Consider the following 288,358-nt stretch of genomic DNA (forward strand, 5'->3'; position numbering starts at 1 on the left):
AGACAAAAGCCCAGGAGGGACGACCATGTGCCAAGAACTGCCTCAGTTATTTAACCTCCCTAGCGGTATGATTATTTCAGATTTTTGGTGCTGAAAGCGGTACCAATATTTTGCACTGAAATCTGTCCGAACAAGAGTCTAGTAAACATCCCGGGTATGATAAAACTTGAAACACGAAATCATAAATTATATTTTAATAAATAATTATAAAAAATAATAATATAATAATAATAATACATTTAATTCAATAATATAATCAAACCAAAAACACTGAAATTTGAAATATAGCGCCAAGTTCGCACATCGCTGAGCAAAGTCGCAAAATCGTTTTCAGTGTCTGATGACGAATTTCCCCACGAATCATTATCACTCAATTCTGCAAGTGGTTCTGATTTACTATCGCTGTTCTCTAGCTGGTTTAAAACCGCTTTTGACCTAAAATGACGCTTTTTGGACGCCATGGACTTTTCTAAGTTTCCAGGCAGAAAGAACAGTCAAAATGCAGGCAGGGCACAGGAGAAAGCAGTAGGGACAAAATGTATGTGAAATGCTTTGAAACAGCAATGTTTTGCTATGTAATATTCGCTTACAAAAAAATGACAGTTTTTAAAATGTTTAAATTTGCCGCCGGTTCCGGCCCCCGTACGTCCCGATGTCACAGGGACCGGAACACGGAAGCTGGATGCCGGCATCGGCCGGAGGAGATGGCCGGGGACGCTGCAGGAGGGACATCGCGGGAGCGAAGGACAAGGTAAGCGCTGCAGGGAATCCCTGAGCAACGCTGCATTGTAAGCCCGAGTGTAGCTTGGGGATACCGCTTTTGGTACTGAAATTTCACCCCGAGCTACACTCGGGAATACCGCCAGGGAGGTTAATAAAATTCCCAGCATGCTTCAGGCTTCCCACAAGCCTGGCGATTGGCCAGGCATTAAACATCCTTAAAGTGACATTAAACCCTAAATTGTACATTTTATCTAAACACATAACATTATAACATCTAGTTATGTGAGCTTTTATTTTTTTCTGTGTTTGTTAACACTGGATGATCCTGCTTGTTCCCTATTCAGAGTAGCAACACAACTGTTGACAATGGGCTCTCTTCGGTGTTCTCTGATTCTGTGTTTTCTTCACAGAGCAAACCCACGTGACACTCCATCACATCACATGTGGGGTGGCTCAAGGATCTTAAATGTTAACAGAGCATTTCCTCTTTGCTCCGCTGTTTATCTTTGTAGTCTCTGGGAATATGTGGGTGGAGCTCTGGCGATCATGTTATTGTTTTTAAAATCAGAACTCGTTCTGAAGAAACGCAGCACAGTCCATTTAACATGATTTCCTATGGGACAGATTCATATCTCTGCGTTTTCACCCGATGCGTTTTCTGGAAAGGATCAGGGACTTTTTGAATACAAAACATTATGTTTTTGGTTCTATAGACTTCAATGGGAACGCTGCAGAAAAGCATGTGTTGCGTTTGTGATGCGTTTTGCATTCAAAATCTGCCTAGCAACAAGAAAAAAAAATTAAGAAAACCCCCCCGCAAAATGCATCAAAAACACATAAAAACGCAAGTGCAAAAACACAACCTGCATAGCTGTGAACCTAGACTAAATGTAAATAACATTATATGAAAGAAACCCATGAAAGCACTTCACAGGAGGCCACCCGCTTGGCATTTCTGAATTAATGCAAAGTGTTCTCTTATTGGACAAGGTGGAGAGGTGCATCAGTGAAGCCTCCCCTCTGATGATGTGCTTTTGGCACGAAAGGCCTAAGGAGGAGCTGTACAGAGCGTGACGTCATTCGCACCGCCGGAGCCACGAGGAGGCTCGGCGGACATCTTTACTAAGGGTCAGTCACTGCTACCTTATCCTTGTTTAACCTGTATGGGTCTGGTTTTGCATGCTACCCTATATATATTTTTATGCTAAGGCAAATAAATTTACTTTAATATACTACACTATCTCTGGCACCTGTGTTTTTTCTGGGGCTCCTCTTTTGGAGCTGCTACCCCCACAGAGAAGGTGCCATTACCACTTAGTGGAGAGAGTCCCACCACCATTGTGAAGTGCCTGGTACACCTTAAGGAGGACCTCAGGATCTGGTTTTGAGTCTTCGGGGACCCACCGTGAGAGGGATGCATGCCATCTGAATGTTGGAGGTTCTGACATCTGGAATGATTATTCCTACATGCGCATAATCCATGCGTTTCTGGTGAGTGTGCATTGCTATTATTTAAGGCCGCAAGAGCTTTGAAAGTCTGCACCCTATATAAGAAACCACGGATACTATCACATTGACTTTTGACTGTCTTCAGTCTTCAGTGTCTTCTAGCGCTGCACCATATTACCTTTGTTTACACTTTACATTTAAAGGCATTGTGGTTGCCTTCGGTGCTTTAGCTGCTGTGTTCATTAAGAGCGCTCACTATTATTCGTTTTTACCTTTTGCCAGTGAAGCGACACTGTCCATCTAGTCCAATCAGAGAATGCTTTGTCAGTTAAGACATTTCTTCAGATCCTAGCTTTGACCATGGTGCACCAGAGAGCTGCTCGTACAAAGCTTCTACAACCCAGTCAGCATACCTACCAACACCAGGGTCCAGTGCTTATTTAACCACTTGCCTACCGGGCACTTTTACCCCCTTGGTGCCCAGGCCAATTTTCAGCTTTCAGCGCTCCCACGCTTTGAATGACAATTGCGCAGTCATGCAACACTGTACCCATATGACATTTTTATCATTTTTTTTCACTCAAATGGAGCTTTCTTTTGGTGGTATTTAATCTCCACTGGGTGTTTTATTTTTTGCACTATAAACAAAGAAAGGGCAAAACATTTGAAAAAAAAAAGTTTTAAATGTTTTGTATTATAAAATGTTGTAAACAGGTAATTTTTCTTCTTCACTGATGTGCGTTGATGGGCTGCACTAATAGGCAGCACTGATGGGCACTGATTTGAAGCACTGATGGGTACTGATAAGGTGGCACGGATAGGCAGCACTGATGGGCACTGTTAGACTGCACTGATGAGGCAGCACTAGTGGGCATTAATGCTGCTGCACTGATCTGCAGCAATGATAGGCACTGATAGGCGGCACTGAAGGGCACTGATGGACACTGATAGGCGGCACTGCTGGGCGCGCTGACTGGCGGCACTGCTGGGTGGCACTACTGGGCACTGATGGGCGGCACTGTTGGGCACAACTGCTGGGTGGCACTGCTGGGCACTGATGGGAGGCACTGCTGGGCAGCACTGCTGGGCTTTGATCATTAGTGCCCTGATGATCAGTGCAGATGTCCTCTGTGACATTTGCCAGTTATCGGCAGAGGAAAGTGCAGCCGATAACCGGCAACTTTATTAATTGAACACAGCTGATCACATGGTAAAAGGCCGCTTACCTCATCATGTGATCAACTGTGTCTGTAGGACACAGTGCCGGGTGCACGCTGCTGGGGGCGCTCGGGAAGGCGCATTCTGGGAAGATGTCATATCACACCCTTCCAGAACTGGACAACTGCGTTGTAGCCATCATTCGGCTATAGTGCGGTTGGCAAGTGGTTAAGACACCGACTCCCTGGGTTGGCACATGGGTAGTGTAGGGACAGGTTCCCCGTCTGTCAGAGCGAGTGGTAAGAGTTAGAGAGAGGTTCTGGAGGAGTAGGGTGTACTCCTCCAGAGGGACAGTGTAGGGACTATGACTATCTTCTGCTCTAAGTAGCTTTCCATTTGGTTGTGGACTGGCCAGTCTGCATTACCGCTTCTAGTTGCAGAAGCTGTCGGCATGATCCGAAGTTAACAGACTCCTGCTACAGTTGTGTAAGTGGCTCTGGGCTGCTGTGCCTACCCGCCGGGCCTGGTTGCATATTGCTGGAACGTTCTGTAATACACTGTTCTTGCTCACCTTGCCCTCTGTGTGATCACTGCCTACCGACACACCCCACTGCATGCTGCTAACAAGCATACACTTCCAATTGATAACTCAGAATTGCAATACAATACAAACAATAGTTTTATTTGACAATCCAGTATAAACTTACTTGAAAAATCTCCTTTCATGTTGTGAGTTCTGCCCATCTGCTGGCCATCTCTTTCCACAACTTCCTGGATTCCCTGCTTCTCTGCTGTATATTTTCCATTTCCATGGACTACATATCCCATGGTACCTTGATGCCAGCAAGCTCTGTTTCCTGTACTGACTCCGCCTCCTGGAAATCCTCCTCTTAGCTCCTCTGTAGTTCAGGCTCTGGGAAATATGTGACACAGCCGCAGATTTAGAGGAACTAAATGTGTGGGGATCATCATAAAGTTTACAAACTTTAAGATCATTCAGAATATTAGGAATAGGCTAGAAATAATTGAAACACAATGTGCAATGATTTTACATTTTGACATTTAAAGGCAGAGACAGCCAGACAAATAGCATTTTCATAAGTAGATTAGCAATGGCAGCCTCCATTATTCACTTTCCCTTACCCTGAGATGTAAATCTGCAAGAGACTGAAATGCCTAAATAAAGTTTTTTTGACACTTTTTCATACAGCAAGCCTTTCATAGATACAGGCAGAAAAGCTGGAGGAAATGTCTGCAGAAGCCTGACATTGCAGAGATTTGCAGGCTCCTGAATTCAAAAATAGTAAATGCACATTTTGTTCCTGTAAAAAGATTGAGATGAGGAGAAATCTTCCCCAAGGGGACACAAACAGCCAAAAAACCCCAGAAGGGATCCTAATTCTTCCCTCTACTCAATTCAAGAATCAGTCAGTCATGGGCAGGGCTCTGGATAAGGAGGTACCAACAGTCCTCCTGTACGGGGCCCAGGCCAGCAGGGGGGCCCCAGGCAGCTGGGTGAATCAGATGTGGGCAGGGACAGTGATTGGCATGTTAGGGGGAGGCGTTGCTGGAATAGATCCCCTGTATGACTCTCTCTGTAGCAGCTGAAAGCTTCTCTTCTCTCTCCCGCTCACTTCCAGCTGCTGCAGAGAGAGAAATACAGGGGATCGGTCCCAGTAATTGCCTCCCCCCCCTGACACACCAATCACCCTCCCTGTCCACCATACATTTCCCCCTGCTTCCCAAGCCACCCCCACAGTGCTGCCAGCTTCTCTCCTCTCCTTCCCACCAGCAGCTGCAAGCACACAATAGGATCCTTCAGGATGGAGAGTGGGGGAAGGGTCCCATAAATATGTCACATTTACCAGTCCCTTCCTTTCTCGAATGAACACAATGAGTGATTGGTACAGATCGCTTACTGTGTTTATTCATAAACCGCAGCATAGTAAACTGTGTTTCCTTTGGGAAGGGCCCTGTCAGGTTGGCTGTATGGGGCCTCGTGGTTTCTAATAGCAGCCCTGGTCATGTGGGTGGTGGAGCTATGATGTTTTACTTATGATTATTACTGAAAATATTTTTGCTGTATTGGGGGGGGGGGGGGGTAGCAAAATGGTCTGCCCTGGATGCCAGATTTGTTAGAATGTTTTTTAATAGGAAATGTTTATTATTACTTAAAGAATATGTTTAGCAACATTTAAAAAACAAAAAAGCGAAAGGGATGAACTTACAGTGAATGAGAAGTGTCCCTTGTATGGGTTGCTCTTAAATCTCCCATCCTTTGCTGCTCCTTGCAGCGTTAATCTTTCAGTGCTGCTGGAGTTAATATGATCCGCAGGACCTGTCATAGGTAGCTCATCAACAATGCCAGCTATGCCCACTCTTTCTGCCCCCCTCTACCTTTCACAGAAGCTGTACCAGCAATGAAAAGTACTCTATGAATGGAGGATGGGCAGATGACTGAAAGGACCACCTCCTCCTTTCATAGAATATATTTCATTGATGGCAGCTATAAGATGGGCAGCACAGTGGCTAAATGGTTAGCACTCCCCCCTGGCAGCACTAGGGTCATTGGTTCAAATCCCAACCACAGCACCACCTGCCTGGAGTTTGCATGTTCTCCCTGTGCCTGCATGGGTTTCCTCCAGGTAGTCCGGTTTCCTTCCACACTTCGGAGACATGCTGGTAGGTAAATAGAATCCTGTCTAAATTGGCCCTAGTATGTGTATGAATGTAAGTTAGGAACAGGGACGGACTGACCATTTTGAAACTTGGGCACTGCCCGAGAGCCCAGGGTCAGTAGGGGGCCCAATGAGATGCCCCTGGTACCTTTTTCATAGGCTTTTTTGAGTTTGGGCAAGGAAACAGGGGCCCCATGATCCTCTATTGCCCGGGGGCCCCATGAGTTGTCAGTCCGCCCCTGGTTAGGAACCTTAGATTGTTCACCCTTCGAGGGTTAGGGACTGATGTGAATGTACAATATATATGTAAAGCGCTGTGTAAATTGACAGCACTATATAAGTACCTGAAATAAATAAAATGAATAAATAATACAGCTTCTATGACTGGAGGAGGTGGGCAGCATGGGCATGGGCAAAGCAAGTGTCTATGACAAATGAAGTGGCTCATATTAAACCCCAATAACACCAGAAGATCACCACTGCAGGGGTATGGAGGAGGCAGAGAATGGATGATTTCAACTAGGAGAGCAGCCACCAGCACAAAGGACACTTCCCATTTAATGTAAGTACCACTCCTTGTGTACGCACCCCCAACCTGGAGATGCAAAATCACGTATATAAACATGATTTTGCACATCCCTGCCACCCTGTAGCAGTATATCTGCTATAGGGCGGCGGGGATGGGATTAATCCGCTGTCAGCTTAAAACAGGTCAAAGGAATGCAGAACGAGCTGCACTCCTGTGATCCACAGTACAAGTACAGCCAAATGTGGGCAACACAGTGGCTAAATGGTTAGGACTTCTGCCTGGCAGTACTAGGGTCGTTGGTTTGATTACATGGCACTGCCTGCCTGGAGTTTGCATATTCTCCCTGTGTCTGCATGGGTTTCCTCCAGGTACTCCAGCTTCCTCCCACACTCCAAAGACATGCTGGTAGTAAATTGACAGCAGTGATACCGGATGACACCTACTGCACGGGGTGACACCGGACCCGCTCCACGCAAAGGTAAGTTGTAAAGCAAGCAAACAATCCCCGCAGGATGGATCGGATCTGTGGATTGGGGAGCATAATGGATTGGACTCCAAGCCATTATGCTGAATCCGCAGATCCGAACCATCCTGCGGGGATCATCAGCATGCAACCTATACGGGGTGACACCGGACCCGCTCCACAAAAAGTAAGTTGTAAAGAAAGCTGACGATCCCCAAGGATGGATCAGATCTGCGGATTGGAGAGCATAATGGATTGGGGTCCGATCCATTATGCTCAATCTGCAGATCCGATCCATTCTGCGGGAATCGTCGGAGGGGGTGTCACCAAGTGTTATAGTACCGGGTGACACCAACCCTAGGGACGCCCCTGATTGACGGTGCTATATAAGTACCTATAATAAGTAAATGAGCTTTGACTGTACTTCTCCTTTAGGCTTTAAAGCCCGACTGTGGTATCCAAGTAACCTTTATAGGTTCCTCTTCATTTCCAGATGCTCAGGTCTAACTGTTGCTTAAATATAACTATGTAACAATGGCGAGGCAAAGCACCTTGTAGTCTATGCCTCCAAGCAGTGGTGGAGTTTGCCATTCCTTAACATGGACATCAGCGTAACCTGAGAGTAGAATGCTTCCAGTGGCACTATCCAGCCAGGTTCATGTTGTCCAGGTTACAGGACCACTTCATCAGCTCAGCTAACAGATGGTCAGTGAGCAACAGGCAGCATATGTTCCTGTAAGCACTGACATCGGCACAGATGGAGGGTGGGCGATGGGCTGGCCCTGAAACATAACCTGACATTTCCTCCTCCTTTGGTGCTTCATTGTTGCAGCTTACACAAGGAAGATTAGCAGGGAAAAGTGAATGGGAGGTATTAGTGAGTCCCTGAAAAACTGATTACTAACACTTCACTGTGCAAGTTTAACTTTTTTTTCCCTTCCTTTTCTTTTCTTCCTTTCTTTTTCATTTGGTTTAACTTAACCAGACTGCAACACTGTTTACAACACAAAAGAAAGGCTGCCATTTGTATTTCACACTGTACAATGGCCTGGGACACCTTTACAGGGACACTAATTAGACATGGAGGCTTTCAATGGGTTTGTTTTTAACACAGTGGACAAATAAAAATTTAAGTTGATTGGTGGACCTATCAAGATACCGGAAGTACAAATCTGAAAGACACAAAACGCAAAGGTTCTTCTTTTCAATGTAAACCTCATGTTGTAAAGCGCTGCGCAAATTGTTGGTGCTATATAAATCCTGTATAATAATAATAATAATAATGTAAACTCTGTCAGTCTTCCTATGCAATATGTACATTTCTGGGTATAGTGTTCATACGCATTGGTATGTGACACTGCAGATAGAGGAAAAAAAAACATTTTATACTGCCTGGTGAAATATTTGCCAACCGGTCTTTTTCTGTTAAAACAGAATTGGTAATTAACTATGGTCACTGACATCTGATTCATGTTCCTTGATACCCTTACCGGGAAACAGTACATTTTTTATGGATCAAAATCATTTTATGTATCTTCGAGTTTTGTAACTGCATAGAATGCATCACCCCAAATGGGGGTCTTACGTTCTTTTTTTTTTTTTATATCAAAAGAGATGTTTATTGAGAAAAACAAACAGAATACAACATCGAAATAGTCAAATCACTTATTCGTACAATGCAGATAGTAGGCAGATCAACAGAGATCCAAGCTAACAGTACAATAAATCATTCTGTTTGAATAGTGCAAATAATAGAAATTACATAGATTTGTAGATGATATCATCACAAAACTGATATATCATGAATTCGAGTGGTAAAACCAAGTCATGAGGCACCGCAGAGAACCAACAATGGCTATGAATGGTTGCTTCTTAACCACTAGGGGACCTCCCACAGTACATACTGTATACTGCGGCAAACCGGCCCTTGCGTGCAGGATCAGTTTATAAACATTATCCTGTTTACGGGGTAGGCGCGCGACCGCCGTACCCGCAGCACCGAACACGGCCGCGGGTGTCAATCGCCCGGGTCCCAGCTGGTGATTACCCGCCGGAGCCTGACGATTGCCGGCAAACACTGACAGGGAGCACAGCTGCATTGTTTTCAGTGGAGCTCTCCTCCTTGTCAGTTTTCAGCACACTGTTCCGAATTGCTGAGTTCAGCATTCCGAAACAGAGTGTAACAGTGAAGTACACATACCCCGCCCCCTAGGAAAACACTCCCCTCAAACAATTAACCCTTTGATTGCCTTTTAACGTTAACCGTCCTCCCCAGTGCCATTAATACAGTGTCAGTGCTTTTTTTTTTGCACTGATCACTGTATTGGTGTCACTGGGATGTCAGTTCCCCCCCAGGGTCAGAATGTCCGCCACAGTCCCGCCATAAGTCGCTGATTGCCTCCATAAGTCTCTGATCGCCGCTATTATTAGTATAAAAAAAATCCAGTATCTATACCGCCATCTGTAAACGCTATAACTTTCAAGTAAACCAATTAATTTACACGTATTGGGATTTTTTTTGCAAAGACATTTTGGCCGAAATTTATGACGAAAAAAAAAGAGGGGGGTCTTACATTCTTAGCAGATAAATTCTATGCATTGCTGTGTAATGGTGTATATTCAAATAAAGAAATTATTATTATTATTATACAGTATTTATATAGTGCCAACAGTTTGCTCAGCGCTGTACATTATAATGGGAGACAGTACACGAGACAGCACAGTAACAATACAATACAATACACGAGGGGTTCGAGGGCCCTGCTCCTTGGAGCTTACAATCTAGGAGGGAGGGGAGAGTGGTACAGGAGGAAATAGCTGTGGGGGATGGAGTGGTGGGAAGAGTGGAGGAGATCTGCAATTAGGTGAGGGCGGGGTAGGCTTCTCTGAAGAGATGGGTTTTCAGGGTGCGCCTAAAGGAGAGCAGGGTAGGTGACAGTCTGATGGATTGGGGTAGTGAGTGCCAGAGGATGGGGGATAGCCCTGGAGAAGTCCTGGAGATGGGCATGGGAGGAGGAGACCAGGAAACTAGAGAGTAGGAGGTCTTGTGAGGAGAGTGCGTCTAAAGTCCTAATTCTGTCCTCCTTTTCTTTGGTTGAACTACATTAGTTGTGGTAGGACGTGGCACTTGGAAGCCCTTTTTACATCCCCGCAGCCGTCACTCTGTGTGGATACTTCTTACTCTATTAGAATTGTTAATTATTCGACATACAAAAACCAAGGAGCAAATCATTAACTGTTAGGCTAGGTTCACCCTATTGCAGTTCCCTGTGGCCACGTTTGCATGTGCACAGCACCCCATTATTTGAACGTCCTGCTGTACCTGTGGGAAAAGCAGGGTAAAGGTCCCTGACCCTTTTCTATAACCTCAGCTGCACAAAAACCACATGGAGTTTTGGCATCATGTGTTCCCACGCACGGGAAAACATACCACGTTTTCCAATGTGTCGGAATGCCATTAAAAATGAATGACACCCCTGCGTGTCGGCTAGACAGCAGTGCGTTTGTGCTGTGATTGCCAGCAGGTGTAGGAACATATGCAATTTATATGCTTTTCTGCACCCAGAATAATGTGAAACTAGATTTAGACCTTGTTCACATGGGCATATTTAAGTGTACATCCATGCAAAGGGCCGTGTTTGCGCACACGGGGTGTATATGTTTTTTAAGCATGCAGGCAGTCACATTCATGTCTATTGTAACACAGCAGCCACTCCCAATTTGACATGTGTTTGGGTGGGGGTGCGTTTCCCTAAATGCATACAGTGTGAGTTCAGGTACACTAACCTTCACCCACACGGATGTCTAATTGGCAGCAGCATTTGCGTCCCAATTGACATGAACAGGACTGCCTGTGCATCCTGTGCGGGCAAGCAGATGTACACTTAAAGTGTTACTAAACCCAGGACTCTGCATTCACTATATCTGATTTCCCACAGTACACACAACATAGAAATGCAATTATATTAGTGACTATAAACTGCTAAATACCTTTTCTCTTCAGTAGTTAGAGCAGTCTTGTGGCTTCTATCAGTGTCCAACCGAGCACATGTTAAAGCTTGTAGGAGGAGTTTTCATTTGCTTGTATACAGATCGAAATTCAGCAGGGACGAGCTGAATTTTGGTCTGTGTGACCCTACCTGTTTGATAGAAGTCAATCCTTAGATCGACGTCTGTCAAATGGCTATACTGGAAACGTTTGTCAATCAGTGGCTGCAGCAGCTGATCCTTGTCTTCTGACAGTGGTGAGTATTGATGTCAGAATACGATGTCCCTGCAAGGGAGATTCCTCTATCCACTTCCCTTGTGTGGATAGAGAAATCTATTTTTTCATTCAGCCCCTTGGATGAACAAAAAAAATAACCATCTATGACCAGCTTAAAGTGTTAGGACCCTGCATTCACTATATCTGGTCTCCCACAGTACATAAAACATGGAAATGCAATTATGTTAGTGAATATAAACTGCTAAATACCTTTTTTCTTCAGTAGTTAGAGCAGTCTTGTGGCTTCTATCAGTGTCCAGCAGAGCACATGTTAAAGCTTGTAGGAGGAGTTTTCATTTTGCTCTAGGAGGATGCAGAACCCCCAACCTCTGTCTGGACAATGCTGATTGGCCCTATGCTGATCACATGCACTCTCCCAAGAAAAAAAAACCCTCTCTAGCAATACACACCAAACTGAGCATGTGCAGAGTGACTCCACATGATCAGGGGATAAGAGGGGGACAGTGGAAGAAGGGGAGGATCAGAGAAGTCAGGATCAAATAGCCTTTTTATACAATGCAGAGGAATGACCCCTTAGGATCCACAGTGAGTATAACAAGCATGCTTTACTGCATATACAGACTGATTTTACTGTTGTGGGTTTAGTAACATTTTAAGTACACCCATGTGAACGAGGCTTTAAATAGGGATACCTCTAACATGTGATGTGTACTGGACTCTCTGAAACATAGAAATAGAGAATATTTATTATCTAGCATTGAACAAAATACTAATGCTAGCTGGTTTTGGCAATGGGGTTTCAGCATCGAAATCATATATTAAAAAAAGTGTCCCTCTCACCCTCTACATATATAAAAAAAAGTATCCCAATCACATGATTCATAACCTGACCCTTATAGTGACCCTTCTGATCAAACAATTCTTCATAGAAACAGATTACATGATCGAATCTATGAATTATTGACACCTAGTGTGCCATTAATAGATTTTGGGCCAAACTGATTGATTTCATCAAAATTATTCTGTTCGGTCTGGATGGAAAACCCAATAGTAGGAAAGTGCTGTAGGTAGATCAATATTGATCGTTCAGTGTATGGCACATTGGACATTCTTTTCAGTCTTCTAATTGTATTTTTCTCCTGGACAGTAAATCAATTTACCAGGACAACCATATATAAAATTGCTCTGTGTATGGCCATCATTAAGATACCTTTCCCACGTAGACCTCATTCACAGTGCTGTGGCATATATGGTGTGACTAGGCCATATGTTTATGCAGACCAGCAGCTGGGCATAGACAGATCGAAATTCACCAGACACGGGCTGAATTTTGGTCTATGTGTGACCATACCTGTTTGATAGAAGTCAATCCTTAGATCGACTTCTGTCAAATGGCTATACTGGAAACGTTTGTCAATCAGTGGCTGCAGCCTCTGATCCTTGCCTTCTGACAGTGATGAGTTTTGATGTCAGAATACAATGTCCCTGCAGGAGGGATTCCTCCATCCCTTGTGTGGATGGAGGAATCTGTTTTTTCATTCAGCCTCCTGGCTGAACAAAACAAATAACCATCTATGCCCAGCTTAAAGTGTTACTAAACCCAGGACCCTGCATTCACTATATCTGGCCTCCTACACTGCACACAACAAGGAAATGCAATTATTTTAGTAAATATAAACTGCTAAATACCTTTTCTCATCAGCAGTTAGAGCAGGCTTGTGGCTTATATCTGTGTCCAGCCCAGCACTAGCTAAAGCTTATAGGAGGAGTTTTATTTCTGCTCTAGGAGGATGCAGAATCCCTGACCTCTGCCTAGACAGTGCTGATTGTCCCTGTGCTTATCACATGCACTCTCCCAAGAACGAAAAAAAAAAAAAACTCTCTAGCAATACACACCAAACTGAGCATGTACATGCCTACAGTTCAGTCTGGAGATAAGAGGTGGTCGCTTGAAAAAGGGGAGGAACAGAGAAAAAAGGATCAAACAGCCTTTTTACACAATGCAGAGGTTTAACCCCTTAGGTTCCACAGTGAGGATAACAAGCATGCTTTACTGCAGATGTAACAGCTGTGTGGACACATATCCTAATATAACAGGCATGCAGGGGCTGGGGAACTTCCTTGAACATAGACACTCACCCCTGCACACCTGCCCAATTAGGACGAGTGGTTGTGTCCATACAGTTGCTGCTTCTTATAGAGTTACATAGGCTGCCTGCACGCAGCTCCTGGAGGCTTTAGCCACAGTAACAAATGACCATGCTGTATCCGTATGGACCACAGTGTCCGTATGAATGAGGCCTTGAAGGATATCTAAACAAGCACAAAATTGTAGTATATTGCTACTTGCCAGTCCTTAGAAGTGCTATCTGCTTTAGTTTCTGGCAAAATCTTTGGAAAGGACTGAAAATACCTGTTGATCATGCCAAAAATGCAGTGCTGTTGTTGCTTCCTGTGAATTGAACTGAAAGCACAAACAATGTTATCTTCTTTCTGTATATTACTAATCCCCTCACCCCCGTATACTGGAGATGAAGAGAGAAAGACATATTTTAAGTCCTCCCTGGGTGAAAACCAGGTCCGGACTGGCCACAGGGCACACTGGGCATTTTCCTGGTGGGCAGGGGCTTCTGAGCTGCATGTCCTTGTTGGGCTCAGAGCAGCTGCAGGCATCTTCCCAGTACCGCTATTTGCAGCCGACGATCAGATTTCTTGTAAGAGCAAGCAGAGTGGCTAACTAGCTGCTTAATCACCCCTCTCCTTCCGCCTTCTGTGGCTTTAATGGGAGCTCCCATCCCACCAGGCGTCCCGATCGACCAGTCAGCACTGCCACCAGCTGGTCACGGAGCCTAATCAGCTTTGTATGGCTCCATTAAATAGTAAAATGGAAGTGATCACTTCTGGTTTACTTAGAAACAATTGGCACAATTTTGCATTCACATCAATCTTGAATGCTTTTAGGGGGAGAGGAGGGATTTGGGGTCTTATTGACCCCAGATTCCTCCATAAAGAGTACCTGTCACTTCACTGCCTATCGCTGTCACAGGGGATGTTTCCTTGTGACAACAATAAAAGTGATGTTTTTTTTCTTTTTTAAATCAATGTGTCCCCCCCCCGTTCTTGTGCAAAGGTGAAGGCACGCATTAGTCCTGCATGCAAGCAAACAGCATATCACCGCAAAAGTCAGATCATGGGCAGTACTTCTAGCACCAGATCTCCTCCATAAATCTAAAGTGGTCACCTGTAATCCTGTAATGTGGATCGTAAAATTTATGTTGTCATCGTTGCACAATTTTAAAGCATGACATGTTTGATATTTACAGTCAGGTCCATAAATATTGGGACATCAACACAATTCTAACATTTTTGGCTCTATGCACCACCATAATGGATTTGAAATGAAACGAACAAAGATGTGCTTTAACTGCAGACTGTCATCTTTAATTTGAGGGTATTTACATCCAAATCCGGTGAACGGTGTAGGAATTACAACAGTTTGCATATGTGCCTCCCACTTGTTAAGGGACCAAAAGTAATGGGACAATTGGCTTCTCAGCTGTTCCATGGCCAGGTGTGTGTTATTCCCTCATTATCCCAATTACAAGGAGCAGATAAAAGGTCCAGAGTTAATTTCAAGTGTGATATTTGCATTTGGAATCTGTTGCTGTCAACTCTCAAGGTGAGATTGATCCAAAGAGCTGTCACTATCAGTGAAGCAAGCCATCATTAGACTGAAAAAACAAAACAAACCCATCAGAGAAATAGCAAAAACATTAGGCATGGCCAAAACAACTGTTTGGAACATTCTTAAAAAGAAGGAAAGCACTGGTGAGCTCAGCAACACCAAAAGACCCGGAAGACCACGGGAAAACAACTGTGGTGGATGACCGAAGAATTCTTTCCCTGGTGAAGAAAACACCCTTCACAACAGTTGGCAAGACCAAGAACACTCTCCAGGAGGTAGGTGTATGTGTGTCAAAGTCAACAATCAAGAGAAGACTTCACCAGAGTGAATACAGAGGGTTCACCACAAGATGGAAACCATTGGTGAGCCTCAAAAACAGGAAGGCCAGATTAGAGTTTGCCAAACAACATCTAAAAAAGCCTTCACAGTTCTGGAACAACATCCTATGGACAGATGAGACCGAGATCAACTTGTACCAGAGTGATGGGAAGAGAAGAGTATGGAGAAGGAAAGGAACTGCTCATGATCCTAAGCATACCACCTCATCAGTGAAGCATGGTGGTGGTAGTGTCATGGCGTGGGCATGTATGGCTGCCAATGGAACTGGTTCTCTTGTATTTATTGATGATGTGACTGCTGACAAAAGCAGCAGGATGAATTCTGAAGTGTTTTGGCCAATATTATCTGCTGATATTCAGCCAAATGCTTCAGAACTCATTGGACGCCGCTTCACAGTGCAGATGGACAAGGACCCAAAGCATACTGCAAAAGCAACCAAAGAGTTTTTTAAGGGAAAGAAGTGGAATGTTATGCAATGGCCAAGTCAATCGCCTGACCTGAATCCGATTGAGCATGCATTTCACTTGCTGAAGACAAAACTGAAGGGAAAATGCCCCAAGAACAAGCAGGAACTGAAGACAGTTGCAGTAAAGGCCTGGCAGAGCATCACCAGGGATGAAACCCAACGTCTGGTGATGTCTATGCGTTCCAGACTTCAGGCTGTAATTGACTGCAAAGGATTTGCAACCAAGTATTAAAAAGTGAAAGATTGATTTATAATTATTATTCTGTCCCATTACTTTTGGTCCCTTAACAAGTGGGAGACACATATGCAAACAGTTGTAATTCCTACACCGTTCACCTGATTTGGATGTAAATACCCTCAAATTAAAGCTGATAGTCTGCAGTTAAAGCACATCTTGTTCATTTCATTTCAAATCCATTGTGGTGGTGTATAGAGCCAAAAATTTTAGATTTGTGTTGATGTCCCAATATTTATGGACCTTACTGTATTTACTGTATAATATCATCTTTTATAATTTACAAAAAAATTGGGTAACGTATTCGGTTTTGTTTTTTGCACTAAAAATTTATTTTTCCCCAAAACATTGCATTTGAAAAACTGCTGCGCGAAACTCTCCATTTTATGCTCTAGGGCCTCTGCTTTAAAAAATATATATATAATGTTTGGGGGTTGTAAGTAATTTTCTAGCAAAAAAAAAAAACAGGCTAAATATAACTAAAAGACATTGAGAAACCATTAGTTGTAATTTGTAAAATGGGTTTTTAAAAAAAATGGGCTGCTCAGTCTAAAATGCCCGGGCCTATTTTTTTTCCCAGTCCAGGCCGGGTGGCAACCATGGCTTCCTCCATGGAGCAGGTAATTCTTTATGGCAGTAGAAATGCTTTATGTTACCGCTGCCATAAATGCTTCTTCCCTGCCTGGTAGCAAGGTTCTTCTGCAGATGTGCAAAGTGGGTGGTGGGATAAAGTAAGGCTTGCCATATACGGGTATTTTTTTCATTCAGACAACAGATGGAATGGATTGAGGAATCCCCCAACTGGGACATTATGTTCTGACTGTGGCACTTGGTGCCAGAATACACTGATCAGTGGCTGAGGGATCGCCATCCCTTTGAATTAAATACCTGACTTCTGTTGCTTGGGGGTGGCCTCACACTGATGAAAAATTGGGTGGTCCATGGTGGACAGGTCAAATTCCGATCAGTGTGTGGTCAGCTTATCTCCAGTGTGCAGAAGATAAAGGGGAAATAAACCTTTCTTTCCTTTATAGCCAAGGAAGTGGCCATCTTAGCCTCTGTTTGATCTGCATTTGCCATGGTGGTGCACATGTGATCAGTTATGATGGCAGCACTTTGATGGCATGATAGTTTGGTTGATAGCAAAGCAACCATGACATTTATCATTTTTCATGGCATGCCTTGAATGTAACTTAAATTGCTGGGTTTAGTTACGATTTAAAGTGTAATCCCGTCAAAATCTATCTAAGGTTAAATCTATTCCCACCCCAATTCTAAAACGATTCCATCTAACCTTTGAAATAAAAGATGCCTATACTTACATATGCTGAAGTGGCTCTGGTCTGGCCACATAGTTGGGTCCCAGCGCCAACTTCAGTGTAGAGGAGAGGCAATGACATCAGCTGCAGAGCCTATGAGGTGACATCACCTATGGGCTTACTATAGGGCATCCATTGTTGGCTATCCTTCATTTACACTGAAGCCGGTGTTGGGACCCAATCATGTGACCAGACCAAGTGGCTTCACCATAGGTAAATATAGACAGGGTAGAGAGAATAGGCATAGAATGGGGGAGGATGTTGATTTAGCCATAGTTAGAATTTGAATGGAATTACACTTTAAGTTATTCCTGGCTAGCCTGTCAAGACAACTGAAGATTTCAGACCTGGAAGAAGACTGGAAGAGATGTCAACAATATTGGTGGGGTGATGAGGGAAAGGGAACAGAGATCGGTGAGGGAACTGTGTAAGGTGAGTCTGACATAATGTGCAAATATGATCAGCATATTTGCACTTTATGGCAAGAGCCCTGGGTTCCTAAAAATTTTGTTCCACCCTAACTATGATGTGAGGGCTCACTGGCCAAGTTTCTTGGCCTGAGCTCTTGAAAACAGGACCTGAATAATACTTGTACACTAGAATACACTACTATTGAAATGGGTTTTTGACTCTTGGAGTGCTCCACATGGTATGACAGCAGGCATGGCGACATTTTGTGATGCTTTCCATTCCAATACCTCCTTCCTGTTCATAGAGTCAACTTAACAAGAAACTTTCTGGACATCTCCAATTTATCTAGTCCAGTGTGGCAGGCTTTGTCATATAATCCACACAGAGGTTACAAAGCAGCTGTCTGCCACTAAAATGGCATCTTCAGTGAAATGAATATCTCCTAAGGGATGTCAGATCATTAGACATAGGCTGCAGTTTGCCAGGTTAACAAATCTGGTCAGTTCTATAGCTACAGCTGCAGAAAAAAATGTGGACTGTGTTAAAGAATATGTTAAGAGAAATCGTTCTCAACGTAAAGTTGAAATAAAAATAGACTAGGAAATTTCCCACCGTGTTTCTTGCTTTTGTTAAAGTGTCTGTAAACCCTAACAATAAACTTCTAATATTAGCTCTCTTTCTGTCTGCTAAAAATGGTATAGAAAGTGTTTTCTTATACAACGTGCATGTGTATAAGTGCAAAAAAAAATGTCTTGATTTTGGCAAAAATCTTTTCAGCTGATAATTTTCTGTGCTCTCTACCTGTGCACAAGGAGGGTTTATGGAGATGAGGAGGTGGGAGAGGTCCTTTGCAACTTATCAGAAGTGAAGTAGCCAGGGTTAACATCACATGCTTTGGAATTCAGACTTGTCTTGTAAAAACGTAAGATAGGCGCATACTATATTCTTGGCACATTAGCATTTATTTTTCTGTACGTGCAGCATTAAATCACGGGAACATGTGCATGTATTGCCCAGATTTATGAAATAGGTCTTTGCCTTGACATATGCTTCTTCCCCAAAATTACTACTTGTATTACTTCAACATGCCAACCAAAGCAGTAATGTATCAAAAGGAATGTATAGTGTTTTTCATCTTGCTATTTATGTTTTATGTTCTGGTCCAAATTTTTTTAAATCAAATAAATATAGAAAGAATATTGCATATAAACAAAACGGAGCTCATACTATTCCCTCCAGCCCATGCCCCCTCCCCTGACTTCTCCATCAAGGTCAATAATACAACCATCAGTCCCTCCCCTCATGCCAGGGTGCTAGGTGTAATCCTAGACTCCCATCTGTCCTTTCAGCCCCAAATCCAATCACTGTCCAAATCTTGTAGACTTCACATCCGCAACATCTCCAAGATACGCCCGTTCTTAACCTCTGAAACTACTAAGCAACTTATTCACTCCCTTGTTATCACTAGCCTTGACTATTGTAACTCCCTCCTCATTGGCTTACCTAATCACAGGCTATCCCCTCTTCAGTCTATCATGAATGCTGCTGCCAGACTCATCCACTTTACTAACCATTCCATATCTGCCATCCCTCTCTGCCAATCCCTCCACTGGCTTCCTATTGCCCAACAAATAAAATTCAGAACATTAACAATAACACATAAAGCCATTTATAACTCTGCCTCAAATTACATCACCAATCTTGTCTCCAAATATCACCCAAACAGTCCTCTCCGCTCCTCCCACGACCTCCTGCTCTCTAGCTCCCTTGTCTTTTCCTCCCATGCTCATCTCCAGGACTTCTCCAGAGCCTCCTCAATCCTCAGGAACTCTCTAACCCAATCTATCCAACTATCGCCTACTCTGCCCACTATCTCTTCAGTGAAGCCTATCACGCCTTCAGCTAATAAAGGAATCTTCAATTCCTCCTATCAGTTCATTCCCCACAGTCATTATCTTTTGTACCACCAGCCCCTGCCTCTTAGATTGTAAGCTCCAAGGAGAAGGGCCCTCCTAACCCTCTTGTGTTGAATTGTATCACTGCTGTATTGTCTCCCTTTATATTGTAAAGCTTTGAGTAAATTGTTGGTGCTATATAAATCCTGTATAATAATAGTAATAATAGAAACATTTCAACGTAACTTATTGCAACTAGTAGGTTTGAATCGCATACTATGAGCTTTCACATAGCTGGTGTGCTGCTGTGCTGCTGTGCTGTCAATACAAACCTTAAAACGGACTTCAGTTTTTTTTGTAAATACAAGTCAGCTGCTATAATAGTGTAGTTGTTGACTTTTGAAATCAAGTACTTATCAATGCTTGTAGTCTAATGCTGTCTTCCGACATCCATTTCTTCTTACTGCTGCTGGTCCCTGGTGCTGCTATCTTTTATATGGATGCTGGCTGTGACTTCCTGAGGAATCACAGCTGGTTCCCCAATGTGCATGCAATAGAGATCATGCCATACTGTATTGTTGGTCCCGCAGCCTCCTGGGTAATGTATTGTGTCCCAGGAGGCTACGGATGGGGGGCATGGGCTTAGGTGAGAATTGAGGAAGTGGGAGCAGGAAGCTGTCAAAGGTTCTGGATCCCTATGAAAAAGAAAAATAGATCTAAAATGTTAGGGGTGGGAAGAAGGAATTTAACTTCTGACTGAAGGTCTGCTTTATTAACAGGTCAACACATATACACACAAACACACATACTGCTGAAAAATGAAATTATTCATATCCCTACTTCTTCCCATGTAGAGATGGTCTCATATGGTTCTCTGGTCTGCAGGAGCAGTCAACAAATCCAGTACTAGTGCTGGGCTCTCTTATAAGAGAGCCATCTATGCACTGCACACACTATAGCATGGGAGCACCCTCTATTAAAAGCTTGTAAAATAAGGATTTTATACAAATATTGTACTACAACTGATATAACCTATCAGTTTATGAACTTATAAACAATAAAAAATTGACCAAAACCAACATTGTTCCAAACTTCTTATATTTGGTAACAAGCATCAGATGAGCTTTGTAAAAAACATTTTTCAAGGCTAAATGTCAGTTGTGATGTCTCCACCATTGATTTTTTCAGATTTTTTCGTTGATGCCAGTGGGATCATGGGAAGATCCGGGTCCCAAATCTCATGAGAAGACACTATTGGACTGTTAAGAAGTGCAGTCTTGTTGGTCCTCAGCTTTTCCAGAATCCCATGAGAAGACCCACTGACGTTATGACTTTCCTCCAGCACTTTGTAAATAAAGGGCGCGGGGCTGTCACATAGGCAGACCTTATGTCCACTTATATGACAGCTCCCACCCTGTAACCTTGGCCCTGGCTCCTGGGATATAAGAGCGCATTACCACTGCTTCCTAGGAATGATGGGTACTCAAAATCCCAAGAGAATATGATACCATTGCAGGAGTGCATTGCTGTGGGATTTTGAGTGCCCAGCTTTCCTAGGAGACAGTGGTGAAGCACACACTTGTTTTAGACATAAGCTACTTACCATTTTCACCCCTAACCTGTGATTATCTAATCTAAGTAATCATGAAAGGCTGTTGTCACTGCTGTCTTTCTGGCTCCTGTGGAGGTTACAAGGCCATGGCGTTGATAGTTATTCTTAGACACAGAGGAATCAGTCATGTTTTTTCCTATTGAGGGAAAAACGCATTTATCTGGTACACGATAGACAAGGGTTCACAGAGAAATAATTGGTGTCGACAGTCCTTGTCCTGATGGACTATAAACAGTTAATCTATCTTCTCTTGGTGTTCACTGACAAAAACATGAAAGGCCCTTAAAAGATATCATTCTTTCTATGGACCACACCATAGGTACATATATCTTAATTGCTATATTAACATTAGGTCCACTTTAAAAGATATACATAGGTAAACAAAAGTATACATAACACACAAAATGAAAGAAAAATCAATAACATAAACTGTATATATACATATATATATATGAATTTATTGTCCAATTTACATTATAGTTGAGTTAGCATGTTATTTAAAATGTCTTCGATTCAGGTAAAATAATTATATTTTTCATGAAGATGACTTGTATTCGTTTTGTATATTCATTTTTATGTATTCATTTGTCTCCATTTTATAAACTTCTAATATACTGCATGTTTAAAAAAGGCTGTCAAACACAAAAAAATAAGCATGTTAAAGTTGGCACTTACACATTAGACCAGGGGTCTCCAAACTTTCCAAACAAAGGGCCAGTTTACTGTCCTTTAGACTTTAGGAGGATTGTGGCCACTTGGGGGAGAAAATGTCCCAGGCCAGGCATCAGTGATAGTAAACAATGCCTCAGGCATAGTGTTCAGTTACATAGTGCCTGTGGTCAGTAGGATGAGGAATAGTGCCCCATCTCTGGTGTCAGTGGATGGAATAACGCCTCATCAATGGTATCAGTGGATGGAATAGTGCCCCATCATTGGTGTCAGTGGTTGGGATAGTGCCTCATCTTTGGTGTCAGTGGATGGAATAGTGCCCCACCATTGCTTTCAGTAGATGAAATAGTGCCCCAACATTGGTATCAGGGGATGGAATAGTGCCCCATCATTGGTGTCAGTGGATGGAAAATTGCTTCATCTCTGGTGTCAATAGATGGAACTGTGTCCCATCACTGGTGTCAGAGGATGGAATAGTGCCACATCATTGGTGTTAGCAGTGGTGTATTTTGATTTTGTGTTGCCCTAGGCAACAAGAAAACCGGAACCCTCCTGGGGGAGAGAGCCTGACACCGACCAAAACCACCCCCCCATGGAGAGAGCCTGACATTGACCAATAACTCTCTTGCCCCTCACCCCCCACCCGAGAGAGCCTTCCATTACCATACAACCCCCCCCCTTCCCGGAGAGAGAAAGACACTCACCTTCACAGCTCCAGATATCCCTGGGAACAGAGTCAGGCTCTGCATACAGCATCAAGCAGCCTTCAGCCTCTTTCAGATCCCACCTGGTCCCCGTGCTGCATGTGTATCTTCTTCTGGGGGGCAGTGCTGCCCCCCTGAAAAATGCTGCCCTGGGCAAATGCCCTGTTTGCCTTGTGGTAAATACACCCCTGGGTATCAGTGTTAGGAATAGTGCCTCAAATCAGTGGGAGCAATAGTGCCCCAAGGGCCGGATAAGAGCTAGCAAAGGGCCACAACCGGCCCTCGGGCAGTTTGGAGATCACTGATTGATTTGCTTTTCTCTAACAATACTAATTGTGAAAGTACATGGCCATGACTGAGGCTCTTTATTATTCTTGTGATAATATCTTAGATACATAGTTCCACAGTTGGTAAGGTTGAATAAAGACATCAGTCCGTACAGCTAAAGCTATGTGGGTGTCTGTATGCATTTATTGTCTACTACTTCCCAGATCCCTGGATATTGTTTTTGCTAAGATGCCCTTCTAATAGCTCCACCACTGATTGTGGAAGGGAATTCCACATCCTTGCTGTTCTAATAGTAACAAGCTCCTTATGCAGTTTAAGGTTAAACCCTTTCTATGCCAACTTCATTGAGTGACCATGTGTCTTCTTGAGTGACCTGAGACTGAAGAACTTCCTCCCTATGCTAGCATCTCAATTTAAATATTTGTATAATGCAGTAATATCTCCTCTTAAGCATATCTTCTACAGGGAAATTAAGCTTAATCTGTGTAACCTTTCCTCCAGCCCTCTTATTAGTTTTTTTGCCCTTCTCTGGATTCTCTTCAGTTCCAGCCTTCCTGAGGACTAGTGACCAGAGCTGGACGGCATAGTCAAGATGAGGCTAAACCAGAGTTTTGTAAAGTATCTTGTATGCTCTAGCTATATGTCTGTTTTAATATGACCAATGTAGTCATTATATAATAATCCAACTTTAAGGTAACCAAACTGAGGAATAATGGCAAAATGTCATTGACAAGCAGTAATTAGCAAGCTTCTAAAGTTGCTGTATATAGTAGATACAGCAACATTGCAAAACTCAGAAATTTTATTTTATTTACTTTAATTTGAATTCTGTGTAACTCCCAACACAATAAACTCACTCCCCTCTGTACTGGATCAGCAAGTGTGTACCCCGATGCCCGTGCTATATACCTTGGCTTTCTCTGTGCTTCCTACATCACCAATCACATTCAAACTTCCAAATGGGCTTGAGTCTGATTGGTTGGTGAAACTGGACTGCAATTTGTATACATCAGGCTCTTTGTATATGAGAGACAAAATGGAGGATGTTCTATCATCATCAGCAGGTGTGTTTCTGGATCTCCAGATTACGGAGAAAAAAAGATTGATAGATTGAGACAATACATCAACCTATGGATGAAAAACTGAACTACTGAACATGTAGATTGTGCTTTCTCTATATGGCTCAAGGTTTCATCTCCAATTTTGGCTGAAATTTATCTCTAAATTTCGCAACTAGCCAATAGCCTTTTATCCATCTTTGGTCTCTAGTTTGTCTCATAATTTTGGTGTTCTCTAGGTTGTTTCATCATTTTGGCAAATCTAAGTTGCTTCATAATTTTGATGTTTTGTAAGTTGTCTCATAATTATGTTCTCTAAGTGGTCTCATATTTTTGTTGTTCTCTAGGTTGTCTCATGATGTTGGTGTTGTCTAGGTTGTCTCATAATTGTGTTCTCTAGGTGGCCTCATATTTTTGTTGTTCTCTAGGTTGTCTCATGATGTTGGTGTTGCCTAGGTTGTCTCATAACCTTGGTGCTCTCTAGGTTGCCTCACAACTTTGAAGTTCTCCAGGGTCTCTCATGATTTAAGTCTTCTCCAAGTTGCCTCAGAATTGTAGTGTTGCCTGGGTTCCTTTATGATTTTGGTGTTCACTAGGGTGTCTCATAATGTTAGTGTTCTCTAAGCTATCTCATAATTTAGCTCTCTTCTCCAGTTATGGAGTTCATACATTTCCAGTATCAGATAATTGCATTATAAGGCAGTTCTGTTCAGCACAGTCTTCAATGGCCTTTAGCCAGAGGCTGGGGTTTTCACAATAAACAGGCAATAAGAAATTAGATACAATTGAGTTCACTAAACAAATAAAATATGTTTGCCACAAATACCTGGCTTGTACACTTGTAAGTGATGATCAGTGATTGACTCAGTGGCAAATTCTATTACTTCAATTGGTTGTCTATTACTGATTTATTATTCTTTCTTTATTGTTAGCAAAAGAATGTTTGAACGGATGACGGAAATTCTCTATAGCTACAGCAGCACATAATTTTCCTGTGACTAGTACACAATGTTTTGCAGGTTAGTAACAAATATTTAACTGGAAGCATAATATTCTGCAACTATATATTAGATAACAGTAATACAGTTCCTTATAACAGTAGTGAATGCTTTCATAGCAAGATCTAGAATCCCTCTTTGTTTCCTTCTTATTTAAAATGGTTATAAAGGTATAATTATTTTTTCATAAAAGAATAATCATGTTATATTTACCTATAAACAATAAAAATCCGAGAAACCGCTACAAACAAAATTACATAGTCCTCATATATATAAAAAGTCCTTCTCAATATTCATATAGTTTGAACTGCCAACTAGATCTATGCATTTCTGGCTGCCTGGTGCAGACAAAATAAAGGAAAAATTTGGACACTGGAATCCATAGGCAGGCACTTTATTATCTCAGCAGCTCAAGGACTGCATTTTGGGATGTAGTGCATTCCAACACATTTTTCTTTTACTTTTGAATAAGGTATTTTTTTTATTGCTATATTTGACCCAACTACAAGCATTTCTTCTAAGTGACATGAAATCCATTTATTGCAATGTAAGAGTTATCTGAGAAATGCTTGTCTGTCATGTAATTCTTTAATTTTTACACACATTTAATAAATAAGGGGGCATTACTGCTATAGGTATTGGTGACACAGGAGTAGAGGCAGATTAAGGAAGTTTTGCCTTTTCCTCCTATCTGTTCAATTGAGATTGATAGGACTTGCAATACGTACCCCATCTGCATTTTCTGTACTTGTATTTCCCCATCAGATAACAACTTCCTATAGGTGCATCCTCCCTAATGAAGGGATGGACAGGTGCACAACTTTGACCATTTGCACTATTGCCCTGCTTTACTGAAGAAACGTGAATGTAGTAGCTGGGCCTTGGACATCCACCAGTCCCAAGGCTTCTGCCTAGGATGCTTTATGGATGATCTGGCTTAGCACATGAATTCCTTAATCAGAAAAAATCAACTGTACAGCAAATCTAACATCAATACATTATTTTAAATAACAACTCAAGGCAGCAAATACAATTAATACGTATAGGTATATATATTTATTATTATTATTAATATTAATTAATAAATAGTAAAATTAAAAGAGAGGTCTCCAAACTTGAAAAGTTGATTGGGACGTTAATGAGTTCATAAATAATGCATGACGTGCCTTTTTTCTTCCTTTTTTCCACTCGGTAATTTTTTCCCACCATCATCCACTCAATTATTGCTGCGTATTCACTCCTGGAAGAGGCTTTATTTATCTATAAATCTAAATAAAAATATTAATTTTATTATTTTTAGATTTTTAGTTGAAGGTAACAAATTTCTGTAGGTTTGATACTCTCATTAAAGAGATAAGTGCTATTGAGATTTTTAATCAATAAAAAATATTCTTTATGAATTGTATACATTTAATATGATTTGGATGATTCTAGGTTTTTTTTGCCAAATTAGGTAATGTATATATAGTTGATTATTTTATGCATCTTTTTGGATGCCCTTGTGTTTTTTATTAGATATTGTTTGGCATTATTAAGGGGTCATATATATCCAAGTAAGCCTGCAGTTTGACACCAGTGATGAAGGTATCAGATCTATCTTGGCATCGTTTTCAGCAAACGTTTTTTGGTGCTATGTTTATATTCACACTGAGTGGACTTTTGTGATATTTATTGTGGGGACTTTTTAATTTATTCATTCGTTCACTTTTCTCATGTTTACCCATTTTGGACTTTTTTTACGATCAGTTGTATTTGAATTATTTTGGGTTTATCTCATGAATTTGAGTTTTTTAATATAGGTATTTATTGTGGCATTGATTTTACGATTCTTTTTTTTGCAGTGCAACAAGGTTTATTTTATGCATTTTAAACAAATAAAATTATTCAAAATGAGTCATTACTGTTATCACTACCACTGTGTCAAATCCTCTGCAGCCAGATTCCAGAGAGTTCATTATACAGACAATGTAGAATGCAGCTACTTCTTGGAATTGGTTCTATAACATTTTTCTATTTTTGTTTGCTTACTGTATGAAAGTGTCCATTCCATAAAACAGACTTTTTTCTTGGTAGACACCAATCAAATTAAAATTTTCAAGGCAGGTTCAAATCTGACCATTACTCTGAAGCAAAAACAAAAAAGAAGCGCACCAACCTTGCCCATTACCTCAGTAGACCAAATTTTTATTGAATACAAAAATATACTCACAAACAATGAAGTATTTCAAGCATGTCAGTTCTCAAAGGAACTATGGAATGGTAAGTCCCATCATAGGGGTGGACACTCAGGGAACAACTGACGCGTTTCGAAGGATGTTCCTTCTTCATCAGAGCTCAGATGAGTTGGTGCGCTTCTTTTTTGTTTTTGCTTCACAGTATTGGTCGGGCTTCCCCAGCCTTGTTTGGAGCTGCACAACCCCATATGCACAGGTGGTCGAATTTTTTCAAGTTCTGGTTCCATCTATCCACCTTTTTTGGGTCTCAGGGCACAGAAGCGTTCGTTTATATTTCAAATCTGACAATGTCATGACCAGGATCTGATCCCATGACCTCTACTGCATTCCATGAATAATCTTGCCTTGTACCTTGTTTCTGATGAACCTTGCACTCCTTGCTCCTCCCATCAACTTCCTATTTAAGCCATGCCTTTCCACTTCCTGTTAAACAAGATTATTGTGCTCTCTCCAGCCAATATCTTGCTTCTTTGCGTACCTGCAGATATCCTTATCATCACTATCACTTGTTACCAAGCTCTGGCTTGTTTCTTGACTACGTTTCCACTTGATCCCAACCTGCAACCATTTGCTATACACCTTTGGCTTGTTTCTCAACTACGTTTCCGCTTGATCCCAACCCATAACCATTTGTTATTGAACTTTGGCTTTTCCTCTACTGCGCTTATGCTTGATTCCAACGTGCAACCACTTGTTACTGATGTTTTGCTTGTTCACTGACAATGCTTCTGCTTGATCCCTACCTACTATATTATTTACCCCAGCTTACTCACCTCCTGGAAGGGCATCCTGGCAACATTGAAGACTAGGATCTGGTATTAACATGCAGCAAAACCCATCTCCACCATCAGGAGCTCTGGTGAATACTGTTTAGTGCTTATACCCTCTGCACCTTGGGTGAACCTGTGTCATCCGTCAGGGTAACCTGCTTATGTATCTATACAGCTGGTCAATGGAGTCTCTCTACTGCTATAGCTACTGGTCCCATATTTGCCATGGTGGCAGGGTCAGTCAGCCCTGTGTAAGCTGTAGATCCAGCTAGAGCTTACACAGGGCTTCCTTTTCTTGCCTTTGGCAGCTTACTAGAGGAGCAGAAGAGTGATGGGAAGGAGTGCATGTGCTGTAGGGGAGGGGTATTAAAGTGTCTGTAAACCTCTGAAATAAAAAATTAACATATTCTTATATTGCAGGGGGTCTCCAAACTTTCTAAGCAAAGTGCCAGTTTACTGTTTTGGGGGGCCAGACTGTGGTCAGTGGGAGCAGAAAGTTCCCCAGCATCAGTGCCTCATCAGGAATAGTGTCACATTGTTGGTATCAAAGGGCAGAATAGTGCCCCACAGATAGTGTCAGTAGGGGGGATTGGTGCCCCAAGGGCCAGATAAAGGCAGTCAAAGAGCCACATCCAGCTCCTGGGCCGCAGTTTGGTGACCCCTGATATAACTGGATGACATTTAGTTTGTTGTGTTACCATGTAGTGGAAGTAGAAACTGCCCCGTCATCAATGCCTCATCATTGGTTTTATTGGTAGGAATAGTGCCCCATTTTGGTATCAGTGGGAAGAATAATGCCCCATTGATAGTGTCAGTAGGGGGAATGGTGAGCTAAGGGCCAGATAAAGGCACATAAAGGGCCACATCTGCCCCCTGGGTGGCAGTTTGGAGACGACCGTTATATTGTGTACTAGCTTCAATTCAAAGCACCTAGTGTGATTTCTGTCTGCACTGTCATTCCTCTACAATTTGCATGACTCACTTCTGACAGTCTATCCTGACACCACAAAATTCCAAGAAAAAGCTCCACCCCCCCTCCTCCTCCAGCACACAGCAGGTAATAGACAGCCTCAGCTGTGCATGTTTCCCTATGAGACTGCATAAGGTGGGTGTGTCTATTCCCTCCACTCGGGTCTCAGATTACACAAAGCTCTGTGCTCTATGCTGTGCAGTATGTGACATCAGATTCCTACCCCCTGCCTGCTGGAGCTGAGAATTAGTCTTTGATTTGTGTGTTTTAGAAGGCTGTAGAGGATAGAGGGCTGCAAACAAACAGGTACAACCTATGTAGGAGGATTTTTTTAATCTCTGTGTATCACATGAGGCTAGTCATTAAAGTGGGTATATCTAAGGGTTTACAACCAGTGAGTCTGTTACTTTGACTTGTACGTACAAAACACAAGCTTGCTTTTATTTTCACTTTGCCTAGAGTGTAGCTTCTCTGGAATACACACTCATAAAACGTGTCCACTTCACTACAACAGGAAATAATTAATTTATGTTTGTAATTATTACCAAACAGTATTTATTACTTATTTTTGGATTTAATTAACACAGTATATAATGACAGGTCAGTGTCATTCACCAATAGAGAGAGGCAAAATTCTGAAATGTTTGATTGTTAGTGGTTTGGTATGACTTTTTAAAAATTTGCAAAAAAATCTAAATTTGGGGAATGTCCACATCAGAAGTTCCATTGAAATCCATGGTAATCCAAACGAGGATCCAGTGAGGTGTGTATCACAGAGCAGCAGATATTGGAAAAGTGTCTAGAATTGTTTATGACGCTCCTGGCAGCATGCCTGATAAGTAGGTGGGGTAAAAGAACAGCTTGAGCCAGTTTATTATTAAATTTTACCAGGGATACTAAATCGGAAGGGTGGTACCTGGTGGCACTGGTAATCAAGCTAATGAAGCTCAGACAATAACACAAGATACAGGGCAGAAACTGCCTTTGGAACAGCCCTTGACCCCTTTCTGCCACAAGCCTTTGTAAAATCCAAACCATGAAAATAACACTGTTTGGATTTGGCTATTTGGATCTGTTATAAAGACCTTTTTTTGTCATTAAAATAAAAAAGATGTTATACTTGTATTGAACAGAACAGTCGCTTCTTCTGGAGTCCCCCACTGGTGCTCTCCACTCTTTCTTCTTCAAATTCCCCTTCAGTAAAGCCAGCTGTAATGAGGCACCCATTGCGCATGCTCCTAAGCTGAGTTGTGTGTGTCCACAGACACACACTGTGCTATTTGGCTATGACCCCCACTCCCACCTCACAGGATTTGACTGACAGCAGTGGGAGCTTATGGGAGCCAGAGAGAGAAGAAACTATGGTAAAGAGCACAGTACTGGAGAGAGGAGACAGGTACATGTTTGAGGGGTAGGCGAGGGGGGAACAGGTAGCGGAGCATTTTTTTTACCTTAATGCAGGGAATGCATTAAGGTAAAAAATGTTTAGACTTTAAAACCATTGTAACTTCATGTGAAATTCAGGATCAACTCTACTCCGGCATAATGGCGGCCGCGCCAAGCAGAATTGGCATTTAAAAATATAAATAGCACCACAATGGATGTCCCTGCTGTAAGCCCTTTCTCCCTATGACTATGTGCACGAAACGCGTCAGAGGGGCTACAGCAACTGGACATCTGACCACCGCTGGCGGCCATCCTGAACACATGGTCAGTACCTTTTTATTATTATATCATTGATTGTACCCACTATCTGGAATAAAGGTACCTTATACAGTATCACACTATGTGGTGTCTCATTGGGCTCTCCGTGTGAGTGCCATCATTCGCAGTGCCCATACAGCAAAATGATGACCCCAGGTGGTGATACATGCTAACGCGACCAGGGAATCCTGCACGCTGATGAGCCTGGACGGTGATTTATGGTGTGATCTGACCTGGAAACAGATGACCTACTTATTGCTGGATGACGCAGGATTTCATATTGCGTATTTCAAACGCACTTCTGGTGAGTGCGTATTTCATTCATTTTTGAATCACATCATCTATCACTCCTGGATCAGGACACCCGCACATCTGGAATTGTGATCCCTCAGGATCCACACGTTGTTATCACTTTGAACTATCTAGTCACTAATAATAATCACCATTAGGTGATATTCTCCTGCACTTGCTGATATTGTATCATACAGTATATGCCGTATATATTAATAATTTTAGCGCTGCACCTATTTACTGTGATATATATTGTACTGGAGGTTTTCTTATGGTTACCTTTTTGGTGTTTCAGCAGCTTAATCTTTACTTTTTAACGCTAAGGGTAGCGCTCGCTTAGCATCCTTTTATTCTACTCACTAAGCAGCAATCACAGCTCAGCACCAATGTACTATCATTGCAGGGAGCAGAGCGCCACTATTAAACATCACGCAGAAAACCAAGTAAGTAGAAATGAAAATCAGCACATAGCTCCTGCTTTATCTAATTTGTTCACATGTAAAAATGTCTAGCGGTAATACAGGGTAAGAGGCAGATAGCTTTTTTCTACATTCTTTAAGAAATGAAAAAATAAAAAACAAAATAAATTTGTTTAAATATTTTTCTTAGTTGCAAAAGGATATGATGTCTACATTTATATTAAATCTTTTCTAAATTGTAATGTTAACCGCTTCCTAACCGCCCTATAACAGAAGCACTGCTACAGGGCGGCAGGGCTGCGCAAAATCACGTATATATACCTGATTCTGTATTTGGGGTAGGGGGTGCTCGTGTGCCACTCTACCCACGCCACCATTGGGGGCTACAGCTGTTGATCACCGGGTCCCGACCGGAGATTCCCTGCCAGCACCTGGCTGAGGAACACTGACAGGGGAGAGGTCTGTATGTAAACAAGACAGATCTCTCCCCTGTCGGCACCAGCATGCTGCTTTGTATTGCTCTGCATAGCAGAGCAATACAAAGCAGGGTGCTTACACAGCAAAGCAGCACACAGCACATAATGTGAAACACACACAGCACACAGTTAACCCTTTGATCACCCCAGATGCTAACCCCTTCCTGCCCAGTGCCATTAGTACAGTGTCAGTGCTTTTTATTAGCAATAATATCACTGTATTGGTGTCAGTGGGGATGTTAGTGGCAGTTTGTCAGTTCCCACCCTGTGTCAGAATGCCCGCTGCAGTTCTGCAGTCCTGCTATAAGTCGTTGATCACCGCCATTATTATTTAGAAAAATAAAATTCCAGCATTTGTAGAAGCTATAACTTTCACGTAAACTAATTAATTTACACGTATTGGGATTTTTTTTAGCAAAGATATGTAGCAGAATACATTTTGGCTTAAATTTAAGACAAAATTTTATTTTTTTAATTTTTTTGCTGGATATGTTTATAGTTATATGTTATATGTTTATAGCACAAAAAAATATAAAATGCAGAGGCGATCAAATACCACCAAAAAAAGCTCCCTTTGTGGGAAAAAAAGGACATAAATTTTATTTGGGTGCAGCATTGCATGACCGCGCAAATGTCAGTTAAAGTGACGCAGCGCTGTATGGCAAAAAATGGCTTGTTCGGGGGGGGGGGATCCAATTAATTTACAAGTTTTTGGATTTTTTTTTAGCAAAACCATGTAGCAGAATACATTTTGGCCTAAATTTATGATGAAATTTGATTTTTTAAAATATTTTTACTGGGCATGTTTAATAGCAAAAGGTCAAAACTATTGTATTTTTCCTCACAATTGTCGATCCTCTTTTTTTTATTGCGCAAAAAATAAAAAAGGCACAGGGGATCCAATACCACCAAAAGAAAGCTCAATTTGTGGGAAAAAAAGGACATACATTTTATTTGGGTGCAGCATTGCATGACCGCTCCATTGTCAGTTAAAGTGACGTGGCGCAGTATGGCAAAAAATGGCCTGTTCGGGGGGGGGGGGGGGGGGGGGAATCCTCTGGAGGGCAAGTGCTTAATTGTAATATTTCTTTTAAACAGGCACTTACATTTGTAGTTCTTTAAAACAGGAGATATAGGGGCAGGGGAAATGTTGTAAAGCTGTAATAATAAAAAGCTGTGCCATCAGAGAATATGTGGCCACCTGCCTTCAACAGATAGAACTGCAAAGCACTGATACAGAATGGAGCCCCATAAACTATTTATCACCTATTGTATTTTTAATTTCCAGTTCAATGATAATCAAATCATACGAGCACAGAGATCACACACAGAACATTGCAAACCTTATAAATACATCATGTGGACGTTGGTGAAAAAAGAACAGATTTTAGCATGGTCCACTGACTTATCTATGCTATTTAATAATGGAGGCATTCTTACAATCCTGAAAGTGTGTGTGAAGCATATCAGCACAGCATGAAGGTTGTCGTATTTATTGTTTTGACTTTTACTTTTACTCTTAGATTGTAAGCTCCAAGGAGCAGGGCCATTCTAACCCTCTTGTATTGAACTGTATTGTTGCTGTATTGTCTCCCGTTATATTGTAAAGTGCTGAGCAAACTGTTGGCGCTATATAAATCCTGTATAATAATAATAATGATAATAATAATAATAGTCCTATGCAATGTTAAAGTTATCAATTTTAGTATAAAGTAGCTAAAAAGTATGTTGTAGAATTTAAATAAAAAGAATGACATGGGATAGAGTTTCCTATTTCGTTGGTGTTAATGCAGAAAAATACCCCCCAGGTTGGTGTCAGTGAGTGCAGCAAAAAGATCTCCAGGTTTGGTGTCAGTTCAGGCAAAACACCCCAAGATTGGTGTCAGTGCAAAAGAAAAAAAAAACAGGATTGTTGTCATTGCAGCAAAATACCCCTGTGATTGGTGTTAAGGGTTAGGAAAGTAAGTGTGTGGTTTTTAAGTATTGGGGTTCAGGAGAAAGGAAAAACAAGGCTGCTGTCAGTGGGGAGTGTGGGGAGTTCGAATAGGACCTGTTGTAGTGATGGGAGCTGAAAGGGATAGGAAATGTGTGTGTGAGTGCTGCATTTTGGGAGGCAGAGGGGATTATTGGAGGTTATCTGGGCCTTGGGGGTGCCATGATGGTCAAGGTGGGCTAGTAGGGTACACTTGTGGTCTGTCGGAGCAGAAGAGTACTGTAGTGAGCAGCTTGGGGCAGAAGTGTATTGTGGTTAGTGGAGATCAGTATGGAATGGAGGGGTACATTGGTGGTCAGTGGGTATTTACCTTATAGTTACATAGTTAGTCTGGCTGAAAAAAGACAACAGTCCATCCAGTTCAACCATTAAAAAAAAAACGTATAATCCTATATCCACAGTTGATCCAGAGGAAGGCAAAAAAAACAGCAAAGCATGATCCAATTTGCTCCTGCAGGGAAAAAAATTCCTTCCTGATCCCCCGAGAGGCAAAAGGATATTCCCTGGATCAACTTTACCTATAAATGTTAGTATCCAGTTATATTCTGTGTATCTAAGAAAGAATCCAGGCCTTTTTTAAAGCAATCCACTGAGCTGGCCAGAACCAACTCTTGAGGGAGTCTACACCTTTTAGTAGTCTGTGTCTCATGCCATTGCTTTCTCCTTTTGCCTCCTTCTCTCTGCTGGGATTATGCAGAATGTTGGCATGGGATCACTCCACCCACAATTTCTGCACAAGTCAGGAGTCGAATGCTGGATTCAGCTTGGATGCGCAGGACTCCGGAAGTGTGTTTAAATTCCAGGACAGTCTCGCAGAATTAAGGACAGTTGGGGGTATACTGTATGTTGCATATAATTTGAGTTTGTGTGAATGTAGGCTAGCATATTCAATGATTCAAACACTGCCCATTGTGTGTGCCCACAGTGCCTTCATAGATTCACTATAGTGAGTGACAGCTGTCAACCTAACACAGAAAGAGAGTTACTGACAGGATCACCAAGAAGGAAGTCCACAAAAAGATAAGTAATGTAAACCCTCACATTGTAAACAACCCATTCCATTTAAAATAGAAATAAAAGGCAAAATGTTCATGTATAGATATAAAAAATATTATAAATACCCTTTCCCCGTTTTATGAGTGATCACATACCCTCAAAGCTCCGTATGCAGCTGAGAACAGACAGCTAGGGGAGGAGAAACAGCAGGGCAATGAACTTCCAAGTGAATGGCTATGCAGGGGTGTGTGTATGTGGGGGGGAGGGGTGAGCAGAAGTCTGATAATTGGAGGAGAGTACACAGAGTTTCCAGGACAGCTAGAGAACTGATCATGCTGTGCTCTCATACCTAGTGTAGTCGGTTTTTAATAGGAAAGCAGAGGGACTGGCAGGAACACCAGGGATTTCACACAAAGGAAGCAATACAAAAATAACAGGATACTTTTTCATACAAGTACTGTTGTGCTCAAAACTTTGCATAGCCTGGTGGAAATCGTGACATTGTGGTATTACAACGAAAATATGACTGATCATGCCAGAAAACTGCCTTTTATTGAAGGATAGTGATCATATGAAGCCATTTTTATCACATAGTTGTTTGGCTCCTTTTTAAATCATAATGATAACAGAAATCACCCAAATGGCCATGATTAAAAGTTTATATACCCTGGAATTTTTGGCCTCGGTACAGACACACAAGGTGGCACACACGGGTTAAAATGGCAATCAAAGGTTAATTTCCCACATCTGTGACTTTTTACATTGCAATTAGGGTCAGTCAGTCAGTAAATAGTCAGTGAATTTGTTAGCTCTCATGTGTATGCATTGAGCAGTCTAGATACTGAGCCATGATAAGCAGAAAGAACTGTCAAAAGACTTGCGGAACAAGGTAATGGAACTTTATAAAGATGGACAAGGATATAAAAAGATATCCAAAGCCTTAAATATGCCAGTAAGTACGGTTCAATCACTTATTAAGAAATGGAAAGTTCGGAGAGCTATTGATACCAAGCTAGGTCAGTTAGACCAAGAAAGACTGCAGCCACAACTGCCAGAAGAATTGTTCATCATATAAAGAAAAACCCATAGGTAACCTCAGGAGAAACACAGGTTGCTCTGGAAAAAGACAGTGCTTTTTTTTTTTTTTTTTTTAAGTGAGCACAATACAACACTACTTGAACAAAAATGAGCTGTTTACACAAATAAAAGACAGTTTTTTTGGCATGATCAATCAATATACTGTAAATGCAAAAATTTCACAATTTCTGCCAGTGTATCGATCACATCTAAGACCTAGCTAGCTGCCAAAGATGGCGCCCACGCCGGAACTACGTCACCGTGTACCGGAACTACGTCACCGTTGGTACGCGGTGACATAGTTCCGTACGTGGTGACGTAGTTCCGGTACGTGGTGACGTAGCTCCGGTGTGGGCGCATGGGTTTCTGGTGGGCGTACACCAGAAACCCATGCAGAGGTACACCCATAGCATGAGGTTTACAAGCTGATGTTATATTGCGTACAAGTGAGTGGGCAATTGGCGTTTTTTATTTATTAAGAAGTAATAAACTTTATTACACTATGGAGGATCTTTCTTTTCTATTATCATGATCCTTAATGGGAGAGTGAACTACATTGCGGCTACCTGTACCTGGAGGGGACCTGAGATGAGTAAGTGCCACCATTGATGGGATCTCTTGCGGATACTATTCTGAGACGAGTTACTACCAGTTAAGGATCTTGGTGTGATCCTAAAAGCGAGCTGGCCCTTTGGGTCACATTAAGAAGGTGAGGGGGCAATTTAGCCATTGAGGATTTTCACCATTCCTGTGATCGCACATTCACCTCATCACCTGCATGAAATTGATCCTGTGGATCACGTTTTTACGTTTTACACCATTGTTTGGACTTTTTATGTGCATTTTATTGAGTTTTTTATTTATTTCACTTTATTTATGCTGATTGATACATTGTGGTTTGTGTGTATACGGATATCCATTGTGTAAAAGCCCTTATCACTTTATATCCCCACAGCCATCTTCTCCTGTGCCACCTTCCCCTCTCTCCTAGATTGTAAGCTCGAAAGAGCAGGGCCCTCGAACCCCTCGTGTATTGTATTGTTACTGTCTTGTCTCATGTTCTGTCCCCCTTGCTACTGTACAGCGCTGAGCAAACCCTTTGGCGCTATATAAATACTGTATATAGGTTCTCCCCGCTCCAGACCATCCTGATCTCAGCGGCCAGACTCATCCACCTCACCACCCGCTCCACCTCTGCCACCCCCCTCTGCCTCTCCCTCCACTGGCTCCCGATTGCCCAATGCATCAAATTTAAACTTCTAATCCTGACCTACAAAGCCTTTCATAACACTGCCCCTGACTCCCTCACCAACCTGATCCCCAAGTACCACCCTTCTCTCCTCACAGGACCTCCTTCTATCCTGCTCCCTGGTCTCCTCCTCCCATGCACGACTGCAGGACTTCTCCAGGTCCTCCCCTATCCTCTGGAACTCACTGCCCCAATCCATTAAACTGTCGCCTTCCTTCCCCACATTCAGGCGCTCCCTCAAAACCCATCTCTTCAGGGAAGCATACCCCACCCTTACCTAACGGCCATTCTTCCTCATTTCTCCCACCACTTCATCTCCCTCAGCCACTTCATTCCCCTCAGCCACTTCCTATTGTTCCACTACCCCCTCCCTCCTAGATTGTAAGCTTGAAAGAGTAGGGCCCTCTTACCCCTCGTACGCTGTCTGTTTTTGTTGTACTGTGCCATGTATTGTCCCCCCTATTGTACAGCGCTGAGCAAACCCTTTGGCGCTATATAAACTCGATGTAATAATAATAATAATAATAATATATTAATAATAATAATAATAATATTAGGCTGTGTATCCCCCTGGTTGGGGATTCACTATTGTTTACACCCCAATACTTGTTTTTACTTTGATCCCTTATTCAGGGATAAGGGGGTTTGAGGGTTTCTGCTTGTTTGTGTTTTCACCAATAGGGGTCCAGGCGGGAACTTTTTTGTTATTCCATGTTTCACCTTACATATATCACTATTAGATCCTGGTTGGATCAGATCACTTTGGTTTTGTTATTTCATGCTTTATGTGCATGGTTTTTGCATGTAATTTCATTGGTAATATGATGTGTTATTTAGATTAGCGCTACACTAATATTTTCCATTTTGCACATACACCTATTAGGTTTAGGTTTGGGTGTTAGCAGCTTATTTTTAGGGTTTCATTAACAGAAGCGCAGGAGGATATATTATCTTTATTTTTAAAATATATTTCAAATATATTTTTCTTCCATGTGGGTAATAGGGTTAAGATTAGAGCTATTTGCAGGCCACTTGAGTACCTCCCAACCATACTCATGTCTTTATGGATCTGGATTTGTGCGCAGGAGTACAGTCGTGATTTGACAAAAGGCCTTTCCTTTCCTGTTGCCATAAATCTGGAAGGATATAATTGCCTACAATGCCTTTGTAGGCTGCAGCATTACCAGTGCCTTTCACTGAAAGCACCAGGACTTAAACATTTCTATGGGCGCGATCATACTTTTGGCCAAGTTGTATATCAGTTTTGGGTGGACTGACATTTTGAAATGTGCTGTACATGAAAGGTCTCAATTTCTTTATGCTTAATAAAAGCCTTTCTTTCAGCCTAACTCAAGCAGTAACTTGTCCTTGTCCACTTTTCCATTAGATTATAATTGAGGAGGGTAGATAAAGAAAAGCCTCTCTAACAAAGAGTGCAGCTGCAAATGGTTGGATCCCAAAAGCCTTTGTATCAATTGGTTGTGGTCCAATCAATCGTTATGGCAGGAAACTAAGCTTAAAAAGACACACATCTTCTAAATCTCTGGTTGTGTCTGCACACAGCAGGAATAAATGAGATTGCATGCACACCGCATCTAGTCCCCCCTGCTGTGCACGGAGAGTTCTTGCTAGAAGCTCTGCTTACTGCTGAAAAAATCAATATGACTTTTTTGATGAAACGCTCAGTCATAACCGAATCTTGAATTCAGATCAAAAGAGCAAGAGAACTGGAGGAACATTCTGACTCTGCCATAATCAACTTAATTTGATTTACTCTTTTCCTTTATAGATCAGCTGCTTTGATCCCAACAGTATGGATGAAGACGTGTATGATTAGGAAGAATGGAAGGCTGCTCATCCACAGGCAGATATCTATTTCTGCAAAAAGGTGAGATTTGTTAATTCTAATGAACAATGTAACACACACAAAACAAATACAGGCAATCTATTTTCCCTTTTTTTTGATGCGTCTATGAGGATTAATTGCAGTTCACTTTTCTTCTTGGAAATAGCATTTAGGAAGAACTCTGCAGTAAAAGTGGGATTGTTATCATACCCTTTGATTATATTTTACCAAGTATAAAACAATTGGTAGACAGGTAATAGTAAGGTGATAGATAATGTACCAAAGACACCCCCCCAACTAAAAAATTGAGAGCCTTCTTATCCGCTTGCCCTCCTGAGGATTTACCCCCCCCCCCGACCAGGCTATTTTTTGCGTTATGGCGCTGTGTTACTTTAACTGACAATTGCGCGATCATGCAATGCTGCACCCAAATATCCTTTTTTTCCCACAAATTGAACTTTCTTTCGGTGGTATTGGATCTCTGTGCATTTTTTATTTTTTGCACTATAAAAAAAAGAAGACTGACAATTTTGACTTTTTGCCATTAAACATATCCAGTGAAAATATTTAAAAAATCAAATTTCATCATAAATTTAGGCCAAAATGTATTCTGCTACATGGTTTTGCTAAAACAAAATCCCAATACGTGTAAATTAATTGGTTTATAGAGTTATAGAGTTCACAAATGGAGGTATATAAACTGGGATTTGTTTTTTTTTTCTAGTAATGGTGGTGATCAGTGACTTATAAACGGGACTGCAGTGAACATTCTGACTCTGGGGGGAACTGACTTGGTGTCACTGACATCCCCAGTGACACCAATACAGTGATCAGTGCTAAAAAAAAACACTGACACTGTACTAATGGCACTGGGCAGGAAGGGGTTACCATGAGGGGCGATCAAAGGGTTAACTGTGTGCTGGGTGTGGTTTACTATGGGGCGGTGTCTGTGTGCTTCACTGTAAGCACACTGCTTTGGATGGCTGTGCTCTGTACAGCCATTCAAAGCAGTGTGCCTGAGCTGACAGGGAGGAGAACTGTTAGTAAACAAAACAGTTCTCCTCCCCGTGGGAGATCCTCAGTAATCATCAGGTGATCAAAGGGTTAACTGTGTGCTGGGTGTGTTTTACTATAGGGAGGTGTCTGTGTGCTTCACTGTAAGCACACTGCTTTGGATGGCTGTGCTGTGCACAGCCTTCCAAAGCAGTGTGCCCGTGCTAACAGGAAGGAGAACTGTTAGTAAACAAAACAGGCTGTTTTGCTGCCCTGTAGAGGTATTTCTGCTATAGGGCAGTCGGGAAGCGGTTAAAACAGAATGCATCTAAAAGTCTCAGTTCTATCACATCCCAAAAATAGTTGTTTTATTCCTTATTTTAGGATAGTGGGCAAATCATTCTACTGGTTTGTAGCTCACTGACATTTAAATACTTTGCAGCTATTTATTCCAAACTGCACGCATTGTAATACTATAACCTGTATGGTTATTCTTTCTCATTGTTTTCATGCACTGCTCTGATGACAATCAACAGGCCTGAAACTGACTCAGAGGGATAAAGAAACATAGAAGAGTGAGGGTAGAAAAATGCTGTGGCCCACTTGAGTCTGCCTCATTTTTGTTTTATAAATATGTAGTGCTACCCTCTTGAGGACCGCTGAGTTTTTGGGTCGCCCTATGCTCTGCACAGTCAGGCAATACTCATTTTCCATTCTTGCATTCACAGTCAGTCCACGAGCTTGGTTTTCATTCTTTTATTAGGGGTTAACAACTTAGATAGGGTCTAGGGGTATACAGGATGTCCAATAAAACTGAAATAGCTTGGAGGACAACCTCTTAGGCACAAAAAGGACAAAAATCAGTAGACAGTCTTTGCAAGGAGCACTTGGTCCCCCTAAATCAGTGGTTCTCAACCTGTGGGTCACGACCCCTTTGGGGGTCGAACTACCCTTTCACAGGGGTCCCCTAAGACCATCAGAAAACACATATTTCCGATGTGTAAAGAGCAGCTACTGTGTAGAAAGCAGCTGCTGTGTTGAAAGCAGCTACTCTGTTAAAAGCAGCTACTGTGTTGAAAGCAGCAGTATTGGAGGTAAAACGAATCTCATGAATTATAATTACTGGGTAAATAATTTTAAGGTTGGTGGTCACCACAACATGAGGAACTGTATTAAAGGGTCACGGCATTAGGAAGGTTGAGAACCACTGCCCTAAATGAACCTCCTCAGACCCCAGATGAAAATCTCATCTACCTAGCTGTCTTGAGAGTATTCCAGGGCAATGAATTCTGAGACACACAAGTAATGTAGTCTTAGGGAGAACTAGTTGGGTATTGCACCTGACTGCCTTCTCTCTTCTTTAACTCAGGGGGTGTAGAAGTACTATCCTGTTCGTGTAGCTTTAAAGGTTAAAGCTGCTTCAGGCCTTATGCTGGGCTGGCTCCTTCCCTGCTAGCAGGCTGTCTTTCCCTGGTAGACTGGGGACAGTGGAGGTCCTTCTTTGCAGCTTCCAGCCTGTAGACCCCTTCTCTGGGCCTCCCTCCCAGACTCCAAACCAGCAGCACTTCCTCACTCCACCTTCCACCCGACTTCCCTGCTGGCCAGGCTCTCTCATATTTAAGGGCTGACATAGCCACCATGCCAGGTCTCCTGCCTGGGGATTGGCCAAATTCCCCTAATTATGTAGATCAGCCCCTCCTTGCCCCTACCTACTGGCTTCTAGAAATTTCTTCAAGTTTCTAGAGCAGGGGGAAATATTAGAGAACTTACCTGCAGATCCCTCCAACCTTAACCTGAAGTAACCTTGCTGCCTCACACCCAGGCTGCTTACTTATACTCAGGCTTCTAGCAAGCCTCTAACTATACATTAGAGGGATATATATATGTAATTTTTTGTTTATTTTACCTATGTATATGAGTATATCAGGTGTGGCATTTTCTTTCCCAGAATGCCCATGGCATAGCACTATGGTGGTCATCCATTCGCACTCAAGAGTGTTCTGACATGGTCTAACTTTGTGTGAAAATTGGCAAAAGTGCGAGTGAAACTTTAGCTCTGTTACAAAAGACTTCTGATGAACATTCCATTAAACAGTTGGTATATAGGAGGGACGGGAAGATGTCCATGATAATACATAGAAGTGGGCAGCCAAAAACTCAAAGGGAGGTTGAAATTGTGAACAAAGTGCAAACCCTCCTACACTTAGATCCAAAACTGAGTGTGTGAATGATGACAAAAAAACTGAACATGAACAGGGAAACAGTGCGGCAGATTCTAACGGAGGATTTGGAAACGAGAAAGCTTTCTGCAAAGATAGCACCTCAAATTTTGACAAAAGATACCATCCAATCTTTTAAAGAATATACCGATGTATGATAAGGTTATTACTGGTCCATTATGGGAAAAAAGTGTCACACTTTGCATATTATATACTACTGTTGATTAACTCATAACCTCCGTTGGAAGTTCATTTCAAGCATCGAGCAAAAAAATACCTGTAATAAATAAAAAAAATAAATAAATAAATATCATGGGTCTGCCTTCCATCCTAAAATGAGAAATAAACCTTTTGTTTTGTGATAAAACTGAGACATGCAGATACCCTCTGTGTGTTTTAGGAAAATGTGATCCAACATATCACTCCTGTAATAAACTGAGCAGGAATATTCTGATATTTATTGAAAAAGTTTAGTGATTTAAAGAAGAATTTCACCCCTCCCTTAGCTTTCTCGATGCATTTTGCACTAAAAAAACATATTTACATGCCCAGTGATCCAGCGGTGTTCTGTAGAGATCCAACACTGCACACCTGGCCCTGTACCACCATCTTCTTCTCTGATGTTATCAGGGGGCCAGCCATCTCTACCATGTACTTATACACCATGGTACATTCAATGTGGCGTACACCATGGCCTCCTAAGATGCATGATGTGAGTATCCCAGGAGGCTTTAGGCAACAAATTCATTCTCACAAGATCAAGATGGGAACCCAAGAAGTTTGAGTAAGGTTCCCTAAAAAAGGTCTTAAAAATTATAATAGAAAATATCCAATTGTTATAGAGGAGGGGGTAGGAGTGGAACATCAGAAAGGGGGATGTGGAGGGTGAAGGTTTGCTTTAACATATCTGATCTAAGAAAATTATAACTAGAGTATAGTCAACGTAATTCTTGCTATTGATGCTGTTTGAAGTGTGGATGTGCAAATCAGGCTCCTACAGGAATGATTGCATGGATAAAAGCACAACTTCCGATGTCACTTGTGTAATTTGAAGTATGCTATTTTACATTTTCCTAATTATTTGCCCAAATAGTAAATTTAGCTATAAAAATGAGTTACCAATGGTTTACAGGCAATCATTTCCATTCATGCATATTTTTTATAGGACTAGATATACCCAGTAACAAATTGCAAATATCACTTATGATCTGCAAAATAAGGTATCCTATTATTATTATTAATATTATACAGGATTTATATAGCGCCAGCAGTTTACTCAGCGCTTTACAATATGACGGGAGACAATAGAGCAACGATACAGTTCAATACAAGAGGGTTAGGAGGACCCTGCTCCTTGGAGCTTACAATCTAAGAGGGGGGGGGGGTTAATTCATCCCTAAACTGAACTTAACTAGAGTGAACTGGAATCTAATGTGTTTCTAAACATTCTGTATTGCACAATTACAAGGATCAACACGCATATAAGACCTCCTGCACACTGGATGTTATTGTTATCTCTCTTAGACGTCTTTTCTCCTGGCAGTGGTGTTTTGGCAGAAAAACATAAGTAATGTGTTTAGGCAAATAAAAAAAAAACAAAATTATACTTGTTGCCCACAAGCACCTTTAGAATTCAATCGCTACTAACAAAGTGATTATAACAGACCAAAAGAACAAAGCCAGGGAGCCATTTTTAACCATACACAATATATGGAGAAAGATAAACTGAGCTTCATCGAAACATTGACGAAAGAAAATGCTGCTGTTTGGATATATCTCTTCTGCAATACCTGTGAATGCATCTATGCCAGTTTTGGATTTGTTTCAATACTTAGGCATTATACTTGAGACCCCATTAAAATGGGGGCAGCACAGTGGCTAAATGGTTAGCAATTCCGCCTGGCAGCACCAGGGTCACTGGCTCAAATCCCAACCTTGGCACCACCTGCCTGGAGTTTGCATGTTCTCCCTGTGCCTGCATGGGTATCCTCTGGGATCTCCAGTTTCCTCTCACATTCCAAAGACATGCTGGTAGGTTAATTGGCTCCTGTCTAAATTGTCCCTAGTATGTGTATGTATGAATGTAAGTTAGGGACCTTAGATTGTACACCCCTTGAGGGTTAGGGACTGATGTGAATGTACAACATATATGTAAAGCGCTGCATAAATTGACAGCTCTATATAAGAACATAAAATGAAGATAACTTCTGATACTCTTTGGTTGACTTGGCCAAACTCAATTAAACTCATTATCCTTGTAAACGAGAAAGAGTTGTCCAGTACGTGGCCTGCATTTTAGCTAAAACATTCCTGTAATTCAAAGAAAATATCTTTTTCTTTACTGATTAAACAATTGTCTTTTATAACATAAACAGTTTGTGTTTGTTTGGATAATCTGCGCTGTAATCCTAATTGGGTCTAATCCTGCACATAAAACTTCCTTTTGCAGTGATCCGGAGAGACCTCAGTGACAGTGATGTGCCGTGACACGGCTCTCATCCAGATCTTGAAAGATCAAGGCTCTTACAATGCAGTATCAGTAGTGCCATCAGAGCGGCTAATACCCTTAATGGGCCAAATCTCTCTTCTATCAACAGCTGCTGGTGCTATTTATTTTAGGAAGAGTGGTACTTTACTTCTAGTAGAAAAGCAATTACAGGCTTTCTTGAATGTTGTTTATATTTCATTTACTGTAAAGTCTCATAGTGCTGACTTGTGAGTTCTCCGCACATTGTTTGATTTGATTGTCTGAGGATCTCAAGGAAGTGAAAACTGCAAATCGTGTTTGTGTAGAGGAAAAGGCAGGAGAATGGCCTGACCCCAACTTTTCAATGCCAAACCTGGGCCTCTAAAGCTTGTTCACACCAGCCTGCATACTAAAACACATGTACATTGGGGAGGGAAGGTGCAATGGATTGTTATGAAGCACCAAAATTAAACTTCATGCAAACCTATGCGGCACATGAATTTTTACACAGTGTACACCACAGCCCATGTATGGTGTGACCAAAGCACATCAAAAATTGTTTTCTATGTGCCCTTGAGTTGAGCCTATGGTGATCTATCCAGATCAACACAGCTCCACAGACATGGTGTGAACAAGCCCATAAATTGGTGTGATTACTGTAAAGGCTCCCATAGATAGCTCAAGTTTCATGTTTCATCCATTCAGCCCATGAGAGAAAGATAAAAAAACAATCTCCACTGCCAGCTGTTGTATTCAGGCACCCACAACAGCCATGGCCGCTGGCACTGCTGAGCCTCCGATAGGATGCAGTCACAATTTGGCCAATGATAGTTCACCAAGCTTAAAAATCAACTTTTGTCAAGGCAGGTGGTGTTTGCAGAGCCCCCTAGAGCTTGAATATTGCTTGATTCAGCAGAAATCTGGAATTTGAATTTGATCTGTCTATGGGGGCCTTAGGGAAGAAGTATAGCCAAAGCTCTTTTGCCCATACTTCTCCTGGGGGTCACAGGCGTGCACTTAGTTCTGCTCTCCTGTAACTCTGTTGGCTATTGTCACAGAGCCAGTCTGGGCTCTACAGGGATCCTGACAACAGGGGCGTCCCTAGGGATGGTGTCACCCGGTGCTGGAACACTTTGTGACACCCCCTCTGACGATCCCCACAGGATGGATTGGATCTGAGGATTGAGCATAATAGATCAGAGTCGGATCCATTATCCTCCCTAATCCGCAGATCCGATCCATCCTGCGGGGATCGCCGGCTTGCAACCTATGCGGGGTTAACTAATCTCTCCATGAGCTCCATCATTTGATGGAAATGAAAATTATCAACCTACGGAGGACTGTATTTAAAGACACCCTGAAAATCAACGTGAAAAAATTATGCAGTAGGCTAGTCCATTTTGCTGAAATTTAATTTCAGCAACTCAAAATGGTACTCAGTAGTTTTTATGGCCCCCACGTGCTTGTATGCATCCCTGATAACAACGGGGCATGCTCCTAATGAGATGAAATATGGTGTCCTGGGATATTTCCTCCCAAATCTGGACCAGGGCATCACTGAGCTCCTGGAAAGTCTGAGGTGCAACCTGGCGGCATCGGATGGACCGAAACATGATATCCCAGAGGTGTTCTATTGGATTTAGGTCAGGCGAGCGTGGGGGCCATTCAATGGTATCAATTCCTTCATCCTCCAGGAACTGCCTTCATACTCTCACCACATGAGGCCGAGCACTGTCATGTACCAGGAGGAACCCAGGACCCACTGCACCAGTGTATGGTCTGACAATGGGTCCAAGGATTTCATCCCGATACCTAATGGCAGTCAGGGTGCCATTGTCTAGCCAGTAGAGGTCTGTGCCTCCCTCCATGGATATGGCTCCCCAGACCATCACTGACCCACCACCAAAACAGTCATGCTGAATGTTGTAACAGGCATTATTAAGTTCTCCACGGCTTCTCCAGACCCTTTCATGTCTGTCATATGTGCTCAGGGTGAACCTGCTCTCATCTGTGAAAAGCACAGGGCCCTAGTGGCAGACCTGCCAATTCTGGTGTTCAATGGCAGTGAGCACTTGGGCCCTCAGGCCACCCTCATGAAGTCTGTTTCTGATTGTTTGGTCAGATACATTCACACCAGTGGCCTACAGGAGGTCATTTTGTAGGGCTCTGGCAGTGCTTATCTTGTTCCTCCTAGCACAAGGGAGCAGATATCGCTCCTCCTGATGGTCTAAGGACATTCTACAGCCCTGTCCAGCTCTCCTTGAGTAACTCCTGGAATTTCCTCCATGCTCTTGAGACTGATGATTGATGTGCCATCCTGGAGGAGTTGCACTGTCTGTGCAACCTCTGTATTGTCCAGGTATCGCCACATGCTACCAGTAGTGATATTGACCCTAGCCAAATTCAAAATTAGTGAAGAAAAGAAGAGTAGGGAGAAAAAATGTCATTGACCTCCACCTGTAAAACCACTCCTGTTTTGGGGGTCGTCTCACCACTGCCTTTAATCACATACCCCCCACTACCAACGCTGCTACTGATCTCCCACACCACCACTGCTGCCACTGATCCCATCCCCCCACCACCACTGCCACTAATCCCATCCTATTCCTCCCACCACCACCAGTGCCACTGATCCTATCCTGCACTACCTCTGCCACTGATCACACCAAGAGATGTCCCTTACTTCAGAGTCCCCAGGGTTCTCCCTTACATCAGAGTCCCCGAGTCCCCCCCCCCTTTACAGTGTAAGGGAACTCTGCAAGTTCAGATGCTGTGGGGAACGCTGCAAGTTCAGATGCTATGGGGAACACTGCGGATTCAGATGTAAAGGGGAAGTTTGCGGATTCAAATGTAAAGGGGAAGTCTGCGGCTTTAGATGTAAAGGGGAAGTGCCATATGCCGCTAAAGTGTTCGGGTTTGGCTTGAAGAAAAGGTAGCAACCCTATCCAAAATGGCAGGAAGGGGGCCTACTGCAGGACCATAATAAAGGGCCCCGCGACAGGAGTAATGGGCCCCGACATTGGTGGGAAGGACCCGGGACCAGAGGTCAGGGGGGCCCTTCATGGTTTCATGCACAGGGGTCCTGGAGGATCTAGTTACACCTGTGGCAGTACCTATTGTCTTTGCAATGAATGACTCCCTCCTTTTTGTACCATCACCTGTACAGTGTTTTGCTGCTATGGGTACTAATGATGTGTTGGTATTTCTCTTCTTCTCACTAGGTGGGAGACCTGATGAAGCATAGATGAGGTAACAAGCACACACCTGAATCCTGCAATTTATAAAAACATACAGTATAAAGGTTCCAAGTCCCATATGGAATTTTTAAAACTTTTCTCTGAATTGTCTTTTATGCAGTAAAGTCCATATAGTTACAATTGTTATGTTTTTATACTGCTCAGTTTTGTTTGGTCTATCTTCCCAAGCCAGGCCCTGGTTATGTAAGCAGCCGTCAGAGAAAAGTGTGTGGCTTCTTAATGCTTCACTGGTTTTTTAGGTAGTTTGTGGTTGTACTGTGTCAATTAACTGGTCATTTCCTGTGTTCTGTTATGGTCTGATTGGCATTGGAAGCTCGACTTTTAGAATATCTATCCCGCAGGAGGTAATGGTAGTAGTGTGAGGAAAAGTGAAATTGTTTGTTATTTATTACAGCACATCCCCTAGGCTAAATGAGCATGTAACCCCTTGCAGTGGGAAGGGGGTGACTGAAAGGGTATTTTAGCTTCAGCTTTAAAAAAATAATGTCGTGACTATTGACAGCTGTATTCAATTACTTAGGGACTTATTTATAGGCTGAAGTGCTATTTTGTAAGTTTTGTTTTCATGGTAATTATTGCCATCAGTGTTTCCTATTTATAAAGCCTCTCTTTATGTAATTTTCCTGCTCTTGTAATATAAGTGGATGAAGAAATATCTACTAAAGCAGATAATGGTAACATTTTATGAAGATCTTCTATTTTTCTCAGTAGGAAAAATGTGGGTGATACTTTACTAAACCAAGTAATAAATAGTTTTTTACTGGCAGGTGACTGAAGACGGATATTTCCTTAAAGCGATATTTCCTTACTGCAAGAAAATACCTGGTGATCCTGCCTGAAATCCAGTGACCTAGTGCAAGCTGCCGGCCTCTCCTCTGAGTAGTTGTCCTGGAAGAATTTTACAATGATGTCAGATGAAGTAATTAAAGCTGTTTCATGGTACAAGTAAAAGGAAAAAAAAATAATGTTGAATTTTGCTCTAGAAGCGGAGGGGAAGGTTTGGAGTAAAGTTAGGTAATTCCTATATAAATCCTTTAAGGTGAAATTTCTTCCTCCTTTCACAGAGTTCAAATACCCCTTTTTATTTATTTTTTTAACTGGCGAAAACATAGGCCTAAAGCCAAAAAAGCAAAGAAAATGTTTTCCCTTTAATCTGCTTTTATTGCTGGATTTACCATTAGGCACAGTAGGCCTTTTCTTATAGATAGCAGATGAATCAGTTACAGGTCCCCCCCCCCCCATCATCAGTAGAAATACAGTCATTGTGAAGAAAAAAATGCTGCTAATATCACAGCATTTCTTCCTTCACAATTATTAGGTGGAAATTCTGATATATAAATGTTCACTTTTATGCTTGCGGCTTAATATTAGAGTATGTGCGAAATTTTTTGTATTATCACGGTTTAAAAATACAGTGATTTTAAGCAAGCTTATTTACACTTCGTCCCAATATTTCAAGCCAGGTAAGGAGTGTTAAATTATAAACTGTGATTGTTATAGGTGATGATGCTAATAGAGGAGTTTTGCCTTTAGACATTAAAGTCTGTGTACCTAAAGGCTCCAGCAGTTGAAGACTCACAGTGTAAAAAAAAAGCAATCATAGTATAGTAAACTATGGCAGCCAGCACCTTGCTTTCACTATGGCACCTCTACCTACACATAGGTTCTAGCACCTATATGTGCTGGTGGCCAGTGTTTCTCATAACTGTCTCCGTGAATAATGAAGATACCATGCTTTCCAGAACTCCAAGTGTGTAGCCATATTTTACCAGCACATTTTAAAGAAACACTCTAATCATTTCATGTGTTTTTTTCTTGAGAACTTGGTTATATAGCTAAGGCTAGGGCAACAAAACCAATTTTTAGTATTTCAACTGTGCTAAAATGGGCAATTAAACCTTTCCTATGTGCTACATTACACTGGGGCTAGGCAGGTGACATAATCTCTTTGCTACTGAGAGATTTAACTATTTGTTGGATGATACCTCAAATGTAGAGCACAGAAATCAAAGTATTAGATAATAAACAACAAACGGTTAAATCTCTTAGCAGCACCCTGTAGGTGGTATGTTTGAAATTAGTAGAAACGTAGTTGAGCCAGTGGAGCACTCGAGCACTGCCCGAGGGCCCGGGGTCAGTAGGGGGTCCCATTAAATGCCCCTGGTACCTTTTTTATAGGTTTTTTTGAGTGTGGGCAAGGACACAGGGGCCCCATGATCCCCTATTTCCTGGGGGCCCCATGAGTTGTCAGTCCGCCCCTGGATTGAGCGACTAATCTCCCACAATCACCCAATGCAGTAATAGCATTGCAGAAACTAGTAGCAATTAATGTCTTGTCCTCCACAGACTTGGAAGGGAACAGTAGATTAATCTCTCAACAATCATACATTTTAAGGTATACCTCTATGAGATTAATCTATCGACACTAATATTTCTATATTCACTGAACAATCTTGCACAGTAGCAATAAATAGTGATTGTTACTCTAGGATACGTTTCCCATCTCTGGGATTATAAATCACCTGTGTAGTCTGTGGCATCACCCCATACATTTTTTATTGATGACTTATGATGTTATGCAAAACTACTCACATTTCAGTAATTATATAGTGTCTTTGCACATGATTTAAGGCTACCCTGGCCCTTGCCAAGGAAACAGCTCACACCAGGGCTGGGGGATCCATGGTGCAAGGCTGGTGCACACTCCCGTAAGTGTTGGAAAAAGTGAAGAATAATGATCAAAGCAAAAAACAATTAAAAAGTCAGACAGCCATAACTATTGAAATGTAAGCAGGTTTAGAAATCTTAATCATAATATGCATGGGGTGGGGATAGAGACCCTTTAATGGTCCTTTGGAATTGGTTTGAGAAACACTGACATGGACCTAGAAAAAACAACCAGTATCATCTCCTACACTTGGAACCACATGTCTTTGCATGCACTCTAAACCAAAGAATTATAAGGTTAGCCAGGAAACTTGCAAGGCATGCTACGACTGATAGGTTCACATCAACTTGATATCCACCAGTTCCCCATCATAGTTACATAGTTGGTAAGGTCGAATAAAAACACCAATCCATCCAGGCACTAGTATAGACACTAAGAACATCATACTGAAATGACTGATCATCTACAGCTCTTAGATTGTAAGCTCCAAGGAGCAGGGCCCTCCTAACCCTCTTGTATTGAACTGTAGTGTTGCTGTATTGTCTCCAATTATATTGTAAAGCTCTGAGCAAACTGTTGGTGCTATATAAATCCTGTATAATAATAATAATAATAATCTACATTTATTGAGATTCTCAATATTACACTATTTGTGATCTGTTTCTTTTGCTCTATGCTGTGTAGAGTCCACAATATGTTTGATGAAATATAACTTCAAGCGTGCACAGCACATGGTCCCCTAGACTGTGAGAATTCCCATTGGGGAGCTATTTATTCTGATAATACTGAAACTAAATTTGAGTGGAACTCAACTGGATGACTGTTCTGTGATGGCATTGTTAATGTGAACAGCTATGGCAAGCATTAGTTATTATAGTTAAAATTGGATTGACAGAGGTAACTTGATACATCTAGTTACAAAGGATACGTATCACTCAAACCCAAACCCTTTGGCACTATTTTGGCCTCAACTGCCTATATAAAAGCAAAAGGAATGCACACGAGCTCTCGCTCACAAAGTAAGCAGCAATGTGCTGAATGGCCAACAGGTGAGGTGAGAACATCTTCTCTGCCCCCCCCTAGGAAACTGCTGCCTGACTAAATATTCTCACCTAACCTCTTGGTAGCAATGCTTTTATTGTCACCTTTAGATTTATCCATGTCAGCACACGGGTGATTTTCTGACCCAGAAAAATAAGCCTTGTTGTTGAAGCAAGATTTATTGTCGGAGGCATTAAGACAAGTATTACTTCAGATGGGCAGATATGGAAATTGCCTATATATTTTAGCAGTCTCTTTTAGGACAATCTATTTTCATCCCCACTTCTCCTTTTTCTCTACATATTTCATTGCTTTGAAGGTACGCAAGGCATATACTTCAAATATATTATAGACCTGGCATGTGGAAAACTTTACGTCTAAGCTAAAAGGCAGTTTGAGTTTCTGGTATCCCTACTCTAGAATCAGTTATTTCGATTACATGAAATCTGATAATTTGGTCGTTGCTGCTACTATTGATGTTTACAAAATATAAAAAAAAAAGGCCCAGCGTGCAAAGATTTAATCTAAACAAAAATGTATACCTTCCTGGGCTCTGTCAATTTTTCCTTTTAAACATGAACTCTGGTGCATTTACTCCCCAGTTCTTGCATGTAATCCATCAAATCTTCCATCTGTACCACAATCAAGTAGAAGATTAAATACAATTCTCCAAGCGTGATATCCCCCAAAAAATTAAAGCGGAGTTCCACTCACACTGTAAAAAAAATAAAAGTCAGCAGCTACAAAAACTGTAGCTGCTGACTTTTAAAAAACAGCCACTCAGCTGTCCCACGATCCCGCGGTGCCCCCGTCGCAGCCCGTTTCACCAACCGTCCTATATTTCAGGCACCGGCATCTTCAGTGTGGGCACCCGACTGTGACAGCTTGTAACTTCACAGTCGGGTGCCCACGGCGCATGCGCGAGTAACGGTGCACTTCCTGAATAGCCCTGTAGTCTTCTGGGACCTGTCACATGTCCCACAAGACTACATGGAGGGAGGGTAGAAGGACAACTTCCGCTTCCGATTGCCTAGGCGATCACAGCAAAAGTGGGATTGGGTACCTGTCAATTTCGGGTACCCAAAGGTGCCAATCCTTAATGGGTAGCGGGGGACCAATCTTTAAAGTGGAACTTCCCCTTTTGGGTGGAACTCCGCTTTAAGTGTACATCCCCATTTGCTGTAGGTGGTGCAGGCAGTTTTGTTCCATGAGCCATATATATTGGTTCTGCTCCAAGATACAAGACTTTTCAATAAAAGGGCTTTATTTATGCTTCAGTGTCTTCTAATTACTGATGAATCCCTTTTATTTTATTCAGAATGCCAATCTACACACAATCAGCAATATTTTACCTTCAGCCAAGTATTCTTTCTCATCTAGATGTAACGATCCTCCTTCATGGATCTAGTGCAGCAAATCTTTGCTACTACTCTTTACCAGTATATCTTGGTTTAAGCAGAACTATTTGCTTAGTTTTATAGAGGAATTGATCTGTGTCTAGACCAGTGCTTCTCAATTATTTTCTGTCATGCCCCCCCTAGGAAGAAGAAAACATTTTGCGCCCCCCGCGTGACTGTAAATAGTATCATTTGTCTATAAAATTGTTATAAGTACACCTCTGCATAACACTGTATCCTTATTAACGTATAAGAGAATAAAAAAAGAAAGAAATGTGGATCAATTTACAACAAAGAATAGCTTTATTAACTGTAGCAGAAAAGATTTAAAGTGCATTAGAAATTCAAAAAAAATTAAATCCTTAATTAAACTATAAATATTTTTTGATTGGACATGTCAAACCATATGATACTGAAAAAATACATAAAATCAATAAATAATAATGAATTCAAACCGATCACCAACATTTACTTAGGACCTAATCATTGGCGCCCCATCATTGGTGTCAGTGGGAGGAATAGTGCCTCATTATTGGTGTCAGTGGGAGGAATAGTGTCCCAACATTGGTGTCAGTGGGAGGAATAGCGTCACATCATTGGTGTCAGTGGGAGGAATAATGCCCCATCATTAGTATCAGTGACACCAATGATGCGGCACTATTCCTCCCACTGACACCAATGACACTTGCTGACCCCTGTTGCAGTATGGTGCTGCTGCAGCCAGCATATGTGGTTGCAGCAGCACCTCTGCACTGCACACTTACCGGCTTTTCCCTCACTCGATTTTCGTGGGTCCGCTCGGCTCCGCCTCCTCGCCCGTGATTGGCCGCCTGTGTACCTTTCCTGAGCTACAGTTCTGGCGGCCAATCACCGGCGAGGAGGCGGAGCCGAGCGGCAGGAGTGAGGGAGTGGCCGGAGTGACGGAAGGAGCAGCGCTTCCTGGATGGATCATCGTGGAAGCCAGGTAAGAGACAGCAGCCCTCTGCCCACCCCTGTAGTTAGTGTCCCTTCTGTTGGAAGGGGGGGGACGGCGGCGGCACCGTGCCGCCCCCCTAAAAAGTTCCACCCTAACGTATACCGGCGTATAAGACGACCCCCGACTTTTGAGAAGATTTTCAAGGGTCAAAAAGTCGTCTTATACGCCGGAAAATACGGTATGTTCCCCGAGGTCAAACGTGCCCCCCTTGACGGAGCCTCGTGCCCCCCCTGGGGGGTGCGCCCCACTATTTGAGAAGCACTGGTCTAGACAGATACTTTGCCAGTCAGCTTTCCAAGTGCTCTGTATGGAGGTATCAGATCTTTTCTCCCTCCACAAGATGGCTTTTCAAAAGGTAAAGTTTGCTCCTCTGTGAAAAACCTGGTGCTACAAGTGAGACTTCAATCTTCTAATATGTCTATGGTCAAGTTGGATTGTTGTAAGTGCCATATAGTGATTTTTTGTTTTCAGTTTAAATGTGATTTTCTGTGCAATCCCATCTGTGTGGTCTTTTTTTTGCAACTTAAGTACTATTATACTGTATTGTTTATGGGTTTGTGTTGCTCTTGCAAGTACAAATGATCCATTAACTTCCAATGAGCGCATTCTTTGTGAAGATTATAAGATACTTTGCAAGTGATGAAAATAACTTAGATAACATGCAAAGAGAACAAAGGAAAATTTGTTAACTTAAAGTGTTACCAAAGTCTTTTTTTTTGTTCTACAAACATGTTATAGTCGCCTGCTCTCCTCTTCTCAGGTCCCCCACTGGTGATCTTGGCTCCTCATCTTCTTTGTGTGTGTCCCCATAGCAAGCCGTTTGCTATCAAGGCACATGGTGTCTGCTCACTCCCGAGCTGTGTGTCCATGGAGCCGTGCTCCATAGACACCCACAGTGGGACTTAGCCCTGTCTTCCACTACCTCCTTGCACTTGATTGACAGCAGCAGGAGTCTATGGCTCTTGGTGCTGTCTAAGTCCCTGTGTGTAGAGGAAGAGAGGGGAAAAGTGATGCAGCCACGAGCAGTGCTGGATCTTTTCTCTTCTCTCCTCTCATTCACACAGGCAAGGGGAAGGACGGAGAAATCTGACATGTGTTTTTTACCTTAATGCAAGGAATGCATTAAGGTAAAAAAACTTTTTTAGCTTTAGTATCACTTTAAGAACTTATGCACTATATAAAGCTACCCAAAGCCAATTTTTGGCTAGATTGGAAACAAGCTCATGTCTACTGGGGGACACAGCAATGCTCACAGCTGGACTCTTCAGGTGATGCTGGTGCATTATAGTAATCAGATTGCCACATATGACCATACCCTTGATATTGACTTACACCTGTAATTAATGATATCTTAAGAATTAATATCAAAATTGTTTGAAATGTTTCAAGTCTTGCTAAAGACTGAAAGTTTTGTACATTTCTAGAAATATGTATTGATTACTTTTTGACCACTACCAGTAACAGTGGTTTCCAGTACAAATAGGGGAGCAGAATCTCCCCAGCAGAGACACAGACAACAAAAAAATCTAACAGGTACTCTAAAGCTGATCATAGATGGATTGAAATTTTTCTGGTTTAGCAGGGTCAGGGGGAAGTTTGATCCATCTATGGCCAGCACTGTTCATGAAAAGTCAATCTAACAATCGATTTCTCATGAATGGGTTGTTGAAAAAATTTGCTTCGATCAGTGTATGCACCCAATCGGCTGTAGCACTGATCAGTGTATTTGACAGTGGGGGAGTCCCACTGTCAGAATACTTAGAGACAGTAAGCAGGATTCACACATTCATGTATGGATGGCAGAATTCATTCAGTTTTTCATTCAGCCTATTGTTTGAATGAAAAAAAACGGAGCCGTGTATAGCCATTTTAACTCTCCCTACTCTATGCAGAAGTAACAAAAATGTCTGGCTTTAGATTTAATAGCTGTAGGATAAGGTTTTTCTTACAAACATTATGTATTGCTAGAAAAGACCATCGTTGTGCAAATGTGTCTGTGAATATGGTGCCTTGACAAATTTGTGGTAACATAAAATAAAACCAGGTCAGTTTTATCTGCTATTCTCCTCTTTCGTCACTCAAGACTCAAAACTATGTAGGAATGTAAATGCCAGAAAATCCTGGAATCACGTATCTTTACAATTAAACATTGGTGTCTGAAAGCAGGCTAACTGCCAGTGTTAATGACACATCACAAGTGCACCTATAGGGATTGCTACATTTTCAAAGGAGAGCTGTTTTGTAAACAGGGTGACATTCTATAACAGCAAAGACAGACATTCAGCTGATCATATCTTCAGTTCACCTAGCATCCCCCTTAATCAGTGCACATTTCGTTCATATAGATCAGTGTCAGTTTGAAAAATATCTATTATCTACCAAACTAATAAAAATATACCTCAGAAAGTGATGTTGCCCTTGTGGAGTCAAAAATAAATGAATACTCAATGTTTCTGAAGATCAGAGAAGCATAACCAGCTAAATCCTTTACTGGAAGAGGTAAGAAGTGTGCCTCCCATGTGTGGGTACATGGATATTTGTTAAGGACTGTGTATAACAGGGGTCCTCAAACTTTTTAAACAGGGGGCCAGTTCACTGTCCCTCAGACCGTTGGAGGGCCGGACTATAGTTTTTAAAAAAAAAAAAACTATGAACAAATGCGGACACAGTACAGGAGATGACCAGAGACTGCGGACATACAACGGCGGCGGGAATACTGGGCCGGCCGCTCCATAAGACGCACAGATATTTCCCCCCAAGTGTGTCTTATGGAGCGAAATAGTGCCCCATCATTGGTGTCAGTGGGAGGAATAGTGCCCGATCATTGGTGTCAGTGGGAGGAATAGTGCCCGATCATTGGTGTCAGTGGGAGGAATAGTGCCCCATCATTGGTGTCAGTGGGAAGAATCGTGCCCCATCATTGGTGTCAGTGGGAGGAATAGTGCCCCATCATTGGTGTCAGTGGGAAGAATCGTGCCCCATCATTGGTGTCAGTAATAGTACCCCATCATTGGTGTCAGTTCGAGGAATAGTACCCCATCATTAGTGTCAGTGGGGGGAGGAATAGTGCCCCATTATTGGTGTCAGTGGGGGGAGGGGATAGTGTCCCAACATTGGTGTCAGTGGGAAGAATAGTGCCCCATCTTTGGTGTCAGTGGGAGGAATAGTACGTCATTGGTGTCAGTGGGGGGGGGGAATAGTGCTCCATCACTGGTGTCAGTGGTAGAAATAGTAAGTCATTGGTGTCAGTGGGGGGGAATAGTGCCCCATCATTGGTGTCAGTGGGGGGGGGAATAGTGTCCCATCATTGGTGTCAGTGGGAGGAATAGTGCCCCATTGTGTCAGTGGAGGAGAATAGTGCCCTGTCATTAGTGTCAGTGGGGGGATAGTGTCCCAACATTGGTGTCAGTGGGAGGAATAGTGTTCCATCGTTGGTGTCAATGGGGGAAGGAATAGTGTTCCATCGTTGGTGTCAGTAGGGGGTGGAATAGTGCCCCATCGTTGGTGTCAGTGGGAGGAATAGTGCCCCATCGTTGGTGTCAGTGGGGGGTAGAATAGTGCCCCATCGTTGGTGTCAGTGGGGGGAGGAATAGTGCCCCATCATTGGAGTCAGTGGGGGGGAGGAATAGTGCCCCATCGTTGGTGTCAGTGGGGGGAGGAATAGTGCCCCATCGTTGGTGTCAGTGGGGGGGAGGAATAGTGCCCCATCATTGGAGTCAGTGGGGGGAGGAATAGTGCCCCATCATTGGTGTCAGTGGAGGAATAGTGCCCCATCATTGGTGTCAGTGGGAGGAATAATGCCCCATCATTAGTATCAGTGACACCAATGATGGGGCACTATTCCTCCCACTGACACCAATGACACGTAACTTGCTGACCCCTGCTTCAGCCTAGGTGCTACTGCAGCCAGCATACCTGGTTGCAGCAGCACCATCAGCACGGCACACTTACCTGTCAGCTGTCCTTCTTCACTCTCCCTTACTCAATGTTTGCGGGGCCGCTCGGCTCCGCCTCCTCGCAGGTGATTGGCCACCTGTGTGCCTTTCCTGAGCTACAGTTCTGGCGCCCAATCACCGGTGAGGCGGAGCCGAGTGGCAGGAGTGAGGGAGTGGCCGGAGTGAATGAAGGAGCAGCGCTTCCTGAACTGGATTGTCGTGGGACTGGGAGCCAGGTAAGGTACAGCAGCCCCCTGCCCGCCCCTGTACTTAGTGTCCCTTCCTGTCCCGCCCCTGCGGGCGGGCCGGACAAATGGCTTTGGCGGGCCGCATGTGGCCCGCGGGCCATAGTTTGAGGACCCCTGGTGTATAATTTCTGTGTTAAACTATATAAATCTGTTACTTTTGTCTACAACTCTGACTCTGTATCATTTATATTGGAAGAGATGAAAACTAATTTTTAAGTGTTACTAAACCCACAACAGTAAAATCAGTCTGTATATGCAGCAAAGCATGCTTGTTATACTCACTGTGAAACCTAAGGGGTTAATCCTCTGCATTATGTAAAAAGGTTGTTTGATCCAGTCTTCTCTGATCCTCCCCTTCTTCTACTGTCCTGAGTCCATCCGCTTATAGTACAGAGCCTTGGGGGCAATCTGCACATGCTCAGTGTGGAGCGTATTGCTATAGAGCGTTCTTTTTCTTGGGAGAGTACATGTGATCAGCACAGGGCCAATCTTCACTGTCCAGACAGAGGGTCATGGGTCCTGCAGTCTCATAGGACAATGAGAGGAGAATAAAAACTCCTTCTACAAGCTTTAACCAGTGCTCTGCTGGACACTGATAGAAGTCACAAGACTGCTCTAACTGCTGATGAGAAAAGGTATTTAGCAGTTTATATTTACTAAAATAATTGCATTTGCATGTTCTGTGTACTGCGGGAGACCAGATATAGTGAATGCAGGATCCGGGGTTTAGTAAAACTTTAAAATGTTAAAATAAGGAAAAGAAAAAGAATATCCAATTTCTTATTTTTTTAATTAGGATTTCTATTATGAAGCAAGTTGAGTGGATATCATAAATAGACACAAAATAAAAAAAAAATTAAAAAAATATTCTTTTCTATTAAAATACAGAAAAAATTACAGTGTATTGCTCACTTGTATGCCAGGTTTCTCTTTTTATTATTAGTTTTTTGGTATATCAGAAATGTATTAACAGCAACTAACTTGCTATCATGAAGGAATAAAGACATTTGTAATATTATGGCTACTAACCAGTAGTGCACATCAAGGGTGACATAGTTGGCACACCTTAGTTGTTATTCATAAATCCAACAAATTTCCAAAAATTATTTTTTTTACATTTTTCCCTGCCCAGCTGTTTCCTGAAGATTCTACTGAACACCTCAGTAGTGATGACAGTTTGAATTTCTTGCATAATAAAATTGTCCATAGAGATCTTTAACCAAATGGACAGCTATATTAAGCCCAATGAAATTTAAGTTTATAATTAGCTATATGTTCAACGTGCATCAAAACAAAAAGGTGTGCAAACTCTTAGGCTACGTTCACACTAGCCTTGTGTGCAGGCGGCAGAGAGGCGTTTGGGAAGCGTTTTTACCGCTTCCCAAACGCCTCTGCCAACTCTGCACATTACAGCACATGGTGCTGTTCTAACAGGAGCGTTTGCGTCGCGGCAAAACGGACGCCTCTGGTCGAGTCAGGAGGCTTTGAAGCCTCCTATTCTCGTCTATGGTGGCGCTCCGCAAACGCCCGGCCGGCGTTTGCGGTGCGGTTGCGACGCGGTTGCGGGGCGTTTGCGGAGCGGTAACACCACTCAAATGCATTATAGGCGTTTGTGGGGCGTTATTAACGCTCGGCAAACGCCTAGCAACCGCCGCTAAACCGCGCATGCGGCGTTTGCGGAGCGTTTGCCGAGCGTTAAAAACGCTCCGCAAACACCGGACCAACGCTTGCCAAACGCTATAGGGGCGTTTGGCAAGCGTTGGCAAAACAGCCTAGTGTGAACGAGCCCTTACAGTTAGTTTTCATTAGGAAGCAGCTACATTCTGAGTAGAAACACCTGTCCCCTGCCAGCATGCTACATAGAAGGAGCCTTACTCTGTGTGTGGAAGCAGTGGTCTTTCTACCCCGCCTCCTGTTTAACCACATGCCAACCGTTCTATAGCTGAATAACGGCTACATCACAGTTGTTCAGTTCTGGGAGGTCATCATATGACAATAAAATCAAAAACCACTCTCTCAATAAACAAACTAAATAAACCCAATTCCCCACAGCACCATCAACACCTTTACCCCAAAAGATGTATAAAGATTAATAAACAGAAGATGCTATACAATAAATCCTCAAAAAATTATGTGCAGTCCAAACCCTATAAGTCCAAAATTTAAATCAAGTTCTTCTCGTATTCAAAAATCTTTCAAAAAATTCCTCCGATAATATACCTCAACGAAAAGAAAATATCACTTTGTTCACTTTTTCACTGATTATTAATGTGATTGGGTATTCACCTGAATGAAGTCACTATTATTTATTTAGTTTAAAAAAAAAAGATAATGCACTATGTGAATATTTTCTTTTCTTTGAGGTATATTATCGGAGGAATTTTTTGAAAGATTTTTGAACACGAGAAGAACTTGATTTAAATTTTGGACTTATAGGGTTTGGACTGCACATATCGCATTTTTCGCTCCATAAGATGCACTTTTTCCCCCCCAAAAAAGGGGGGAAAATGTCAGTGCGTCTTATGGAGCGAATATAAAGCGGCCGGTCTGGTATTTTTGCGGCCACCATGTCAGAATACCGGGCCGGCCGCTCAGCTGTTCTCTCCTGCAGGGCCTTACCTGTTCCTCGCTCCAGCGCTGCAGTCTTCCCGCGCTGGCTTCTGTGACAGCCGGGTGCCCACTGCGCATGTGCTGCGCTTTGTGAATGATCCGGTGTCTTCTGGGACACATGAAAGGTCCCAGAAGGCGCCGGGCCATTCACAAAGCGCAGAGCTTCTCGCACATGCGCAGTGAGCACCCGGCTGTCACAGAAGCCGGCCCGGGAAGAAGAGGGAAGGACAACTCTGCGGAAGTGGGAGCGGGTACCTGTCAAATTCAGGTACCCGCTCCCCCTCCCTCCCCAAAGGTCAGCAGTCTCTGGTCATTCCCTGCACTGTCCGCAGTCTCTGGTCATTCCCTGCACTGTCCGCAGTCTCTGGTCATTCCCTGCACTGTCCGCAGTCTCTGGTCATCCCCTGCACTGTGTCCGCAGTCTCTGGTCATTCCCTGCACTGTCCGCAGTCTCTGGTCATCCCCTGCACTGTGTCCGCAGTCTCTGGTCATTCCCTGCACTGTCCGCAGTCTCTGGTCATCCCCTGCACTGTGTCCGCAGTCTCTGGTCATTCCCTGCACTGTCCGCAGTCTCTGGTCATTCCCTGCACTGTCCGCAGTCTCTGGTCATTCCCTGCACTGTCCGCAGTCTCTGGTCATCCCCTGCACTGTGTCTGCAGTCTCTGGTCATCCCCTGCACTGTGTCCGCAGTCTCTGGTCATCCCCTGCACTGTGTCCGCAGTCTCTGGTCATCTCCTGCACTGTGTCCGCAGTCTCTGGTCATCCCCTGCACTGTGTCCGCAGTCTCTGGTCATCCCCTGCACTGTGTCCGCAGTCTCTGGTCATCCCCTGCACTGTGTCAGCAGTCTCTGGTCATCCCCTGCACTGTGTCAGCAGTCTCTGGTCATCTCCTGTACTGTGTCTGCAGTCCATTGGTTCAGAATATTTTTTTTCTTGTTTTTCACCTCTAAAACCTAGGTGCGTCTTATGGTCAGGTGCGTCTTATGGAGCGAAAAATACGGTAATTTTTTGAGGATTTATTGTATAGCATCTTCTGTTTATTAATAGGTCATCAAATGACGTCCTCCCAGAACGCACTCTACCGTGTGCCGCTTTGGGCGCGCACCCAGCGATCTTCGTGATTGCTGTGTCCTACGGACATAACTGATCACATGATGTGGTAAAAGGCCAATCACAGCTTCCTTTCACCATGTGATCAGCTGTGTCTAGTGACACAGGAGACCACCGGGTAAATGCAGTAGCACTTTCCTCGTGCTGTCAGAGGATGGATCAGCACCGATCATCAGGGCACTGATGATTAGTGCCCTGATGATCAGTGGCCAGAAGTGCCACCCACCAGTGCCGCCGACCTGTGCCCAGCAGTGCAGCCCACCTGTGCCCATCAGTCAAGGAGAAAAATTATCTGTTTTCAAAATTTTAGAATAGAAACAAAGAAACTTTCTTTTTCAAATTTGTTGCTCTTTTGTTGATAGAGCAAAAAATTAAACACCCAGTGGCGAGTAAATACCACCAAAAGAAAGCTCTACTTGTGTGACAAAATGCTAAAAATTTCATATGGGTACAGTGTTGCATGACCACGCAATTGTCATTCAAAGTGCGACAGCGCTGAAAGCTGAAAATTGGCCTGGGCAGGAAGGGGGTATAAGTGCCCTGTAGGCAAGTGGTTAATCAAAACTAGACCCCCCCCCCCCAATTATCACAGCTCCTGCTCCCTATTGATTGTGGAGCTCTAGCTGTGACATAGCAAGTAGCATGTTGGACCTTTGCAGACAGACCAGTGTTTCAATACAGAGAGCAGGGGTGGCTGCTTTCTACAAAAAGGAACTACAAAACTTTACACACCTTTAGTTCGGATACACCTTGAATGTATTTAGCTGATTTAAACAGTTTTAGGTCTTGGATTTTCTGTTCAATTGGTATCCATATCTATTAGAATGTTCTGGGATGCTTTGCTTTTTATCAACAAAACTGGATGATTTCTGACTCTCTCACCTTTACATTTCTGTTTTTTTTAAAGATATTCCTTTGGTCTTCAAAAGTTGTCAGAGGTAGAACAACAAATACAAAAGTATGTTGTACATCACAAATACAGGAAGGCGTATTATTTGACAATACATTGAAATGCATACATGCATAATCTGTATAGAGAAGCAATAAAGGTTAAAACATGGATAAGCGATCTATCTCATGTGCTGTACCATTAACCACTTGCCCTCCAGAGGATTTACCTCCCTTCCTGACCAGGCCATTTTTTGAGTTACAGAGCTGCATTACTTTAACTGACAATTGCGCAGTCATGCAACGCTGCACCCAAATTAAATTTATGTCCTTTTTCCCCACAAATAGAGCTTTCTTTCTGTGGTATTTGATCACCTGTGTGTTTTTTTTAATTATTTTTTGCGCTATAAACAAAAAAAAAACCCAACAATTTTGATACAACAATATTTTTGACTTTTTGCTACTAAACATGTCCAATAAAAAATTTTTAAAAATCAAATTTAGTCATAAATATAGGGCAAAATGTATTCTTTTTTGCTAAAAAAAATCCCAATACGTGTAAATAAATTGGTTTACGTGAAAGTTATAGCATTTACAAATGGCGGTATATATACTGGAATTTATTTTTTTTTTACTAGTAATGGCAGAAAATCAGTGACTTATAGCGGGACTGCAGCGGGTATTCTGACTCTGGGGGGAACTGACTTGGTGTCACCGACATCCCCAGTGACACCAATAAGGTGATCAGTGCTAATAAAAAACACTGACGCTGTATTAATGGAACTGGGCAGGAATGGGTTAGCATCTGTGGCGATCAAAGGGTTAACGGTGTGCTGTTTGTGCTTTAATATGGGGCTGTATCTGTGCTTTGCACTGTAAGCACACTGATTTGTACAAAGCAGTGTACTGGAGCTGACAGGGGAGATAACTGTATTGTTTACGTACAGTTCTCTCCCCCCCCGTTGGTATTACTTGGTGGCGCGGGTAGGGCTCGCGCACGCCCCCTACCTGGAAATGCAAAATCACGTATATATACACGTGATTTTGTGCACCCCTGCAGCAGTATTTCTGCTATAGGGCGGCGGTAAAGCGGTTAAATTCCAAATGAACCCCAACACTCCCGAACTACAAGTTACACATAATAGAATGGTACTTTCTAAGAAGAATCTAGGGAGTCAAGTATGCCCTACAGGTTTACCCATCCCAAGCAGATCTGGTCAAATTTTTGTGGGCAAACTTTAGATTGGGGGGGGTTCCTTCTTCCAACACATGGCTATCAGCTTTTTTGCACAGAAAAGCAGCAATTTTCAATAGCAATGAAGTAATATTCATCTCCTCACATTGTCCCAGGATACGCCACAGTGGATTACAAATATGAGGTACATCACATTTTGTTAGCAGCTGTCATAGCGACTTGCTTGCCTAAATACTCTCATTGACCTGAAAACATATGCAGAATGGAAAAGATTGTGGATTTTTCTCTGAAATTCATGATTTACTATATATATTTATCCTGTGTTGAAGTCAGAGGGGAAGAATAAAATCCAGTTAACTCGCAGCATTTTCAGAAGGATTTTAGCAATGGTAGCCCCAATATTTCTCTTAACATGTCATTGGGCCCAGTATGACCAGAGGGATTAATTGCAGTATGTTTTGAACATATCCTGCATGCTGCAGGTTTGTGTGCATTGAACTGAAGTTTCCTTTTTAAGTAAATAGAGGATGCTATTTCTAACGTGACATTTGTATCGCTTCTAGACCTTTTGGTTAAGATCAAGTGTAGTATCTGTTCTTTTCAGTGTCTGGTAGGGAATCCCTGCTGTCATTCTGGCCTTTAGGCTGGGAAGGATGGCTGTATAGTATCCCTGCTGATATGGTGGAGGATCTCCTTCATGGGAAGGAATCCAAATCAAGCATTCATCACATACGTTGGGGGTCATCAGTACTTCCCTAATGTGGGGGATTCTGAGGGGTCTAGTGCCTCCTAGTTCAAATGGTGTTACCTTGTCTGGCCAGAGGTCAGGGAGAGCCTACATTGTTAAGTACCCAATGCGAGTGGTGGCCCAGGGGTGCTCTTGGTATCAGTATGGGTTTGGGATCTTCTGTGAGAATGAGCGCTTGGCCTCAACACCTCTTGATTTTTGCTGCACATCACTGAATATGCAAGGCCTTTTGGCTGAGACTGGGGCAATTTTTGTTACCAGGCCGCAAGGCCTAGCCATTGTGCACACATTGGCTTTTTTGTTATATATTGACTATTCACGTTGTGTCATTGCACTTTATATGTGTCTTTTTCCTTTTTGAACTCTAGGAGGAGAATGTGTGGCCATCAGGATTCTTTTTCCTTTACCATGTGGGGAAGGGGGTTTAGAGTCTCCCTTCTGGAGATCCCCCGACTAGATACTTACACTAGATACCTTGAAAAAGTATTTTTACCCCTTGAAATTTTCCACATTTTGTCATGTTACAACCAAAAATGTAAATATATTTTATTGGGATTTTATGTGACAGACCAACACAAAGTGGCACATAATTGTGAAGTGGAAGGAAATTGATAAATGGTTTTCAAAAATGAAAAAAAAAAAAAATCTGAAAAGTGTGGTGTGCGTTTGTATTCAGCCCCCCTGAGTCAATACTTTGTAGAACCACCTTTCCCTTCAATTACAGCTGAAAGTCTTTTTGGGTATGTCACTTCCAGCTTTGGACATCTAGAGAGCAAAATTTTTGCCAAATCTTCTTTGCAAAATAGGTCAAGCTCTATCAGATTGGATGGAGAGTGTCTATGGCAAGACTTGAAAATTGCTGTTCACAGATTCTCAATTGGATTTAGGTCTGGACTTTGAATGGGCCATACTGTTCCATTGTAGCTCTGGCTGTACGTTTAGGGTCATTGTCCTGCTGGAATGTGAACCTCTGCCACAGTTTCAAGTCTTTTGCAGACTCTAACAAGTTTTCTTCTAAGATTGCCCTGTAATTGGCTCCATCCATCTTCCCATCAACTCTGACCAGCTTCCCTGTCCCTGCTGAATAAAAGCATCCCCACAACATGATGTTGCCACCACGTTTCACGTTGGGAATGATATGTTCAGGGTGATGTGTAGTGTTAGTTTTCCACCACACAGCATTTTGCTTTTATGCCAAAAAGTAAAATTTTGGTTTCATCTGACCAGAGCACCTTCTTCCACATTTGCGGTGTCCCCACCATAGCTTCTTGCAAACTGCAAAGGGAACTTTCTTTCAACAATGGCTTTCTTCTTGCCACTCTTCCATAAAGCCAAGATTTGTGGAGTGCACGACTAATAGTTGTCCTGTGGACAGATTCTCCCACCTGAGCTGTGAATCTCCGCAGCTCCTCCAGAGTTACCATGGGCCTCTTGGCTGCTTCTCTGATTATTGTTCTCCTTGCCCGGCCTGTCAGTTTAGGTGGACAGCCATGTCTTGGTAGGTTTGCAGTTGTGCCATACTCTTTCTATTTTCGGATGATGGATTGAATAGTGCTCCGCGAGATGCTCAAAGCTTGGAATATTTTTTTTAAAACCTAACCCTGCGTTAAACCTTTCCATAACGTTATCCCTGAACTGTCTGGTGTGTTCCTTGGCCTTTATGATGCTATTTCTTCACTAATGTTCTCTAACAAACCTCTGAGGGCTTCACAAAATATTTATACAGAGATTAAATTAAACACAGGTGGACGCTATTTACTAATTTAGTGATTTCTGAAGGCAATTTGTTTCACTAGATTTTAGTTAGGGGTATCAGAGTAAAGAGGGCTGAATACAAATGCACGCCACACTTTTCAGATATTTATTTGTAAAAACTTTAAACCATTGATTATTTTCCTTCCACTTCTCAATTATGTGCCACTTTGTATTCGTGTATCACATAAAATCCCAATAAAATACATTTAAATTTTTGGTTGTACCATGACAAAATGTGGAAAATTTCAAGGGGTATGAATACTTTTTCAAGGCACTGTATTGTTGGTTTCAGCTGATCATGAAGAGCAGGGTCCCCTGGGCCTTTTGGCTGGGTGGACCTGAGCATACCTTGCCCAGTCAGGAATCTTGTGCCCTGGGGAGCAAGGTTATCCCTCTTCTAGGGAGGGGTTTTTCCTCTTTGGGATGGACCAGAGACACACCCTAGTGCACTTTTTGTGTGTGCGCTCACATGCACTTTTTTGGTTCATTTTGGTGTTTTGTTTTTGTTCACCACACTGCAGGCTGGAAAAAAAAAAAAAGACATTGTCTTTTACCAGTTGAGAAAAATGTAAAATGACACTTGCAGTATATTCCCTCTGATATGCATAGAATTTTTAATTGCATAGCCACATACTGAGCATCATTTTTTAAAAGAGGTTTTATTGCCATATGCACCAATATACATAGTATAACAGTTCTTAAAACATAGTACCAAATACGGGTGTCTAATATCAGCAAAGCTATGCCATGCAAAAGGCAATAAATGACACCAGAAGTACATATAGCATTTTCACATTTTTGTATTTGGATTCATCAGTTTTAAGTTATTAAGTAGAGAAAGAAAAAAAAAAATCAGAATCAGAAACAGAAAGACAAAAACAACAAATTTACAACCAGAGTAAACCACTGTTTTCCATTGACAGAACAGTATACCAGCGTCAGTGTTATATTGATCACCAGTGCAGCAGATAAGCAAAGTTATAGAGTGGAGAGATGACATGTACAGTACATCCTACACAATGCAGTTATGGGAATCTCTCAAGGGATGTCTTCCACCGTATCTGAGGACTCCGTCCATCTAGACCACATTCGCAGAAATTTTTTTGGACATCCTCCAGCTTCATATATCATTTCATATACAGGGACATTAAAATTTACCAGTTTTTTCCAGGCAGCTAGGCGAAGGACTTCTGTGATGTCCAATGTAACACTATCAGTTTACGCACATAAAAAAATAGCAATCTCAAAAAAGTTCTTGCGGCATTATCCATAACATCATCCCCAATTACCCCTAGATAGCAAGTTAGCGGGCTACATATATTTGGAAAATCAAAAGTGTCACCTATAAACTGGGTAACTTGCGACCACAATGGTCGAACTTTAGCACATTCCCACATCACATGCAGGAATGTTTCCTCAGCTACCAAGCATTTATGATAAGTTGCAGTGTCTCTCCTGCCCATCTTGAATAAACGTAATGTATAATACATTTATACAACAATGGTGTATTGAAGGCAATTGGTTCAATCATGATACAACAATGACGTATCTTCTTATATTTGGAAGAAATTACAGAAGCCACAGATGAATGAAGCACCCCTGACCACATCTCTTCCCTCAGTTCTGGTATAAGAGCACCCCATCTGTCCCTGGTCTTATGGCATTGTCTACCATCAATCAAAGTCAATGCTGAATAATAGCTAGATACCAATTTATTATGCTCCGGCTTCATAATGAGAGTTTCTAATTTAGTATTAGAAAGAGACACCATCTCTGCACCAAACTTTTTTTAACACAGCATGTTTGAGCTGAACCTAATGAAAACCTCAAGAAGTATGTATGCCCCAATCAAAGGATTTAAACCTCCCATCCTAATACAAATTACAGAGGTATTTAACGCCATAAGATGCCCATCTACGACCTTTATCTAATTTAGAAAACCCGCCCAATCGTGAATTATACAATAACGGAGCACTCAGAGTAAGAACCAGGGGCGCATCCGAAATTTGAGTGATGCACAGCCTCTGTATATTCTTAAAAACCTTCAGTATGGTCATACCCCCAGGTGTGGGGACCTCGCCTCTATAGAAAAAATTGAGCAATGCCTCGTAAGAGAAAGCCACTGCTGCTTCAACTGCTGTTGCCGCATTATTTAGCTGAGGGAACATTCGCCAATATAAATACATCAATTGGGATGAAAAGTAATACATGCGAAAATCTGGCAGAGCAAGCCCCTTCTTTCCACAGGAAGTTGCAAAATTTCAAGAGACACCTGGGTACCTTAGAACTCCATAAAAAGGAACTGAGCAATGAGTTAATATGGTTAAAAAGCTTTTTAGGAATGTATATGGGAGAATTGGAGAGAATATAAAGACATTTTGGTAAGTAGATCATTTTAAACAAGTTAATAACGCATCATTTTTAATTGCATACTGTACATTATAGTAGGTATACAGTGGAAGGATTCAAACCCAAAATCTGGACAGTGTTGCATAAAGTAGTATGTATGTATGTACTCCCTCAAGAGTTGGTTCTGGTCAGCTCAGTGGATTGCTTTAAAAAAGGCCTGGATTCTTTCTTAGATATACAGAATATAAATGGTTACTAACATATATAGGTAAAGTTGATCCAGGGAATATCCGATCGCCTCTCAGGGGGATCAGAAAGGATTTGTTTTCCCTGCAGGAGCAAATCGGATCATGCTTTGCTGGGTTTTTTTGCCTTCCTCTGGGTCAACTGTGGGTATAGGATTATAACTTTTTTTTTTTTTAATGGTTGAACTGGATGGACTTTTGTCTTTTTTCAACCAGACTAACCATGTAAGAAACTAGATGATTACAATGGTTAATTTGTTTACAAGTTACTACATACAAACATGATTGCAAACTGAGGCTAAAAATAATCTTTTTTGCTTTATTGAAAATTATATCAATTATAAAATATACTCTAAAATATGGCTAACATTTGCTACAAATCAACAAACAATTAGACTCATGACTTCCCCCAAAATACCTATATTTAAAAAACAAAAAGTAAGGAGGATCCAAATTACAAAATCTGTAGAGGCTGTTTACTTAGCAAAGTGAATGCTAGGAAATAAGGTGAAGCTGTGTGCACTTTGACTATTTACCCATGTGCTATACCCATGTGCTAGCAAAAGTCCTGTTTTTTAAATTGCACATAACTGGGTATTCAAAGTGAACCCCAAAAGCTAACACTGATAGATGAACAGCCTGTGCTCCTTTAGAAAATAATCCCTTTATTTTCTCTTTAAGATTCTGCTTTTTGCGTGCTTTTTTAAATTACACATCAGAATGTACAGTACCTTGGGCTGAAATACATTTATTTACATGATATACTTTTCATTATAAGGGGCTGAGCTGACTTTAAGTGTATGAGACAAGATCCTGAAAATGACAGTGTATTACATTTTGCTGAACTGCCAGATGTGAATCAACGTTGCCACCTATGGAAAGAACAAAATAAGAGATTATTGTTAAAAATACTACAGGACCAATTTATTAGGAGGAAAATTAGCACAAAAGTGGAGTATTTGCTCAAAAACACCAAACAGGAATTTTGTTAATCATTTCTAATAAATGAAAGGTAAAACCTGACTGATTGCAATTGGTAATGATAATAATCCCACTTTGATGATTACAAATACCATTCTTTACATTGGACTGTCACATACTGTACACTGTGACACAGTTTAGCCATGAGATGACATGATGTCAATCTTAAGCTAGGAACACATGAGAAGCATGAACAAAAAAAAAAAAAAAGAGAAAGATCGCCATACTAACACAAACGATGTTAGTGCAGTGCTCTCCTCCACTGTGCTACTGTATTTTGACAGGGTGTTTAATCATGTCCTGATTAAACACCAATTTTCCAACAGTACTGTGCAAGAGGAGTTAATCACTAGGTTGACTCTTCTTGAACGGGAATGGATATGGATGGATTGAAATTCAGCCGATCCCTTCTGGACCAGGCGAATTATAATCCATCTATGGTCATCTATGGCCATGACATTGCTCTCAAACCTCTCCCACCACAACTCTGGGGGAGCTACATCCATACCCCTCCCCCCAAGACCTACAACCCATAACAAACTCTCCCAATCACGCATTCACATTTTCCATCATTCTCTTTCTTCCTAACCTGTATTCTTTGCTCAAGAAACAATTTAATTTGGCCTACAAGAACAAAAACAACAAAAATACTTGAGCTTGATACTATTTTCCTTTTGATACTTACAGTATACCTAAACCCATGAACAACAATGTAATATATTGCAGCTAACCAGTCCTTAGATGTAGCGGTTGCATAGGTTTTATTTTCCAGACTTAGAAACACAGTGTCCTTATCACTTCCTGTGAGATGAACTAAAATCACAAACAATCCCATCTTTCTTGGGTATACTGCTGGTGCAGTATACTGCATGAACCCCCCCATGTAATGGAGAGGAAAGAAGGACAGACATGTTTGATATCCAGCCTGTGTGACATCCATGGCTTTCCCCACAGATACAGTGCAGGATTGCCAGGTGAAAATAAAATAGAATAAAAACTGTCATAAAAAGAAAACTAATGCAGACACCACATTACTTTTGTTTTGGGTTCACTTTAAATCTAGAAACCTGAAAACAACCATAAGACCCTAGTGTTTAAATGCAAAGGTGACCATACTGTATGTCTGTTGTAGGTACACTGATAAACAGAGCATATTATGTTCCTGCATTAATAATAAATTATATAGTTACATAATAATAATGTAGAGTATAAAACACTCATAATTAATTTGACTGTGGACAGTATTGAAATGTAGTATATCAGATTTGTTATAGTTAATTGGCTTGATACCTGTAAGAGTAGTAAAGTCCATCGACATACCAAGCTTCAAAGCTGTTCTATGGAAGTCTAACTTGAGTTTGAATAAATACTTCTGCAGATTACTAGACAAATGAATAGGAGCCGAATTTCACTCCTCACCAGCTAAACATTTGTGCTAGCCGCTGTGACATATGGCAAGGTCCAAAGTAAAGGTGATTTCTTTTTTGGGTGAAGTGCTGGGTAAAGTGTACATGAAATTGGATTCCCATATTTACACAACACAGTTGCTCTGTTGTGTCAAAGCTGAAAACATTCAGTGTTCACTAAAGAGCCTCACGTAAGTAGACAGGAATATAATAAGGTAAATGAACGGCTTAAACTGAATTCTAGTGAGCTTACATATATCCCCATCAGATAAGAAGTTTAATAGCTTGTCTAGTCTAAAGGGATGTAAAGTAGAGGAATACTTACCTTATTGCTTGATTTTGATATGTGGCCAGCCTTTGATGCCGTTCTTGCACAATGCAGGACTGCTGGTCATGCATTGTAAGCAATGATGTTGGATAGGCCAACACCAAATGAGTGGAAAAAAAAGAAAAATTTGGGTCTAACAGTGCCCCATAACCCCCTTGATTAAACAAGCTAAGAAAACTTGCTATTTGGGGTGTCACATTAAAAATAATATTTTACTGCTAACCCGAGTTCAGCTTTGAAGACCCTCCAGTCAAAAACTACAAGCGATCATATAAAAAGAACAACTAATAGTTCATGCTTTCAATAAACCTGTAAAAAACCTGGGAAATAAAAACAGAGCATACAGTATGATGACAGTGCATAACAAATCAATCCATAGATCCGTGGATGCAGGGTCACATCTACTGTGCAGCGCTCTAGCTCACTTCTGATTGGAGCATAGTGGTCCTCATCATCTGAAGTGGGCTGCCAGGGACAGGGAATTTGCGGTACCATGAATAACTAAAAATGGAAAGCATGGCTAATAGAAGTAAATAGCAGGTAGTGCATACTCAGTGTTAATTTAACAATTTTATCTACTAGTCCATCTAAAAGGTCTAATGCTAAGGCGACATTCAACACCTTAGAGTCTATATTTGGAACAAACTTCTGTGATGTACCAGTGTGTACAAAGCATTTCAAGCAACAACCTGAGCATGAGGAATTTATCCCTTGCCAATTCCTGAAATGACAAACACCTGGTAGATTAAGGCTCTTTAGATTGGTTTGTCTCTATTAGAGATTAATGATGTAGGTAATACCTCTAACACCTCCTTCCAGGTAAGAGAGGGCTCATTCAAAACTATGAGTGTGCGTCAATACACACAGTGAGTGTGTTTCATCATGTGTTAGTATCCTTCTTTAGCATGCATTTTCAGTGCATCCATTTAAAGTGGAAGAATGTTAAAAGCTTGTCCATTAAATAATAAACCATTGGAATTTTTCCTTTGTACAGATATGAAAAGAGAATCCTGCCAAAAATGTTTTTCTTACTTGCTACCAGTTTCTGTGCTGAGAACATCATCAGTTAGAGTACAAAGATGTTGATTCCTTCTATATACTGAATTGTGTTTGTTATTGCTGTATCAGCTGGGAAAGGAAGAGGAGAAGGTACTAGGTGTACCTAACCATTGGCAATCCTCAACCTGCACGTCGTGTGCCAGGTTTTTTTTTGTTTGGCAACAGAGTAAGGCAGGCCATAGATCATGCATTTTTTTTTGTTCAACCAATGGGCTGAACATAAAAAATGATTTGATTCCACACATCAAACACAATCGGTGTTGATGGGGGAATCTCTCCGGCAGATCTATTGTATCTTGACACTGGGGAGAGTTCCGCAGCATTAGAATACACTCATCGGTGCTGCCAGTTATAGTTGATGGCACTGATAAAGCAAAAAAAAACCCCTAAAAAACTTATATGTTTCTTGTACAGAAGTCAACCATAGTTTTTCCATAGATGGATCGAAATTCAGCAGGGACCAGCTGAATTTCGATCCATCTATGGCCAGCTCCTACCTCGAGCAAGTGACACTACCTATTATATTGCAGGCCCTTTTGTCAATGCTACCATGGCCTGAACAGTTTGCCTCATTTCTCCTCTTGTTTGTCCCCCTCCTTCCCTTACTACAGCCCAAAAAAACCTAATTCTGATATAGGTTGAAACATACGATAGTGTACACTAGCATAAAATATAACAGAGGAGGTACCAAATAATAGAATGGTAATACCAGAATGGCAATCCCATTAACAGAATAGACTAGTAATCCCATTCATATGGGAAACAAATGCAGTATTGTAATAAGAAAAAGAGCAATATCGGCATCACATTTGTTTAGAACAAAAAAAAACAGTTAGTGCAGGGGATTCTTCTCATTTGATTTTCAGCTCTGTGTCAAATTTGGAAAAGCTGTGAGCCAATCACAGAAGTATGAAATAAGATATGTATGTCTGTGGATTAGGGGTTTTTGTCCAATAGACCCCAGTGTGTTAGATGAGGAGGAGATATAGGAGATGAAAGGAAATCCTATCAAAGTAAGGGAATTCCAGGGTGTTACCAGGGGCACCGTAACTATTGTCTCCTTTGCATAGTTTCCCCTCTATTACTGTACTGGTGTCAACACAAAATTTGGGATTTACTATCACGAACAATGATAATGGTAAACAGGACAAATAGGGAGGGTGCACTTCCCTATTAGGGGTGTAGACAGCAATAAAAACTGACGGGTGTTCTAATCCCTCTCCACTTTAATATTTTTCCTGTCAGGAGCGTGTAGCGCTCCTGCTCCATCACGGCTGCTGTCTCATTCCAGCATCCTGGTTTTGACTCTTTCTCCCTGTCTGCTTGTCCACCTGCATGGTGATTGATGTTGCCAGTCTCATGGGTGGAGACTAAAGCTGATTTAAGCCAGCCAAGCCTGCAGTCTCATGCTTGTTATAGAGCCGATTACACGTGCTCAAGCTCCCTGTCTGTCCTGCTCTGCTGAATGGATTCTCTCGTTCATGACCTCAGATTGGATAACGACTATGTGCCGGTGTGGTGGCCAGGCACTATAGCATTGTGTATAAGACCTGGGGTAATCGAGTACCAGTAGGCCTGCTTGCCTTGGTAAAAAGGGCTGCTATAGGTAAGGAATAAAGAAGCCAGCCAGCCTGACCACCTGCATTAGGGGTAAGTACTCATAACTGCACCACCATTTTTCTGCTTGTGCTTTAATTAAATTTGAAGAAGACAAGGCTATAATGGGTATGATATCTTATAATAATGAAACTGCCTACAAAGAGGAGGTTGAACACATCATACTGGACTGTGCATTAATAGAACAGAGGTAGAGCAGGGAAACAATTTCAGGTTCTTGGAGGTTCATCTGATGACTTGACCTGGAACCTGAATATCTCATACCTGGTCAAGAAGACCCACTGGCATCTCTGTTTCCAGAGAATCTTAAGGTGCAAGACTCCCCAAAACCCTGTTGTTGAATTTTTAGTATGATAAGAAGTATTCTGACATATTGTTGAAAAGTCAGGTAATCTAGCTGTCCTATGGCACTCCACATTTTAATTTGAGAGATATCAATTCGAACCATCTTAACAAACGAGCCTCTATGATTGTAAGTGACTCTACACATTCCAGATATCCCCTGTATACTACCAGGGAAGTTGACAACATTTTGCACTAGTAGTAACAGGTTAAGAAAAAGGATTTTCTATGAGTTATAGATGGGTTGTTGAAACTATAATCTCATCTATTGCCTTGATTTTAGTGCTGTAGTGCAATATTTGCTAATGTTTCTGAAATGTATTGTTTGGCCATGAAAATTTATGATTATTTACTGTATTTTATCTATATCTACATACACACATACAGGATATGTACTTTATGCTGTTATGTGGAGTGGATTGCTGGTGAACCTATTATTGCTGTGTCTTCACTTTACAACAAATAATAAGGTATCATATCTTTCTTCACTTAAAGTGGTTGTAAACCCTTCCATATATCCAGTACAGTGACTGGCCTCAGGTGATACACAGAGATGAAACAAATCCTCCTACATAAATTGCACCTGCATATTTACAGCCGTCTTTCCCCTACATCCATTCAAAGTGCAGAATTTACACAGGATCTCTCAGCTTTGTAAAACAGGGGGAGGGGAGCTGAAGTTACATCAGTGATCAGAGCTCTGAGTGCTGATTGGAGGGAAGGGACACCCCCCCTCCACACAGCTCACAGGAATAGAGCTGAGGCTGTCAATCTGCTGGAGCTCCCTCCCCTGTCACCATTTTTCTCTTGGTGTCAGGAAAACTTGTCAGAGAAATGACACTTAGTGCTCTGGATTGAGACAAATACACACATTAGAGGCATATGCTTTGTTCATATTCCATGTCTAAATTTAATGTCTATTTAAACCTACTGTACATGTTCTGCCTAGACTACCCTATCTTCAGGGTGACAATGCTGGTAAGAAAGTTCACTCCAAATTGAACAGCATTGACAATCTCCTTTTGGAAGTGGAAAAACAACATCTACTGCCAGGATCAACAGGTAAAGAACTATGTTGCAAGGGGACAAAAATGGCTGTGTTAATGCCAGACTACAGCATACATGATTTTTAATTGAGTTCATAGTTAAACGTTATCCCTGAACCTAATCCTATTTCATAACACAAATCAGCCCCTGCAAGTTTGCACTTCCCATAATGGGCTTTACAGCTATCTGTTTTGAAAACTACCTCTCCTGCATCAATATTTCACAACGCTGACATTTGGATACCAAATACTACTTATCTAGCTAAAGAATGTGCATGCTACAAAACTGGAATAGTTCACAGTTTAACAATGGATGTAATATTTCCTTACTTGTGGCAAGCTATGCCAGTGTTTCTTTGATCTATGCTGTAGGCAAGTTATTTTGTATGTATTTTGAGTTTCTGACTATTGTCATTCATTAATTATAAGGGTAGTAAGGGAGAGAAACTCTTTCTTGTTGCCTAGCAATATTTTTTGAAGGGAAACGGAGAAGATCTGGAATGTAAGATATTACCTGATACCCAAGTTTCTATCTGCAGCTGCTACTACCCAGTAGTTACGATTTTGTACTGCTGTCACCTTCCTATAGATTTGTCAGTTGCCAAGATATATCACAACAATGAAAATGACAGGAACATCAAGCTCAAGTATTTTAATGACTTGCTGCACAGGAATACTAGCAGAGAGCAAAGAAAAAATACCGCTTATGACAGCACTTTTCAAAAGTCATAACTATTAAAAAAAACCCCCACATACTATATAGATATAAATAGATATATTTATATACGCACTGTTTCACGTACTGATTAGAAAACTGGTATCCTCTTCCTCTTTTGCCTCTATGCCACGGTCTTTGTCCTGATAAATTAAGAATGGAATAAACTATAGAAAATGAATTATGACAAGAAAGCACTAAATATCAACTGCTATTGATTTGCAGCCTTTGCATTGCAATTACATGAATAGACTGTCAATGCATGGCACCTGAACAAAAACTGGACCTGCAGCTTTTTTTTTAATGCTTTGGGGTGCACTGCATCCCTCAGAGTGCTGATAATGGTAAACCTCTCACCAATTTATTCAAATCAAAAAAACTCCCTGGCACCACATATAAAGGTGTATTTTATGCCATAAGCCATATGCCTATAAATACGTCATGTGCATAAACCTCTAATTAAAAAAAAAGAAAGATTAGAAAATAGGCGGCTGCACACTGTCTGCCTAGCAATCAATAAGTACCTCTCTGCAACCGCAATATGAACTTGCGCTTACTGCTGCCAGCAGTGGTACTTCTGCATAGGGTTCAAGCTGCAGACAAGTGGGCAGATCTGGCTCTCCATTATTCTTTATGGCAGTCACACTGAACCAGGGTTCCGAGGAACCCCAGGGTTCTTCAAGATGTTGCTAGGAGTTGTGACTGACCTTCTATCTGGAAGAAGCTGCGACATTCTGACTATCATTGTAAGAGGGGAATTTTTCTCACAGGCTAGCAATGTAAGTGACATATTTCCCACTGACACCCCCCCCCCCTTTTGATTTGTTTTAGCAGGGGTTCTCTGATACCTTAAAACATTTTTTAAGGATTCCTCTGGGGTTAGACGATTGATAAAAGCTTCTCTATTGAGTAGACCCACTTATTAACAGCTTATACTTAGCCAAGAATTATTCATAGCTGGTGACAGTAAATATGGGGTACAGGCTTCACTTGCTTTTGTGCCTTGGACCAGCTCTGCAAATATTTATGTCAGCCACTGCACTCATTCTCAGGAACAATAAACCATGTTGGAGTTCATGAACTGCTACCTGTGTCACGTCTGTCGTATTCAGAATTTCCTTGGTAAGCACCTTCTGTGTCTTCAAAGTGTGCACGTGGTCCTAAGCAAAACAAATTCAACAAATGAGTTGTCTTGGGAATATCTGGATTTACATTAATAATGTATTGTTTCCACAACATATAAAATCATTGGGCAGTGTTTATTTCTGTGAAGGTATCGTAATGATCTACCTTGGTGGCTTGTGTGTGGTCTAGAAAAATTACTCCACTCTCTTTTTTCATTGGAACCAGCATACTGATGAAATTGATTTTCTCTAGAGAAGGTGTTACCATATCCTCCTGGCAAAAAGATACAGTACAAGCTATTAATAACATTTATATATAGACAATATATACCCATACACATACAATGAATCTGAAAGATAAAGTGGCACTTACAGTGACTGAAAGGTGATGAAGTGATGATGTTTTATTTTAAAATTTTTTCCATTCTTGAAAAGTTGTAGAAAAAGAAGGTGAAGGGTGGGGATTTCAAATCCCCAGACAGCTGCACCAGCGGTATTGGTACTAACAACTCATCACCCAGGGAGGCAAGTACAGTAGGGATGGGGGGGGGGGGGTTGTAAAGGTGTACGAAGTTAGTTCACCTTTTAATTTTTTCTAAAAAAAGGTGAGCTAACCCTGTATAAATATATGTGCTTTGTGTGATAAGCATTGACAGAACTATATACAAAATTCAAGTGCTCATTCAGTGATATTTTCAATACTAAGGTTTGCCTAAGATCCTATTTCAGGAATTGCTATTTGTTTTTGCCATTTTTGCAAGGATCATTACTGCTACACTGTATTGAGTTACACTAGACATGCAAAAAAACACTCTCTAAAAAGGGAAAAGGTCTGCTGATATTGCTGTGTGCTTTAATGGCACATCCTGCTAACATGCACAGCATGCATGCAAGTAGTACAGACTGATCCCTATGTGCCAATGTATGAAAATTATCTTGAAAAAAAAACCTTAAGGGCCACAGCAACCAATCGGCTTCCAGCTGTCATATCTGCTGTCTTGCCTTTAAAGAGGAACTGAGCTAAGAAAGCTATGTCCCAAAAAATATAGGCAGAGTACAAATAATTAGTCACCAATATTGTTTATGGTCTCCCTGCAGCTGATCTTTATCCCATTACTGACATTACTGACTTATCATGCATGAAAAACAGTGAGCAGCACAAAACTATCACCAAATCTTACTCCATATCTCTGAGACTTGCAGACAGAGGCAGCAATGCCTTAGATCACAGATGTACAGCTATGAGGCTGTATGCACAGGCCTAGACGTAAGAACCCTCACAATACCCGGAAGTACACTGCTATTTTCAAGAAGAATTCAAGACAAAACGTACATTATTGAAGATACTGAGACGCAGTTAACATTTCTAAATATTCTCTATAACATAACAAATCTTCACTTTTTTAGTTCGGTTCCACTTCAATATGCAACAGGGATTCTGATTCTGGTTGCTACAGGCAGTTGGAAAATTTCTGCTACCACACATTAGATACATGAGTCTCAAGTTTTTTGCCCATATAGTTATGTACTCTAGCTCATGGTTTCTTAACCAGGGTGCCGTGGAAATAGGACAGAAAACTCGTACTGTGCTAACCCCAGAAGAGAGGAGAGAACAGGCCGGACCTCCTCCTCCCAGCTCTCTCCCCCTCTCTGCCACTATATTCCTGTCTGCAATACAAAATGCAGTCTGGGCCACCCGCCCACGTCCTGCCAACCATTGACATCATTGGGTGACTTGCCCAGATTTCTGTATTGCCGCCAAGAGTATAGATAGCGGCAGAGAGGAGGAGAGAGTCAAGAGGAGGAGGTCCAGGCTGTGCTCTCTCTCCTCTCTGTATACTAGAGTGAGAAATGCTGCTGACTCCTGGGGCCATCTAAAATATGCCGCCTGACTTCCAAATGAGTGGAGGCAGCTCATAATAGAGCAATTCATACACTCCAGATCAGATTTGCAAAGCAGCTAAAAGGGGGGGGGGGTTGGAGGGAGAACACAGCTTGCACCATTTCCCTGCTCTCTCTACTTTGCTGCTGTCACTTCTCCTGTAGTGATGGGAGGGTTCTGGTAGGATGAGAGCTTTTTTGTTAGGAAACGGCATCTGGAAAGGGGAAGAAGAACATATTTTGTGTTCGGAAGGGGATTTGTGCTAGGAAAAGGAATTTGGGGGGATTTGTGCTAGCAGAGGGAACTAGGGGATATTTTTGCTGGGGGGGGGGTGGATTTGTGATAGGAGAGGGGATGGGATTTTTGCTACATGAGAGAATGAAGGGGGGAGTGGATGTGTGCTAGTAGAGTAGTTATGGGCAGAGAGGATTTCCAGACACTGCCTCAAAAAACACATTTTAGGGCTTGTTCACACCAGGTGCAGTAATACATGTAAAATCACACATTTTTATGCATTGCACAAAAATGTGCTGTCTTTTGTAGTCTTACTGGCACCTCCACACATCCAGCAAATGTGCATGCATTTGCACCCGTTAAAACACATGGTACTGCAGTTTTGATTTTAAAAATTCATGCTGGCACCTTTTTTTGCATGATTCAGGCAATCAGGGCAACCCATTAAAAAACATGGTGCATGGGGGAATGCGCAAAAATGCGCACCTCTTGGTGTGAACGAGCCCTCAGACTGGTGTTCCTTGAAAGTGTGCACAATTCTAAAGTGTGCTCTGACTGGAAAAAGGTTGAAAAACACTGCTCTAGTTACATGCAGGTAATGGCAAATGTGAAACCTAAAATGTAGTCTTCAAAGCAACACATCAGACATGATGATTATAGAAATAGATTTACAAAAACTGGAGAGTCAAAATTTGGTGCAGTTGTGCATGATAGTCAATCAGCTTCTAACTTCAGCTTGTTCAATAAGGCTTTGACCAAAAAAACAAAAAAAAACAAAAAACTAAAAGCGGATTGGTTGCTATGCAGAGCTGCACCACATTTTGCACTCTCCAGTTTTACAAAATCAACCCCATAATGTTTCTTTCATTTCAACCCTGTGTTTGACTTAGAGATAATAACGGGAAACTTGCGAGTATTAATAATATACTTTAAATATCAAAAGTCAACCAGAATTCATTGAAATATAGAATTGTGTGCTTCATTTGATTAGTTTGTCTTTGACACTAGTGACTCTTCTTCTGAACCTGAAAACAATCTAGAGGTTGCTGGGACAAATTCCTGATTGACTGAAGTAGCTGGGTTATATGGGCAGATCAATAACATGGGGAAATGTATGTACCCTTTTAAAATTGATGCAGACTGGACTTTATGATAGTATGGTATTTTATTTATTGTGTCAAACACTCATACTCATGTATCACAATATGTTTACAAGCATACCTCTGTGTTTTTTTTGCTGTCTATGAGCATTCCACTGTTGGTTTCTTTCACATTGATATTCATATGGAGAACTGTATTCAGATTGCTGATGTCTGCTAAAGGAGCTACCTGAACTTCCAGAACTGGACGTTACTGTAGAGAAAAGCACAGGAAAAAAAGCAGTAGGTCATAATCTAAATTTTTTGATTGATCTGCATAAAGTGCCGGTTCACATCACAATTACTTGTTCCAGATGCATTTCTGTATGCACGTTTTTGATGCATTCCAGCACGTGTTTGATGCATTTACGATGCACTCTGGTGTGTTTTTTTTTACCCTCTTTTCGTTCTTCATCTCAATTCAGGACATATATGTTGCGGTGCATTTTTGATCTGTGTTGTCACATTCCAAATATGTTCCATACAGAAAAATTGCAACATTTTCTACTTTTGTTGATTGCACTGGAGCACACTGCACTGGTGTGAACGTGGAAAACACTGTGCATGTGTTTTTGATGCAGATTAAAAATGCACTGGACTGTATCTGGTGTGAACAGCCCTATCAGTTTTCCACACTGGTACTCCATTTTTGACAGACACACAACAATAAGTGATCATATCAGTAATCAATATTTGATAACACCCTACCAACAGTCTATCCTGCAGGTTTTACATGTTTTACACCCCTTTTGATTGACCTCTATCAATAGTCCATTATATTGTTACTTCATTTTTCATCATCCCACAGTAATAGTTCTTCACACTGGTGCTCCACTGTTTGATTGTCCATCACTGGTTCATCATACTACTATGTATAAATTTGTGGTAATATATTATGTTATCATTCTATAAATTCCTTCAACATACCAGTGGCCACAGACATTATCATTAGTATAACATGTAGGTGTGAACTAACTGATATACAGTACATATAGAAAGAGTTGATAATAGGTCATGTAGCATTAAATTGTGATAGGGTGTTAGGCTTTGTGCTAACCCTGGTGCTAAACTTCCTCATGTATGTCATTTTTGCTTTTGCCCATAGTTCTATTTTAATGGCAACATAGAATTTTTTTTCGTTAAGAATGTTTTATTTTGTAATTCTCTCCTGATATTTAAATGAAATCTGGATACAATGTAACTTGCCTTTATACATGTGCCCACGCAGCAGAATGATTAGGTCCTCTCCTTAAAGCATCTACAGTATATTTTTTATTATAATTGCAGTGAATGCTGTGAGGATTAAGGTACACAAAGCTAATGTCATCTGGAAGCAAAGAACAAGCAGGTATATGTATCACAGTGTGTGTTTAAACCAAATCTGTGTCGACAAGAAAAAGGTAAATTCATGGAAAGCTTGTCATAGAACACAAGAAGGGAAGTAATCTGGATGTGCTTATAAATCACCAAGGATTCTATGAATAAAACTGAAACCTTCACTCATCACCGACATGGCCATGCTATTGATGTAAGTGATATGTACCTCTAACTTAACTAATGGCTCAGCAACATTCTATGTGTGTCACCTCAACAAAAAGCATTAGAAAAACAAATAATACCTGGTGTTTCTATGCAGTAGTAAGGCCGAAAAGATTTCGACATCTTGGCTTTACTCTGCCCAAGTAAGCGCTTCCAGTCACCTCTTTCTGGCTGATAGACAAAAGCTGAGCTAGGCCATGTCCACAAAGGACCATGTCATGAGGGCACTTAAAAGAGGAATTTGGGAATTAAAAAAAAAATAACATACTAGCCTACATGCATCTGTAGCCTGCCACCTCTAAGACCGAGAACTCAGTGATCAAAGACCACTGATCACTTAGTTCTCTTTCTTCAGCAAGCAGAGAGCCTGTGACTGGCAGTCACTGGCTCTCTGCTCTGCCTCTCTAGCGCTCATTTGAGCATTGGGCTGTGGCGGTGTGGTGTGCAGCAGGCTCAGTATCTCAGAGGCATCTGGGTAGATCCAATATTAAAGTCGGGATGCCTACAAAACCTAAACCGTCTGAGTGCCGTCAGCCAACAGTGGACTTTAACCCGCTGTTGGCTGAATACAGGCCAGAGGAATGCAGAACAAAGTGCACTCCTGTGACCCACAGAAGTAATATGGCCAAAAGAGCTTTGACCCTACTTCTCCTTTAAGTCACTAGTGACTCTACACCAGCAATAGATTCTCGAAGATACGGCTTACGTTATTTTCTGAAATAGTTCTGTTGCTATATGAACTGGTGTTTTATTACTGTGATTCACTTTCTACAGCCTTTCAGCTGGCAGTAGAGTGACTACTGATACCTGAAATTAATTTTGTGAATTTGTTGCTGATAAAGTGTCACTGATGACAAAAATACCCTCCAGGTATGACCCTAACTAGAAGGGTGCAGAGGGGGCTGCTGTTCATGAGCCAATATGGTCTAGGGCCAACACCACTTGGCAGAGCCAGCAGCATGACACCAATTATTCTTTTAAAGTGATTGTAAAGGATCATTTAAGAAAAAATAACAAACAGATTTTTACTTATCTGCTCAGTGCAAGGGTTTTGCAGCTTTAATCCTCCTTTTTCTGGGTCCCCCGCAGGAGCTCCTGGCTTCCCCCCACTGAATGCCCCCATGGGCCACTTGCTATGGGGGGTACTTGTGTGTGCTTGCTCCTGAACTGGCTCTGTGTGTCCATAACACACACAGAGCACAGCTAAGCCCCGCTCCCAGTCCTCAATGGCTGTGATTGACAGCAGCAGGAGCGAATGGCTCCCACTGCTGTGTCTCAGCCAATGAGGAGGGAGAGAGCAAAGAGAGCCTCTGCTCTCATGCACATCACTGGATCGAAATAGGGGACAGTTAAGTATAAGTGCGGGTTGCACGGTTTTTCAGAGAATGCATTAAGGTAATAAACCTTCGGGCTTTAGAACCACTTTAACTGTCTATAACTGCATTCTTCCTACTGATCACCAATGTTAGAGGCACTTTTGTCATTGACCCCAATTGATTGGTTTTGGTAAGTGTTCTCCAAGATGTGAAACTTATTTTAGGGATTCCCCTGGGGTAAAAATGTTCAGCAAGGCTGCTTCAGTGTCTATGGCCAACTTTAAACCACATACATTACAATCTGATTGTACAATCGCCTTTGGATTTTCCAATAACTATGCAGAGCGAAGGCTTACCTTGTTGGATAATAATTGAATGAATTGTTTAGTTAACTTCTTCCACTACATATATAATATAAAATCTAAAACAGATAGTTAAGAAATTGTAGGATAAGACTGTAAGATTAAAGCCTTGTGCACACGATGAGAATATCAGACAAATGATCGTCTGTTTTTTTTTTTGCATGCTAGTCTCATATCGAAAATGAAGAGGTTACTAAAGTCACGAAAATTCTCATACAACAGAATACAACTTTGGAAGTGATGTAAGGTATTGTATTGTAATGTATTCTTTCATTTCTGGGCATGCGTGGTCTTGGTCTTCCAATTTTTTTCAGACAAATACTGTGCTGATTAAACAAAAATACTTTGTTCTGTTAACATGTTAAACACGAGAAAAATTTTTGTGTTCGTCCTTTCAGATAATTTCGCATGAACTGTCATGATCAGATTATCGTACGAACGCTTCGAAAGCGTTTTCTTTCATCAATTTTCTCATCGTGTGTACAAGGCTTTAGATCTGCTACAAAGCCTTCAAATGGGACCAAGATTTTAATACAAATTTTTATATTGGAGTAGAATCTTGTATATGCAGAATGTCCCTGTATGCACCTTGATGTTTTCAACCTGTTCTTGTTCTAAAAAAAAAAAAAAATAATCAACAACATTTACTTAAATAGAAAGCAGTTGTGTGATGTAAATAAGGTGCATCTGTTTTTCGGTTTGTCACCCAATACATGCCAGAATTAGAATGCTGCAATAAGGCACATATTGTTGTACCTTCAATAGCCAAAACAACAATACAGTAACTGTTGTTATGGGAGGCAACACAAGTATTTTAGAATGTGTACACAAACAAATTAATAACCTATCTTGCTACAGTTTGGCAGCCAATGCTTTATATACAAAAGGTGAAAGTCTGTTTATCAAGTGGTGTAATAACATCAACACTGCCAACAGCCAGGGGCAGCATACACAGGAATTTTACATTTGTCAGTGCTGTGTGTACAGTGCCTTGAAAAAGTATTCATACCGCTTGAAATTTTCCACATTTTGTCATGTTACAACAAAAACGTAAATGTATTTTAATGGGTCTTATGTGATAGACCAACACAAAGTGGCACATAATTGTGAAGTGGAAGGAAAATGATAAATGGTTATCAAAATCTTTTACAAATAAATATGTGAAAAGTGTGCCATGAATTTGTATTCAGCCCCCAATACTTTGTAGAACCACCTTTCGCTGCAATCACAGCTGCAAGTCTTTTTGGGGATGTCTCTACCAGCTTTGCAAATAAAAGAATAAAATGTTTGCCCATTCTTCGTTGCAAAATAGCTCAAGCTCTGTCAGATTGGATGGAGAGCGTCTGTGAACAGCAATTTTTAAGTCTTGCCACAGATTCTCAATTGGATTTAGGTCTGGACTTTGACTGGGCCATTCTAACACATGAATGTGATTCGATCTAAACCATTACATTGTAGCTCTGGCTGTATGTTTAGTTGTTGTCTGCTGGAAGGTGAACTTCTTCCCCAGTCTCAAGTGCAATTGTGCCATACTGTTTCTATTTTCGGATGATGGATTGAACAGTGCTCCAAGAGATGTTCAAACGTTTGGATATTTTTTTTTATAACCTAACCCTCCTTACACTTCTCCACAGCTTTATCCCTGACCTGTCTGGCGTGTTCCTTCGCCTTCATGATGCTGTCTGTTCATTAATGTTCTCTAACAAACCTCTGAGGGCTTCACAGAACAGCTGTATTTATAGTGAGATTAAATTACATACAGGTGGACTCTATTTATTAATTAGGTGACTTCTGAAGGCAATTGGTTCCACTAGATTTTAGTTAGGGGTATCAGCGTAAAGGGGGCTTAATACAAATGCTCGCCACACTTTTCACATACTTATTTGTAAAAAAATTTGAAAACCATTTATCATTTTCCTTCCACTTTTCAATTATGTGCCACTTTGTATTGGTCTATCACATAAAATCCCAATAAAATACATTTCTGTTTTTGTTTGTAACATGACAAAATGTGGAAAATTACAAGGGTTATAAATAGGCCACTTCTGATCCTATAGGTCAATGTGTTTGGAATTTCTTTATCTTTAAAGTCCATTTGCAACCTTTCCCCCATTTCTTTCCCTTCAATTTTTGACTCATTTTTGCACTCACCTGGCAAAGACCAGTTTTCGCTTTTGGGGTCTGGCTTCAAGATCCTGCCCTGCGCTGCACAAGCCTCAGTGATTAGAGTCCTCAGCTTCTTAAACTGTGAAATTAATGTCTCCTGCAGCAAAATCATTTCATAATTTAAAACTCAAATCTAATAAAATAGTATAAACACATTCGCTACACAATATACACAAATTAATGGCAAACGTCCTGTAAAACACGTCCTTCTATATATATATTTATTGTAAATACTGATGTCATTGCTTATATCTTTAGAGCAGCGAACCTGTAAAAATAAAATACATCTAGAAACCAGTGAGATAGTCATTCTTTGTGAGTTGTTTTGACTGTATTCTGTGACGGAATTCATAGCAAAAACATAGATATTAGGATCTCTACCAAGAGAAGACTGGATTTGTGAATCATACAAAACAACACGTCCTGCTATAAAGCAAATCTATCACAACTATAGACAGTTTAATTTATAGGTAAAGTTGATCCAGGGAATATCCGATTGCCTCTCGGGGGATCAGGAAGGAATTTTTTCCCCTGCAGGAGCAAATTGGATCATGCTTTGCTGGTTTTTTTTGCCTTCCTCTGGATCAACTGTGGGTGTAGGAGTATAACATTTTTTTTTTTTTGGTTGAACTGGATGGACTTTTGTCTTTTTTCGGCCAGACTAACCATGTAACTATCTGAGCACATGATTAAAAAATGCATTACCTTTAGTAATATCTGAAACAAAGTCTAAGAAATCTTAATTTGAAGTTAAAGTAGAACCACAGACAAAACTTTTTTCATGTTGGATAGAGCAAGGGAGGGTTATAACAAGCCAGTTTTTGTTTTGCCATCTTTGTCCCTTTGGAGAGATTTCCCTTCACTTCCTGTCTCACAGCCAAACAGGAAATGAGGAAATCCCTGCAAATGAAGGAAATTCCTTGGGGACCCCCAGGTCACCAGAACTAATGTCCCCATTGGAAGATTTCCCCTCTATTACTTTTCTGGGGGCAATCGAAAATTATGTTTTTCTTTTACTATCACTTTCAATGATAATGGTAAACAGGACAAATAGAGAAGGTGAATCACCCTTGGGGTTCAGACTGCAATAAAAGCCGACAAGCATTCTAATCCCTCTGCACTCTGAAAAAACGTTATACTTTAAATACAAATGTAGCACCCTCCTATTTAGTGCAGGTTGATAGGTAAATGAAGCTTAGCTCCTATGCAATCGGTGGACCTGGGGTTAATTGTTCTGGCCTGCTCAGTGTCCCACTGCTGGAAACAGAGTGGGCAGCCTGAATATTTATTGGATTTCCAGCCAACTCCTGGGGTGTGACCAAAAGGTGGCTGGAGAGCCCATAAAAAGTCTGAGGCCTGGGGCAGAGAGAGAGAGAGAGAGAGAGAGAGTTCCTGGGTCCAGTCCTGCTGGAGGAGACTCCTGGGGCAGGTTTACTGGAGGTGTCATCTGGAAGACATAGAGGTCCCAGCTGAAGTTTTTCCTGGGGGCCTATTCACAAAGCCTGGTCCTAGAGTCTGTTTGGGTCTGGAGAAGCTCACTGAAGAGTACTAGGAGGAAGTTGAGGGAAAGATGTCCAGCTGTCCTATGGTGGTGTGAGTCTGCATCTCCCCCACTTAGTGCCCAGTGGTTGTCGGAAGGAGGCAACTGATGATCCAGTGGCTCTGTGACCCCAGTGCTGTAGGTAAGTGAGTATGTGCAGCTTGGTCTACTGGGAAAGTCCTTGTCGCCTATTAGCATTAGAGATTCTGTGGGACGTTTTTGTGTAGCTCAGCAAGATAGAGGAGAAGTCCTCAAAGAGTTCAGCTAACCAGTTTTGGGTTCCTTTTAAACCATTGGAAGAGTGAAGAAGATGCTGTGCGCCTGGCTTGGTGTGCTCTAACTGGTGAAAAAAGAGTCAGTTCACCAGTGGCTCCTTAGGGGATGCGCTACACAAATATAAATATTTCTGTATAAGTCAGGGCTCATTCCTACTATGTGTGGTGACCTGCATTTTCCTGTGCTGGATACATGACAGTCACTGCTAGGGCGCATAGACAAAAAAATGCTTTCTATGTGTCCTGATACACTAACCTTACATTGCAATGCACACACAATAGAAAAGTGAACCATCAAATAAAAATATTTCCAAGTAGATCTGAAACAACAGAATATCTGTGGTTATAATAAATTCTAACAATAGCAGTCCTGTACTGTACTTGAGGATGGTTATGGCCTGCCTAGATCCAAGGAGTGTTAGACAGCGTAGGATAACGCTGTCTGTGGAGGGAGCAAGAGAAAAGGTAATTATTTGTACCCATTTATTTCCCCACTAGTTAAATGAGTATTTAACCATGGCAGGGGGTGACAGGTGTGGGGTGGGGGTGTGGGCTTACATGGTAAATTTAACAGCAGACCAGAGTAAGACTTAACTAAAATTTAGAGGTGTTGTCCCTCCCTCAGGCTGTGACTGGACAGTGAAACAAAAAGAAGCACAATGATGAGCTCATCCTGTTACTCAGTTCTCATCTATCAGCACTTGCTGCTTCTCCCTCACCCAGTCCGAGTTCTGCTGTAAAGTAGATTGCATGAGGCTGAAAGTTCAAGTTCAGTTTTTCGCACGGTTTTAAGCAAATACATTTGGTTGCAGTAGAGAAGTGCGGGCTTTACAGGGTTAAAACAGGAGAAGAGGATGCAACATATCACCTCCCACCCACCTGTCAAACGCCCTCGGTAAAGTCATCCACCGCAGATCACTCTCCAGAGGGCGACGCAAGTGTAAACGAGTCTTCCAGAGTAAAATGATAAGTGATATTCCAATTCTTCAAATGTAAATAAACACAGCTGCGCACAAATATTTCCTGGTTATACTATAAATAATAGTTTCTCATTTTCAATCAATGTTTCTGTTCCCAGGTCCAGATGAAATAAATAAATGCTTCCTTTGAAGGAAGGCTGAAGATAGTTTTGATAAACTTCAGCAGTGATTCTACATGTTCCAGACTTGAACTGCATGAATGGTCCTCCATTGCCGAGAGATGTGGGTGCCCCGTCTATTCTCTGACATGTCTATCAGTAACTGACAGACAGAAGCGCCATGAAGGGTCTTGCACAATGATATGCTATGCAGTACATAGGAGACGATGTATTGGGCCACTGTGGAAAGGTGGACAGGCTTTGTGATGATAAACCATTAATCACATTGCCATGCAGAGATGTATTTGCACAGGTGCTTTTGGAATGTGGAGCCAATCATGGCAAGAAAGACAAATACTCTTTTCTGCATGTTTAAAATATGTTTTGTATTGTTTGCCATTTCAGAAATGAGTGGCTGAACATAATGACGGATTGGAAAACAGGTAAACAGAATGTCTAAGCCAACAACAGGCAATGTCAAGGGAAAGCTCAACACACTTTGGTTGGATTTGAACCTTCTACTTATCACTTAACCTCCAGCATAGAAAATTTCTGCATACATACTAACATGTACAAGGCGAAAGGTGGCCACATGGCCGAGGACAGATATTGCTGAATTATTTGTGTGCAAGTGATTGAATTTGGTCATTGCAGGAACCAACTGAAATATTTGGAATATGTTTAATATTTTTTTGTACACCAATTTTCCAAAATGAATAGCACTGCATAATTCAGCCTACCCCTAGAGGGATTAAGTTTCAAACTATACTACAGGTGAAACTCGAAAAATTAGAATATCGTGCAAAAGTTCATTTATTTCAGTAATGCAATTTAAAAGGTGAAACTAATATATGAGATAGACTCATTACATGCAAAGCAAGATAGTTCAAGCCGTGATTTGTCATCATTGTGATGATTATGGCTTACAGCTCATGAAAACCCCAAATCCACAATCTCAGAAAATTAGAATATTACATGCAATCAATAAAACAAGGATTGTACATAGAACAATATCAGACCTCTGAAAAGTATAAGCATGCATATGTACTCAGTACTTGGTTTGGGCCCCTTTTGCAGCAATTACTGCCTCAATGCGGCGTGGCATGGAAGCTATCAGCCTGTGGCACTGCTGAGGTGTTATGGAAGACCAGGATGCTTCAATAGCGGCCTTCAGCTCTTCTGCATTGTTCGGTCTCATGCCTCTCATCTTTCTCTTGGCAATGCCCCATAGATTCTCTATGGGGTTCAGGTCAGGTGAGTTTGCTGGCCAATCAAGCACAGTAATCCCACGGTCATTGAACCAGATTTTGGTGCTTTTGGCAGTGTGGGCAGGTGCCAAGTCCTGCTGGAAAATGAAGTCAGCATCCCCATAAAGCTCATCTGTGGAAGGAAGCATGAAGTGCTCCAAAATCTCCTGGTAGACGGCTGCGTTAACTATGGACTTAATGAAGCACAGTGGGCCAACACCAGCAGATGACATGGCTCCCCAAATCAACACAGACTGTGGAAACCTCACACTGGACTTCAAGCATCTTGCAGTGTGTGTCTCTCCATTCTTCCTCCATACTCTGCATCCTTGGTTTCCAAATGAGATGCAAAAGTTGCTCTCATCAGAAAAGAGGACTTTGGACCACTGAGCAACAGACCAGGTCTATTTTTCTTTAGCCCAGGTAAGACGCCTCTGATGTTGTTTGTTGTTCAGGAGCGGCTTGACGAGGAATACGACATTTGAAGCCCATGTCCAGGATCCATCTGTGTGTGGTGGCTCTTGATGCACTGACTCCAGCCTCAGTTCAAAGCTTGTGAAAGTCCCCAACACTTTTGAATCGCCTTTTCCTAACAATCCTCTCCAAGCTGCGGTCATCCCTGCTGCTTGTGCACCTTTTGCTTCCACACTTTTCCCTTCCACATCACTTTCTATTAATGTGCTTTGATACAGCACTTTGGGAACATCCAACTTATTTGCAATTACCTTTTGAGGCTTTCCCTCCTTATGGAGGGTGTCAATGATGGTTTTCTGCACAACTGTTAGGTCAGCAGTCTTTCCCATGAATGTGATTCCTACTGAACCAGACAGAGACCATTTAAAGGCTCAGGAACCCTTTGCAGGTGTTATGGCTTAATTAGCTGATTAGAGTGGGACACTTTGAGCCTAGAATATTGCACCTTTTCACAATATTCTAATTTTCTGTAAGCCATTAACCATCACAATTATGACAAATCACAGCTTGAACTATCTTGCTTTGCATGTAATGAGTCTATCTCATATATTAGTTTCACCTTTTAAATTGCATTACTGAAATAAATGAACTTTTGCACGATATTCTAATTTTTCGAGTTTCACCTGTACATGCTTATATCAGAATATGTAAATTCCCCATTTCATATTCCTGATATGTGCCTGCTGTATCATGTATTTATACTTAAAGTATCCTGTTTCCTTTGTATTGCTTGTGTAAAATACCTGGTCTCCCTGCCAGGCCCTCTGCCTACCGATTAAAAACTGACCACACTAGGCATGAGAGCAAAGCGTGGTCAGTTTTCTGGCTGTGCTGGGGACTCAGTCTGCTCTCCTCCAATGATCAAACACCCCCCCCTTCCCGCATAACCATTTACTAGGAAGACTAGTATGCTGCTGTATCTCTTCTCCCAGTTCTCTGAGCCAATTATATAGCGGAGAACATAAAAAAGAGGGAAAAGGTATTTATATTTTTTTTTTATATGTATACACAAATGTTTTGCCTTTCATTTCTGTTTTACACTGAATGGCTTGTTTTACAAGGTGAGGGTTCACATATACGTTACATGAAACTTCTTGTGTTGATTTTTAAAAATGACAAGTCTGACCTTTGACATAGAAAACAAATGAGCTAACTGAACTTATTGTACTCCCTATATTAGACTAGACTTATTCTTTTCCAATCTCTCTTATTTAACCCTTTTACTGCAAGTGCTGTTTTTGCATTTTTTTGCACACAAAAAAATAAATAACTTTAGGCCCGAAGATTAGCTAAAACCTCCCATAATAAAAAGGTGGTAGTCCAAATTTTTATGTCCCACGATAAAATAAAGCAACGGTTTATCAAATGTAAATTTTCTGTAAAGATACAACAACGTTTTACTGCACGTAAATGCAATATATTGCCCATTCTGGTGAATTATAAAAGATGAGCTTGTGCAGAGTAAATAGATACCAAACATGCCAAGCCTTAAAATTGTGTGTGTCTGTGCAGCATGAACAAACTTCAGTACCACAAATTTTCCATAGGTGATCATTTGAAAGCTCTCAGCTGTGAAGAATGGCCCTAGACTTATCACTCTGACTTTGGTGTGCACGACAATGTGTAACATGTGTAGTGCAACCGCCATGTGCGTTCATATACTGCATATAAATGCTGTGTATTTTTTTTCTTTTTTGCTTGGGTGTGATTTTATTTTATTTTTTTTTTTTACTGTTTTTTTCACCTAACTATTGCTATCACATAGCAGACTACTAACCTCCTATGTAATTTACTACGAAAGGCTCTTTCCAATGAGACACCAGGGATCTATTAGATCCCTGGCTGCCTCCCCTACAGCTAATGGAGAGCAGATCACACTCCATTAGCTTCTTCCTTGGCCATAGTAAAATGACAGACCAAACCATAAGTAACACAATTCTTGCTGCTTCCAGGTTCTTACTAGCTAAGGGAAATCAGCAAACAAATCACTGGTTTTCCTCCCCTCTACCCAGCAACACTCTCCAGGACTGGGAAACATACACTCACCAGCCACTTTATTAGGTACACCTGTTCAATTGCTTGGTAACACAAATTGCTAATTAACCAATCACATGGCAGTACTGAAAGCATTTAGGCATCTAGACGTGGTGAAGATGACTTGCTTAACTAATAGCCGTTTGGCGGCAGCCGGCAAAATGCTGTAGAGATGGCGTCCTCCCGGGCCTGCACAGTTTTTGCGCTTGCAGAGCTGCACAGTGGCACGATCTGTCACCAGCCATGTACCTCGGACACGGCCGATGACAGATCTGAGTACCGGCCCCCGTTGCCGGTACTATGTGACCTGCTGTGACCAATCACAGCAGGTCACATGACAGTTGTATACAATGGATGGCTTCATTTATGCCATCCATTGTATACTAGTGTCTAGCTGTGAATGGTTACAGGGATCACATGCACATGTCATGTGATTAGCTGTGGCCAAATCACAGCTAAGCACAAAAAAAAAAACCCCTGAATGAATCGATGTCATTCAGGTAAATGCTTGCTTATAGCAAAGTAATTCTTTCTAGTACAATTGTAACATTGTAATACTTTGGACATAGTGAAATATGGAAAAAAAAAAATCTTAAAAAAAAGAAAAAAAATGTAATAAAAAATTAAAAATAATTAAAAAAAAATATATTTTTTTTTTCATACTGTCACCAGTCAGTGACCCTGATGCAGCTGTACTGCACTGGTGACAATATGTAAAAAAAATAGTGAAAATAATTTTTTTAATTTTTTCATTTTCCGAAAAATGACAAAAAAAAATACAACTTCAAAAAACTCGCCATGCTTCTTATGAAGTACGTTGGACTGTCTACTTTGCAAAAATGGGTCATTTGGGGGATATCTGTACTGTTCTGACATTCTTGGACCTCAAGAAATTAGATTGGCCGTCAGTACTTCAGGACTGATCAATATTCAGATCTATACCATAGTTTGTGAAATCTATAACTTTCCTACAAACTAAAAAATACATCCTAATTTGGGTTATTTTCACCAAAGACATGTAGTAGAACACATCTTGGCCTAAATTTATGAAGAACAATTATTTATTTGCAAACTTTTATAACAGAAACAAAGAAAAATGTGTTTGTTTTTCAAAATGTTCTGTCTTTTTTTGTTAATTTAGCAAAAAATAAAAACTCCGGCGGGGATTAAATTCCATCAAAAGAAAGCTCTAGTTGTGTGAAGAAAATGATAAAATTTTAGTTTGGGTACAATGTTGTATGACCGTGCATTTGTCATTCAAAGTGTGAGAGTGCTGAAACCTGAAAAATGGCCTGGGAGGGAAGGGGGTAAAAGTGCCGGGTATGGAAATGGTTAATTTCAAACGAAGCATAACAATGAGCAGGAAAGAGGATTTAAGTGACTTTGAATGTGGCACGGTTGTTGGTGCCATACGGGCTGGTCTGAGTATTTGAAAAACTGCTGATCTACTGGAATTTTCCCACAGAACCATCTCTAGGGTTTACAGAGAATGGTCCGTAAAGGAGAAAATATCCAGTGAGTTGCAGCTGTGTGGACGAAAATGCCTCGATGTCAGAGGAGAATTGGCAGATTGGTTCGAGAAGATAGAAAGGCAAAAGTAACTCATGTCAACATGTACCAAAAACTCTGAGGACTGGATATAAATAGTCTACACACCCCTGTTAAAATGTCAGGTTTCTGTGATGTAAACAAATGAGACAAAGATAAATCATTTCAGGACTTTTTCCACCTTTAATGTAACCTGTAAACTGTACAACTCAGTTGAACCACAAACTGAAATCTTTTAGGTGTAGGGAAGAAAAATAAAAAACTAAAATAATATAATTGGATAAGTGTGCACACCCTTAAACTAAAACTTTGTTGAAGCACCTTTTGATTTTACTCCTTTTTGGGTATGAGTCCATCAGCATGGCACATCTTGACTTGGCAATATTTGCCCACTCTTCCTTGCAAAAACACTCCAAATCTGTCAGATTGCGAGGGCATCTCCTGTGCACAGACCTCTTCAGAATATCCCACAGATTTTCAATCGGATTCAAGTCTGGGCTCTGGCTGGGCCATTCCAAAACTTTAATTTTCTTCTGGTGAAGCCATTCCGTTGTTGATTTGGATGTATGCTTTGGGTTATTGTCATGCTGAAAGATGACGTTCCTCTTCATGTTCAGATTTCTAGCAAAAGCCTGAAGGTTTTGTGCCAATATTGACTGGTATTTGGGACTGTTATTAATTCCCTCTACCTTGACTAAGGCCCCAGTTTCAGCTGAAGAAAAACAGCCCCAATGCATAATGCTACCACCACCATGCTTCACTGTGTGTATGGTGTTCTTCTGGTGATGTTCAGTGTTGTTTTTGCACCAAACATATCTTTTGGAATTATGGCCAAAAAGTTCAACCTTGGGTTCATCAGACCATAACACATTTTCCCACATGCTTTTGGAAGACCTCAGATGTGTTTTTGCAAAATTTATCCGGGTTTGGATGTTTTTCTTTGTAAGAAAGGGCTTCAGTCTTGCCACTCTACCCCATAGCCCAGACATATGCAGAATACGGGAGATTGTTGTCACATGTACCACACAGTCAGTACTTGCCAGATATTCTTGCAGCTCCTTTAATGTTGCTGTATGCCTCTTGGCAGCCTCCCAGACCAGTTTTCTTCTCGTCTTTTCATCAATTTTGGAGGGATGTCCAGTTCTTGGTAATGTCACTGTTGTGCCATATTTTATCGACTTGATGATGACTGTCTGCACTGTGTTCCATAGCATATCTTTTGTACCTTCTCCTGACTGATACCTTTTAACAATGGGACCCCTCTGATGCTTTGAAAGCTTTCTGTGGACCATGGCTTTTGCTGTAGGATGCGACTAAGAAAAGGTCAGGAAAGACCTACCAGAACAGCTGAACTTTATTTGGGGTTAATCAGAGGCACTTTAAATGATGGCAGGTGTGTACTGACTCCTATTTATCATCATTTTGAATGTGATTGCTTAATTCTGAACACAGCTACATCCCCAGTTATAAGGTGTGCTCACTTATGCAACCACATTATTCTAGTTGTTTATGTTTATTTACCCCCCTAAAAGATTTCAGTTTGTTTTTAAATTGAGTTGTACAGGTGGAAAACGTTCTGAAATTATTTATCTTGGTCTCATTTTTTTACATCACAGAAACCTGACATTTTAACAGGGGTGTGTAGACTTTCTATATCCACTGTATACTAGTGGTGCACTGAAATGGAAATTCTGGTACCGAAACCGAAAATTCAGGATGCACTTGGCCAAAAACCAAAACCGAAATGGACAGCTTTTAAAAATTAATATATATTAACTGGAAAAAAAATACACTTTAGTGATTAAAAAAACAAACAAACCACAATATATACCCCAATTTTTTTGTAAAATATGAAAGATGATGTTACGCCAAGTAAATAGATACCCAATATGTCATGCTTTAAAATTGCGCACGCTCGTGGAATGGCGTCAAACTACGGTATGTAAAAATCTCCATGGGTGACACTTTAAAAATTTCTACAGGTTACCAGTTTAAAGTTACAGATGGGGTTTAGTGCTAGAATTATCACTCTCACTCTGACGTTCGCGGTGATACCTCACATGTGTGGTTTAAACACCGTTTACATATATATGGGCGTGGCCAACATATGCATTCACCATTACGTGCGAGCACGGGGGGACGGGGGCAATTTAAACTTTTTATTTATTTATTTATTTTTTTCTACATTGTCCCTTTAAAAAAAAAAAAAAACATTGTAGAGGAGACCCCACAGCTCTCCTCTACAAAGTAAAACATTAGATCAAAAAAAGCATTCACCTAGCTAATGCTGTAAAGAAAAAAAAAAAAAGGCCTTGTTTACAAGGCGCAAGAACCGGAAGTGACATCACTCCGGTCCTCCAAGGGCATGGAGATGAGTGGAGGCCATCTTTCCTTCACTTATCTCTATGTCCAGCACCGGGATTGTTCGGTGGTTTCTCAGGTAAGACTGAGAACTACTGAGCAGCAGTGGGTGGTGGCAGCGGCAGGCAAGCAACGAGGGGGCGGGGTTATTTTCAGCATCTGTATCGGTGCTTATTTTCATATCGGCCAACGGCCGATAGGGGTGTTTTCGGCCAAAACGTTTCGGCCACCAAAATTTTGGTGCACCCCTAATCTATACCATGCAGTATTAAGGCAGTTCTGAAGTCAAAAGGTGGTCCAACCCAGTACTAGCAAGGTGTACCTAATAAAGTGACCTGTAAGTGTATAGGGGGGCATGTAGGGATAAAGGTTGGGCACTAGATTTTCACACTACACAGCCAGGAGTGTGTGTAACCCCCCCCCCCCCCCAAAACACACTGCTGACGACCTATTACATACGTCCTCCAGAGGTCGACGCATTTTGCAATTAGCTTCCTCAGGAACCCGAAAGAGTTGGAGGCAAAGAAGTCCAATGCCCTAGATGTCACCATGAGCGAATTGCAAAACGCGTCGACCTCTAGAAGACTTTGATGTCATGATATATAATGTTGTAAAATAGCTAAAATACTGTTTTTATGGTACATTTCTGGAAGATATGGTTTAATAAACATGTTTTTATACAAAAATATGAGGTTGTCCGTTTTCTGTACCAGTAAAGTCCCATTTGTTTTTTTTGCCGTTCTTTATACAATATATGAGGGATGAGGTACGTTTGCAGTCCGGTTTATATAATGCTATTACATGCGTCGGTGGCAGCGAAAGGATTAAGGGTCAAGGCCACCCTTTGATAAAATCGATTATGCTGCCACAGGTACCAGTAGATTAAAAACCCCGGTGTAGCCTAGAAATATTTAGCAGTGTGCTCTCCCTCCCACTGGGGTGTGACCTCATGTGTATAAGCTATTTAGATTTGAGCACTGACATCGCTCAGTTTCTTTTGCTCAGTGAAAGGCAGTGACCAGAAGTGAGTTTTTATATACAGGATACCTGGAAGGAATATGCAGATCGGAAAAAGTCCATATGCATTCCTGGACATAGCATTCTTGACATATGAAATAAAAAGTGTAAACCTACTGCGCTACTAAGCCTATACTAAGAATATCAAATGAAGCTGCCAACATCCAATCATATACCAGATGATAAGTCAAATAATGAAAAAAATGAGCCCAGCGGAAGTCACGAGACACACGCGTAGGTGTGCGGTGACATACTTCTGGTCGGACGCCATCTTTGTGCACCCATTCAGCTACACCCATTGTGAAGGGAAATCTGTTTATGCTGTTCACAAGAAGGAGGATTATGTGAGTGCATATCTTACGGTTACCTACATTTATTAATAAAAGCAATATTACACTATTTGGAGCTTCTGTTTATATTGTATGAGAGTTACTGGTCATACTTACTACACTACGGGAAAGAGGTCTGCCATTACATATACCAGTCTGAAAGAGGGATGTCATCCAGGAGAAAGTTATGGAGGAGCTTTACACATGAAGGATCCAGTGATAGAGAACCTAATAGCGCTGTGACCCTTTACGGGTCGACACGGGGAGGTGAGCGCGCATTTTTTCCATTAGTGGATGCCCTCTTGTCACCATCTGCACAGATCACTCAAGTTCACAAGATTTCATATTTTATGTGTATTGCACCCATCTTGGACATTTTTTGTTATTAGGGTGTGCTACATATATGATATATTTTTTGCACTATATGTATGTAGATATATTGATTTGTGTTTTTCATTGTTTTATTGAGTATTTGCACGGAATGTGATGTGTTTTTTCACATATTGATTTAGTGGGTTGATTAATTTTGTATATATGTTACATGTACATGCGTTTTGATACTTTATGTGGGGTATATTTTTTTGAGAAATTTGGAGTACCTATAGTAGTTCTATCATTGGATCACTCACGATCACGTGAAAATTGGACATTCAGTCCAGATTGGTGTGAGTGTTGTGTGGTTTGTTTTCTACCTTAGATTGTACGCCCCTTCAGGGTTAGGGACTGATGTGAATGTACAAGAAAAAAAATAAATATATATATATATATACACATATATATATATATGTAAAGCGCTGCGTAAATGGACGGCGCTATATAAGTACCTGAAATAAATAATAAATAAAATAAATATCACTTTATTTGTGTATTCATTTTATTTGTTTTATTGTGGATATTTACATGCGTTTGAGTATATTTTTTACAGATTTAGGGTTTATTCATAGTTAGCAGCGCCACATCATTTCCTTTTTCATTTTTTAATTCTTGACATATGTCCCTAAATGCATCGGGCTCACCGTAGTGCTGCCTCTCAAAGACTTTGAAAGGCCGCAGGTGGGGGGCTGAACGCTGCACTTGTGCCTTCCGGGCGCATTCAAACGCTTGGATTGGACGCACATGGGCTATACAGGCCTTAAACTAATTAGTGAATGCTGGTTAATTCACACAGAATGAGTGCACATGCAGTTTCACCGGATGAACAGCTATACAAAATTTTTGAAAATAGACCCCTATGTTTATACAACAAGAACAATGTTTAAAGTGTACACATTAGTACAGATGCTGGTTGTATATTTTTATAAGTTAACTCGATTCCATGGCATGTTATTATTTGACATATTTCTTCCATGGAATGCTTATTATGTAAGTTTTTTATTCTAAACAATCTCTACTACAAAAGTAAACAATAAAGATAGGTATATGCTTAGTAATAACAAACAATGTAATCATACCGTAAATCTACAGAATCATTTCAGCTAAGACATGCTTACATCACATCTACAATAAAATCCCTTTATTGCAGGTTTAGTACATGGTGCCTACTGTGCCATAGATCTAAATACTTTCAGAATGACAGCGCATGCATGGCACAATACCACAGAAACTCAACAATCAATTGCTGTGAAAGAGGTAAGATTGAAAATGTGGTGGAGCCAGTTATGCGTCTATTAAAACGTACTTATATGTATTTTTAAATTGTATGTCAATTTGTCTTTATAGTAAACTTTTACTATACACAGAAGAATTCAGACTGGAAAAGAAAGTTGGCCATACATGTCAATTTTTCAGTCAACCACTTTCGAGGCACCAGGAGTTGCAAACACGATTGCAAAGTAAGCGATTTACTGGCTACCAGAATACGGTTGATTTTGAAATAAAGAATAGACCATAAATTTACTGCTTCAATACAATTTATTAAAAGGTCACACTGAAATGGAATCAACATATGAAGGAAAACTACATCAAAAGCGAATGGATTTCCATTCATTCGTTTTTATCCCATCTCCCTGCAGTCACCTGAAATCACTATTTTATGCCTGGTTGCCTTGCAATATCGCCAAAAAATAAAAGATCAATTGCTCTGTTAAATTGCTACATTTATGGCTGTCTTCAACCAACCAGACATTGGTTCAAAGTGCAATGCCTATCAAAGTAACAATTGCTGCCTGAAGAAGAGATCATATTAATGAGCAGCTACTGCTTTACTAATCAAATCACAGTGCCTGACCATACTGTAATGCTTTGATATGCTTTGGAGAAAAGTGAGGTCAGGATCTGGTTATAATGTCTAGCAAGGGCATCTGAACAGAATCTCTAGGTCCTCATGCACACTTGATGTTTTGATAATGCTGGTAACGTGAGCTGTGTAAGTGTCCCGTTAAAAATGTGAGTTTTTCAGCTTTTTTTTTTGCGTTTTTTCATTAGCATTTAGCGGTGTTTTTCCACATTTGCGTTTTTTAATTTTTTTTTACCCCAATGTTTGGGTCAAAAAAAGTCCAAAAGAGCTGGTTTGCGGTGTTTTACTGCATTTTACCGCGTTGGAGCATTTTTTTCAGCTTAAAAACTCCTCTAGAAACCCACTAGTTCTGGGGTTTTTTTCCTGCCAAAAAACGTTGATTACAGTCTGTGTGCACTGGGGGGATTTACTATCTGTAGAAAAAAACATCAAAAGCCAAAAACAGCAGCTGTAAAAACATCAAGTGTGCATGAGGGCTAATTGCTTGGCAGGTACACAGTTCATGTATATCTACTTCAACTGTAAATGTAGTTGTTAGACTACGCTCCCTTCATTAGGTCTAAAAGGACATACAGTATTCAGTCATATTGCCGGCAAGGCCATTTACCTCTGGTTTACATATATGCGGCCGTGCAGGCTGCGTTTTGCGCGGGCACTCATTCATTTGAATGGACTCCCGTGCCCCGTGACATGCAGGGAAGAAGTCCCTGCACTTCTTCTGAAAATGCTGTGCCAATCACAGCCAGGGGCGGACTGACAACTCATGGGGCCCCCGGGCAATAGGGGATCATGGGGCCCCTGTGTCCTTGCCCAAACTCAAAAAAGCCTATGAAAAAGGTACCATGGGCATTTCATGGGGCTTCCTACTAACCCCGGGCAGTGCACGAGTTTCCAAATGGTCAGTCCGCCCCTGATCACAGCATAAGCGGCACTCCGGCGGCAGGCGTGCAACCCCGTGTGGCAAAAGTGCAAGATCAAGTTTATATACGTGATTTTGCACAGAATGCCCGCCCTGTAGCAGTCAATCTGCTATAGGGCGTATAGGGCGGACGGCAAGTGGTTAATAAACAGTTTGTAAACAAAAAAAGATAAGGTATAGGAAGTGAACATTGTCTACCTAGGACAGGACTAGTACAGGAAGTGTGTTACTGGAAAAATGCCAGGTGAAAACAAAGGAAAAAAAGTTTGGAGAGAGAAAACTAATACAGCTACTACACCTGAGGACTAGTGAGATGCAATACAGTAAACTTTTGGGCCTCATGCACACTGCTGCTCATAAATGTGAGTTCAAGAGCGTTTGTATGCCCCCTGAACTCAATTCAATAAAAGCCTGTGTCCATGTACACATAGACTTTTGTCAGAATTTAACAGCACCAAAGTTTAGGGCCAGTTAAACATCCCTCTACTGAATGCAGAAGAATTGCATTCAGGAGAAGAACGTTTTGGCCAAAAAAAGCAAAAATGCAGCAAAAACGAATGTAAACACGCCTAAACGCTAACAACGTTTAGCATTTGGGTGTTTATTAATTTCAATGGCAAGTACTCTGACGAATGAAATAAAAAAAAAAAGACCAAGTGCTAAACGCGGCAAAAAGCATTATCGCGTTTACACACGTTTTTGCTGTGTTTAGAGTTCTGTTGCCAGTAGAAAACGTTCCTGTGTACATGGAGCCTTGTAGTTAATATACACTTTAACCACTTCAAGTCTGGACACTTTCACCCCCTTCCTGTCCAGGCCAATTTTCAGCTTTCAGCACTATCACACTTTGAATGACAATTGCGCAGTCATGCAACACTGTACCCATATGAATTTTTTTAGCATTTTTTGAGACAGATAAAGCTTTATTTTGATGACATTTATTCACACTGGGATTTTTATTTTTTTTGCAATGTAAATGAGAAAGTCCAAAAATTTAGAAAAAAAGTGTTTGCAAATAAATAGTATTTCATCACAAATCTTGCCCAAAATTTATTCTGTTGTCTTTTTAGTAAAAAAAACAAATAACCCAAATTAGTTTATAACCAAAAATGATCATTTTTAAACTTTTTTTACATTTTTTTTTTTTTTTTTACATACGGTCACCCTAGCAGTACGATGTCACCATGGTGACACTGTACTACTTGTGGGGGGTGATGAAGATTTTTTTTTTTTTTACACTGATTGCTTTTACACCCATAAAGGCTATAAAAGCAATCATTTGTCCTTCTCTCTAGCTGCATTCTTGCAGCCATTGAGAACTACTGTGTGAGCTGTGATTGGTCACAGCTTGTCACATGGTACAAGGCTGTTGTGAATAGCCTTGTACCATGTGACCTCTGTGATCAGTCACAGATTTCACAGGTAGTAAGCAATGATGTCACAAGTGACATCTTGCTTACTACTCTGCATGTGATCACTGATTGGCCAACAAGTGATCACATGATCAGGACCTCGCACAGAGGTCACGTCCGACGATCGGTGTTCCACTGTGGGAGCGCGCACAGCTAGAAAATGCGGGTGCCGTTTATGAATGGCAACCCGCCCCTGGAGTGCCACCGTCCTGCCGTTTATAAACAGCAGGCGGATGGCAAGAGGTTATGAAGTAATTCCAGGCAACAGGTATAAGTTATCAGTGAGCTACTTGTGCTATTCAGTAAATGACTGCCAAAACCAGAAAGCTTGCCTCAAAGGAAATTTGAACTGGGAGAATATGGGGGCTGATATTGATGGCTTTTCTCCTAAAATACTATTGCCTGGCTGTCCTGTTGATTTGCTGGTATTGACTATTTCTGAGGAGCAGGCTATGACCAAGTAATCAGACCTGAAGTTCTGGTCAGAAATACAGATTTTCTTTATTTGTAATTCACTGCCACAGATTTTCACAGGCCACCTAAAAGGTTCAGCATGAGGGCAGTAGGTATGAACTCCCTGAAACATATGTAGCTCTGTCTGCTTCTTGCATAATCAGTCACTTTCCACTTCCAAGGCAAGTTTAGATATTATTTGTGGCTGTGAAAAATGCCTTAGTTCTGTAACAAGCAGCAAAGGCACATTTCAAGATAATCACAACACTGACAAAGACAGTACAATGCAACAAGGAAATACAGCAATCCCTGGATGAAAAACCAAAGGTCTAAACAGATTAGTTGTCCTGCTTGTATCTTAAGACTTTGCAATTCTGAGTGGAGTGTATCCTTAAAATACATCACAAATGGCAGAGGTTTTTTGTTTTAAAGCCAACAAAACTGCAGCATCAAAATGTTTGCAAAGACAAGTCTCTCAGCCTCTCTCAGCAAGGGTTCCTTGAAGACCTAGGGTCCAGAACTTCCTAGGGTATCCTTATACAATGAGCAATTTCTGACTTTCAACCACTGACACCAATGATCTCTTACCTTTCAGTTAGAGGAGGATTATTTCCACTACCACCAGTTTACTGGGGCCTTTCTCTCACTGATCACTAGAAGGAGGCCCTTGTCCCAATGATAACCAATATAAGGGGTCTTTCTGCATAGACCACCAGTTTAAGAGGGTGCCTCTCCCACTAATCACCAATGTAAGGAGGTTCTATACTGATCACTGGTGTAAAGGGCCCTACACTGACCTTCCATTATAAGAGCGCTTTTTTCAATTACGAAATGTGGTGGAACATTACAGTTTTCACAGCCTACATGCCTTTTCTGGCCATAATTGTGCATGTCATTATAATTACTGAAAATAATTTTGTTGGAAAAAAGTTTAAATATGCAAAGTACACCACATTACTTTTTCTTTAGTTTTTTTTTTCTCAGCTTATTGATCACAGTAACGTGCCATGAACGGTAACTGCAGTAATTAATAGCAGGGGTTCCTTGAAACCTTACCTTACCTTTTAAGGGTTCCTCTGTGTTAAAAAGGTTTAGAAAAGCTGGTCTATATTATTGATTTAATATATTAAATCTGATAATATTACTCACATTTCTTTCTATGATCTCTTCCAAAGATTTCTGCCCATGGCACTGCAGGTACTTCTGGTGAAACAGGTTGCCATCAAATGTGTTCCATGGCATCAGGTCCATCATTGTAAAAGGATAGCCACAGGCACAATTTGCTCCCATTAATGTAATTAGCCCACGAAGAAATACAAATGCAAGGTGAACTGCTCTGGAATCCACAAAAGGATGCTATAGAGAAACAACACATTTTATAAGTCATACAGATGACAATCATATACTCAATTTAAACTGAATACAAAAAAGTCAACAAACAATTCTGTATTAGGATGTAAAACAGAACTTCAGGCTAGTAACCAAGAGATCAAAAGAAAGAGGAATTTCCTTTGATTTGAGCTCTTAAAATTAAAAAATACATTTTCCTTTGTAGTAATCAACGCTCAGTGACAGTTCTTACATTTAAAAAAACGTTGGTCAGAAGGAGAACTAATTATGGATCTTCAAAGTCAAAGGCATATTAGTAAGCATTGGGTTTACTTATCTGGCTTGCCTTGTCATACTGGACTGGCCAAAATGAGGTCACTAGCAGGGTCCACTTCAGAGAATATCAGTTTGCATTCAGTGAGTCCTAGCAAGCCACATTCTGATGACTTAAGTGCCAAAGTTACCAATTTTCATAGGTGTCACTGGGCTGTCTCAGCAAATTATTGGCGGCCAGGAGACAATTCAGATTGCAGAACACTGCGGACAACTATATTTACATATTTTTTATGTAACTGGGCAGGTTATAGGATGCCAGGAATTTTCTACCATTCATTAAAGAAAATTCATCAATTACGCCTGAAAGCAAGCAAGATAGAGCTATGAAAAATTGTCAATACACAGTAAAGCTGTCCATAGATAGTACTCGAAGGCCGTAATTGTGTTTTTCGATCAGCCAGCGAGGTAGATGGAGGAATCCTCCACATTGGTTCACTGTATTACAAAATTGTGACTCTTCAATCTCAGGCTAAGAAAAATTTTCCAACAAGCTCATCTGACAAAAGTCAATCTAATGATTGAATTCTGTCGAACAGGCATGGACATGCATTGATCAAAATTCGTCCGGTTGAGTTTCAAGTTCAAGATTTTGTTTACTGCACAAAATATTATGCTTGCAATAAAAAAGCCAGTCTTAGACCATTTAGGTATGTCCAGTAGGATGGCCCTGATGTTACATTATACAGTAGTTGGTAAAAAGTAGTTATTTTATAATGCTATATTTATCAAGAAGCCTAGCATTGTACAGATTGCAAAAGGGCTAGAGACAGAAACCACTGTATAATTTTCTATAACAACATAGATTTTTTCCTGACTTCATTAGCTCTTCAAAACTGCCACAGGTGTTTTCAATCTATACTGATACACAATGACAATAAAACAACTGCCAACATATATTACTTCACCTAAATACCTAACCACACCTTGCACAGAGATCCCTTTGATTTTACTCCTCTGGAATTTTATACATTGTTTACTTTCTAGTAGTCAGTATGTTTCCGTCACCTGTGTAATTCCACGTTGGTGGCGGAAATTCAGTAGGACAAAGGTTGTATTTACTGCAGGTGCCATTCTTATTTTGAGCAAAGCTATATCCCCCCTAATCTCCCACTACCAAAATGAACGAGAGAGATTTCCTTAGATTCCTTAGAACAACCACTCATACTGTCACAGTTATATCAATATTGGAGCACACTATACGCCAAAACACCTACACAATTTTGGGAAAAAGTCAAAATCTTGTTCGTATTAGATGTATGAGGGACTATGGTGAACTCCTACACATGCTATAGAACTGTCTGAAGCTAGTATGTTACTGTGAAACAGTCATTAGTACCCTCAATGGAGTGTTTCAAAATGAACAGAATTATGGGCAGCACAAAGTTGTTAGCGCTTTGCACCTATCAGCAGTAGGGTTGTTGGTTTGAATCCCAACCATGGCACCACCTGCACAGTTTGTGTGGGTTTCCTCCCACACTCCAAAGACATGCATGTGTATGAATGAATGTAATTTAGGGATGGGGCGGACTGACCATTTGGAAACTTGGGCACTGCCCGAGGGCCTGGGGTCAGTAGGGGGCCCCATGAGATGCCCCTGGTACCTTTTTCATAGGCTTTTTTGAGTTTGGGCAAGGACACAGGGGCCCCATGATCCCCTATTGCCTGGGGGCCCCAAGAGTTGTCAGTCCGCCCCTGGTTAGGGACCTTATATTGTAAGGATGTGTGGAACATCGTCCGTTTGAAACTTGTATACACAAAGTGATCGTGTGGGCATTCTTCCAGAACACAATCTCTGCTCCAGTTTGTCCCCACTACCCATTTTGAATTTGGCACAGAATAGAGAATTTATAGTTAGGCTATCAATAACAGTTCATACATCATGAATTTTCATGCATCGCTGAACTCTTGTGGGGCAATACGGCAAAGCGGTGGAATCGAAGGCTTAGCAGTTGACTTTTTGATGTTAGCATCAGTGTTGCTTGACCTGTTTAAATTACGCTTTTGGGTTACAGAAAGGGTGCACTTGAAAAGCATTAGAGAAACAGTACCCAATAAGGTTTCCCATTTTAATTCTATTGGGAATATTACATACAAATTCTAGTCTTAAAGTTTAGTGTGGTCAGTTTTTATTAGGAAAGCAGAGGAACTGGCAGGAACACCAGGGATTTCACACAAAGGAAGCAATAAAAAGAGAACAGAATATTTTTTCATACAAGTACATGGTACAGCAGGCACAGGTAAGGAACATGAAATGTTAGGACTACATATTCTATAAAAGGTTAGGACAAGAACAATCTAATATGACTTTCTTAAACGATGATTAAAGTGGAAAGCATATCATTGTAGGTGAAAGTAAGCACAAGAATAAGCAATAGTATACACCCAATTATTCTAACTTCTTTTTTGTTAATGAGTCAACTATTTATATAGAACAAGTGACATTGGTAACATAGGTTAACTTTTAGCGCATGATATATAGTTTGTTGACTGGGAGCAGTCATTATTGATAACGAAGAGATCTGTTCAGCAAATAATGAAAAAACATGCAATAATAGAAAAGCTTTGGCCTGGTTTTTAAAAACTGCACACATTATTATATAAAACAAGTAAAAGTGTTATCTTGAGCATATACTGTATAGCTATAATTTAGCCGATGTATTTATAGATTTAAGCTGAACCCCAGGAAAGTCACAGAATACACAGCTGACCTCAACCACAGCCGGGTTAAGAACACACCCAGTCTGCTGATTAAACAAAATTGAAACAGTAACATATGTGATCACTCCTCTGCTCACTATACCCTCTCCTCCTGTCAACGTGTCCACTGCCAGCATATGTGCATGTCTAGGGCTGAAACGACTTATCAACATAATCGATTATAAAAATTTTCATTATTGACTAGTGGGTCAGATGTTTAGTTGGCCTGCATATAGAGTGCATTACTCGTGTACATGTCAGTATACACAGTTCAGCATACATATAGCTCAGTACACTGTCCATACATGTCAGTAAGAATATGTGAATATGTGAGAAGCAATGCCTCATGGGACATGTAGTCCTTGGTAGGAGAAGGAAGTGATGTATGGACTGTATAGGGAAGATTAGCACCTGAACCCAGAGAAGCTGCAGGCTGATAGACTGGAAGTAAATTAAAACCAGGACAGTGTAGTATTCTTGAAGAACTTTCCACTGCTCTTAAGTCATTTGAATGTTCTACTGTATTCATAAGTGGCCAAGAATAAAATGCTCCATCATCTGTGCCTGCACTTGAGAAAGGGAGGCAGTCTATAGTGAGGGTGCTTTTTTCGAATAATCTGCACTGAAGAGCTTCAAAGCCACTACAACAGGCCAGCTTCTAAGCAGACGGAAGGGGATCCTTTTTGAACAGGTCCAACACACTGTACAGTAATACCTTGGTTTACGAATTTAATGCATTTTCTGGGATGTTTCGTATTGCAAAAAAGTAAAAATAGTAACAGTAACAGGCATGCACAGCACATGAGCTGGCATGGAAACAACAGTAAAAGCCATGGACAGCACATGAGCTGGCATGGAAACCAACCTACAATGCAAAACACACAGTAAAAGGCATGCAAACTACGAAGGTCAGCTCCCTACCTTTCCACCGCTTGAGAAATGCGCCAAAAAAGTTCCAAAAAGTCCCAAAACCTCCCAGGCACAATGCATCCTTGGAAAACTTTCTTTCATATTGCGGGAAACTTTCTTTTGTATTGCGAAAAAAAATTTGTAAACAGAGGCATTATTTTCAATGGATTTTCATTCGTAAACCAGAAATTACGCTAACCGAGGTATTACTGTAATTTTTTCCTCTGCTATGGACCAAAGATTTAGAAGACTAAAATTTTTAACACCAAAGCAAAGGTACGGATAGAAACGTTTGCTTTAAGAAGGGAGTTGGTGTAGCAGCAAACCGCTAATGAGCCCTCAACATCTGTAGCATCTCTACTGGACTCACTTCTTGAGTCTGGGGGCAGCAGTGAAGAGGACACTAAAGAGGGGCAACATGAGAAGGGTATTAATACTCAAATAAGAGCATTGAGAAGTACAAGTTTGTCTGCCATGGTGGCAGAAAACCTGTAGTTCATTCATTCATTCACAGTTCTCTGTGAATCAATGATACAACTGTACGGGCAGAACACTGAAGTTGTGATACTAGAATGAGTGCTGAGAAGGACAACTCAATTAATAAGGGGAAGAAAGACCTCGGCCATGAGGAAAGATTAACTGAACTAATTCATAAGCAAAGGTGTTTAAGAGGAAGAAGAATGAATAAATACATAAAATGTTCCACATAGTAAACTAAGTTGTTCAATTAAAGGTCATCCCAAAAGACAAGGGAGCACTCTTTGCACCTGGAGGAAAAAGGTTTAACTTTCACATCTGGAAAATTACAGGCTCACAGGGATCTGTGTCTTTTTAGCCTAACTATATTTATGACTTTTTTTGTGTATATATGATATGGTTTGTTTTCTGGGTTTGATAGTGCATGGGGAGCACTGCTCTTCTCTGTTGCCTCATAGAAAGCATTTTCCAGCTTGCTGCTCTGTTTCCTGTTGAATCAAATCTCTGTGTAACAGTCCATAGTGTTAAAACAGACATAAATATAAAAGATGTGGCGAGCGCTTCTTGTATAACAATAAAGAATATATAAGCAGCTAAAGCACTGAAAGGAGATTACAACAGCCTCAGGTGAAGATAAATAAATAAAGTGCAGCGCTAAAAATAAACAGAAAATTCGATCTAGAAAATTCTGATCTAGAAAATTCGATCTAAAAAGTTCGTTCTGAAAATATCAAAAGTTCATAGAATCAGCGATAAAGTAGATATGACACAGATTATGAGAAATCCGGAACAAATGGCAGAAGTGCGCACTCACCGACCGCGCATAGGAAATGCGCATATGTTTAATCAATTCTGCAGAGTATCGATCTCCCTCAGGAAGGGGTGTTATCATGCGATGGTCAGCTGGGCTCACAGAACCTCCCAAGGATCGGGATAGATCGGCCGGATACAGACTCCAGGTGAAGGCTTCCCTCCTCTGGATGAGGGGTCAGCAGACACCGTTTTCCACTTCATCCAGAGGAGGGAAGCCTTCACCTGGAGTCTGTATCCGGCCGATCTATCCCGATCCTTTTGATATTTTCAGAACGAACTTTTTAGATCGAATTTTCTAGATCAGAATTTTCTAGATCGAATTTTCTGTTTATTTTTAGCGCTGCACTTTATTTATTTATTTTAGTCCATAGTGTTGCTTGTCTATTGCTATTGGATACACCACAACAGTGCTTTGACCAGTACTGGGACAGGGTTGTCCAACAGCCAGTGCAAGGATCCAGAATTGCGCCCCCCTCTCCCACTGTCAGCACATGCCAGAGAATTGGTATACCACCCTAAATCTGTTCTTTGCCCCTTTGCTTCTTTGCGCCTGGGGCAGGAAGTGTGTTACTGGCTGAAACATCAAGTGAAAACAAAGAAAAAAAGACTAAAAAGAAAAAAACTAATGCAGTGACCACATTTAAGCATTGGTAAGCTGCAATATATGAAATTTTTACTTTAAACCTTGCAGTAAAAAAATTCCAGTATCTATACTGCCATTTGTAAATGTTATAACTTTCACATAAATCAATTAATTTACACGTATTGGGATTTTGTTTTAGCAAAGACATGTAGCAAAATACATTTATGATGAAATTTGATTTTTTAAATTTTTTTTCACTGGACATGTTTAATAGCAAAAAAGTCAAAAATATTGTTTTTTCTCAAAATTATCGGTCTTTTTTTTTATAGCGCAAAAAAGAAAAAAAACGCATAGACGAAAAAATACCACCGAAAGAAAGCTCAATTTGTGGGAAAAAAGGACGTAAATTTCATTTGGGTGCAGTATTGCATTACCGCGCAATTGTCAGTTAAAGTAACACAAAGAATGGCTGGTCAGGAAGGGCGGTAAATCCTCAGGAGGGGAAGTAATTCATTTTCCATTTTTTCAGACCTAACTGTAACAGATGTAGTTTGATGTATACAGAAACAAGTTTTTATGTGTGGCAGCCAACAGATCCAACACAAGTCCACCACAGTCCAATGTCAAAATGTGGACAAAAACTGAACAAGCATGGATGTCACAAAAGTGACATCCCTCCCATTCTGCTTTGATTCAGCAGGGGATATGCTCACCTTAAGTCTCCTTCCATCACATCTAAAGCCTAGTACACACTTTGAGAAAACCGGATGACCGATCGTCCGATTTTCTACAAAAGTGCGTATCATGATGTAGTCCAAATGCTATTGACTTGTAATAAAATTCTTGGCCGACAAAGGCAAACGTAGGGAAATGTAACTGCGTGCAAAGCCGCCTAGAAAGTGGTTAATCGAAATCCTATGCGGAGTAATATAACTACAAAACTGGATGCGAAAAATAAAGAACCGTTCGGCGTCTTCAAAAACGGCTGTATAGGTAAAAATGATCCATATGAAGCAATAGAATTTCCTTTCTGTATTCATCTGCAGTAAAGTTCCATATTACATGGTATGGACTGTATAGGGAAGATTCCAGGCCATGTAATATGGAACTTTACTGCAGATCAATACAGAAAGGAAATTCTATTGCCTCATATGGATCATTTTTGCCTATACAGCCGTTTTTGAAGACGCCGAATGGTTCTTTTTTTTTTAATTCTTTGATTTTAATATGATTGCAACATGTTCACCCTGTCAATGTCAACCTTTTTCACGATCTATGTGATCGAATAAATACAATATCGCATCCACTTTTGTAGTGATATTACTCCGCATAGGATTTCAATTAACCACTTTCTAGGCGGCTTTGCACTAGTCAACTGCCATTTTTTCTGTGTTTCAGTATATTCAGGTTTATAATCCACACTTTTATTCTAAGTGAGTTGGAGATATTATTTAGATACGGTTATTGTATCAGATTGGACAGCTATCTCCTCCTGTACCACCATCCCCTCCCTCCTAGATTGTAAGCTCGAAAGAGCAGGGCCCTCGATCCCCTCATGTTTTACATTGTATTGGTATTGTTCTGTCACATGTTCTGTCCCCCTTTGTAATGTACAGCGCTGAGCAAACCATTGGCGCTTTATAAATACTGTATAATAATAATAATAATTTTTTCTTTTCTGAAATGTAACTATGTACTAGCACAGTGGAAGAGGAAGTGTAGGGTCAGTCTATGCTTCTGATCATGCATGTTTTTCTATTTGATCATTTCTGTATGATTACTGTACGTATTAATTGAAAATTGTATTCACATACGATAAAAATGTTCTGGCTTTTTGTCATCTGAATTGCCTGTCGAAAGCACTATACCAACGATCAGATAATCGGCCAACTGTTCCTCATAAGGAAATTTTCATATGATTTTCTTATCTTGTGTATAGGTCATAAGTGCAGTTCTTTATGGAAAACCCCTATTTTCACAAGCTTCAAATTCCATATGCCATGAAAAAATGGTAGAATACAATACTAAAAAAAAAATGTAACGTATAGCTGAACTGTCAAGTAATTAAACGTATGGCCCATGATGTCTCTGCTTCATCAAAGCCTCTAACAACAGGTGATGACTCAATTGCCTTCTCTCCGCTAGCCAGCAGTGTGATGAGGGATCTATGGTTTTCTAAAAGGGATGTCTGGGTCTATACCAGCCACTATTTCCAAAACATGCTTAAAGAGCTGCCATTAATCTAAGCCTTTCCTGCTTATGTGAGGCAGATGAATAAGCAGTGTGAATTGAAAGAAGGGGAGGACCTTTGCCACTATCGGAAAAGCAGAGGGAACCAGAAGAACTTGTTTTTTAAATGCCTCCAATGCAGCACAGTAAATATTTAGCCGTAAACAGGCAGGCTGTTTTGTGTTGATAGGCACAGGGGGACTGTTTTGCTAATTTTTATTGCCAGTTGTGTGTAAAGTGATACCTTTCAAAAAAATAAAAAAAATAAAGAACTGCCCTATTTTTAGGTGAACTTCTGTGAAGTGCTTACATAACTGTGCCATTCTGTTTTCTCCGTTCTACTGACTGTGTCACGGAAATAAACAACAATCCAATGCAGGTGAAAACCAACACTAGAGAAGTTATATTACTGTTTAGTGAGTGATAGGTGAAATCCTTCTGCTCTGAAAATTTAGGGATACATTTCATAAGGCACTGATCAATGGTGCACAATGTATTATGCAGTAGCAGGCAATCTCATTTTAACAGGAATTGTCCAAAATTGGAGTCATCTATGGCCAAATGGTCCATCTGATAAGTGGAAGAAGGGTCTTGGCTGAAAAGTGCTTCCTTTCTAGTTTTCATAATGGAAAATTCCGGATATTATTTTAATATGGCCAGCAGTGATCATCATGACTTTCACATTTGCAGCCAGGGGGAAGTAAAAATAGCTGACTGAGCCGTGGTTTTACCTTCCCCAACAGACTACCTTAAAGTGTTACTAAACCCACAACAGTAAAAATCAGTCTGTATATGCAGTAAAGCATGCTTGTTATATTCACCATAGAACCAGGGGCGGACTGACCATTTGGAAACTCGGGCACTGCCCGAGGGCCCGGGGTCAGTAGGGGGCCCCATGAGATGCCCCTGGTACCTTTTTCATAGGCTTTTTTGAGTTTGGGCAAGGACACAGGGGCCCCATGATCCCCTATTGCCCGGGGGCCCCATGAGTTGTCAGTCTGCCCCTGCATGGAACCTAAGGGGTTAATCCTTTGCATTGTGTAAAAAAGGCAGTTTGATCCTGTCTTCTCTGATCCTCCCCTTCTTCTACTAGTCACAATCCATCTGCTGATTGTACAAAGCTCTAGGAGTCACTCTGCACATGTTCAGTTTAGTGTGCATTACTAGAGAGTTTTTTTTTCTTTGAGAAGGTGCATGTGATCAGCACAGGGCCAATCAGCACTGTCCAGGCAGAGGATCAGGGGTTATGCATGGCAGTCATAGGAGAATTAAAACTCCTCCTACAAGCTTTAACCAGTGCTCTGCTGGACACTGATAGAAGTCACAAGACTGCTCTAACTGCTGATGAGAAAAGGTATTAAGCAGTTTATATTTACTAAAATAATTGCATTTCTATCTTTTTTGTACTGTGGGAGACCAGATATGGTGAATGCAGGATCCTGGGTTTAATAACACTTTAAGCTACAATGGCAGCTGGACGGGGTGGTACACATGTCATGGCAAACATGATGCCTCATGTTCTGTTCAGCAGGCAGTACAATTCAAGTGAATGAGCATGTAATGGTGCGGGTGGAAGGGAGATGACATATTGCATCCCAGTCCTCTGACAACTGCCCTCTGAAATCATTGTATCTGCAGGCTGAATGAAAGAAAGCTAACAGTTTCAATTGCCTGCTTCCATGGCTCCTGGTCAACTACACCGGCGAGAGTCTGTTATGATAAAGCTTTTTTATTATGTTGGTATAATGTTCATTTACATTGACTATACCTTACACCAAAACCCAAAGCGTACTAGTAGTATGTTTATTTTACCAACACAAATTAAGTGAAAAAAAGAAAGCTGACAGATTCCTCCATCCACGCTAAACAGAGTGGATGGGCGAACTTCCCTTGCTGGCTATCGTATTCTGACAGCTGATGCCGGTGGCTGTCAAAATATCTGAACAGCAGCTGCATATGATTGAATGCAGGTGCTGTTTGGCTGGCAATTTTCCACCTGGCTCCTTTGACAAAAGTAGATTGAACAATCAACTTTTGTCATGCTGGTTCGTGCCAACAGGGGCATTAATGGCTCAAGAATTTCAAAAACTCTAGAAACCCACTAGTTCTGTTTTTTTTTTCCCCAGCCAAAGAACGCCCCAGCCAAAAAAACAATGATTAAAGTCTATGTGTGCATGGACACATAGGATAACATGCTGGGGAGTTTACTGGCTGTAGAAAAAAAAGCCAAAAGCCAAAAACAACAGCTGTAAAAATGTCCAGTGTGCATGACGACTAAAGAATATTGTTTTCACTTTCTTTATCCTTTTTACACCTCTATTCTGCTGGTCTCCTTCAGCCTCTCTGTAGCCTTCCTGTACAGATGTGCAAGCTCCAGCAGTGACAGCATGTCATGGCTGAGGATGAATTCCTCCAAAACCGAATGAAAAGAAAAAATCAAAACAAAACAAAAACCACCACTTTGTATGAAGCTATAATATATTAAAAGAGATGCAATTCTTTTATTAATCCACAGAGGGGCAACAATCTGCAGCACCGTACGGTATACATAGCTCACTCACAACAGTCTTGCCCTGAAAGACTATACAAAATAATACTGCTACCCTAACCACACAGGAACAGCCTCTAGGAACTAGGAAACTTGAATACAGTCATTGAAAGCTGATTTCCATGTAGATTTGAAAGACACAAATGAAATCAGCTCTGTTTTAATTAAAATAAAAAAAAAAAATTATTAAATTCATTTTAAATGCTACCTCCTCTGTACAGTAGTGCTGACACTGGGAAAAATAGGAGGACAGGGACCCATTTAGATGTGATACATGTTAAAAAGAAACATATTGACAGAAGGAGAGGATGGAGTAGGTAGAGGGATTACCTGCTGCTGCTCTTTCACCCCCGGTTCACAAATATGCAGTTGTGCAGGCCGTGTTTGGAGAGGGCACGAGAGCCCATTCATTTGAACGGACTTCCGCGCCCCATGAAATGCAGGAAAGAAGTCCCTGCACTTCTGAAAACGCAGCCGGCACGGGAACCTCGGTTCCCAGTGCGGTTGCATTTTCCGTTGCGGGCGGCGTGCCATTAGAACTAATGGCACCCGCCCACGGGTCCGCATTCCTCTGTGCGGGTGGTGCGGCTGCGCGAATTTTCGCGCGGATCCGCAGCGGCACCACCCGCACATATGTGAACCTAGCCTCACTGTCCAGTCAGAAAGCTGCAGGTGGAAAGAACTGCAATCACCAGCCATAAGTGGAGTAGTTCACCCAGCTGTGTTGTGTGATGGAGCTGTGAACCTCTCAGGAAAGGATACACAAAAATACATATCCTTTGGCTAGCAGAGCTCCCTTATATATATTTTATCTGTGTAATAACTGTTTACCTTGCGATCATCATGAAAGCTGCTGCTGTGCTTTTTTGTTTTGGGTGGCGGGGCATTGGAGCATTAAGATGAAACACAGAAATGGCATGTATACACAGAATCTACTGGATCCTGAACATAGATCCCCAGTGCTCCAAGACAACAGCCCTAATCACCATAAATATGAAGACCCCAAAAATGCAGAATTTGTTCTGCATCTCGAACACCTTGTCATAATTAGCAGCACTGTACTGCTTTTCGTTTTCAGTAGATTTTAATTCAGTTTCAAAAGGATATCAGTGGTTACATAAAACATGCAATATACAGTCTCAGCCTAGACAATAAACAATTACAAAGCAAAGAGTGAAAAAGACAAATCCAGTTGTGTATTCCTTCCTTGCATTGAGTGATTATATTATAGTGCTCATAATTTATGGTTGGTATTAAACACCCATGCCTGGAGAAAACAAAAAAGGAATACAGGGCTAGGGAAGGTGGACTGGGGATACCTGGGGCAGGTCTGAACCCACTACCGCCTATATCTGTCTGGCTAAGCAGCCATCAGCATCCTATCAACAGCTGGGGACATGTAGTGAATGATCCAGGGAGTCCATGTTTTGTGAAACATACAGTCAGGTCCATAAATATTGGGACATCGACACAATTCTAACATTCTTGGCTCTATACACCACCACAATGGATTTGAAATTAAACAAACAAGATATGCTTTAACTGAAGACTGTCAGCTTTAATTTGAGGGTATTTACATCCAAATCAAGTGAACGGTGTAGGAATTACAACAGTTTGCATATGTGCCTCCCACTTTTTAAGGGACCAAAAGTAATGGGACAGAATAATAATTATAAATCAAACTTTCACTTTTTAATACTTGGTTGCAAATCCTTTGCAGTCAATTACAGCCTGAAGTCTGGAACGCATAGACATCACCAGACGTTGGGTTTCATCCCTGGTGATGCTCTGCCAGGCCTCTACTGCAACTGTCTTCAGTTCCTGCTTGTTCTTGGGGCATTTTCCCTTCAGTTTTGTCTTCAGCAAGTGAAATGCATGCTCAATCGGATTCAGATCAGGTGATTGATTTGGCCATTGCATAACATTCCACTTCTTTCCCTTAAAAAACTCTTTGGTTGCTTTTGCAGTATGCTTTGGGTCATTGTCCATCTGCACTGTTGAGCGGCGTCCAATGAGTTCTGAAGCATTTGGCTGAATATGAGCAGATAATATTGCCCAAAACACTTCAGAATTCATCCTGCTGCTTTTGTCAGCAGTCACATCATCAATAAATACAAGAGAACCAGTTCCATTGGCAGCCATACATGCCCACGCCATGACACTACCACCACCATGCTTCACTGATGAGGTGGTATGCTTAGGATCATGAGCAGTTCCTTTCCTTCTCCATACTCTTCTCTTCCCATCACTCTGGTACAAGTTGATCTTGGTCTCATCTGTCCATAGGATGTTGTTCCAGAACTGTGAAGGCGTTTTTAGATGTCGTTTGGCAAACTCTAATCTGGCCTTCCTGTTTTTGAGGCTCACCAATGGTTTACATCTTGTGGTGAACCCTCTGTATTCACTCTGGTGAAGTCTTCTCTTGATTGTTGACTTTGACACACATACACCTACCTCCTGGAGAGTGTTCTTGATCTGGCCAACTGTTGTGAAGGGTGTTTTCTTCACCAAGGAAAGAATTCTTCAATCATCCACCACAGTTGTTTTCCGTGGTCTTCCGGGTCTTTTGGTGTTGCTGAGCTCACCGGTGCGTTCCTTCTTTTTAAGAATGTTCCAAACAGTTGTTTTGGCCACGGCTAATGTTTTTACTATCTCTCTGATGGGTTTGTTTTGTTTTTTCAGCCTAATGATGGCTTGCTTCACTGATAGTGACAGCTCTTTGGATCTCATCTTGAGAGTTGACAGCAACACATTCCAAATGCAAACAGCACACTTGAAATGAACTCTGGACCTTTTATCTGCTCATTGTAATTGGGATAATGAGGGAATAACACACACTTGGCCATGGAATAGCTGAGAAGCCAATTGTCCCATTACTTTTGGTCCCTTAACAAGTGGGAGGCACATATGCAAACTGTTGTAATTCCTACACCGTTCACCTGATTTGGATGTAAATACCCTCAAATTAAAGCTGACAGTCTTGTTCATTTCATTTCAAATCCATTGTGGTGGTGTATAGAGCCAAAAATGTTAGAATTGTGTCGATGTCCCAATATTTATGGACCTGACTGTATGCATAGAGTCATGGAGCATTTCTAACAGATTTTCATTCAATAAATACCATGACACTTCTAACCTGTAAAACAGTTGGTGTGGCCAATTTTCATGCTTTAGCCAAAATCTGTTTAGCTGATGCTTTCAGGCAGACCTGATTGGAAGTCCATGCTTTCCTACTGACAGACAGGTGTAAAGGGACTTGAGTCCACTTACACCCGCCTACCTCTGATGGTCTGCTACAAAAAAATGGAAGGGGATCCATCCTCTACCCTTCAGGCGGATTGGATAGTAGTCAGGTGTAAACAGACAGTGGAGTTCGGTAACTCCTGGAAATCCATGCAGCAGATGTCTCTCTGTCTGTGTCTGCTCAGCAGAAACTGAGAGGACATGGATGTGTCATCTGCATGCTCTGCTGTGAGGAGATCCCCTACTGATCCAAACAGATTCCACCCCATGCAAAAGGGGCATAAAAGTTTACAAAGTTTTTAGTTAAAAGGCTAACTCTGTCTTTAAGATAATGCTATATCTTTGAGGATGTATCTTTAAGATGCTATATGTTTAGGATAATGCCATTTCTAGTAAGTAAGACATAACATGGCTCCAAGTAGACATTCCACCTCTAAAACAGCCCCCACTCTGTGAGCGTGGAGGGGTTCTCTACTCATGGAGCTGTCAGATTAGAAACTGGCATGTCTTTGAGGGGTTCCACACAAACACACACCACTATGTAATTCTTTTACAGTCATGTGTGAATGAATAAACTACAATCCCTGTCTGCCAGCGGAGCAGACAGACATATAGTTCACAATGCAGTACAAGTGCAGTGATTACAGCACACATAGTCCAATGATACGTCTTCCAGTTCTCTAACTGAAAGTCTGCACATTGGTACAGTCATAAAACTGGTAGAGTTTGGTTGGAGTTTGCAGGAGCCTGCCATTCTACCTGTGATCCACCAATCATGGTTGCAATGTTTTGTAGGTTAATCTGCAAAATAAATAAAGGCACATATTTTCCTGCAAATATATGTGCATTTTATATTTTTGCAAAAGGTGGATCTAGCCTTTTGCGTGTATTGTTCTGTATGCCTCTACCCAACACCGTATAAATAAGCTGGTAAACACCAAGCTAGAAGCATTTCATTTTTGGTCAGTACCACCAATGTGTACAAATTCACCTGTTGTACGGCATTCCCAAAAGCACTTGGGAGAGGCATCTTGAAGAAAAGTAGCTATCCAGCTGACAGTAGTTTATATTGTCCTTTACCGCCATCAAACCACTATACTGCTTTTAAAAAACAGTAGCGTGCGAGTTTCATTGCTAAAATACATCACTAAAAGGTTCAATTTTGGTTCACGTGCTATTGTTTAGGAAACAAGAAAACTATTTTGCTCAGGGGAACTGAAATTAAACTGTACTTATTAGCGACTTCACAAACCGCTTTTTTCCCCAATCAGGTTGGAGGTCAGAAAGACAGGCAATGCAAAATATAATTAGTTTTAGCACCATTCTGGTGTATAACTGTCAAGACTGGTTTGACTTTAACTGTAAATTCCAACTTATGGAATGCGAAAGTATGTGAAAGTGACCAATTACGTTTTTTAAATCTAGACCCACCTTCCTTCAACCGATGAAAGCTCTTGCATTGTGTTGGCGGCAGGGTTATTTATCAGCATATGCTTTAAAACGCGCCCTAATGTGAAATGAGTAAAACTTTACTCTTTATTGGAAAGAAAAATATAAATTTAACAATGGAATGCTTGGAATGAAAAAGCCTTCAAAATCACTGATTCTACCACATGACTTAACTACAGTATGCTTCTCTACTGATGTCAGCTAATTAGAAAGATAATCACTTCAGTAGCTACAACATGTCTCATGTTTTGGAAAAGCTGTTCAACGTAATGGGGGGATAATCAAATGGAAATAAGTCAGTTCTGTAGTGTAAATATTGGTGCACTTTATGTGTGCCAAATTAACAATTTTATAAGACAAGTTCTATATTGGTGTTTCACCAGGCATATGAAATCACGTTATAGGTGCTAAGCCACAGTTTCTTTAATAATGCAGCAGTGTGTTCTAAAATAATAAAGCACTTGCTCCAAAGTTCTAATTTAAAGGTTACGTTTACCTTTAGTAACATGTTACACCTGTATTTAGTGTGTAACATGTTACTATGGACAAGTCCCCGCACCCTTGATCCCCACCCTGGGGGCGGGGGTTCTTCACCCTGCACCTGCTGGTACAATGTAAAAACCGCATGGCTGTTTGTGGCTCCACCCAGACAGCCACCCCATTCATTCACAGGAATCAGGAAAGTACTACAAGTCCCACCTTCCATCCTGGCAGATGGCTTGTAGTCCTCAATGTGGGAACAATCTCATAGTTCATTGACACTTCCTACAGCTTTCAAACAGAAAGCCCATACAGTGGTATGGGCAGAAAAGCTGTAGGCAGTGTCCGCAGGAGCCTGACATTGCACCTGTGATCTGCTGATCGCTGGTGCAATGCTATGCAGGATTCTGAGAAAAAGAAATAATAAATGTGCATTTTTTTACCTGCAAAAACATGTGTGTTTACTATTATTTTTAAAGGTGAACTTTTCCTTTTAAGGGTTAGTTCACCTTTCCAGAAAAAATGAAAAGGTGATCTAACACTGTACAACCTATCCCCCTCCTCCCCACCCCCGGTTCCTGCTGCACTTACCTCTGTAGGCAATGGTGCCCATGCAGTTGATGCAGTGATTCAGAGATTTGAAAATCCCACTCTTCTCTCTTTTCTTTCTGCAACGCTAAGAGGTTGGATCAGTGCGATACTAATTGGATCAGTGCTGGGGCTGGATCAGCGCCGGGACATAGCATCCCTCTGATCTGTCCCGAAAGCACTGCAGAAAGAAGACCTTACACTTTACACACAGTTCTAAAATATATACTATTACCAGAGAGGTGTAAATCTGTAGTGAGGAGGGATGAAAGTGACTAACAGCACTGCAGCAAAGAGAGGAAAGGGGGATGTATATATATAGCCAGCGAGGTGCAACGATGCAGGAAGGAAAGGATAAAGTTTAGGATGATCTCAACAGGTAGTCAACAGGTAGTCACCTCAGATTTATGCCAAAATTTTGGGCACAGCGGAGTAAATGTGCTCAAGCTGACCTGTGCGCAAACCTTGCAACAAAATACCAAAATTGGCATGCGCCACCTTTATTATCTGCCACAGGAAGCTCTAGGTAGGCATGTAGAAATCACCATATTTTTCAGCATGTGCCAGTCTTTGTTAATCATTAATCAAAATTAATGGACAGCCTTAACACAAAACACATAATCGCGTGTTTATGCACACGCAACTGTGCATGGGACCTAAAAACTTCACAATCTAACAAGTGATGTTATTTACTCAGAGCTAATTAACAGAGCTCCTTTTAGTAAATGTAAAATTCATGTACTTTTTATTAACTGTATGCTTTTATTACACATTCTTAAAGTTTATCTCAGCAGAAGTGTGCTTCAAATAACAGTCAGTGTAATCGGACAAAAAGACAAAGCCCAAAAATAGTAAAAACAGAAAAAAAAACAAAGTATGCTGAATAAGCACAGGCTTGGCGGGGTAACCTGTCACCATTGCCAAGTGTGTGGTCCAGGTTGTTCTGGCACACCAGTCTTTATGATTGCATTTGCTAATGCACTTTGTATGACGTCAACCTTTGACCTCCCTTCCTGAGTAAGGGAGTCACCCTGCCTTAAAGTATTACAAAGGCACCTAGCCCTTCCTGGCTTCCGCAGGGAGCAATGCCAAGCTACATAACTTCCCGTGAAACACCACTCTCCAATGATTGGGGAATTTCCTTACCCTAACTTAACTCCCTCAATGCAAGCTACAGCATGTGTTATCAATGACAAGCAATTCTGAAAGTGTTGCACCAGTCCCCAAGGATTAAAGAGTCCCTGAAAAATGTCTTCGTACCTCAATAAATCAGTATACGAAACTTCTATAAAATGTTTGAGCATGAAATTCTATTACTGCTTTGGTGGTGCTGGTCACCATTTCTCTGATCTTTATGATCATTAGCAGTCATAAGGGAGAGCACAGACTTGGAGCCTGCTTTTTAAAAATAAATCAGCAACAGGGATGAGCTCAGGTGTGTTGGGATCCTAGTCTAAACACACGTGAGCAAGCGCACCAGGAAGCTGCCATTGTATTAGGCCAATCATCTGCGGATGAGGCATTCTCTTGCCCACAGCCGCACATAGACATGTCTCTTGTACATGTGTGGCTTAGGGGTGGGGAATTCCCTGGCAGAAGATGGTTGGCCTAGTACACGTCACAACTTCCTGGCGGGCTTGGCGTGGGTTTGGATTAGGATCTAAACATGTCTGAGATCATCACTAATAAGCAATGGCAGCTCCATAGTTCTGTTCTCACAGGTATAATTTGAGGTTGTTAACAGAGAAACTAAAAGTTTGGATTTGGGGTGATGCTATTTATTGGTTATCTAAATATATTGCAGCACAAGCTTTTGAAAATCCTTGAAAACGTGCACTACAATTTATTTAGCTAATCAGTAAATGGTATCACCCTAAATGCAAGCTTCTGCTTCTGTTGAAGGATAGCATGGCAGAACACTCTTTATTACAGCATGTTTACAAGCATTCTCGGCCAAACACATGCTGGTAGGTTAATTGGCTCCAGTCTAAATTGGTCCTAGTATGTGTATGTATGAATGTGAGTTAGGGAACTTAGATTGTATGCCCCTTGAGGGTTAGGGACTGTTGTGAACGTACAATATATATCTAAAGTGCTGCATAAATTGACGGCGCTATATAAGTACCTGAAATAAATTTCAGAGACTTCACCGATTATGATAATGACTCAGCAAACTCATCAAAATTCAAGCATTACTGGGTCATGTCCGGAAAGTTCCCAGGTATGGTCAGCACCGATCACAAGCTTCACACACAAGGTGCTTCTTGTGGGCAGTCCCAGCATGAATGAATGCATATAGGGATGCATGCACATTGGAATAAGCAGATGCAATGATTCCTGGGAGTTGCTGATTGAGGAGAGCACTGCACATGACCGCAATACATGTGCACTGCTTGTAAATAAATAAATCGGAGAACACAATAACGAGAGAATACAAAAAGGGAACAGCATGTTTTGCATTGAAAGTGGAAGTGATATAACATTCTTTTGCTTTCACTGTGTGATGAGACACCTAGCTAACAGGTGGGAAGCCTCACTTTCATCATTCAGCCTGGGTTCACATATATGCGGTGAATCGCATGTGATTCGCACAGGAACCACACCGCATTCCTGTGCAAATCACATTCGATGTGTGTGCAGTGCGATTGGAGCCATACATTTTGTATGGCTCTATTCGCATCAAACCCGCACCAAAAACGCGCAGGACCTTTTTTTTGGTCTTCACTAGAATCAGATTTCATGGTTATTCACACCTATGTGATCGATTCTGCACATCGCACCGTGCTTTGCAGACCACTTTCGGGGTGTGGTTAACTTAACATACACACCAGCAGTGGTTCGCATAAACGGAGTGCGATTCTGATAGGGTGAGGAATTCGCACTGAAAAAGTTGCGAATTCCGCACTGCATCTGTGTGAACCAGGGCTCACTGCGTGCACTGCTAGTAATATGGAATCATGTCAGAGCTTATCAAGCTTCAAAAAGGACAAATTGTTGGTGCCCGCTTAGCTGGTGTCTCTGTGACCGACGCTGTCAATTTGCCATGTCTTGAGGTACAGTACAGGGGCGGATTGACAACTCTTGGGGCCCCCGGGCAATAAGGGATCATGGGGTCCCTGTGTCCTCACCCACACTCAAACCACACCCAAAAAAGCCTATGAAAGGTACCAGGGGCTTCTCATGGGGCCCCTACTGACCCCGGGTCCTCGGGCAGTGCCCAAGTTCCCGAATGGTCAGTCCGCCCCTGGCACAGTATCAAAGGTTATGACGGCATACAGTTTCCAGTAAAACGTCATCTGATAAGCATAAGGGAGATCGACATGGTCAACTGACCGAAAGAGACAAAAGGGCATTGTGCAGGTTTGTAACATGGAATAAGAAAATAACTGCTGCAAAAGTGACTGCAGAGCTCAATCTCAGTCCCATGAAGACTGAGACTGAGCTCTGCAGTTACTTTTGTAGCAGTTGTTTTCTTATTCCAGGTCACAATCCTGTGCAATGTCAGTTTGTCTCTTTCGGTCAGCTGACCATGTCAAGTGCACTTATGCTTATCAGACAACATTTTCCATGAAACTGTATGCCATCGTAACCATTGATAATGTACCTCACGACACCGCAAATTGGCAGCTTCAGTCACAGAGGCACCAGCAATTTACCCTTAATGCTTTAAACATTATGTAGTCCTCTTTTGATATATTTTGCCTAGGTAACCTGGCCTATATCACTAAGGATGCTTGATATATTTGTAATTTGGTGTCTCTAACATAGTTTGTATAGTTTGGTTTTTTTTTCGTACTGTAAGAGACCAACTTGTCTATTGTTTAACATCACTGTGTGTATTTCAAGTCCCTTTGTATTGTCCCAAAATAACAAACATTTTGAACAAAAAAACAAAAAAAACAAGCTTTGATAGTTCAGATAGAGCCAGGTTTGGAATATGCCTAAACTCATCTTTATGGTTGATTCATTCAAATAAAGTGGTGATGTTTAAGAAATCATGTGGATTGAAATGCCGGTTTTAGATGGAGGGCTTAGTGACACTTTAATCTTTTTCACTCTAGCATTATATACCTAACAGGTAGAAAATCTGCAGCACATGACAAGTGTAGTCTGGATTACGTTTATCTTATTCTCAGTTGCAAACTAGCCCTTAGGACAAATCACCTTTTCTTTTTTTTTTTTTAGGGGGAAAAAACAATGAAAAGGAGGGAAACAAGAGTCATCTCCCTCCCTTGGCCTCTCCTACAGGGTGATCTGCCTTTCCTAGGCAGATGTCAGAGTCACATTCCAACCTACGTCTAACAATTGTTCTGCTGACAGGTGCAGCCAGCCAGCAGCAGATGAAAGGCAGGTGCGCGTGCCTTTGCTTACTTACAGCACTCGTCCTCCATCCTGGCCTGCCCTTTAGGCAACACCTGCCGCTTGTGGACACAGGTCAGCTCCTCAGAACTGTAAACTCCAACCGCGCCCAATATGGTCTACCTCCTTACTGGACTATCCTCTCCATCTAAACAATCACTTTTGTCAACACACAGGTGGAATGTAATGATGCAGCAGATGCCATTTAACAATTACACACAACTGTCTGCTCTATTCTTTATTAGTACAAGGGTTATTGCCAATGTAAAACCACTTACATATACTGTGCTATACACTTACAATACATGTTGTAAATTAAAGTGTACATAATCATTAAATACCATGCAGTTCTCATTCACACAGTTGTGTAGGCGGTACACTGTCAAAATGAGCATATTTCTATGGTGGGTAATACAGGTGGATGTCATCAGTAGTGGCCAGCAAGCCTCTGCAAATCAATGGCATGTGGCCTCTGCTATATTCATGTAATTGCACATTAAGTGTTTATGTGGTTAGGCAGAAATGAGGGGTCCAAGATGTAGACATTTTGGGGTTTATTTACTAAAGCTGGAGAGTCCAAAATCAGACTCACTTCTGCATAGAAACCAATCAGCTTCTAACCTCAGCTTGTTCAATGAAGCTTTGGCAATGAAACCTGGAAGCTGATTGGTTTCTATGCAGAAGGGAGTCTGATTTTGGACTCTCCAGCTTTAGTAAATAAACCCCTTTGTTTCCAGGACCGATCATCTGTCCCTAACCACATGTAACTACTTGATGTGCGAATGCGTGCAAACAGCCAGAACCGCCCGTCAGCCCATCGTTAACGTGTACAAACTTACTGGCCATGGCTGATCACATCTATTTGTGCTACCAGCCACATAAGTAGACTCATTCTTGGTGGTGAACAGCCCTACACAGCCATGTAACCTCCAAGACCTCCTACTCTCTAGTTCTCTGGTCTCCTCCTCCCATGCCCGTCTCCAGGACTTCTCCAGGGCTTCCCCCATTCTCTGGAACTCCCTACCCCAATCTATCAGTCTGTCACCTACTCTCCTCACCTTTAGGCGCACTCTGAAAACCTATCTCTTCAGGGAAGCCTACCCTGCCCTCAGCTAATTACTGAACTCCTCCACTCCTCCTACCACTCCATCCCCCACAGCCATTTCCTCCTGTACCACTATCCCCTCCCTCCTAGATTGTAAGCTCCAAGGAGCAGGGCCCTCGAACCCCTCGTGTATTGAATTGTATTGTTACTGTACGGTCTCGTGTACTGTCTCCCTTTATAATGTACAGCGCTGAGCAAACTGTTGGCGCTATATAAATCCTGTATAATAATAATAATGTAAATTAGGCCATAAGCTTTACCATGCTATAGTAATGTCAAACATCTCTAAAATATGCAGCTTTACTTAAAGCAGAACTAAAAAAAATAGCGAGCAGGCACGCTCTTTTATTACAGACATGCTATGTCTTGTATGCCATAAAACAAACCTTCCTGAAGATGCCGCTTGGCAAAACGTACGTTGAAGAAGCGTCATTATGTCACATCCGGGTCCAGAAAATGTCCAAACCGAGTGAGAACGAGGCTTGGAACGCACGGCGGCCATTTCTAGATCTATACAGGCTGAAAACACTCACCTTACCATGCGAGTGCATAAATGTATGTTTTAAATCCAACACTCAAATATTAAACTACTGCACTTAGAAGGTACTTTTCACTTGTTTTGACTTTATTTGAATGGTCCGGCACTATTCCCATGGGAAAACTATACTATTAAGGATCATATATTTTGGAGCCAGACAGAGAGTCCAAAATCATTTATATTGGCCAATAGCAGGGATTGCTGAAGGGGAGATACCATGATGAGAGGATGGTCTCCTATATGACCAAAAGCACATCTGACCATCTTAATTGGGGTCAAAAGATCTGGTGAGTGAGCAATCTGTATTTATTATTCTTGCTGGCACGTGGTGAAGATTCCAGTCACAATCTTTTTTCCTTGTCCGGGTTTGCGATACAGGCTAAAGAAGCTGCAAGGACTGTCACTTTAATTTATTTTATGGACTTTTATTTTCTATATTTTGTCACAATTTGTCCTGATATTTGTATGAAAACACATTTTTTTGCACATGGGATGTTTATGCATAGTTGGTGCTTTCAGAATTAATAGCCCCTTATCAATTGCACAATTATTTCACTTAACTGTATGATGAGTTTAGTTCTGCTTTAAAATAAGATCTGGCCGTATATTTATAATTTTTTTCACACAATTTTCACACAACTTTAATCTAGATTCAAACATTTTGCATTTCTGGGAGACAGCATTTTCAATCCTTGGTGAAAGTTGTGTGCAAGCTTTTTGAAAAAAAATTTATAAATAGACCCCCTAGTGATTGTGCCATCAAGTCACTTATTTGATATACAATGCTCTCTTCCTGTCTCACAATTGTACTTTTCCCATGATACTGTGTCACATGGGCTTCCAATGGAGCCCATTTCAGCATGGAGGCATTGTATACTGTTTTGGGTTGACATGACCTATTGTTTCACCATCAGGATCTCCACCCACCATGAGGAATACCATGCTAACATCGCTGCAGAGCATGCATATATTGAGGACATGGCTGCAAAAAGGCCCTGAGAATTAGCAACACTGAGATGCAACAAAGGATTAGGCCCCATGTACACGGGACACTTCTGAACGATGGAAACAGACTGCTGGAAAACGTAGGTTAAAAAATGTCTGTTTTGCCACGTTTGCATACTGCGTTTATGCGCGTTTATGTGTGTTTAGAAGCGTTTTTTAAAGATAAGCACAGGAGAACCTCCCAAATGCCCAGAATGCACTGAAAAGTGGTATAAAAAGTATTAACTATTTGAGACTGTTTCAGAGAAATACAGAGAGTAGAAGCAGAGACAGCAGTATGTGTTGTATGCGTTTATGCGCGTTTATGTGTGTTTAGAAGCGTTTTTTAAAGATAAGCACAGGAGAACCTCCCAAATGCCCAGAATGCACTGAAAAGTGGTAAAAAAAAGTATTAACTATTTGAGACTGTTTCAGAGAAATACAGAGAGTAGAAGCAGAGACAGCAGTATGTGTTGAAATTAGCTTAGGTGCGAATTGCTCATTAACATTTCTTTTGTTTCCAAGTCAGGGAAAGGTGTCTGGTGGAGTGAGTCATTAAGGCCACCTGGCAGGGGGTCTTCATGAAGAATTTGAGGTGTGAATAGTTATTAACATATCTTTTGTTTCCAAGGGTGGGAGAGGTCTGAGGTGTGAATTGGTCATTACAATGTGTGACAAGCTTGGTAGGAACATCCTGTTTTCAGTGTTTTGTCCATCTGAGCACCTTGAAAACGCTTTGCATGCATGTTTCATGATGAAAAAAGGCTCTGGCCAGCATCAGGAACTGGAAGAGTTAAAAAAAAATGTTCAGATGCAAACGCTGATAAACGCAATTTGCTGCGTTTACAAGCGCTTTGCGTTTGAAACGCTGATAAAAGCGACTGCTGAACGCAAGTTTTCTGCATTAAAAAAAACGACTGTAAACTCAAATGCCTGAAAACAACTGTAAACGAAGATGTGTACATGGACACATAGGAAAACATTAGGGTGAGTTCAGGGGCTGCTGAAAAAAATGCTGAACAGCTCCTAAAATTGAGTTTATCAGCTGCAGTGTATATGAGCCCTTAAAGGTTAAGACAAATATTTTTAAAAAATTGCCACTTCTTTATGATACACAGTACTTTAGCAAGCTTAACGTCATTCACATAGTGTTTAGGGCCTTGTTCACAAGGGTGTTGAAGCATGATTTTTTCCCTGCCACTCTAGGCTCCAGGTGCTACCTACAGGCAGCCCATTCAAGCTTACAAGGATGGTGTTAGGGATCCGGGTATGACCAGAAATGTGTGGACTGACACAGGGAAACGCAGGCTTCAGGTATAGTGTAAATAAGACAAATTATTAAGACTAAACAACACAAACGCAGTGCAAGGTAAACATAACCCAGTGCAAACAACCCAAACTCCAACAGATAACCATATATACAAATCAACGTAGTCAGGCAGGCCGGGTCGGTAACAAACGGGCAGGCAAGGTACGAGGAGCAGGCGGAAGAGTAGTCAGGAATAGCCGAGGTCAGGACAGGCAGAGTTCATGCACAGTCAGGATAAAGCAGGATCAGGATAAGGCAGGAACCAGACAGGATGCAGGTACAGGGGCTCATGGGAAACATTACACCAAGGCCCTGACTGCAGGTCTGGCCATTCCTTAAATACACCTGCTGCAATCAGCCTCAGGTGATGGCTCATTGCAGGAGTGAGCCTCTGGTTGCTGAGAGCACCCGCTGGCCAGCCCTGGTACTGCAGCCCACAAGGCAGGTGAGTCCCACCACCACTGGCAAGTCCATTCCTGACAGATGGAGTGTCTGCATGCTTATCACATTAGGTTGAGCGGCTGTGTTTGAGTGGCTGGTACGTCCTAATGGACCTCAATAGGCTGCCTGAATGCAGCACCTAAAATCTAGAGATGCAGGAAAAAATAGCCATTTTGTCCATGTGAATGAGGCCTATAGCTGCTTAACCATTAGCCGCCCGGCCAATAGCCGTTTGGCGGCTTGAAAAGCGCTGCAGCTTTCCGGGTCCACGCCATTTGGCGTGCTCCCGCACATGCGCCGTTTGCGCTATTGCAGAGCGGCGCAGCAGCGGGATCTGTCACCGCCCGTGCACCTCGGACACGGCCGATGACAGATCCGAGTACCGGCTCCCGTTGCCGGTACCATGTGACCTGCCGCGACCAATCACAGCAGGTCACATGACAGTTGTATACAATGGATGGCTTCATTCATGATGCCATCCATTGTATACTAGTGCCTAGCTGTGAATGGTCACAGCTAATCACATGCACATGTCATGTGATTAGCTGTGACCAAATCACAGCTAAGCACAAAAAAAAAAAAAAAAAAAAAAAAAAAAAAAGCTGAATGAATCGATTTCATTCAGCTAAATGCTTGCTTATAGCAAAGTAATTCTTTGCTATAAGCAAATTGTGTAAAAAAAAAAAAAAAAAAAAAATACTGATCACTTCCCCAAAGTAGTACAATGTTACTATGGTAACATTGTACTATTTTGGTCATAGTAAAATATGAAAAAAAATCTTAAAAAAAATAAAAAAAAAATGTAATAAAAAATTAAATATAATAAAAAAATTTAAAAAAATTAAAAAAAAATATAATTTTTTTTTTTTTCATACTGTCACCAGTCAGTGTCCCTGTTCACCGCCATGCCAGTTATATGATGACGCTGTACTGCACTGGTGACAGTATGTAAAAAAAAAAATAGTGAAAATAATATTTTTCATTTTTTCATTTTCGGAAAAATTATGACAAAAAAATACAACTTCAAAAAACTCGCCATGGCTCTTATGAAGTACGTCCGACTGTCTACTCAGCAAAAAGGGGTCATTTGGGGATATCTGTACTATTCTGACATTCTTGGACCTCAAGAAATTAGATTGGCTGTCAGTACTTCAGGATTGATCAATATTCAGATCTATACCATAGTTTGTGAACTCTATAACTTTCCTACAAACTAAATAATACATCCTAATTTGGGTTATTTTCACCAAAGACATGTAGCAGAATACATCTCGGCCTAAATTTATGAAGAACAATTATTTATTTGTAAACTTTTATAACAGAAACAAAGAAAAATGTGTTTTTTTTTCAAAATTTTTGGTCTTTTTTTGTTAATTTAGCAAAAAATAAAAACCCCAGCGGTGATTAAATACCACCAAAAGAAAGCTCTAGTTGTGTGAAGAAAATGATAAAATTTTAGTTTGGGTACAATGTTGTATGACTGCGCAATTGTCATTCAAAGTGTGAGAGCGCTGAAACCTGAAAAATGGCCTGGGCAGGAAGGTGTAAAATTGCACGGTATTGAAACGGTTAAAGTTTCTGAAGAAAACTCTCACGTTTGTGTACCTTCACCTAGCTATACAAAAATAATTCATAATAGAATAAAAAATACCCTATATACGTTTTGCATAGACCATTATTCAAAGGAAGCCTTTCCTGAGTGAGGACATGTTCACACCATTTCCATTGAGCTATGTGTTTGTGCACACCACTTCATATGTATAGTGTGAGCAGGGCACACATTATACAAGTGATGTATGTGCCTTGTTCATGCCATACATTATTATTATTATACAGTATTTATATAGCGCTAAAAGGTTTGCTCAGCGCTGTACATTATAGTGGGGGACAGAACATGAGACAATACAGTAACAAAACAAAACACGAGGGGGTCAAGGGCCCTGCCCTTTCGAGCTTACAATCTACATGTGCGGTGGAATGCAGAAAAGGAAGCGTCCATTCGCTTCCATTGATATTATGGTTAAACCAGCCTGCACATTGCCAGCCCCTGGCAGGGAGAGAAAATGATTTAGGAGCAAACTTGTAACAGCTCACCGTGTATAAAAAAAAATTCATCACTCTAAGATCTGCTGACCTGAAAAAATCTGTATGATCCAGCTGAGCTATGCTGACTCTGTATATCTAGTAGTAAATACTCACACTCCACTGGACTTGTTCTATTGAACATTGAATGTGACTAACTACTACTAGATATACCATGACCTGGATAAATGAGAACCCTGACAGACATACTGGGGGGAGATTTACTAAAACTGATGCACTCAGAATCTGGTGCAGCTGTGCAAGGTAGCCAATCAGCTTCTAACTTCAGTTTGTCCAATTAACCACTTGCCCTACAGAGGATTTACCCCCCTTCCTGACCAGGCTATTTTTTGTGATAAGGAGCTGCGTTACTTTAACTGACAATTGCACGGTCATGCAACGCTGGACCCAAATGAAATTTATGTCCTTTTTTTCTCCACAAATAGAGCTTTCTTTTGGTAGTATTTGATCGCCTCTATGATTTTTTAATTTTTGCGCTATATTAAAAAAAAAAGAAAAGGCCGACAATTATTTTACTTTTTGCTATTAAACATGTCTAGTAAAAAAGTTTTAAAAAAATTAAATTTCGTCAGAAATTTAGGCCAAAATGTATTCTGCTACATGTCTTTGCAAAAAGAAATCCCAATACGTGTAAATTAGTTGTTTTACGTGAAAGTTATAGCGTCTACAAATGGGGGTATAGATACTGGAATTTTTTTTTTTCTAATACTAGTAACTAGTAACATCCCCAGTGACGCCAATACAGTGATCAGTGTTAATAAACAGCACTGACACTACTAATGACACTGGACAGGAAGGGGTTAACATCTGGGGCAATCAAAGGGTTAACTGTGTGCTGTTTTACAGTGTGCTGTGTGTGTGCTTTACTGTATAAGCACATTGCTTTGTATTGCTCTGCTATGCAGAGCAATACAAAGCAATATGCAGGAGCTGACAGGGGAGAGATCTGCATTGTTTACATACAGGTCTATCCCCCTTCAGTGATGCATGGCGATCGCTGAGTGCCAGCGGGGTATCACCGCCTGGGACCCAGTGATCGAAAGGTGAGCACCCCTGCCGCCCTGTAGCAGTATTTATTCTATAGGGAGTGGGAAAGCAGTTAAGCTTTGGCAAAAAAACCTGGAAGCTGATTGGTTTCTATGCAGAGCCACACCACATTTTGCACCATGAAGTTTTAGTCCGCCTGACTCTGTATGTTACTTGGAGGGCCAGTCCAACATTCCCTGAATGGTGGCCATGAATGTCAGGTTAGAAGATCACCCGAGGCCTGATCGTTCAGAAACCATTGATCTGTGACCTTCATATACAGCCACTCTGAAGGTAGTATGCAATTAAAATTACCATAGTGCACGGAAATAGTGTATGGATTACCCATATTAACCTTGGAAGACCTCTGGTAAAGCTACAATAAACTGGAACAGTTCAAAATTTTCAGATGATCCAGTTTGATCTGCTGCACTGGTTTCAGGAACATTTACCAGGCACACACATGGCCTGTGTGTACAAGTGTCATGGAAAATCAGAGTGTTTCTGCAGCTGGGTAGTTACCTACAAATATGCCAGCTCATTTTTTAATAACCAATTTACATAGATAATACAAGATCTGAGATGGGAACAAAATGATACATTCTTGTGATTAGTTTTAAGAGACAATAGGGAGAGGAAGTGATGAGGAATCAGTCTGCTGGGCAGAGACATAAAAAAAAATCATATTGTTTAGTAAAGTATACGTATGTCCTTGCCCTCTATCAAGCATTTATTACTTTTTGTGTTCCCATTGGTGAGATTCTCCCTTGCTCCCTGTTCTGGTGACAGGGGTTCTGAAGAACAGGAGGTAAAGGTAAATCTGTCCTCTTGGGATAAAAACTAAAACAAACGCCATTTTTTAACAGTGCTGGTGAGGGTTAGGATCCATGTGAGCTTCTTATTACGGTCTCTCTCTCTTGGTAACCCAAGAAATTCTCCCCAGTGCAGTCATGGACTTTAACAATTCAACAGAAGTTGTTACACTTCCATACTTTATAAAAAAAAAAAGCGCAAGGATTTCAGCTTTAATGCTGTGCTCCAGACAGTTATAAAAGACACAAACTAATGCATTTCTGCAATCATTAATATTTAAATTATTTTTTTTTCAAAACAAGCAGTATAAGCAGTGGCGAACTGACCATTTGGAAACCCGGGCGCTGCCCGAGGGCCCGGGGTCACTAGGGGGCCCCTTGAGATGCCCCTGGTACCTTTTTCATAGGCTTTTTTGAGTTTGGGCAAGGACACGGGGGCCCCATGATCCCCTATTGCCCGGGGGCCCCATGAGTTGTCAGTCCGCCCCTGAGTATAATTACCTGACTACGACTTGGTATCAGAATCTTGCAGGCCCTGTACAGTCGAGTTCAGACTGAGGGGGATAGAAGCAACACAAGGAGCCAATCAGGTGTGTTGCAGTGCAAGGAGCATGCTAATAGCAGAAGAATGCAGAGTGACAGAGAGATACTAGTCTGCCGATTCTCCATTCACTGTCCAGTCATAGAGTGGTGATGAGGAGGGGACCTGTAAGTGAGACCATTTCAGAGCAAAATCAGGTCTCCTAATGAACTAGGAAGCACTGTGCTGTTTAGCAGAGCTGTGTGACTCTCAAGACTAGATGGTCATAAATTCAAATCCTTTGGTAGGTATCCTTAGCTATATAAATTAGCATTTTTTTTTCAAATGCTGCATTTGATATTTGAACTCAAACCCATATGTTTAAAAGGCAAACTCAACGTTTGACAAGAAATCATTGCATCCGATCATGCTTTGCTTGCACCTTAGTGCTGCATCCAAAGAAACACAAAGGAGGTCAAACAGCTCTGAACTGTCAGAAAAAACCGTGTCTGTTGACTCAAACCCTATATCCACTTAACCAAACATTATAGTTTAGTGTGAGTAATTATAGTGATGAGGCAATCCTTTGGCTTTTATTTTTAAAAGCGTATAGTTGGCTTTATGCATTTAATTTACAAAAACACAGAAGCCTTGGATGCAGTTTTTAATGGCATCTTTACCCATGAATAGATGATATCCGGCACCTGCATAAAGCCTGACAACTAAAAATTCTAAGAAAAGCAGCTAGAATTTACTACGGTATGAGAATTTTATCAGGTCAATATTTTTCTGGAAATATAAGAGAAAAAGCACTGTTCTGTGTTCCTAATCTATGTCAACTTGTCAGACAACAGGGTAGAAAGGAAGCTGAACAAATGAACACATGGGTGGGTCCCCAGGCACAGGAGACTGTATTAATCTTCAGATCAGCATTGTAACTGGTACTGTTCACTTGTGATAAGTAAACAATACAGACACAGCATACAATATCTAAGGCTGGCCAATTATCTTCCAATTTTCTGCCCAACTTCCTTTATATTTACCTTCAACTGTGTAGTGCAAGGGCCTGCCTAATTGGATACAACTGAAAGTGTTGTTTAGGTTTGTCCTCCTATTATATGGTTTTTGGTAAATCTAAACCAAAAATCTCCAGATAATTGTATAATGTATGGCCAGCCTAAGTCTGCAAAATGTGTCAAATATCATGAAAAAACAACTTTTTAACCACTTGCCCTCCTGAGGACTGTCCCCCCCCCCCCTTCCTGACCAGGCCTTTTTTTGCTACTAGGCGCTGCACTATTTCAGCTAGTAATTGCGCAGTCATGCAATGCTGTACCCAAACAAAATGTATGTCCTTTTTTTCACACAAATAGAGCTTTCTTTCTGTGGTATTTGATCACCTGTGCGCTTTTTATTTTTCGCGCTATAAACAAAAAAAAGACTGAAAATTTAGGGAAAAATGATATTTTTTATTTTCGGCTATAAAAAATATATAGTAAACTCAGTTAGTCATAAATTTAGGCCAAAATGTATTCTGCTACATGTCTTTGGTAAAAAAAATCCCAATAAGTGTATATTGATTTCGTATATTGGTTTGTGTGAAAGTTATGGCGTCTACAAACTATGGTATAGATACGGCAATTTATGCCATTTTTTGCTATACAGCGCTGCACTAGTGTAACTGACAATTGCACGTTCATGCAATGCTGTACATAAATGAAATGTATGTCCTTTTTTTTCACACAAATAGAGCTTTCTTTTGGTGGTATTGATCACCTCTGTGCTTATTTTTCGCGCTTTAAACAAAAAAAGACAGAAAATTTTGAAAAAAACAATATTTTTTACTTTTGGCTATAAAAAAAAAAAAATATAGTAAACTCATATTTCGTCATAAATTTAGGCCAAAATGTATTCTGCTACATGTTTTTGGTAAAAAAAATTCAAATACGTGTATATTGGTTGCTTTGTGTGAAAGTTATAGCGTCTACACGCTATGGTATAGATACTGCAATTTACACCATTTTTTGCTATACAGCGTTGCATTTGTTTAACTGACAACTGCACGGTCATGCAATACCGTACATAAATATAATTTATGTAATTTTTTTCATACAAATAGTGCTTTCTTTTGGTGGTATTTGATCATCTGTGCGCTTATTTTTCGCGCTATATACAAAAACAGAACGAAAATTTTGAAGAAAAAAAAAAAATAAGATTTTTAACTTTTTGCTATTAAACATGTTCAGTAAAAAGGTTTTAAAAACTCCAATTTCATCATAAATTTACGCCAAAATGTATTCTGCTACAGGTTTTTGGTAAAAAAATCCCAATAAGTGTATATTGATTGGTTTGTGTGAAAGTTATAGCATCTACAAACTATGGGATAGATAATGGAATTTACACAGCTTTTACTTTCTGACTGCCTATCACATTTCTTCAGGTGCTAAAATACAGCGACAGTAAAAACACCCCCAAATGACCCCTTTTTGGAAAGTAGACACCCTTTTTCTTTTTGTTTTACACAAAGTTATCACTTAAATTATATATTGCTCACACAAACCATGGGTATATGTGGAATTACACCCCAAAATACATTCTGCTACTTCTACCGAGTATGGGGGTACCACGTGTGAGACTTTTTGGGAGCCTAGCCACATACAGGAACCTGAAATCCAATGACCACTTTGAAAGCCTGAAGGTGTGTAACTTCCTCATTACACTTCCTCACTACCCATCACAGTTTTGAAGGCTCTGAAATGCCAGGATAGCACCAAACCCCTTTTTGGAAAATAGACACCCCAAGGAATTTAAAAAGAGACATGGTGAGTATTTTGCAGATCTAATTTTTTCTCACAAGGTTTTGAAATATAAAAAAAGAAAAGAAAAAAAATAATATGCTTTTGTTTTCTCTCTTTACTTTCTAAAAACTTGAGGCAACAAACGAGATCTGCAAAATACTCACCATGCTTCTTATGAAATTCCTTGGGGTATCTACTTTCTAAATGGGGGTCATTTGGTTGGGGTTTGGTGCTATCGTGGCATTTCAGGTCCTCCGAATCTGTGATTGGTAGTCAGGAATGTAATGAGCAAATAAAGCCCTTTAAAAGCCTGAAGCCTTATTGGATTTTGGGGTCCTGTACTTGGCTATACTGCCAAAATGTCTCTCACATGTGGTACCCCCATACTAGGTAAATGTAGCAGAATTTATTTTGGGGAGTAATTCCACATATACCCATGGCATGTGTGAGCAATAAATAATTTAAGCGACAATTGTGAGTAAAAAAAAAAATTTCGTTTTTTTTTGTCATTTTCCAAAAACTTGTGGTAAAAAAATAAATCCTTCTATTGACTCAACATGCCTCTCAGCAAATAGTTTGGTGTGTCTACTTTCCAAAAAGGGGTCATTTTGGGGGGGGCATTTTATGCCCAGCATTAGAAGTTTATGCCACACATCACTCACTCTTCTAACCACCTGAAGACCAAGCCTTTTCTGACACTTTTTGTTTACATAAAAAAATCTGTATTTTTTGCTAGGAAATTACTTTGAACCCCAAACATTATATATTTTTTTAAAGCAGACACTCTAGTGAATAAAAAGGTGGGTGCTGCAATTTTGTATGTCAAATAGTATTCGTGCAGTGATTTTTCAAACGCAAATGTTTTGAAAAAAAATACACTAACTTTTAATGCACAAAAACACAATATATTGGACAATTATTTGGTAAAATATAATAGATGATGCTATGCTAAGTAAGTAGATACAAAACATGACATGCTTTAAAACTGCGCATGCCCTGTGCAATGGTGCCAAACTGCATACATTTTGAATATCCATAGGCAACACTTTAAAAGCCTTTACAAGCTACCATTTTAGATTTATAGAGGAGGTCTAGTGTTAGAATTACTGCCCTTGATTTGACGTTTGTTGAGATACCTCACATGCAACCGCTGTTAACATACTGGCACGAGGTCAACGCTCTGTGCGCGGGGGGGTGGCGTGATGATCTCTTCCTGGAATTTTAGGAAGGATCCACTTCGTCTAGTTGCTTTGTAAATCACAAAAGCATTATATAGAGCCAACTGAAATAAACAGACACTTTTTTTGTACCAGAGTCTGGCTTTTTAGGAAACTAAGTACGGCTTCATCATCTGGTCGTTGAAGTCCACCCCTCCCATGTTAAGGTTATAGTTGTGGACACAGATGGGTTTCTCAATAACACCAGCTACCATGGCAATTTGGATGGTTGTGTCTGCGTGAATGGAAGACAAGACGAAAACATCCTGTTTGTCCTTCCACTTCACTGCAAGCAATTCCTGATTTCTCAAGCAGGCTTTTTCCCCCTTTCTAAGACAGGTATATACAAGCCGTTGAGGGAAGCCCCTGCGATTAGGACGCATGGTGCCACATGCACCAATTCCAAGATTGTACAAATATCTAAAGAGTGGCACGCTTGATTAAAAATTGTCCAGGTATAAGTGGTACCCCATATGGAAAAAGGATGACACCAAGTCCCAAACTATCTCGCCACTGCTCCCCATGTAGTCTGGGCATCCGAGGGGCTCCACATATCTTTTCCCCTGTAAATCCAAAACGTATATGTATAGCATATGTTGCACTCTCACAGGTCTTATACATCTTGACCCCATATCTGGCATGCTTGCTGGGGAGAAATTGTTTGAATGCAAGGCGGCCAGAAAAATTAATGAGGGACTTATCAACGCAGATGTTTTGCTGGAGAGTATAGACATCTGCAAATTTTTGGTTAAAGTGATTTCCAAAGGGCTGAATTTTGTGGAGCCAGTCAAATTCAGGGTCACTCCGAGGACGACAGAGTGTATTGTCGTTGAAATGCATAAAACACATTATATTCTCATATCTATATCTGGCCATGGCAGCAGAGAACATGGGATATGATGAATCGGGTCTGTGGACCAATACAGCCGCAATTTTTTTTTTTAGTAATGCCCATGCTGAGAGTTAGGCTCAAAAAAAACCTTTCAATTCAGAAACCGTAATGGGTTTCCATGTGAATGATCTGGCAAGGTTTGAATCTGGGTTGGCGGCGATAAACTGTTGTGCATATAAATAGCTTTGATCCACAATCAATGCATACAGATCTTCCATGAAAAACAGCCCCAAAAAATCAAGGGGAGTATTTAAATTTGCTGTTTCCACCTGAATTCCGGGTTGGGCAGTGAATGGGGGAAGTACGGGTGCTGCAGAATTTGTGGGTTGCCAATAAGGATTTGCAAGCAAATCCGGAAGAATACTAGGGGCTCTATGGGCCTGTGTGCGAATTCTTGGTGGCTGTGGGACACTACTTGTGCTCACCACTGCACCAGCTTGTACTGCACTTATGGGACTCGCCACGTCACCAAGTCATACTGCAGTGCTGGTATGTGAAAGGCAGGATGTACTAGGCTGCTGGTGCTTGCCAGTTCACCAAAAGGTAGAGCGGCACCAGTACTGGCACTCTGCTACATATGAAAGTCATCATGCGATTGTAACATCTCAGCAACCTGGGAACGGGGTCAGTTACGCCTGATCTCAGCAGGGGCCTCTTCTCCATCGTTTGAGTTTTCTATCAGGGTGCCGCTGCTGTGTACAGCTTTGTATTCTGAGGCTGATTGTGTCAGGGAGTCTTAACCTTCGCTCTCACCTGACATGCTCAGAATCCTGTAGGCGTCTTCAATGGAGTACCTTTCCATTGACATTTTGACCACTAAATTTATAGGTACCTAGTGCGACTCACGGGAAAAAGAGCACCTGGCTGTCAGGGACTGCTTGAACCGCTACAAAAAAAAAAATGTACTGGCAAGTGCTAAGAGAGATCAGGCCTGATTCTGTGAACACTGAGGTTTTGTGTGTAATGTATCAAGTGACAGTGATCTACTGACACTGCACTTGCTAGGGGAGAATGGGGAGGGGTAAGTGTAGGGGCTAATCGCAGGTGCCAGGACTGATCCTGCTAACGCTGCGTTTTTGGAGACACTATACTAATGTGAACGCTGGTTCAGTGCTGATCTGATCAAAGATATTGATCCGTTCAGACACTATACTAGCAATGAAGGTTTATTGTGTATGTGAGCCTGTTCCTGGCAATCAAGGGGTTAAATGTGATTACTGATGTACTGACAGGCAATCTGACGCTATCTGGGAGGGGCGCTAACTGAAGTCGCCGGCAACACTAATTCACTGATCAGTAAAAAATCTGTACACTGTACTGACACTGGTGACAGGTCAGTGAAGGGGTTAACTGGGGGTGGGGGGGACATCAAGGGGTTAAATTAACTGAAAAGTGTGCTGCTTTTACTCACCGTGTCTTGATTCTTCTCTCTCTGGGATGGAATGTGTCGTCGTCGTCCCAGCCAAAACTACTTTTCTTTATTGCCTTTGAGGGAAACAGGACTATAGTAAGGCTGGGTATACACTAGTAGATTTGCACTGAAAATGTTTTGTTTTGAGAACGTTTGTTCAATTTTCTAATCATTTGCAGGGTCAAATCCGTGTTTGTCTTCCATCGCAGTGATAACAAAACTCAAAAAGCAGAATTGAGTTTTCGTTTGGGAAAGTCCATTCATTCCAAATTTGAATGTTAAAAGCAAAGTTTTGAGCTACTTTCATATGACATTTGTCCAGCTGTCAAATGTAGTGAGAAATTCCAGAAAGTAAATGCTACATGAATCATCTGCCCCTACTCAAGATGGCCACAGCCAGACATTCTAGGAGGTGTTTTTCAAGGCAATTTCTCAGCACAACAAAGCACGAAGACATGGATGGATGGGTGAATTTGTTTTGAATATTAAAAATAAATTAAATAACATTTTTGATTTGTGGTGCTCAGATGCAGTGTTATTCTGCTTTAATATTCCACATTAATGCAGGTACCAGTTTCCTCTTAGGGTTTATCTGCCCTGACCTGGAATATCAGGTGGATCCCTGATTTCATTTCTTTTCAATGTTCTTTCATATGCTGGTACATTTTATTCCATCAAACCTTCTTCCATTCATTGTCTCTAACAAGATTCCACATCTCTTGGTTTTCTTATTGGTCACACCCACCCCTCAGCTGGGCTGCTTTTGAATGTCCCATATGTCCAAGACTTACTACAGTGCTCTGTCCCTCAACTGACAGTAAAGAAAATAAGATTTTTGCACATACATAAAATCTGTTTCTTGTAGTGCATTGGGGGACACAGGTACTGCACTGCCATGTAATGTCTTTATGTACTGCTTGCTCACAAAACTGAGGCATGATAGTTGGAGGTGGGGTTATATGGGGCTTAATATTTTATGTTTGACAGTGTCCAAACCTCCTGAAGGTGGCCATAAAACATGCTGAAAACGTATTACAGTCCTTCCTCCCTCAATGGACTTCAGGGCTATAGATTTTATGGTTTGTACAAAGTCAATTTTTTTTTAGCTTTGGTTAAAGTAGGGAAGTGCTGTCACTTTGACATTGTTGTGTGCCTATTTGGGAAATTAAAAAAAATGCACTCATCCTCTTGATTAGCAAAACTAGCCTACCCTCCAAAGACACTCGTATGAGATGAGAAGCCACTACACAAGAAGCAGCACCTCAATGTCCACACTGAGCTTTTGCAAACAGGGCTAGTACATAAAAAATGTTTACAGAGAAGGTTGTGGTATTCTAAAATTCTGATGGGTTAGGACATGTACTCATTTAAAGAATGTATATAATCAGGATTATCATGTCTGAAATTCTAAATACAGGTGTGAATAAATGCATAAAAATGTTTACTGCGTGTAACAAAAGAAATAATTATGGATTGTATCCGTTTATCATGCATGTTATCAATACAACACTGAAAATAATTGTTTAAAGTAATAGGCTACACAAACATATTTAGTTCTGTATATACATAGATTACAGAATTTCTGTTCTGAATTGGATATAAGATATGTCAGTGAAATACACTAAAATTTGCTATATTTAAAAAAAACAAAAACATAGTAATGATTTGCAAGGCCAGTCTCAGCTACTGTTACCACACAAGGAGACAGGAAAATGAGTCGCCAGAAGATGCTGGCATCATTCTGCTAGACGTGATTGCTGGTGTCCCCTGATCCCCCAGGACTGGCTCCTGGCCAAAACCACAGAAAACTAATGGAACGGAAAGTGGATGGAGCTACAGTAAGCAAATCCAAATTCAGATCATATGTTCTATATGAGACTTAGTCGTTGCAGCTACTGATGAACTACAGGCACAAGCTGGACTTATTAGATATATTGTGCCATCCCTGTATCACAGCATGTATGACATCTCACAAATAATTAGGAAAAACTGAATTCAGAACGAGTTCACATCTAATAAAGTGTACATTTGATAAGAGCTCACAACTGACCAGAGGAGTTACACTTCAGAACCATGCATAGTAAAGAGAATGGCAATGCAACCCACACCTATAGTAGTGGGCTACACATCGTGCTGCAGAACACCCCAACAAAGATGCTGTGCGTTGCAGTAGGGGTGCATTGGCAGCCCATTTTACTGTATATGAATGGCTGCCCTAATGCAATGAACGTAGGTGCCCTCAGCATCATGGAAGAGATGCTGACAGTATTTGCTAAATAAAATGAGAGAAGGAAAAGTGTTTGCACTGCACAGGTGGTTTTAATTTGTCACAATCTTAACCTACATGTAGCTCATTCATGTTTAAGTTTTAGTGAAAATATGGTCATGCCATTCATTTAGTTGAACAATCACCAAGGTGCTGTATTTTCTAGTGGTGAAGAAGAGGTCATATTTCCTCCTTTAAATTGCTCTAAACCAGGGGTTCTACCATGGTTATCCATAACCTTTGGAAGTATGGAATCAAATGATAGGACTATGGGACTGGATTTAAAAATAATGTAAAAAGAAAATTTTGAGAATTCTATTAATGATTAAAGCTGAAATCAACGTTTCTCAGCACTACTGAACTCAAACTCCAAGAGAAATTAATTTAACTGATGGCATGGGAGTAACACTGTCAGTAACTGAACCTTTACCTAATGTTCTGAATGCGAAATAATGCCCATAAAATACAAGGCATTGTGTGAATGGCAAAGGGGAGAGGAGGTGCAGACATGCATGAGAGCCACAGCTGTAGTAGTGGCAGCTACTGAAAGTGCTGTGCTGGCTGTAGTATCTGGTACAGGTGTGGACTGACAACTCATGGGGCCCCCGGGCAATAGGGGATCAGGGGGCCCCTGTGTCCTTGCCCAAACTCAAAAAAGCCTATGAAAAAGGTACCAGGGGCATCTCATGGGGCCCCTACTAACCTGGGCCCTGGGGCAGTGCCCGAGTTTCCAAATGGTCAGTCCGACCCCTGATCTGGTATATACAAATGTATGAACATTACAATACACAAAAGTGATCTGCACATGTAACACACCTGACCAGAGGCAACTTATTTCCCCTTAATCCTTCCCTCCCAATCCTGGCATTACTTTAAAAAAGACTTTACAACCAGGGGGAGAAATGACTTCCCGATCACGTGAATGCTGTGGTTGACTGTCACAGTGTTCACATGACCAGGAGCCCTTCCTGACAGCTCCCGATCATTACTAGAGATCGAGAACTATTTATGACAGCTTTGTCACTGTGCTTGGAGCACATAGTGAGCCTGTTCTCAGTAAAGAAACCTCGGCTGTCCAAGGATGCATAAAAGCCTACCTTCTTTGCTGCCATACATAAAGTATGCATTATGTGGGCAGCAAGAGTTTAAGAATAGATAAAGATATTTGTGCTTGGAGCTCTGCTTTAATTCTTTTTATACAAACCCAGTTTTAAATACTTTACTGTGGATGCAGAGTGAGGTTTCCTCCCAAATTCTAGAAGCACTGTGTCTGGGCTGAATTAGCAAAAGTTTGGAGGGCACTAAACACAGAGCAGCCCCGGCCACTTTATCAGGTGAGTCTCTTCATTGGTTGTGGACTCCAAGTGATCCATAGAAAGCTACTAAAGAGAGAGAAGTATACCCTTCTATAGCTACAAATCCAATTCACAGGAAGCTCTCTTTTTTCACAACACAGAGCAGTGACAGAGGAAAGTGTTGGGGTATATACAATAAGGGCTAAAGCATTAATATACCATATAATGTTTGACTTGGCAAAAATTTTAGGTGAGCATGTTTTTTCTGGATTGTTGTTAAAATGATTTGCTTTCCTGCCAATAGAAGTTATTGGTGCTACAGGAAGTAGAGAGAGAAAACATTACATTACATTATTCAATTATGTGAACTTTCTGACTTTAGCACACTTACAATGTTTACTGGAAAGCATTAGGAACGTATCGAATAAAAAAAAAATTATATTCAAGTATTATTAAAGTGATATTAAGTCAATTAAAAAAAAAAGCAAAAAACACATGTTATACTTACCTGCTATGTGCAGTGGTTTTGCACAGAGCAGCTCCGACCCTCCTCTTCTTGGGTCCCCTGCTGGTGCTCCTGGCCCCTCCCTCCTGACGAGTGCCCCCAGAACAAGCAGAACAAGTCCATTCACAAACAGAGCTGCAGCTTGGACCCACCCCCTCTCTCTCTTCATTGGCTGTGATTGACAGCAGTGGGAGCCAATGACTCCTGATGCTGTCTCAGCCAATGAGGAGGGAGAGTCCCCGAAGAGTGAAGGCTCTCATGCACTGGATTGCGATGGGGCTCAGGTAAATATTAAGGGGGTTGGGGGGGGGGGGGGCTGCTGCATACAGATTTTTTTTTACCTTCATATATAGAATGCATGAAGGTAAAAAAAACCTTCAGCCTTTAGAATCACTTTAACGCAAAAAGTACTTTCAATTGCTCTCAGCCTCCTTCATCAAATATCAGCCTGCTTAAAAGGCAAAACTCCGGTGCTACCAGGCATTGCCAAAGCTTGCCCACTCCTTCCTGCCTCCTTTGCATTCCTAATAGCCAATGAAGTAACCAATAGGAATGCGCAGGAGGCAGGGAGGATGAGCCAAAAGAATTGTGTGGGGCAGCAATAGAGCGACAAGCTCTGACACTACCAGAAGTGTCAGCGGTTTGCCAGCTGTATCTGACAGCTTTTGGAGGCTATTGCAGGTATGTACAGGCTCCACTAGGCTTTCAAAGTAATGCTTTTTGCTTTGACATAGCAGATGATGGAAATGTTTGATGTCATTTGCTGACATATTTTAGGTCTTCCCAGACAGGGGCTATTTATTTACCAATATAAACATTTTATTATACAGAAGCCACAATTATTCTCTTAGAATATGAAATCTTTTAAATTCTTTCACATGGCTAAATTCCCAAACATTAACATTACACACTGCAGAGACAGGAGAGGAAATTGTGGGGGATAACCATAATCAGCGTTGCATTATTTTGTGACCCAGAGTGGGTTAACTGTCTGGTTTTTATTCTGTCTCTGCTTATTACAGGAAAAGGATTTCCCACGGAAACCATCTTCCTATAGCAGCTTTAACACTTCAGCAAGCTAGCATGAGGACAGAATGAGCATTTCTCTTTAGTACTGCCTGGGTTGAAATCTCTACAATGAAACCTTGTTTTTTCTGTCACTGAAAGATGCAGAACATGGAAAATACTGTATATGTTTGGGACATATACAACAATAATATAGGTGAACCTGATTACTAGAATCTTATACAAGCTATGTTTGAGAGACCCTGTCAACTGAACTTCTCTGTGAAAGAATTTTTATGCTTCCCTGTCCAGTCCCTGTTCAGATACTACCCGATATAGCACTTCCTGTTATAGGGTGACAGCTTTCTGTACCTGTCTCCCAACTGTGCTCCTCCATTGTCACCCTGTCAGACAGGCTTCAGATGAAGAGTACAACACACGTTATAAAGTCATGGTCCACGGTTTTCACCATAAAGAAACCTGCTGGAGAGATGCAATGCAGCCATTAGTGTAGACAGAAAGTGACCAGTCAGTAAGATCACTCTGCTAGGTACTGGGTCAACTACTCAATGAAAAGGGTGCAGGAGGAGACCTAGCTTAGAAAGCCAAATTGCTGAACCAGGAAGACTTATTGCTTACCGTGGACCTTCCAAGGCCAAACGTAAGGTCTGCCCCCAAACACAAATAGCTTTAAAAAGCCCTTTGTAAACAAATAGATCCCCTGGAAAAAAATTACTTATCTTGACTCTGGTGCTTCTGGAAGGCATGGGCGAAGTCATCATGCCCTCCTGCAGAGCTGGAAGCTCAAGATCCCAAAACACCCATTTCCTAGCCCATTAAAGAGAGGATTTTGAGTGTCTAGCTATCCCAGGAGGCACAGTGACATCACTCCTGTCCCCTGGAAGCATCTGAGACAAGTTATTTTTTTTTCAAGTGATCTGTTTGTTTACCAATGGCTTTTTAAAGCCATTTGTGTTAAGGAGACAGGGGCTTCCTTAAAAGCAGACTTTTTGTTTGAAAGGTCTGCTTTAATCAGGACTATATGAGTTACCCACCCACACAGTGTGGAAAATGTGTGAATCACAAGATTGCCTGTACAGAGTTATAAATCTTTTGGCAGGCAGAACAAAAAAACATACATGTGTATCTCAGCTCTGTATTTGCCCAAAATTCTCTTTTAAAGGACAACTTTATTCAAGTCAAAGAGTTAATCAGTTACGTATATGCCATTGGCATAGATATGCAAGAAGTAAGAATGTACAATCATAGTAAGCAATTTAGCTAGATTGTATCTGAGATTCAAGTGTTTTATAGCTACTGTAAAACTATCCCATAATGTCAAAAATTGGCTTGATTACAAGTAATTTTAAGAAAGTGATGAAACTGTGTTTTTAGACCTCACTTGGCATGCTTTTTGTTGGTTTTTGAGCAGCATTGTTCTCTAAATGTAGCCATCCCTGTCCTAATTACATGTATGTCATGATTCAACAGTTTGGGAGCAGCACAGGGCGATAGCAGTTATGAAGGGTGTACCTCTTTCCTACAAAGCATGGCTATACTTCCGATCATCACTGCAACGTGCTTGCAACATGTACAATATCATCAGATGGGAAATGTGTGAGCATGGGTGCTCTGTCCTTTTCGTCACAGAAGAGCCCAGGCCCAGAGGTCCAGTCTCTGCAACAGCTGGGATTGCAGTTCCATCACCACCATGAAGGAGCACAGTGAAGCAGCTGTTTTTTTTTTTTTTAATTTAAATATTTATTAAATTTTTCATATTAATACAAAAACCCAAAAAGGGAAATAATTCTCATACAAATAAACAATTATATAACATTTCTACCTTTCCCTTACTAAAAACTCTTTTCCTTCCCGTCCCACTACCCCCCCCCCCTCCCGCCCCTCCTCCCCCCTCCTCCCCCTCTGCAGACTCTATCCCTTTCTAATCTCTTGAGGTTTATTAATTCTTTTTGCTAACATCCTAGTTCATATCTTCCTATATTTCTCTTTCAATCCTGCTCTTTCCCACTTTTCCCATCTCCTGGAATAAACTCTCATCCTATCTTCTTGCATATGGTATGATCTTTCCATTCTACCTATCTGGTTTACTCTATTAATCCAGTCTACCTCCTTCGGTACCTCAGCTTTCCGCCAAAACTTGGGTATCAACCCTTTCGCCGCATTCAAGAAGTACCAAATACCTGAATCTTTATATTTATTTACAGATGTCTCCACATTGTGTAGGAGGCACGTCGTTGGGTCTAACCCTATGTCAATTCCAGTTATTTCTTCAATTAATTTAACTATTATCTTCCAAAAAGCCTGGATTTTCGGACATTCCCACCATATGTGAAACACCGTGCCTATCTCCCCACATCCTCTCCAACACATATTTGAGTTTTCCCCATTCATCTTGTGCTCTACACTCGGTGTAATGTGCCATCGTGTCACACACTTATAATTAACCTCAACCTCTCTCATACTAACATTATCGTGTATCAATCTAAACATCTTTCTCTGTCTATCTTCATCAAACCCAACTCCCATATCCCTTTCCCATTTTGTCATAAAAATTAACTTTGTGTTTGTGTCTAATTCTGTGAGTATTCTATACACTTTTGAGATACCGTGCTTCCCATCCCTTCGTGTCTCTAACAACCTTTCAAACATATTCCACTCCCGTCTTATTCTCAGGGGTTTCGGTAGATTTCCAATAAAACTTTTCAATTGATGATATTTCCACTCATCTATTCTAATAAAAATATCTCCCTTCTTCTCTATTAACTCTTTAAGTGATCTCAATTCTTCCTCCACCAAAACATCTCTCAATTGGGTATCCTCCTTTCTAAACCATCTCCCTGATATCTTATTCTTTCCCGGGGGGAAGTACTCAGTATTTGTGAGAGGCATTAATATAGAATTAAATTCCCATTTCATGTTTTTGTGTAAATTGTCCCATACCCTAAAGACATTTAAAGTGTAGATACTTGTGCTTTCTTTAATTCCCCTGAACTGTGGTGGAACTCATATCATCTGACTCAATCTATTGCCACTAAGATCATTTTCAATTGTTACCCAACTTTTCCCCTTATGGTTAAATGTCCAGTCATATATTCTTGCTAAAACCACTGCTTTATAGTATCTCTTGACATCTGGTAGGCCCATTCCCCCTTTCTCTTTAGTCCTACTCAATGTTTCATATGCTATTCTAGGTTTTTTATTCTTCCAAATATATCTTGTTAACATTTTTTTCATTATCTTAAAGAAGGCTTTTGGAATTTTAATTGGTACCATTTGAAATCTATACAGTATTTTAGGCATATTACCATTTTGACTAAGTTTATACGTCCTATCCAGGATGGGTTTCCTCCTTCTAGTCTTTTTAAATCTTCCCTGATCTCATTTATCAAAGAGATATAATTTAATCTATACAAATGCTTAGATGAGGCAGTGAGTTTTATTCCTAGGTATTTTATCTCTTTTTCTCTCCATATAAAGGGGAATTCTTTTTGTAGTTTTTCTTTTTCATTCTTTGGTATATTAATATTCAGGATCTCTGTTTTTGTTGGATTAATTTTTAAATTTGATAGTTCACCATACTCCTTCAGAATCTTCATTATATTTGGGAGAGTTATTCGGGGATTCCCCACATAGAACAATAAGTCGTCCGCAAAGGCCGCTACTCTATGTTCTATGGATTCTATCTGAATTCCCTTTACCGATCCACTATTTCTTATTATTGACAACAGAGGTTCGAGTGACAATACATATAGCAGAGGGGACAGTGGACAGCCCTGTCTTGTACCATTAGACATTGCGATGGGTTCTGATCTCTCCCCATTTACCGTGATAATTGCAGTAGGCTCCCTATATAATTTACTTATCCACTCTCGCATTCTATCACCTATCCCCAGCACTTTTAAGTTGTCCATCATAAAGCCCCAGTCCACTCTATCAAATGCCTTTTCTGCATCAATTGACAAGAGCACCACCGGGGCTTTCCCTTTTCTACTTTTCTGAATAAGCATCAGGGTTCTCAAGCCGTTATCTCTACCTTCTCTCCCCGGTACAAAGCCCACCTGGTCTCCATGGATCCATTCAGGCATCAGATCCCTCAACCTGTTTGCTAACACCTTTGCATACAGTTTAGTGTCTGTGTTCAATAATGAGATAGGTCTATAGCTAAAGCACTGAGATGGATCTTTTCCCTCCTTGTGAATAAGTACTACATGGGCCTGTAGGGATTCTCTCCTCACTTCCATCCCACCTCCCAGAGCATTCATATATTTCTCCAACTTGGGTAGCAGTACTTCACTAAATTTCTTATAGTACTTAACTGTATATCCATCCGGGCCTGGGCTTTCCCCCCCCCCTGTGCTTCTTAATGCTATTTTAATTTCTTCCTGGGAGATTTCTGCATCTAGGGAGTTCAACTGTGCTTCACTTAGTTTTGGTAATCCCGCATTTTTTAAGTATGTCATCTTTTTTTCATTAATTCCCTCTTGGGCTTCTTTTAGGGGGCCTTGGGGGCTAATATTATATAACTTTTTGTAATACTCCGTAAACACTTTAATAATCTCTTTATTTGAGTGGACCAACTCCCCCTTTGAACTTTTTATCTTTTCTATATAGTTCCTATTTTTCTTTTTATTCAAAGCTCTCATTAGATATCTTCCTGGTCTGTCCCCCCATCTATATCTCTCGTTCAAAACCCTGTTGTATACTCTTCTCTTCTCCTCATCCATCAACCTCTCTAGCTCATCTTTTTTATCCGATAACCTGTCTCGTATCTTTTGTTATTTTCTTCTTATGGATCTGCTCCAAGTCCAATATTTCTTTTAAGAGCCCACTGACCCTCTCTCTTCTTTCCTTTTTCTTCCTTGCTCCCGCCGCAATCAAGATTCCTCTTATGAATACCTTATGGCTTTCCCAGACTGTAGCTATCGATACTTCCTCTGTTTCGTTCTCCTTAAAGTATACCTTAATCTCTTTCTCGATTTTCTGAACTACATCCTCATCCAGAAGAAGACCCTCATTTAACCTCCACCCTAATCCTCCCGTCCACCTTCTTCCCCATCCCATTTTCATTACAACCGGAGCATGGTCCGAGAACGTCCTTGTCTCTATGTCAATTTTAACCAGATGATCTATAAGTTGATGGTCTATTAAGATGTAGTCTAATCTCGAGTATATCTCATGTGCATTAGAGAAGAAGGTATAGTCTCTGTCTTTCATATGCTTTATTCTCCAAGTGTCCACTAGTTGATATTCATGCATCACTTTTTTCAGAGCTTTCAGAGGCCTACTCCCCTCTCTTTGCACGGAAGAGGTATTATTCTTTTGTGGGTCCATACAGAAATTTAGGTCTCCAGCTACTATCAGGCGCCCTTTTTTAAATTCCATTAATTTTTTCAGCAGACCCTTCATATACATCTCCGGGTTTTTATTAGGGCAGTATATATTGGCTAAAGTACACTCAATCCCCTGGAGTCTACCTTTTAAGAATAAAAACCTCCCCTCCGGGTCGGTTCTTCTATCCTCCAGCTCAAATCTCATATTCTTTGCAAAACCTATTGCAACCCCTTTTGCTCTTTTAATTGGAGAATCTGCATAGTACCATGTTGGGTAGTGTTTGGATTTCAATTTCACGTTTGCCTCTATCTCAAAATGCGTCTCCTGTGAAAATACCACTGACGTAGCCCTATGATGTAACTCATTAAACAACCTAAATCTCTTCCCTGGACAACTCAACCCGTTCACATTATAGGTTATAAACTGTATTTCTTCCATCATTCCCAATTAACTCCATCTCTCTTCCAGATTGCCTCTTCCTCTTTATTCCTTCTGTCATGCAGAGTATTGACCCAATACCTCCTCCCCTCCCTCCCTCCCACCCAACTCTCGTCCCCTCCCTCCCCCCTTCCCCCCACCCCTTTTTAGGCTTGTAGTGCCTACTAATCATTTGTGGGATCATTCCCACCCTTGATTTAAGACTTTGGGGTTGACCTCCGCCCATGGGCGGCTCACCTCTCCTCCATCCTCCCCAGTTTACCTCTCTCTAAAAATTTGACTCAGAGAAAAAAAAAAATAGATGAAATCAGTCCAGAAGAAATACCCTATTTTCAGAAGGGGGTGGGTGGGAAATGAGGAGAGTGGAAGGGAGAGAAAAAAATAAAAATAAAAAAATTTGAGTCTCTATTTCTCCCCTCCCTCTCTCCCCCGCCCCAAACCGCCCCCTCTTCTTCCCCTAACCCGCAGCCAGTCCACTTTTCTTATATCTTCTAATTCTCCTTTTTCTTCTTCCCATCCTTCTATTTCCATTCTTTGCAAGTCCAATCTCTCACAAAAGACTCTCAGTTCCTCTGGAAATCTCAGATAGGCTGTGACTCCGTTTCTCCATCCAATTAGGCATTCTGGGGTTCCCCATCTATACTGCACCTTCTGCTTTCTCATTTGTTCCAATAAAGGTCTCAAGGATCTTCTTCTCCATAGGGTCTCTGATGTTAAGTCCGCATAGATTTGGATATCTAAATCTCTATATTTAATTATTGATCTTCCTTTAATCTTCCTCCAAATCTTATCTTTGTCCCCAGATTTTTGAAATTGAACAACTGTATCCCTCGGTCTCTCCTTCCCCATGATCTGTTTGAACTTTCCTGTTCTGAACACTCCATCCAGATTAATCACTTCTGATTCCGCTCTATCCATTATGGAGTTTAGAATTTTACTAACTAGTTCATACAGTGATTCCCCTTTTACAGACTCTGGGATTCCTCGTACCCTAAGATTACTCCTTCTTTCTTTATTCTCTTGAACCTCCATCCTATAAAGAAGTTTTTTCTGAATAAAGTCCATATTTATTATCTTCCTTTCTAGTTTAACAATGGTTTGGGCCTGATTTTTAACTTTCTTCTCTGTTTCCTCCACTCTCAGCAACAGGTGCCCCAAATCATTCCGAATAGATGTCATTTCTTGCTTTATCATTTTCTCCAGACTTTGAAACATTTCTGTCATCTTTTTTTTATTTGGTACATGTAGTTCACCCTCAGGTTCGTTTTTCTCCAGCCTTTCCACCGTTTGTTGACTACAGCTGCTATTCATGTCCAGTGATAATCTAGGGTTACTTCCCAGACTGATTTCCATTTCACCCTTTTCACTAGTATCTTGGGGCCTTTCTGGAGTACTATTTCCTTGAGTAGTATATTTCTTGATCGTTCCCGTTTGGGACCCTTTGAGCCCTGCTCCTTTAATTCCTTTATTCTTCATGTCCTCTATGGGTCTTGTTTTCTTCTATGACCCCTTATACAAATGTAAGTCATATGTCTATGGCTTGTTAACCGAGCCTTGCCTTACTATTTTTCCTTTTATTTTACTTTTCTGTGTCTCCTTATTCCTCTTCTCTTCTCCACCTCTTCTTGACCCTTGGGAATCCCCCCTCCTCTCTTTCACCTTTTTCCTCCCCTCTGCCACAGGAGATTATAGTACACACACAATATTCCAGTATGTAAAAAGCCCCAGCCGCTCACACTCACCCGTCTCTTTACTTGTAAGAGGCTCTGGTCGTCGGGTAAAAGGCCTTTCTCAGTCCCAGGGGGATTCCTCCGGGTCTCCTTTGGCCTCTCGGTCACCTGGAGGTCATCACAAGGCTACAGGCTGCTTCTCCCAATTTTCCAGGGTCCAGGGCCAGTCTGCGCGCCGGGGAACGAGGCCAGGAGTGAGCCGGCACTTCCCTCTCTGCTCGGGATGCCGGCCGGTCTCACCTCCTCCCAGAGATCCTCCGCGGCTTGTCACATGGTCCCGCCGCATCTCCTCGTCTCCCGGCTGACCCGGCTCCTGCCTCTCTTCACGGGCCACTCAGCTCCCCTGCTCTCCGTCCTCTCCTGCTTGGCCCACCTAACTCCGGTGAGTCTGCCCCTTCATTTTTTTTGTTTCCGAGGGTCCCTGGGAAGGATGGAAAGCGGAGCCTAGCAGAGTGCTAGTGCCTCACGCTCTCCTCGGCCGCCATGTTCGGGCTCCTCCCCCCGTGACAGTGAAGCAGCTGTTGTAATCTGTTTTTATAAAAATACATGTAGATTTTTTTTTATGTCAAAAAACTTCTCCAGCTTGCCGTAATTTTATCAAATTTAAAGTTCTAATTCACAGAAGTGGATATAAAAGTCTTCTTAGACACTAATGGATTGCCACATGTTTATATGAAGGCCTTTAAGTTTGAAGCTGCCTTACTTCTAATCCACAAATTACTAAGAAGAGCACACCTTCTTAAATACACAGAGAACAATATAATTGTTAAGAAGAGTAAAAAACAATGTGGAATGGAAAGCAGAAAAGGTAAAGACTGTCAAATTTCCATTAAAACATTTTTACAACAGGAAAAAGGCAAATATTGATTGTGGAAGCCATTTGACTTGTATTTCACTAAACACGCTATGTAAACATCAAGCCCATCACGCCACCTACCACACTGTCAAAATGAACTTTGCTGTTTATCACAAAAGAGCTAATTCTCAACTTTTATTATGTGTTTATTTACCTCTTCTCCCCATTGACTACTGAAGTGTGGAATTCATAAAATACCAGGTCCCTATCAACAAATACTTAAAGAGATATTGTAGAAGGAAAGGCCAGAAAATACCTACAATCAACACACTTAAGCCTATCTACATTGTATACAAGCAAATTAAAAATATTCTAGGTTACAAGAACATGTGGTTTAATTGGATAATAATATTTCATGTGTTATTATCTTACTTAACATTTCATCTATACATAATTGCTTTGTTCTGGTTCAGTTCCGAAGAAGTAATAGTTCTTTGGAACTGAATTGAAAGACTACGTTTTCGAAAATAATTTTTAGATACTAAAGGCTGTTCACGTGTGCTTTGGTTAAGTGCGGTAAAAGCACAGTGTATGGTAACATGCGAGCCATGGTGTATTGACGTACTATTCATTGTGAATGGCACCCCGATGCATTGTTACAGTAGCAGTCAACACACTTGTACTTCAGCACAAATGCTGTGGTTTGTACAGCAAAACAGTGTGAGGTCAGTTTTTTTTAGTTCAACAAAATCCACTGCCAGCCTATTAAAAATAAATAGGCCGCCTTAATTCAGCACGCCTTAGTAGATGATAATGCATGTGCATTAACACAAGTGCCCTAAAAAGGTATTACTCTGACAATACTTTTTCCTTCTCTACCCATGTACTTATTCTTGGCTAACATGTTTTTGTATAATTTTATACAGTTACCAACATTAAAATTGACATTTAAAGACCTCCAAGGAAAAAAAAAGATCCAAATATCTCCCCTTTTGACTAAAGGCCATTAGCTGGACTCACAAGACCTAACCAATTTCAATGTATATTTTAGCTGTACCCAGTCAGCTCATGACACCAACATCCAATAGGCATGTCCTGCCTGATCCTGGTGGCTCTACCTCTGTGCAACATACCTGTGTATGAAAGAAGAACCTGTGCTGAGTATTTCTTGCTACAATTAGGGAGTCAAATGAGGAGATCATATTGGGGGAGTCCTACATAATAAGAACTACTGGAAAATTGTCAACAGAATACAACAGAATTAGGCATTTCCATGAAAGAAGAACCTGTGCTGAGTATTTCTTGATACAATAAGGGAGGCAAATGAGGAGATCACATTGGGGGAGTCCTACATAAATAAGAACTACTGGAAAAATTGTCAACAGAGTAAAACAGAATTAGGCATTTCCATGAAAGAAGAACCTGTGCTGAGTATTTCCTGCTACAATAAGAGAGGCAAATGAGGAGATCACATTGGGGGAGTCCTACATAATACATAAAAAGAACTACTGGCAAAATTGTCAGAGTAAAACAGAATTAGGCATTATATATATACAGTTGTGACCAAAATTATTCAACCCCCACTGAAATTGAGTGTTTTGGCCAGTTTGACATTGCTTTTGATCATTCAGTCATCTTGCTTACATTTACATTAAAGAGGCACTTGTAGGTCAGACAAATATAACATAACAGTTATAATGAAATAACCACAAATGTCTTTTCTGTGCTCACAGCATTATCAGTTTTATTCAACCCCCAAGTGACATTCAATCTTAGTACTTAGTACAGCATCCTTTTACAGTTATAACAGCTTTTAAACGTGAAGCATAGCTTGACACAAGTGTCTTGCAGCGATCTACGGGTATCTTCGCCCATTCTTCATGGGCAAAGGCCTCCAGTTCAGTCACATTCTTAGGCTTGCGCACTGCAACTGCTTTCTTTAAGTCCCACCAGAGGTTCTCAATCGGATTTAAGTCTGGTGACTGCGATGGCCACTCCAAAATGTTCCAGCCTTTCCTCTGCAACCATGCTCTAGTGGACTTGGAGGTATGCTTGGGATCATTGTCCTGTTGAAAGGTCCAACGTCTCCCAAGCCTCAGGTGTGTGACGGACTGCATCACGTTTCCATCCAATATCTCCTGGTACTGAAGAGAATTCATGGTACCTTGCACACGCTGAAGCTTCCCTGTACCTGCAGAAGCAAAACAGCCCCAAAGCATGATTGACCCTCCACCATGCTTCACAGTAGGCAAGGTGTTCTTTTCATCATAGGCCTTGTTCTTCCTCCTCCAAACATAGCGTTGATCCATGGGCCCAAACAGTTCTAATTTTGTTTCATCAGTCCACAGAACACTATCCCACAACTTTTGTGGTTTGTCCACATGGCTTTTGGCATACTGCAGTCGACTCTTCTTATTCTTTGGAGACAGCAAGGGGGTACGCCTGGGAGTTCTGGCACGGAGGCCTTCATTACGCAGTGTGCGTCTTATTGTCTGGGCTGAAACTTCTGTACCCACATCTGACAAATCTTTTCTCAGTTCCTCAGCAGTCACACGGGGACTTCTCTCCACTCTACGCTTCAGGTAGCGCACAGCAGTCGAAGTCAGCATCTTCTTTCTGCCACGACCAGGTAGCGTTTCAACAGTGCCCTTTGCCTTGAATTTGCGAATGATGCTTCCTAAGGTGTCTCTTGGTATGTTTAACATCTTTGCAATCTTCTTATAGCCATTGCCCTTCCTGTGAAGAGAAATCACCTCTTCTCTTGTCTTCCTGGACCATTCTCTTGCCTTCACCATGTTTGTAACCACACCAGTAAATGTCTAGAAGGAGCTGAGTATCACAGTCATTTTAAAGCTGCCTAATTGGTGCTTATTATGCTTGATTGCTGCTCGGTGACATCCACAGGTGTTTTCAATACCTGATGGAAAGCACCTGTATGAACCTCTGTTCTTCAGAGTGGTAGTCTTTAAGGGGTTGAATAATTGTGGCAATGAAGAAACCACATAAGAACCATTTACTACTGTATTACATAAACAATTGATGTCATTTTAGTTGCATTTGGGTAGTTACAACGTCCTTGTAGGATTTGATTCTGAATACAATTCCAAATGTACACTATAGTCCCTAAACCCCTTTACAGCATTGGGGGTTGAATAATTTTGGTCACAACTGTATATATATATATATATATATATATATATATATATATATATATATATATAAAAAATGGCAAGCATAACCTAAACTTAAAGCGGAGCTCCACCCAAAAGGGGAAGTGCCGCTTTAAGGACTGCTCCCCCGCTCCTCATTAAGAATTGGCACCTTTGGGAAGCGGGGGGGGGGGGGGGAGCGGGTACCCGAATTTGACAGGTGCCCGCTCCCACTTCCGGTCCGATCGCCTAGGTGATCAGAAACAGAAGGTGTCCTCCCTTCATGTAGTCTTTTGGGACACGTGACAGGTCCCAGAAGACTACAGGACCATTCACGAAGTGCAGCACTACTCGCACATGCGCAGTGGGTACCCGGCTGTGAAGCCGGAAGCTATCACAGCCGGGTGCCCACAGTGAAGATGCCGGCCTCCTGGAATACAGGACGGCTGGTGAAACGAGTTGCGGGGGACACACCACGGGACCGAGGGACAGGTAAGTGGCTGTTTTTTAAAAGTCAGCAGCTACATTTTTGTAGCTGCTGACTTTTATTTTTTGATAGGTTGAGTGGAACTCCGCTTTAATGTTTAACTTTGGTCAAAAAATTAAGTCCTTATCGATCACTTCAGACTGGCATATTTTGCAGGTATAGCTATGTAAAACATTAATAATAAGTTCTTATACTATTTAAAATCCAGTAATTGTTTCTCCCTGCTCTGCACATGCTCAGTTGCTCTCTATTCTCGGCACTGTGCTTAAAATCAGAACCACTAGAGGCCAATCAGCTGACAGCTTTAAGATTTACTGTTGCTGAAGAGGGAAGAAAGCAACAGGAATGTCACAGACTGTGTGAAGGAACACAGATTAGGGAGGGAGAAAAGAAAAGGAGAAGTGACAGGGTAACTCTGCTGTCAGGGAGACACAAAAGAGTTAAACTTACAAGCATATTGCCTTATCTCCCTGATTCTTTCTCCTTTCTCCCTCATTGGCAACCTGTGAACTGCAAAGCTTCTGCCAGCCTTCCTCTCCAATTGAGCATAGACATACAATCAAGGGTGAAAATGTATATATTTTAATTACAGAAAGCTGACATATAGTTTTTGAGACCAAAGAGAGGGTGAGAGTTTCCAATAAGAAAATGACTGCTTCGGGCTTCAACAAACTGGCCTCCAGCAAGAAGAAAGTAGGGCAATGCTGGAGGCAACATACAGCACACACTATGTGGTAGCATAATTATTAATGAGGAATATATGTTCTTTTGTTAAAGAACATTATTTGCTATCAAACTGTTATGGAGAAAGTTCAACTTTAATAAATACATACACAGAGTGAATGAAGGTTTATTTGTGTCTGTTTTTAGATATATCATTTCATACAGATTAGTAAAGTAGGAAACAAACTGAATTTGACTATAGGTTGAATTCACAAAGCTATAAAAAGAAGGATAAAGATATACATTTTTTTAAAAAGTGGCAATTTTTTCAGGTGTCCAATGAGATTTGAAATTTGGTTTTGAGTTGTTCTGTGTCTTTGTGTGGAAGCATCTTAGTAGAGGAAAAAAAACTTTACTTCCTCATGGCAGAGCCTCCAGAAAGAGAGCAGTAAATAGTATAGTAGTGACATCATCAAATCTCTTTTCAAATCCTATAAAACTAGCAGCCAAAGACAAAGGTGCCATAGATCTCAAATTAAAGATAAACAACTATGAGGCTTTAGGCACCCTCTCACACCAGAAAATGCTCTGGTCTTTTACAGGAGGAATTCTAGTTTGAAGCTTCATTTCACTGCAGAGCTCAATCTCAGTCCCGTGAAGACTGAGATTAAGCTCTGAAGCCACTTTTGTAGCAGTTGTTTTCTTATTCCGGGTCACAATAGTACGCAAATGTCCTTTTGTCTCTTTTGGTCAGTTGACCATGTCTGTCACGCTTATGTTTATCAGACATTTTCCCAGAAACTGTATATGCTGTCATAACCTTTGACACTGTACCTCACGACACAGGAAATAAACTGGCAACTTCAATCACAGAGGCACCAGCTAAATGGGCACCAACAATTTGCCCTCTTTGAAGCTCAGTAAGCTCTGACATGACTTCGTTTTACTAGCAGTGCATGCAGTGAATGCTGAAAGTGAGGTTTCCCACCTGTTAGCTAGATGTCTCATCACACAGCGGAAGCAAAATAATGTTACATCAATTCCTCTCTCATCATGAAACATGTTGTCACTTTCACACCTGCAAATCATGTAGTGTTTCCATTTACAACCCCTGTATTTTAACACCAATGCCAATGATTTTTACAGTTAACTTGCAAATGACCTTTTCAGATAACCTTGGCACCTAAAGTCTTTTTATAACAGTAAAATGAGGGATGTAGAATGTGTAAGGAGATTATTGCATGGAAGGAAATCATTTGTTTTCTCTACATCACAAAGCGCCTTCCTCTGCCACCTCTCTCATACTAAAAGATTCCTTTTCAATGACCTAAGTATCAAGGAGTGATGTTTTCCCACTTCAATAACTTTCCATACTAAAGATATCCATAAACAGGGTGTGCCCAAAGTATGGATCTATAGACATCAGATTATTAGTAATCATCATATCCATCCCTATAAAATGTATGGTGATGATACAGACAGGCATATGGAATATTGTGAGTGGTTCTTACAACAGCATAAATGAATGGTGTTTTACAATGATGAAGCCTCATTTCATGTCAATGGTAGTTTCAACATTGTATGTTACTGGTCTAAAAACAACCCAAACTGGGTGGTTGATGGCTGTTTTCAAACTGACATTATTTGGGTCATTTTTTTTTAGTAACGTAACGGGGAAAATTACCTCTGTATATTAAAATCTTTTCTTCTCTCCTAATTTTTTGACATTCCTTTGTCAGGACAACAGAAAATGTGGACTCAGAAGGATGGTGTGCCATCACACTTTGCTACTACTACTTTTTTTCTTTGGGGTCATCTGGAGTCAGTAGTTTATCAACCTTGGCCCATAAAAAATATTTCACCAAAAAAGGAGGAATTCATATCTGCATACTGTATAACAAAATAAATTCTGCAACATTAAAAAATGTTCAATGTTCATGATTCAGCACATACCCAACTGTTGTGAAGTCAAAGCCCATCAATTTTGAGCATTTACTGTAGTAAAAATCATTTATATACATTTTACATAACTTTTGGGACACCCTGTAGATTATGGTCCTTATTACTGATAAAGAATTAATGATTCTGCTAAATCTTTAAATATTGATTCATCTGGTCTGTGGAGAATTTCATTATTTAGAAATCCCAGCCATCACAATTCACAAAACTGTATAAATCTCTGCAGGCAAGCCCAAAACGGGTGCATATCAGTTCAAGATAGAGTTTCTCAGTGCTTAAAGAATAACTAAGGGAATTCCCGTGAGACGGCTGGCGAATAGACGTGCGCATGCCCACAGAAATGCACAATCGCGTACATGTATGCGCACCTGCACACACACGGCGAAGATTGGCGCCAGACGGACTATTTAAAAGGTGTCTCTGCCTGTGCTGAATGCTGACTGGTCTTCAGCTGTTCCCCATTTCCTGCTCGTTCCTGTGCGATTTCCTTGTTGCTGACTCAGCTTGTTCCTGACCTGACTCTGATTACTCTCCTGCTTGATACTTGTTCCTGACTTCAGCTCTGCTCCTGACTTTGGTTTGCTTATGATTTGGTACCTTGTTGTCCACCTGTTGATGACCACGGCTATTCCTATAACATTGCTCCTGTCTCCCATCCCAGCTTCCTGTCTTACTCTGGTGCACACCTGGCGACATACCATACCAGCTCTGCATATGACTACTGTTCCTGAATCGGAGGTTCATCAGTCTTTCAAAGTCTCCAGCTGCAAGAGCTGCAAACAACATCTGCTGGCGCACTTGTCCCCCTGGTCCCTAGACACCCTCTGCTCCACTTCCACTGGGGTCAGGACTAGTGACACAAGTGAGGCCGACCTTGTCATTTCAGTCTTCAATCAGGTACGTGACATTAATTCCGGGATAGGCAAAAAAAAAAATCACCCATTAGTACACCCCCCTAATCAAAACACTGAACAGTTAATAACTTTTTGAACCTCTTTACCATTTAGGAGAAAAGTCCAATTGAATTTTCATGACCTCATCTCTGTAGTTCAAAAGCAAACATCTGCTCTGCCAAGGAGCAGGTGTAACAGCACGGGATTGAATCATATCCTCTCTTCTCTCTCTGCAGTAAAAAGGAAACTACAGTTCCCATCAACCACAATGAATTGTAGTGAATGTGGGTGGGTACACTAGGCCTGTACATGTTGATTGTGTCTGAGACTCTTGGTCCACCCACCACTGCAAGTGGGGCTGAATTACACCACTACTTCCTGGAGAAAGAACTACAGAAGGGATGTGCCAAGACCAGTGGCTTAGGGAATAGGAGGCATAGCAGCCACTGGTCTTACAAACAGGAAACCAAAGAGAATTAATGGCTTGATTTGAAAATGAATAGGCAGCTTCAGAGCAACTACTGAGTGAACCAGAAAATAGATGACATATTCAGTGAAGGTAGGAAACCAGCAACAAGGACACGTAAAAATGTTTTTTCCTAGAGTTCTGCTTTAAGGTAGGCTCCACTATCCTGGCAGCACCTACTTGAAAAGGTAAAAAAGGTATAAAAAATAATGGTGGAATAAAAAAAAAAATGAAAAAGATCAGCAGATACACTTGCAGATAAATGAGGTTTGGAGGTACATGTGTAATAAACACTAGATATCCCCATGCACACCAAAGGTAAAACTATTTTAAGGCCATGACTTTGAAGTGCAGTGCATGAAGCATGTTGTACCTTACAAAGATGTCTCCCTACCATAGTACCATAGTTCTTGCCCAGTTGTTGGTGTTCCTGACAACCCTTGCATGCAAAATACTTGTTTTTACACGTTGCTAGGCACTGCTATGATGGCAACCTTGATTTCACGGTCTCTTTGATTAGACAGCCTCAATAGAAGGTAGGGGGTGTTTGTATAGATGGACACTGAGAGTCTATGCTGCTACTGAAGCTAAAACTTGCCATAACCAGCTTTAGAGTATTTCCAGGATCCCAACAATATAGACAGCTACTCATAGAAAAATAAAACTGTCTGACACTTACTATCCTTTGTAGTCCCTCTCGGTCAAGGATATATATATATATAGACACACGCATACAATGTTACACAACCTCCGCTTTCAATGTGATACGTGTCATCACTTTCACACCTACAAATCATGTAGTGTTTCCATATTTTTGTCCAACCACTTTTTATACACGGTGTTTGTCACTGCATTCTGGCACATTACTGAAAAAGCAACTGAAAAATGAATGTGACCACAAAGTTGTGGTCTGTCAAACCATAATTCCCTATTATGAATTGCAGTTAAATAGTTATGACATTGAGCAAACTACATGAACAATACATTCTCACTGAAGTCAATGAGTTTGAAAAAAATTGGCTTGGGTCAGGTAGGTCTATTCTTTCCTCTGAAGTCCTCTCAGTCCCTTGTGCACACACTCCCAATACTCCATGGTGCCTGTCTGATGCACATCCAAATAACATGTCTATAATGTAGTTCAAAAGGTATACATAACCCAGCTGCAGTGCAAAGCATGACACCGAATTAATTAGCCTAACAGGAAATTTGTTTTTCAAGAACACATTTGAATGTAAATAAAAGGTAATAGGCACTACAAGCGCAGCAAAATACATCTAAAGCAATGCAAGTCATGTAAACATTTCAACACCATATTTCCTAGCAAGAGCACTGATCAAGAATAACAATTTCTCATAAAGTAAAGCAGATCATCATTATTAGTCGTCCCCCCCCCCCCTCGCAAAAAAAAAAAAACCTCCCTTCTGTACCCCTATGGTTTAGTTTCCCTTGGGGCCTGACTTTCCATGATTTCACAGATAAGCTGTTGGTTGACATTTTCAATGGCATACATGGAACCCATACTGGAAAAAGACAATGTATTATGAATTCTGGAGAGACAGTGGGGGAAAACCAAAATTATGAGATGTTACCAGAGCATGAAGGGGGGAAAAAGCCACCAACTAGAACATTTGTTCCTATGACAACTCTCTATGGTGGGAATACCGCTCAACTTGGAACAAATTCCTCTCATTTCCTGTTGCACCACAAGGACTGGAAGTGAAGGGGAATCTCCCCAGCAGGACATAGGCATCAAGAAATAACCTGAAAGAAGTACCCTTCCCTACTCTCTTTTTTCGTTTTTTATTGTCATTGGAGTCCCTACTGGGGAAATTTACCCTCACGTACAGACAGGAAAGAATGTGATGGGAAAACTTTCCAAGGGTGATACAGTCAAAAACAACAAACACATTTTTAAAAGTGTGAAGAGGTTTAGTATTTTCAATATTTTTATTGCTCTTTGTTTCTTGTCCCAGTGACTCTCTCTACAATGAGGTCATAGAGAGCAATAAAAGACTAAGGCTCCATGTACACAGGACACTTCTGAACGATGGAAACTGACTGCTGGAAAACTAGGGTTAAAAAACGTCTCTTTAGCTGCGTTTGCATACCGTGTTTATGAGTGTTTGTGTTTAGAAGCATTTTTTAAGGATAACCTCAGGAGGCCTTCCAAAATGCCCAGAATGCACTGAAAAACAGTACAATATTAACTATTTCAGACATTTTGAGAGAAATAGAGAGGGCAGAAGCAGAGAAAGAAGTATTTGCTGAGATTAGCTGCCTTTTTGTTTGTTTGTGGTGTTTAGAGGTGTTCCAGCTCATTTCTGTGCAGAAATTATTGCAGCAGTGTCTAACATATTTTCTTTCATGCAAAACCTCAAAGCATGGTGTACCAGGTCCATTTGAGTACTGGGAAAACACTATGAATGCATTTTTCATGATGAAAAAAGGCTCTGGAAATGGAAGAGTTAAAAACATTTTCCAAACGCTTATAAACACGGTTAGCAGCGTTTACACGTGTTTACAAGAGTTTGGCGTTTGAAACGCTGATAAAATCTATTCCTGAACGCAAGTTTGGTGCGTTCAAAAAACTACTGTAAACTAAAACTGCCTGAAACCGACTACAAACAACATAGTGTACATGGACACATAGGAAAACATTAGGGAGAGTTCAGGGGCTGCTGAAAGTTTATCAGCTGCAGTGTAAATGGAGCCTAACAGGTATTCTAAGGGCTTATGCACATGGATGTAAATGCAGGCATATGGGAGTACACCATAAAGTATGCTTACATATGCAGCGACCAGGGGCCCCAGCTGCCCTTAGAAATGTATTAACAGAATACACTGCATGCAGTTATATAGGTTTAAATGCTGTGTAAACGTAAATTATTATTATACAGTATATATAAAGCGCCAATAGTTCGCTCAGCGCTGTACATTACAAAGGGGGACAGAACATGTGACAGAACAATACCAATACAATGCAAAACATGAGGGGATTGAGGGCCCTGCTCTTTCGAGCTTACAATCTAGGAATGCCAGTGTTTACAGACATATACCCATATACAATGTATTCTGTCAATGGGCAGAATTACACATCAGATGTGGCTCCTAAGAGCTGCAAACAAGGGCATATGTTATGCTGTATAATATTATTTTATGCTGTATAATATTTTATTATTTTATAATATTTTATGCCTGTATTTACAACTGTGTTCATGAGCCCTAACTCTTCCCAATCTATCCAAGACAAAAAAGTAAAAAAAAAAAATACCAACCGTCTTATTGCAACTGTGTCTCAGTGGAACACTTGCCACATTGGAGAAAATGGTGGAAAGTACTGGAGGTGCTGTTGTCCAGATAAGCACAGACAGAATTTTCACTGCTTGTTATTCTCGATCATCCCTTGTGTGGCCATCGTGTAAATAGTTAGCACTAACCAGTTGGAACAACAACAGAATAAGCATTTCCTATGATTCGTAGTAGGATATATGAAGATGCATGTGTGTGAAGCCAGAAGAACTAAGATATGTTATCAGTTGAATTGTTTTGATCTCTTCCCTTCTACCTCAGGTGTAATGCCAATTTGTCTACTTCATTCACTTGTAAAAGGAAACATTCTATGAATGTTATAACTGTAAATGTGCAATAGACTGGTATCTGCTTCGTTCACGACCAACAGCTAAAGTTCTCTCTGATAGTGGGTGTGAGGTCAACAGAAGGGTAAGAAAAGTAGACCCAATAGTATGGTTGTCTTTACCTGCAATCTATTCAGTTGAGATGAAGATTTCCCTGGAAGGCATATTGCTTGGGCCAGAAAGGCTTCCATATCTGTCAGGCTTAGACTTTCTACCTGATTATGAAAAAACAAAAACAAAAAGACACTGCTGTGATCCACAGTCAGGACAAAAAAAAAACACTTTTAGAGTTGCTGTTTACTTTGTAAATAGGTCACAGATGGAAATCATGCTCATCACAATAAATCCATAGCTTAAGGGGAAAGTACTTGACTTATCACTGTTTGTTGAATCTCAGATAAAGGAGTCAAAACCCCACAAATAGTCCTGATCTTGCAGCTAGAGGCTCCTGCTAATGTCCCTCACCTCTGCCAGTCAGTCTGCTCACATTTGCATTTGTTTGTCTTTTTCACAATATAAAAGACAATTCAGTCACAATAACAAACAGAAAAAAAAGTTTAAACTTCTTCAAAATGGAAGATGTGTTTTAAGAAATTCTCACCTGCTCTTCTCTTTGTAATGAGGGAAGCTACACGGAGGGGTTAAAGCGTATCTAATGGCAGGAACAAAAATTGTATATATTACAGATTACCAGCCTTTAGATGTGATGGCTGCATCTGTTTTTCAGGTAGTTTTCCTTTATTTTCACCTGGAGATCCTGACAATAATACACTTCCTTCCCTAGGATCACCCACCCTATAGATTTTTTTTTTTGCCAGTTAGGCTGTTTAGGAAGTTTCCAGTGATTATCTAATGTATATGGCAGGCTCCTTGACCATGTTTTATATTAGATGACAGAGCGATTATAAACTCAAATGGGGAAGGAGCATTAGGAGAATTCACAATAGCAACCATGATAAAAAGTGAGAGAAAAAAAAATATGTGGGCAATACCAGTGAACTATTCATTTTCCAGTTTATAAGCTCTTATGATCCAGTGCTTTAATTGACAATAGAAACAGTATATAAATTAAATTGTCAACTGTAATTCTTAAAGCTGATTTCCAATCAATTAAAAAACCCAAAATCATGCAGGAATGTGTTCTTTTAAAAATCATTAACTGTTTTTAAAAGCAATTAGTTTAACTACATAAACTGGCCCTGGTATTAGCCTCTTGCAAGAGCTCCGATTGAGAGAATGGGGGCCACATAAGGTCTCATGCACATGGGGCACTATGAAGTAAAAATTGGACGTTTCCCAGTTCAGGAGCTACAGGTGCTGTATAGACATGTGTGATTCGTTTTGTTATGAATTGAAATGTGGACAAAATTTTTGTCATTTGGTGATTCGGATGCATCTGAATTTCTGAGTCACAAGAATAATTTCAACAAATCCAAAATAAATGATAATGAAATAAATTATCTGAATTTAAATTAAAAAATACATTTGAGTTTGAAAATGAATTTGAAATGGAAACATATTAAAATAAATACAGTAAGGTATAAAAGTGAAGATGATGATTCCTACTTAGACTGCTTTATAGAATAGAATAGAAAATAATAAAATAGAAAATAAAAAGATATAATAGAACCGAATAGAATAGAAAGGAATAACATAAAATAGAATAGAAAAGAACAGAATAAAACAGAAGAGAATAGAATAGAAAAAAAAGAATAGAGTAAAACAGAGTAGAACAGAACAGTTTACAATAAAATAAAACAGAACGAATATAGCCATCTTCAGAAATTCAACTTTCAAAATCTGAATTTCAATGAGAAAAAAATGAATATAGGAAACAAATCCGAATATACGAAAATAATTCCTAAAACAAAACCGAACATTCACAAATAGAAAATCGGTTTTGACGTTTTTGAACAAAAAAAAAAAAATCGAAGGAAAGGTTTGGAATACTGCTGAACGGATGACACATTGAAAAGGTTAATGTGCGTCTTCCCCATTAAAAATCAAACTGTTCGTACTTTACATATGTGACAAAACAACCGAAAAACAAATTCATTCAAGTCCATTGAACAATCTATTGCTTGAAAATCAGTCATTACATGATGGCAATATTGCTTGCTCTCATGACCATGTGTTCATTTTTGGAAAGTGAGTTTGAACAATTTTTTGACAACTGTACGGCTAGCATTAGATGATTTACATTCAGGTTCCTACACATGCACATTTTTAGGAATTGCCAGCATATACCAGTGTGCGGCTGCCTACAGCCATTGATTTCTGTGGGTGACTGTCCACAACAACTGTGGTTGGGAAATATTCCAAAATTTTGTGTCCCGGGTTCCAGTCCCGGGTGCCTGTATGCATGAGGCCCAAAGTGCCAATCAGGTATGCTGCAGTGCTCACATGCTAACAAGCTAAATGCTGATAAAAAGAGAAAGCAGTGTGACAGAGTGATGAATTCATCTGTTGCTTCTCCTTCACAGGCTGGGTGCAGGGACAAGTCCTAGATGTATTACTTAACTACAACAGATAACCTCAGGTATCCAGGTTGACTGTGTTGTCTGACAGATGCGTAAATCTCAGGAGTTAATGGGCAGAAATATAAATCCTTTGACAGGTAAAACAGCTCAAATATACGTATTCCATCTATGCATTGACCTGTCTGTCTTAATGTCAGCTTTTAAGCAGATTGGTTACTTGGCTCCGTGGAATTCTGCAAGTCTGCAATGTATCAATGATACAATGTTAATGAAAATACAGACCCTAAGGCTAGGTTCACACTAGTATGTAGTGTGGTTTGGTTACATTTTAGATGCAGCTTACATATTCCATGGGGCCAAAATTGCTTTGGAACTGCACCAAAGTAGCAGAGGACCATTCTCCAAAATCATGCGTTGCATTGAGGTTAACGGGCACCGATGAAACCAATGTGATGTCCATTGCCATGTGATTCTGTATGACTGAAATCGCATCTGAAATCACACTAATGTGAACTGGGCCTAAATCAAAACCTGCGTAATAAGTAGCAGGATATTTAAAGAGGTATTCCAGTTAAAATATATAATAACTACTACTTTTATCTTATGCATTATTGCAATTGCTGATTGTCTGCTTAGAGACAATAGTCTAATCCAGGGGTAGGCAACTTTGAGAGGTGGAGATCTACCTGAACAACATGAGAGAGATCAAAGATCATCAGGGTTTAGCGCCATTTAAAAAAAAAAAAAAAAAAAAGACAACTAGCAAGGTCGAACTAAATAGTAAGGAAAATGTAGAAAAATATAATAAAACAAATGTCATTGTAAAAATACAAACTTAGCCTACCTTAAAAATGTACAGTGTCAGTCAGTAGGGCAGTGGATGGTGTCAATCAGTAGAGCAGCGAACAGTGTCAGTCAGCAGGGCAGTGGAAAGTGTCCGTAGTACAAAGGTTGGTGTCAGTAAGCAGAGCAGTGGATATTGTTAGTAGGGCAGAGGTTGGTGTCAGTAGGGCAGTGTATGGTGTCAGTAGTTTTTATTTTTACCATTTTTTATTATTTTTCCAATTTTTTTTTTAGGAGCCCAGTTGGAAGGGGAACACATGGGGGAGGAGCTGGGCAGAAGAAAAGGAGGAACAAGGACGGGAGGGGCAGCGGGGGATGTGTTCGCTAGAACCGATCCCCTGGATTTAACTTTCTCAGCAGCTGTACACTAGCGGGAGGGCGAGGAGAAGATGCTATCCTTCAGCTGCTCCAGGAGGACAATAAAGGGGATCGTTGGAAGGCAGGTGTTTTAACAATCTGAATTCCCAGCAAATGGCTGGGGATTGGGATTTTTCTGCCCCCCCCCCACCATTGTGCACTAAGGTGACTGCCTAAGCCTTAGGGCACCAGGGTAGAGGGGGGGGGGGGTGGAAATATCCCAATCCCCAGCCACTTGCTGGGAAGGAGCTGGCCAAATTAACTTTTCATATTAATAAGCTGGTAATTGGTTGCTAGGATCAACCCAGCAACCAATCACCTGCGGGTTAATATGAAAAGTTAATTTGACCAGCTCCTCCTCCCGCCCTCTGTCTGTGAGCTATGTTGCCTTCCGCTCTCCGCTGTGCACTGAGGATGACAGCAGTGGAGGAGGCTGGGGGAAGGGGGGAGAGGGACCTGTTTGTGGTCTACCTGTCACCTGCCTGCGGTCGTCACGCAGACCATGATCGACGGGTTGCTGACACCCGGTCTAATCCATACAATCAGCAATCCTCCTGTGCTCTTTTGACAACAGTGTACCTATGCAGCTAAATGTGGCTGCTTACAGGCACAACCTGGAAATGTTGTCTGTGTAGGCATTGCACTACAGTTTTGACCAGCCTCACCCACCTGCCCGTCCTGGCTGGCTCTGCCCCAGGCCTGCCCCCCACCCTGCCCCAGAGTCATCTATGATATTGTAGGCATTCTCATTCTGCACAAGTGTCCTCATTCATGAGAGTTTCAAGAGGAATGTGTTTCAGCTCCTCCTAGACTTGCCTTGCCTTGCAGGAGGGAAGGAGAGCTGTAAGCATGCCTCTATAGAAGCATTTTTTACACATTTTACTCATATCAATGTAGTTGTATGCTGTAAGTGGTTGCTTGAAGTTAAGTGAAAGCAAGCCTTTACTTCCACTTTATTACCTGCACTGCAAGATATATCAGGAGACAGCAGGTAGCAGCAAGGTGGGTCTCCAGGCCTCTGAGTTCCTCTGTCCATCTTTCTACATGAAAACAAGCCATGCATGTAAAGTAGCATCTTCTCTGAATGTCAGGATCTTTAGACAGCCAGAGACTTCTTGCAGTTGGTGTTCCACCTACATAAAAAAAGTGCATAGTTTATTGTAGTACATAGATGCTTTCTTCATGTTCACCTAATATCTATATGAAAATAAATGATTTGCTATGCTTTTGTTATTGTCTCATAAATAACAGTTTCAGAATATTCATTTGAAAAAAGTAAATATTGCATTAGTGTGGAATTGTTATGTTTCTACAAGAAATATACATTTGACTATTTAGATACAAGATTTTTGTTGTCTATTTTATCACCGCCTCAAAAAGCTCCTTTCCTTTCTCTTCTCTGTAGACACCTGACAGAAATTCACAAATAACACCAGCCTAAAGCTAGTGGTATTCTTAGGCGCAAAATTCCATGTGATAATCATATTCATGCATTACGTTTAGCAGATTAACACAAAAAAAGGATATAAATGAGGCCATTAAAAAAGGGAAACAACACATGACAAAATCAAGGCCTCATGCATTATGTTTTGAGTAAAGAATTAAAAGGCTTTGTGTTTGATATTATCATGGTTACTTGGGAGCTGGAAGACAACATGTGCTTATTAGCAATGGTTCAGGCACTATACAAGACCTCAGGGGTTCTCTCACCTCTGACTTTTAGCTCCAAGCATCATCCTCTAACTAAAGCTAAATAAATGGATAAATAAATGAAGCTACATAAATCTAAAGCTAAATAAATACAAATATTACACAAGTATATCTAAAAAAGTTTAAAAAATTAAAGCTAAGCTCCACTCAAGCAGTTAAATACATGGATGAAGAGGAGAGCTGTTTTTTGTTAAAAGGATTTGGTTTTCTATTCATCCAGTGCTGGACATTTGCCGCACAGCCCTGTCTAGCAGGAGATGGGACCTGATCTTTCTTTGCTGCATTTTCACTTTCACATACAGGTCTCCACTACCATCCTGTGATTAGACAGTGATAGGAGAAGCAGGACACTGGTGGTGGTCATCACTCTGCTTCTTCTTCTAGTCAGCAGCACACCAGATTGGCTCTTGAGCTGCTTCTTCCTCCCCCTCTCTTAAATCTGTTATACAGAATGTACAGTAGACTGAAAAAGGTTGAGATCACATTTTTTGGAAGAGGAGATCCACACTTACATTGTATGATGTTTCTTCTTTTTTCAAATATCCTCTTTTGTTCTCTAGTTGTTCAACAAGCCGCTGGCCCCCCTGCCTTTTTCTGGTTCTGTCCTGAGCTAACCAATTGCCAAAGACTGCTAAGGTGACACCTGTATATGCATGCTCCTGGCCGATGCTGTGTGCACGGGCCTGCTGCTTCCTCCTCCCAACTCTTAGCAATTTGACTGACAGGAGCAAGAGCTTATAGCTTCACTTCCTTCAGTACCCTCCTCTACAACCTGGAAGATTGGAAAGTATCTTCCTGGACGTATCTTCCTGGATCAACCTGGACGTATTGCGGCATATCTGCCTTAAAGTGTAACTAAGCACATACAGTTAAATTTACATTGTCCCTTCTCTTTCTGTATATGAATGATGGCACTGTAATTATTTTATTTTAAACAAAAAAAAATCTAAGTACCTTTTTCCTAATAAACATATAGCTGTCACATGACCCAGCTCTTTCGCAGCCTGCCTGCAGGTAACATAACTAGGAGAAGCTTCTAGCTCTCTGCTGCTGGTCACATGTTCAAAAAAAAAATAAAATAAAATCAGCCACTGGGATACAGAGTAAAAATAAATAATATCAACAAATTTTTGTAACCGCTGACTCGCTGTCATGTAGCAGATATACTGCTACAGGGTGGCATGGGTGTGCAAAATCACGCATATATACGTGATTTCGCATTTCCGAGTAGGGGGGGTGCATGCGAGCCGCGCGCACGCCCTAAGCACGCCGCCATTCGCGGACGCCGATATCAATCACCGGGTCCCGGCCAGTGATTACCGACAATCACCGATGGGGAGGAAGACTGTTTTGTTTACAAACAGTCTTCCTCCCTGCCAGCTCGGGCACACTGCTCGGGATGGCTGTGCACAGCACAGCCATCTCAATCACTGTTCTTACAGTGAAGCACACCCCCCTAGTAAAACACTCCCTGCACACAGTTAACCCTTTGATCGCCCCTCACATTAACCCCTTCCGGCCCAGTGTCATTAATACAATGTCAGTGCTGTTTTTTAGCAATGACCACTGTATTGGTGTCACTGGGGATGTCAGTGACACCAAGTTAGTTTCCCACCAGTGTAAGAATGTCCGCTGCAGTACTGCAGTCCTGCTAAAAGTCGCTGATCGCTGCCATTACTAGTAGGGGGGAAAAAAAATCCCAGTATCTATACCACTATTGTAAATGCTATAACTTTCACATAAACCAATTAATGTAAACGTATTGGGATTTTTTTTTAGCAAAGACATGCAGCAGAATACATTTTGGCCTAAATTTATGATGAAATTTTATTTTTTTACTGGACTAGTTTATTAGCAAAAAGTCCAAAATATTGTTTTTATTCTCAAAATTGTTGGTCTTTTTTTGCTTATAGCGCAAAAAATAAAAAACGCATAGGCACTCAAATACCACCAAAAGATAGCTCAATTCATAGGAAAAAAAAAGGACGTACATTTCATCTGGGTGCAGCATTGCATGACCGCACAATTGTCAGTTAAAATAACGTAGTGACATAATGCAAAAAATGGCCTGGTCAGGAAGGGGGGTAAATCCTCTGAAGAGCAAGTGGTTAAAATCGTCACACAAATATTTGAAATCAAATCATTATTATTTTTAGCAATAAGATGGTGTGGGCTGGATTTCTGCAAGTCTTAGGCCCCTCCAACCTGTGCCTTAGAATTACAGGGAGGTGAAGCCTCATTCAATCAAGATGTAATGTCCCACCCACATCATGTTCAGCTGTTTAGTGGGCACTCTATAGTCACATGGCTGCGATGTGAAAGGGAGGAAATATTCAGCATAGTAACGTAATGTTCAGTGAGCATGTGCAGTAGCTGCCAACACTGCTCTGCAAAATCTCAAACTGCAGTGGGGACATGGACATAAGGCAGAGACAAAGAACAGCAGGATCAACCAGGTCTGAGTATGAACAGCATGTAATACAGCATTTGATTGTTTTTTATGATGTAGGTTTAATGACACTTTAAGTTCAACTTTAAGGATTTATGTTCAAGTTTTAAATAAATCCTATGGTGACTTTTTTTTTACCCTGAAATTAGCAAACGTAAATGCCAAGGGCAATACTTACCTTCCCTATCCGTTCCCTTATGGCCAATTGTTTTGTAAAACACTTAAATAATTAAAACCGTAATACAACATAAGTCTGTGAAACCATTTTACTGCTGGTTTTTGGACTAATGTCTAATACTACCTACAAACAACCATTTCTATTAAGGTGGCAGGTGCTGTCAAGGCACTGAAAGACAGGAGAGAAAGATATACAAACATTTCTATATACATATTAGGCCAAAGTATGTCACCTTTCTTAAATGCTTCCCTAACAATAGGACATCATACCTGCTAGAAAACTTACCCTACTTTTAAGACAGGTTAAATATAGGTGTTTATTTATTTTTGCGTCTAGAATACCTTGTGTCAGCTCAATTTCATTCATGGGACAGGCTTGGGCCAAACGTCTGCCCAGGGATAACACTGAACTTGTGCAAGGCTCGTGCTTCTAAGGAATGCAAAGTACATTTTAGAAGATACAAAGCTTTGTACTCACAGGGACTAGAACATATCACTCAGGAAAAGAAATGAAGGATCATTGCTGACAATGACCCTATGACAGTGAACGTCAAGCATTTATAAAAAGAGATTTATTTCCAGACCACGCAAGTCATTGACTTCCTGCCCTAGAAGACAATAAGTACTAACAAATAAAACTCAAAAAGATAATAATAGGACGCTTTATACTTGCTGTGCCTTAAAGCTCACTTTGTCTAGTCATTGTGGGGATCAAGCTTTAAGTTGAATTATGCAATGAAAAGGACATCGCTGTTAAAATGGAACTTTAGCCTCTTCACCTACTTTGAAATAATTTGTTTATATCAACTGCACTGCACATGGGGGTTTCTCATATAGGTGAGAATGTGAATGACAGACCCTCTGCTGCCTGCAGCCTCCTGAGATACTTATGTCACGCATCCACATCTTATGTATGGCATGGTATGGCATGTCATCAGCTGGCCAACTGTCTCTTCCATTTTCTCACAGACGGCCCCTGATGACAGGTCAAGTCACATACCCATCACTGGGGGAGGGGGTGCGACTGCTAGAACTTTAGGAAGACACAACCAGCTCCTTAAGACAAGAAATAAAGAGAGTGGTACAGCAGGACCATTGATCGACTTGGGTACAACTAGCCTGTCAGGTTTACAGTTGATTATTCCCTACGGCTATAGCCACTAGCAGTAATCATTGTGTTCTGTGTTCTTTATCCTCCTGATCCAGCAATTCGCTTCCTCACATAGATTCACACAGGTAAGCCTTACTTTGATTCCAATCAAGGTTCTTTTTAACTTAAGCCCTGATGAATTGGGAGTTTTTTCTGACCCCTGAAACATGTTGGCTGCTATTTTAGTTTATCCAGTTTGGCTCCAGAGCAATTATTTTTATTTTTCGCATACATGTAAAAATCTTAAATTTTGGCAACAAAATTACTTAATAATAATAGTAGTAAGCAAACTTAAAATAAGTAAATAAACAAAAATATAAAGTCCCATACACCTAAAGTCCAAAGTAAAGTTCAAATGTCCAAAAAGATCTTTGTAAGTGATTTCCCAGTTACTCTTTATCCCCGGATCAGATTGGTGATATACTCCAGAAAATCTTCAAATACCTCAAAGAAAAAAATCTCAACATAGTATATTACCCCAGATATTAAAATAAAGTGCCACACGTGTCACATGCAGATACAAAACAAAAACAAAAAGTGCCACAGCAATCGTGAAATCTCAGGGCTAATGATTCAATTAGTAACTCCACTGCACACAATATAAAAAGTGCATAATTACCCCAACATAGATAAAATCAGCATAGAATCCATAGTATAGATGAGAATGCCTCCAAACATAGTTCTATTATCTTCTCCAGCCATTGCCCATAGACCTCATAAACAGACCAGGGATCAGTATGTGTATCAAAAGATAAACTTATTTTATTGTAGCAACTTACATTGAAATTTGATGAGAACAGCTTCCAAGTAGTGAAATAGTCCAAAAAGAACCCACTCCTTAGCGGTAACTCTTTTTCCAAAAACCCCTTATCACTCAGAAGGAGAGCCAGGCAAACGTGGAAGTCTCCAGGGTTGGAACAACCGCGTGTTCCAGAACCCAAAATGGCCGCCACAGCACTTCCGGAAAAAAAACGTCAATACGTCACGTGCCCCGGACGCGTTTCGTCACATCCGGACTTTTTCAACAGGGATCCCTAGGAGCTCTTGTTCAAGAATTATTGTTCTCACGCTGACGTTTACGGCGATATGTCACACATGTGGTGCAGCTGCGGTTTACAAACGTGTGCACACCCTGGGCTTGCGTTTGCGCAGGTGTGCAAGGCAACGGGGGTTATAGCAATTTTGCTTTCTAATTCTAATATATTATATTAGAATTTTATTTTTTAAATACTTTTTCTTTAATGTATTTATTTTTACTTGATTGCTATCACAAGGGGTTAATAAACCCCTATGTCATAGCATTGGGTAGGTGACAGGCACTCTTTATGGAGACATTGGAAGCCTTATAGACCCCAATGTCTCTTCTGCCCTTCACACCATCTAACCAAGCACAGATCGGCTTGGTTAGATGTGTCCCCTGGCTGTACCGACCAGAAAATGGTGCATCTGAAACCAAAAAGTGACAGCACTTCCTGTTTCATTGTTTGCATGTGAGATCAAGGCATGGATTTACCTCGGTCTCACGGCACTCTTCCTCCCCTAGCTGGCAGTTGTATTCCCGAGCTTTGGTAAGAGTGGGAGAGCCCAGGATCCATGGGAGGAGGGGGGCCACCAGCGGGAAACGGGAGGCAACACGCTGTCGTCTCTGTGAAAGTGATTGGTAGCTATGGAGCTGCAACATCACTTTCACTTTCAAGCTGGGAGGCGGTGAAACAACACCCGCACAGGCTGATGGTTGCTACTGCAGCCATCAGCTTGTGATTAAAGCTTCACTTTTTGGATGTACGTAGCAGGGGCGGACTGACAACTCATGGGCCCCCCCGGGCAATAGAGGATCATGGGGCCCGTGTCCTTGCCCAAACTCAAAAAAGCCTATGAAAAAGGTACCAGGGGCATCTCATGGGGCCCCCTACTGACCCCGGGCCCTCGGGCAGTGCCTGAGTTTCCAAATGGTCAGTCCGCCCCTGGTACGTAGTATTGGTTAAACCAATAAATTCATTTGGACTCTTTTATTCTTTGGTCTGGCATTCCTTCCGTTAGTGCATGTTTTTTTTTTTTTTTCTAGTAACTTGCCTGATACCCACAAGAGTTTAGTCCTGTCTGCTGTGAGCTGCCTAACTTGAGTCAGTTGGCTTTCTGTTTTTGTCCTCTCATTCTTTGTATGACCTCACATCAAAGTCCGAGCACCTCTTGGATGTTTTTTTCTTCATACGAAATAAAGATGGCTGCATAGGATTTGGTGTGCAGCAGATTACTATAGCATACTATTGGGTTTGCTGGGCATGTATGTTTTTGAATGTTTGTGAATAACTCAATGAAAAAAGTAAGAATAATAAAAGAAAAAACCCAGTAGTGAAGTTTAAGGTAGAGCAATTGCAGAAGGATGGCGCAAAGCTTCTACATCGTGAGAAAAGTATAGGGGCTTCCATCTATTACCTCTCCTCTGAGAAAGTTAGTTCCCCGGCTGTCATACTGATTTGTTTGCAATGCTGTCTGAGTCTTCGACCCAGAACAAGTGTAAGGTCTTGGGGGACAGAAATGTTCACAAGCCATGGCAAAAATTATCCCCCCATCGGGTTGGGTGCCTGGTAGTGTTGGCAAACGCAACCCACTCTAGGGGATTCACTGCAACTGCCCTGCAACTGTAATGCATGTGGTTGAAGTGTGTTGGTTCACTCCATTTACGGGTTAAAAAAAATATCAGAAGCCTGTGAAAAGTGATCTGAACACGGATAGCTATTCAGAGGTATGGCAATTTGCAGCACATCTTAGCCCAAATGTCATTCACATATTGTTTATATCTAGTTTAAGTTGATTAAGGAAATTGCTTCTGTAAATATCACTTTTGTGTGCCTTCAGCTAGCTGTACACAAAATATAACATAAAAGAATGAAAATACCTTGCACCTGCCATTGTTTAGAGGCAAAATCTATAGTATTTAATTCACATAGCATCAGTAATTACTTTTTTTTATCTAAAATTTTCAGTACCAGCCTATTCAATGCCTTAAGCTTCCTAAGCAACAGCAGGGAGGAGATGTCAATTATCAGGCAAGTGTAAGGAAGTGCAGCTGGTCAGACCCATGCCTGACCTAACTGATGTAGGAACGTTAAGGGGGCAGTCTGGAGACTGGTCTTGGTAGCAGGTGGACAGAAGAAAAATAGAAAGACCTTTAGTCTTTGGTCACATTATACTGGACTGTTGTAACAACCGGAATAAGCTTTTATTACAAAAAAAATACAGCATAACAACATTACTATCAATTTCGGGTAATATGGCACTTGTTCTTTAGAAAATTTTAAATTTAATTGTGGCTGTAGATCCACTATAATTAAAATGTGCGTATGAAAAAAAAATGTATTGTTTTTTTTTTTTGTTTTTTTTTTTAATTTCACTACTGTTTGTGTCCTTTCTGTGGAGAATTACCCTCTGTCTGCCATAGTGACCATGGTCAGTAGGAGAGAAAGTGATGAGAAATCCAAAATTTTAGAGTGGTCACCAGAGCAGAAGATGAAGGGAAATCTTCCCATGTTCTGGAGACAACTGCCTGAAGTGAGATTTCCCTTCACAGCTTTATTGCTGTTTCTCCTGGACAGGCTGTGAATGGAGATTTCCCCAAGAGGACACAGTTCACAAAACAATAATCTAACAGGAGTTTTACACCTTCCCCGCTCTATTCAAAACCAAAAATAAAAATGTTGGCTACACATATACTCTAAACATAGAAATTAAAGAGCATTCTTGTATCTGAGGAGCAAATCACAGTATGCTCAGGATTTAGTCTTGCAGGTCTATAGTTTTTCAAGGTCCATGAGTTGATTTAGCTGTAGTTCATACTACAGCTTCCTTCAGCAAAACCTAAGATGATACACAGACAGATGTGGAGAGGAAGATGTAAACTAGACATAGTCAATGGTAAGCAAAGTGTAGCTGATTTACTGAGTCAAGCATGTCTACTTTGCAAGAGGATTTGGGGGTTTTCACTGAGCTTTGTGAATGAGGTGCAACTGTGCTTCATCTGCAGGTAATCCTTTTTTTTTTTCCAGAATTTCTTAGCATGTGATTGGGTATCTTTTGCAATGTACATTTTCAGTACAGTTACTAAGACTAGCAGTACACATATAATTTTCACCCCTATGGGCAGAACAAGAGCAGTCTAATAGATTCATCCATCCATGCTAAACTGCATAGACGGAGGAGTCTCCCCTGCCAGCTATTGTATTCAGACAGTCAACACCTGCATCTGTGTGCGTGACCAAACAGTGACTGCATCTGTTTGACTGAAACTGGATGAAAATCAAGCCATGTATGGTGGGCTAAAAGCTAATGTTTAGTGATTTCTTTTTTAAAGGATAAGTTCACCTTTTATAACATGCTACACCCATATTCAGGTAACATGTTATAAATGCACCGTCCCACGCTTCCCAGCTTTGACAGCTAGTATGGGGAGAGCAGATCTGAAAAAGTCCTCTGTGAATGAGAAACTACAAGTCCCAACAGCCTTAGCGGCTGTTGGCTTGTAGTTCTCAATGAACTACCACGGTGCTGTGGAGCGCCATGGTAGTTAATTGATTTTCCTGTCAGTATATCTGCTTGCTCGTATATCCTGTATGGGCAAGCAGATATGCTGACAGATCTGCAGGAGACCTGCATTGCACCAGTGATCTGCTGATTGCTGGTGCAATGGTTTCCAGGCTCTGCAACCAAGAATAACAAATGCACATTTTTTTACCTGCAAAAAAACGTGCATCTATTATTTTTGGTAAAAAGGTAAACATATCCTTTAAATCAGCACCAGGGATGGTACTAACATGTATGATGAGTGTTTTGTGTGCTGGTGGCTGCTCTGTTCATTGAAATATTCCATCCCTTGACCCCCTGTCTACGGCTAACTTACTTTGGCTTAGACCAATTGATCGCCGTCCAATAACGAACCCTAATTAACCCGAATTAAGACTCGCCATCATCTCCAATCACTGCATAACCCCTTACTCTCCTTTCTTAAAAACCCAGCTTTCCCCCCAGCATGGTCATCACCACACTCATTCAATCTCTGGACCTCTGCTAACCTACTTCGCACGCATTTTTCCTACTGAGGAACAAATTCAAATCCTTCACTTCATTACAAGACGAATATAGCCTCCCACCCTCTGAAATATTCCGATATTTACAACTACAACACTTTTATAGCCCCTACACTAACATACCCAATCAAACTAATACTATGTCTCCTTTTGAACGGGCTTGCTATAAAGATCCCCACAGGCGCGGCCTCATCTCCAGCCTGTACTCCCTCATCACAAATTCGACCGCCGCACCCCCCCCCCTTCATACACCCTCAAATGGGAAACAGACCTGAACAGGCAATTACATTCATCTGATTGGGACCATATTTGGACCAACACAAAATCATCTACGCAGAACGTTGTAGCCTTGGAAACTAATTATAAAGTTCTGACTCGTTGGTACTTGGTCCCTGCGAGAATCGCAAAATATACGCCTAACTACTCCCCCGACTGTTTTAGAGGCTGTGCAGTTCCGGGTACACACTATCATATCTGGTGGAACTGCCCGATAGCCCATAGTTTCTGGACTGGTGTTTATGCTATGTTATCCAAACTTTGTGCAAACTTGCTTCAACCTGATCCAACAACAGCTCTTCTTAATCTACGCCCTCCTAACGTAACTTCGCCACAATTCAAACTGCAAATAACCACAGCAGCCAAACAGGTCATTGCAAAATCCTGGAAAACCCCCACCTTAAGCATTGCTGCTGTCAAAATCAGAGTAACGCAAGCCATGGTACATGCAAAGGTTGAAGCCACAATTCTCGATACAATCCCTAAGTTCCTGAATGTCTGGAATCCCTGGGTAGAGTGTTTCCTCCCGCAAAATTTTGATGAATCCCTCCTTCTACCCTGATACACAAGCAACAAATCTTCCGCTTTTTCCTGATACCATCCCTAGCCAGGCAAACAACCTAATTTCACTCTTCTCCACAAATCATGGAGCCACCTTCCTCACCATCCCTTCTTCCTCCCTCCCTTTTCCTTGGTCATCCCCTGTCTCCCCCTAACTCCCCACGTAGCTCTGGAGAGTCTTTATCCCCACTGAACAAACTCTTTTTGACATGTTATTACCTATTGCTACTATATTTCTTCCTTTACCCCCCCCCCCTTTTTTTTCCTCTTTTTCTTCTTATTAATATATTTAACAACATAAGTTATACTACATTGTTACCTTGACTCTTTCTCTCCCTCTTTATTTGAAGACAGTAATACTGTACATACATTTCCCCGATATTCTGTTGTCAATATGCTGTCTATTGCCTACAATTATTGTCTTTACCCTTACCTTTTGATACCAATAAAAAGTTTGAACAAGAAATAGTCCATCCTCTGCCCCCCAGATACTATGCCTGTCCTTTTCAGTCACTGCTCCATTCATAGATGCTCTATGAGTGGAGGAGGTGGGCTTTTCATTCATCTGTCCATCCTCCATTCATAGAGCGATTTTTACTGTAAATAGTACAGCTTCTATAGAAGGAGCAGGGGGGGGGGGGGGCAGAAAGTGCAGGCATAGTTTTGACAAGAGCATGTGACAAATGGAGCTGCTCATATTAACCCCCTACAGCACTGATAGATTACAGCTGTGTGAGTATCCAAGAGGCAGAGGACTGACGATTTCAGCAAACAGAGCAGCCACCAGCACATCGGGCACTCAACATTCATGTAAATACTTGTCCCTGGTACTCATTTAAAAAAAATAAATCACTACACTACTTTATTAAGGTAAGTGAAAATTCCCTTGCATAGTGAACAAATTCTACTTATTTAACAAACCAGCCACAATTTGTCTAGTTTGGCTCCCAGCTTTCTTTCCTATGTGGCAGGCAGCTAGCTGGGAGCAGGTCGATTTCAGAACAGAGACACAGTCTGAGTCAAACAGGTTTGATAGAGCGAAATAAGAGTTGGTCTGGCAGGGCTGTTTGAGTGACCAGGCAGCAAGAGACACAGCCAGGAGACTGAGCATTGAGTTTTTCCTGTATTGTGCTGAATATACCCCTCTGTGAGAAAATTGCTCACAGTATTATCTGTGTTCTGAGCAAATATAAATGGGCAAGAAATCTTGGGGAGCCCAATGTAAAAATGTGTAATGCATCAGCCATTTTTTTTTAGTTTGGAGCAAAGAGGACAAAGCACACAACATCAGGCAGATTTGTACTGTTATTTGTATCCACATTGATTATATTTTTCTCTCATATCTTGTTTGGTGACCAAAAAGGAAGTGAAAAGACTCTTCCCAGTGGCAAATTAGACAGCAATAAAAATGTAAAATCAGTTCTCACCCTTTCTTAGGCCTGTGTCACACTAGCAACGCTGTTACTGGCGACAATTCTTCAGCATCAGAATCATTAGAGAGGGCAAAAACTTGCTGTTCCAGCCAACAAGAGAGCTATACAATAGTAGTTGATACTGAGATGGAAAGAACAGAATAGCTAGTGTGACATGGGCCTAACTTTATCCAAAAGTGCAGAGCAACAGGTTCACATAACTGCTGGCCTTCCCCACTGCTTTTACATCCCTTCATTCTGCTTAGGGCTTGCACAGAGCTAAGGACTCTCTTCCCCCAAAGATCTAAACTAAAGAATTGTTTGCATCTAACACTCTTCAAGCATTGTTAAATGTCTGGTTCCCTGCTGCATGCCTTGGTTCCTTCTGCCTGTCCCAAAGTCAATGCTGTGTCCTGAATGGGGTAACTGATTGAACCACAGGGGACAGGGGGACCAGGCATCTGATAGCCTGGGAATCTTTGGATGCCAACATTTCTTCAGCAAGCCTATCTCTGCAAGAGAGAAATAAAAAAAATAGTACAGGAAGTGTAACTTGCAAGTGCTGAATCTTCTGGTTTTTACATACTGAGGACGGCATTTTATAATAAAAAAAAAAAAATAAATAGACTACAACAGACTTTATGAGTCATACGTAACTATGTATAGAAACTGCTGGATATTATAACATACTTCAAGCACACTATAAGGTTGATTTACTGAAGCTGGAAAGTGCAAAATTTGATGCAACTCTTTACAGAAACCAATCAGCTTCCAGGTTTTTTTGTCAAAGTTTAATTGAACAAGCAGAAGTTCGAAGCTGATTGGCTACCATGCACAGCTGCACTAGATTTTGCACTCTCCAGTTTTAGTAAATCAACCCCATGCCTTGCTCTGTGATCATGCAAAATATTTCTACAGACCTAATAATAGTATGCCCAAAAATGCTCTTTGCAAAAAGCAAAGTTAGAATGTACTACTTATGATTTCACAAAAAAGAAATACTTCTTAAAAAAGAAAGGTCAACAATGCATGGTTAGAACAAGCCAAAGCACATTACAAAGAATGTAATTGTCAATGTTCAGTGATAAGGGTCAGGACATATATTTCAAATTAAAGGTATGACCGTAACATCTGAACAGAACAGCAATTTATCATGACTAAGAAGTGTGTCTCTTCTAAAAGTGTTTCTCCATTCCACAGTGACCCGCCAAAGTACATTAGACAGATGTCAAGTAGAGCCTCGGAGCCATTAGAGGTATACTAAGTGAATAAGTAGATCAAGCAACAACAAGGATAAACGAATCCATAAAGTGTACTATTTGTGCATTGCTGAAATTCAACTATTGACGACTAGCTTTTCAAACGAAAGGATTATCTAAGATTTTGTGCACATTTTTACATAATACTCTGTGTAATGTACATACTCCTATACTTTTGAGTAGGTAAAAAAGCAAAAGGGTAATTGGAAAACAAGCAAGGATCTGTCCCTTTTTTTGCAGCCCATAAAGGCAAAAAACAAACAGTCAGTTTAAACAGAGAGGTATTTGTTTATTAGGGTGATTAAGCACATGCCGACTACTTACTTCAGTGCTACTTTCAGGGGATTAGTGCTGTTAGTCAGAAAGTTAGACCAGGCAGTTCTCTTAACAACTTAGCCTCATTCCTACTCAAAAAAAGGCTTTTTTCCTGTGTAATTAACTGCACAAAACATTTTCAAATATTTTTTTAGAATATATTTTACCTTAGATTACCATATTTCAGTTTTTGGTAGGAACCCTAAAACACTGGAGTTTCCCTTATATGTCTTTGGGACTGTATTGGTGAGATATCTGCATCTGAGTTCCTGAGCACACCAGCTGTGCCCCCACCCCCAGCTATTTTTTAAAAATTGATATTATTTGAAGGAGAAGTATAGCCGACCAACACTGGTATCAAATCCTTCCCCACTCTTCGTGAATCGCATTCTTTACCAGTGTCATAAATCTTTAGATACCTTCAACTGAAGCACTTCTATACTCCTTTATCAACTAATTCGCACTCTGTCCGCTCCATAACCTTTTTCGAAAGTGAGTGCAGGAAAGACCCACAGAGGCAGGGCCTCATCTCCGCTCTCTACACACAATTACTGAATCCCGAGTCTTCCCCGGTCCTTCATATGTCGTTAAGTGGGAGAAGGATCTAGGATCCCAGCTGAGCTCTGACGATTGGGACCACATTTGGTTGGCAACCAAATCCTCCTCACACAACGTGGTAGCGGTTGAGATGAACTACAAGGTCCTGACTCAATGGTGCCTAGTCCCAGCAAGGATTCCTAAATATAAAGTGGGTTACTCCCCAAACTGTTTTCGTGGCTGTGTGATGGCGGGAACATATCTCCATATCTGGTAGTCCTGTTCGGCCGTTCAAGTTCTCTGGTTGGAATCTTCCGCATGCCATCCACTCTTTTTGGACAACCACTGTCGCCTACCCCAGACATTGCCTTACTAAATCTGCAACCCCTCTCGATAACCAAATCCCAATTCAAACTTCTTTTACAGGTCACTATAGCTGCCAAACAAATTACAGCTAAATCTTGGAAATCTCCTTCCCTGTGCATTCTGACAGTTCGGAACAAGGTGACACAGGCAATGATACATGCTACAGTGGAAGCTGCCATTACAGATACTGTCCCTACATTTTTGTCAGTTTGGACCCCCTGGATGGAACACTTCCTTCCTCCAAACTTTGATGAATTATTGTTCCTCCCCTAATAATCCCCTGCTTCATCTACTGGTAGTCCTGAGCCTTGGTCCGGTCCCAAGTCCCCCCATTATTCTGGTAGTTACACGTTCTGTCCGCCCCCCTCCCCTCCCCTCTCCTCGCTCTTCTTCTCTTACTCTAACCATTCACACTATTCCAATCCTCTCTCTTTGCCTTCCAAGGAACCCATAAGTCCTCGGAGCACCACCCATTTGTTTCCATTTAACAATGCCCTGCTCCTTTTACATTGCATTATTCACTCCCGCTCATTTCAGTTTCCTTTCTGTTTATAAATGTTGGACCTTTAAAGTTGGCCATCAGGCCTTATGCTATAATTTTTTCCTATTGTGAACGCTCCTTACATATTGTATGTATGCCATATAACTTGAAACCCCAATAAAAAGTTTGAACAAGAAGAAGTATAGCCAATGCTCTTTTGGCTGTACTTCTATGGATCACATCAGTGCACTTCGTTCTGCACTTCTGTGACCTGCTATTGGCTGACATCACTCAGCTAGTCCAGGCTCTGAAAACATCCTGACTTTAAAGTCAGGATCCACCCAGAAGCCTGGATAGGTAGCCAGCTCAGCTTTTTAGTAAACTGATGAGAGCCTGAGCCAGGCGTTCCTGAGAGACAGAGCAGAGAGCTGGTGACTGACAGTCTCTGCAGACTGAAGGACAAGAACTATAAGTGGTGTTTGATCGCTGAGTTCTCTGTCTTAGAGGCATCAAAAGGACAGATGCAGCATTGGACCAACACTGCATGCACCTAGGTGAGCATGTATGTTTGTTTTTTTTTTGTTTCTCTTTTAATGCAACAAAAGATACTAGAACACATAAAGTTGCTCACTATTGGAGAATTCATAACATATTAGAAATCTTGGGTTGACCCAAGTCTTCAATCTCCACGTTGGGTGAATGTCCTTTAAATGTCCTGCAGTGTAAAGTTTATGTCTCGGGAAATAGTTTTTCTTTTTGAATAGCCTGGGTAAGGATGGCAGGTTTTTACTTCTATCTAGTGCTCTGTGCTCACGTAAGCTGGTCATGGATGGGTAGAATTTTTAATGAAAAGTCTTAGGAAAAGAATGTTCTAAGAAAGTTTGTGCATTTTCTAATCAATAATGGGTCAAACTGACATTTGTTTTTCGACCACAAGGACGAGAAAACTCAAAAGAGAGAGAGAATATTTTTCACCTATGAACAAATTTCTAATGGTGTATGTAGTTTTCATTTGGTAAAATCCATTAATTCCAAAATCAAATGTTAAAAGCAAATTAAATCTTTTGAACGACATTCGAATGTTATGATAATTTTTGTACTAATCTAAGACTTTTACTAAGAATTTTAATTTGAAATTCTATCCATCTCTGGTCAGATTTAATATCAACAATGGCAACTGTTTTAGAAGACAGAAATGACACAAAATCTACAGCAGCGACAGAGGGTAATGCAATAATTCCTGACCTGGAGCAACTATGCAGACCAGAAAAGTCAGAAAAAAGTCAGAGGCTTTTATCTGAATACTTGTTTAGGATCATGAACTCAAATTATTAAAGCCAGAAGATTGGCATGACAACCAGGCAACTATCACTTCTTTAGAAGGCGATGTCAACAACTTTTCTTAAAGTGATTGTAATGGTTTTACATTAAAATAAAAAAGATGTTGTACTTACCTGCTCTGCGCACTGGTATCCTTTTTCTGAGAGGCCCTCAGCAGGCCGGCAAACACAGCATAGTTCAGCCAGGCTCCTCACTCCTCATCACAGATTTTGACTGACAGCAGCAGTAGCCTATGGATCCCGCTGCTGCCTGTGTCTCCTGTATGCCCAGGACTAGAACAAGCAGGCTGCAGATGGGACATCAGATCGGTGACAGGAACCAGGCAAGTGCTTAGAAAGGGAGGGGTAGAACAGATAGTGGAGCGTTTTTTACCTTAATGCAGGGAATGCATTGAAGTAGAAAAAAAATGTTTAGATTTTAGAACCACTTCAAGAAATATTTATGTTACAGTTTGCAATTGTGCAGTGTTTTAATGCACACTCTATTGTGCGTTCCTTAAGGCAGCTCATTGATTCCAATGCACCAAAATGTTCAACAAAGCAGACATGCCACAAAATGTTTAATGCACTGTACCACAACACACTATGGTGAACTGCAGCAATCATTGTCTTATGCCCCATACACATGATAACAAAATCGTATGAAAATTTTGCGGGACCACTGATCAAACGATTTTTGCTTTGTTGATGAGCAGGATGTTTTAACCGACAACAATATTGTGAACAAAAAAATTCGGTTGAACAACAGTGAAAAATGTTGTCATTTCGCATACGAACTACCAATTTTCTATGCGGTGGTATGACAGTCGTACAACAAAAAATATCTATCAAGCGCTATCACGCATGAGCGGAAACAGAAGATGACCTGGATGTTTATGTCCAAGGAATCTTCATAAACACGAATGAAAAATCCAAATGTTAAATGTAGATTGGCCTAATGAGATAATGAAACCAGAATTCTGCATATTATATTTTATATATCACTATTTATGTATATAGATAATGTAATAAACTATATTATACTCATTGCACTTAATTGTTGTGTATATCGCTTGCTCTTGCTGGAAGGGCGTGGCTACAAGGTCACACGCACACTACATCACTTCCATGTGTACGAAAGACGTCAACACTACCTATTGCCTGACGAACGATTTTTTTAGATTGGTCATTGTGGGTCACGATTTCGACCAACGAACGAACGCCTCTCGGTCGTCGGATAACCGATCAGTCGATTTTCTAATCATGTATTCCCACCTTTAGAGTGTTATGGTGCCATTCAAAATCAATGGCAAAGCATGTGACATACTTCTGTGGATTCCCACAAAGATGTAAATAGTATCAAAGACATTTTCCAAGCATTTGCTGAGGGAAAATATAAGGCTGGTGTTTAGATTCAATAAGGTCCAGAATCGATTATCTTTCAGGGAACAGAAATGCTGCAAAGATCTGATTTACTAGTAGAAAGTAAAGAAAGAAAGACCTTTACTATTCCTTGTGCATTAGCTAATGAAAATGTAGACTCCTGCATGAACACATACTTGATTTAGCTCAGTTCCATAAAAGCTTTGGAACATTTCCCACTTTTTCATAAAATGCCATAAAGAGAATTATATGTAGCTGTTTGTTTAAATATGGCTAATGTTGTGCAGAATCATGCACCCTATTGTGTTCTGTTAACACGCAGCAACGCATGTTATATGCGACAGCTGTGCGACTAATGTGCGCCGTGCTACCAGAAATAGTACAGGCGCCGTTGTTGGTGTGTTCTGGTAATTTAGGAAGTTCATTCAAATAAATGGGCTGCCTTGCTTTGCCACAGAACACATTAAACTGGAACTATACTCACCTTCCCTCTAGCGATGCAACGTCTACCGTCATTTTGCCTGATTTTCTTTCAGGTTTGGGATCTTCGGCTATCTTGACCTTGACTCTCTTAAATAGTTACATCAGCTGAACATCCTTCAGCAGCCAAGACACTTTGGATACTCAGATGCCAATGTACCTGGCTGAGGGCCACGGTGACACTTGTCAATTAGTGAGTCACTATAGCTCTGCCAGCACACAGTAGTGATGCAGGTGAGTGAACCCACAGTGCGCATGTATCAAGATGCTGAAGATTTTTCAGCCGGTGTAGCTCTTCAAAAGAGAAAAGACTGGAATCAATGACTGCCAGACTGATAATATAACTCCTCTTTTAAAAGATGGCCTTTTTTTTTTTTTTTTTACTCTGGCGGAAGTCACTTTAACCCCATGCCCTCCAGAAGATTCTACCCCCTTTCTGACAAGGCCAATTTTTGCTATAATGCGTTATCTTTTAACTGGCAATTGCGAGGTCATGCAACATTTGTACCCACGTGAAATTTATGTCACTTTTTTCACAGAAATAGAGCTTTTTTTTTGCTGGTAGTTGATCGCTACTGGGGTTTTTTATTTTTTTAAATAGGAAAGCAAAGGGACTGACAGGAACACCAGGGATTTCATACAAAAGGAAGCAATACAAAAGAGAACAGGGTACTTTTTTATACTAATACCTGTTACAGCAGGCACATACCAGGAATATGAAATGCTGAGTTTACATATTCTTTAACATTTTTCTTATTTATTTATTTCAGGTACTTATCTAGCCCCGTCAATTTACGCAGAGCTTTACATATACAGTATATTGTACATTCATATCAGTCCCTGGCCTCAAGGAGCTTACAGGCTAAGGTCTAACTCACATTCAAACACACTAGGGACAATTTAGACAGGATCCACTTAACCTACCAGGAGTGTGGAAGGAAATCGGAGTACCTGGAGGAAACCCATGCAGGCACAAAGAGAACATGCAAACTCCAAGCAGGTAGTGCCTTGGTTCAGTTTTTCTGAGCTCTGTCCTTTCAACATTCTTGGCCTCTCTATTGGTCCCCTAAAGGTCAACTGAACTTTTAGTTTAAATTAGTTAAATACATTTCAGGTGCATTAAAACAAAAAGTGTCCTACAGGTTGTTTTCTTTAAAAATTAGCCACAGCCTCAGCAGAAAATCCTGTCCCCTGCCAACATGCTGCAGAATGGGACCCTTGCTCTCTGCAGGAAAGAAATTAGCTTTCTGCAGAGGTCAAACACACCCCATGCTGAGTCTGAGCCAGAGCTCTTCAATTAGCAAAGAGCATATGCTTGCTTTGCTGATTTCAGCAGGCTTGTCAGACCACAGCAAAGAGACAACTTCTTCCCCACTACCATCAGTAACACACTACGCCGCCAGGTACTCAGATCCTGCACTGCCAGACGTGTCCCCCTGCTTAAGCCAGTACATGTCCGGGCCCGTCTGAAGTTTGCTAGAGAGCATTTGGATGATCCAGAAGAGGATTGGGAGAATGTCATATGGTCAGATGAAACCAAAATAGAACTGTTTGTTTGAAACACAACTCGTCGTGTTTGGAGGAGAGTGAATGCTGAGTTGCATCCAAAGAACACCATACCTACTGTGAAGCATGGGGGTGGCAACATCATGCTTTGGGGCTGTTTCTCCGCAAAGGGAGCAGGACGACTGATCCATGTACAGGACAGAATAAATGGGGCCATGTATCGTGAGATTTTGAGTGCAAACCTCCTTCCATCAGCAAGGGCATTGAAGATGAAACGTGGCTGGGTCTTCCAACATAACAATGATCCCAAACATACCGCCCAGGCAATGAAGGAGTGGCTTTGTAAGAAGCATTTCAAGGTCCTGGAGTGGCCTAGCCAGTCTCCAGATCTCAACCCCATAGAAAACCTTTGGAGGGAGTTGAAAGTCCGTGTTGCCCAGCGACAGCCCCAAAACATCACTGCTCTAGAGGAGATCTGCATGGAGGAATGGGCCAACATACCAGCAACAGTGTGTGCCAACCTTGTGAAGATTTACAGGAAACGTTTGACCTCTGTCATTGCCAACAAAGGATCAAAGGATATATAACAAAGTATTGAGATGAACTTTTGATATTGACCAAATACTTATTTTCCACCATCTTTTGCAAAAAAATCTTTCCAAAGCAGCCAATGTGATTGTCTGGATTTTTTTTTCTCATTTTGTCTCTGATAGTTGAGGGTCTACCTATGATGCCAATTACAGGCCTCTCTCATCTTTTTAAGTGGGAGAACTTGCACAATTGGTGGCTGACTAAATACTTTTTTGCCCCATTGTACCTGTGTGAAGGACTGTCTTTGCTCACATCAAAGGTGTTTTGTGCATCTGCCCGCAGGCATTCACGTTTATTGGGATCCAGCAGCTGCACAGATACAGCCACTGGTCCCAATTTGAAAGCCGTGCAGATGTGGACACTGTCTGCTGTGTTTGTGCTTCTGCTGCGTCCCAAAAGGGGTCTGCGTGCATGCGGATGCCTCATGTAGGCAAAGACGGCCCTTTACGCAGGTGTACACTTAGGTAAGCCTATATGAATGAGGTCTTAGTCATACTGATTAAGTCAAATGCATGTCTAAATTTGCTAAAGATCCATTACCCAAAAAATGCTAATTCTTAAGATCTGATATTTTATTGTGAACTTAGACTTGCTTTTTGATGTGGCATTCTATTATAACTCCTGCTTTCTATTGAGTTATTAAGCACAGATAGTATGTGCACAGCAATCATTTTGCAATACACGTAGATGTTTGATAGCCATGTTTGTCAAATTAAAGTGGAACTAAACCCATCAATTTAACAAATTAAAAAAAATCAGTTACATTCCCAGCATGCCAGGAATGCTAATTGTCATATTTGCTTGTGCTTTCATCCAAACTGTCAAACCATCAAATGGCTGGAGTCATAACTGATCATACGTGCATGGCATTTGCAGATCAAACAGAGTCCAAAGTGGCAACTTCCTCGGCTCAAAAAGGATAGAAGGGTTTAGTTCTGTTTTAAGACACCTTGTAGATCCAACAGTATACTTGAATGTGAATAAGTTACCTGGAATAGGTAGTGGAACAGCTGGAACAATCTCTGATGTCTGCAGGTGGTTTCCACGGTAGACATACCACTCATTAACCACCGGACAAGTATCTGGTGAGCCTAATAACAAAAACAACCAAAAACCATTTTAACCTTGCAGATATTTTACATCTTCCACTACAAACTAATATGTCACATACATTTCTAATATATGTCCATCCTTCACAGTGGGCTCCCTTGGACCTGTGCTGCTAGGGTCTTGAGAGAAGAGAAAGTCCCTGAGCCATCTGACAAGAAAGACAGTAGTAATCTGCTGTCACAAATGTTCTTGTGTCACCACTGATAGGAACAGCACTCTCCACCACCTGTCTCTTGGGAAAGCAAAACCATGAGGGCCCATTCACACCTGTCCTATTGTACAGCACAAAGGTGCATCTTAACTAGAAATCCCATTCATTCCTATGTGGCTAATTCACATCAATGTGCTAAAGCTTAGAGTTTTTTTTGTGTATCGGACAAGAAACATTTTGAGTTTTGTTTCTGTGTTAAGCAAGCCCACTGAAATCATTAGCAAACACATATAATTTGTGTATCATATATGCGTGTTTTAGCACTTCTACACTATACAGAAACCCTAGTCTAAAATATTCTCCAGCAATTTGCACAATAGATGAAAAAAGTGCATTTAAATTGTGTATAAACCTATACAGTATTATGGGACAAAAATGCATATTGCAGGTGTGAAAGGGCCCTAATGAGATGTTTTCCAGCTGGTCTTTATTTATTTATTACAGGTACTTAAATAGCGCCATCAATTTACGCAGCGCTTTACATATAGTATATTGTACATATACATCAGTCACTAACCCTCAAGGGGCGTACAATCTAAGGTCCCTAACTCACATTCATACATGCACATACTAGGGACAATTTAGACAGGAGCCAATTAACCTACCAGCATGTCTTTGGAGTGTGGGAGGAAATCGGAGTACCCAGACAAAACCCACACAGACACAGGGAGAACATGCAAACTTTAGGCAGGTAGTGCCATGGTTGGGATGCGAACAAACCTCCTTCCATAAGTTTGTAGTGATAATGCCACTTGTACACACAGCATTAGCATTCGAGCATTAATTCATTTCAAGAGCCAGAATAAATGATTATTCTGGCCAATTAAATCAATTAATGCCCAAGCGCTTGATGTACCTAAACACGTTAAATGCATTTGCAAGCATCAAGCTTTTTTTTCTGCCAAAACACCACTGCCAAGAGGGAAGGCATCTAGGAGAGCTAGCAAAATTGTGTGCATGAGGCCTTAATGTGCTATGCATTAAGGCAACACATTAATTATGAATATCCTGCAAACAAACAGCAACACCCCCAAAATAGAGCACGCCCCTTTCTTTTCAGCATATTGTACCCCAACAGACAGTAGCTTGCAATGGATCACAACATACTGGATTAGTGGATTGGGTTGCCATTCTAAATAAAAGGAACCAGAAGGCAACAAAGATTGAGCATGTAAGCATGTGTTACCTCAACAATACAATATGAAATGCACCATTATATAGGCTTGGAGACCGGATGTTATGCGCCTAGCTCAGCTTTTGCTGATCTGCATAGAAATTCAGTTGTATGCATCTCTATATCTACAGATCATTTTGACACAAAGTCTTCACAAATGGCAGGCTCTGCTCTGTATTTTGTTTTGATCATATACTCAGTTCCAACTGCTCAGATTTGTAAAAGATTTATTTTAAATTAAAAATAAACTTTTTATTCCTTATGCTGCTATAGCCTTAGTGAATAGAAAGGAAAGTATATTATATTTACTTGATTTTTTTTCTTTACATTTCTTCAGGTGTTTCCCAGTTTCTGGCCTAGGCCAAAAATCAAAGCATACATCACGAGTCTTGTCAGGCATTTTTTTTCCCCTTTCATCTGGAGGAGGGGCTTTCTCAGCTAAGCACACCCTCCTGCCTGCAGGCCTAAGCTAAGGGCAGATGGATTCCAGGAAGTAAATACTACACAAATCATCTGCCCTTACTCAAAATGGCTGCGGTCTGAAAAGCTAGGGGTTTTTTTCAAAGTAATTTCTCAACAAAATAAAGCAGAGAGACATGGATGTATGAGAGATTTTGCTATGAATATTAAAAGTGAATTAAATAGTGTCTTCAGTTTGTGATGCTCAGATACAGTGTTGTTCCGCTTTAATATCTAAAGTGCAATTTTTCACGTTTTCAACCCAAGCACTTATTTCTACAAAGATTGGTTACATTGCTAGTGAATAAAGAGTAAGGATTTAATTAGGATTAAAAAAGCAGCAAAAACGGAATGGAAAACTATTTGCAAATTAGACCACAAAAAAGGAAGAATTATTGCAACAGGAACAGGGCAGATCAAACTTTAATTTAAGAGTGGTCTTTATGGCTGTTGGTAGTAAACATATAAATAATGTGACATCATTGGAATTTGGAAACACTAAACTACAGCAAGAGGAAAAGAGAATTGAGATAATTGATTAGCACAATAAACGTGGTGGTTTCCTAGTACAAGAATCACTCCTTTATGTATTAAAAATGCTAAGCATTCATCCTGTGTTATACTGGCCATCAACAAGATAATTCTCTGGCTTACGCAATGATTTCAGCGGTTGTTTGTATGTTGTCATGAATGAGCAAAAGTGAATACAATGCAGCACTACAAAAGAATAAGAGTTTACAGGCACACTGGCAATTATTAATTTGTGGGAGTAGCTGAGCTAAAGCAGCCCACAGACTATGCAATTTTCTTTCCTTCCACAGGTAGAAGGAAAGAAAAAGTGCTTGATTCCCCCCTTCAACACAGTCAGTGTTGATGATGTTGATGGGTGAATCACTCCTGGGGGAATCAGTCAGCTTTGATGGGGGAATCACTCCTGCACTGCAATTGTGTTATGCAGGTGGTGAGCCTTCTCACTAGCAGAACACAATGATTACTGCTGACAACTATAACTGCTGGCAGTGTTTGCCGACAAAAAAAATCTGACAGGCTGGTTGTATGGTTGTACTGAAGTTGAGCAAGAACCAGACAAATTTTGATCCATCTATGGTTTCCTTAAGACCTTTCTGGTAATAATGGGACTTGTTTTCAATTAGAAGCAATGAAAAAGACAGAACATTATCTCTTCCAAGAAAAGGTGTTGCCCTTACCTGAGCAGCAGCCCTGAGCTCTGGTACATTGGGGTAAGGGAAGCTTACATAGCCTTGTGTAGACTTCAACTACTGCAAAGCTGAAACTTGCACGGGATCTTCAAGGGGCTTCAGAAGTGGATAGGGAGTCTAAGTAGCGCAAACAAGGTAGGAGAAGGCTTCCAATACACCATGAAAATGGGAGGTCCGCCTTGCTGTTTACAATAAAACAAATGTATCTGCCTGTTTCCAATTTTCTTTAGAGTGAAGTGTCGCAGTGCTGGAATAACTATACTTCTGCGCTCATATATTGTAATTATGTGATCCCCCACTTGCCCATCAAGATGGCTAAAGATCCAGCACTTAGAAGAAGTCTGTGCCATATCACTGGAGATGAGGTTGGTATATGCGGTTTTTAATTCCCCTTTAAAGGTGAAGTCCAGGACGCTCTCAATTTTTTTTATCAGAAACTTCCCATCTCTATGCACAGTAAGTATGAGCAAACTGTTTTTCTAGAACTTCTGTTCTGAGAAATCATTGACGAGGCTGTGATATCATCCATTCATCTCTCAATGCCTGGCACAAGGAGGAGGGATCAGTGAGGTGCCCAGTGCCACATTCTAAGAACGTTAAAAACTGCTAAATACCTTTTCTCATCAGAAGTTAGAGCAGTCTTGTGGCTTCTATCAGAGTCCAGCCCTGCATTAGCTAAAGTTTGTAGGACGAGTTTTCTTTCTGCTTTAGGATGCAAAACCCCTGACCTTTGTCTGACCAGTGCTGATCACATGCACTCTCCCAAAAAAAAAAAAACCTCTCTAGCAATACACACCAAACTGAGCATGTGCAAATGCCTATGGTTCAGTCTGTCTTATCAGAAGATAAGAGGTGGTGGCTTGAAAAAGGGGAGGAACAGAAAAGAAAGGATCCAACTGCCTTTTTACACAATACAGAGGATTAACCCCTTAGGTTCTACATTGAGTATAACAAGCATGCTTTGCTGCATATACAGACTGATTTTACTGTTGTGGGTTTAGTAACACTTTAGTTTTCTGGGGACATCCCAAACTTTTGAGTTTTCTTTTACTTTCACTTTTGACTATAAAGGTAAACATGACAGGAAGGACAAGACAGGAGGGTGAATCTCCCTAACGGGGACTGCAATAAATACCTGATAGGTATTCTAATCCATCTCCACTCTGTCCCAAAAAAAAAAAAAATGTTTTGCCTTTAGTTATACTAAAAACAACTGACAAAAAAACAGACATCTTATTTTCACTGAAGGCAAGCTTAGTTAAGTTTATTTATTATGTGATTTTTAAGTAAAGCCTGTGTTTTTAGGACCTTCGGTGCTGTTACCACCACTCCTCATACATTAGAGGGCAATAAAGATTTACAACAATTGCTGGAAACGTGATTGAACTAAACTACAGAATGGAAATACCTCTGTATATACCACTACCGAGTCCAGCAAGAAAAAATAGAGAGTAAGTTTAACATACAGTGTAAGGGATTGATGGCTGTGTTAAACTGATGAAAGATAAAGAGTTATTCAAGGGCGAAAGATTTATTTAACAATTCAACAGTCTCTTTGAAAACACAGTAAAAGAATGGTTTCCCATTTCTACAGACATAACAAGAAATCACTGATGTAAGTGCAAAGAAATGCACCTTCTTAAAAACAAAAATATACAATTATTTTAGCAATTTCCCTTAAGGCATTTGTATTGTGTGAGTCCGTCAGGAAGGTCCTCACAATGCATCCAGCTAACTGTATTCATCTTGCAGGTCATAACTGACTAGAAGAGATCTTTAAAATGCTAAGACTTCCCATACAGCAGATCTCTTGTTCAATATCATAAGAGATCTAATATTCAGCAATTCTTCAAAGGATCACAGAACACCAGAGACATAATGCTTTCAAGTTACACTATCTTTTGTCACATAGGGTTGCACTTATATAAGGGGCTATTTTGATTATTTTTTCTCTTTTTTAACCACTTCAAGTCTGGACACTTTTACCCCCTTCCTGTCCAGGCCAATTTTCAGCTTTCAGTGCTAACACACTTTGAATGACAATTGCGCGGTCATGCAACACTGTACCCATATGAATTTTTTAGCATTTTTTTGAGACAGATAAAGCTTTATTTTGGTGGTATTTATTCACTACTGGGGTTTTTATTTTTTTTGCTATGTATATGAAAAAGTCCAAAAATTTTGAAAAAAAAGTGTTTTTCTTATAAAATTATGCAAATAAATAATATTTCATCATAAATCTTGGCCAAAATGTATTCCGTTATCTTTTTAGTAAAAAAAAAAAAAAAAATAACCCAAATTAGTTTATAACCAAAAATTATGTTTAAACATTTTTTTTTTACATTTTTATTTTTTTTTTATATTATTATTTATGTGTTTTATTTTTACATACTGTCACCCTAGTGACACTGTACTACTTGTGGGGGGTGATGAAGATTTTTTTTTAAACTGATTGCTTTTACACCCATAAAGGCTATGAAAGCAATCATTTCTCCTTCTCTCTGGCTGCATTCTTGCAGCCATTGAGAACTACTGTGTGAGCTGTGATTGGTCACAGCTTGTCACATTGTACAAGGCAGCTGTGAATAGCCTTGTACCATGTGACCTCTGTGATCATTCACAGATTTCACACGTAGTAAGCAATGATGTCACAAGTGACATCTTGCTTACTACTCTGCATGTGATCACTGATTGGCCAATCAGTGATCACATGATCGGGACCTCACACAGAGGTCCCGTATAACGATCGGTGTTCCACTGTGTCTGGAGGACACAGCGGGCACCGGATCGCGGTGTTGCGCACTCCCAGGAAGTGCACAAGCAGGGGGCAGGGAGGCTGTTTATAAACAGCCACCTAACCCTGCACTGCCACCGTCGGGCCGTTTATATACAACGGCCGGACGGGAGGTGGTTAAACAGCTTGCTCATGTCATATTTGCTGGGTAAGGATTTGCTAAAATTAGGAAGCTCCATTAGCCACACTCATAGAACAGGATTTCCCAATTTTTGCCCACCATTCTGAACTAGGTGAGTCTTGTTATTTTAACAAATAACAGAGTGTAGTGGAAATGATAAGAATTTTCCAAAATAAAAGTATCCACTGTACACTTGCCACAATACACTAGAGGCATGGCGCCTCTACGGCCACATTTTGGGCTAAATACATTCCAGAGGCATCAAAACCAATATCAATATCTCACAGTTTTCTTTCCAAAGAGAGTAGAAAAGCCTGCCCTCTGCCAGCAAATACAGAGTGGGGCCCTTGCTCTTTGTAAGGAAGCAGTGGTCTCTTTACAGAGGCTCAATCTATAGCTAAGCAATCAGGAAAGCTCATGCTCCTTGCTGATTGGAGAGATCTGGCTCTTTTTTTAAAAACATTTATGAGTAATAACACCAAAGATCAAGGATCTGTGGAATATCATATTGTCTTAGTGGATTAGAAATATTTTTTCCCCCGTTGAAGCACATTACACCATGCTTTACAAGTGTTTTTGTTGCCTTCTCCAGATCAGATGTGGGCATATATTCTGTTTATGGATGTTTTCTATTTTTTGTTGAACTTAATGGACTGGTGTCTTTTTTCAACCTATGTTACTATATGCTAGTGTCCCTACTTAAAGATTTCCCCTCTATTTATGTTCTGGTGGCAACTCCAAATTCAGGAAAATTAGGGAAAGTGAATCTCCTTAATAGGGACACAAACAACAATAAAAAAAACAGTAATTCTATCCCTTCATACCCCTTTCCAAATTTAAAAGAAAAGTTTTGTCTTTAATTTTTTTACGGCAGAACACCCAAAAAAGGGAAGTCCTGCTTTTCCTCCTCCCCCCCTGCCATATTTGGAAAATATTTTTTGGAGGGGAATTAGTTTTGACAAGTACCAGCTCCTAGTTCTGCTCAGATCGCCTAGCCCTAGGCGATCTAATTGGAAGTTTTTCTCATCCCCTCCCTGCCCGCAAACTTCTGGGACATATCAGAAGGCTTCAGGACCATTCACAAAGCCGATTGTGAAGCTGCAAGGAGTCACAGCTGACTGCATGCATATAAAATACTGGCGCCGTGGACCCAAAGACAGGTGAAGAACCGGCCCGGGTAAGGACATCGCTGGATTCTTTGACAGGTGAGTGTTTATTAAAAGTCTTTAGCTACAGTTTTTGTAGCTGCTGACTTTTAATTTTTGAAGCTCCTGTTTAATTCTTTTTCCAGCATGCATCAGACACCTTTTTGATGTGGTCCTGCTTTTCAGTATAATAGCCCTTCCTAAACAATTAATTACACATTTTACTGCTGCCATTTAAATGTTGTATAATGAGGACTACATTTTGAAACTTACCATTGCCTGTTCCAAGAAGAACTGCATAAATATGCTGACGGGCAGTTTTAAAAATCAGAGCTTGTCCAGGTATTTGTGGGTCATTCTCATCTTCCAGAGTATTACTGCAATCACTCTCACCAAGGTACAGTACATTGCAAATCATGGTGTTTTCTCCTTTGTAGTGTCCGTCTAAAGCAATCTACATCAAAGAGAAAAAAAAAAAAAAAAAAGAAGTTATACCAGGAAATACCAGCTAGTCCTCTAAAGTCAGAGTTAAAGACCCCAATCTGCACACTTGTTTTAGATCAAGGGCTGAAATCTATGAACCAGCATAACAAGCAGGGATTTAGTCTTTGTTTATTTCTAAGGAGTAGCTTTCAATCAGCCGTCATCCATCCTCAGTACAGGTTTCCTTTAACATTAGGATTGTTGAAAGTGACAACTGTAATTTAATCCATATACAATATGTAAAATATTATTTCATTGATATGTTCAGCAGATGGGACAACAGAAGTGCAACCAAATTCTGATTTTTCCACTGTAACCATAACTTCATTGGTACTGTACAACAAAGGTGATAGAGCTGGAGATGTTTGCATACTTATGCATCCTGTCAATTCTGTAGAAATATAGTCCGTAGCATGGGCAGCACAGTGGCTAAATGGTTAGCACTTCCGCCTGGCAGTACTAGGGTCGTTGGTTCGAAGCCCAGCCACGGCACCACCTGCCTGGAGTTTGCATGCTCTCCCTGTGCATGCGTGGGTTTCCTCCGGGTACTCCGGTTTCCTCCCACACTCCAAAGACATGCTGGTAGGTTAATCGGATCCTGTCTAAATTGGCCCTAGTATGTGTATGTATGTATGTAAGTAAGGGACCTTAGATTGTACGCCCCTTGAGGGTTAGGGACTGATGTGAATGTACAATATATAGATGTGTAAAGCGCTGTGTAAATTGACGGCGCTATATAAGTACCTGAAATAAATAATAATGTAAAATCACAAATCACAGTATTTAGTTTCTTATTAAAGCTGGCTTCCAGGTATGGATATCACTGCATAGTTACACTGATCCAAGCTGGACCAATGTAAGCATGTATATGCAATATCTGTGGCATATGAAAATCAGTGTAGTAGTTGTCGTTACTACAGTGAATCCTGCTGTTCTGCAGTTCTCGCAATGAGCATCTTGCTCGGAACAGGAGCCATTCATACAAGGCTCTGCAGTTTTCTCAATGTATGTGGTCTCCGTTTGGACCGGGTGGAAAGGTGTGGCAGTGACGTCACAAACTCAACCTCGCCCAATCAGAGAACACTTTGCATTCACTGAGAAAAATGCAAAGCATTCTGTGAATGGCGCCTAGAAGACAAAGGCAATCACTGTACTAGCAGATTCTCTGCTTTTTATTCCCCTGTGACGACTGTTCAAGAAATGTGGGGTGCATCGGGACACAAGGGTTAGAACAGCAATAAAAAGTTCTAACCTCTCCACACTCGACTAAAAAATGTGTTTTTCCTTTTGTCCTTGTTGGGGAGATTTATCATCATTTCCTGCTATTAAAAACAAAATAAAAAGTGGGGTGGCTAGAGTTGGACTTAAAGTGGAAATAAGTCAGAGATACTCGCCAATTCTCCAACGGTCCAATGGCCACAAAGTCCCTCGCGGCACCTTCTCCCCAGCTTCTTCTGTGTGCCAGTCTTTGACCAGTTTGATTGCCATGTGCAGGAATGCAGTCTTCCTGATACACTGGCAGTGTGCAAGTACATTTTGCAGAGGTTTGTGAACAGCCAGGGAAGTATTTTATTGCAGAAGAGAGATTGCATTGACTGCCTGTTCTCAATTTCAGCATTTAGTTCCGCTTTAAATATCCAGTGTGCCTCTTTCTGAAAGAAACTGGGTCAGTGTATTAACACAACATTAAAGTGGCTGTAAATCTCTGACATAAAATATGAACAAAGCCTACCCCTCTATAATGCGTACTTGTCTCAGTCCAGAGCACTAAGTGTCAGTCTGTCTGTTGCCTCCTTCCTCTGCTATCTGCATGAGTCACTTCTGACAAGTTTTCCTGACACCAAGAGGTAAATAGGTGATGTGGAGGGAGTTACAGTGCACAGCCTTTGATTTACAGCCTCAGCTCTGTTGCTGTATGCTGTGTGAAGAGGGTGTGTCCCTTTCCTCTAATCAGCTCTCAACTCTCCTCATTGAGCTTTTCAGAGTGTAATTTTAGATCCCGGACCCCTGCTTTCTGGAAGCTCAGACAAGCTGTATCAATTCTGAACTTTGAATGACTGTAGAGGAGAGAGAGGACTGCAGATAAACAGGTAGTACTTACAGTATATCGGTGTACTTGTTTGATTTCTGTGTATCACCTGAGGCCTGTCAATTCACTAGGTATATGTAAGAGTTTACAACCACTTTAAATGGAACTCTCATTTTCACATTGTATCAGACCTATTCCCACTCCCCTAGCCCCTATATTTATTTATTTCAGGTACTTATATAGCGCCATCAATTTACGCAGCGCTTTAGATATATATATATATATATATATAGTACATTCACATCAGACCCTAACCCTCAAGGGGTGTACAATCTAAGGTCCCTAACTCACATTCATACATACACACACTATGGACAATTTATACAGGATCCAATTAACCTACCTGCATGTCTTTGGAGTGTGGGAGGAAACCGGAATACCCAGGAGGAAACCCACGCAGGCACAGGGAACATGCAAACTCCAGGCAGCTGGTGCCATGGTTGGGATTTGAACCAACGACCCTAGTACTGCCAGGCGGAAGTGCTAACCACTAAGCCAATGTGCTGCCCAATAAAACATTGAGTTAGCAGGGGATGGTTATATTGGCCACAAATCATTATTAGAAGGCTTTCAAGTCAATAAGGAAAAAAGAGGGAAGTGGCAAGTCACCGTGAGACCACATACGTTCTGATTAATGTTTCACTTGCAGACCAACCCATCTTTTTGGAGTCTTCCTGGATATTTATCAAGTGCGTGGCAGGTACCTGGCACCTGAATGGGATACAGGCAGGCAATAACTCTCAGACAGGCCCTGGTGCAGGAGCAGTGCTTTACGGCACACAAATGGAAGCAGAAAGACAGAGGTCAGCACCAGCCCAGCAGAGAGGTCAAGGCAGAAAGAATCCACAAGTGTTTGATTAGAGGTCGATATTTATGCACAAAATTGTGATAAGGAACACGCAGGGGAAATTGGTGGCTTTCGTTTTGTCAGTTATACTTTAATCCTATGTATTTATGAACAAAATATGTGTTTTTCTGTGCAGAAAGCACAGCTACAGCCCAGCACAACCTGTGATCACTGTGTCTACATTCTCTACAAAATATTCATTTTAAAGAACTGTACGCTATAATACATAATGAGCTTTTTTCATGAAATGTAAGCTCCTGGGGGTGACAGAACTCTTGCCCCAGATTAGCTGCTGACAGATTCAGAAACTTGTCTTCTTTGCAAATTATAAAAGTAATACGTATGACACATTAAAAACACCGCAGGTCATTATGACATATCCATGGAAGAAAATGCTTCACGTACCTCCTAAATGCCCTAAAGCTCATCATTTTATCTGATTTAAAATCTATCTAAATGCTAAAAATGTAATATACTGCAGTTTACCACTCCATAGATGCAGTAGTTGCATTAGTTTTTCATTTTCCAGGCTAAGTACAAAACAATACCTGTTGATCCTGTGAGAAATTCAGTGTCCTTGCACTGAATTCAAAGCTCAAGGAAAGTTATTAGTCTTTCCAGCTGTCCCTTTGTGAATCTCAGAACACCTCCCCTTATGGTACAAAGATAAGGAGAGGTAGAGGTGTTTGTAGTCCAACACAGGAGAACTGCCTAGGGGGACAATACGGCTCTTCCATAGAAAGTCATTGCCACCCCAGGACAGAATGTTTGTTTCTGCCAGGAATACCAATTAAAAAAACCTGAAAAATAAAACAAATGCATCACATCTGTACACCCAAAGTGGGTCTTTTTTTTTTAGTTACATAAGGAATGAAAATAGCGGTACTGTAGATAAAATGTATACATTTACATTTTGTTCTATAACCATTTACCCTCCGGAACATTTTCCCCCTTAATGACCAGGCTTTCCTTACTATTTGGCACTGCGTTACTTTAACTGACAATTGTGCAGTCATGCACCACTGTACACAAATTAAATTTATATAATTTTTTTATCCCTTTGGTGGCATTTGACCACTACTGGGTTTGTTACTATATTAAAAAGTATATATATATATATATATATATATATATATATATATATATATATATATATATATATATATATATATATATATATAAAAACAAGATAGACAAAAGAAACATTTTTTACTTTCTGCTATAAAACATATCCAATAATAACAACAAAAATTTGAAAACAATCAAATTTCTTCATAAATTTAGGCCAAAATGTATTCTGCTACATATATGTGGTTAGAAAAATTATCAATAAGTGTATATTGATTGCTTTGCGTGAACGTTATAACATCTACAAACTATGGTATATATACTGGAATTTTTATTTAATTTTTTATACTAGTAATGGTGGTAATCAGCGACTTATAGCAGGACTGTGATAGTATGGCGGGCAATCTGACACTAAATGACACTTTGTGGGAACCAGTGACACTAATACAGTGACCAGTGCTAATAATATACACTGACAATGTACTAATGACATCATGGCTACATAGTAAAACACAAACAGTACACTATGTAAAACAACCCGGCATACTGTTAACCCTTTGATTGCCCCAGATGTTAAGCCCTTTCTGCCCAGTGTCCAGGGGTGAACTGACCATTTAGCCACTCGGGCACTGGGGGTCCAGGGTCAGTAGGGGGCCCCATGAGATGCCCCTGATACCTTTCATTGGCTTTTTCATAGGCTTTTTTGGATGTGGGCGAGGGCATCATAATCCCCTATTGCCTGGGGGCCCCATGAGTTGTCAGTCCACCCCTGCCAGTGTCATTAATACAGCGTCAGTGCTTTTTATTAGCACTGATCACTGTATTAGTGTCACTGAGGATGTCAGTGGCAGATAGTCTCCCACAGTGTCAGAATGCTGTGCAGAGCAATAAAAAGCAGCATGTTGGTGCTGACAGGGCAGAGATCTGTGTTGTTTACACACAAACCTCTCCCTCGTCAGCTCTGCCGATGATTACCGAGGCCTGGCCGAGAATCGGCAGCCAGGACCAGGTGACTGACATGCTGAGGAGCCAATAGCGGCGCAGGTAGGGAGAACGAGCGCACCCCCTACCCAGAAATGCAAATCACGTATATATACACGTGATTTTGCACATCCCTGCCGCCCTGTAGCAGTACTTGTAAAAAAACAATCCTCTCTGGGCGATTGATGTACATTGTGAAGATTTTAAAAACCTTTGTTTCAGATTCCTACCTGTTTTTGCTCTAAAAAAAAAAACAGCTATTTGTTGTGTGCAGAGTGAATTTGAATGGGAGTGACTTTTTCATTATTAATCAGCTGATGCACTTACAGTGTTCTAATAAAGAAAGTTGCAGGGTCTGTATCCCTTACAAGGAATAAACCCTTTGCAACAAAATGTATTTTTTTGTGAAATACTCTCAAAGGATGCCTAAATCTTGACTTGTATGTTAGCGCAGACTTCTAGAAAAATTAGTGAGCCAATCACACAAGCAGGGAATAACATTCATGGGCAAGTTCCATATACAAAAAGTGTTGCGCTGCTAGCATAAATCAATACATGTAAATATACGGACAAAAACGTGCCTGATAGTCCCAAAAGATGGTAAGAACATAAATAATAAATTAAATTCTTCAAAAAAATCCAAATGAGTGAAATATCTTCCTGCTGGTGATTGCACCCAAAATCCCAGTGCTGTAAGTCTTCATTAAACAGACTTCCACCTTCTCACATGGACCTGCATGTGGACACAAGTTAAACAAAGCATTTCCCCTATTAGTGGGGGTAACACATAACTTGCTCCTCTGTGTACAATCTTCCCCTTATGAATCACCACTGGACCTTCACAAATGGCACCCGATTTCAGTACAGCCAACTCTGTGGATAAAACTCGACAACCACAAAGTAGACCATAGTGCAGTAGGCTTCTTTAAAAGGCATATATTTATTAAAGCACATGAACTCACATGATAATAGTATTAAAAACGCATAAAACAGCGATCAGAATCAAACAATGGAGAGCAAGACCCTGCCTGTCAGAACGAAGTAGGAGCGCTGATGTCACCCGACTCCTCCCCATGGGTATCGTCACGCACCATGTGACTTGTAAATGTACGTTTTTGTCCGTACATATACATGTATTGATTTATGCTAGCAGCGCAACACTTTTATTTCATTTTGTTTTTTATGTTTACACACATAACACGTGTTTGCAGCAGCTCATTATTTATTATTCTTGTCACTATTTGGCAGCGCACAATTTCTTTTTGTTTTTCAAGTTCTGTATACAAACTGTACACAGAACGCCTCCAAGCTGCCATATTGCATTAGGTGTTACAGTAAATGACAGCGCTGCAGATTGAAATGGAAAAAAGGTCATTCTTAAAAACATTAAATTATAAGGCATGTGCAACAATTGTATATGATATATATATATATATATATATATATTTTTTTTTTGTTACTAAATTTTTTCCCACAACAGTTCAGTTACCCTTTAACCACCTGACCTCCAGAGGATTTACCCCTCTTAATGACCAGGCCTCTTTTTGCTACTCGGCGCTGCACTAATTCAACTGAAAATTGGGCGGTCATGCAATGCTGCACCCAAACGAAATTTAAGTCCTTTTTTTCACACAAATAGAGCTTTCTTTCGGTGGTATTTGATCACTTGTGCGCTTTTTATTTTTCACGCTATAAACAGAAAAAGGCCCAAAATTTTGAAGAACAACAATATTTTTTACTTTCAGCTATAAAAAATATATAGTAAACTCAAAGTTGGTTATAAATTTAGAGCAAAATGTATTCTGCTACATGTTTTTGATAAAAAAAATCCCAATAAGTGTATATTGATTGCTTTGTGTGGAAGTTATAGCGTCTACAAACTATGGTATAGATACTGCAATATATGCCATTTTTCTGCTATACAGCGCTGCGCTAGTTTAATGGACAATTGCGCGGTCATGCGATACGGTACATAAATGAAATTTACATCCTTTTTTCCCCCACAAATCGAGCTTTCTTTCGGTGGTATTTGATCGCCTGTGCTGTTTTTATTTTTTGCGCTATAAAAAAAAAAGGCTGACAATTTTGAGGAAAAAAAACAATATTTTGGACTTTTTGCTATAAAACATGTCCAGTAAAAAAAAAAATGCAAAAATCAAATTTAGTCATAAATTTCTGCCAAAATGCATTCTGCGACATGTCTTTGCTAAAAAAAAAAACCCCAATACGTGTAAATTAATTGGTTTACGCGAAAGTTATAGTGTTTACAAATGGCGGGAAAGATACTGGGATTTTTAGGGTTTTTTTATACTAATAATGGCGGCGATCAGCAAATTATGGCGGCGATCAGGGACTTATGGCAGGACAGTGGCAGACATTCTGACATTGGGGGGTACTGACTTGGGGTCACTGACATCCCCAAAAACACTAATACAGCGATCAGTGCAAAAAAAAAAAAAAAAACCACTGACACTGTACTAATGGCAATGGGGAGGAAGGGGTTAACTTTATTTTGCAGGGAAGGGTTATAGGAGTGAGGGGAGTGTTTTACTAGGGGGTGGGGGTGTGTACTGGACGGGACAAGGCTGATTGAGAAAGAGAAACTGTTCTTTCTCGATCAGCTCATCCTCGAGCTGACAGGGAAGTGACAGACAGCACAGCTACTGCAGCTGTGCTCTCTGTCACTGTTTGCCGCCGATCGCCGGGAAACAGCCGCTAAGGACCAGAGGTGCCCCGGCGACTCACATCTGCGGCGGAGATCGGCGGGACAGATAGGACGGCAGCGTGCCTCGCGCGCACCCCCTATTTGTTTACAAAACACACGTTTTAAAACGTGGTTTTGCCTGCGAGTGCCACTCTGCCACCGTATATCTACAGTGGCTGGGCGGCAAGTGGTTAAATACAACCGGCTGCCCTGCATCATTCTCAGCTCTCTTCTTCAGTCTGCCCACATCTGAAATGGGATATAGGAAGATCAGGCTCACAGAGAAGAATATACAGTACGAGTCAGACCCCATATACCCATATCCTTGCGCATGTTAGGCTTCCATGGGCTAGGGAAAACTTTGATTCTTATTAGCTCACTGCAAATATAATAGTGTATTTCAGCATCAATAACACAATACACGCTTAGGAATCTCATTGTAATAATACATCCACATTCTCCATCCTGGGCATGTAAAGTAGCACTCGCTCATTATTGTGAGAAAGCTCACTGTTTGACGTTTATACCTTACTTCTGGTATGAGTTTCAGTGAGTGAGCAGTTTATCTGAACACGTTGGAGGAGAACTGCTGACTTTAAAAGAAGAGTTTGTCACTTTATCTTCATCTCATAAGACTTTGGTGATTGGGGACTCTATTTATTGGACTTTTTAGTAAATCTCATCACATTATCATACATTGTATATATGATTTTGAGTAATTTTTCACTATTATGTAGATTTCACAATTTTTTTATGGTTAATTGCTAGTGCCTACTTTAATTAGTTTGTTCACATATTTAACCTCCCTAGCGGTCTGATTATGTCGGTATTTCTGTGCTCAAAGTGGTACATTTTTTTGCATGGAACTATGTATTTTTTTTTATTGTAGGCCTGTAATTTTTAGGAATAACTCACTGAAATCTGTCTGAACAAGAGTCTAGTAAACATTCCGGGTATGTTAAAATTTGAAACACGAAATCATAAATAATTTAATAATCATAAAAAATAATAATATAATAATAATAAATTTAATTCAATAATATAATTAAACCAAAAACACTGAAATTTGTTTGCACATCACTGAGCAAAGTCGCAAAATCGTTTTCAGTGTCTGAATGAAGAATTTCCCCACGAATCATTATCACTCAATTCTGCAAGTAGTTCTAATTTACTATCACTGTTCTCTAGCTGGTCTAAAACCGCTTTTGACCTAAAGGGACGCTTTTTGGGCGCCATGGACATTTCTCAGTTTCCAGGCAGAAAGAACAGTAAAAATGCAGGCAGGGCACAGGACAAAGCACTCGGGACAAAATGTATGTGAAATGGTTTGATACAGTAATGTTTTACTATGTGATTTTAGTGTATTTAGTGAATGGCACTTTTACAACTTTCAAATTTCCCGCCAGTTCCATCCCCCATACGTCCCAGGGAACAGAACCCAGAAGACAGATGCCGGCATCGGCCGGAGGACATTGCAGGGGAGATATCGCGGGAGCGCAGGAGAAGGTAAGTGAAGAAGGGATCCCAGAGCAACGCTGCAGGGTATTCCCGAGTGTAGCTCAGGGTTACCGCTTGTGGAAACTTTAACCCGAGCTACACTCGGGAATACCTCCAGGGAGGTTAAAGTGTTAATTGCACTTAAAAGGGGCAGCTGACGCTTCTTTGGTGATATTTGGTCCCTACACGTCTTGCTAAAGTGTACCCTTCCGTGTCACCCAGCTGTTTTCGACATTGTGGACAGGAGGGTACTATGCTCCACATATGGTGGAAACTCCCTGTGGTGACTAGGTTTTGAATCCGTTTATTTAATTTCCTTTACTTGGTAATGGGGGTTAATATTCATAGATCCCTTGAAATAGCTCCATTTCATTTATTGCCCACTGATATTCCCAAGAAATCGGGTAAATTGATTCTTTATATGCTGTTGGCGGTGAGGGTTTGATAGCTAAACATTGGGAATGGTCAGCAATATCGCTGGACTTAGTCAAACAGAAACTTAATTGGATTGTGATTAATGATAAACTTACTAGTATACTTAATAACAATTCTTCTAAATTTGAGAGCACTTGGGACCCATGGATTCAGTATATTTCTGTTATTTAACAGACTCTTGGCTGGCCCTCTCTCTTATTTCTCTTCAGGGTTTTTATTCCTTTATTTTCTTCCTTGGTTCTTTCCTCACTTTTCATTCTCTTTTCTTTTATCTACTATTTTAACCACTTGCCTACTGGGCACTTATACCCCCTTCCTTACCAGGCCAATTTTCAGCTTTCAGCGCTGTCGCACTTTGAATGACAATTGCGCCGTCATGCAACATTGTACCCATATGAAATTTTTATCATTTCTTTCTCACAAATAGAGCTTTTTTTTGGTGGTATTTACTTGCAACTGGGTGTTTTATTTTTTGCGCTATAAACAAAAAAAGAGCAAAAAAAAAAAAAAAAAGGTATCTTTGTTTCTATTATAAAATTTTGCAAACAGGTCATTTTTCTCCTTTACTGATGTGCGTTGATGAGGCTGCACTGGTAGGCAGCACTGATGGGCATTGATAGGCAGCACTGAAGGGCACTGATAGGCAGCACTAATGAGGTGGCACGGATAGGTGGCACTGATGATGAGTACTGATAGTCAGCACTGAAAGGCGGCACTGATGGGCACAGGTGGGTGACAGGCGGGTGGCACTGCTGGGCACAGGTGGGCGGCACTGCTGGGCACAGGTGGGTGGAACTGGTGGGTGCCACTGCTGGGCACCGATCATCAGGGCACTGATCATCAGTGCCCCGATGATCGGTGCCGATCCCTGCTCTGACAACTGCCGTTCTGACAGCGTGAGGAAAGTGCAGCGAGAACCGGCAATTGCATTTCCCTCTGATCAGCGTGTCATTGGACACGGCTGATCACGCGCTAAAAAGCCGCTGTGATTGGCCTTTTACCACATCACGTGATCAGCCGTGTCCGTAGAACACAGCGATCACAGAGATCGCCGGGTGAGTGCCCCAGGGGGCGCGAAGGAGAGCGCGTTCTGGGAGGACGTCATATGACGCCCTCCCAGAACTGGCAGGCCGCAGTGTAGCCGTCATTCGGCTATCTGAGGTCGGCAACTGGTTAATATTATTTGTAATACTTGGTTTATGGTGCAATTTGCTCATAATCAATCAAAATCTAAATGTGCTACCAGTGTATTCCTCTCATTACGCATTATTGGTCGATTTTGTTGTTGTGTTGCTACACATTGTACTTGAATATACTGCTTCATTGCTTGATGTTCTACAACTCATCATGTTGGTGGGTTGCGTTTCCTATCTCTCTGTATGTTTCTAAAAATTCTTAGAAAAACATATTGAAATATAAAAGGGGCAGCTGCCTTGGTTATTTTGTTTTTTTTTGGTTGACACACTACTAATGTGAAAATTTATATTGTATCAGGTTACTGCTTGTCCTCCATCCCAAACATAAATTTTGGACATTGTTACATTTTTTTTTTTTTTTTAACTGCAAGTGGGTAACGCAGATATATCTGATAGCTTTGCAAATCTTCTATTGTTAAACATTCAAAAAAAACTCTTTTTGTAAAAGAAGCATTTTATGGTAAGAGACTGAAATACAATTACACATCCTACACTTGAACATCACACAGAAAGTTTAAAATGTAAATAGGGTCTTTCACACAATCACAACTTGCCAAAACAGTCTTTGCCGAATACAAGATGTGTTTCCCTTGGAGATTAGAAAAGAAGTGCAGACATCAAATTAACTAAAGGCAAGTCTGATTCATTCTGCAACATATCAATAATTGTGGAAGATATTCCTGGCACAGACGCTTCATATTTAACAAGAAAGGTAAAAGAACTATAAAGGTGCAAAGTCAGGCATATTCAACGAATGAGTGCAAAAAGCAATGATGATGTGCAAACAGTCCCCTATAGGTGTCAAAGAGATCCCAGGATTCATCAGTCTGAACAAGGATAGGCGATTGCTCACTGACCTTGTGGGTACTGCTCTTTAATACATTGCTATCTGATGTATGAAATAAGAATGTCTGTGTATTTTATATGAAATATCTGCCATTGTCAATTCTATTATAAAACGATTTTAAATGTTAATTTAACATGAATAATACTGTGCATTTTTCACTATTGTAGCTGCTCAGACATGAAAAAACTTAAAATCTACCTTGCTGCAATGGCTATACTAAGCCTGAAGAAGTAATTATAACATATTTTCACCATTAAAACAGAATGAGACTTTGGGGTGGATTTACTAAAACTGGAGAACTCAGATCTTCTAACTTCAGCTTGTACATTTGAGCTTTGGCAATACAAACTGATAAGCTGATTGGTTTTTATGCAAAGTTGCACCAGATTTTGCACTCTCCAGTTTTAGTGAATAACCCCCTTTGTCACCTTGCCCATGCAGCACAAAGTGAGTGCCTCTGTAAAGGCCTTCCTCCTCGACCCCCATATGAGAAGCAGCGTCATGACAGACTGTGTTTTGAACAGCAAAGAGAAGGGGTGGAGGTATGATACCAGAACTGGTGTTTGTCATAAACCCTTTTCTGATATGGCGGGGAACCAGTGACACAGCTTCCACTGTTCTTTCCCGCAGCAGTTCAATACATCCAGTTGGCTGGATCTAGCCGGCTGTTCATATACTGTTAGGACATGCTAGCTTTGATCCAGCAACTGTTTCTGGCTCACTTGATTGTTTTAGTTTGATCATTTCCTCAATTTCTGCCCATGATTTTCCACAAATTTCAAGCAAGTTGGGAATTTTGTCCTAACCACAAACCTAGACGTTGTTCATCTGTTGAGTGATTGGTCTGTTGTAATCAGAAAGGCATCAACCTAACGTCCAGTACTGGATCCATACCTCTACTATTACACACATCAAATAAGAGTTTGGTAATGGCAGCTTTCCTTTTTTATGACAATGTATCTTTTAGGGAAACCTGCTGATAAAGCAATGTTGTTCATCAAAAATTATCCAATCTCTGAATCTATGAACACACATACAAATAGAGGATAACATGATCTAAAACAAAGCAATCATCTAATTTGTTCTAAATGCTTAACCACTTGCCTACAGGGCACTTATACCCCCTTCCTGCCCAGGCCAATTTCCAGCTCTCAGCGCTGTCGCACTTTGAATGACAATTGCGTGGTCATGCAACATTGCACCCATATGAAATTTTATCATTTTTTGGTGACAGATAGAGCTTTATTTTGGTGGTATTTAATCACCTCTGGGTTTTTGTTTTTTTTAAGCAAACCAAAAACCACTGAAAATTTTGAAAAAAAAAAAGTTTTTGTTAGTTTTTGTAATAAAATTTTGTAAATAAGTGATTTTTCCCCTTCACTGATGTGCGCTAATGAGGCTGTAGTGATGGCCACTGATAAGATGCACTGATGGACACTGATGAGGAGGCACTGTTGGGCATTGACAGGCATCACTGATGGGCACTGAAAGGCAGCACTGATATATGGCACTGATAGGTGGCTCTGATAGGCGGCACTGACTGGCACTGTTAGGCGGCACTGACTGGCAGCACTGATAGGTGGCACTGACTGGCACTGATGGGTGGCACTAAAAGGCAGCTCAGATAGGCACTGATATGTGGCATTGATGTGCACTGGTATGCACTGATATGTGGCATTGATATGGCACTGATGGGCACTGGCAGGTGGCACTGTTCAGCACTGACAGCTGGCACTGATGGACACTGACAGGTGGCACTTCTGGGGCCACACTGATCATCAGGGCACACTGATCATCAGTGCCGTGATGATCAGTGTACATGTCCCCTCTGAGGAATGCAGATTACCGGCATTTCCCTGTTTACATGTGATCAGCTGTGATTGGACACAGCTGATCACATGACCGAGCCGACATCTTCGGCTCTTTCCATGGATCGGTGATCCGCTGTGTCCGAGGGACACAGCGCACCGCCGATCGCCACGCGCTTCCTGAGCCGTGCTTGCGCGGTGAGAATGGAAGGACGTCATATGACGTCCTATCAGAACGAGAGAACCACCTTGCGCCCGTCATTGGACTATATGGCGGGCGGAAGGTGGTTAAAGTGGTAGTAAAGTCCGCTTTTTGATTTATACCTACAGGTAAGCCTATAATAAGGTTACCTGTAGGTACAGTAAATATCTCCTAAATGTGCACCCTTTAGGATATATTTACTTTAGTAGCACCCTGTGACATCACCAGTGAATTCACACTGAGCTCTGAATGGACAAAGCCATCCATTCAGAGTTCTTTCCTGCAGCTGGTGACTCCTATGTGCATGTGCAAGAGTGACATCATTGCAGCTTGGCCATTCAAATGACTGAGGCCATTCAAATGACTGAAGCCCACAAACCCAGAAGGAAGACCAGGTGAAGATAGAAGCCCCGGCAGCAGTGACAGCTTGCTGTTGGAGGGCTTCATTTTAGGGCAACTCTGTCATAATGTGCATACTAGCACATTATATTATCCTGCAGGAGCCCAATTTTTTTTCGCAGTTACTACCGCTTTAAAAATAGAAATGGAACGCTTGCTGGATCCTCTTTGCTAAATCAATGATCATCCCCCAGAGAGGGGTTAGTTTTCTGATCCAAACTGTTGACAGTGTATTTTCCTGTATCCCTCCCTATGTGGAGAATGTTGCTGCCTTCAATAGCTGTCAATTTGCCTGCGATGGCTTTTGCATCACTTATTTTTTTCCCCAAACCCCATATTGCCTTTCCTTATACCGCCAACATTGTCCAATTCAATGTTTGAAATCAATATGCTAAAATCACAAGTACCAAGTAACAAGGTATCTAATCTCTATGGGTTTACGTACATAAATGTATTCAGCTAAAAAACCAAAAAGCATAAGTAGAGCTGCTATGTTTTGTAATCATTTGATTTTAAAATTAATCCAAATCAATCACTCACATTTTAGGAGTTATGATGTCAAGTGATTAACATAAAAATTAACTTTCTTTTAAAAAGCATTTTACAAGAAGCATCTACTTGTGAACCGGTGTCCTGTGTCCAATGAAGAAGGCACTGTAGCCCATGTTACAGAATACCCAGTTTTGCTCCTATTGAATCCAAAAGAAGTTTCACAGTCTATAAACATGAAGGGACCTACAGAAGTGCACTGCCTCCCCAGAGTAATGGGAATTCCAGCTCAGTGTGTGCGTGTTATGTGGAATCTGATTCATAAAAGCTTTGTCACAAAAGGTTGAATTATTGATTCGCTGCTTTTTAATGTCTCCATGAGGGATTTCATTTACGTTTCACTACCAGTACCTGTTAATCTGTTAAACTGTCATACCTGTAAAGACATGAAAGACATTTCCAACATGCTTCAGCACCTGACAGATATGACTGACTAGGGGAAGTAAGGGTGTTTCCTCAACCTTTACATATACAGGTCTGTGAATCAGTGACGATCAATCTTCGGCAATCAAACAGCAAGCATTCTTAACTGTTTAACTGCTGCTCAGCTATTGATACTGAGTTTTTTGAGAAAAAAATTTTTTTTGGTCAGTCCAGTATAATCACTAATTACTTCAATTAGTTTTCCTTAGAGAGAGGCACTTCACTAATAAAAGTAAAGAAAAAAGGTTTAGTCACAATCAGCTTAATCACTCAAAACCAAAGAGTGATATTTTGCAGCTTACTAGTACTTGTGATGGTGGCTCGATTTCTTTTCTTTTCGTTCACCTAGTAATCCTGCTAATAATGCACTTTGTCCCTGGGTGGCTATGCCACTCCTCTACTGTATCTATGGAGGAAGCCATTGCTGTCACCCTAGGCTGCTCTCCCAAAGGTGAACTATTGCAGCCACCACATCTAAAGGATTGTAAGCTGCAATACATTACATTTTTGATCTTGGGTTAAGATATTTATTATTATTATTTATTTCAGGTACTTGTATAGTGCTGTCAATTTATGCAGCGCTTTACATATATATTGTACATTCACATCAGTCCCTAACCCTCAAGGGGTGTACAATCTAAGGTCCCTAACTCACATTCATACATACACATACTAGGGCCAATTTAGACAGGATCAAATTCACCTACCAGCATATCTTTGGAGTGTGGGAGGAAACCGGAGTACCTGGAGGAAACCCACGCAGGCAAAGGGAGAACATGCAAACTCCAGGCAGGTGGTCAGAAACAAACTCTCCTGCGCTCTGAGACCCAGATAGGTGGTGGATAGATGGAACCTCAGGGTTCTGAGGAAGAAGGGATGCCCTTCGAAACGCATCAGCTGTTCTGAGTGTCTACCCCTATGATGGGACTCGCGCAGGCTGCCTAATGCTCAAGTCCCTTTGAGGACTTAAATGCTTGAATTACTTCGCTGTTTGTGAGTATCATTCTGTATTGAATAATATTTGGTTACTGAGGTAATGTGCAAGGTTGGTGCGCTTTGTTTCGCTTTGCAGTCCAGGCAGGTGGTGCCATGGTTGGGATTCGAACCAACGTCCCTAGTACTGCCAGGCTGAAGTGCTAACCATTTAGCCACTGTGCTGCCCATGATATCCTTTAAAGTAATAATAAACTCTATTTTTACGTTTTCTGCAGCAGCGTTCTAGATTTATATAAGATGCTGCTTCTCTTACTTCTAAAGCTTTCCTTTCCCCCTTCTCTGCCTGGTTCCATTATAGCTGCCCCCTCTTTTCTGTTGTTGGGTGTCTCCTTGCCCTAGCAGGGTACTATTGAGCTACCAGTTCATGTGCGCTCCGCTGTACAGCCCATAGCCCGATGGAAAGAAGTCTGTTTCCCAAGCAGGAAACAGACTGAAGACACACTTCTGCTTCTCCTCCAAGGTGGAGTAATTGACAGCAGCTTCTGAGGCAGTGTCCTGAACAGGGGAGGACTGACAGCTCATGGGGCCCCCGGGCAATAGGGGATCATGGGGCCCCTGTGTCCTTGACCAGACTCAAAAAAGCCTACGAAAAAGGTACCAGGGGCATTTCATGGGGCCCCCTACTGACCCCGGGCCCTCGGGCAGTGTCCGAGTGCTCTAATAGTCAGTCCGCCCCTGCTCCTGACGTCAGGTGCATTTTCTTTTTCAATGAATGGGCTTGCATGTATGCCAATGCAATGAATCATGTGACATTAAGTCCCGATGAGTGTTAGTGATTGATGATGTTTTAAGAGTGTGTTCCCCAACTAGAACTCTGGAGAAGCGGCACATAAGAAACACTCTACTGTGGCTGAAAAATAATCAAATTGCATGTTTTAACCATTTATTGCAATGTGCTATTTTGCACTAGGCAGATAAAACATGGTTGCCTTAGTACGATTTAATATAAATGTTAAATATGAGATGCATTTGCATGAAAAGAGATTCTCTGTAGGCCCCAATCTTCCTGTTCTACAGAATAGAGTTAAAATACAACATAAAGAATATGCCCCACTACTGTAAAATAAGATAAAGCCATATATATATATATATATATATATATAATGTATTAATTTGTTGATGATTGCTATTTTTTGCTCATTTAAAAACTTACTTTATCTAACTTGGTAATCATCTACTGTGCCTGTCTTAAAGAAAGGGAGGGTTATAACCCCTTTCAGTCCTTTTTTGCTTTGCCATCTATGTCCCATTGTGGAGATTTCCTATCACTTCAGTAAGTAAGAGCAAATCCCTCCAAAGTGGGGAAATCCCTGGTGTCACCAGAGTCATTAGAACTAGTGTCCCCGTTGGAAGATTTCCTCTATATTATTGTTCTGGTGTCAACCCAAAATTTGGGATTGTTTTTCACTGATAACGATAAACAGGACAAATGGAGAGGGTGAATCTCTTTAACAGGGGGCACAGACAGCAATAAAAATGGACGGGCAGTAAAATTTTTGTCCATTCTGTCTAAAACTATAAAAAAAAAAAAAAAAGTTTGCCTGTAGTTATAAATTGGTTGCCATTTTATTTTTAAAGTATAATTAGCTTTGTATATGTTCTTAGCATGCACTGGGATTAATCATCCTGGGATGACCAATCAAGATAGGCTTCCTCAAATCCTAAATGCAGCTAAAATAAAAAATAAAAACCAGAAAAATCAAACACAAGGGACACAATCTACAGTCAGTAGGATGTTTCCCTTGTGCCAATTCCGCTTCTTTTAGTAGAAATCCCTGAGCCCCTCATCCTGCTCCTTTTGGTCTGTACCGCTGAACACATTTTGTTTAATAAGTGCAGAAAATACTTGCTCTTGCTCTGAAGAGTGAATTGACAACAATTTGTAATACAATCCGGATAAAATGACAAGCCTGAACTGAGCAAGGATTGAGGCTAACGTGTTGTAAAATCCAGCAGGATACATGCATGCTGTTAAAACATACTAGCCTCAATAGCCCTGAAGAAGGGGGGAGTCCTTTCCCCTGAAATGCACTGACTTCATGGGCTGTTCCTAACAAATAAACTAGTTATGAGAAGGAAGTTTGAACAAGGTTCCCCTAAACACACTATGTTATAGAGAAAATGGGAAGAGCAGGTTATTGTAGTCCGTTCCAAGGTGACAAGCCTGCTTCTCCATAGAACAGTGTCTGACTGTTGTCACCCTAGTACAGGAAGTGTGTTACTAACTAAATTACCAGATGATAATCAAGGAAAAAGCCTGAAAATAGAAAACCAATGCAGCCACCACATCTAAGGACTGGTAAGCTGCCATATATTAAAAGGTATATATTTTTTTTTGTAAAATAACAAACATGTTATACTTATCTGCTGTGTGTAGTGGTTTTGCACAGAGCAGTCCAGAACCTCCTCTTCTCGGGTCCCCCGCAGGCTCTCCTGGCTCCGCTTTTCTGTCGAGTGCCCCCATAGCAAGCAGCTTGCTGTGGGGGCAGCCGCTGCTTTGTATGTCCATTCACACATGGAGCCACAGCTTGGCCTTACCCCCTCTCTCTCCTCATTGGCTGATTGACAGCAGTGGGAGCCCATGGCTTCTGCTTGCTGTCTCAGCTAATGAGGCGGCAGAGAGCAGCAACAGCTGAGGCTATGCGCTCATCGCTGGATCACGATGGGGCTCAGGTAAGTATTGAGGGGGCTGGAGGCACTGCTGCACACAGAAGGTTTTTCACCTTTATGTATAGAGGAAGGTAAAAAACCTTGAGCCTTTACAACCGCTTTAAATTTGAGTTCTTGAGTTTAAATACATTTTATATATTATAACCAAGTACCTGAACAATTTCCTGATCCAGGCACACAGTTGTTTCTGGTTTGTTTGCATTGTCACGAAGGTATGACACCTGGAAAACCCAAGGAGATGTTTGCTCTGGCAGAATATAAGATTCTATTCCTTTCTGCAGCAGGTCCATATTAAATCTCGGTGGTAACATTTTCCGTACCTCTTCAAAACTATGTGACGTGTGCTGTAAACTTGCAATAAAAGCAGCAACAGCCCTAATAACGGCTGCCCTCCTATTACCTTCTTTAGTCTGGCAGTGATAGGAGGCTGCGCATTTCTTCTGCAAACCATCCACAGAGTTCTCTGGAACTATGTCATTGCCAAGCAGACATGCCAGAAGAGGTAGATCTGAAATACGGATTCCAAGCTCCTCACACAAGTCTTCCCTTGAATACATCAGTGTGACAAGATTGTCTAAGCGAAGTTTGTTGATGGAAAAATATGGGACAGTGTTAAAGATTATATAGTCACTATCCTCCCCTAAAATTCCGAGACAGTTGTGTTGCAGAGCATACGCAGCTGCTTCATAATCACCTTCAACCTGTGTGCAGATGATATGCTGGTTTAACGCCTTCAAAGCAAATCGTGTAAAAGTAGCTATTCCAGAAGGAATAAAAAACATATTCCTGCCAGGCTGCTGCTTGTTAACTTTTAAAAAATTGAAGATTTTCTCTATTTCAATATTGTCCCGCAGCCGTCGCTTAGTCCATTCTGCCCTCTTCTTTTGCTCTATCACACCATCAAAGACAAATACAAGCTTAATACCAGCCTCCTCGAAGGTTGCAATAAAGCGTTCTAAGCTGGAAAGATATTCCTTCCACTGGCCTCCATGTATCCAATCATTTGGTGTGTACCATGTGCGCAAACAGCCCATCGCATCCACAACAATGGTAGGAGCCAATTCTGGATGAGAAGATTTGTGCCTGTTAGCCATTGACTTTAGGTTGACCATACTGCAGGCGTTGGGACAGGAATTCTGTACAAAGCTCTGAAGTCCTTTGATGCCCATTGTTGCTACAATACGAAACAAGAAGCGACCTATAGTCAAAAAAAAGCAAAAAAACAAAATTATCAAATGTGAAAAACTGTACTTAGTGCAAAATAAAATATAAATATCAAAACAGATAATTTGTACAACAGTAGACAAAAACATCCAGATACAAATGCACCATAAATGATAAACCAAAAATTGCTGCGCTATGTCTTTAAAAATATAATGAATCTGCCACCCAACAGTGTAAAATATAAAGTCCACTCCATGCTAGGAATGAAACGCAAAATCTTTTGTGACAACTCGTGAAATCCACCACCAAGATTAATATCTGCTAAGACCCCATATGATAAGAGGTCTACCACGCTCAAATTATATCAGAGGATTTCTCAAAGATCCACATACAGCGACTCGGAACCAAATATACCACAGGTCCAGATATAGCATTCAATCTCGCTCAGCCAATGTCATGCATTTAAAGCAAAAACAAAGCTTCACGGTGTAAAAAAAGCTACATTTACTAAATAGCAAAAAAGTTACTCACATTGTATCAAAACAAAGGCACATCTGAGAAACTTACATGCAGCTATATCGAGTGGACCTGATATTGAGCGTGGTGGTCTTATCTGGATAAGCAGCAGATATTAATCTTGGTTCTCAGATTTCAAGAGTTGTCACAAATTTTAAGTTTCATTCACAACACAGAGTGGAATTTATTATTTAGGCCTCATGCAAACTGGAAGTTTTTGCAGCTGCTTCTAGGGGCATCTGGCGGGTTTTTTTTTTCTGCCTCTAAACTTACCTGTATGTCAGCCGGTGTCCATGCACACATAGGCTTTTAGCAGCGTTTAATGGCAAGGACTTTTAGAGGCAGAAAAAAAATCCCCCTCTGCCTGCGTGTCCAGGAGCAGCTGCATTTTGTCAGGAAAAAAAAAACACTTGTAAACGCGTCGAAACACATGTTAACGCTAGGCCCTTTTGGTGCTTGAGCGTGAATTCATTCCGATGGCCAAAATAAGTTATTATTCTGGCCAATGAAATGAATTAACATCCAAGTGCTTGGCACCTTAAACACACCTAAATACTTGCAAAAGTGTTGGACACTTTTACAAGCGCCAGGCGTTTTTTTTTCTGCCAAAACACTGCTGCCTGGAAGAACGGCTTCTAAATAATGGGGCAGCACAGTGGCTTAGTGGTTAGCACATCTGCCTTGCAGTAAATGGGTCATGGGTTCGATTCCCGACCATGGCACCTCCTGCATGGAGTTTACATGTTCTCCCTGTGCTTGCGTGGGTTTCCTTTGGGTACTCCGGTTTCCTCTCACATTTCAAAGACATGCTGGTAGGTTAATTGGCCCTAGTATGTGTATATGTGAATTAGGGACTTTAGATTGTACGCCCTTGAGGGTTAGGGACTGATATGAATGTACGATATATACAGTATGTAAAGCACTGCATAAATTGACACCGCTATATATAAGTACCTGAAATAAATAAATAAAAGTTTGCAAAATGCCCCGTGTGCATGAGGCCTTACACTGTTTGGTGGTGGATTCATGATACTGTATATTACATGCAGGGACAGACTGACAACTCATGGGGCCCCCGGGCAATAGGGGATCATGGGGCCCGTGTCCTTGCCCAAACTCAAAAGAGCCTATGAAAAAGGTATCAGGGGCATCTCATGGGGCCCCCTACTGACCCCGGGCCCTCGGGCGATGCCCGAGTTTCCAAATGGTCAGTCCGTCCCTGATTACACGTACACAGCGCAACAATTTTTTGGTTTATAGAAGAAAAAAAATATTGACTGTTAAAAAGTTGTCAAAAACACTGTCCAAATGGTCAACCTCAATCTTGCTTCTTAGGCTTCATTCAAGCTGCTTTGCCATTGTTTTTTGGGGAGTGTGAGTCCCTTGGTTAAAACACTCAAGCATTACAATTTATAGGCAGCCACAGCCTAAAAGTCATATAAACATTTGTCCAGCAAACGGTACCATCTTTCCTAGCCATCACTCATATCTGAACTGACCCTTTGGGGTTTATTTACTAAAGCTGGAGAGTCCAAAATCAGACTCCCTTCTGCATAGAAACCAATCAGCTTCTAACCTCAGCTTGTTCAATGAAGCTTTGGCAATGAAACCTGGAAGCTGATTGGTTTCTATGCAGAAGGGAGTCTGATTTTGGACTCTCCAGCTTTAGTAAATAAACCCCTTTGTATCTCAGTTTAATAATTCCCTCCTGTAGCTTGTAGTGCGCTTGGTAGGGTTCAGAACAGCCTTCCAAACACCCATGTACTAAAAGCGTCTATATAAGTCACATTCAGTTAGCCTCTTCCATTTATTTTCTTACCTTAAAAAAAAAAAAAATAACTGATTGATTACTTTTTGTCAATAGGCACCATCCATTAAGTTAATTCTTAAATGCGAGACACAGTAACATGCTCTTATATTTCATATTTAGAATTACAATAATTGGAAGCTTAGAGTAAGCATTTTTTTTTTGTGAATACAGACAATTCCTGAAAATAACGTATTTATGTTCTGGTGGATTAGCTTTGAATTTTTAAAGGTCTTAATGCACAACTACGTGACTTGTTTGTTAATGAGTATATGCATAAATTAAATGGCTTGTTAAAAAAGCAGTGTGAGGCATATTGCCAAGCTCTTGTAATTGTCACAAAACCCAGAGATTTCAAGGTTAGCACATTCAGATGGTTTATAGAATAGAAAATTGTTGAATGGGCAATTATAGTAATAGCACATAAATATGAAAAAATTAATGTCATTATGCAACTTCCCTACAAATCAGAACTATGTAGAGGGGAATCTAACCAGATCTGTTTTTTTTTTTCTAGAGAAGAATGAAGGACAATTTTCTATTACATGCAGCTTCCACTTTTTTAAACGCACAATATATAGCTAAAATTACAATTTTTAGAAACCTACCCATTGTGATATACAGGAAAAATGTTTATAAATTCTGGTCTAATGAAACAACTGATCCTTAAATCAAAAACTCATGACACAACATTCCAGTTACATGAATAGCCAACAAAACAAACAAAAAGGGGATTTCCATGGGGTCAACAGATCTACATCTAAAAAGGTATACATGAAAAAAAAAAAATATATAAAATACAATTTTTAATAAAACCATAATTTCTTAAAATAGATAATGGTCTCGTGTTTTACAGAATAACACCAATAGTGACATATGCCCTTTACCATCAACTAACATATATATACCTGTGTAAATATATACACATTCATTGCATGAGCGAGCATGCTTCATCTTGCAGAGTGCACCAATAGTTGATAGTGAGACAGCAGCAATATGTTACACGTTTCACAGACACCCATCTGCTTCTTCAGACAGTATGGGACAAATGTATCTGTATTTTAACAACTTGCCTACTGGGCACCTTAACCCCCCTCCTGCCCAGGTCAATTTTCAGCTTTCAGTGCTGTCACACTTTGAATGACTATTGTGCGGTCATGCAACACTGTACTCAAACAAAATGTTTATAATTTTTTTTTTTGGAAAGATAGAGCTTTCTTTTGGTGGTATTTAATCACCACTGGGTTTATTTTTTTTATTTTTTGCTAAATGAAAAAAGTAAATAAAAAGTTAGATGAAAAAAAGTGATAACATTTTGTAAATAAGTAATTTTTCTCCTTCACTGATGTGCGCTTATGATACTGCACTGATAGGTGGCATTGGTAGGCATCACTGATATGTGGTACTAATAGGTGGCAATGATGGGCACTTGAAAAGTGGCAATGATAGGTAGCACTGATTGGTACTAATAGACTGCACTGATGAGGAGGCACTATAGGCAGCAGTGATGGGCAATGACAGGTTTCACTGATGGACACTGAGAGGCATCACAGATGGGCACTGAAAGGCAGCACTGATAGGGCTGCACTGATAATCAGGGCACTGTCGATCAATGCCCTGATTATCAGTGTAGATGTCCCCTCTGAGGATTGCCACTTATTGGTTCTCCTCACGCTGACAGCGCATGAGGAGAGTATTGCCGACAACCAACATTTCCGGTTTACATGTGATCAGCTGTGATAGGACACAGCTGATCACTTGGTAAAAAGTCTACGTCATTGGCTCTTTACCACGATCAGTGATCCGGTGTCCAATGGGCACAGCGCACCACTGATCGCTGGGACACATATGCGCGGCTAGAGTGGGAGGACATTATATGACATCCTCCCAGAGCAAGAGCCCTCCCACCCGTCTGTCATTTCCCAATACAGTGGGTGGAAGTTGTTTAAAATTGTACATACAGGTATGTGGTACCATATGAATTCTGCATTCAAAAACAGTTAAATGCAGCCTCTGGAAGAGGTAACATAGTGCTATAGGCGCATACAAATTGGCCTATAAGCTGTGGCAAAAACTCAGCAAAAACACTGACCCTGGACATTTGTTTTTTTTAGCTCCACCATGCAGTGTGCACACTTGAAACTAACACCCAGGAAAATAAAAAAGTGAGCGCACAAAGAAGTGCACAGGGTGTACACATGGTCCATCTCTAAAGAGAAGAGACCCCAATTCCCTGGGGTTTAAGATTTCTGATAGGGACAGGGTAATCCTGGTCCACCTGACTGAAACCAGGCAGGTCCCATTTTTCAGAGGAGCTGTTGAAGCAAGGTTCAGCCAAGTACTAGATTGGACTCCCTCAACGGGAGACCCCATGGGAGGGAGAGAATTTGACATACCCTCCCACGCAAGACTTTTAGGGCAACTCCAAGGACATACACTCTACTAATGCAGGAGAAACAGAGTTTCACGGTGCGGTGCTTGTCGAATCCCCTGTGAGAAAAAAAAAAGTGAGCCGCAAAATCACAGCACACAAAAAAAATGCACATAGGGTATGGAAATGGCCAAACCCCCAAAAGAGGAAGGGCCTCTAACCCTGAAATCCCTGTGGTGTAATGCTCCTGACGGGCAAGGTACTCTATGGTTTACCTAGGCCAAAGCCACTTGGACCCCACTCCTTAGGGACCAGCTGAAGCTAGCCCACCAAGCACTTGGTGAGCAGCTCATCCATAGAGAGAATTCTCTGGGAGAGGAGACATAAAAGACCCAAAGGCCAGACCCTCCATCAAACATCAGGAGAGGCCCCAATAACCTGCACCTCCCTTCTCTGTGCATAAATAATTCAAAGAAAAATGCACATGCAGTGCAATTGGCAGTGAATAAATAGTGAAAAATAAAAAAGTGCCAAGTACAATGACAAGGCAGGCCTTCCTAAAAAATGTTTTCCCTAGACTAGCCAGAAGGCCTGGCCATGAGATGTGTGCAAGAAAAGCAATTAGTGACCTGTTCTAGTGTCAGTGAAAGAACCACAATGGTGTACCATTTTCAAAGTATCCTTTTTCCAGAAACCCTGGGATGCGCCCTCCAGGGAGTACATCCCCGGGAACTCCTTGTGTCTCCTAGCCCCTGGCCAGATAAATGCTACCCTATCAGAAAGGCATTAGCACTTAGGGAGATTTCTAACTGCACCTGCATTCAGCCCAGAAGGAAAAGGATCCCTCCCACAGTGCCCACCCCGTTACATTGGGAAAATACTAACTGGCGCCCCCCCACACAACAAAAGGCTCCAGCTTTCTTCCTCCCAAAAACTGGTAAGAACAGATACTACAAATGATCTTCTCCAAAAGGCTGAGAAGCGATGATTGAGTGTGTAACGTGCCCTACTCTATATAAGATTTGACTTTAGATATACTGAAACTCTTGTATGATCATAAATTGGGACTATGTGTGCGTCCAGCTCATTGTACAATTTTGGCATTAGATAAGATGAATGAACTCATGTATGGGCCCGGCCATTCAAAATGGACAAAGATTGGAACCTACAAAAAGACCAGCTGAAGAAGTTGGCGGCCTGTGAGGAAATCCTGGACACCTCATTGCTGCTAGAGTGGAGATGAGGGCACCAGTTTTCTTTATTCCCAGATGGAAGAAACCACTTCAGTTATCGAATGTTAAAGGTGAACTCCAGTCAAACATCTACATACACAGATGAGCTACATGTTAGATCCAGTGTTGATGAGCTTTGGGTTCCTGTTGCTGATATCCATCTGAGACTTTTATGACATAATTCACCGACCTGCAATCCCTCCGTCTGATCTGCTTTATATCAAATCTGTATTACTATAAACCTAATTTGAAAAGACCAAATGTCCACCAACACAGACCCTGACTCAGCTGTTTTATTTACAAAGGTAAAGTACCTCTGTTAACCCAGTCTTAAGATTTGCAGGGCAGTGTTCGGCCAATAATACCACCATTTATAAATCGTGGTAGGGATACGGTGGTTTCCTCTCTTCACCCCCAGCCTGCTGATTGTATAGTAAAGAAGCAGCAGGAGACTGATGAAGTCATCCCACCATTCACTCTGCTCTCTACACCTATCAGCTTGCTCCTTTCCATGCAATGCAACCGATTGGCTACCAGTTTAACCATTTCCAGCCACCAGGAGAAGGCCCTTTATAAGTCTGTAAAGCTGGAGGCTCCCCAGCTGTGTGATCACTGTGATTGGCGGTTACAATGATCACGATGGAAGAGTCTGCCATTTCAGCTCCTGATTGGAAACTGTGCGGTACTGGTGGCGATGCATTTACTGTGCTGGGGGCGCTGAGTGAGCACACTCCTAACAAACAAGGGACGCTGGTTGTAGGCACATATGTGGCAGCTCTCAGTTAACCGGTTCCATGCCGCCCTATATCAGAAATACTGCTACAGGGCAGCAAAATCACGTGATTTTGCAGTTCTGGGTGGGGGGCACGCACGCACACTACCAGCTCCACCATTCGCGGCTTTGGCTGTTAATCACCTGGATTACTCGCTGGCACCCAGTGATTGCCGAGTATCTCCGACGGGGGAAAGACCTGTGTGTAAACAACACAAATCTCTCCCGTAAGCTCCTACACTCTGCTTTGTACAAAGCAGTGTGCTTACAGTGAAATACACACATAGCCCCCATGGTGAAACAGCACACAGTTAACCCTTTGATCGCCCCAAGTGTTAACCCCTTTCTGCCCAGTGCCATTAGTACAGTGTCAGTGCTTTTTATTAGCACTGATCACTGTACTGGTGTCACTGGAAATGTCAGTGGCAGTTAGTCAGTTCCTCCCCCAGTCTCAGAATGCCCGCCACCGTCCCGCTATAAGTCGCTGATTGTCGCCATTACTAGTAAAAAAAAATTCCAGTATCTATACTGCCATTTGTAAACGGTTTAACTTTCACGGAAACCAATTAATTTACATGTATTGGGGTTTTTTTAACAGACATGTCGCAGAATACATTTTGGCCGAAATTTGATTTTTTTAATGTTTCACTGGACTGGTCTAAAAGCAAAATGTCAAAATAGTTTTTTTTCTCAAAACTGTTGGTCTTTTTTGTTTATAGCGCAAAAAATAAAAACCACACAGGTGATCAAATACCATTGAAAGAAAGCTCTATTCGTGGGAAAAAAAAGAGAATGCAAATATCATGTACAGTGTTGCATGACCGCACAATTGTCAGTTAAAGTAATGCATCGCCGTAGCGCAAGAAATGGCCTGGTCGGGGGGGGAGGGGGGGGCGGGTAAATGCTCTGGAGGGCAAGTGGTTAAAGTTTACTGCCAATTCACAGGGGATGGAAAAAAAAGCTGCGTAAAGATGTGTGCAGGGTCCAGCTCCACAGGTATCTTTAAAGCAGCATAATTAAAGCGGAGTTCCGCCTGGAAAAAAAATAAAAATCAGCACCTACAAAAACTGTAGCTGCCGACTCTTAAAATACACTTACCTGTCCCTCGGTCCAGCAGTGTCCTCACCACCGCTGGTTACACCGGTCATCTCCTCTTCCTGGCGCCGTCATCTTCAGTGTGTGCACCCGGCTGTGACAGTTTGTGGCTTCACAGCCGGGTGCCCACTGCGCATGCGTGAAAAGTGCTGCACTTTGTGAATGGTTCCATAGTCTTCGGGGGCCTGTTACATGTCCAACAAGACTATGGGGAGGGAGGGGAGGAGGACAACTTCTGCTTCAAATCGCCTAGGCGATTGCAGCGGAAGTGGGAGCGGGTACCTGCCCCCCCTCTTCTGCTCCCCAAAGATGCCAATTCTTAATGGGGAGCAGGAGACAAAAGCCCTAAAGCGGAACTTCCCCTTTTGGGCGGAGCTCTGCCAGGGGCGGACTGACAACTCATGGGGCCCCCGGGCAATAGGGGATCATGGGGCTCCTGTGTCCTTGCCCAAACTCAAAAAAGCCTATGAAAAAGGTACCAGGGGCATCTCATGGGGCCCCCTACCGACCCCGGGCCCTCGGGCCGTGCCTGAGTTTCCAAATGGTCAGTCTGCCTCTGAGCTCTGCTTTAAAATGAGTTAGGTCATTTAGATCAGAGATGTGTCCAGCGACGCAGATTCTGTGCTACCGAATGTATGCCTGCATCTCCACGTAAATGAGTCTAAACACAATCATGACGGGCATAAACGCATCTCAACACGACGGATATAAAGGCGTCTAACTGGCTGCGCGCTCTCCTAATAACGCACATGTGAACGCGGCTGTATGCGTGCGGATGGCATTACCTACAGCTGACGCTGACAGGGGACTGATGACATATTAATAGCCCACAGTACAGCCATAATGATAATAGCATGTCTACACCACACTGCTCCGGTCACACCCGCTCAGCCACGTCCTACTAACCTTACTACAAACAGACCGACCCCCCTCAGCGCCACAACAACTTCACTTGAGAAGCTCCTCACCCCCTGCACTCAGAAGACTACAACTCCCAGGATGCACCAGGCGGCGGACGGTCCCAGCACTACCACGGCACCACGCTGTTACTGCGCATGCGTTCTCTCAGCCTGTCTGCCTGCAGGTAAGGGAGAAACGTGAGAAAATGACCTGTTCCTGTGTCCATCTACCTGATCACCGCTGATGTCTCACACACTGAAGGCTCTGCACTTCCGCTTCCGGCTTACCTGATCACGTGCTCTGCCCAAAATGTCAAGTGGATTTGCTGTCATGTTTAGAAAGGATGGAGTTTTTGTTTTTGTAGTAGGGTTGTCACCTCATCCCTTTGAAACTGAACACATATTAATTATTTAGGTTCCGAGGCTAACTCAATGCAGAGAATGAACTAAGTGAATTTAATTACCATCTTAACCACTTGCCCTCCGGAGGATTTACCCCCCTTCTTGACAAGGCCATTTTTTTGCGTTACGGCGCTGCCTTATTTTAACTAGTTGCCGACTGCAGAAAGCCAAATGATAGCTACACTGCGGCCAGCCAGTTCTGGGAGGGCGTCATATCACATCATCCCAGAACGCGCTACCCCGGCGATCTTCGTGATCGCTGTGTCCTACGGATACAGCTGATCACGTGATGTGGTAAAAGGCCAATCACAGCGGCCTTTTACCATGTGATCAGCCAGGCCCAATGACATGCTGATCACAGGGAAAGGCAATTGCCGGTTCTTAGCTGTACTTTCCTCATGTGTCAGAGTGCAAGGAAAGTACTGCCGAGAACCGGCAGTTGTCAGAGCAGGGATCGGCACTGATGATCGGTGCCCAGCAGTGCCACCCACCAGCTCCACCCACCTGTGCCCAGCAGTGCGACCCACCTGTGCCACCCACCTGTGCCGCCCAGCAGTCCCACCCACCTGTGCCACCCATCAGTGCAGCCCAGCAGTGCCACCAGTCTGTACCACCAGTCAGTACCCAGCAGTTGCGCCAGTCAGTGCCCAGCAGTTGCACCAGTCAATGCCCAGCAGTGCCGCCAATCAGTGCTGACTATCACTACCCATCATCAGTGCCACCTCAGTAGTGCTGCCTATCAGTGCCGCCTATCAGTGCTGGCTATCAGTGCAGCCTCATCAACGCACATTAGTGAAGGAGAAAAATCACCTGTTTGCAAAATTTTAATAATAGAAACAATAACACTTTTTTAAAAAATATTTTTTGCACTTTTTTTGTTTATAGCGCAAAAAGGAAAACACCCAGCATAAAGTAAATACCACCAAAAGAAAGCTCTATTTGTGAGAAAAAAATGATAAAAATTGCATATGGGTATAATGTTGCATAACCGCGCAATTGTCATTCAAAATGCGACAGCGGTGTAAGCTAAAACATTGGCCTGGTAATGAAGGGGGTATAAGCACCCGGTAGGCAAGTGGTTAACTGACGACTGCGCAGTCATGCAACACTGCACCCAAATAAAATTTATGTCCTTTTTTCCTACGAATTGAGCTTTCTTTCGGTGGTATTTGATCAACTGTGCATTTTTTATTTTTTGCGCTATTAAAAAAAAAGACAATTTTGAGAAAAAAAACAATATTTTTTACTTTTTGCTATTAAACATGTTCAGTAAAAAAAGTAAAAAAAAATCAAATTTCGTCAAAATGTATTCTGCGACATGTCTTTGCTAAAAAAAAATCCCAATACGTGTAAATTAATTGGTTTACGCGAATGTTATAGCGTCTACAAATGGCGCTATAGATACTGGAATTTTTTTACATTTTGCTTTATTAGTAATGGCGGTGATCAACGACTTATAGTGAGACTGCAGGACTGCGGCAGGCATTCTGACACTGGAGGGGAACTGACTTGGTATCACTGACATCCCCAGTGACACCAATACAGTAATCATTGCTAAAAAAAAAGGCACTGGCACTGAGCAGGAAGGGGTTAACATGAGGGGCGATCAAAGGGTTAACTGTGTGCAGAGAGTGTTTTACTAGGGGGCTGTGTCTGTGTGCTTCACTGTAATCACACTGCTTTGGATGGCTGTGTTGTGAGCTGACAGGGAGGAGAACTGTTAGTAAACAAAACAGTCCTCATCCCTGTCAGATTACCCGGCGGGTAATCACTGGGACCCAGTGATTGACAGCCACGGCCGCGAATGGCGACGCAGGTAAGGCGCACGTCCCCTACCTGGAAATGAAATGCCGCCTTGTAGCAGTATATCTGCTATAGGGCGGCGGGAAAGCAGTTAATCAGCCATAGAACCTGTGTAATTAACCGCTTCCCGTCCTTCCTACAGCAGAACTACTGCTACAGGGTGGCAGGACTGCACAAAATCACGTATATATATATATATATATATATATATGATTTTGCATTTCCTGGTAGGGGGCATGCGCACGCCGCCATTGGTGGCTACAGCTGTCAATCACTGGGTCCTGGCTGGAGATTCCCCACTGGCACCCGCCAATCGCTGAGGAACACTGACGGGAGAGACCTGTGTGTAAACAACACAGATCTCTCCTCTCCCCTGTCAGCTCCAGCATGCTGCTTTGTATGGCTCTGCATAGCAGAGCCATACAAAGCAGTCTGCTTACATAGTAAAACACACACAGTACAGTTAGTAAAACAGCACACAGTTAACCCTTTGATCGCCCCAAATGTTAACCCTTTTCCTGCCCAGTGTCATTAGTACAGTGTCATTGCTTTTTATTAGTGCTGATCACTGTATTAGTGTCACTTGGGATGTCAGTTAGTCCCCCCAGTGTCAGAATGCCCGCCGCAGTCCCGCTATAAGTCACGGATCGGCGCCATTACTAATATAAAAAATTCCATTATATATACCGCCATTTGTAAACGCTATAACTTTCACGTAAACCAATTAATTTACACGTATTGGGATTTTTGTTAGGAAAGACATGTCGCAGAATACATTTTGGCCTAAATTTATGACGACATCTGATTTTTAAATTTTTTTTGCTGGATATGTTTTATAGCAGAAAGTCAAAAATATATGTTTTTTAAAAATGTTTTTGTTTATAGTGCAAAAATAAAAAATGCAGAGGAGTTCAAATACCACAGAAAGAAAGCTCTATTTGTGGGGAAAAAAAGGACATTAATTTCATTTGGGTGCAGTGTTGCATGACTGCGCAATTGTCAGTTAAAGTAATGCAGTGCCGTATCGCAAAAAATGGCCTGGTCAGGAAGAGGGGTTAACTACTGCTACAGGGTGGCAGGAGTACGCAAAATCACATATATATATACACAGGTGAAACTCGAAAAATTAGAATATTGTGCAAAAGTTCATTTATTTCAGTAATGCAATTTAAAAGGTGAAACTAATATATGAGATAGACTCATTACATGCAAAGCAAGATAGTTCAAGCCGTGATTTGTCATAATTGTGATGATTATGGCTTACAGCTCATGAAAACCCCAAATCCACAATCTCAGAAAATTAGAATATTACATGCAATCAATAAAACAAGGATTGTACATAGAACAATATCGGACCTCTGAAAAGTATAAGCATGCATATGTACTCAGTACTTGGTTTGGGCCCCTTTTGCAGCAATTACTGCCTCAATGCGGCGTGGCATGGAAGCTATCAGCCTGTGGCACTGCTGAGGTGTTATGGAAGACCAGGATGCTTCAATAGCGGCCTTCAGCTCTTCTGCATTGTTCAGTCTCATGTCTCTCATCTTTCTCTTGGCAATGCCCCATAGATTCTCTATGGGGTTCAGGTCAGGCAAGTTTGCTGGCCAATCAAGCACAGTAATCCCATGGTCATTGAACCAGGTTTTGGTGCTTTTGGCAGTGTGGGCAGGTGCCAAGTCCTGCTGGAAAATGAAGTCAGCTTCCCCATAAAGCTCGTCTGCAGAAGGAAGCATGAAGTGCTCCAAAATCTGGTAGACGGCTGCGTTGACCCTGGACTTAATGAAGCACAGTGGACCAACACCAGCAGATGACATGTCTCCCCAAATCAACACAGACTGTGGAAACTTCACACTGGACTTCAAGCATCTTGCAGTGTGTGCCTCTCCATTCTTCCTACATACTCTGGGTCCTTGGTTTCCAAATGAGATGCAAAAGTTGCTCTCATCAGAAAAGAGGACTTTGGACCACTGAGCAACAGACCAGGTCTGTTTTTCTTTAGCCCAGGTAAGATGCTTCTGACGTTGTTTGTTGTTCAGGAGCGACTTGACAAGAGGAATACGACATTTGAAGCCCATGTCCAGGATCCGTCTGTGTGTGGTGGCTCTTGATGCACTGACTCCAGCCTCAGTCTACTCCTTGTGAAAGTCCCTAACACTATTGAATGGCCTTTTCCTGACAATCCTCTCCAGGCTGCAGTCATCCCTGCTGCTTGTGCACCTTTTTCTTCCACACAACTTTCTATTAATGTGCTTTGATACAGCACTTTGGGAACATCCAACTTCTTTTGCAATTACCTTATGAGGCTTTCCCTCCTTATGGAGGGTGTCAATGATTGTTTTCTGCACAACTGTCAGGTCAGCAGTCTTTCCCATGATTGTGATTCCTACTGAACCAGACTGAGAGACCATTTAAAGGCTCAGGAACCCTTTGCAGGTGTTAGGCTTAATTAGCTGATTAGAGTGGGACACTTTGACCCTAGAATATTGCACCTTTTCACAATATTCTAAGTTTCTGAGATTGTGGATTTGGGGTTTTCATGAGCTGTAAGCCATAATCATCACAATTATGGCAAATCATGGCTTGAACTATCTTGCTTTGCATTTAATGAGTCTATCTCATATATTAGTTTCACCTTTTAAGCTGCATTACTGAAATAAATGAACTTTTGCACGATATTCTAAATTTTGAGTTTCACCTGTACATGATTCGCACTCCTGCGGTTTTCACGGGCCAGGGGTCTGCGCGCGCTCCCATGAACCACGGGTGCCGTGATTTGATCCCCAAGATATCAATCATCCGATATAGGCCAGTGATTTCTGGCCTAAATTGGATGATTGATCCCTGTCCTATCAGGGATCTCCTTGTACCTGTGTTTACACCTACACAGGTATAGGAAGTGATGATATCTCTCTTTGGGCACATTTCGTCCCAGAGAGAGAAGAAAGAAGACACATTGAGTACAAGCAGCACACTTGTGCACAGTTAGAATACTTTAGGACACATTTAACCCCTTGATGCCCCCCCCCCCCCAAGTTAACCCCTTCACAGCCCTGTCACTAGGGTCATTAGTACAGTGTACAGATTTTTTGCTGATCACTGTATTAGTATCGCCGGCGACTTCAGATAGCGTTAGCATCCCTCCCAGATAGCGTCAGATTGCCCGTCAGTACACCAGTAATCGCATTTAACCCCTTGATTGCCAGGAACACACTCATACACAATAAACCTTCACTGCTAGTATAGTGTCTGAATGGATCAATATCTTAGATCAGATCAGCACTATACCAACGTTCACATTAGTATTGTGTCCCCAAAAACTGCATTAGCAGGATCAGCCCTGGAACCTGCCAGCACCTGCGTTTAGCCCCTACGCTTACCCCTCCCTCTCTCCCTTCTTCCCCAGCAAGTTTGGTGTCAGTAGATCACTGTCACTTGATACATTGCACACAAAACTGCAGTGTTCGCAGAATCAGGCCTGATCTCTGTTAGCACTTGCCGCTAAATGTTTTTGTAGCGGTTCAAGCAGTCCCTGACAGCCAGGTACACTTTTTCCCGTGAGTCGTACTAGGTACCTATAAATTTAGTGGCCAAAATGTCAATGGAAAGGTACTCTAGTGAAGAGGTCTAGAGGATTCTGAGCATGTCAGATGACAGCGAAGGGGAAGACTCACTGACACAATCAGCCTCAGAATACGAACCTGTAGACAGCAGCGGCACCCTGACAGCTGAGACGATGGAGAAGTGGTCCCTGCTAAGATCAGGCATACCCGAACCCATTCCCAGGTTCTGAGATGTTATAATCGCATGATGACTCTCGTATGCAGCAGAGTGCCAGTACTAGTGCCGCTCTACCTTTTGGTGAACTGGCGAGCACCAGCGGTCTAGTACATCCTGGCCTTTCACATACCAGCACTGCAGTATCACTTGGTGACGTGGCGAGTCCCATAAGTGCAGTACAAGCTGGTGCGGTGACGAGCACAAGTAGTGTCCCGCAGCCACCAAGAATTCGCACACAGTCATGGTGTCATCCATGATAATGTAGATAGAGAAAACCTTCACGCATTTAGAGTTTGTGTACATGGTTGTTTGTGGCCATACAATGCCCAGGTCAGTTCATTCCGATCAACTGCGGACAGGAAGTCTGTGCAAATCAATGACAGGCAGACACAGTCCACGTGTAGTCACAACTTGTACTTGGGGACAGCTGTGCACCCATAAACAAAGACATCATTCAGGGTGATCATCTGTCTCTTCCCACAGGTAATCTCTCCATGTGTGATTACATGTGACCAGTGTCAGCCTGTAATTGATTTGTACAGACTTCCTGTCTGCAGCTGATCGGAAAGTCGTACTCAATGCAGAATTAGACTGATCTAGGTGGCTGTATGGCTAAGCCCATAGGAGGGTGAAACGCGTCAGTAGGCATGATATTCAGAAGAGACAAGCTGAAGCTGTGTTCTTTCATACTGTGATTGGGCTGATCATTAATATGCGGCTTCCTACATCTCCCATCAGTTTGCTTCAGTGGGCTAGGCAAGCCAGCATCTGACAGCATTGTATTCGCTGGGTAGCTTTGTGTTAGCAATGGAAGCGTTGCTCTCTTTTCTCTTTAGGTCACAGGCTGACCTGGGAGGTGTACTTCCATGAATGGCTGTGTGGTTGAGTCCTAAATGAACTTCCTCCCACACAATCACAGATAATTTCTATATCTTAAAGCAGTATTAAACCCAAAACCAAAAATGTAATATATTGCGGCTTACCAATTATTAGATGTGCTGGCTATACTAGTTTTCTTCTGATTGGCTTTTTACTCTCTGATTTTACCTGGTGATCTGGCCAGTAACACACCTTCTGTATTAGTGAGACACAACTCTGGATGAATAAACACAGGAGATACAGTAGCAGCATTGTCAGTTTAGGGGGATCGAAGTGTTAGTTGCACTAGCAGATTTAAATACACAAACAAACTGAAGTCGAACTCCAGCTCTCTTTATAATCAGTTAAAGCAAACATTTTTTTCCTTTTGGGATAAAAGTTTTACATTAAAAAAACCTGAATCACCCCTTCCAGTGTTAAGTGGTTTGTCTCATCCCTGTAAACTGAAACATCTGCTGAATAGTTTATGAAGTGAAAAATAACAGATTTGCTGGCTGGATCACCAGATGAAAATAGAAGAAAGTCTAAAAAAGAAAACAAATGCAGCCTCACATCTAAGAATTAGTAAGCTGCAATGTAATAAATGTTTGCTTTTGGGTTTAATACTGCTTTAACTGCCTCCCACCCACCATATAAGGAAATGACGGGCGCAAGGCGGTTCTCTAGTTCTGGGAGGACGTCATATGACGTCCTCCCACTCTAATCGTGCCAGTCAGTGCTACCTAACAGTTCCAGTCAGTGCCAGTCAGTGATGCCTATCAGTGCCATATAGGAGTGCTGCCTTTCAGTGCCCATCAGTGATGCCTGTCAGTGCCCATCAGTGCCTCCTCATCAGTGCCACCTATCAGTGCTAATCAGTGCAGCCTATCAGTGCCCATCACTGCAGCCTCATTAGCGCACATCAGTGAAGGAGAAAAATCACTTATTTACAAAATTTTATAACACAAACTAAGAAAAAAAACAAAAACCCAGAGGTGATTAAATACCACCAAAAGAAAGCTCTATCTGTCTAAAAAAAATGATAAAAATTTCATACGGGTACAGTGTTGCATGACCGCACAATTGTCATTCAAAGTGTGACAGCGCTGAAAGCTAAAAATTGGCCTGGGCAGGAAGGGGGTATAAGTGCCCTGTAAGCAAGTGGTTAAATTAGAAGTTCACCTTTGGAACATGTTACATGTTCCACCTGTTTTTAGGGTGGAACATGTAACATATTCCCATAGCTGCAGCCGTGCCTCCCGCCCCCCTCCCTGACAGTACAGGGAGAAGTTTCCTCGAACTATCTGTCAGATTTAAAAACAGCGCAGCCGTGCGGGGCTCCGCCCAAATATTCGCGTCACTCATTCATTTCTGTGATTGAGTGCCTACAAGTCCCGGCAGCCTTAGCGGCTGTGGGCTTGTAGTTTTCAATGAACTACCTTGGTGCTGTGCAGTGCTGTGGTAGTCTATTGAAGCTTCCTGTCACAATATCTGCTTGGTTGTACATCCTGTATGGCAAACAGATATTCTGATAGGTCTGCAGGAGACCTGCATGGCATCAGCAATCTACTGATCACTGGTGCAATGCTTTCCAGGCTCCTTTGGACAATAGTAATAAATGTACATTTTTTTTACCTGCAAGAAAAGTGTGCATTTATTATTTTGCAAGGCTTATCCTTTAAGTAGTGATGAGCTGAGGCATGTTCAGATACGAGTCTGAACCTGCCTAAGCTATTCCGCCGGAAAGCTGTCAGCCAATCACAGGTGGCAGAGGCATTCCCCACCCCATAGCTGCATGTTTATGTAAGTGTGACTGTGGGGCAGGAAATGCTTCCACTGCCTATGATTACAGTCAGGTCCATAAATATTGGGACATCGACACAATTCTAAAATTTTTGGCTCTATACACCACCACAATGGATTTGAAATAAAACAAACAAGATGTGCTTTAACTGCAGACTGTCAGCTTTAATTTGAGTGTATTTACATCCAAATCTGGTGAACGGTGTAGGAATTACAACAGTTTGCATATGTGCCTCCCACTTGTTAAGGGACCAAAAGTAATGGGACAATTGGCTTCTCAGCTGTTCCATGGCCAGGTGTGTGTTATTCCCTCATTATCCCAATTACAATGAGAAGATAAAAGGTCCAGAGTTCATTTTAAGTGTGCTATTTGCATTTGGAATCTGTTGCTGTCAACTCTCAAGATGAGATCCAAAGGGCTGTCACTATCAGTGAAGCAAGCCATCATTAGGCTGAAAAAACAAAACAAACCCATCAGAGAGATAGCAAAAACTTTAGGCGTGGCCAAAACAACTGTTTGGAATATTCTTAAAAAGAAGGAATGCATCGGTGAGCTCAGCAGCACCTGGAAGACCACGGAAAACAACTGTGGTGGATGACCAAAGAATTATTTTCCTGGTGAAGAAAATCCCCTTCACAACAGTTGGCCAGATCAAGAACACTCTCCAGGAGGTAGGTGTATGTGTGTCAAAGTCAACAATCAAGAGAAGACTTCACCAGAGTGAATACAGAGGGTTCACCACAAGATGTAAACCATTTGTGAGCCTCAAAAACAGGAAGGCCAGATTAGAGTTTGCCAAACGACATCTAAAATAGCCTTCACAGTTCTGGAACAACATCCTATGGACAGATGAGACCAAGATCAACGTGTACCAGAGAGATGGGAAGAGAAGAGTATGGAGAAGGAAAGGAACTGCTCATGATCCTAAGCATACCACCTCATCAGTGAAGCATGGTGGTGGTAGTGTCATGGCGTGGGCATGTATGGCTGCCGATGGAACTGGTTCTCTTGTATTTATTGATGATGTGACTGCTGACAAAAGCAGCAGGATGAATTCTGAAGTGTTTCGGGCAATATCTGCTCATATTCAGCCAAATGCTTCACAACTCATTGGACGCCGCTTCACAGTGCAGATGGACAATGACCCAAAGCATACTGCAAAAGCAACCAAAGAGTTTTTAAAGGGAAAGAAGTGGAATGTTATGCAATGACCAAGTCAATCACCTGACCTGAATCCGATTGAGCATGCATTTCACTTGCTGAAGACAAAACTGAAGGGAAAATGCCCCAACAACAAGCAGGAACTGAAGACAGTTGCAGTAGAGGCCTGGCAGAGCATCACCAGGGATGAAACCCAGCATCTGGTGATGTCTATGCATTCCAGACTTCAGGCTGTAATTGACTGCAAAGGATTTGCAACCAAGTATTAAAAAGTGAAAGTTTGATTTATGATTATCATTTTGTCCCATTACTTTTGGTCCCTTAACAAGTGGGAGGCACATATGCAAACTGTTGTAATTCCTACACCGTTCACCTGATTTGTATGTAAATACCCTCAAATTAAAGCTGACAGTCTGCAGTTAAAGCACATCTTGTTTGTTTCATTTCAAATCCATTGTGGTGGTGTATAGAGCCAAAAATGTTAGAATTGTGTAGATGTCCCAATATTTATGAACCTGACTGTAGGTCTCATCTCTGACAGCTTCTCAGGCAGGATAGCTAAGTTCAGACTTGTGTCCGATTCTGCGTTGAGCTTATCCCTAAAACTTTTTTTTTCCTAGGCTCCATGCACATGGGGTGTTTTGATAACGCTGGTAACGTTAGCTGTGTAAAGACATGTTAAAAACTTGAGTTCCTCAGCTTTATTTAGCGTTTAGCTGCGTTTTTCCACGTTTGCGGTTTTTAGCATTCTTTTAACCAGGGAGCGCACGCAGGGAGCGCACGCAGGCAATGGATGCGGGAGGATGTTTAGAAACCTCCACCCGCATCAGCAGCGCTCCCGTCCAGCCGTTTATCTACATGGGCTGGACGGGAAGTAGTTAAAGTACTGTATATACAAACCCTCACCTTGTAAAAAACCCATTCAGTTTAAAATAGACATGAAAGGCAAAGCGTTTGTGTATACATATAAAAAACAAAACATATTGTTTTCTGGCTGTTCTTTCAGCACAGCCAAAAAACTGACCACATTGGGATGGATATGCTCTCATGCCTAGCATGGTCAGTTTGAAATAGAAAAGCAGGAGGGCTGGCAGGAACACAAGGTGTTTCACACAAAGGAAGTCATCAATAAGAAAAATCACAAGAAGGGGCATACAGGGGCAAATGTATCCCCGCTACAGCAAAGATGTCTGCCACGGGCAATGTGTGCATGTGTACCTGTGTATTTGTATGCACCTGTACATAGTGAAAAGTATACCTCCAAGCTGTGGATGGAAGGAAAAGGGTCACCCCTCCGGCAAGTTAAAAGAGAGGAGTATGAGTCCGAGCAATTCCAGTGTCAGCCAATAAAAGTGAAGGAATGAATGCTGCTCAACTGACCCCAGGAGTCCAATGTTAATGAATATCCTCAGTCCATGCCCCCTGATGCGTTTCGCCCCACTCACCAGGGCTTGATCACAGAGGTACCTGTACACGCAAGTACATACAGTGATGCAGAGCCTGTCAAAAGGGGCAGTGGTGGGAGGCACTGTGCTCAGTGAACTGTTAATAGGCTCTGCATTACGTAAGAGGCTCAGCCGCTGTGCTTCCCTGTGGGACTTGGTAAGGATGAGCCTGTGATTTTGAGTGCCGCCTGAGGAGGTTGCTTCAGTTGGAAGCAAGGCTCTGTATTTCTTGCCATCTCCACCTTCATAATTTATAGTTACAGCAGTGTGCACTGAGAAAACCACTTTCCAAATGTAAGCTTCAGGACCTGGCTGCAATTTTGAAAGCTTGCAAACAGGGCCGGCGCGTACGCTATGTGAACTAGGGAGCTGCCTAGGGTGCAGCCATGGCTGTGACTCACGGACAACTCTGGCATGCCGATTAAAATTAAAATGGTTACAGGGCCTGGGTGAATCAAACCAGAGACGCACAGTCAAAGAGATCCCTCCCTCTACTTCCTCTACCTCCAGGAAGTCAGGTACTGTCTCCCTGTTTGCTGATTGGTCAGTGCTCAGTGAGGGGGCGTGGCTTCCCGAGGGATGCCAGCCAGCCTTGAGCAAATCAGTTGCGGGAGCACGTGGAGAGGTAGAGGAGGGTGCAGCTTTGCTGTCTGAACAGCATACCCATCACAAGGACCACACAGCCTGAAGTGTGAAGAGCGGCTGCTGCAGACCCAGCTGGAGCAAGGAAGAGAAGGGACGGACTGTCACTGAGACACAGATCTGAGAGGCCAGCCAGGGGAGAGAGATCTGGAGTGAGTGTGGTGGAGGCCAGAGCCAGCCTGAGTCTAAGCGGTCACCTAGAGCAGACAGTGGAGGCCAACAGAGCCAGCCTGAGTCTAAGCGGTCACCTAGAGCATACAGTGGAGGCCGGAGCCAGCCTGAGTCTAAGCGGTCACCTAGAGCAGACAGTGGAGGCCAACAGAGCCAGCCTGAGTCTAGGCTGTCACCTAGAGCAGACAGTGGAAGCCAACAGAGCCAGCTTGAGTCTAAGCAATCACCTAGAGCAGACAGTGGAGGCCAACAGAGCCAGCTTGAGTCTAAGCGATCACCTAGAGCATACAGTGGAGGCCAGAGCCAGCCTGAGTCTAAGCGGTCACCTAGAGCAGACAGTGGAAGCCAACAGAGCCAGCTTGAGTCTAAGCGATCACCTAGAGCAGACAGTGGAGGCCAGAGCCACCCTGAGTCTAAGCAGTCAACTAGAGCAGACAGAGGAGGCCAACAGAGCCAGCCTGAGTCCAAGCGATCACCTAGAGCAGACAGTGGAGGCCAACAGAGCCAAACTGAGACTAAGCGGTCACCTGGAGCAGACAGTGGAGGCCAGAGCCAGCCTGAGTCTAAGCGGTCACCTAGAGCAAACAGTGAAGGCCAATAGAGCCAGCCTGAGTCTAAGCGGTCACCTAGAGCAGACAGAGGAGGCCAACAGAGCCAGCCTGAGTCCAAGCGATCACCTAGAGCAGACAGTGGAGGCCAACAGAGCCAAACTGAGACTAAGCGGTCACCTAGAGCAGACAGTGGAGGCCAGAGCCAGCCTGAGTCTAAGCGGTCACCTAGAGCAAACAGTGAAGGCCAATAGAGCCAGCCTGAGTCTAGGCTGTCACCTAGAGCAGACAGTGGAAGCCAACAGAGCCAGCTTGAGTCTAAGCAATCACCTAGAGCAGACAGTGGAGGCCAACAGAGCCAGCTTGAGTCTAAGCGATCACCTAGAGCATACAGTGGAGGCCAGAGCCAGCCTGAGTCTAAGCGGTCACCTAGAGCAGACAGTGGAAGCCAACAGAGCCAGCTTGAGTCTAAGCGATCACCTAGAGCAGACAGTGGAGGCCAGAGCCACCCTGAGTCTAAGCAGTCAACTAGAGCAGACAGAGGAGGCCAACAGAGCCAGCCTGAGTCCAAGCGATCACCTAGAGCAGACAGTGGAGGCCAACAGAGCCAAACTGAGACTAAGCGGTCACCTGGAGCAGACAGTGGAGGCCAGAGCCAGCCTGAGTCTAAGCGGTCACCTAGAGCAAACAGTGAAGGCCAATAGAGCCAGCCTGAGTCTAAGCGGTCACCTAGAGCAGACAGTGGAGGTCAACAGAGCCAGCCTGAGTCTAAGCAGTCACCTAGAGTAGACATGGGAGGCCGACAGAGCCAGCCTGAGTGGGCAAACCAACAAAGCCAGTACTCAGGTAATTAATTTGCTGACCTGACACAGTCATCTACCATGTCATCTCCATCCTGTACACAATAATCTATCATGTCACCCCCATCCTGCACATACAGTCATCTCCATCCTGCACATACAGTCATCTCCATCCTGTACACAATAATCTATCATGTCACCCCCATCCTGCACATACAGTCATCTCTATCCTGCACATACAATCATCTCCATCCTGTACACAGAGTCATCGTCATCCTGTTATCTCCATCCTGCACACCATATTTTGCACTCATCTCAGACTCTATTTAACCACACACCCTTTAAGCCACACCCAATAGTAAGCGTAATTTAATCCATGCCTGCTTTTTGTCACAATCACGCCCACAATAAATTAATGCCCCACCCCTAATTAAAGTAATGCTCTGCCTACAGTGGCTTTCTGGACACGCAGAAATGAAGGTGTCCCTAAACACTTTTTTGAAATGTTGGTAACCATGACCGCTGTGCTGCAGGATTGGATTATGTTAGCTGGGGACGAAGAAGAAAAGGTATCCAGCCAATGAGGTACTGCACAAGCTGTGCTGCACATAACATCCCAGCTCCCCGGTCAGTTAATTTTTTTAGGGGGGGAGTGCAAGTAGCTAGTCTTGCCTAAGGCGCAAAATAGTCTAGCACTGGCTCTGCTTGCAAATGGAAAAAGAAACAAAAACAGGGGTGCTTTTTTCTGTTCCCTACATGCAAGTGTCATTGGCCTTATCAACATCTTCCCTTTGGGTGCCAGTAGGTATTGTCTTGGGACTGAGTTGCAGGTGTTGTCTCACTTAGCTCAGCTTCTTTCAGGTTTGAAGGTGCTCAGCTTCTTATAGATTTGAAGGTGCTCATCTTCTTATAGGTTTGAAGGTGCTCAGCTTCTTTCAGGTTTGAGGTGCTCAGCTTCTTTCAGGTTTGAAGGTGCCCAGCTTCTTTCAGGTTTGAAGGTGCTCAGCTTTTTTCAGGTTTGAAGGTGCTCAGCTTTTTTCAGGTTTGAAGGTGCTCAGCTTCTTTCAGGTTTGAAGGTGCTCAGCTTCTTTCAGGTTTGAAGGTGCTCAGCTTCTTTCAGGTTTGAAGGTGCTCAGCTTCTTTCAGGCTGACTTATCACCAGCTTAGTTAAAGAAACGGGAGGTTGGAAGTTGGTTTGCCTCAGTGATTAGATGTTTTGTGGGAGGAAAGAAACACATTCATCATTATTACTATGAAATTCCAATATACACCTTCTGGCCATTTTATTAGGTACACTCGTTCAATTGCTTTGTAACACAAATTGCTAATCAGCCAATCACATTGCAGCAACTCATAGGAATGTAGGTGGTGAAGATGACTTGCTGAAGTTCAAACCAAGCATCAGGATGGAAAAAATTTTAGACTTTGAACGTGGCATGGTTGTTGGTGCCAGGCGGGCTGGTCTGAGTATTTGAAAAACTGCTGATCTACGGGCAAAATGGAGTCCAACCCAGTACTAGCAAGGTGTACCTAGTAAGGTGGCTGGGTAGTGTATAATGCAGCAAATGGAAGTCTATACATTGCAAAAAAAATAAAAAATCTACTAAACATGAAAAGGTCTATCTAGTCCCCTGTCTGTTTGTGGCAAGTATTAATAAGAACATACCAAAGTACATTATTAAAACGCCCAGTGTTCACTGAGCCTAAAAAGTGCTCAGTTAGTCAAGCCTCTTATTTGACTATATACCAAGGGCTAAATCACTCATCATAAGTGTATACTTTTCATTTATTCGACATCATGGAGAAAGCAGACTCATTGGCTTGTGTGACAACAGGATTCTCAAGCACTGAGTCCTCAAGATAGAGCTTTCAAATGATACTTTACCATGCTTAAAGAGGAACTTCATTTGCATACCCAAAAGTAAACTTGGCTGTGACAAGAACCCATCAATGCAGGATAAGATAAACACATACATTACTTGTCCATGTAGTTCAGTATTGTCTTCCTTGCACCCAAAACCCCCTCAGTGTTTTTCTTCTGTAATGCCATGTTGGATTTGGGAGTCACTTCATTGCCCACCAATGACACTCTGTAGACTTTGCTCCTGGGCTGCATGACCTGGCCCCCTAATAACGCACCACTTCTCATGAGCTCTGGAATGTTGGAGTCTGTCCTGAAACCTCCTGGGATATGTGACCCAAATATCCAAAAAGTCTGTGGGCTATGTCATTCTTGCTTAGGCAAGAAGTACAAAAGTGGAAGGACAGCCACGTCAAAAAGAGTATAAAAAAAATGCAGGAATAACAGTCAATTGGTAAGGAATAAGATTTTGGAAATTGCAGAAAGAGGTCCACCATAATGAAGAACTGCTAGGAACACGTAAAGAAAAATTCTCTTGAGTAGACTATCTTTTAAGGGTTCTTATGTCCCAAGTGATGGTTTAGCTTGCAGTAGCTTGTCATATTCAACTGGACTTATTTTAAAATGTTGAAGACATTTCACCACCTTCAGATTAGGAAGTAGGGATCAGAAAAGACAAGGGGTTAGGATGAGGGAGAAAAATAAAGAGGAAGGTAATAAAGAGTTTAGGGTTTAAAGTAAGAGGGAGAAGATGGAAGGGTAAAAGAGGGGAGACTGAGCACCCCCCATGGGAACGTAAAGTAGAGCTAAGCATCATAGAAAACTGAGGCAGTAAACTTTAGATCTTGTTTAAGTCTGGGTCCTGAGACTGCATCCTTCCCATATCTTCAAATACAAAAAATGTAAGTTTGTTTCTAATTTGTGGATGTATTCCACTTATTTTGTAGTATTTCATAAAACAGAAATGGTCTTCTGGTTTAAAGTAATATAAATGCCATGATCTGCATGAGAAACAGGATCTTGCCACAAAGCCTCACCAAGTGGAAGCATTGATTTTGAAGTGACAGAACATTAACTGTGGCACCATTTGTGTCAATGTTTGACTTTTATGCTTCCTGTGTCAGTATGTTTATTATCTTCCTGTGTTTCTCACCTTCACCTGCAACCATACATTTGTCACAGTGTATATCTCAACCAAGGGGATACAAGCAGAAGCTGCATGTAAGTTGAGCCTGTGGATATAGAGGACAATAAATAAAAATGCCATGTTGGTATTGAGTGTTGTCAGAAGAATAGTGTCCAGACTATTCTTTTTTTTTTTCCACACGGATCTCTAGAGGAGACATTTTAAGCTGGTGTTTACATTTCTTTCCCACTCCTTCACATCTCTTGACCAGTTTAAGGCCCCTTTCTTGTGTTTTTGGTGCAGATAAAAGCAAGTAAAAGTTCAATACAAATGTGTCATGAGACACTTTAGCACTGATACAGCAAATCAACAGCACAGAGATCAGAAGGGTACCATCGATCACAGATCCTATTATAAGGGGCGTATTTACCACAAAGCAAACACAGGGCGGCATTTTTTTTTGGGGGGGCAGCACCGCTCCCCTGGAAGAGGGGACACATGCGGCTTGGGGACCAGGTGGGATCTGAGAGAGGCTGCGGGCTGCTTGGCTCTTGTTCTCAGGGATGTCCAGAGCTGTGAAGGTGAGTGTCTTTCTCTCGTTGGGAGGGGAGTGGCCGGTGTATTGGGGTGATGGTAGTGGAAGGCTCTCTCTTGTGGGGAGGGGCCAGGGGTGTTGTTGGTCAGGCTTTCTCCGGCGGTGGGGGGGGGGTTCTAGGGTTGTGAATTTCATTTTGCCTAGGGCAGCACAAAACCTAAATACGCCGCTGCCTATTATGCATTTTGTGTGCAGGTTGATGTGCATTTAAAGTAGATATAAACACAGTGGCTAAGTGGTTAGCACTTCCACCTGGCAGCACTTGGGTTGTTGGCTCAAATCCCAACCACGGCACCACCTGCCTGGAGTTTACATGTTCTCCCTGTGCCTGCGTGGGTTTCCTCCAGGTACTCCTGTCCAAAATGGCCCTAGTATGTATGAATGTGAGTTAGGGACCTCAGATTGTAAAGTCCTTGAGGGTTAAGGACTGCTGTGAATGTACAACATATATGGAAAAGCGCTGCGTAAATTGATGGTGCTACCTGTAATAATAAACCCTAACTGGGGCGCATGCGCGTCCAGGGACGATGGCGGTTGCATTTTAGCTGAGCTCCGCTCATCCCCGGCCAGCACGGACTCACCCGTCACGCGCTACTGCTTCCTTGTGCACAATGGTGAGTCACACCTACCAGGCACCCGGCCCGGCACCTCGGAGAGACCTGTATGGGGAAGATAGGGAGCTGGAAGCCCCCCTCCCCGCAGCCACAGGAGTCGCGGCCCTCGCCGCTCCGGCGGTTCCTGTCCAAGCCGCAATCCCCCGCAAGCCTCTAGTATGGCCAGGAGCCCAGGGAGAGATCCCGGCTCCCTGGTGGTCACGGAGGGTACTGCACCCTCAGGCATCTCAGCCTCCATGCCTGCCTCTGCCCTGACCCAGCCCCAGATGGAGGACTCTGATCCCCAGCATATATCTGGGGGGGCAGTGGAATGCTCTGCATCAGGGAATCGTCCTCCCTCCACCCAGATATCTCAGCACACTGTACCATCTCCTTCCCTCACAATTTCAGCGTTGGATGATAAGCTGCAAATTTTTCTACGCAATGTCACCGCATCCATATCCGCTGAGGTTGGAAAGCTGGCATTAGATCTCAGAGGGGAAATAACTCAGACTGGAGATCGCACAAATAAATTGGAGACTGAGTTTGATGATTTGGTGCAATACGTTCATGTCCTGGAAGAGGATAACGCATATTTGAAGCATTCCATGTCCCAAATGCAGCTCCAGCAAGAGGATCTAGAAAACAGGGAACGGCGCCAAAATATCTGTATACGCGGTATGTCCGAATCTATCGCTGATACACAATTACACCGTCACCTTCTATCCTTCTTTATCGCAACCGCCCCCCTGGTTCCAGAAGCGGATTGGCGAATTGACAGGGCTCATCGCTCATTGGGCCCAAAACCTGCCGAAGGCACTAGACCACGCGACGTCATAGTTCGCTTCCACTTTTTTCAAAGCAAAGAAGCCTTATTATTAGCTGCTCGCCACACACCCTCTCTGGAATTTAAAGGTGACAGACTCCAACTCTTCTGCGACTTGTCCCCGATTACCCTGGCCAAGAGGCGAGCCCTGAAGCCGATCACCACACACCTTCAACGCCATCATGTCCCTTACCGATGGGGGTTTCCCTTCCGGCTGGTCGTAACTAGGGATAATACCCAAGTTGTGCTTCGTGATCTTCTTGAGGCGGATTCCTTCTTAAAGCGCCTGGGACTTCCACCTTTGTCAGAAGATGTGTCTCCTCTGCCACCGACTCCGTCTCGTCCATCCGCCACCCCCAGCAAGATCTGGACCCCAGTCCGCGGAGGTCGGAAGAGACTTTCACGTACCCCACAACATCCACGTCATCCTCAGTTGACCGATCCGCCTGTCTGAGGACTCTCTGGGGTGACTTTCCGGAGTGTTTCCGGTGACGATCCTTCCCTCCTGTTTTTTTTTCTTCTTTTTTTCCCCCACTTTTTCATCTCTGCCCCATTGCTTCCACTCTTGGTCACTTCTGAAATTAATCCCATTACCTCGTCTGACCACGCCTCTCTGACTTTAAACCTTTTCTTTCCTCCTGCTATATCCAAACCATGTCACTGGCGCCTTAATGAGACTTTGCTCACTACAGACCATCTTAGGGATGAATTGTCTCGGGGACTTGATACCTATTTTACCCATAATGTTGGCTCCGTAGCTTCCTCCTCAACTTTATGGGAGGCCCATAAGGCAGTATTTCGAGGACTCTGTATTTCTATGGGCTCGCGTTTAAAGAAATCTGCAGCGAGTGCTAGGGCCTCTCTTGTACATCAACTATCTTTGGCGGAACGACGGTTGATGGCCAAGCCGTCCATTTCTGGGCTCCGAAGGGTAACATTTTTCCGTGACCGCATTAAAACTCTTGACTCCAGTAAGTCTGCACAGTCCCTCCTGTGGGTTAAACAGAAATTTTACGAATTTTCCAACAAACCCCATCGTATGTTAGTCAATCGACTTAAAGCTCAGTCTCCTTCTACGATGCCTGATCTTTTAATCCAACCAAACAGAAGCCCTACCTAAGATCCTCAGGTCATGGCAACCCTTTTTGGCTCATACTATGAGAAACTGTATAACTGTTTGACCCCAGACCTTCACCCGCCTCCCACACAGTCATCCTTTGACGACTTTTTTGATTCCTTGTCACTTCCGAGACTATTACCCCCAGACATTGCCATCCTTAATGCTGACATTACGCTAAAGGAACTACTTGACACGATTAAACATCTTCCTTTTCGTAAGGCCCCGGGTCCGGATGGATTACCCTACTCTTATTATAAATCCTTTATTGGTATCCTGGCTCCCCATCTTCTTTCCCTTTATAGCGACCTTTTTAAGGGGGTCACACCCCAGACTGACTTTTCACGTGCCTATATCTCGGTTATCCCTAAACCCAATAAAGATCTCTCTATTGTAGACAACTATCGTCCGATTGCACTACTTAATTCCGACTACAAGATTTTCACTAACATTTTAGCCAACCGATTGTCTGGAATTATTTCCAAACTCATACATAGGGACCAAGTGGGCTTTGTACCTTCCAGACATGCTGCAGATAACACCAGGAGATCTATTGATCTGGTTGATCTGGTTAACCGATTCTCCACCCCTGCTGTGTTATTGAGCTTAGACGCTCAAAAAGCTTTCGACTGGTTAAGTTGGCCTTACATGTTCATGGTCTTGGAGAGATTTGGTTTCAGAGGCCCATTTGTAGCAGCCTTGAAGGCCCTTTACTCTTCCCCATTTCCGCAGGTCAGATTAGCCTCTTTTCTCTCACTCCCTTTTCAGATGTCCAATGGCACTCGTCAGGGTTGTCAGCTCTCTCCATTGCTGTTTATTCTTTGCCTGGAGTCGTTGGCCACATCCATCAGGTCGAATCCGGATGTTCGCAGGATACATTCCCATACCCATGAGTACAAGTTATCGCTGTTTGCAGATGACATTCTCCTCACACTCACGAGTCCCTTTACTTCTTTACCGATTTTGCATCTGACCTTGAAACAATTTGGGGCTATATCAGGCTACAAAGTTAATACGTCTAAAACTGAGGCACTCCCAATACACGTCTCACCAGCCGTTCTATCCTCGCTTCAGGAAGCTTTTCCCTACCGGTGGTGCACCCATTCTTTAAAATATTTAGGTACTAATCTTACTTCCTCTTACCAATCCATATACGAGGCCAATTTCCCTCCACTATTTATTGCAATTTCTCGCTCCCTGAAACAATGGGATGCTCTGCCCATTTCTTTCCTCGGACGCATTAATGTATTAAAAATGACAGTGTTACCTAAACTTTTATACCTGTTTGCGACCCTCCCCGTTCCTGTTCCTATGTCCAAACTCCACTCTCTTCAGAAATCTTTCCTGCATTTTATTTGGCACAACAAGCGGCACAGGATTGCACGTTCTGTTTTGCTATCCCCACGATCTAGGGGGGGCTTGGGGGCTCCGGATATAATAACATATTACTACGCAACTCACCTTCATTTTCTCATGTCATGGTCTTCCCATTATCCTCCCAACACATGGACTGGGATCGAATCCTTGCAACTGTCCCCAGCCCATCTATGTTCTCTCCTTTGGTCGACCTCAGCAGTGGATGTCTCCTCCTTTCGCCATTTATTCCTTGGTCCCATGCAATTTTCTCTGACTGTTTGGCGGAAATGTAAGGCTAAATTTTCACTGGCCTCTGATTGCTCCCCACTGACAAATATCCTCTGTAACCCTAATCTCCCAGACAACATGGCCATGTCCCGGATGTCTCATTGGGCTGTAGCTAACCTTTTTCAATTGCGTCACTTGGTACACCCGGTGACTCGTAAGTTACACTCATTCCCAGTTCTCCAGAAAAAAGCCCTTTTACCTCCTCAACACCTATATATTTATCTTCAAATACGTCACTTTTTTTCCACTTTATCACCTTCATTGACTCTGGGGAAGCCTACTCCCTTCGAACGTCTATGTATGCAGGGTCCCCATCACAGGGGTATAATCTCTAATACATATAAACTTCTTATGGAAGCCCCCTCTTTATCCAACAATACTCACCTTTATATGCGTAGGTGGTCTCAAATTATACAATGCGATATTGATTTATTGACATGGCAGAAAATTTGGGAAAATGCATCTAGATCTTCTGTCTGTGTGGTTTAAGGAAAATATTTACAAGATCATGATGTTATGGTACAAAACACCTGAAGTTCTGCATGCTTATAATCCGAATGCTTCTCCTGATTGCTGGCGCTGTAGTAGAGACCTCGGTTCTCTCTATCATATTTTTTGGACATGCAGCTCCATTGCTCCTTTTTGGCAGGATGTTCTCTCCTTGCTGAATTCATTGCTGCATGTCTCTCTCCCACTTGATCCACTACATTTTTTGCTGGGTTTACCATTCCCAGAACTACCTAAATTATCCAGGAAACTCGCTGTCCATGTGCTGACCGTGGCCAGGAGAAGCATTCCTATGTGTTGGTTGTCCTCTGATCCTCCTTCAATGCCGATTTTGTACAAACTTATTGCTGATGTAAGACAGATGGAATATTTGAGTGCACTACATAGTTGTTCGTTTGCTGTATTTGAGATGATTTGGCTCCCATGGGATACTTTCACTTCTTCTATGCTGGCCCACATTGCAAGGCCCTGATATTTTTCACACTGTTAATTATGATTTAGTTGGTCCTGACCCTATTTAACTCTGCCATCGATGTACCTTTCTGTTATGTTTATTTTCTCTTCTGATCCTTTGAAATATATTGTTTGTATTTCACGAAAACCAATAAAAATTGTTAATATAAAAAAAAAACCCTAACTGGATGACATTTAGTTTCATAAAATACTGTTACAAAAACAATTGCCATTTTTTATTAAAATGTTTAATTTCACATTTTCCATAGTTTGTTGCATCTCAGTGCTTCTGATATTTTCAACCTCTTTACATTCATTTTCTGTCTACAGGCATGCTTTCCAGCAATGACTGCATGGTAACTCTCAAGGAGGATTTACTGATTGTTACAATGGTGGGCCATACTTGCTTAATGTAAGCTGAAACAGCCACTCAAGGGGTTCTTTTACCAAATGCAAACGAGCTGTTCATGTTGCAAGGGAAGTTGCACTTTTCAAGAGAGTTTGACCGAGAGCTTAATGAAAGCACTAAAGTTTAACTTGAAATACTTTGTAGAACCACCTTTTTCTGCAATTACAGCTGCAAGTCTTTTTGGGGATGTCTCTATCAGCTTTGCACATCCAGAGAGTGAAATGTTTGCCCATTCTTCTTTGCAAAATAGCTCAAGCTCTGTCAGATTGGATGGAGAGCATCTGTGAACAGCAATTTTCAAGTCTTGCAGCAGATTCTCAATTGGATTTAAGTCTGGGCTTTGACTGGGCCATTCTAACACATGAATATGCTTTGATCTGAACCATTCCTTTGTAGCTCTGGCTGTGAGTTTAGGGTCGTAGTGTTGCTGGAAGGTGAACCTCAGCCCCAGTCTCAAGTCTTTTGCAGGACAGGTTTTCTTGTAAGATTGCCCTGCATTTGGCTCCATCCATCTTCACATCAACTCTGACCAGTGTCCATGTCCCTGCTGAAGAAAAGCATCCCCACAACATGATGCTGCCACCACCATGTTTCACGGTGGGGTTGGTATGTTCAGGGTGATGTGTAGTGTTAGTTTTCCGCCACACAGCATTTTGCTTTTAGGCCAAAAAGTTAAATTTTGGTCTCATCTGACCAGATCATCTTCTTCCACATGTTTGCTGTGTCCCCCACATGGCTTCTTGCAAACTGCAAATGGGACTTCTTAAGGCTTTCTTTCAACAATGGCTTTCTTCTTTTATAAATGTGATTCTTGTGAGCTAATATGGTGTATTTAAATTATCTAATCAATTAAAATAAAAAGTAAAAATATTATCTAGTGACTGAATTAATACATATATAAATTGAATACGTGGGTCGCCTACACTATACACATACCCATACCAATGTGTCTTTATCAAATTAAAAAAACATTTTGTGTCGCGCTCCATTAACAATATACACAAAAATTAATTAGTGAAAAACAATAAACTGATTACTAATATATTTCCATAATGTGATACTAGCAATCACGATTGATAATATCACGTTATGGAAATATATTAGTAATCAGTTTATTATTTTGCACTAATTAATTTTTGTGTATATTGTTAGTGAAGCACGACACAAAATGGTTTTTTAATGGCTTTCTTCTTGCCACTCTTCCATAAAGAAAAGATTTGTGGAGTGCAATAGTTTTCCTGTGGATGGATTTTCCCACTTGAGCTGTGGATCTCTGCAGCTCCTCCAGAGTTAACATGGGCCTCTTGGCTGCTTCTCTGATTACTGCTTCCCTTGCCCGGCCTGTCAGTTTAGGTGAATGGTCATGTCTTGGTAGGTTTTCAGTTGTGCCATATTCTTTCCATTTTCTGATGTTGAATTAAACAGTGTTCCATGAGATATTCAAAGCTTGGGATATTTTTTATAACTTAACTCTACTTTAAACTTCTCCACAACTTTATCCCTTACCTGTCTGGTGTGTTCCTTGGCCTTCATGATGGTGTTTGTTAACTAATGATCTCTAACAAACCTCTGAGGGCTTCACAGAACAGCTGTGTTTATACTGAGATTAAATTACACACAGGTGGACTCTATTTACTAATTAGGTGACTTCTGAAAGCAATTGGTTCCACTAGATTTTAGTTATGGGTATCACAGTAAAGAGGGCTGAATACAAATGCACATCACACTTTTCAGATATTTATTTGTAAAAAAATTTTAAAACCATTTATCATTTTCCTTCCACTTCATAATTATGTGCCATGTGTTGGTCTGTCCCAATAAAATACATTTACGTGTTTGGTTTTAACATGACAAAATGTGGAAAATTTCAAGGGGTAGGGATACTTTTTCAAGGCACTGCATATCAACCCTATAATTTCCATTGAAAGGGCGGGTGACAGGGTGAAACTGCAGGCGTACAACTGGGAGACAGGGATGGTGTCACATTGTCACCCAGAAACAGGAAGTTGCACCTTCTTGCCATGAAGGTACTAAAAAAGTAATGATTGGGTTTAAATATATTTAAGCTGCATTACAAAATGTATAAGTGTGCTTATAGTGAACATATTCATTATGAATGATGAGTCTTCTAACGCCTGTTACCTCTTTTCTTGATTCTAGGTATTCTGTCCATTGACTTTGGGAACACATCTACTTAAGGCTGAATGCTGGGCAGAAAATTTAGTACATAAATATAATAGTACTTTCATACCTTTAAAGCATTTCTCCTTGTATGTATACAGTAATGTATTTAGGTTTTGTGCTGTCATAGGCAACACAAAAATTGGCGCCCCCCCGCAGAGAGAGCCAGACATTGACCAAGAACACCCCTGCCCTCCACCCGAAACTTCCACTACCACTGCCTCCCATACACCAGCCACCATCCCCCATGGGGAGAGAGAGAAAGACACTCACCTTCACATCTCCGGAAATCCCCAGGAACGTGAATTGGACTGTGCATACAACGTCATGAAACCCACAGCATCTCTCAGAACCCACCAGGTCCCCATGCCGCGTGTGTCCCTTCTTCCATCCCTTCTTCCAAGGGGCAGTGCTGCCCCCCCCCTGAAAAATGCTGCCCTAGGCAAATGCCTTGTTTGCCTTGTGGTAAATACACCCCTGTATGTATAGATACATACAGACAGTAAGAACACAACTTCTTTGCTATGTAAAAAACCCACCATTTCCCTAACATCTTGTTCATAAGACTGGTAGCCTCTATGCCTGCCATCCCACCGCCCAACAGTCTTGTAACTTCCCCAATGTAGCTCTCTCTGCAGTGAGCAGTGATGTAATTATGCCGCCACTAGCTGTAGTGGGTGGACATGAGATCTTCAAACTTTCAGGCTGAACCGCCCACAATAACTGCATCATTTGATTGACAGGCCAGGAGACTCCTGGTCTGTCCCACCTCTTAGAACCTCACATTTTGACAGATCAGGAGTTTCCTGTTCTATCACAGCCTCCTACGCCTATGATTGGCAGGCTATACAAATGAGTGCTAGGCTCAGTGCATGATGAGAGTCCTAGTCTGAATAATCGGTGATGAATACTAATGGCAAGTGAGGTTGACGCTTCTAAAATCTTTAGGGCTCATGTACAATGCAGCTGCAGGAGCTGTTGAGCGTTTTTTCAGCAGCCCCTGAACTCTCATTTATGTTTTCCTATGTGTCCATGTACACATAGTCATTTACAGTAGTTTACAAGCAGTTGAGTTTACAATCGTTTTCTTGAACGCACCAAAATTGCATTCAGGAGTAGATTTTACTGGTGTTTCAAACGCTAGTAAATGCGGTTAACAGCGTTTACAATTGTTCGCATTTAAACGCTTTTTTGACAGGTCCATATCCAAATGCTGTCCAGAGCCATTTTTCTTTATCAAACTGCATGCAAAGTGTTTTCTATGTATTCAAATTTAACTAGTACACCAGTGCAGTCAGATCCAGGTTTCGGTGAAGGAAAACATGGTAGAAAATGCTGCATTATGCTCATGATGGGAGTACAACCAGAAAAGACAGGTCATCTCAACACACACTGCTCTCTCTGCTTCTGCTCTCTCTATTTCTCTCCAAATGTCTGAAATAGTTAATTATTTACTATTTATCAGTGCATTCTGGGCATTTGGGAGGGTCTCCTGAGGTTATCTTTTAAAAACGCTTCTAAACGCAAACACAGCTAAACGCGCATAAACGCGGTATGCAAACACAGCTAACTGACATTTTTTAACCTACGTTTTCTAGCAGTCAGTTTCCAGTGGTCAGAAGAGTTTTCCAAACACCCTGTGTACATGAGCCCTTATTTTATGGTGCTTGGGCATGGCAGATGCTTCCTGTATGTAGTAATGACACCATTAGGTTTTAAATGCTGGGTTGCTACAAAACTATGCATGTTTAAAAAAATAATAATAATTGTTCTTGCTCTTCTGATGGAAGAGACTTGTTGGACATTTTTTATTCCTTTCCTGGTGTTCAGCTTTTAGCTATCCTTAAGAGTATTTTCATTAGGGGTGGATGATCACACAACAAATACATTCTAAAGTTACAGACTTTTAAAGCGATGTACCTACATTTGGCCTCGTATAAAAGTCCAGGCATGTTTCTGCAGCATCCAAACAAAAATAAAAAAATTGCTAGTCACGGCTGAGTTAGTGGATAATTGTTAAATCCTCATAAACTTGTGCAAAGCAGACTTTTCTGGCTCAGAACCAATGTCTCGTGTGGCAGGTCACATTCTTTGGGATTGGTTGTAAAGGTTCCTGTTAAAGTATGTAACATACAATGCAGCCATCTGCCACTTGTAAACTAGGCAGCGGCCAGGGCTTGATTCTCTGATGTTGAAAAACAGGGGGTTTCACATTCATATTCAGACCCTGTTTCCTCTTGCTTTTCAATAACAGCCTGCTATTGAAGACTTCAAAACACATTTTATAAATGTATCTTGATCAAAATACCTTTTATAAACACTTCTTTTTCGTAATGCATTTAATAAAATATTACATTAAAAAACACACTTAATAAAACATTTGCAATAGTTTTAAAATAATACTACAAAATAAATTAAAGTATAAAATGTTAAGCTTGCCCAGCATGTCTCATTCACTAAAAGATACATATAGTTAAATTGGTACCATTCTTGAACCCATTCTTAAATTATCATTGCCACCAGACAAAAAATACAATTCCCTAAAGGATGCTGGAAAATGTGAGCTCCTATTTAAAGGAATGAGGCAGAAAGTCTAATGCTATGGGACAAGTTGGAGATGAGACAATACAGTACACTTAATACGCCTTTCAAATGCAATGATCGAACTAGTTCTTGTTGCAGTTGCATAGTTTAACTGCTGTGGCCAACAACATTTAAAGACAAAGGCATGCTGTAGATATTTAGAAGAGTGAGGTAGTGAAAAACTTTGTTTCAGAGTGAGTCCCACAAACATCTCCTTATTCTGCAGAACATATATATATATATATATATATATATATATATAAAAATATTTTTTTTAAATAAACTCTCTTATAGGAGCACTTCATTATGGTAAGGCTTTATAAAGCTTTATTTTACAAAAATATGTAATTTTTTTTGTAACAAAAAAAAACATGTATAGAGCCATGATTTTTGGTGTTTTGTTCATTATAATAACAAAAAAATCTGTCATAAAGCAACATTTTTCTCAGTATTATTCGTGTATTGGTATTTCCTTCTATTTTCTCAGTTGAATAAAATTTCAACAAATGTGAATAGAAGCTGCAAATGTTTATTTTTGTAATATTTATTTATTTTTTATATTTAGTTTTTTTTTTGTTTATTTATTTGTACTTTAAGACATTTTATGCATCTATAATGGTATCCTTTAAAAAAAAGTTAACAAAACAAGACATTTGTTAAATTTTTTTATTAATATATATTTTAATTACTTATACTTTATTTTGCGACAATCTTTATTTTTACTAAAACATATTATGCATCTATATTGGTTCTGCTTAAAAAATGTTAACAAAACCATAAACTATTATTTTTTTATATTTTATTTATTCTTTATTTTTTGGCAATCTTTATTTTCTCTAAAACATTCATCCATAGCGGTTTTGCTTAGAAAAAAAAAAAAGTTAACAAAACAAGGGACTGTTTATTTATTATTTCTCTTAACAAAAAACCTACTGACTGGTTGCAGGAATTACTTGCTTTTTTTTTTTTACATAGTTTATCTTTTTATTAGAGCCCTTTCAGTCAAGACATGCTTTATTGCAAGCACTGTTTCCTAGCAGCCAAATGAAGCAGACCCATTCACCTCACAATGGAGGAGGGCAGGGGAAAAGAGCTGGGTTTGTTTAAACTACTTCTGTCTTTATTCACAGCCTGATGTCCTTCTGCATTGTGCTGACCACAATAGCAGTCAAAGAAGCCATTGTCAAGGAAAAACAAATCAAAATGGGGAATGATGGGTGATATGCACAAAAGGTCCATGGCGCAGTTTTGGCAGCTACATCTTAGAAATGCGTTTTGGCGCTTACGGACTTTCATTTTAACGCACCTGATCAGGTGAATCTATACTCGTGCCTTGGCGTTATTGGGAAACAGACGTATTTTAGAACATGGGCATAAAACATTAATTGAAAGGAGATCTGGTGTGGATATTTAAGCAAAGGCTGAGATTAATAGGACCAAAGGAAGGTTGTATAAATATTTGTAAGCTTGAGTACAAATGAAAGTGGGAAAATGAGCAGAATTTAAAGTGGAGCGTGCGAATGTGACAGGTGGAAAAAAAAAAGAAACAGATGAGGCATTTTGGAGGATTTGGGGATAGGGAGATAAAAAGATAAAGAGGCAGAGATACTGCTATTTGGAGGACTTTGAGGATTACGCTCAGATGTTATTGTCATAGGAGAACACAAATTAAACAGAGTAGAGCTCTAAGGAGTCCAAGTCAGATTAATATATTTAGTGACTCGAGCCGCACAAAGACTTTCCATTGTAGACACGTCTGAATAGCTGTGAATAGTTTGGAACATATGCAGCCTGTCACTGCAGGTGCCCACATCTGTTCTTCTCAGGCAGATGCTCATGAAAAAGGGAAGAGGCTTTCCAATGCTCTGGAACACGCCCTGCAGCCCTCCTCCCCAACCCCCCTTTATTTCATCCCAGCAGTGATTTAGGGTGGAGGTGGTGGATGGAAATTGTCAATGCTCTCTACTCTCAACAGACAGAGGGCAATAACAAAACCACCCTGATCATCAAGGCAGTGACCTCTGCTAGGATCTGCAAGTTACAAATTCACCCTACACACACAAAGAATGAGGGGAAGGGGCACTTTTCAGAGCTGCCATAGGAATGTTGATTCCTGGGAGTCAATCTGATTCCTGTGTACACAGGGTTTCCCACATATAAAGATTTCATGCAGCACTTAGCTCAAGCGGTGGTGCCATTAGAGGTCTACTGAAGTGTGCCAAGTTGTGATCCCATGCTAAAAATAAATACATAAACTATAAATGTGTATGCAGAGTGTTGGTCGTAATCACCAAAGGATTTTATGTGTTTTTCTGTGATAAATCAAGAAAATGTCAACAGCACACTGTGGATCTCTAACAGGTCCAAAGCTTTATACAAGAAGCAACATTTCAGAGCCTTGCAGGATCCCTTCATCAAGCATGTGATAAAGGGTCTTCAATTAGAACTATTTTATTAAAACATTTGCATGCTGTTTGTATATACTGTACTTATCAGTTTCAAAGTAGCTTTACTGGCTGCTAATGTAGATCTCCTGGCTATTAAGGGACAGATAAGACATGGAATAAAATGAAATATTTTATGGAAGGTAATGCCCTTGTCAAATATTCAAATCCCCCCAAAAATATTATTCATTTAAATTTATAGGAAAATTGGACTTTAAATTCCAGCTCTCACAAATAATATACCAACCAATTCTCAAAAATGTATTTAATGCAACATTAAAACATTTCAAAACATTAGCAAAAGGGGAAAATACTTCAGAGTCTATAAACATCTGAAAATTTTGGTGGGTGCTACCTAAATGTAGTTAACGTATTTTTTTCTTTAACATATGTATGCCAGTCCCAGTTTTTCAGCAGGAACAGGTGTACACGTTTCATGGAAAAATGCTGTTTCTTCAAGACCCCCAAATAGTTTTTATGTGCCTGGCATATCTCATATGGATCATTCCATCTGGTGGTGAACACTATTCTGTAATACATGTGTAGTGCATCCCAGAACGAGCCAATGGTGAACTTGTTATCTTTCCCCCTAGTTAAAACGCACATAGCTAGGCACACAGCATTTTCTTAACTCTTCCACTGGCTCAAAGAAACAGTATACGAGTATCTTTTTTAAGGTTTTATTAGGACAGTGAACTTAGATGAATTGAAGGGAGCGTAGAATACCCCAAAACTGATGAACTGAGGACTCTTTTCTAGATATTTTGAGATGCACATAAAAAGATGTCCCACAGAATCTCTAATGTTGACTGTGACTTTGACTTTTGGACCAAAGGCTACAGACAGTCACTATTTTCTAGCACTTGGGTTATCTACTCACATGGCCACAGGACCATCGGTTGCCTCCTTCACATATTCACCAGGCACTCCTCATTGATGGAGATTTGCTCCTGGCTCTCTTCCTGAACTTCCTCCTGGCTCTCTTCAGTAAGCTTCTCCAGACCCAAACTGACTCCATTACTGAGACTGCAAATAGGACCTCCAGCTATGGCTTTTAACTGAGACCTTAATGTCTTCCTAGGGGCACCTCAAATAGTCCTGCCACAGGGGCGCAGCCCCTGCAAAGGAGTCTCCTCCAACAGGACTGGACCCAGGTACTCTGCTGCTCCTATCTCAGGTGGCAGATTATTTAGGAGCTTTCCAACCACCTAGTGAGCACACAGGGATTGGCTGGAGTACCATAAATATTCAGGCTGCTTACTTTGTTCTTCCTTCCACTATAATTCTAGAATCTTCTAGAATACAGAAGAAGCAATCTGAGCAGCAGTCTGTGAGATATTGAGCAGGCCTGAACAATCAACCCTTGCTCCACTGACTACAGAGGAGCTGACTACATTTGCCTAACAAAATACACTACTCCAGGAGGGTGCTACACCTGTTTAATTAACACATAATCATCTGTTCCCTAGTTAGTCATATAGCTCTGCAAGTAAAAACAAACTGTTCCCATGTGATGGGAGCATACACAGTGTGCCTTCCTGACCTCAGGTAAATAATTTGAGGAGGTCGTGCATCACATAGGTCAAGCTGTGGGGACATTAGAGGTCTAAATTCTGATTCTAGTCTAAAAAAATGTAAAAAATGTGTATGCAAAAGGAAAATAAATAAATAAATAAATTGGCAGTTACCTAATTTACTTAACAGTATCAAAGTAGCTCACTGCCTGTTAAAGTTAAAAGTAGATCTCCTGGCTATTAAAGGACAGGCAAGACACCAAATTAAAGTGATTCTAAAGGTTCATTTTTTTTGTTGTTGAAAATAACAAACATGTCTATATTTACCTACTGTGTGCAGTGGTTTTTCACAGAGCAGCCTGGATACTTCTCTTCTCGGGTCCCCAAGCAGCTTGCTATAGGGGCACCCGCTGCCCCGTGTGTCCTTTCACACATGGACTCGTGACTTGGCCCTGTCCCCTCTCTCTCCTCGTTGGCTGACTGGCTGTGATTGACAGCAGCGGGAGCCAATGGCTCCTGCATGCTGCCTCAGCCATTGAGCCTCTCAGCCGAGGCTGTTGTTCACATCCTAGATTGTAAGCTCGAAAGAGCAGGGCCCTCGATCCCCTCATGTTTTGCATTGTTCTGTCACATGTTCTGTCCCCCTTTGTAATGTACAGCGCTGAGCGAACTATTGGTGCTTTGTAAATACTGTATAATAATAATAACATCTCTGGATCGAAATGGGGCTCAGGTACGTATTGATTGGGCTGGGGGCACTGCTGCACACAGAAGGTTTTTTACCTTCATGCATAGAATTATTATATTCAGGGCTTTTTTTCAGCTGGACCTTGGTGGAACTCAGTTCTGGCTTAGGCCCTCTGCTCCCTTCTCATCACTTTCAAATGTAAATGCAGAAGTCCAGTTTCTGTGTTTACAAGTGATACCTTGTCCCCCAGTGGCTCTCACAGATCAGATCTCCTGAGAAGATTCCACTCAGTGCAAGACAGGGAAAAGGGAAATGCAGATGCCTGGTGTAGTTGTGGGCAGGAGAGGGTGCATGATTGGCTGCACCCTGTGTGATCTCCATTTTTTCCCTGGTGTCCAGATGCCGATGCCCCCACTGGATGATTTCCCTGCAAGGTGGAGCCACCTACAGTATAGGAGAGGTTTTTTTTTTGTGGGGGGGGTTTGGGGGGGTGGCATGGTTGAGTTCCTCCACCTATTCTCTGAGGAAAAAAAACCCTGATTATGGTGTCCATTTATGACACAGAGAATAGCTGCGATTCAGAGGATCGCAGCTTCTCTCTGGTCATTCACAGTGTATGACACTCAGGAGATCAGCAAGGAGCAATGTCAGCTCTTCACTGGAGATGTGTTCTCCCTCCAGATTCTCCAGCCCAGACCTGGAGAATCGGAGGAACCGCAAACTAAGCAGCGATAATTTACCTCTGCTTAATAAACTGATCTCTGACTGTAATCTCACAAGATTATAGTAAATGCAGCCGTTTTGCAGCGTTTGTAGATTGTTCTCCCTTCATTCGGAGAACTGATCTACACCGCTTCATAAAAGGCATTCACAGGAGAACTGTGTTCTCCGAGAATGCTGGAGAACTGAGCAGCAATCATTACCGCTGGCTCATAAATGGACACCTATATTCCACCTCTAAGCATCAACCAGGGAAATTCATAACTGCTTATTGGCCAAAGACTTCATTGTGAATTCTGATTTTTTAGTTCAATGCTCTCCTTCATGCTGTGAATCTGTACTTGTTCTTCTTACTGGTGCTTCTCACTATGGCTCTGTATGTATCCTCTTTCTTTACAGATATTAATGAGGGTAGGCAAGTAGTGTCCACTTAAAAATGATTTGAAAGTTTTGGTTGTGAAATATTTGTGTTTAGAGATGTAGAACCAATCTGTAAGCACAAATACTTACATATAATAGCATAAAAGCATTATAGTATGTTTTATCATTGCTGGTACTATCCTAATTGGTTCAGCTCCCATTTTTAAGCACAGCTTGTGCCACTTTCAAGTTGTTTGTCATATCAATTGTTAGGTCTCACTCTTTATTTTGTTTTAGATTGTCCTAACCTCACATCTTCAGACCTGGCTTGATTGATTTCTTTCATAAACTTGGTTTTGTTTCCTGGCTAATTGTTTCTTTTTGCCCTGGTCAGCTACCAAAAACCATTTGGAAACACTTCCCATATTTCATTCTGGCCTTACCCTTTGGTGTATTCTCTACCTGGCTACTTACAACCCTAGCATGTCTAGCAGCTGGTCATTTTATGGAACTGCACTGGGGGTCGCTTGCTACATAAGTTCCAACCTCACCACCACCAAGGGCTCAGGTACTCCCAGAGCCTAACAACATTGATAAAGACCAAGTTCTCCCAATCCCAGAGGCTACAACTGTGGTGAAGAACAGGTACTCCCAGAGGCTACAGCTTGTCAAGAGCCTATAACCATTCAGATGACTGCTCTGAGCATTTCCAGAAATGCTACTTACGCTTTATGAATCCTACTCCTCATCAAGGCACCATATACTTGCAACTAATTTGTCATCAAACTTTTTTTTCATGTAGAAGGACCATTTTTCAAAATACATCTACATTTTGTTTTCAGTGTATCATTGATGTCATGCCTACTTTCCTTGACCAGGCTACAAATTGTTTTGTTTTTTAGCTTTTTATTCAATCTTCTATTTTTGCCATTGTGATCTGCATTCCCTCTATGCCAGAGCAAATGGGGAAATCTGGTTAACTGTTTGTGAACCCATTTGGTTATGAAAAGTCTTGATATCCTAATGCTGTTGCTTACCTTACTTAAGTTTTTTGTGCTTTCTTTGATTACAACAGCAAAATTTCCCTTTTAAAACCACATACTTATTCTAGAAGGTTACGTGGAAATTGGTTTTCAAATTTCCAAAATGTAGCTGTCACAGAAAAATTAGGTTAGGGGAAATCTTCCAATGGGGACACTTGTTTTGGTGACAACTGGGGGATCTTATTCCATCCCACTGGAACAGGAAGTGAAGGAAAATCACCCCAACTAGATGCAGGCCATTAAAAAAATACCCAGTAATTTCATTCTCACTTTTCTAATTTACCAGCTTGTTTCAGGTCTATGTCATAAAATAATGAACCCAGAGGCAACCAAGCAACTAGTATTTTCAGAAGGTGGTCATTGTAGCCTCTGCAGTTCTCTCAGTAGAAATTTCCACTGCACATTATATTAATACACATTTATTATAATTAAGGGGATCCTGGTACTACAGGTTCAAAGCAAACAGACAAACCTGTAAAAGAAGAGGCACCATACCTATGTCTTGGAGCACTGCCACAATGTTGCACCCTGGGGATAGTTAACATTTCTGGGAGTGTGAATACCTGCTAACCCCGCTGCAGATAGTGGTTTCTCCCACTAGCTTATACATTACAACAGGTAGTATAAGCTGTCAGGTGGAACCACTGCATTTGGTGGGGGAAACATGTATTATTCAACCTGTTAAATCAGTTGAATACTTGCAGCTGCTGGGGAGCAACAGCATTTCAAGACATGGACTGCCATAAAGCTAATTATATTGCATCTTCTTTGTACAGGTATGTTTATTTGCTGCTTTGACCCTGTAGTTAAAGGGCCACTGTAAAATGTGTAATTATGCACATTTAAATAATAATCCCTACACAGAAATTATATAAAATATAAAAATTACATTAAAACGTGTATTAAGGCATCATTGAATTAGGTATCAAATACAGTATGTTCTCACTGGAAATGGACTATAGATTTTCCTTCATTTCCCAAGTCAACCTTTAGCCGTCTGTAACACATTCTTGAAATCGAGCGACATGCAACATCATTATGAGTCTGCTGGGGGTTTTTTTAAATAGAAGCACCAGAAAGTTTTCTCAGCTTATACCCCCATGACGATCCAGGGGAATTTTATTATTATTGTTATCAGTAAAGAACGCATAAATTACAACATAATGTATTTCAATGAAAAACAGAAGCAAAACTGGGAAATATAAAATTAATCAAACATGTTTTTCTGCTCTGATATGCTTTAGCAATAAAATTTGTTTATGGGATTTTAAGTGGAACTACAAGAAAAATAAAAAAAATGACACATGCTGCAGTTTGTCCACAGAATTAGCACAGCTAGTTAATGCTAGTGACAAGCTGCACCCAATATCATTTTTAATTTTGCCCAAAATTCCACTTTAATTTCCGGATAATGATTGCACATTTCCTGATATTTCTTCATATTCTGGGAAGTACATATTTCCGATAAGTAAAAAAGTCCGAACTGCAATGTTAAGATTAAGCAGAAAACTACAGACACAGAATTTATCATATTTCCAGTTTTTAAACCATTACCCTCTACTGCACTACCACTACAGGAATTCCACTACAAGAATTTTGATTCCAAACATTATCCAAAATAAAGAAAATTGAGACTTTATAAAGATAATTCATCTGGTAACATACTAGCAGATGTTTTATTGATGGCAGAAGAATATCAAAGTGCTGCTGGTCTCTTTAAGTGCTTAACTCCAGCCAGTGTTTTTTTTTAGCTTTGGATGGAGCAGGGAAAAGTTAACATTTCTGGAAGGTTTTATTTCTGTCTTTGACCCCTCTAAGGAGATTTTCCTTTACTTTTTGTTCCTGTGATGCCTGTACAAGAAATTAGGCTTGTGGGTGTCATTGGAAGAGCCAGATCATCTAAAAGGAAACCTAGTACCCAGTGAATATCAAGGGGCCCAGCTTTAACCTTTATGCTCCTGCAGTAAATCATAGGGATAGCACCATTAGTCGAAGCTGCCTTTCATTAGAAAAAGGAGGAAGAACTTGTAGGCAGTTGGTGTCTAATGATGAGGGGCCATGCCAATACACACAATACATATGGGGAAACTTCTCAAAGCCAATTGCAATCTTTATAATTGTGAATTGAATGGATGGGGAACCAAAAGCTGCTGCCTTGCCAAGGGCCCCATTTGGCCTTATTCTGTTTCTGGTCACTAGAACGGGAAGCCAGGGACAGTATTAAAAATACTGCCAGAGGTTCTAACCCTTCTTCACGATACTAAAAAAGTGTTTTTGTTTTTGCCTGTGTTCCTGTTGAAGAGATTTTCCACAGATGACATTAATAAAAATCTTCCCAAGGCTCTAACCCTACCCTGCTCTATGCAAAATAAAATAAAATGTTTTGGCCAGAGTTTAACTTTATTCATTGCTGGAGTTTAGCTTTAAGAACTTATCCTCTGGAAGATTCACCCCCCCCCCCCTTCCTGAACAGGCCATTTTTTGCTATTCAGCGCTGCACTATTTCAACTGGTAATTGAGCAGGCATGCAACACCCAAACAAAATGTATGTTCTTTTTTTCACACAAATAGAGCTTTCTTTTAGTGGTAGTTGATCACCTCTATGTTTTTTATGTTTTGCGCTATAAACAAAAACAGAATGAAAATTTTGAAAACAAACAATATTTTCTAATTTCTGTTATAAAAAATATCTAATAAATCCAAATTTCATTATAAATTTAGGCCAAAATTTATTTTGCTACACGTCTTTGGTAAAAAAAATCCCAATAAATGTATATTAATTGGTTTATGTGTAAGTTATAGCGTCTACAAACTATAGTATAGATAATGGAATTTTCGCCATTTTTTGCTATACTGTGTTGCACTAGTTTCACTGACAATTGCGCAGTCATGCAATGCTGTACATAAATTAAATTTATGTAATTTTTTTCCACAAATAGAGCTTTCTTTTGATGGCATTTGATCACCTCTGGGTTTTTTATTTTTTTCCGCTATAAACAAAAAAAACACAAACATTTTGAAAACCCCCCGATATTTTCTACTTTCTGTTATAAAAAATATCCAATAAACTAAAATTTTGTCATAAATTTAGGCCAAAATGTATTTTATTACATGTCTTTGGTAAAAAAATATAAGTGTATATTCATTGGTTTGTATGAAAGTCATAGCATCTACAAACTATGGTATAGATACTGGAATTTACACAGCTTTTACTTTCTGAGTGCCTTTCACATTTCTTGAGGTGCTAAAATGCAGGGCAGTACAAACACCCCCAAACGACTCCGTTTTGTAAAGTAGACACCATAAGCTATTTGTTGAGAGGCATGTTGAGTCTATGGAAGATATCTTTTTTTTTCCACAAGTTTTTGGAAAAATAAAAAAAATATATCTTTTTACACAAAGTTGTAATTTAAATGGTATATTGCTCATACATGCCATGGGTATATTTAGAATTACATCACAAAGTATATTCTGCTACTTCTCCTGAGTATGGGGATACCACATGTGTGAGACTTTTTTTGGAGCCTAGCCGCATATAGGAGTCCGAAATCCAATGACCCCTTTGAAAGCCTGATAGTGTGTAAATTTCTCATTTCACTTCTTCACTACTTATCACAGTTTCAGAGGTTCTGAAATTCCAGGATAGCACAAAATCCTCTCCCCAAAATTACCCCTTTTTGGAAAGTAGACACCCCAGAATATTTGCTTAGAGGCATGTTGAGTCAATGGAATACTTTATTATCTACCACAAGTTTTTGGAAAATGACCAAAAAAAGAAAAATATTTTTTACACAAAGTTGTCACTTAAATGATATATTGCTCACACATGTCATGGTTATATGTGGAATTACACCCCAAAATACATTCTGCTACTTCTACCGAGTATGGGGATACCACATGTGTGAGTCTGGCAATCTCTGCCAGAAAAAGTGTTGTATGCTCACCATTAGAACATACCGCCCTGCATCCACCCACTTCTAATGTTGGGTATGCATGAAATTATCTTTTTTTTTCATTCAGCCTGTAGGCTAAATGAAAAAAAAAAAAGAACCTAACAGATTACACTATTCACATCGATCGATGTGGATGAAGAAATCTCTGCAAAAAGTTTTTTAAAAAATAAATGCCGAAACATAGGAGCGATCCACCCGCTGACCACCCCAAGCCCCCATGCGGGGGCATATATGTTCTTTTATTTAACTGCAGATGAGAAATCTCATTCAGCAGCACTGCACTCATTGATGTATATTCTGAGAGCACACCCTGTTGAATGGTGTTCCTGCAAAGAAAACAACAACGGTTAACAATAAAACAATAGCGATAGAACAGTAACTCAATAAAACAACAACTTTGTTATTGAAATCTGTGCCAAAAAATATTATAAAATATATATGCCAAAGCAAAGTAGCGAACCACCCACTGCCCAGAATAAACAGATCGGTGCTGCAGCTGAATAGTGTTCCTGCAAAGAAAACAACAATGGTTAACAATAAAACAGTAACTCAATAAAACGAAAATTATTTTAATTTATTTTTATTTTTTAACCCTGTGTAAATATGTGCTCAAGACTGTGCTGTATCCTATACTAATACTCCACTAGTGTGTGCTAGCGACAAAAGCAGCCCTTGAGGCAGAGACCATGTTGGTCAGAACAGGAGGGACAAAAAAAGCGTTTGTAATGCCTAATTCCATGTCTGCTACAGACACAAATCTTTTTTAGGTGACTTTTGGGTTTTGGTACCAGGAATGGCATCAGGAAAATGCCTCTCATGCAGCCAGCTCACTGCATCTGATTTGGGGGTTTGGACCACAGAACCTTCTGAATATAAAAGGACCGTGATGATCTCTTCCATTTCATCCAGTTGCTTTGTAAATCACAAAAGCATTGTACAGAGCCAATTAAAATAAATATAGAACACTTTTTTGTACCAGCAGCTGGCTTTACATGAAACTAAGTACGGCTTCATCATCTGGTTGTTGAAGTCCACCCCTCCCATGTTAAGGTTATAGTCATGGACACAAAGGAGCTTCTCAACAACACTAGCTGCCGTGGAAATTTGGATGGTCGTGTCTGCGTGAACGGAAGACAGGATGAAAACATTCCATTTGTCCTTCTACTTCACTGCGAGCAATTCATCATTTTTCAAGCAGGCTTTCTACCCCTTTCTAAGATGGGTATTTACAAGCCACTGGAGGAAGCCCCGGCTATTAGGTCACACGGTGCCACATGCGCCAGTTCCAAGATTCTTAACATGTCTAAATAGTGGCATGCTTGTATAAAAATTGTCCACATACAAGTGGTACCTCATATGGAAAAAGGTTGACACCAAATCCCAAACTATCTTGCCACTGCACCCTATGTAGTTTGGGCATCCAGGGGGCTCCACGTGACTATATTTTCCCTCATAAATCTGAAATGTACATGTATAGCCTGTTGCCCTCTCACAGGTCTTATACATTTTGACCCCATATCTGGCACGCTTGATGGGGAGAAATTGTTTGAATGCATGGCGGCCAGAAAAATGAATGAGACTCATCAACACAGATGTTTTGCTGGTGTGTATACACATCTGAAAATTTCTAGTTAAGGTGATTTGCAAGGGGCCGAATTTTGTAGAGCCTATCATATTCAGGGTCACCCCGAGGAAGACAGAGTGTATTGTTATTGAAATTCATAATTCGTATTATATTCTCATATATATGCCTGGCCAAGGCAGCAGAGAACACGGGAATATGATGAATCCCATCTCTGTGGACCAATACAACCGCAATGTATTCTTTTTAGTAATGCCCATGTTCATCAAAAGATATTGATCCGTTCAGACACTAAATTAGCAATGGATGTTTATTGTGTATGTTAGTGTGTTCCTGGCAATCAAAGGGTTAAATGTGATGACTGATGTAGTGGTGGGCAATCTGATGCTATCTTGGAGGGATGTTAACTTATGCTAATGCTATCTGATGTCACCCGTGACACTAATACAGTGATCAATAAAAAAATCTGTACACTGTACTAATGACACTGGTGACAGAGCAGTGAAAGGGTTAACTGAGGAGCAATCAGAAGGTTAAATGTGACCTAGCTTTGTTTTTACTGTGAAAGCGTGCTTCTTTTACTCACAGTGGATCTGCTTTCTTCTCTCTCTGGAAAGGAATGTGCTCCAGGGAGAGAAGATTGCATTATTTCCTGTACCTGTATAATGTACACATAGGCACAGGAAGACCTGTGATTTGGTACAGCCCATCATCAGGTCCAGGTTAAACATTATTGGCCTGAATCTGGTGAGTGATCGGTGCTGTACTGAATCACAGCACTTCCAGGCTGGCACGCGCACACGGCGGGAGTGCAGATGCACAGGTAGTCCACCCTGTAGCAGTAAAACTGCTATAGGCCAGAGGGAAACTGGCTAACCATTGCTGAGCACTTACAGCCATGTCAACATTTTCAACTCAACTTCTTTTCAAACATGGGCAGTGATACAATTGTTCCTGATTTTCTAAAAAAAATTTGTTCAGAATTCAACCCATGTATGGCCTGAATTAGTGTCAATGGTCACAAGGACAAAAAGAGATGATAAATCTCTATATTGAGAAGCAGATGACAATAAAAGCCTGATAGAGGTTCTAAACGTTACACATCCAAAAATAAATAAATTGGCTTTAGATACACTTCAACACCAACTGGCCATTCACTTTGCAAGGGTATTTTCCCCCCCTCCTTAGTTTAGGGGTATGTTGAATGTTCATTTTGCAAAGAATACCTGAACACCCGAAAATTAAAAAAAAAAAAATATTTTTGCTTGTCCATTATGGGGGATTTACTAAAACCAGAGAGCTCAGAATCTGGTGCAGCTGTGAATGGTAGCCAATCAGCTTCTAACTTCAGCTTGTTCAGTTAAGCTTTGACAATAAAACCTGGAAAGTGACTGGCTTCTATGCAGAGTTGCACCAGATTTTGCACCATGTGGTATTAGTAAATAACCCACCATTATTGGGGGTATTGGAGAGCTTCTCCTCATTCCCTAAGCTAAGGGAAAATTCCTCTAGTAAATCAACCATATTGAGTGCTAAATGTTTCATGAGTCCTTACGGGCCGAGAAATGTTCATGTAGAGTTAATTAACTGTCAGGCCTTTTAAAACCTGATTGCAAATTAGATTTAGCCTAAATCTGTAGTACATAGTGCTCAGGTAGCCATAGATGGATAGATTAATCCCCAAAAATAATGTGCAGGAGCATTTGTGCCCATTGGTGTCTAACCCTTGTGTAATAGCAGTGCCTCCAACTACCAGGAGCTTTTGAGGAACATCACCTGCTCTTAGTAGGTTGTGTATGACCATGATAACATTTTCTCTGTAACACAAATAGTAGTCAAAGGAGTGGACAGGATAGGGTAGAGAGGGCACACAATCTTTACAATTAAAGACTTTCCCCAATTGTAGAAGAATTATGGTTTCAGTAAAATTGTATACGAGAAATATTGAGGCTATCATTGGTGGTCTGTCCTCTCAAATATTTTGAATAACCAATGTGGGACAATTATAAAATAATGACTTATGACATTTCTCTGACCTTCCCAGTCTACTTTTTTGTGTCTTGTTAGTTACTCAAAATATTACTGGCGCATCATTACAGTCGGTTATCTAGCAGATAGAAGGTGGGTGAAGAAGGTGATCAATGTGAGTCTTTTTTTTTTTTTTCTTTCTTTCATTTAAAATATATGTAAATCCAATCACTAAAATGTCATGTTTACATAATTTAATTTATAATAAATGTCATTTGTAATACATTTACATTTGCTGCCACAGCCATTTTTGCATTTTTTGCATACATTTAAAAAATCATTTTAGGCTTGAAGATTACACTTCACATTATATATTTCCTGAAAGTGGACACCCTAGAAAATAGAATAGTGGGAGTTCCAATTTTTTATGTCACACAATATTACTGCAAAATTTCATTAAAAAACACACTAAAGTGAATTTTAGGGCAAACAAACTCAATAAATTAGCCATATTTTTGGTAAAATAGAAGACAAGGTTGCGCCAAGTGAATAGATACCCAACATGCCAAACCTTAAATTTGTGTAGCCTATGAATTTGCCACAAACTTCAGTACTCTATATTTTCTATAGTTGACACTTCAAAGGCCTTTATAGGTCATCAGTTTAGTGATATGGAGGAGGTCTTGTGCTAGAATTATTGCTCTCACTCCAGGTGCCTGGCGATATGTAACATGTATAACATGCGCCCTGACGTGTGTGTTTACATTAGTAAATGCGTATATGTGGGGGTGGAGAGGAGGACCTCAAAATGTTTTGGGGGGAGATATTATGTGCTTGGGTGCAACTATTTTTTTGCAATAAAATTTTTTTTTTACTTAACATTATTTTTCATCATATATGTGATGATTTTTAATGACATGCTCTCTTTATTGAAACCTGCAGGGTCTTTTAGACCCTGCATGTCTCCTCTGGCCTCCACTCAGTGTATTGCAAAAGAGAATGCATTGCAATCCATTGCTTCTCGGCTGTGCTAGCCGAGAAAGTGACAGCAGTGACCCGGAAGTGACGTCACACACGTCTCCTTCCAGGTCACAGAAAGAAGAGACATTCGTCTGCCCTCCTCTCTCCCCTCCACCCACCGGCACCCGCCATGGCACTCCCTGGGCCCACAGATGGGGGGGGCACTGCGGGGGGGGGGGGGGAGCACTGGTGCCAGGGGCTGTGGAAAGAATTGGACTGCTTACACCTGACAGGCAGGAATCTGCCTGTAAGTTTTTTTACATAATCTCAGTGGCTGCGCTGTATGGCCATAAAAGTCCTTGTTTGGTTACATCCTGGTGTAGGGTGCCAATGCTCTGCCCCTGTCTCCCAAATGTGCTTCTGCATTGTCCTGCCTTCTCACCCTGTCCTATGGGCTTCTGATGGAGACTAAAAGTGGCTGTTTTAACACACATTATACAGGCATGGTCCAAAACGCATATATAGCTCCCGATCTCTATTTGTGATCAGGAGCTTTCCGATCATATGACTGCTGTGACAGCCATCCAGTGTTGGGGCATCAACCTTCTACCGATCCTCTGGATCTGCTGTAGAAGATGAAGTAGGTATAACTTTTGTTCTAAGCAACTAGCGTTTTTTTATCCCTTAACGCCTGCACCTCCTGGCTTTTTAAGAGGTTTCTGATGCCGGGAGGAGCCGGCATTAAGGTGTTAAAAAGCTAGTTGTTTAGGATAGACAGTGCTTTAGCAATGTATATCATTCAGTAATGAGTTACCTGTACTTTAAACTTTTAGTTTTTGTAACAGTTATACCTGCTTCACTTTCTACAGCAGATCCAGTAGACCGCAAGAAGGATGATGCCCCAACACTGGCAATACATTCCTATTAAATTTAAGACACGGGAAGGATGCATGGAAGTAGAATTTTGGCTAAATCATATCTTCTGATCTGGCTATCCAACCGGGAAGACTAGTGCAGGCAATAGATGGGTCAAAAACCAGCTGTTTTTTTGGCCGAAAGAAAAATTGTCCGATGTGTGGGTTGGTTCGTTTCCCGTTTTTTGAGTTTTTTTCTCTTTTGGTTTATCGGTCATGTTGTGAAATATTTGGAAAACGACCGATTTTCTTCTCATTGATGGTCAAACCATACGATCCTTTTTACGAAAATTTTATGCGCATGTGCAGTGACCTGGAAAAAAAAGAAGTTTCTCGGCTCCGTAGAGTGTGAGAGGGTAACAAAGGTCACAAAATTACATCATTTCCTTTTACAGGTTATGATTTTCACGGCTTAATCGGCCGAGTTTAGTAATCACTGGTGGTTAGGACGGATATAAGACCGACCGATATTTCGCTTATCGAACGACAAATCGGAATAATTTCGTACCATCTATGGCCTGCATAGGTTTTCTTTAGCTCCACAGAGGCTTACAGAAGGATAGCTATCTTATCTGTCCCTAACCAGCAGGAACAAATTGAAGGTTGCCCCAGATTTTCTTTCTTTCTGATAAGGTCCAGAGTATAAGGTCTCTTTCACACAGGCGTTCTGTATGTCCGTTTTTCATCTGTCCATTTACGGATGAACAATGGACACCCATGTATTTCTATGGACTAGCAAATGTAAATGGATGATCATCCATTTGCATCCGTTATTGTCCGTATCCATTAACATCGTTTTTTTTTTTTTTAACGGAAGAAAACCCTATTTTTCTACCATAAAAATGAAACAGATGAAAAACGGATGTAAACGGGTGAAAAACTGATGAAAAAATGGATGTAAACTGATGAAAAAACGGATGTAAACTGATGAAAAAACGGACGTAAACTGATGAAAACGGATGTAAACAGATCTGTTTTTTCATTGAAAAAACATGACTCAACTGATGAAAAACATGGAACGCCCGTGTGAAAGGACCCTAAATGCTGATTTAAAAGACAAGGCTTTGACTGCTCATACACTGGGAGAATTTTTGTCTGGTTCCTAATGAATTGGCTGAAATTCGAGCCATGGGTGACCCTCCTGCCTGACATCCTTTAATTTGAAAATCTAAGGAGCTGGTTGGAAAATGTCAGAAATTGTCAGAAATTTGAGTCTTGGGGGTGCCTGTTGGCGCCTTCCTGCCCAACATCCTTCAACCTAAAAACCAAAGGAGCCAAATGGAAAATTGTCAGCTCAACAGCAGCTGCCTCCAATCATATGCAGACACGATTGATTCTGAAAGCTGCGGCAAATTACAATAACTGACAGGAGAGATTCGTCATCAACACTGTTTAGCATGGATGGAGGAATTGATGGATTCTCTTGTTCAGCATGTGGGGCAGAATAATAGAAAACATCCTACAGAGAATGATCAGCATTATTTTTCCCTTGCACTAACAAACTGAATAACTTTGAATAATTTTAATCAAGCAACAGATCAACCCTATGAGTAGGCACCACTACAAGGAAACTTTATTTGTCTGCAGTGATGTGACAAACCATTCTTCCAATCTTTTTAACAGTATTAATCACAATTACTGTACAATATACGGAATGAGAACTAATGAGATAGGGACACTAGAATTATTATTTTTCAGCTTATTGCATTGTTTACTATAGCATTATTTTCCAAAAAGTTTTTTTTAATTGAGTGTTTTTATCCAGCATCTGACATGATGTCTGAATTTCTTTTAAACTGATGTGAACGTATGATAAAAATGCAAAGCAATGCTTAAATTGATGTACAAGTATCTATAATAAATAAAAATAAATAAATATATTTCTATACATTATTATGTATAGCATCCTTGTTGTAAATGCTGCCAAAGAATATGCAGCAGTAGTGCAGTTAACAGCTGCATGTTGAAAATGTAGAACGACATGCCTCTAAACAGAGTAAAAATGCACCCCTAGTTCATAATGTAAAAGCTTGGCCTTTTAATGAAAATGCTGCATAAAGCAAGCAACCTTTCAGAGCCACACAGGACTTTTCATCAGGTAAACTGTGTGCAACAGCAGCAGATTCACCCCATGGGCCATCCATAAGCTACACAACAGGAGCAGGATGCATTGCTTATGCTTATTGTTTACTTTTTCTAGTATCCTCATATGAAAGGCCAAAAAAGCCATGATAACTATGAAAAAAAATTATATGACAATAAATCTTAACATTGACATTAGAAAGTAGTTTATTAAAACATACAGTATGTTTAAATAATACCTAAAGTGTTATTAAACTCAGACTATGAAAAACTCTCATTACATGCTATATAATAGAGTGTTCATGCTTGCAAAGCCACTATAGCATTCATGTTGTGTAGAGAGAATTATACCTGGTTGATCCTGCCTTCAGCTGTCCCTCCCATCTTCTCTTTGTCCCCACTGCAGCCTAAGATTGTGTAAATCAGCTATTGCCATCTACTGAGCATGCTCCAGTTCCAGTTTCCTTCTAAGCTCTTCATTTCCTCCCTTTTCCTATGTGACTATAGAGTAAAACATCTGGGAGTATACATAGTAGCAAATGACACTCCCCTTCCTCCTCCTCAATGCCTACTTATTGCTAAACACTATGGGGGTAGGATATAGTATGCTGATTTATTAAATTCACAAAGAAACGCACAATAATTCTTAGTTTTACGCTAAATATATCCAATGTACTTGCTAAAACCTGTAAAGCTAAAAAAGAGCCTTGGATGCAGATACCATCTGAAAGAAAATGAAAGCTAGCGTCAATCATCTTGGACTCCAACTACACCATATTATTGCACAAAAAATACACATTTGATATTTAATAAAGATTTATAGGGAACTGTAAAACAGTTATTCGATAGTTATAATTTAATTTGAATTGTTCTAAAACTGTGGGTTTTTTAGTCATGTGACCGGCACAGCACCAATCAGGGCTGGGCAGACACAGTTTCACATTGTAAAGAGCAAGGCCGGGACAAGGGGTGGGCAGAAGGGAAAGCTGCCCTGGGCGCAATGATTTGCTGTAGGGATGGGAGTGCTTTCCTTCTGTTACAAGACTAACAGTAGTGACAGTGGCAGTGATTTTGACAAGTGAGTGACTGCTAGGCATAGGATCCCCTAAGCTTGCACATCATGAATTGGGGGGGGGGGCAGTTTGGCATCTTTGCCCTGGGCACTGGATGACCTGCTCCTGGCACTGGTAGAGAGCATACATCAGCAGAGTAACAGAAGACCCTCCCAAGGATCTTTCCCTGCAGATGCCAAAGACCAGGGAAAGATCATGTGACCACCCAACAGTGCTGCAAGAATAAGGTACTTAGAGAATTTTTAAAAAGTATACAATGACATGATATATATAATTTATATGTATGAATTATGGCAATTAACACTTCTCTGTTTAGTATCACTTTAACTATTTTTAAAGTACTCCACTCCAATCATGTGATCCCACAGCTCCAGCTTCCCTATGTCAGTGAGCAGCTGCTGCAGAATAGAGGAGGGAGCACTGACAACAGCTGGGCCATGGGAGCCTATGGGTGACGCCATAACTCCCAGAATTCCCAGCTGTTGCTTAGTGCTCCCTGAACTGGAGTTGCAGGATCATGTGACTGGACAGGCACAGATTAAAAATAGGTAAGTATACAGATCTTTCTTATACAGGTTAGGCAGAATAGATTGCGGAAGAATAGTTGGACTTAGACTTTTTTTTAGCATTGTACACAAATGATTTTCTGAGTACCTATTGCACAGTTTTGTTACCTGGAGGTCCTGCCAGTAAAGGCATTTCCTGTTTTAGGCTGGCAATGCTAGGCTGTTACCTTGAAATAAGCAGCCCTCCCCTGTGCCCTCCTTTAGATGGTCATTGGGCTCTCTATCAGGTCTGTAGGAACACATCACATGCAGACTGTCCAAAAGCCAACTGGAGGACTACAATGGGCAATATGACAATGCTGCTGCTAATTGAGAGTAGAGGTGAGCTTTGTTGTCCTGCGAGTTCATCTACATCCATACTAAATTGCACATTTCCCACAGCACACATAAACAAAGAGGTGGGATGCTGATGACATCATTGCCCTTTTTTCCGCTTTCTGACCACCCTATAGCAGAACTACTGCTGCAGGGTGGCAGGGCTGCGCAAAATCACGTATATATACGCAATTTTGCATTTACGGGTGGGGGGGGCGCGCACACCACCCAGCTCAGATGTTTTTCACTGGGTTCTGGACGGAATTCCCCGCCGGCACCTGGCGATTGCCAAGTATCACTGTCGGGGAGATACCTGTTTGTAAACAACTCAGGTCTTTCTCCTGTCAGCAGTAACATGCTGCTCTGTATTACAGCAGAGAAATACACAGCAGCATGTTTCCCTAGTAAAATACACACAGCACACACAGTAAAACACACACAGCACACAGTTAACCCTTTGATCGCCCCAGATGTTAACCCCTTCCTGCCCAGTGTCATTAGTACAGTGTCAGTGCTTTTTATTAGCGCTGATCACTGTGATAGTGCCAATGGGATGTCAGTGGCAGTTACAGTTCCCCCCATTGTCAGAATGCCTGGCGCAGTCCCACTATAAGTCGCTGATCGCCGCCATTACTAGTATTTTAAAAAAAATTCCAGTATATATACCACCATTAGTAGATGCTATAACTTTCACGTAAACCAATTAATTGACACGTATTGGGATTTTTTTTTTTTAGCAAAGACATGTAGCAGAATACATTTTGGCATAAATTTATGACGAAAGTTGATTTTTTAATGTTTTTTTACTGGATATGTTTTATAGCAAAATGTCAAAAATATTGGGTTTTTTTTAATCAAAATTGTCGGTCTTTTTTTGTTTATAGCGCAAAAAATAAAAACCGCACAGGTGATCAAATACCACCGAAAGAAAGCTCTATTTGTGGGAAAAAAGGACATAAATTTCATTTTTGTGCAGCGTTGCATAACCGCGCAATTGGCAGTTAAAGTAACGCAGCACCGTGGCCTGGACAGGAAGGGGGGTAAATCCTCTGGAGGGCAAGTGGTTAAATTGTGCATTTCCCACAGCACACATAAACAAAGAGATGGGATGCTGATGACATCGTTGCCCTTTTATGGACACATATTCATATTTAGCCAATGTCATTGACTAAATATGGGGATTTATATATGTAATTGGCTCTGATCCCTAAAATTCCAACTCATTATCTTGAGTGATTCATTTGGAAAATGCTGACATTATCACACCATCAGCTGGCCATCCGGTCACAGGAGGGGTTGGCTTGCAAATGAAACACACCTGCCATCTAATTTCTTGGCACAGCCTGATATAATTTCCATTGTGGAATGTACATTTCCAAAATCCAAAAGACTTATAACAGCCAATCAGATCAGAGAAATATGAATTTTGGGTTGGTGCTATGGGTGAGTGCAGTCTGGCATACAACACTATTAACCCCGTATTGTACTGTGGAATAGAGTGTGTATTATTATTACACTTTGGGGATGATTTACTAAAACTGGAGAGTGCAAGATCTGGTGCAGATCTTCATAGAAACCAATCAGCTTCCAGGTTTTATTGTTAAAGTTGAATTGAACAAGCTGAAGTTAGAAGCTGATTGGTTACCATGCACAGCTGAACCAGATTTTGCACTCTCCAGTTTTAGTAAATGAACCTCTTTATGTTATATATGTTTTGGTGCTGAACACATGCTATTTACCCCACCCCACATCTTAGTCTACTTGACTGGGGTACAGTTGCTATCTTTGCCATTGACACGGGATGACCTTGTCCCGACACTGATGGTACACAAACTGGCCAGTATCACAAAAGAATGGCAAGACAGATAACAGAACAAATGCCACCCGACCATTCAACTGGGTCTCCATTACGCTAGGTTCACAGTTAAGCGTTTTCTGCAGTGTTTTGCAGAAACGCAGTACAGTCCATGTAACATGATTTCCTATGCGACATGCTCGAATCTCTGCGTTTTCACCCAGTGCGTTTTTTGGAAAGGGTCAGGGAATTTTTTTGAACGCAAAAAATTGTGTTTTTGGTTCTATAGGCTTCAATGGAAACACTGCAGAAAATCATGTATTGTGTTTTTGCTGCATTTTAAATCTGTCTAGCAACAAGAAAAAGTTTTAAAAAATGAAAAAAAAAGCAAAATGCATCAAAAATGCAGGTGCAAAAACCCAAAACGCAATGCAGAAATGGCTCAAACGCAACCTGCATAGGTGTGAACCTAGCCTTAGTGCTGCATAAGCAGGCAACATGGAACTAACAAGCTACAGCTACTATATATCTTTTTATTAAATAACAAACAAACAGCAATAACAAACATAACAAAATTACTAATATAATGACTGCTACATTTTCCTTCATAATTTACATTGAAGGTAAAAAAAACATGGAGCTGAATGTTCATGGGTCACATGCCTCCGGCCCCTGTACTAAAAGTAGCTAGTGCTCCAACCCCAAGACCTTCAAGTGATGATAGGTAGGTTAGGGTACATGCACATTATTATTATTATTATTATACAGGATTTATATAGCACCAACAGTTTGCTCAGTTTTACAATATAACGGGAGACAATACAGCAACAATACAGTTCAATACAAGAGGGATAGGAGGGCCTGATCCTGGGAGCTTACAATCTAGGAGAACATAGCAGTATGAACATACTACAACAACGCAGGGTCTTGCTGGCAGAAATGTAAATGGCTCTGTTGCTAGGATGCAGACAGCTTCTCAGTAAGCCACCCAGTGATCTCCGTTACTAAGATGTAGGCAGCTTGCCAATGAGGTTAACTAGCATCCTCTGTTGCTAGGACGCTGGGGGTTTCTGAAGTTTTTTTTATTCCCTCTTTGACATTTATTTGTAGATCATAAATAAGGGGTCTCCAAAGTTTTTGAACAAAGGGACAGTTTTCTGGTCTTCTGCCTTTAGGGGGGCCAGACTGTAACCGATGGGAGTGGAAAATGCAGCAGAAATAGTGCCCAATCATTGGCGTCACTAGAAGGAATAGCACCCTATTATTGGTATCAGTGAGAGGAATAGTACCCCAACATTGGTGTCAGTGGAAGGAATGGTTCCCCAACACTGGTATGAATGAAAGAAAATTTGCCCCAATACTGGTGTCAGTGGAAGGACTGGTGCCCCAACATTGGTGTCAGGGAAGGACTGGTGCTCCAGCATTGGTGTCAGTGGCAGGAGTAGTGCACCATTGATGGTACCAGTGGGAGGAAAAGTGCCCCATCTTTAGTGTTAGCAGGAGTAATAGTGCTCTATATTGTATATCAGTGGATGGAATTATGCCCCATTGTTGATGTCAGTGGCAGGAACAGTACCGCAATGATGGTACCAGTGGGAGGAAAAGTGCCCCATCTTTAGTGTTAGCAGGAGTAATAGTGCTCTATATTGTATATCAGTGGATGGAATTATGCCCCATTGTTGATGTCAGTGGCAGGAACAGTACCGCAATGATGGTACCAGTGGGAGGAAAAGTGCACCATCTTTAGTGTTAGTGGAAGTAATAGTGTTCTGTAGTTTATATCAGTGGGAAGAATTATGTCCAATGTTGGTGTTAGTGGAAGGAATGGTGCCTCTTATCACTGGGAGGAATAGTGCTCCAAGGGCCAGATCAAGGCAATCAAAGGGCTGCATCTGGCCCCTGGGCCGCAGCATGGAGACCACTGTCATAAACGATTCACGAAGGCACAAAACAAAACACCTTTACCTGCGATTTTTCCCACCACAACCAATCAGCTCAGGTCAGCAGAAACCATCACTAGCTCATCAATCGTCCGTGCCATTTTTTCTTACTTGTTCAATTTGATAGTTTTGTTAAATCGGACATTGCTTGTTCAGTTTTATCGCACTGTATATCGCCACCATAACAGGTCCAACACACATAGTCAATATGATTGCTGTGAGCCAGGGGCGGACTGACAACTCATGGGGCCCCAGGGCAATAGGGAATCATGGGACCCCGTGTCCTTGCCCAAACTCAAAAAAGCCTATGAAAAAGGTACCAGGGGCATCTCATGGGGCCCCCTACTGACCCCGGGCCCTCGGGCAGTGCCCGAGTTTCCAAATGGTCAGTCCACCCCTGCTGTGAGCCCACCCCTTTATAGGAAATGGGTTGGGTTATCAAAGTTTTCAACTGTGAATGAAGCCTAAGGTACCAATCTGACATGTGCACATGGGGGTTGATTTATTCACACTGGAGAAATCTGGTGCAGCTGTGCATGGTAGCCAATCAGCTTCTAACTTCAGCTTGTTCAATTCAGTTTAAGAAAAAAAAAGTAAGCTGATTGGTTTCTATGCAGAGCTGCACCAGGTTTTGTACCCTCCAGTTTCAGTAAATGAACCCCCATAGTCATACTAGCTCATGGCCATGTGCCCATACTAGGTCAATGATGTCACAAGCATCTCCGTCCCTTTGTGTACCTGCACCTGTGGGATGGGGAATCTCCTGGCCGCAGCTCATTGGCCAAGGAATGATGACTGACGTCCGGGTTCAGACCGAACCACGAGGAACCAAACAATTGAAATCTACACGTGTAAAACCTGCTGTACATTATAAACTCCTTGAGGGCAGGGACTGACGAATGTACCATACACTCCCCGGCCGCTTTATTAGGTACACCTTGCTAGTGCCAAGAAAATATCCCCCACACCATTACACCACCCCCACCAGCCTGAACCATCGATACAAGCCAGGAGGGATCTATCCTCTGACCTCTGACATCAACAAGGCATTTTCATCCACACATCTGCCGCTCACTGGATATTTTCTCTTTATCAGACCATTCTCTGTAAACCCTAGACATGGTTGTGTGTGAAAATCCCAGTAGAACAGCAGTTTTTTGAATACTCAGACCAGCACCGACAACCATGCCACATTCAGCCCGGCTTCACACTAATACAGTACGGAATTGGCAGCGTTTTCTGTGCAAATTCCGCACCGCATCACAGTCGCACCCCATTCATGCAAACCACTGCAGGTGTGTCTGTTAAGTTAACAACACCCTGAGATAGGTTAGCAAAATGCAGTGCGATGTGCAGAATCGGATCGCATAGGTGTGAATATCTGTGCGATCCTATTCTAGTGTGGACCAAAAAAAGAGTCCTGCACCTTTTTGGTGCTGATGCGGTGCAATTGGAGCCATACTAAATGTATGGCTTCAATTGCACTGCACACAATTCGCATGTGATTTGCACAAGAATGCGGTGTGGTTCCCGTGCGAATCACATGCAATATACCGCACCGCCAGGGGCGGACTGACCATTTGGAAACTCGGGCACCGCCCAAGGGCCCGGGGTCAGTAGGGGGCCCCATGAGATGCCCCTGGTACCTTTTTCATAGGCTTTTTTGAGTTTGGGCAATGACACAGGGGCCCCATGATCCCCTATTGCCCGGGGGCCCCATGAGTTGTCAGTCTGCCCCTGCGCACCGCACAAGTGTGAACCCAGCCTCAAAGTCACTTAAATCCCCTTTCTTCCCCAATCTGATGCTCGGTATGAACTTCAGCAAGTCGTCTTCACCACGTCTAGATGCCTAAATGCATTGAGTTGCTGTCATGTGATTGGCTGATTAGCAATTTGTGTTACCAGGCAATTGAACAGGTGTACCTAATAAGTGACCTGTGAGTGTATGTAAGGCCGGCCATACATGGGTCGAAATTCGACTGATTTTTCATCTGAAAATCGGACCTAAGCATAATAAACGATTTTTGCTCTGTTAGTGGGTCAATGGCACCAGCCGATTTTCATGGTTCCTCCCCTTTTCGGTGATCGGACATGTTGGAAAATTCATGAAAAATGACCGACTCTCGACTCATTGATGGTCAAATCGTACGATCATTTTTCCGAAAAGAATATGCGCATGACCCGTGACCTGGAAGGAACAGAAGTTTTTCCTGTTATATGGGGTAAACTTTATGACTTGGTCGGCTGATTTTCAAAATCATTGATGGCACGGATTACTGAGCGAACGACGTTTTAGATTTTTGGACGAAAAATCGTTCAGAATTTGAACCATGTATGGCCTGCATAAGGCTAGGTTCACACCTATGCAGATTGGGTTTGATCCGTTTCTGCAGTGTTATTTGTGGTGCATTTTTGCACATACATTTATACCGTGTTTTTGAGGCATTTTGCATTTTGTTTCTTGTTGCTAGGCAGATTAAAATGCATGCATAAAAATGCATAAAAAGCACTACATGCTTTTCTGCAGCGTTTCCACTGAAGTCTATAGAACCAAAAATGCAATGTTTTGTGTTTAAAAAAAGTCCCTGACCCTTTGCAAAAAATGCACCTGGTGAAAACGTGGAGATGTGAACCTGTCCCATAGGAAATCATGTTAAATGGACTGTATTTGTGCAAAACAAAAACTCTGCCGAAAACGCTTAGGTGTGAACCTAGACTAAAAAAGTGCTGCATAAATTGTTGGCACTATATACTGTATATAATATACATATATATATATATACGAGGAAAAAAATGTATATATATCTATATATCTATATATAGATGTATATATATATATATAGATATATATAGATATACATATACACACCTCAGAAGCTCACTATACAGATTTATTGGATACAGATTGATGGCCCTCATATTACACACTTTTGGTAAATCTAATGGTGGCAACACGCACTTCGATTTTAGTATCCGATCGATGCAATTCAAACCAAACAATCACATCTGCAAACAACTGAAACGGCATAACTTTCCTTCAGATCTGTTTAGATCGGTTTAGTCAGTTAGGGTGGAAAATGATTGTTTTGCATCAACCATCAGCACTGGGATACCTTGTGCATAAAGATCGCATTTTGACTGAGCAGATTATTAGGTTACATGGTGGAAACAAAGCTGCGACAGATAAATTATGGTGGCCATACATGCTTCAATAAATGATTGATTTCTTTGCTGGCCAATACCTTCCGATTGGAATATTCGATCCAAAGTCGACAACCCACTCAATGGATAGGCCACACACGGGGAGGTGATCATCATGGTGGTGGGAAATTACTGGATGGCTATATCTGCAGCAGCTGATTGGTTCTTCTCTTCTCCCTCCGCTGGTTTTCAGCTGCTGCAGAGAGGGCCTTGCAGGGGATTGGTTCCAGCAATTGCCCCCCTGCACCTATCACTCTCCCTGTGTGCCATATGCTTCCCCCTGCTGCCCCCACAGTGCTGTCAGCTTCCCTCCTCTCCCTCCCACCAGAAGCTGCAAGCACACAATAGGATCCTTCAGCCCCTTCCTTTCCTGAATGAACACAATGAGTGATTGGTATTGATCACTCACTGTGTTCATTCATAACTGAAGCCTGGTTAACTGTTTTTCTTGGGGGGGCTGTGTCAGGTTGGCTTCATTGGGCCCGGTGGTTTCTAACAGCAGCCCTGATCACATCTAATCTCATAATCTGATCGAATAAACGTAGTATCTCAGTGCTGCCAATTAAAGCAAATCGATTGATAATGTTCTGCCCTGACTGCACGACTCAATTTGATCGCATCTGATCGAAATTGCATCTAAATCGATTGAAAGGGAAGTCATGGTTTTTGAATTATTTGCAGAGTCGATCGTTTTCATTGTATTGGATAAAAAAAAAAATCAGAGTGTATATTGCGATTATTACCATTGCAAGCTACGACTGTATCCTACGGATCTAAAGCCACTTCTATGTGTGGCAAGTCCATTGAATGGGTTGTGGACTATAAATCGATTATTCCTATTAGAACAGATTGATCAGAAAACGAAGTGAGCATTGATTGGAGTAGGTAGGGCCCCCATAAAGCTGGGTCATATTGTACCATGTATGGGGACAATGGGGGCCCCAGCACGGTCCTGGGAGTGGAGAGGATAGCTGTGCATGGGAAGGAAGAAGATGGATGGATGGTCCCTTCCCCTGGGAGCAGTCAGTGTACAGCTATGCCGGCCCCGGGAGGAGCCGAGTGTGTGAACGGTCGGGGGGAGCCGATCACACTGACAGCACTCGCCGCAGATCGATGGCAAGCTGTTCGGTGCGTGGGCAGGGAGGAGGGGGGCGGGGGGCACATCTATTATATGGGGAGGGGGAGGGGGCCGCTGGCTGCTGCATGGTGTTCTGTAGATGTGTAATCCCACTGATCACACTCAGCACCCCCCCGGGCATCGGCAGATGTTCAGAGGAGGCAGGCACGCGACTGACCTCAGCCTGGGATCTATCCATGGAAAGCAGCTTCACTCCTCTCTACCCCCCCCCCCCCCCCCGCAACACCTACTCTGATCAGGAGGATGACAATCAGGATGAGGAGACACAGGACCAGGATGAGGAGGATAATAATCAGGATGAGGAGACTCAGGATGAGGAGGATAATAATCAGGATGAGGAGACACAGGATCAGGATGAGGAGGATGATAATCAGGATCAGGAGAGAGGATCAGTATGAGGATGAGGATGATAATCAGGATGAAGAGAGCCAGGATCAGGATGAGGATGATAATCAGGATGAGGAGAGCCAGGATCAGGATGAGGATGATAATCAGGATGAGGAGAGCCAGGATCAGGATGAGGATGATAATCAGGATGAGGAGAGCCAGGATCAGGATGAGGATGATAATCAGGATGAGGAGAGCCAGGATCAGGATGAGGAGGATCATAATCAGGATGAGGAGAGACAGGATCAGTATGAGGATGAGGATGATAATCAGGATGAGGAGAGACAGGATGAGGAGGATAATAATCAGGATGAGGAGAGCCAGGATCAGTATGAGGATGAGAATGATAATCAGGATGAAGAGAGCCAGGATCAGGATGAGGAGAGTCATGATCAGGATGAGGAGGATAATAATCAGGATGAGGAGAGCCAGGATCAGGATGAGGAGAGCCAGGATCAGGATGAGGATGAGGAGGATAATAATGAGGATGAGGAGAACGATGATCAGGATGAGGAGGGTAATAATGAGGATGAGGAGAGCCAGGATGAGGATTAGGAGGATAATAATGAGGATGAGGAGAGGGATGATCAGGATGAGGATGAGGAGGATAATAATCAGGATGAGGAGAGTCATGATCAGGATGAGGAGGATAATAATGAGGATGAGGAGAGCCAGGATCAGGATGATGATCATGATGAGGAACAGGATAAAGATGAGGAAGGTGATGATGAGGAGGGTAAAAATCATTATGAGGAGGGTAATGATGATCATGATGAGGATGAGGGGGATAATAATCAGGATGAGGAGCAGGATTAAGTGAGCAGGGTGATGATAATGAGCATGAGGAGAATAATAATCAGGATGAGGAGTAGGATGAGGAGGAAGAGGATTAGGAGGATAATAATCATGATGAGGAGGGTGATAAGCATGATGAGGATGACAAGGATGATAATCACGATGGGGAGGATGATAATGACAAGGAGGATGAGGATGAAGAGGAGTGAGGATGATGAGCAGGAGGAGGATTATTAGCATGATGAGAAGGATGATGATCATGATGAGAATGAGAAGAGTGATAATCATGGTGAGAGGAGGAGGATGAGGAGTTAGGGACTGATGTGAATGTACAAAATACAGTGTGTATATACAGTATCTCACAGAAGTGAGTCCACCCCTCACATTTTTGTAAATATTTTATTATATCTTTTCATGTAACAACACTGAAGAAATGACAGTTTGCTACAATGTTAAGTAGTGAGTTTACAGCTTGTATAACAGTGTAAATTTGTTGTCCCTTCAAAATAACTCAACACACAGCCATAGGTTTCCATAGCCGAGCAGCTGCATCCAAGCCTTACATCACCAAGTGCAATGCAAAGTGTTGAATGCAGTGGTGTAAAGCATGCTGCCACTGCACTCTAGAGCAGTGGAGACATTTTCTCTGGAGTGATGAACCACTTTTCTGTCTGGCAATCCGATGGATATGTCTGGGTTTGGTAGTTGCCAGGAGAACGGTACTTGCCTGACTGCATTGTGCCAAGTGTAAAGTTTGGTGGAGGGGCGATTATGGTGTGGGGTTGTTTTTCCCCTGAAAAACCTCTGTTGGGCTTGGCCCCTTAGTTCCAATGAAGGGAACTCTTAAGGCATCAGTGTACCAAGACATTTTGGACAATTTCATGCTCCCAACTTTGTGGGAACAGTTTGGGGATGGCCCCTTTCTGTTCCAACATGACTGCGTACCAGTGCACAAAGCAAGGTCCATGAAGACATAGATGAGCGAGTTTGGGGTGGAGGAACTTGACTGGCCTGCACAGAGTCCTGACCTCAATCCGATAGAACACCTTTGGGATGAATTAGAGCGGAGACTGCGAGCCAGACCTTCTCGTCCAACCTCAGTCCTGACCTCACAAATGCGCTTCTGGAAGAAAGGTAAAACATTCCCAACCTTGTGGACAGCCTTCCCAGAGGAGTTGAAGCTGTTATAGCTGCAAAGGGTGGGCCAACTCAATATTGAATCCTACGGACTAAGACTGGGATGCCAATAAAGCTCATGTGTGTATAAAGGCAGGTGTCCCAATACTTTTAGCAATATAGTGTGTGTATATATATATAAAAAGAGCTGCTAAAAATTAACAGCACTATATAAGTATGATGATGGAAAGGAGGATGAGGATAAGGAGGATGAGGATGATGATGGTCACTATGAGAATGAGAGGCATGATAATCATGATGAAGAGAGAAGGATGATTGTGATAATGAGGTGGATGAAGATGATCATGATGAGAATCAGAAGGATGATAATCATGATGAGGTGAGGAGGGTAATGTGGAGGATGATCATAATGAGAAAAAGAAGGATGAGAATCATGATGAGGATGAGAAAGAAGATAATCATGATGAGAGGAGGATGTGGAGGATGATCATCATTATGAGGAGAGTGATCATAATGAGGATGAGAAGGGTGAGAATCATGATGAGGAGGACGATAATGATGTGGAGGATGAGGATAAGAAGGATGATAAGCATGATGAGGAGGATGATGGTCACGATGAGAATGAGAGGCATAATAATCATGATGAAGAGAGGAGGATGAGGAGTATGATTGTCATAATGAGGTGGATGAAGAGGATCATGATGAGAATCAGAAGGATGATAATCATGATAAGAGGAGGATGAGGAAAAGTTTTTTTTTAGGTTTCCTACAGCTTTAAGGGCTTGTTCACAGGATGTGCAGTGGCCTGCGTTTTCTTGCACTGGATAAATGCAGGTCACCACTGGGGGACATAGAAACATTTTTTTTCTATGTGCTTTGTTCATGGCACAAGTTTGGTGTGATGTTTGATGTATTGCATTAATGAAAAATGCAGCATGTTTGCATTGCTCCACAGCACCATGGATGGCACCACATGTCACCGCACAGCAGTGGAATGCACTACATTGCTGAGCAGAGACATGAATGAAATGACACTGTGGGACACATCATATAAATAAATAAATAAAAGTAAAAATAACAACTAAGCAGTGCAATGTGCTAAAATGCGCAATGCACCAGTCCTTGCCAGGGCAAGTGCTAACCAGGGGCGGGCTGACCATTTGGAAACTCGGGCACTGCCCGAGGGCCGGGGTCAGTAGGGGGCCCCATGAGATGCCCCTGGTACCTTTTTCATAGGCTTTTTTGAGTTTGGGCAAGGACACAGTGGCCCCATGATCCCTTATTGCCCGGGGGCCCCATGAGTTGTCAGTCCACCCCTGGTGCTGACATTAACCCCCACGGTAAAACACTGAATTTTACTATGTGGGATAGTGTGAATAGTACATTTGATATCTGGGAGTTTCCTGTGCAGGGGCTACCTGCTTGTTTATGTCTCAAGGACTGGGTAAAGCAGTTTGGCTTAGGGAAACCATACACATTGCAACCTGACCATACAATCTTTGTGCAATCAACTTTAGATTTATCAATCCTATGCAGGGGTGGACTGACAACTCATGGGGCCCCGGGCAATAGGGGATCATGGGGCCCCTGTGTCCTTGCCCAAACTCAAAAAAGCCTATGAAAAAGGTACCAGGGGAATCTCATGGGGCCCCCTACTGACCCCAGACCCACGGGCAGTGCCCGAGTTTCCAAATGGTCAGTCCGTCCCTGATCCTATGCAATATAAGAATTTACCTAATCCATCCAATCAGTTGGTATCCAGTCAGAAAGGCCCTTGTCCTACATACCTGTTAGTAAATTTAAATGAGATTGTACAATTAAATTATAACCTGTGTGGTGAGCTTTACACCATCTTCCACTCATCAAGACCAATACAGGGACACTGCAGGACCAGGAGCAAAGGCAGTTCACTGTTGGAGCACAGGGGAATGTCGTCTACTAGGGGAGCAGGAAATTAGGTACATAAATGTCCCAAGATAGAAGCAAGCTTTTACCCTTGCAGTGGGGTTGTGACTTTTAATTGTCCCAGAACTGGCCTTTAAACTCCTATTCACAACATAAAATTGATTAAAATCATTGCGATATTTCAAAAAGTTGAAATAAAACAGTAAACAGTGAGATGGGAGTTAGCAACGTGACGCACAGCTCCTTCACAATGTACATCAGTCGGTGCGCATTATACAGAACACAACAGAACCACTGGTATGAATGGACCCTAATGCCATTTAATGCCCATGGCTCTTCCTGAAAATAATGGAACTGTATATATTAGAACCAGGGCTTAAAGATTGGATGTCCTCCAAGGCTTCATACAAAATGTTCTTTCAAGAAATTCTTCAAAACATCCATGTTCAATAAAGTACATTCATTGTATACTCGTCTCCTTTCTTTGAGTTCTCAATGACAATTCACTCCCCTGAATATCCAATCTCAAAAAATTTATAAAAGTATTTAATTTATATAGGATGTTTCACATCCTAGAAAAATGTCCATTGAAAGGAATGCATCGGAAGTGACATCAGACACCAGAAGTGACATCAGATGCCGGAAGTGACATCATCATGTTTTACCAGGTGTACCATGACAGCAATCTTGAGTGAGATTTACAAGATTTTGAATACTCGTATGTGTAAGTGAAATGGCTTATGAATAAATTTTTGTTTTTATACAAAATTGCTGCACTGTGGATCCTGTTTGATCTTTTCCATGGGAAAATCCTGCTGTTTTGATGAGTGGAGGAATCCTGTGGATCTTTGGTGTGAAGATATTTGAATAAAAATCTTCCATTTTTGGATTCATTGGGTAAGGTGCATGGAGTGACCATTCGGTGAATGGTGGGATTGGACACAAATTACATGTGTTTATAAGAAGGCATTGGTTATGTATGTTTATATGAGTGGTTTGGACACTTATATAATTTATTTCTTAAAGCAGTATCACGTTATATACATGTTTTGCTTTTTGAGGCTCTTGGAATCAAGAAGGAAAATTGGTTGCAGAAAAGATTTATTGGATATGCTTGTATAATTAGAAGATTTGGTAAGGTGCATGGAGTGAATATTTGAGTACTTTACACGTGGTGGAACACCCAAAGGGTCTTAAAGAGATATGCACACCTGAGGCTCACTTGATGTGAGTAGTAGCAATTAGAAATGATTTATCATTTGTATATTATGGTGTTTCACTATTTATTTCAGGTACTTATATAGCGCCATCAATTTACGCAGCGCTTTACATATATATTGTACATTCACATCAGTCCCTAACCCTCAAGGGGCATACAATCTAAGGTCCCTAACTCACATTCATACATACACATACTGGGGCCAATGTAGACAGGACCCAATTCACCTACCAGCATGTCTTTGGAGTGTGGGAGGAAACCGGAGTACCTGAAGGAAACCCATACAGGC

At 41.3% G+C, this 288,358-nt stretch overlaps 1 protein-coding gene and 1 pseudogene across 7 annotated transcripts; one reads left to right on the plus strand and one right to left on the minus strand.

Annotated features, from left to right (window-relative positions):
- Positions 1 to 64,485: 64,485 nt before the first annotated feature.
- LOC149468635 (U2 spliceosomal RNA) lies at positions 64,486 to 64,704 on the plus strand (annotated as a pseudogene).
- Positions 64,705 to 67,076: 2,372 nt separating this feature from the next.
- Positions 67,077 to 227,351, minus strand: FAM120B (family with sequence similarity 120 member B). 7 transcript variants are annotated; one of them, XM_089669691.1, is made up of 13 exons: positions 227,296 to 227,351; positions 217,361 to 218,406; positions 198,288 to 198,468; positions 190,770 to 190,871; positions 169,685 to 169,857; positions 165,167 to 165,259; positions 104,359 to 104,565; positions 86,272 to 86,383; positions 80,986 to 81,117; positions 77,815 to 77,922; positions 77,610 to 77,684; positions 76,601 to 76,667; positions 67,077 to 69,902 (listed from the first exon to the last, which is right to left on the minus strand). In XM_089669691.1, the coding sequence occupies exons 2-13, from the start codon at positions 218,375 to 218,377 to the stop codon at positions 69,890 to 69,892; spliced, it is 2,280 nt and encodes a 759-aa protein (XP_089525817.1). In that variant the 5' UTR covers positions 218,378 to 218,406; positions 227,296 to 227,351; the 3' UTR covers positions 67,077 to 69,889. The 7 variants fall into 7 exon arrangements, with proteins under 7 accessions (XP_089525817.1, XP_089525815.1, XP_089525816.1 ...); XM_089669689.1 differs by having other exon boundaries at positions 227,276 to 227,332; XM_089669690.1 differs by lacking the exon at positions 227,296 to 227,351 and adding an exon at positions 227,072 to 227,248.
- Between the last annotated feature and the right edge of the window lie 61,007 nt (positions 227,352 to 288,358).

The sequence above is a fragment of the Staurois parvus genome, unplaced genomic scaffold, assembly GCF_062004578.1.
Source record: "Staurois parvus isolate SC_StPar_1 unplaced genomic scaffold, SC_StPar_1.0 ptg000081l, whole genome shotgun sequence".
In the NCBI taxonomy this organism is placed as follows: Eukaryota; Metazoa; Chordata; class Amphibia; order Anura; family Ranidae; genus Staurois; species Staurois parvus.

Bases quoted from the DNA above. Each gene is read 5' to 3' on its own strand.
- FAM120B (XM_089669685.1), bottom strand. From the start codon at position 221,649: ATGAAGCATGCTCGCTCATGCAATGAATGTGTATATATTTACACAG. The intron at 104,566-165,166 runs GTAAAGACAACC...GTTTCTCTATAG, and splicing joins CTCAACTGAATAGATTGCAG to CATCCTTTTGTGGATTCCAG. The intron at 86,384-104,358 runs GTGAGTAATATT...ATTTTGCTGCAG, and splicing joins AAGAGATCATAGAAAGAAAT to GAGACATTAATTTCACAGTT.